Source organism: Vidua macroura, chromosome 1 (assembly GCF_024509145.1).
Source record: "Vidua macroura isolate BioBank_ID:100142 chromosome 1, ASM2450914v1, whole genome shotgun sequence".
Taxonomy (NCBI): Eukaryota; Metazoa; Chordata; class Aves; order Passeriformes; family Viduidae; genus Vidua; species Vidua macroura.
In genome coordinates this window covers 148,787,220-149,075,577 of record NC_071571.1, presented here as the reverse complement: position 1 = coordinate 149,075,577, position 288,358 = coordinate 148,787,220, and the positions used below count along the sequence as shown (strand labels likewise).

General features: G+C 41.9%; 2 protein-coding genes across 2 annotated transcripts; one reads left to right on the top strand and one right to left on the bottom strand.

The window, feature by feature from the left end:
* Positions 1-84,190: 84,190 nt before the first annotated feature.
* Positions 84,191-284,241, top strand: COL22A1 (collagen type XXII alpha 1 chain). The gene is made up of 62 exons (XM_053982357.1): positions 84,191-84,779; positions 117,875-117,949; positions 135,379-135,490; positions 142,329-142,452; positions 144,482-144,757; positions 145,764-145,844; positions 146,442-146,555; positions 147,001-147,045; positions 151,049-151,102; positions 151,903-151,938; positions 168,525-168,578; positions 169,858-169,911; positions 175,397-175,450; positions 177,537-177,581; positions 182,024-182,077; positions 183,309-183,362; positions 192,083-192,118; positions 193,499-193,528; positions 194,376-194,429; positions 195,332-195,385; positions 202,516-202,569; positions 211,848-211,901; positions 212,262-212,315; positions 213,304-213,357; positions 214,507-214,560; positions 214,948-214,983; positions 217,230-217,292; positions 218,369-218,422; positions 219,611-219,652; positions 222,110-222,142; positions 225,642-225,695; positions 226,154-226,207; positions 227,472-227,525; positions 229,524-229,577; positions 231,100-231,153; positions 232,822-232,926; positions 233,372-233,416; positions 235,669-235,746; positions 238,545-238,580; positions 239,483-239,536; positions 248,795-248,839; positions 249,274-249,321; positions 251,210-251,323; positions 251,512-251,565; positions 253,687-253,740; positions 254,551-254,604; positions 256,116-256,169; positions 257,470-257,523; positions 258,323-258,376; positions 259,415-259,468; positions 260,049-260,093; positions 261,011-261,064; positions 262,097-262,150; positions 263,869-263,922; positions 266,836-266,907; positions 268,709-268,744; positions 269,731-269,775; positions 270,058-270,237; positions 279,027-279,093; positions 280,774-280,956; positions 281,321-281,398; positions 282,346-284,241. Exons 1-62 carry the CDS (start codon positions 84,191-84,193, stop codon positions 282,531-282,533), a joined length of 4,722 nt encoding a protein of 1,573 aa, XP_053838332.1. The 3' UTR covers positions 282,534-284,241.
* LOC128810325 (uncharacterized) lies at positions 271,690-274,737 on the bottom strand. The gene is made up of 2 exons (XM_053983092.1): positions 273,631-274,737; positions 271,690-272,195 (listed from the first exon to the last, which is right to left on the bottom strand). Exon 1 carries the CDS (start codon positions 274,566-274,568, stop codon positions 273,936-273,938), a length of 633 nt encoding a protein of 210 aa, XP_053839067.1. The 5' UTR covers positions 274,569-274,737; the 3' UTR covers positions 271,690-272,195; positions 273,631-273,935.
* Positions 284,242-288,358: the final 4,117 nt, after the last annotated feature.

Below are 288,358 nucleotides of genomic sequence, written 5' to 3'. Positions count from 1 at the left end.
CAAAGGTGGAATTCAGCCCAGATGAAGTCTTACCTTTTTGTGCCCACAGACAGCTGTCTGCCTGTCAGCAGGGTGTCTTAGTTTAGCCACTTCAGAGGTATGGCAAGGATTGAGTGCCTAAGGAAAGCATCCAGGACTGTTGAAGGTGCCCAGGGAATATCACCTCACCTCTGGACACCAGTCCCAGCAGGCAGGATTTTCATCAGGCTCTGTTTCATATCTCTGGGTACAACTGAGCTGAATCTGGTGTCTGCTGTAGGGTGAGCTGAATCTCTTGCCAGGAACCACAGACTGTGTTGACTATGGAGCCACAGAGTCCTGTTTCTGCTACTGTGCAAGTTAGATTTCTGAGATTACATTTAATTTAGCTGATGGAGGTGCCTTCAGGACATACTTTTACTAAAACCTGCCTCTCTTTGAGATGCCCTTGATTCCCCTGCCTAGAAAAAGCAATCTGCAGTTTACAGATCACAGGGCATCACCCAAGCACTAAAAATATGCACAAACCCATGGACAATGAGTAATTCCCCCATTTGCTCTGCTCTGTCACTATATTGGTTGGTTCTTCATAGGGCTCATCTCCATTGTCCACACATGGAGGATAAATGTGGCTTGAGCTGCCTCTGGATGTTTTTCTGTCCAGGAATATGTGCATGTTTTTTCTCTGTGCACAAGGAAATGTTCTCCTTCCAAGAAATGCATCTGTTTCAGAGTTATTTTTAATGCTGAGGCTGTATCATTCCCTTGGCACCACAGACTGGGTAAACAGGTACATCTCAAGGAAGCAGCACTGGTACTTTAATCACCATTACATTAACTCAGGAATGCAATAATCTGGGAAATTAGGCTACAAATGTTAAAAGAACAAAAAAAAAAAAAACAATTAAAATTTAAACTAAATGAAAAAGTTACAGCCTACCCTGAGGAAGTTGCTGAAAGTCATGTAGCTACATTTCTACAGGGTGAGAAGCAGGAGAAGTTGCAACTTTAACAATGATGGTGGAGCACATTTGTGAGAAATGTCAAAGATCTGTGCTTCCCCTTACTAAGTAACATTGTCCTGTCTTTGGCTGGGTGGAAGCAATCTGTTTTTGACAAATCAATGTTGGATGTTTCTTTATCACTTTCCTTGAGGTACCTATGTATCAACTGTTTCATTATATGGTCTATTTTCTTTCCAAGCATCAAAGTTAGGCTGACTCATCTGGATTTCACCTTTCTTTCCATGACAGCACTGTTTGCTCTTCTCTTCTGTTGCTTTTCCTCCACAAGATCTTAAAGACAATCTCTTATCATGCAGGGATTCCTTTTGGTAGTTACTGATGTACCCTGCAGCACAGCTCATCAGTCCCTCCTGGCCTGCAGGCACTCCACTTACTCAAATATTATTTAACTTATGCTGACCTACTCTTCTTTCTCTGCACCATTAATTTCAATCAAATTGATAATCTGATTGAAGATGGTTTTTGGGTTTTTTCCTTTTTCCCTTTTCTCTAGTTTGGTTGAAACAAAAAGGCACTGTACCAAGTCAGAAAGATAAATCCATCACAGATGAAGCAGCTCTGGTACATAGTTTGGGACTTTTACATAGCAACAGCTGGTCATGAATTACAGGGAGAAATTCTCCCCAGCCTAAATGGCTCCATTCAACTGGAAAGTGTTACTCTTCCAAAGCTAAAAATGACATAAAAATCAAAGGGGGGATCTAAGATTTTAACAGTGCTTGAAAAGAAGGGAGGAGCTTGGGTAAGTAAGGCTAATGTGAGTTAGTACAAGGGTGACAGTTTCCCTGTCTTACAGAAAGTCAGGGAGACAAAGGTGTGGTGACAAAGGTGTGAGATTTCCACCTCTAAAGGATGAAAAGATGTGAATTTATGAATGTGAACTTAATACCCTTGCACTTAGCCTGACTGTGGTTGTCATACTTTGCTCTGAAAGCTTTGTACCTTAAAGGAATAAGTAAATAGTGTTTTGTGCTGAAAGCAGTTGCTTTTGTCACTGCAGATCTGTGCAGCCATAGGCAGCTAAAAGGTAATTTTACAGGGTCCAGGTACTTGATGGACCTATTTAAGCAGGTAAAATGAGAACTTGTAGGATCTGAGGAAGATTTTTGGCTGGAGAAGGATACCCAGAAAATCAATGCCATTGTTTTTTCAGGAGCATTTTGGGGAGATGGGGAAGAAGTCAAACCTTTGACCCACTTACGATGAGACTGAAATCCAGGGACTGTCGCCCTGATTTTCAAGAGTTTTCTAAAGCCTTCTGAGTTTACATTCTTGTAGAGAACTTTCCCACACAACTTTCTGTAAACAACCTATTGTTTTGCATTCTTTCATAGAGGCGGAGAAATTTGATGTACAGGTAGTTTGTCCAGTGTCGTTGGAGAGGTGGCACGTTCACCCTCCAATCCACTGGCACCTTTTGAGAACTATAAAAGATTGGAGTCAGAGAAAATACATTAGTCTCTTCATCATGACCAAGGCTGTGGTGCGTCGTTTTTCCTTGTGTCATCTGGTGACAAGGGACAGCCCAGCTAAGAGCTTAGACTGATAAAATTGCATATGTGTAGGGTGAGTTTTCAGGGAATGGATGTTCTTTATGCAAGAAAGACAGAAACAGTGACCTTGCATCTGTCACTCTAATCATACATTGTTATAACTGGGAATCATAGAATCACAAAAGGGTTTGGGTTGGAAGGGACCTCAGGGATGATCTAGTTCCAAAAACCCACAGTTGCCCAATTGTGTTTTGCTTCAATGTGGATCACTCTGTTAGACACCAGATTTAATTCCTGATTAAGATATTTGAAGACTGATTAATTTGTTTCATAAAGACTCAAAGGTAATACTGAGGAAAGTTGCAGTTGAGGCTGGGATATCTCTGTATCTTTGTTTATTTACACTGTGGACTTCTCGAGACTGAGACTGTCTAAGTGTAAACACAAAAGGATAGCAGTTTTGTCCTTGGAAAATAATAGAATTAATTTTTTTTAAAAATTGTAAATATTTTCATAATCAATCAATACACATCAAGTTTCAGAAGGATAATTTGCCTGGTTTTGAGCCTGATTCATTATACAAATTTGCTATCCTTGTACTATAAATCCTTAGTGCAACAGCCTCATCTTAAATCCTACAGAGATTATAAATTCTTCAGTTCAAGGGAGACTTTGATTAGACACATATAAACCAGCAAACATTCTACTGGAGCCAAGAATTTCCTCTCCTTACTTCATTATGTAAATGATGAATTGACTAAGGATTGTATGACGGAAAATAACTCAGGGTAACAGGCTGAATGTAAAACTGATAACATGAATTTGATTATCAGCACAAACTCTTTACAAAGACACTGATCAGGATGTGTCATAGTCTCCCAGGAAAAGCGTTAAGCCACCTGTCATTTGTGTTCTTTTTGGTCAGATTAGATAATATTCTGTGTGGAACAATCAATCCTGTATTAGTCCAATGGGAATGGATGGTGATTTTTGTCTGTAATTTCAATTTCAAAGATGTATAGGATATATTTCTTTGTATATAAAGTGCAGAAGTTTGTGAAGGGAGTTTTATGCATCTCCTGAGACAGCAGAGATTTGGCTGGAATTAGAAAAGCAGAGGGCAGGGGCAGGAGGGATGCCAAAAGCTCTTTATATTCAACTACAGCTGGATCAATTGTTGGTCTACTGTTGTCCTGATGACAGAATGGAGTTGCTAAGGGATCAGACCTTGGACACTTTGTCTAAACAATGTAAAAAACAACAAGTAATGAGGAATGAATGCAGAGGCTCAGGCTGAAGGAAGCACAGGAGATGGAAAAAAAAAGTCATCTGGACAAGAATGTAAATTGGATGAGAAAAAATAAGCAAAACCGAGTTTAAGCTAGACTTAGACAAGGGAGAAAACAGGTGGGAAACACAATTGCATCTAGGTAAAGCTCTAGAAACATAAAACAGCCCTGCTGGAGGTGTTCAGACTGTCAGGAAGACAAAAGCTGCAATAGGGATTTCTCAAGTTTTTTGAGGTGGGCACAGAGAAGCTGTGCCCTGCTTACCTGGAAGTTAATCCATCCATTCTAGTGGAGTAGAAAAATATTGATGAAGAAGGTGGATATCTGGTTTTGAGGACCAGAGTACAATTAATAAGAATAAATGCACTTTTCATCTCCAGAACGTGGAGAAGTTTGTTTGTGCATGTTGATGAGCAACTGTGGTTTGAGATCTGGCCAAAGATCAGATGTGAATGCATCTTGTAGATGTCCATCCAGTCCAACCCTCCACAGAAGATAAGGAAAACAGTTCCAGAAGATAACTGCCATCACAGAAGATGTGTTTGAGACCGTACTAAGAAAGAGCAAAATATCTGGATGTCAAACATGGGGCATGTTGTAAATCTCCAGTGATCCCCACAGTGTTTTAACTGCTGTTTGTACAACCATCAATAATGACTTTAGAGTGAGATTTTTTTGTGTGTCAGCTCATACAGTCCCAGCACCCTCCTTCTCTGTTGGAAATTTGGAGGATGGGTGCTTGTGAGTACTCTCATTGTGAACATTGATAAAACACTCAGATGGAAAGGATCAGGGTTCACCTTCAGTCCACTGTGCCTTGGAGGGCACCAAACAGCATTTGAACAGGTAAATAGCAGAAAACAGGAGAAAGCTGGAACAAGTGAGCATCTGCTTGTGCTTGTTAGCTGGTTTAGTTAATAAGAACATAGATGCTCTCCTTCCTCTAATTACTTAGCTCAAGTGTGATATCTTAATATTAGCATTAAGGATAATTAGCAGCAAGTAATAGTTTCAAAAGACAACACAGTAACACGTGGCAAACAGAAGAAGGCCAAATTTTTACATCCTTTTACTTTCTCAAAACACAGAATGGGATGTGGTTCAGTGAGCCCACTGAAGGGGAAGCTGTCATCTCTAAAATGAGACATCACCACAGCAGTTAAAGCAGCACTGTAGGAGAGTGAAAGCCTGAGGACAACAGCCCATCTCCTGAGTATATCACATGTACTGTACCAGCCATCAGAGAGTCCTGCGGGCATTTTGACTGCAAAGGACAGCATTCTTTTAGAGTAGGGTGGAAGTTATCCAGAGCTATGTTTCCAAAGTGCAGTATTGGGTCAGAAGAAGTCACAGCACAGGAGGATCAGTGACATTTTGTCACAAGGCTCTGGGCTCAGCAGGCTCTCACTCAGTCCTTGTGCAGAGGGGAACAGCAAGGTTGTGCCCCACACCAAAGGATGAGTGAAGGCATCCAGGGATTCATAAAGCTGTTGACTCTCCTACATTCTGCAGGTATCCACACAAGAATATACAAAACTAAATATTAGCACTGCCATCAAGCATGCAAGGAATGGAAGGATTTTTGGAAGGATTTCCATGGCCAAACTTCCCAGCAGCCTGCCCAGTGCCCCGGAACGCTGAGCTGTGCTGTGAGTCACAGTGCAGCAATTGGATGCAGCCCTGAACAACCTGCTCCAGCTGACCCTGCCTGGAGCAGGGAGGTTGGCTCTGATGGTCTCTAGAGCTCCTGTGATTCTGTAATTCTGGGTATGTTCATCCAAATGTTCCAGAGAAACTTCCAAATCACAAGTTTGGTTTGATTTATTATTTACTTATTTGCTTGTGTGGTCTGATCTGTGGCATAGAAAGTCTCAATTAAGGATTTTTTTTTTTTTTTAAACCTTGACTTTCCTCCCATAAAAGCAGAAGAAAAGTACCAAGAACTTAATAGACCCAGGAAACCAAATTTAATTTTTGGAGTTCAAGAAGTCTTTGGACAGTACTCCTGGGCACATGGTGTGACTCTTGAGGATGGTCCTGTGCAGGGCTGGGATCTGGACTTGATGATCCTTGTAGGTCCCTTCCAACTCAGCTTATGTCGGAGTCCAGGACATCCCTCTGGCTGCCCTGGCTGTCTCAAGGCCCTGGCAGGGAGCTCAGACCCTTGGCATGAAGTCAAAAACACCTGTGGCTTTGATTTTAGCCTGTGGAAAAAGCTGCCAACTTTGTATGAGGAATTACAAGCCACAAGGGCTTGAGTAGTGTAATAGTTGAATTAACAGGGTGAAAAAGTAGAATTTTGGGGCTTTTTAGAATGGGGTTCAAGGGGACAAGACGGAGGAATTTGGGTGTGTCCTGACCTTCTTCTTCTTCTTGTCCTCCATGTCTTGCTGTGATGGTGACACTTTTCTATTGGCTTAAGGTAGAGACACACTGTCTAACATAAATGATAGATATTGGCACATTATTGTAAACATAGTACATTTAGTTTTTAGTATAAAATATAAACATCGCCCTAGAGGGCAGAGAGAATGCCATGGCCGACTTGCTAGACAGAGCTCAGCAGGTCAGAGAAAGAATGTTATAGATAAGAGAAAATAAACAACCTTGAGAAGCTGATCCTATGCATTCCAACTCCTTCTTTGGCTGCATGGGCTGGGAGAACAAGGACTTTTACAATCTTGGGGTTACCTCAACACCACAGACCCTGAGATTCTGTGATTCTGTGAATTTATATGCAGTTAGTGAGCCAAAGTATGTGATGTTTAACCTTTCAGTTCACTGAAAGTTTCTTGGTCAAAGACTTTGGGAGCTGTTCTGTGTAACACTTCCAAATTTATGAATAGAAATGGAAGAAACTGCTGAAAAGTCAGTGTCTGCTTCATGGCAGCCTGCACCCACACAAAGACTGGAGTACTGTAGTGAAACAGAAACAGACGGAAGTAAGAGTTAGTTAAGAGGATTATAAGGTGAAGTATTCTTTTATTAGGTTTGTAGTACAAGGAAAAGCATAATTTACAAGGGCATGTAGTGACAGGAAAGGGGGGAATGATTAAAACTGAAAGAAGGTAGGTTCATATTGGAGATAAGGAAGAAATTCTTTACTGCGAGGGTGGTGAGGCACTGGAACAGGTTGCCCAGAGAAGCTGTGGATTCCCTTTGAGGTGTTCAAGGCCAGGTTAAGTGGGCTTGGAGCAACTGGGGTAGTGGAAGGCATCCTTGCCCATGGCAGGGGGCTGGAACAAAATGATCTTTGAGGTCCCTTCCAACACAACCCATGCCATGATTTTTTTGATTCTATGATTTACTGACACACCAAAATGCACAGAATTGTATTGCAATGAGAGGCAGGTGGTTACACAGGAAGCTGAGATCAATGCTAAATGTACAAGAAAGCATGGCAGTGTAGCATAAAATTCTGATGAACCAACCTTCTGATTAATCCATTAGGTTAGAGACGGTCATTTATGGTGATTAAAGGCTGCAGACATAGACTTGGAAAGTGGGGAGATTATAAAATCCTCCTGCTCATCCTGGGACTGGAGCTAAGCAGCAAGAGAGCAGCCAAGGAGCAGCCACCTGATGTGAATTCAGGGATGCTTTGGTGCCACAGATGAGCTGATGGGAGATGCCAGGGCTTATCAGATGGCTGGGGCCTACAAGTGGCAACATCCCAAGAAATGTCTTCTTCTAGAGTTTCCTGTGACAGGTCTTGACATATGTAGAGCAGGAAGACTTTGCAGCCTGGTAATTCTGATTTCTGCTGATACAAGTTAAAGCATAGGCTTTGTACTTTACTATCAAGGCTTAGTCAGTCCAGACTGATGGCTAGTTTGTCTTGCTGAGTGGATTTTTTTGTTATTTTTTAAATTTTGTTTTTTTTAACAACTGGAATTGTCTAGCAGCCAGGTAATTATGGTCCATGTCTGTTTCAGATATGCTTCAGTTGACAGTGATTAAAAAGAGTTACAGTGCAAACTGAACAGCCTGTAAGTTTGAAATAAAATGTGGTGTGAAAGATTACAGGCAGGGAATGATAACAGAGATCCCAAACTGCAAGCACAAATATTAAAGACCAGTCAGTGGTCACTGCAGAAATGCAGCCCTGTGTTGCTCTGGTAAAGGTTATTTTTGGAGATAACAAAAAGAGAAAAGCTGCATAATGAGCATAATTAGAAAAAAAAAATGTGTTAAGAAAACTTATAAAAATAAACCCCAGCAGACCCAAAAGTAAGGAAGAGCAAAGTATCAGCATTAACATCACATACCTCCCAAAGGAGAAGGAGAAGGAGGAGGAGGAGCAGGAGGAGAAGGAGAAGGAGAAGGAGAAGGAGAAGGAGAAGGAGAAGGAGAAGGAGAAGGAGAAGGAGAAGGAGAAGAAGGAGAAGGAGAAGGAGAAGGAAGCCCCACCACAGATATTATACTGCCTGTGATAGACATCTCAGGGTACTGGCAACATGTCACAACACACCTCCCATTCTTCCTGAGTAAGGATGAAAAGGTCAGCCATAGGAGATAGACAGCCATTGAAAGAATGAGCACAAATATTTAAAAAAGGAGTTTTGTTTTGGTTTAAATTATAAAATTTTTGACTGGATTAACAATGGATTTATGTCCCTGTGAGGTATGCTCCCTCCTCTCCCATAGCAAGACTCTGCGTGGGACAGCTTAGAAGTCCATCATCAGTCTATAAAAAGTATCAGTGAGCATTCTGGTTCCTTCTTTCTAGTTCTTTCTTTTCTAGTTCCCTGGGCCTCACACTGGAGACGTGCGAGTTAAGCAGTGTTCTGAAGGGAGACTGTATGGGAGATTAAATCTGATCTGTCTGTTCTGGGCAATGGGGATATTTTGTATGAAGTCTTAGCCAGCAAAAATTCACCTGTGCAGACACTGTTGGGATTTCGGGCTACCTTCCTGTCTAATTTATTACTTACCATAAAAATGTGAACTTTAGCAAAGGAGAGTGCCCTCTGCTTTTCCTCTTCACACCTGCTTTCAAGGTTCTCAACTTCTGTCTGCAGCAACATTTCAGCAGGAGCAAAGTTTTTAAAAAAGGAGGAGAATAAGTGCCCCTTCCTTGTGCAAGCAGTTCATGAAGTCAAACCCACATAAAAAAATTGTTATTGCCTGTAAAAGAGAATTTGTGTATATATCATAATTGTTAACATAATTATTGTACATAGGAGCAAGAGGTCACCTAGACTTCTTTTGTGCAGACAGTAACAAATCTGTAATTTAACATGCAGTGTGTAACAGATGCAGCTGAAATTATTTCTTATTTTCATGAGAATAGAGAACTCTGATCGGATTTGTCACTGATGTCTGTAAAGGTGCAAAAGAAGGCAGAAAACAGAAGAGGTCTGCTCTGAAGAGCCTCTGCCTACATAAGGATATTGTTCGAGGGCAGTGAGATTTGAAGGTGTCTCTGAAAATTATGCATGGTTTTCTCTATTGTATGAAAGCAGCCCATAAGCTGATTACCCCATCTCCATTGTATTTCAGTTTTCAGTGCAATTTGTCTTTTGCTATTCCTCACATATATTTTAGAACAAGATTGTGTATAATGTTTCTTTCAGAAAACTGAAATTATTTTTTTTTTGCTTTCTAACTTGTCTCGCAAAAACCTTGGGTTTTTTTTTTTCCCAAGTAATCTTTCAAAAGCTATCCCCACTTGTGCCTGAGTCAATTTCTGAATCTTTCATTTTCAAAGGCAGCTGAAAAACCAGGACAGAGCACTGGCTTGAGAGTCTGAAATGTATCTGAGCTCTTGTTGCTCTGTGTGTGTCCACACAAGCATAAGCAAGAGAGTGAGTGTGTGGTTATCTCTTGAGGGAGTGTTTTACTGCTGATATTTTTGAAGGAGATCACAGGAGTCAGCAAGAATCACATAACCAAAGGATTATAGAGTGGTTTGGGTTGGAAGGAATCTTAAAGTTCATCTCATTCCAACCCTTCTGCCATGGGCAGGGACACCTTCCACTTGACCAGGTTGCTCCCGGCTTTGAGCACTTCCAGGGATGGGGCAGCCACAGCTTCTCTGGACAACCTGTGCCAGGGCCTCACCACCCTCACAGTGAGGAATTTCTTCCTAATATCTTGGGCCAGACCCAAACCAGCACATACCTAATCTAAACCTCTCCTCTTTTTAGGACCCAACCCAGCACATACCTAATCTAAACCTCTACCCCTTGTCCATCACTATCTGCCCATGTAAAAAGGTAAATCCTTCAGCAACCCTCTGCACTGACCCAGAGATGTTGACTGCTGTTTCCACAGTGCTTTTTAGACATTTTTAAGCCTGTGTTTAAAAAAAAAAGAGATAGATTTAATTTACACATCCATGTTAATCTACACATTCATGGTAATCTACACAAGATGGGGTTCCCAAAAGGTTTTGGTGAAAATGTATTGGCATATCTCAATTTTTTTTTTTTTGACTCCCAATGCAGAGTCTGTTCCAAGCTTTGATTTAGTAGGATTTTAAACATTAATACATAATGTTGAATTGCTTATTTCACCCCCCGAGCTGCTCTCATTAGAAAGAACAATTAATTAAAATAACTGCTTAGGCATTTCCATCTTTCTTTTTGCTATTGAAAACTCCCCACCTCAGCACTTCTCTGCCAAAGTGTAAGTACATATCTCTCATCTGTTCACTTCAGTGCGAGTTAGTGAACTCTGGACAAAAAACAGAAAAACACATCAGGGATGAAAAACTATGTAATTTTAAATGAAAATATAAATCAATAGCCAATTTTCACAGGGGTTGAAGAACTTGTTTTACAGACTGTTATCTGTGGAAAGGACCCTGGCAAAGTAAATAAAAAGTCCTGTAGCAAAGAACATAGTCTCTTAAACAGCTAGTTTTCGTAGTGCTGTGCCTAGCTCAAATCATAATGTTAACAGCAAAATGCAGTATTCTATTTGATTTTTATTTCTGGAAAACTCATATATCCCAGTTTTGTTGCTTTTTTAAAGTGATACTGGGACTGCTGAATCTTTACAGCCATTAAACATCACTGTCTGGAAGGATCTATTAAAACATAGCTGGGGAAGTCATTCTGGTCCTTCTGGGAGAGCAAAGCCCTGGGAGCCTTCAGGAGCACCAGCTCCTCATTGGAGGCAGGGCTGGCTCAGGATTGCATTTTCCAAGGTTATCATGTGCCATCCAGCTCAATCAGGATAAAATAATAATTAAAACAAAAATAAAAAAAAAACCAAAAACAAACCAAAGAAAAATACTTGTGTGATAAGAAAGAAGCAGAGTCCAAAGGGTGAGAAACACACAGCCCACACCAGCCAGGGAGCTGGAAGGCTGGGCTACCCAAATGGCTGCAATTAACCTCCTGTAGGGACTGGTGTGGATCACCTCCCCTCTGCTGCCTCCACATCCTCTCCCAGACTGCATTTTCTATTCGGGTTGTAAATGTTTGAGAGGCTGCTGTTCACTGGTATTTAGACTGTGCCCAGCATGATGGGACCCAGGAGCTTTCATGAAGTCCTGGTGGCCAACTTGACCACAGGAAGGTTGGCGGTTGCATGCACTGATCCTGCATCAGCCAACAGCTGGACATTCAGGCTCTGAAACTGTTCTTGCCCTTCTTGTTTGGGTGTGTGAACTGCCTGAAGCTGGCCTTTAGAATTTGGTATGGCTGTGAATTTTTCATTCCTGCATGAAAATGCCCGAGAACAAAAGTATCATTCACCCTGAATTTCCCAGATTGATATGTAGACAGAAGGAACATGTACTTAAGCAAGTTACTCTTCAGAGTCATAATTTGAGGAATATTATGGAATAAGTTCCTGTCTGTGCTGTCCCACATTGTTTGGAGTGACATGGTTTACTGTGGTTATTGCTAAAAGTCAAGGCTTATCTGCTGCTACTCGAAGATTTTTGCAGCTCCTCTGGCTTCCATATTTATGGCAGAGTATTCTTCCTAACCAGTGGAGGATGAGGAAGGTGGATACCATAGCAGGAGGGATGATACAGCCTCTATTTATTTGCAGGGAAGATGATGGACCTTTCAGAATAAATAGTGTATAGGGAAAACATTGGATACTCATTTATCTTCTTGTAAAACACTTCCCTACAAAACCAATAAAGTCTCTTCAGATTAATATCATGGACTCTTCAAACCAGAAGAGAGAGGGCACTGGTCTCTCCTGTGGCATTAGTGACAACAGATATTGTCCTTGGATGTATAACTGAATTCTCTCCAGGTACAGTCCCATTGTGATCAGCAATCCAGGCCTGGCAGGGTGCACTTTGAATAGCTGGCTTCAGTTTGGAAAAAAAATGTACCCAAGCATATTTAATTTATTAGTGTATATTCAGCCTGATTAAATTCCAGAATGTTTCTGAAGTTCTCATGTTTCCTTGCTGGATGTCTGTTACTGAATTTATCTATTTCTGCTGGTGTGGATAAAAGCCCAGCTCCTGTAGCTGTTCAAGACAGAAGCAAAAATAAACAGGCTCAGGAAGTACTCTAAGGCTAGACCCACTGGTTGACAGCAATTGTGAATAGGGTTGCTTGCCACAATAGCATGGTTTAGAAAAACACTGGAGACAAGACTGTTGCAAACATGACATTCATCAGTACATCTGAGGAGAGGCTGAAAATAAGCACTGACATTGCTGAGCATCTGTGAGTGGATACATGGAGGCCAAATGGGAAGCATCTGCATCTTCTCCAAATGAAGATCAGTGGAAAAATAATTTTAAAATTCTGAAGATCAAGCTTTTCTTTTTAAAAGACACACGGGTGTGAGGCAGCACAGACTAAAGCATCTGTGTGCTGTCAGGAGATCCATGTAATTCTGATGACCTTGCTACGGGACTATGTTATAGAAGAGGAAAACCTGGAGGTGGCAGGACATGGGAAAAGGACAATGCAGAAGAGCTGGAAATTTGTGACACTGAAGGGCAGTTAAGCAGCACCAAATAAACACAGACAAAAAATACAGCAAACTGTGGCTGGTTTAACTTGGAAGGACCAGCCTAAACTCAGGTGTCTGTCTTGATTCAGCACTGCTATGGAGTAGCAGCAGGGATTCACAACGTGCCTTCAACTGGTGCTTTGTAAGAGCTGCTGGTGGTGAAGGATGAATAATTTAGGAAAAGGTTTTGCAGAGTGAATCACAGAGAACAGTAAATACTATACAGAATCTGATAAGTGGCGGACATCAAGGTCTTGCAGAAGGATTTTGAAGAGATAACGTGAACAGAGGCCTTGAATTAGACACTAGACACTGTGTTTGGCAATGTAACCCAAGTTTTATGCAAGTTGAATCAGCAAAAAAAGTGTCCTTAGATGAACTTAGATCATTGTAATGTGAAAACCACGCCTCTAGAGCTTAGTCTATCCACCTCCAAGTGAGACCCTGACCCAATGAACACATACAATGAATTTTAAATGCACTGTGCATCTCTGTTAACTAATTTAGCCCCTCCCTGTATTATTGTCATCTCCCAGATGTTATAGGCTGGGTGATCTCATGGATTTCATTGCTCACTCACATTGCCTTGCTCTCTTTTGGCACAGAGCTAGGAGTGCTGTCAATAGAATTAGGGCTGTTAAAACTTGCTGCACTTTCAGCATGATCTTAGAAAAGTTCTTCTACTTAGAAGAGTTCTTCTATTTAGAAATGCTCATCCATGCAATGGATGTTCATAATGTATCTGAGTAAGTAAGGTTTAATAATCACCCTTCTTTCAACATTCCTCACTGTAGGCTATCAGATTTCCCTGGACTTAGGCCCCCCCATCATGCACTGAAATTAGCATATAAGATAAATTACTTGAATTTCAGAACCCAAACATATCCAGCAACCCCATCACTGGCTCTGCAGAAAATCAGACAGTTTCTACTCAGATGTTGAAACAAAAATGTGGGGGCATTATTTTAGGAATCAACACTTTAATTGCAAGGCATGCAAGATGTGAGGATTCTGGGGTCATGTTCTCCTGTAAAAAGACAGCAAAGACTTGATAAAGAACAAGCAGGGCACAGAAGAGAAGCAAGCGGAATCAAAAGAAGTGCATGGTGGGAGAAAGATAGATGGAGGAGGGAGATTCTTTAAAGATGGGTACCAAAAGTAAGAATACTCTTCTCTTTAAAGAAATGAATAGAATATAACTCATTCAGGTGTGCTTTTTTTGGCATTGGAATCTGTTCAGTTCCTAGGTGCCTGCAGTAATGCTGACCCTAATCTCCCACTTATCTCTCTGTAAGATTTCTAAGCCTTTCAGTCCTGAGCAAACAAGGCACCTGGTCCCTTCGTTCCCTGCTGCAGCAGGTTGAGCACCGCCGAGTAAACCCATCTCATCAGGAGGAGGAGGAGAAGGAGGAGGAGGAGGAGACACTTTTGGGAATGATAAAACAACGAGCAAAGCAAGAGCTGCCGGGGCGGCTGGTAAGTGTGGAAGTGATGAGCTTCTTATTGATTGCACAGGAGTCTTGCTTTGAGACATGGCTGGAAATTTTTACCTTTGAAAACATTACACTGAGAAAGCTGAGAAGGCAGCAGGAGCCAGTGCTGATAAGAGGGATCAATGCAGAGCAGGGGTGGAATGAGGTTATTAATAAGTAATAAGATTCAACTTGGGAGCTAATGAAATAAAAAAGACATTTTCTAGTCGGGGCATCTCACAGGCACTTGATTGCTATAGCAATAGCAATGGAGAGATTAGGAACAATGAACTGTACAGCAAAAATGGGCTGAAAATCCCTCCTCGTGGAAGCATCTGGTTAAAAGAATGGCTAAAACAGAACAGTTTTCTAGAAGAGATGTATTTCAGGATATTTAGCAGGGGCTGTGAACAGGAGCCTGTGATCTTTGGAGCATGTAAAAATTGAAAATTATGCTGGCGAAAAAAATGCCAGAGAAGTTTGCAATCTCAATCCTTCTGATTATTATGAACACACAGCTGGAAACTGGATGTTTAGGCTCTACAGATTTCTTCATCTGCAGAGACTGTCTCCCATTATGCAATATGATCTTGCAGCCTTTGGCATCTTTCCCTGAAGGACCACTTTGTGTAGTCTTTAGAGGAAGAGGCCTGTAGCTGTGAAAGGAAGGTACTTCCCCTCAACTTCATTGAATTCCAACAAAGCTGAAGGAGGGTAGAGCTAGCCTGGATGTCAGGATGATTAGATATTAGGAGAAATTCATTACTATGAAGGTGGTGAGATGCAGGAACAGGCTCACAGGTTGTGAACTCCCCTCATCCCTGAAATGTTCAAGGCTAGGCAGGATGGGGCTCTGAGCAACCTGGTCTAGTGGAAAGTGTCTTTGCCCATGGCAGGGGCTTGGAAGAAGATGATCTTTAAGGCCCTTTCCAAGACATTCTATGAATCTATGAATGTCTAGTCTTCCTATTCAGGCCTCTAGGACGGGCGCAAAACTGAGGAGAGCTCTATTAAACTCTATGTATCTTAAAGATGTATCTACTACTGTTCTGTATCCTTTCTCACTACATTTCTTAGGATTTTTCTATAAGTAAAGCATGTTTTTAGCTTTTCATGATGTATTTGTCTTGAGATCTCCAGTATCTTCTGATAGACTAGAAAATTGCTACTAAAATAGACCAGCTTATCCCAACACATACATAACTCTAAAGCCAAGCTGCTAATAATAACCACCATCAGGTTTCACTATCAGGGAAAGGATTCAGGAAAAGTTTAGGCCTGATTTGCCTAATTTCCTTAAGGAGATCTCCAAGATCAATGAATTGAACAAAGAAATTGATGGGACACAGATGAGAATATTGGTCTTATTTCTGCAATATGAAAATTCAGATAAGGAGGAAAATCCCACAAAAAGGTGATTACACACAGGGACTTTGTAAACTTGGGGTCCTACTGGGTGGTTTTCCAAATGAGGAAAGCATTTCAGGTGCTTACTGAAGTAATGGGGAAAGAGCTGGCTTCTGTCATGCCTGAGGTACAATGCTGAGAGGGAATCTGTGTGTGGCAGAGGGCATAGGGCATGCTCTCTGCCTGAACTACACAAACCTTCCACAGCTTGTGAGCATAAAGAAGCTCTTCAGGACTGTGCTGTGAGATGGAACCTGCACATCTGAATTCTTGGGTAATCCAAAGTAGATTGGTAGTGGTGCTGCTATCACAACATTGCCGATGACAATGGTGCTCTGGGGATGTTTTCTCACAAACTGACAGAAATAAGACCATTAGACAAGAACAGCTTCCCCCATGATCCACACACTTTTCAGTCAGCATCTTTTTTTTGATGAGATGATGGTTTGATGTCAGCCTTAAGAGCACAGAGATATTTATTTAGTCTGCTTGCAATATGGGAACCATATCAAGAGATGTTAAGTCTACTTATGCTCCTGAGTCTGAGCATTTGGAGATTAAGAGCTGATATCTGCTAATTCCTTTTATTTTTTTTTTTTTAATCTGTCGTGATGTAGTGGACCAAATGTCCTGCAAGGCACCAAGAGGGCTTGATTTTTAATTATTTAAAACAAGGAAGATATGTGGCTTAAGCCCAACATTGGTCTGGTTTAGACAAGAGGAACTAAAATCCCTGCATTTAGTATGCAGTTTACACACACCTCCACTACACAAGGTTCATTGCTCTAAAATGGCTGAAGATCACCTTGAATGATGTTGAAAACCTTCCCTGATTCCCTTGAATACCTTCACCCTTGATTCAACAGCTGCTGGGAAGGAGATGCTTAAAAACAACCCTGACCAGGGACTTAACTGAGGGTAATAAGATACACATTGTACCAACTATTTAATTAAGGCAGCAACACTCATATGGTCTAGCTGCCAAATGAGAAGTCTAGACAGGGTAGTGGGCTGGGCAGGATGGGAAATGAGTAATAATTCAGACCTGAAGTTTAAGGATGGAAATTACCAAGGTAATTAATGACAGCAGCCATGGGAAAATGCCTCCCTCTGACTATGGTATACAGTTTCACAGGTGAGGAGCTCAGCCAGGGCATACAGTGCAGGGCCATGAAGGAGACAGAGAGCAGGAGGAGGACTCTCTGTTACTTGGTCAGAAGATAATGTCAGGAAACCGATATTGTTTCAGTGAGGCCTCGTTTTCCCAGGAATGACGTCCCTTCCTGACTCACTCTGGGCTTTTCCATGCCTCTATTCTACCAGAAACACAATTATCAGGAAGGACAGCCAGCACAAGACTCCATTGAGAGGGACTCTTTCCCCTGAAGATGTTCCCAGGGATGGGGAGTGAAAAGCCACTCCTCCTGCCATGCCTGCTCATGTGGGACTTTGACAGCTGCCCTAGAGGAAAGTGTCCCTGCCCATGGCAGGGGGTAGAAAGGTCCCTTCCAACCCAAACCATTCTGTGATTCTATGATTGTGTGATTCTATGTATTTGTGCTTTTATCTCCTTTTCTGAGTTACTGATTGAATGTGCTAATAGAATCTAAAGCTATCGAGAGCTGATATTTAGTTATTATTCAAGCCTATGAGAAAGGAAAGAAAATGTATCTGAAGATGATTAGAGAGCTCTCCTTCTGTCCCCTGACCCGCTAAGAATCTGCTGTTAATAGCTTTAACTTCTTTCCCATTCTGCTCTGATAGGATTTGCCTTTCAAAGCACTCTGACTAGATAAGACAGTAGGCTGCTGAATTAGAATAAGCAATACAGGCACACAAAAGATGTGTGGGTGTGCCAAGACACACCACCTTGATAGCTAAGGGAGCCCGCTGCACCTCTCAGCAGAGAAAACAAATCCCAAAAGATTCCAAGTCTTATAGGGAGAAATTGCCTCCTTCTCAAGTAAATTGCAGGGATCAGGAACAGAAGTTGTGGTGAGACAAAACAAGGAGAGCCACAGACCTGAGACTCAAGTTCCGTGAGCTAGGAACAAGATGAGATGCTAAACAGTGCTAAGAGAAAGCATCTGAGTCTTTGGGAGACAGTGCTGGTTTGGGTGACTTTTGAAGCTGAAAATAAAACTGTTGGTATAGACAGAGACATTTTTAACAGACCAAAGATGTTCATCCTATGGAAACTAATGAGTGCACAGTTCTACTGATGAGGAAAACCCTGTGTTTTTTCAGAAAATCAGGAGGAAGCAAGACTCTACTAACACTTGAATTTGAGGCCTTGCATGGAATTTTGAACAGGGACAGGCTTCATATTCACTTTTCTTCACTTTGAAGAATGCTTGAATGGGCTGTTTGCACATACGTAGTGAGTGAGATTCGCTGGATCATCAGTTGAGGAACATATGGAATGCCCAGGAGGAACATGCGCGGGAGGTATCTTTTTTCCTTAGCCACACATAAAATGGGGTGAAGACTACATGTAACTTGTCAAATTGTCCCAGTGGATTTGCAACAATCCCTACCTTCATTCTGCCCCTGTTGAAATCAAGGACAGTAGCATCATTGATTATAAAAGGGAGTAGAAACAAGGCCTGCTGGGATCTGGAAGAATTTCCCAGGGTGTAGCTCTGTGTTACAGTACTAACATCTGACTTTGGATAATACTGAAGATTTCCTTGCTGGTTTACTCCTAAAACCCATCAAATTGAACAGAAAGATTTCTAACTGAGAGATGAATTTCTGAGTGGAAGGGCAGAACAACCCCAGATTTTTAGAAGGGTCTTCAAACCTATGGATAATGTAATTACCTGGATTGGTGTTATGGACCATCCTGGAAAAGCTGTAACTTTAAATGATACTCTCCAGGAGAGCTGAAATTGTCTCCATGACCAGCTCACATAGCAGAAAGCGTCCTTGTGCCTTTGAGGGACAGCAGCTTACCTGGAGAAGTACACAGCTGCCTTAGTCCTGGCATTGTGCTGCAAAGCTGATATTTTTCCAGGATTTGTTTGTTCTGTGCAGTAAGATGTGTTTAACTTCCATGAGAAAAGCTGTTTTCCTTTAAATCCTGACTCCTGAGTGCAAAGAAATGGTAATAAGAAGGAGAAATATAAATAAAATAGTGGGAGATGAGTACAGTTACCAAAATTCCTATGGAGCTGGCAAGCTGAATTCAGAAATTCCACAATGAAATTAATAGATCTTCCTCCCACATGAACACTTGGACTAATGGGGGCATCTGCAAGTAAGGGTGTCCTATTCATTGGCAAGGTCACTGTAACGTCACCAACATAAAAATTCAGATGCTCCCAGGTTTGGTGGATAAGGTGATCCTTATTCCAATAACGTGGATCCTTGTAAGTCAGGAGACAGAGGGGGGAGTAAGTGCTGGAGTTGCAAGCAGCTTTTGTCTGTTTTGAAGTTGATTGTCTTTTGGCCAAGAGTTAAACACACAGTCAGAGTGAAGCAAAGGGTCTGTTTGTGTTTCCAAATTAAGTAAAGTCAGCTGTTAAGTGTTGAATCAAAAAAGCACCTCTTGGCTGCTGAACTAGAAAAGGCTTAAAAGCACAAGTCACAAGTGCCAAGATCTCATACCTCATGATTCAGAAGAAATAAAAACTGCTGCTCTATGCCATTCAATGGTACATTAAGTGTCTCCAGGACAGCACCAGTGATCCAGTGATGTGGGCAGAATCAGCAAATTCTGCATGGGATATTCTAAGATTTTTGGTCCTAAAACAGGACCAGTTGCAATTCTTGCAACAACAGCTCTTTGACACGTCAAAGAGAGGACAGAAGAAATGCAGTGAAGGATCCATTGAGTCTTCAGTGACCTTTAGTAATAAGCTAGGTAGCATAAGACATCTTAGATCCCCGGGCTCCTAAGGATGAGGAACAATTACTTGGTGAAATTTGATTAGATTAGAAATTTATTGGATTTTACAAACCCACCACTATCCAAGCCAAATATCTCTGCAGAGGTATTTGTCCCCAAAAGCTGCATGGGAAAACAAAAAACTAAACAACTTAACACGGCAACTCTCTCCTTTTCTTTAGGCGGGGATCAGAAAGTGATGCAAGGTCCTGAAATCTGATCTAAGAGGCTTTCAAAATCTTCTGCACTTCCCAAAAATACTGGCTGAATGTTGTGCCTGGAACAAGACCAGAAAGGCAGTAAGCCCCCATGAACTCTGTACACCACAAAGACAAAATTTGGAAAGGGTTTTTAGCTCCTCATTGCACTCTGCTTAGCCCATAACAGGAGCATCTGGATGGAGCCCTGAGTGTAATGCTGGCTAAGTTTAGGCTGCATTAGGCTAAGTTTAATTATTGCATCTCTACCCCTACCAGGGAACCTACCTGGTTTTATTATGGACTCTAAACTGCAGGTGACACAAAATTACCCAGCTGTCTGTAGATACCTTAAGGAGGAAATGGGATAAGAATTTAATTCTCAGTTCCTCACAGATAAACTACTCCAGTTTCCTTCAGCTGAGACAAATTGATTGGGGAAGGTTCTACAACATAACTTGTCTGCCAAAGCTCTCTCTGTGTGCTTGAACTACTCCAGAACAACTCATCAATACAGAGACATAAAAAAGATTTATCTTTGTGTTTGGATTATCTTCTCCAAACTGGGGAAACAGCCTGAAATCGCTGTTTTGGTTGATTCCATTAGAATCTTTAGAGAGGTGCTTTACCCCACAGATCCAAAATGGAATCTCTTGTGGCAAATGTAAAGTGAAACAAAGCTAAGAGCAGTCAGACCCGGTGAAGTCATTAAATCTTCTAGACCCTGTGTCAGCCTGGTTTTGAGAGGTTTAAATTATGCACAGCAGGTAATCCCATCCTTTAAATCAAATACCTTCATTTACTCTAAGTCATACTGTCTGTGGAGGTTGGGATCTCCCTGCTTAGGATTTTTGAAGGGATGCTCTCTTGCCAGAGAGGTTTTTTTATTGGTTGTGGATAATTTTCTGTGGTTTTCTTCAGTGAACAGTGATTCAGATTTTGGCAATGTCACCACGTAATCATGCTTTTTTTTTGATTGAATAGACTTGAATGGGCTTTGGTCCTATGGAAACAAACTTCTCAGCAATTGTTCTCAGCTTTTTGAAGGTGCCATTAACCATTGTTCCCAGTGGCCTGCTTCTCTCTGTGACTTTGGCTTTCCAAGTCTGGATCTCAAAAGTGCCAAGGTTACAGTGGGCAAAGGGAAAGAGAATGAGTGACTGGGAAAATGAGATCAAGCCTTTTTCCATCTTTTCCCTAATCCTGGCTTGGACTGAAGCAACCCCAGCAGTAAGAGGCTGCTGTACATTCTGCCAGCCTCAATGGCTTCTTGTGGAGGACGGTGTCAGCACCATCCTTTCTGCCCCACCCTGGCTCCTCTCTGTGGCACTGTGCCCCGAGCTCTCTTTGTGCCAGTTGCTGCTGGGGTCTCCGGCTGCTTCTCACAGACTTTATCTCTGTGCCTACATCAGCCAGCCAGGTGGAGTTACAGCTAAGATTTTGGCAGCATCTGCAACTCTGAGGCTGTGTTTAAGGTCACATTTCTGTAGCTGTGCTTGCCTTCATTTAATCTTGTTTGCTCTGACGTCAATGCAAATGCAGCAGCAAGCCCAGGCTGTTAGATGCTCTCTCTATTATTATGTTTTTTTTCTCTCTTCAATCACTGCTGGCTTCTTAAGATTGAGTTAAAATGACTATGGGGAGGGGTGGGTTGTTTTAACAGTGCAGCAGCTATTGTGTTGGCATATTCTACCCAAATACAGAGTATCTGCACTTAATAATTCTGTTCAATTGATTGTTGTTGTAACAGCCAAAAAGCTGAGTTCACTGTGAGCTGCGTGTGCCTGTATCCTGGTGTGATTCAGCCCTGAATGCTTATGTATTAGTCCTGCCTATTTTATTCATAAACAATTTACTACCTTCATATGAATTAAATTTTCATGACATAGATTAATGAATTGTGCCTACCATCTGGAACGTCCTGCAGCAATCTCCAAATGGTGCAGGGATCCACATGTCATTGAAATGTAGCCCTTCCCAGATCAGAGCACAGGAACTGAGCAACACTGCAGCACTTTAGGACCACTGGGCAGAGTGGAATACACCAAACATGTCCTGCTGAAGCCAGAGGTAAATTTAGGTTGAAAGAGGTTATAGCGATTTTCTTGAGCAGTGCAGCAGATTTAACAGACTCCCAATTCCTACAAAATATCTATCACAATCCCTTGATTGTGAGGCTCAGAGATATTCAGTGACTTGTCTCTGGCTGTGGACTTAAGTCCATACAAAAAGTCGAACAGTTCCTACATTCCCTGCCTGCCCATTGCAATCCCTCTAAAGCAGCCTCTGTTTGAAGAGCGAAAGGCAGAAGAAGTGGATAATAGGCTTGAGGATAAAAAAAGTGACATCAAAATCCTTCAACGTCCATGTCATTAGTGGATCAGAGGATGGGCTGTCGGTGATTCTTCTGGCCTTAAATGCTACAGCATTCAACAAGGAAAAGGTAAGTTTTCAGGGAATTGGAAAGCTGCGGCCTTTCAGGTCATATTTAATCATTTTTTCATGAAGAATCTCTATTTGTAAGATCCCTGCTGTCAAAGCATCAGTGGATTAGCAGGACTAGCAGGTAATTTTGCTTTAATATCAATACTGGTATAACACTATATGCTATCCACAGTTTAATAGAAGCTTGTGAAAAATGTATTTTAGGAGTGAGAGTCTGAAGTGAGTAATAGCCATAGAATGTGGATAAGAAAATGATCACAAAGGGTTTAATGGCCTGTCCCAGCCATTAAAGAGCTGGAGTCCCCTTGGCAGGCTCCAGAGCTCTGCTGGCTCCCTGGTCTGAGCTTCTCTCCTTTACCTTTAGCCACTGGAGCCACAAAGTCATTGAAGTGGGACAGGATCTCCTGGAAGACGAGTGACCCCCCAGTCTGAAGTGATGTCTGAAGTAGCTGCTTTCAGAGACTGTCACAGAGCTGGTCACTATCCAGCACTGTGGAGAGTGCCTCAGGCACCCAGCTCAGACTGGATTCAACAGCTGGAGAGGGCAGAGCTGGCTCCTGTCCATTGTTCACAGCCTTTTCAAATTGCTCCCAAATGCCTCCCCAAAGCCTTTCATACTACAGGGAATTCACAGTGCTGAGGAAACTAAACCTGAAGCAACCCATTGGGAGCAAGGCCTAGCAAAAACATGAGACAATCCTGGGCTAGAAACAACCTCAAATCCTTCTGTAAGAGATATGAAGATAAAAAACATATTGCAGCAAGGGGTAAGGAAGTGAGAGAGATTTTAGCCTTATAACTGGACATTCTAGAAGATTTTGGCAGTGAAGCTGATTGTATTAAATTGCCCTTATCAAAGGGTGCATCCAAAGCTGCCCTTACTACAAGACCATGCAGTCATGTCACTTTTTCACTTCTGGCCTAAAGAAAACAAACAACAAAAAAAAAAAGGAACAATTCTGGCAGGAGAAATGAACCCCCAGCTCTGTGGAGAGATGGGATAGGTGGGCTTGAGGGTCTCTGAAGAAGTGAATTTTCTAGTCCATGTATTTTAAGAAAAATAATGGCACTGCTGACACCTCCTTTTCAGAAGACAGGGATGCTCATTCTTCTGTTCTGAATGAAATATTGCCTGGCAGAGCTGAGAAAAGGTGCTTGTCTCCCTGGGTATTTCTGAGTGCAATGGATGAGTGGCACCCAGAGAGCAGGCAGATTGAGTGATGGCAGAGCTGCTCTCCCTGACTCCAAGGTGCTGGCCTCTGTTATCAGTGGGATAGGACAGGGCATCACATTAATTCCTAGGCATGAGCTCCCATCACAGCAGATAGCTCCATCACTCTGGATTTTACAGTGCCAAACCCTAAATTAAGAAAAAAAACAGCAAGGGAAGAGCTCAATCTCTTTGTCTGCAGGTTCTGCTCGTGCTGTGATCTTTCTGGGCATGTAACATAAGCTGGAGCTGGTAGTTAGCAGGAAATACTGCATTTTTCATTTCTGCCTCTCTTCCCTCACAGCAGTGAGAAGATTTAGGCTTGTGCTGTGATGTCAGACACACACCCCCTGGTCAGCAGTGGTCCAGCTGCATGTACAGGCCCTTACTTCTCACACAGTCTTGTTGAGATGGCAGGGATTCAGAGGTGCTCAGAACTTTGGGAAATCAATCTTCTTATTCTAAAAATTCTAACACTAAGATTTTTGAGGCTGAAGCTGGAATTTTGAGTTATAGTCTAGATCCTTAAATAAGTTGGCTGAATTTAAGGAGTCAAATCCAGTGCTACTGTTGAAAAACAGGTCATTTATTTATATCTTAAATCTGAATTTAGAAGTCTAATATTAGTTGCTCATTTTTTATGAATTTTTGTTGTGATCTAAATAAGGAACAATGTCTTTATTTAGAGGTGGAAGTTGAAAAAGTTAGTTTACATTATTTACTAGTCATTAGGACCGGAGTTCTGCACTTCCCCTTCTTTCCTGCAATATTGCAAATCCCAATAAGAAGCTTCCCAAGACTGAGGTTGCTCAGTAAAGCTTGGGAGGCATATGGGAAATCTGGAGACTCCATGGTTTGGAAATTCAGTGTGCTTGCAAGGGACAATCTGCTGTGGGTTTCCTAGAACTCAAACTGGTCTCCTCATGAATTCAGAGAGGAGCTATTAAAATAACAATAACAGTGGGAATAAGAGTGTGCCAAATTGTATAAAATTGGGTAATTACTCTTAAGATCCAACAAATTTTATGAACAAATTTGAAATGTTTTCACAAAGCATTCTTTCAGGTTAATGATTGCAAATACTAGGTTATGCCCCAAATCTTCGCTCATCTGCAAAATAAAACCCAAAATGTAAGAACAACTCCTCTACAAGCAAAAATTGTACGTGACATAATTTTCAAATCATAGATTTTTTTTCAGGCTTTGATTACTCAACAGGTACCACCTTTTATAGAGCACTTGTTTTCTGAAAATTACATTACTTGGAATTGAACCTGTTTTGGAAACTAATGTAATTTCATTTCCCCTGTTGCTGAATAGTTTATACTCTCTAGTGCCCTATGGTTCAGGAGAGGGAGTCAGTACAAATTTACAGATGAAAAAAACAGTCACAGAGGGAAAAAACATCTTCCCTTCCATCTCATGAGTAGCTTGTGGTGGAAAAGGGATTTGAAACCAGTTCCCTGATAATGAGCTGGTTTTCAGAGCACTCAAATGTCTTTTCTTTGTTCTGTTTTGAAATTCTTCTTGCTGCCACTGCTATTTCAAGATAGCAGTGGTGCAAAGGGAGTTGTGGCAGAATGAGATATTATCTCTGGATCCTGCACTGAGGAAACACAGCAGGAATTTATTTGTATTAAATCCCTTTAGTCAGTCCACCTTGGTACCTGTTTGTTTTGGGATCCAAAACAGCCAGGTGTGATGTTAGCACTGTGCTCAGTACTGATGATTATGAACACAGTTATGTTTTATCTTTCTCAGCCCAATGGACCCTCTGACCTCCTCAGACTCACTGGCTCACAGACAATATAACATTCTAAATTTTTTCTAGCGCAGCAAATGATGATTTAAGTCCCTGACATTGCAGGTGTGATAATGATGCCATCTGACAAAGTGCAAGGTTGCATATTTAAGGCTTTTCTGGGAATTATTCAGGTGCTGGCTCTGTTTTCTCCATTGTTCATTCATGATGACCTGAGCTATTTACTGTACATACACAATCTGCAGTGGAAGCAAAGCCATTCATCCCTAGATGTTTAAATTGAATTGTTTCTCTCCCCTGATGAATGACAGCATGTGTAATGGATCTCCACATGCCAGAGGGGTTTTCAGTGGCAGAGCTTCAGGCATCACATGGAGAATTAAAGCACACTGAAGGCTTGGTGTTTATTTTGGAACTGAACTAAAATAAAATCCACTCTGGGAGAAGCTTTCAGCCAGATAAGCTGGAGGATTTGATCTGTGAACTTCCTTTCTTAGGCATTTCTGTCCTCCCCTTTGAACTGCAGCAATCAGTTGACACACGTGATGATGGGAAGGAAAAGCATCAGAGTTGTGTAACATCTGCTTATCACTACAGATTATCCTGTAGCAATGAGATTAAAGCTTTTTGTTATGTAGGAAGAGTTTGGGATTTAGAGTGGTGGTTTTGTGTGTGTGCCCATGCACGTGCTTGCTATTTTTTTTTAACTCTTATGAAATGCACTACAAATTTGTTTTCATTGAGCAAGGAGAGGAAACCTCATGAGGGTGACTAAGAAAACAGGGATTTTTAAAGGAAGTGAAGATCATAGATACATAGAATGGTTTGGGTTGGAAGAGACCTTCAAGATAAGATAATTCCAACCTCCCTGCCATGGGTAAGGACAACTTTTCTAGACCAGATTTCTCAAAGCTCTATCCAACCTGACCTTGAACACTTTCAGATTTTTAAAGGATTCCCTTCAATCATGATGTATCTATAAACATGTATGTCACCAACCAAATATTACCTCCTGGCAGATATATCCACAACAGGACTGAGTTGGTGAAGTATTTTGGAGCCATATGGGGAAGTGACGTGCATAAAACAGTGGTTTGGATCTCAAGCCCTGCAGAGCTTTGTGACAGCACAACAACCTGCTTCTTTTCCCTGCTGACAGATTGACTTCCTGGCTGAAGTCCAGCTGGTTGTCAGGTTATCTAAACTCATGCTATGTGCTTGGCTCCCTTTGGTTCCCTGTTTTTGCCAGGTGCCTGCCAACAGGACACCTCAGGGTGCCTGAGGCTGCTTTGTATCTGTCTGATTTCATCAGATGTAGAACAACACAGGTGAGGACCAATACTGGAAAGGAACCTCAGCTCAATCCCTTCTCTTCATCCAGTCATCAAGCTGATGTGCAAAGTTTCTGTAAGACTCTTCCAAATCTCACTTTTAGCCTATAATCAAGTGTTTACTGTTCTGCAATGAGCAGACTCCTGGAATCAAAATCAAAATGACAAGCACCTTTCTCTAGGGACCTAAGTCTGGATACTAAGATGGCTTTAGAGGGACATCAGATTCTTGTTTCAAGGGGACACCAAGTTTTCTAGATCTGAAACCACTACATGCCAATTTGCCACTGGGCATATTGTAAATTTAGTTAAATAGTGGCAATGTACTTCTATTTCTGTTGTCCCGTTACTGTGCAGTTTATATCAGAAGGATCAGCAAGCTGAGACCAGGAAGGAAAGTGTTTAAATTACACGAAGGTTGTGGTTTCTAAATAAAGGATGATGGTCCCTTTGATTATATCACTGTCATAGTACTTCGATCCAGAGGACCTGAAGCAGTCATTCTTCACATGGGTCTCTCATTGACTGCAAAGGGAATTTTGGGTACAGAGCAATTACCTACACAAGGCTGGGTCAATTACTTAATTAAATTTTAAGTGGGAGTATATACATAGCAGATGGATATTTCTGGAAGGTACTGAGTAATGTGTGCATGGGAACAGAGGATGCAGCTTATCTTGCACATGAGCCTTGGATGGGGTTTAAGTGTATTAACGTTAGAACTCCAATCAGATTTAGGTAGTGTATAAGATTTCTCCAGGCCTTCTTAACATGTCTGAATTGTCCTCAGAAGAGTGCAGCAGAGAATGAACCAGTCACTTGGTCCCTATTATCTGAAACCAGCATGAGAACAAAAATTGGTCCTGGGTAGAAAGATACATTGTCTAAGCAGGTTGTTCTACAGGCTTGGCTAGGTGGCTGGGTTTTAGACAAGCACTAGATTTCTAAAGGCAAGTAAAAGTCTTTTTAATCAAAATATTTTCATGATAATGCATTGATACTACATTGTTTGCCTTTTCTTCCTTTCCTATCCCATATCTCCATTTGCATTAGAGCTTTCATTCTGTCCCATTGCTTTATATGCCTACATTTTAGAACAAGGGCTTATTTATGTTTATTTTATTTCACTTCATATTTGCAGAGCCATGGGCAGCCTTAAGTGTTTTCCTGGAAAACAGAAAGAAACTGAAAGGGCAAGATGAGTATAATTTTTATTTACAATGATACTAAGTTTGGGCACATTAAAAAAATCCCACCAATAACAGTGAACAGGAATTAGCAAAACAGACTTAATTAGATGAGATGAAAGGAGCTCATGTTCTTTATTTGCCAGAGGAAACCAGGTTAATACTATAATTTAATAACATATCTTTGTGATAATAAGGGCTAGAAGTCTGAGATACTGAGATATAGCCAAGAATATTGTTTTTGTCTCTCCCATAAAACCTATAGTGTGTACAAAGACCAGAGTGGGAATGAAAAAGTTACCTTAGGGAAGAGAACTTCCTGGTTTGGGCAGAAGCAAGAACAGACCCCCATCTCCTGATGCTGCCCACGAGCCTGTCACTGCCCATGCAGGACTAGAGAGTTGAACAGCAAAGATCTGTGTACCATGAGATTCTTATATTATTGATGATAATGATCATTGGTTATTGATTCTTATATTATTTCCCAGCCAAGCCATAAAATTTCTCTGAACAAGGACAAGCAAATAACTGCAGGTTTGTCTCATCTGCCATTTAGCAGTGTCTTTAGTTAATACCCCAGACACAATGTTTTTGAAACTGAACAATATCCACAGTATTCTGAACAACATCTTGGCTTATTTCAGGGTATTTTCCATTAACACGAGTAAAATCATTATCAGTTTGTTGGTCTCTTCTTTATAGGAAAGTACCTTGTGAAAGTAAGCAGAATTTTGGTGGAAATGAAGGAACTTACTCTACCCTATAAAGCACATGTCAGTATATGCAAAAGTCCAGATCACAGAATGTCAGAAGAAAAGAGAAGGATCCATGCCTGAACCTCAGCTAGCAGCTTCCCCAAATTAATATTTATTCTCTGGTATTTTCCATGTTTTATAGAGGTCCTAAACTTCCTTTAAATTAGTGAGTGCAGTGTACACTGCTTACTGCTTAGAAAGGAGTCAATATCTGGGACAGAGTAGAAAGAAGGATGGAAATGTTTGAGTTGCACTGGTTACACATATGGAGGAGACAAACCCTGATTCCTCAGCTGTCAGGTTAATTTATTCTCTAGATATGGAGACTAAATTTGCCCTTTATTTTGGATTTCCCTGGGGCAAGGCAGTTTAAGGAGCACAATGATTAGGATTTAAGGTTAACAGGAGTTCACTTCAAGAGACACCAGGTTTTCACACTTGTCAAACTTCCAAACATTGCATAAAAACCTAACTGAGGATTAATACAATGTAGGAGAGTGATCTCCATATCTATTTTTTTCTTTCAGAGTGCTCCAATGGCTGAAGAAAAGCCCAAGTATAACTGCACTGTCAGTGAAGTCACGATTGTGAACCTGCAGCCTGAGAAAAATTCAGTTCTCCTCCTGGCGGGAGGGAAGCCAGGAAGTGATCATAGAAACCTTGGTTTCCAGCCTCCACCTCCAAGGATTTCAGAGAAGCTATGCCAGGGAGAGAAAAAATTGTGTCCAGAAAAGGTGAAAAAGGAGGGAGTTTTGTCTCCCAGCCTGCATCGTGCAAATGAGTTGTGTAGCACAGAGAACATTGCCCTGAAGAGACCAGTGAAGTTGGCCCCTCTGGAGATCCCTGTGGAAGTAAAAGAAGCCCAGCTCCAAAAGATTATGAGCATGCAGAGAGAAGCCCAAATGGCTGCCCAGAAGCTGATGGTGATCAACTCCATGCACAATGAACCCCATGTGAAACGGGTAAAGAATCTGGTTCAGGGGGAGCTGGGAAACCTCCAAAAGATAAAGCTGAATGAGAAGGCTGATCTGGAGAACAAAGATGATCCCCTACCCCCTAAAAGCAGCAAACCCCTTGGAGAAATCCAAATTATTTTGCCTTCAGAGACAACCTCTAAGTCGACTAAACAGGCAGGTGCTGAGGAGGCTCCCAAGACACTCTGTAAACCATTAATTCCCACTCTCCAGGTGTCTGACATGCATGGAGAGTCCAACAGCCCTGACAGCATCCCTGACCCCTGCCAAAATGTTTCTCGGCGCCGATTCAGATTAAGACACACAAAAGAGCAGCAGGAAGACACTGGGAAAGCCAAACCCTTAAAGGCTACGGATCCAAGTGTGGGAGAAGGCACGAAGAAAACTGCAGGTCAGCGGACACAAAAAACCCTCAGTGATGCCAGCAAGCTCATTGAAAATGTGTCTAAAAAGCAGAAGGAACGAGGAGCAAAGCAAAGGGAAATGGATGAAGCCTCTCTTGTGAGGAGGCAGTCTATTCGAAGGATGGCTTTGGGAGACATCATCCAGGTAGATGACGACTGAATGTCACAGCACAGATACCCAGGAAGATGTTTTAGACTGAGTGCTTAGATAGAAGTCTTCAGAAGAGGGCGTGGAGACATTAGTAATCTACCAAATAAAAATAAGGTGATACTGGTGAACAACTCTGTCATTTCTGAGATGCTCGAACAAGTGTCTCAGAGAAAATAATCTTCTACCCTGCTCAACACTAGAAGGGCCTCAGATACCCTGAGCCCAGCACGGAGTATAACTTTTCAAGGCACACGGACCATGCAGAAAAAATCCAGATGTGGACTGGGTGGAGGGATCAAGAGGAAAACAGGAACCTAGAAAATACTGTGTCTGGGGCTTTTTGCTCCTGAGAATACTGCCCTTTCATTCACAGCTGTGGCAAATTTGTTTCAGAAAGACAAGAATAAAATGTTCTTCATATTACTGTTGGCAGAACAAAAAACAATTAGTGTAAGTTTAGGAAGAGACATTCAAGTCAGAAAAGGAGAAAAACTTTTAAGGACAACAAACACTGAAGAATATTGTTTACCAAGATGGGAATCTCTGTCACTGAAATTTTTAATAATGCATTAGGCAAACACCTGCCAAGGATGTTTTCAGATGAATTAATCCTTCATTCACACACAAGGACTGGATGATCTGTAATGCCCTTCAATCTCAATATTCTTATATCATATGAGCTATCTTTTCAGTTGTCCACTTGCAGGGCTATTAACTAAGCCATGTAGTGCAAAAAGGTACAATAAATGCAACTTTTCACTTTGCACTGATTCTTCTTCCTTGTCCTACAGCTCATGCCAAGACATTCATTAAATTCTTCAGAAGGCAGCATCTGATGCTGTTTTCCCTTGATCTCTTCAGACTCCTGTTTGTTGTTTCACAATTTCTTGGTAAATGGAGGAACACTTCATCCCTATATTTTTTTGTGTTGCCTTTTTACCTTTTCACCTTTGGTCACTTTTTAAGATCTTAGTCATATTTTAAAGATAGAACTTTGGGTTTATGTGAAATATGGAATGAACCAAGCATAGGCAATCTCAACTTAGTCCCCCTTAGAATTATTTTAGGGAGCAAAACCTATTTCATGGGGTTTAAGATAGGTATTATGACAACTTGGCAGAGATTCTAGCATTGGTGTAAATATTATTAATAAGATTAATGTGCAATAAAAATTGTTTTATAAATTATTTTTACAGCAAGAATGAGGATGTTCAATGATAGTCCACATCTTTGGTTGCTTGATTTGTTTTTGTTAAAGGTGGTCAAATGATCTTAGAACCTGGGACTTAAAAAAACCAATGGTGAGACTTGCCATAAAACCTTAGGGGTTGGTAAAAATACATGGATGTCTAGAAAAACAGAAGGTGGGTAGAAGCAGCAGAACTCAGCCTTTAAACATGCTGGTGTTGGTGGGAGATGAGGAAAGAAGAATAAAGATCTTTTGGTATAGAAAAGAGGTGAGCCATTTTTTTGCCTCTAATTCTTTCTGCTATGTACATGATAAAGAAAGCCAAAGACAGAGCAGATGAGGGCTTGAAAAATATTTAAGTATTCTTCTGCATCTCAACAATATCAGAAAATGTGAAACTTTTTTGGATTGTTTGTTTCCTGATTGTTCCTGACTTTTTTGGATTGTCTGTGTTCTCTTAGTAAGAGAAAACCCACAAGCCATTCTTTTGGAATTTGGTCTTGAGTGTTTCTTGCTGAAGAGAACACAGACATTGCCAGGATTGAAACTCTGCCCAGGCTTGTCACAGCAACAGTAGCTGTATTTATACAAATCAGTCACCCTGTGACTTGCCACCACCTTTATCTGTCAATTTTCTATGCTGAGAATACCTGGGGAATGAGGGCTCACAACTATACAGGCCAAATAATTCAAGATTAATAAGGATTTTTGGAGTAGTTGAACATATAACTTGGAATTAAAATGAGATGTTAAGCCAGGAATAAAAAAAAAGTGAGAGGTATGTCCTCCTTGTGATGTCTGGGCAGTGAGGAGAAATAATAATTTAACTAATAAACTCAACTGAATCTCTGACTCACTGCAGCTACTGAATTGTGAATATGAAACTGCAATTCCCATGTGTTTTGTTGGCATCTAACATGTTCCCAGCCAGAAAGTGCTCCAGAGAGCATTATTGGGATATCCAAAGAAAATGCCACTAAAATTTGCAGTTCTCAGTAGAAGAGGGATGGCATGAGAGAACAGCTGAGTTAGGCTTGGCCTGGCTCACCTCAGAAGCTGCTGCCTTGTGTTAAGCTGAGATGTAAGAAGGTCTCTCAAATGGCTGTTTGAGGGCACATGGTTGAGTCTCCTGCCTCAGAAATACAGTGACAACTCAACCAGGGTGAACAAGTCCTCCAATTGTCAGTGGGAAGGCCACTACAGGTGTCAGAATTACTTTCTATTCCTCTACTCTTTTACTGACCTCTTTTAATGCAAGTAAATTATTTAAACCAATTTTTTAAGGAACAAATAATTAAGTGATGCTTTCAAAAATGTGAACCAATGAGACTGACAAAAACTTACAGGTCCCAACTTTCTCCTATGGCTGCAATGACAAATTGTTGTTGGATGCACAGGTAGAAGACTTCTGATTAGAAAAAGGGATTAAAACTTTTTCATCTCCAGCATAGGAAGGTCATTGAGGAAATGGTATCTCCAGGACTCAGCATCCAGCTTTACATGGGATTTCATGCTCTGTGTCCTCTGCTTCAAAGATCATCTTCACTTACTGGAAAAGTGTCAGAGGGCTAATCTGAATTCTGGGAAACTTACCTTCCATGAGACAGGCAAGAAGTTTGAGCTGTAGTTTGCAAAAGGTTCTTTAGGAAGAAGGGGAAAAATATATATATATAAATAATTTAGCAGAAGCTGGATTTTGATAAATTCATGTAGGAATTGGGTTCAGCATTTTAACTCCTGCTGCTCTTCAGTACAAAAGCCTTCTGCCCTGGCTCTTTGTACTGCTTAGACCTCCCCACCAGCCTCTTATGCTGGCACTGCTTCTCAAACAGCAGCACAGTGATCTGGAACAGTAAATTTAACATTGAAAATTCCACCAAAAGATGAGTATTAGACTGGGATCTGCACCAGGCTCGATTTAGTGAGTTGTTTCAGTGGTGCTTGATTCAGCGTGAAGGAGACAAGGACAGGGAAGCACATGTTCATTCTGGTCACTGGCTGGGCTTCTGTCATGCTGAAGTGTATCTAAATTATACTCTAAAGGCAGTAAACTACTGTATCCAAGTGCCAAGGGTCACAGTGTGCTCTGTGACACAACACAAATACTTAAAACACCTGGGCTCCACCCTCAGACTTCTGAGACTGAAAAATTATGGTGGCTTTGCTTTAGAAATGCCTGTCCAGAGTTGGCTGCTCCACTCTCTGTTCTGGATTTCTTAATTCTTCTGCTTGACTGTGGTCTTAAATCTATTCAGTGTGAAACATGGTGAAAGTCATATTTTCCATAACATCAAACTGGATCACTGTGGGAGCACCAGCAGAACTCAGGTACCTATACAAACTTGAGAACTGGATGCTCCCAAAGTATTACCCTTTTCTGGTAAAATAGATGTGATTCAATGTTACCTAATACTTGCTGGTGTGTAAAGTGAGAAATTAAAAAGCAGTGCTGTGCACACATAAAATAGCATTTTAGCAATTTCAGAAGAATCCCACTGAAAAGGCAAGATTAGGGCAAAAGAGGACATTGTTTTTTCAACTTAACTTTGGCCACACCATCGTGGAAGGGAAACCAAGCTTTGCTCCCAGTTAAATGCTGTACATGGAATATCAGTCACTTGAGTCAATTCAGTTGCTTCAGACTGACATCAGAAAATGACTCAGGAACTTCAAACCAGAGTGTTTGAACAGTGGATGATGCAAACAGTGGAGCTGAGATTTAATTGATCCATAAACAAGTTCTCAAATATTGAGTATAAAGGAAAAAAAATGTAGCAACTTAGTAATGAGGTGGAACCATTCTTATGCAAATAAATTTAATAAAGGAATAAATGTGCTTTAGGGATTCATATCCATATCTCAGTTCTGTAGGTTTTTCCAAGAAAAAAACCTCTTTGATTGCATATTCCTTTGCTTTTGCTTCCAAAGTTTTTGCAACTTAGGAATCCAGTGGGTGATTTCATTTGTGTAATGTAAAAACAGTTTCTATCCCTTTCCCCTAGGCTGTGAAAAAGCAGGACACAAAGATGGTCTCCACTCCAAAGACTTTTTAGCCTCAATATAAAATAAAGAAGTAGTGGGCAGACACAACAAACACAGACAAGTGGCATAGTGAGGTCCCTTCCAAATCAGTCATGAGCATAAGTTACAGGCAAATGTCACAATCACCCAATTTAGGAATAGCACATATTTCATAAACAGCACCTTCCACCCCTACAGAGCCTTACAGGCTTCTCAGAACAGCAGGGTAACACTTGCTGGGATGAGAAAAAAAAAGGTAAATTCTTGATTAATTCATTGACCTCTAGAGCCAGACATGGTCCCTCACTGGAAGTGTGAAGAGGACAGCCCAGAGATAACTGGATCCCAGTCATGACTTGTAACAGATGGGGACACTATGAAATAGCCAAATGTCTTGGCTGTCCCCTAGGACATGTAGAAATGTCCCTGAAGACACTGCCTGGGTATTTGCTTGCTGGGTTCTTTCTCCTTTCAGTCAGCAACAGGATAACTCAGTCCTGGGTGGAAGGAAAACAGCAGAAAAGAGATTCAGGAAAACTTTTAGAAGTGAGGACCTGAAACAGCACACTTTTTTTACAATAAAAAAAAAATTAAAAAAAAGGTTATATTTAAAATCTTTGTTATTATTGCTTATTACTAGATTTTCTTTGCAATTGCCTTTACATTTTCAGGGATTGCCATATGGATTTTGTGGAGAATTACAAGAAATGACAACAGAAACACAAACCCAAGAAGAACTTCAGAGACAATCTTCATTCTGACTGCCATTAGTCCTTGCTGTAAACTTCCCCTGTCTCTTCAAATTGTAAAAACTAGAAGTTTTTAAAATCCCAAAGTCTCCATCTTGCAGTTCATGCCAGTCTGGAGGAGCCTGAGTCAGGCCCACTAATAATTAATCAAAGACTGCACCAGATTCTGTCCATGCACTTCTCTGGGGTGAATCTCATGTAGCAGGATCCCACTCTGGGGTCTGTGATCCTGCTGGTAGTGCCTGGGTTTGAGTTTGAGCAGGCAAAGGACTCTTTCCAGAAGAGCTCAGCAATTAGAAGAAGTAGGGAAAAGCCTGCTATACTAAATTGAGATTTCTAGTTATCAGTGTGGGGCTGGAAGACAACAAACACTGGCTCTGGTTGCTCCTGCTCGTGTAACCTGGGCACACTAAACCCTTGGAAAACAGCCTTACAGGCTTCAGGAATGAGCTGGCACTGTGTTTGCCTTTGAGATCCATGTGCTAATGCTCTCAGGATGTTTGTGCCAACAGGTTGCCTTAATTTTCAGTGTGTGAGAGACATGATTTTAAACATAATGGCTTCCTCTGAATATTCACTGAGGCCCTGGGGGTGACATGCTTTCAGGCAACTGCAGCAGGAACGTCAATAAAAGGAGCAGTGCTCAAAAATCATTAGCAGGGAGTACTTCTAACTATGCTCCTTGAATACATTGTCTTCTACCCAGGCAGCTTGCTGACACTTCTATCTCCTGAAATTTATTGTAACAGTGGAAGTTGAAATTGGCTCAGTTAAAATAAAGGATGTGTAGAGCCGCCAGCTAAACCCAGAAGCAAACCCAAATGAGCTGTTAGAGGTACAAAACACACTGTCTTTTTTACTCCTCATATTTCTTTTCCTGCTAATTCTTGGTGAAAAGAGGGACAGAAGCTATGAAAGGCCCTCTAAGTGTTCCTGGCCCAGTAAGGAACAGAAAACAGCATGCAAGCATCAGCCATGTTTTCACAGCAAAACAAGATCCAAGAAGTTCAATAAAGTGGAGATGAGCAAAGAGTACAAGAGGCCTTGGTGTGACCAAGACTTTTTGTGTGGCTTTGTAGTTGACGGGAATCAATCAGCAGACTTGAGTGAATTTCTGAGCTAGCCTTTTTACTTAGGCCTCCTGCAGTTACACTTCTCCAGCTCCTGATGGACACCTGGACAGGATTTATTCTGAGAGTACTGCACCTTATGTTAGAGATGAGTCAAATGCACAGGGAGAGATACCTCAGCTCAGATTAGAGGCACTAAAAACACCTGAAAAGCAAACCCCACAATGTCCTAGGTGAAATTCACTTGGGTTGTGTGAGCTACATCCTCTCTACAATGCCAGCTTCAGGTGACCTGGCTGACTTATCTGGCTTGTGGCTGTTTTATCCAGGCTTCATATTTTAAGACGTAGGTGCAGACTTATCATGAGAATACAGGGGACAAATTACTGAAAAGTAGTTGCTTGATGATTGAATACTTAGTGGAGAAGGAAGTGTGATGTTCCTCTTGTTGATTTGCTGCAAAATGAAAGTTTGGGAGAAGCTTTTTCCCTTATATTTGCATTTCCACTTTGTCCATTGAGGTAAGGAAAGTAAAATCCCTTACCAATTACTGTCAAGGGCAAAATAGATTTGAAAGAGAAAAAAAACAAACAAACAAACAAAAAAACCCAAAACATTAAAATAGATTCTGACAGTGAAACAAAGACACAAATATTCAAACAACACCTCTCCACCCAAGAGTCTTTCCCGGTCCTCCTTCTCCCCTTCACTCACAACTCCTCTGCCCCATGGGACACAGGGGTGGGGATAGGGCTGCAATCGGTCCCTCTCAGCCCCTCTGGGACACTGTTCCCTTCTCCCTGCTCCAGGCTGGGCCCTTTCCTGGGCTGCAGCCTCTCAGGGACAGCTGCTCCCCTTGGGGCTCTCCATGGCAGCAGCTCTTGGGCTCACTGTTACACCCAGTACACTCCAGAGCTGTTCTGGGATGCCCACATGGATGGTAAGGGATCATGCTGTGGATTTACTGTCTTCCCAGATGCCACTTTTTAGCTGTGAGTATCTTTTTCCATCTATGAAAAGTCCCAGTGGCCACACTGGGATGCACAGAGAGAAGTCCTGACACTCTTCCCTAGACATGAATTACAGAGATAATCCATGGCCTAGTCAGAAAATCACAGAATCACAAAACCATTTAGATTGGAAAAGACCTTGAAGATAATCCAACAAAACATCAACCCAGATGTGCCAAATCCACCACTACACCTTGTGTGGAAGAGGCGTGGAAGATTTTTTTGTTTTTCCTCTTGATAGTGAGCATGCATTTTCATGCCTCTAATTCAATTAATGCTTTTCCATCATCATGTTTCCTCTGCTCATGTTTTTTTTTCATTTTAGAGACTTGTCAGTGGAAGGTAATGAAAATGTAAGCAAGCCAGTGTTGTGTGGGTGGGAAATAAACTTTGGTGTTAAGTTAAAAATCACAGTTTGAGGTCTGGGTGCACTTCCAGAGGTAATTCACTTGGTAAATCAACCAGTTTGTCCTATCATCAAGCTGTCATTTCTAAGCAGTGCTGCAGCAGGTTACTGCCAGAGACTATTAAGCAAGTCATTATTATTTCAGCCCCATTAGCTAACGGGATACACCTCTCTGCCCAAGGAAAGATGTTCATCAGCTTTGCCTTGAAGCAGTATATTCAGCCTTTTGCTTCTGAGATATGACTTCCTGCACCATTACTAAAAAATAAACTTGAACTGAAGGGCAAAGAGCAGAGTGTTCAGGGGTGAGATAACATGATCCCTTCTCCATCTGACTGTGGTGGCAAGTTGCAAAGACAGGTATGGGACCAGGAGCTACAGATTCCATCAGGAAAAGGATAAAAACACAGTCCCAGTTTCCAAGCTAAACGTGGTGAACAGTTTGTTCCACCTGCCTCTCTCCTCCTCCAGTCACTTTTGCAAACTGAATATATGCAGTGAGGTCATTTGGGTGATTTTTATTTTGATAATTTCCCTGATGGTCTTAGTTAGACACACACACACTACAGACTCCACATGTGCCCACACACACATCCCAATGCAGAAAGAGAATTTTTTTTTTTTGGTCAACATCTCCACAAACACACCCAGCATAGAAACATGAACAAAGATGGCTCAATCCTCTCCTCCCCTCTAGCTGACCAGGATTGAAAGCTGCTACTGAAATACACATCCACAATGTGGATCTTACCAGCAGCTGGTCTGTAACCTCCTTCCTACTCAATAAGCAGCCTCTGAACCTGAGTGTTCTCCAGGTGCTGGCACACAGATCTCTCATGCCAGTCACCTGGAAGTTCACTGGGACTGAGGCTTGATTTTGGAATAGAGAGGACAGCTGGAAATAGGATTTCATGAGGATGTAGGACATATTGTAGTGATCAAGCACTGTCCACTCACCAGTAACATGGTAACACATATCCAGCTCCTTTCTCCTTTATTTCCTGGCTTTTTTCTCTCCAGTTCAGCTTAGTACATCCCTTTCCCTACTTTCAATTCTTCCCCTAATTAATTTTGCACATTTACAGAATCCCCTTAAAGGCTTAGTCTTACATCTCAAATTTTACAAAATCTTAAAATGTTCTTCCCGTGTTAAATCCTGTATCCTTTTATGCAAACAAACTGTTCAGGTGGCTGGGCTTTCTGTGGGCAGAATGTCTGTGGCTGGCTCCTCTTGGTGGGCTCCATTCCAGGGTGATGTTCTAGTCCTTCTCCCTCAAAGATCTGTTCATCACTCTGGTATCTTGTCCAAGTTTTCAACATGTAGATAGATGCTGTATCTGTGCTTAACATTTTGTGCTCCATTTCCTCATAATAGAGGTTTTCACCTCCATCAGCATTTAGTATCTCTCTAATGGTCTATCTTAAGGTATCTCTGCATAGTTTCCCATTTTTTTATGAAGATACTTATTTTTCATGAAGTTTGAAGAAAAAATTGGGGTTTTTAGTTTTTCAAACATCAGCAAGTAGCTGTGTCCTGCAGCCCTAGAAAGGGTTATTGCAGCAGCACTCCAGCAGATGGCTGGCTTCTGTCAGGAATAAAACTTTCCCAAGGAAAAGACATCATGCAGCAGCACATTTGCAGGAAAGAGCAGAGATTTATTTCCTTCAGCTATTGATTAATACAGCAGCTCTCTTTCCACTCTGGATTTGTTAATGAAAACAACCCTGTGAAGCTCAAGGAAGACAAATATGACAAAGCAAAGCAAATCGCTGACGTGAAAAGATTCACAATCCTCTAAAGAGAAGCCACTAAAACTCCATTCCTGGTTCAACTCTCCTTTTTAAGGACTGGTACTGCTAATCACAGAACTAAAAGGGACCCACAAGATCATCGAGTCCAGCTCCTGGCCCTGCACAGCATCATTCCCAACATTCCCACCACATGCCCTGAGAGCACCGTCCAAACACTCCTTGAGCTCTGTCAGGCTTTGGGCTGTGACCCCTTCTCTGGGGAGCCTGTTCCAGTGCCCAACCACCCTCTGGAGGACGAACCTTTTCCAAATATCCAACGTAAACCTCCCCTGACACAACTTCAGGCCATTCCCTTGGGTCCTGTCACTGGTGACCAGAGAGAAGAGATCAGTGCCTGCCCCTCCTCTTCCCTCCATGAGGAAGTTGCAACTGCAATGTTCAGTCTCCTGTTTTGGAGGCTGAACAGACAAAGTTCATGTTCTTAACAATTTTATTCTGGATAAATTCTTTTTAGGTCATGCTAAAATAAACGCTGTTCTCCTTCCCTAGAACCAAAGGAAAAAGGCTGAGTGTATCTCAGCAAACCGATTTGATTTGTCTCAGCAGAAGGAAAGATTACATAAGAATGGTCAAGTGAGATGATCCTATAGTTCTTGAGCATTTAGATATGTGAGTGAAAGTGAGTGTGCTTAACAGTAAGGAAAGCAAACCTTCAAAAGCTGGAAGCTGTTGGACTCAGGTTGCTTCAAACACAAATGTGCCCTGAAATCTTTCAGTCTTACTGTATGCTAAATTCTTCCCAACTATTGAAGCGAAATGGAGAAAAAGGGCCCTGAGTTCAAGTGTCAAAAAGGATGTACCTGGAAGCCCATCCAGAGCTGACTCACTGGTACCATCACTGCTGTCTCTGCAATAGCTAAACTGACAAACAATTTGATGTTTGCCGCTGCAGTCAATAAAGGGATGAAGACATAGCTAGGGAGCCACAGCTGTGTGGTGAATCACAGAAAAGAGGGTTTAATGGACTTTCAGAGACTCCCACCTACCCCATTTTTCTCCTCCATACAAATCTGTCCTAGTAGTGCTTTTTCAAATTCTAACCCCTACCCACCCTCAACCTATATTTTCAAGAATAAATATTTCATGACTATTTCTTTCTGGTTTTACTCTCAGTAAATCAGTTTATCTCCCTAAAGACAGCTGAAACCCACTGCTTGTTGACCTAACCCAGATGGGTATGCAGGAAAATCTACTGCCTTTCTCCTTTCAGCAACTCCTACATATTTCAGGACTTCTGCCATGTCCACCCTCAATTTCCTTTTTGCTAGGCTAAACAATCCATTCCTTTCAATATGTTTTCTTAGGTTATGTTTTCCTGACTTTTGAGCATTCATCCAACTCTCTGAATAATGCCCAGCTCAGCCACTTTATTCTTGTAATTCTTGTAATTGGGAGCCCAAAGCAGGACACAGCCCTGAGTGTTGTAAAAAGCTGTTATCTAGGAGTACTGGATAAACAACTTTGAGTCTGCAAGTGAAAGCACCTTCTGCCACAAGACTGTTGTCAATGCAACAAAGACTCTCCTTTTTTTTTTTTTTTTTTTTTTTTTTTAGTGTATTGCTCTCTCCAGGTGAAGAGGTGAAGGGATTAAATATATCTGCCTGTATTCCAAGTAACTCTCTAGGAATTTTTATTTGGAATGTGAACAAACCCATGAAAGCAGATTGAAAAATGTACTCTGAAAAGTATTTTGAAGGCTCTATTTCACATCCTATCTGCACCTCAGGGAAAAATAGACCCATAGGTTCTCCAGGGGGATATTTTCTGCCTCATGGTTGTCATCTTTGATAAAGATGGTCCCATTAACCTCATAGGCAATCACTGTGGGACGCTGTGGGCATGGAAAAGTGTTTTAATCCTATGAGAGAGAGAGATTGGCTAATGCTTTTAAATCTGATAGATTATGTCCTCTTTTAAAAGCCTGGTATAATTCTCACTCATGAGGCTTGATCAGGTTCTCAGACTGATAAATTTCAGGATCCAGAAGTCTGTGACATCCCATTAAAACCATTTATTCACCTTCCTTAAGAAGTAATGGATAAGCAGATACAGAGGAAGTGACATAATTGTACTTCATGACTTATACTGGTTTTGGTAAGGCCTGATGTGACTTTTTCAGATATACACAATGAGCAAAAGATGACAGGTGGATGACAGATTGGAAAATCACTCCCAAAAGTATTAGTTTGAATGGAGATGCTGAATCCACATTTACTGTCATGTCTTCATTAAAGACTTCAGTGATGGAAGAGAGTGAATTTTTAGTAAATGTGCAACTAACACCAGGGGAAAAAAAGTTGAGAATAAATTATTTCTATTTATTTATGTCTATTTATGAATGGATGACTATGTGCAGCTACTGACATAGACTTAAATACGGACACTAATTAGAGAGGTGTGAAAAAAGTAGCAAGGCTGGCAAAAGCTTTTGAGGATATGAAATAAGAATACTGAGAGGCAACTCAATAATGCTCTTCAGGACAAACATTTTAATAGGGCACGTTGTGATAGGTCTAGGAGTAATAGTTTAAAACTAAGTCTTAAGAAAATATTAATTTCTGAGGGCAGTCATCACTATCCAGGTTTTGCTTGGTTTGTGGGGAAGGTGAGACCTCCTACAACCATCACAAGCTTTAACACTGAAATAGGATTTTCAGTTTGAGAGAGGAGCTCCCAGCATTGACAGAAGAAGGAGATGGTCTCAGGTCCCCTTTGATACCATGAGTTAGATCCTACAGAGAAGCCATTCTCTGAAGCTGTACTAAACAATTCACCAAAATAACTGAATCTTTTTTTTGGGCTGCATTGTAGTATTTCTTTTCAAAATTAGTGAAAAAAAAATATTAAAACCCCGTGAAGAATGTGTTGTGATGGGGCTTTTCTCAAACTGTATCAGTAAAAGGAACACAACAAGATGAAAAGACCAGGCAGAGATTAATGTCCTGTCTGATGAAACAAGAGCAATTCTTTAACTGCTCTGACATTTGGGAGGGCAAAGATGTGGTAAAGGTTAAATCTGCCTTCCCATTTCTTAGCTGCACTTGCTGATCATGACTGATTGGTGTGTCTGGTGCTTACCACATTTGTTGCTACCAGAAAAGAGTCTGGCCTTGCCCAGGTAGTCCCCAGGTACATTCCCTTCCTCCATGCAGGTCCTGACTGAGTGTACTAGGAAAACCTGAAGGTCAGACAGTTCTTCTGTGCATAAGGTATCTTAGAGAACTGGGTAAAAATTTCATGAAGAATCTAGAAAGAAGATTAAATTGCATCACAAAGTTTTATCCTGATATAAACTTTTATTAAAACCCCTTATAATTTTCATATTATAAATACTGAGTGAGAAAGGGAATTTTCCACAGAGAATTCTTGTAGTGAGGCTTTTCACCTTATGTTGAAGCTGCTGGGTTTCTTTCCTTGTTTTATTATTTCTACATCTTTGTTTCATAGGACAATTGAATGAATCTCCTCATATCTGTGGTTCAAAGCACTGGTGTCTAATCCAGAAAATCACTGCTGTCTTCTTTTTCTGATAGTCTGGCTATTTATCCTCCTCCATAATTTCTTGGGCTTGTCTTACTGTACCTTTTCTTCTGTGGTGACGTGCATGCCCCTAACAAAACTGCCTTCTTTTTCCACACTCTTCTAAGGTGTATTTTATATCTGATTTATTGCAGGTAACTCCCAGATGTAGATTTCCAGCAACAGGCAGCAGAATTCTACTGCAGAAAAGAAAAAAATCTCATTCTGGAAAGTATTAATGGGCAGGAGGATAAATTATTCCACTGCAATTAAACCTGTGAGATTTCATTTGGAACACTGGATGTTGTTTTGGGCCAAGATTCTGAAGTCTCTCGTGTTTGCTCTTAGACTTCTTATTGTAGCTTCATCACTTCCTGCATGAAAAAGCAACAATGGATAATGACCCAAGGGCTTTACCAATGTAGGAAGTGTTCTCATCACATCTCATCTCATCACATCTCATCTCCCCCCACCTTTCACTGGGTTCCAGTGAGGCAGCAGACTTTGCTGAGCAATGAGTCCAGAGGACCTGGTAAGGGAGTGAAGCAAAAGTCTGATGAGGAGCAGCTGAGGGAGGTGGGGCTGTTTAGCTTGAGAAAGGAGGCTCAGGGGGAACCTTAATCACCCTCTACAATACCTGAAAGGAGAGTGTAGACAGGTGGGGGTCAGTCTCTTCTCCCAAATAATAACAAAGAGTTTGAGAGGAAATGGCCTCAAGTGGTGCCAGGGGAGGTTTAGATTTGATATTAGGAAAAATCTCTTCCCAGAAAGTGTTTTTAAGCTTTGGAACAGGCTGCTCAGGGAAGATGTTGAGTCACCATCCATGGAGGTACTTAAAAGACTTGTGGATGTGTCACTTAGGAACAGGGTTTAGTGCTGAAGTCGGCAGCGTTGGGTCAATGCTCCTGAGGGTCTTTGCAATTCTGTGATTCAGTGATACCTCCCTGAGGGAGTGCAGCTTATCAGACACACCAAAGGAGCAAGACCTCATAATTTACCTGCTGAACTTGTATTTTACTTTCAACACACCTGTACCTTTTCATCTGCATTTCAGGGAAAAGTTCTATATTGAGTTTGGGAAGATGCAAAGGTTTCCCAGAACAACAAATGACATCAGGAACATTACAAGCAGATTGTCTTTTTAATATATTCCACTTTCCTGGAAAGCAGCTAGACTTGGTCAGCAAAAGTTGGAAAATGATGCCTGTTTTTCAGACTCCCCCTCCACTGTAAGTGGCAGCCTTTTACATTACTTAGAGCTTCCTACAATGCTCAGTACAGAGCTTCACAGTGGTCAGAAGTTACCTGTGGAGTCTCACTGAGGTTGGTGTGAGCAGATCTTGTCCTAGAAAACTAACTGAATAACAACAAGGCAAAATTATTTAATACTAGTGCTGAAAGTTTTAGCTTTCATATTTTCCAGATTCTGTCCTGCATTAGTGTGTAACTCTGAACTTCATATAAAGTGTTAGCAAGTTGTCCTCACAGTTCAGTCAGACAAAACAATCCTTTTCCAGCCTGAGAACCAAGGACACCATTGCAGCTTCAGGCCCAAAAAGTGCAAACAACAGCGAATTGAGGAGAGCAAACTGGGAGGATGGAACTTCATAACCTGAAGCTGTAATTAGACAATTAACCCCAATATGTAAATGGACCAAAACTTATAAAAGTGTGAAAACTCCTGACTCAGGGTCCATTTTGGGTGGAGCCATGGCCACACTCTTGTTCTGCCCAAGGTGTATCCTTTAAAGGCCTTTTTAATAAATACCTGCTTTACTCTTTTAACACTGCCTAGCCTCTGTTGTAGGAGCCTCTCCAGGCATCAATAGTAAACCATTAATGTTAGAAGAGAGATCAACCAACTGTACATAGAGACAGAAAGCCTTAAGGACACTGAAGGAGGAAACAAAATTGCAGATTAAATTCCTTATCAATAAGTATAAAATGTATACTCAGAATGACAAATTTTGACCCAGTTGTTAGAAGATGTTTGGATTACAGCAGGTAGGTCCATGAAATGCTCAGTAGCTGTCAAAGACAAGAGCATGTTGCAATTATGAGGAAAAGAACCGAGACCAAAGCAGTAAGAACTAAGTCACTGCAGATGCAAATCATAACTCCTGCCTTTGTTGCTTCCCAAACAATTCCTTACCTTAATATGAACAAACTGAAGTTTGCAAAGGCACAGAGAAGACTGGTGGGGATAATTAGAATTCTGAGGAGGTTTTCACATGAAGGTCAAGCAAATGAGCTACACCTCATCCTGCAAGAAACAAAGACTGAAGAAGACTAAGATAGAGGCTTAATTAAGTCATGGATGATATGGAGAACAAGGATTGCATTCTAGCCTAATAAGGGTATTAAGGGTCATCAAGTAAAATGAATAAGTGCCAAATATGTAGAAGGAGTTGCACAATGTGGCAAAGTTTTTTTTGCACAATGTGGCAAAGTTTTGAAACTTGCTGCGGGATCAGCTTGTGTTAATTCAAAAAGGAATTGCATTTCATGAGGGAGAAATCTACTGAAGGTTGTTAAGTACCATCCTCTCATCTAGGAACAAAGAAAAATAAAAATTATTGGAGTAAGGGAGATTATTCTGGAGAGCTTTACAGTAGATTCATTCTGTTTTTCTCTAGGAGTGTTTCATTAGCTATTAGTGAAGTCAAGATTAGGGACTAAGTGCAACATTGGTCTAACTCTGTAGAGCTCTTCTTATATTCTTCCAATATCTAAATCACATAGAGTATCCCACAGTCTCCAAAACCAACCAGTAAAATTATTCTTCTGGCTTGCCACTCTGCTAAGTCACCCCACCATCCTGCCCTAAGGTGTCTGATGTTCACTCTGTGAAATTCAAGCTTCTTTAAGTGCTCCTTCAGAAATCTGTTCTTTCTGTCCTCCCAAATTTCCCATCTGTTCATATTTTACATTTGTCTGAGGACCAAATTTGCACTGTCGATCACTCAGCTGTGTGGTTCATTGATATGGACAGAAAAATCCTCAAAATTACTCTTCTCCCTGCTTTCACCTCAACTCATCCCTCCTTTCTGATAGGACAAACCTTGACCTTTTTTTTCTGCCTCTTTTCTTTCAAAATGTCTCTTTTTTTTTCTCAAGACTTTTCTTAAATTATGTCATCTAATGTGTTAGTATTTCTTTAAAGGGACCAAAAAGAAATACATCACTATTTTCAATTGAAAAATGTATTTCATATTCATAGGGTTTTTTTGACTATGTTGCTCCATCTGTAAATTCACAGCAGCTGGGTGCAAATGTTACCATCAACACTGACACTGACTTTTCTGTATTTTGAAGTCCAATGGAAAGGAAAAAAAAGGCTCTGCCTAGTAAATATACTATGCATGAGTTATGGATATCCATGTAATAAATTCGTATTACCTTTGACCACGTCACCAGCTTGATGTGCTTTAACCTTTCTTCCCAGAATAATTGGAATATTTCAAACCTAGGAAAAATACCAGTCAATTGCCATTTAAAATAAGTTTTCCTGTTTGTGAATTTCTTCTTCATCTCTCAAATATAATCCTTAAAAATTTCCTTTTACACTTGTCTTGGCTTGAGGCCATGAATAAGCCATATTCAGCCTGGGTCATTATTTTTGTCTTCTGTATATAAAAACCTACAGAACTTTATTTTCTGGAAGTCATAGGAGAAGAAATTTGACTTTATCTTCGGTTAAAATGTGATTTTTTTTCCTCTCAATAGGATATAAAATATAACTTACGGACCTAGAAACTACCAAGATGCAAAATTGTTCCCAGTGGAAAGTTATTTCTGCATTGAAAATATTCTTTTGCATTGAAAATATATGGAGAAAAATGTTTCAGAAATATTTCTGGGCTTTTCAAATGGCTTCACAAAGAAGGATAGGGAAGGCTGGTGTAAGAATGGGAAACTGTGGTGGAGAGGATAAACAGCACCAGCCTCCAACCATTTAACAAGATATCAGCTGACAGACTAATAGAGTGCAAAAAGGAAATGGATGATTAGCACTTGCTCAGGCTGCCCAGTTTCTTTGTATTTTGAGTTATCCCCTCATCTCAACTGTGCACAGTGAAAGGTTTTACAACCACAGCACTCACCCTCATGTGTCTCCTTTGTGTCTGACATGCACAGGCTCCCATATCTGATTTACTGCTGTCATGCTGTGGGTGAGTTCAGTTGCAAGATCTCCAGTGCAGCTCTAGAATTAGGCAGGGATGCCCAGAACATGAAGACATTTTACTGGTGTGGAGCTGTTGCAGGATATATTAGAGTACCACCTGGAGAAAAAAACATTTCAGACCAACTGCTTGAAAAGGGTCTTCCAGCACAAATAAGGGTCACAGTGCTGACTGAGCTATCAGAATAAATATCTGTTCTTGTAGGTATTGTTACAATGTCATGAGTGATGTCAAGAATCGTGGTCATGGAATCCTAGAACAGCGTGGATTGTGAGGGACCTTAATGATCATCCAATTCCAACACTGCCATGGACAGGGACATCTTCCACTAAGCAGGTTGCTCAGAACCCCATCCAGTCTGACCTTCAAGGCCAGGACACAAGGTCATCAAACTGGTTGTCTCCTTAAAGCATGAAATTTTTATATGTTTATTGGCACGTTAACTCTAGATGAATAATTTTCCTCTTCTTCTTCTGGGTCTCTTTTCCCAGGTAAAATTGTCAGAACCAGAGGAAATGGCATCAAGTTGCACCAGGGGATGTTTAGATGGGATATTTGGAAAACTTACCAAGGTTAAGGGTTACTATGCATTGGAATACACTGGCCAGGGAAGTGGTGGAGTCACCATCCCTAGGGGTACTTAAAGCCATGTAGATGTGGCACTTGACGACATGGTTTAGTGGTGAACTTGACAGTGCTGGGTTAATTGTTGGACTTCATCTTAAAGAGCTTTTCCAACTTAATGATTCTATTATTCTATGAGTCTTTAATTCTTGCTCCTGTTCTGCTTATCTCTAATTAAAGAATAACTCTGATTTCAATGCAATATTAGCTTTAAAGATATAGACAATATATGTAAAAGTAAATTTACCCAAAGGGGCAGTGTATAGTCTTTATCTTTTCACTCAGTCAGCATTGCATTCTCAAGAAGACAAAAGTCATTCTGCTCATGTTTAAAAGTGAAGTGCAGACAACAAAGGATTGGTGATGTTCAACATTGAGTTCTGTCCTGAGCATGTGTGATGCTTTTGAGTTCAGTGAGAAGGGTGTTTGTAAATGAGTTAGGATTGTGCAATTCCAGATTCTTTGATGCTTGTGAAAATATTAAAAGGTAAGTGGAAGAGGGGAAGAAAGGTGCTTCACTGTCCTAGAGATGGAGACAGTTTAGGTTTATTAGGTTTATTAGGTTTATAGTGCATTTAGGTTTTATTTTCAGCAACCACATCTCTGCCCACTTTGCCTGGCTTCACTGAAAATTCAGGAAAGAGGCATCAATGCTGATTTGCTGTAGTACAAGGAAATGTGAAGTTTAAGTGCATTTCAGGCCCTCAGCTGGAGTTCAATAAAGAGGAAGAAAACCGTTCCATGCTAGTCCTTCAGACAAGCTTCATTTTGCAATTCACTGACTATTTGAGCCGCTGAGTCACAGACATATTCAGAAGAAAGCCTTTCACCGTATCAATCATTAGAAGTGTCTTGATTTTGAGTGTGATGTGAGTTATTGTCATCTCCAGAACTCAACATTACAGAAGTTTATACCCTATATATGGAGAGAAGAAAAAGCATCCAATTATAGACCTGGTAATGTTGTCAGGTCATCAGTCACAGTAGGAAGGAAATCCTGAAAGTTTTTCTCATTATGATGGTAGATTTTTCCATTTTTCTTGCCATTTATCTTTACTCTTGAAGATGTTATTCCAAAACTTACTGTACAATTAGAAGAAATTCTATTTGTTTTTAAATTAACTTTATGAGTATTTTCTTCACTAAATCATGAGGATTTCATAATTCATGATTTTGTAATTTGCAACATTGGATAAAAAGTTGCATGCCATGTTCATCCAACAGAAATCATGTCAGGATTTAGGAATTACAAATCCTGTAATTCACTAACAACAACAAAGTAAGGTAAGAACAAGACCAAAACAGAATACTCTCATGATACATGAGTCCTATAAAACCTGTAGAAACTAAAGTGGGACATGCAGCACAATAATGCAAAATATATTCTTCTGCAGAGTTTAGCCTTTTCCTTTCATTACTCTCAATGGGTTTTGGCATAGAGAATTCTACACTGCAGGGAAGAGAACATTTCTTTGCTAGGTAGACTTTTTCTTAAGACAGACCATTTGGATCTGCTTCATGCTTTGAAATGTAAGCCTTTAGGGATTATAATAGACAATGTGCACAAGAGAATGTATATAAAGATAAAAAAGGCATAAGAGTATTCCCCAGTGATGCAAATCCCTGTTTCTTAAGATTTTATGAGTTGCCAGCACACAGCTACTGATCTGAGCCTTGACAGCATCAGAATTTTCAGGGAATTTGTGTAAGAAACCTGTCAGAGCCCTGAGACACCATTAACTGGACAGAAGGAAACTCCAGTTATATCTGTGATCAAGCTGGATGTCACAGGAAGCAGCGGCACTGTGATTTCTGGACTGCATAAATTCCTGGGAGTGAACAAATGCAGGATATGTTGCCACAAAACATTTGTAAATAATATTTATCTGGATTCAAATGTGGCTGGTAAATTTACTAAAGAAGAAAGGACTGTGATCAGTTCAAGTCACACACCACGTCTTTGTGAGGAAATCCCTGTGCAACAATCACAGACCAAGACACCATTCTCAGGAAGCATTGTGGAATGATTACTGTTTTCCTATACACCTGCTGAGGCATCTGTTCCTGGGGATGAGATATCAGGCTACACAGACCTTCTTCTCCATGCAGTACATCCAGCTTTTATATTCCTCACCCCAGGGTGAAAATGGAAATCAAAGGCTCACAATCAGAACAGAAAGAACTGAAAAATGTGGGGAAATGGAGTTATGTATTTGTGCATCACTGTTTATCAAAATCCTCTGAGCTGCTGATTCAGTGCTGTTTCCAACAGAAATCCTAATAAGACAGCAGCTTGAATTGCCATCTCCGTGTTTATGCTTCTTCCAGATCATTGGAGACAAAGTGTCTGCAAAGAGAAATGATTCTGTTAATCACCTTGGTACATTGTAAAGAGAAGCAACAACTTTAACAACTGAGCTTGCTGTAAGAATGTTGACAGATTATTATTGTGTGCAATAGATTAAATTCTAACTTCTGCAAGATTTAAATACAAACCAGGCCACTGCTACAAACCGAGGGAGGATATTAGGTTATCTTCATTGTCCACAACACTCATCTGGCATACACCACTTGATTTAATCTCTTACAACAGATCAAGCTAATGTGACAGTGAGAAGATGCTTGTTTGACAAAAAAAAAAATATTCTTGGAAAGATGAAGCTTTAGGGAGAAAACCACCAGAATCCCATAGGCATAATATTTTTACATCAGGTAAAAATAATATTTGATAAAATACTGGGCTGGAAAGTGAAGCAGCCTGAAGAAAAAGCTATGCAGAAAGCCAGCATAAAAAACATAGCACTCTGTTATGGGAAAAGTTTTGCTTTGCTGCTTCAGTCTGGAGCTGAGCAACCCCCTGCCCTCCTTTTTCTTTCTATAGAAACATTAAGGTTGGAAAAGACTTCGAAAACTGAGTGAAACCATTAACTCCAGATCACTAGATGCACCACTAAACCATGTGCCTAAGCACCACACCTACAGGTTTTGTGAACACTTCTAGGAATGGTGATTCCACTGTGTCCTGAGGCAGCCTGTTCCAATGCCTGCCCACCTTTCTGATGCCATTTATGAGGGCTGGAATGGGGTCAGTTGGAGACAGAGGATTCCTTCTCAGATTTATAGATGCATATGCAGCACTACATATTTCATTTGTTTTTTGTAGACCAATGATTCTAGCTGATTCTGATGGCAGAGATGTGAATAAACCATACAAGCACTCCAAAAATCTGGGCAGAGGTCAGCAAGGCTGTGAGTCCTCGAGAAACCTCTTACCTTCCTGCACTCGTGGATATTCTTTCATGCCTCTGAACAGATTGCCTAATAAGCTGTGCCTAAAATGCAATCCTGTCAAGAAATTTTAAACAGCCACACAATGAACACAAAGTTCCCAATTCAAGTCCCAATTCAGTAAATACAGCAAAGTGCTCTGGTGATTCAGGCTCTAACTTGTATTGAAGTTGAGATCCCTGCTGGAAACCTGAAAGGAAAAAGCAAAGGTGATCTTTCAATATCCACATAGAAGTTGAAGAATGTGTTCTGTCCAAGGGGTGGAGGAACAGAGAGATTAACAAGTCTCTTAAAAAAATGCAAAGGAAGGCCATGAGTTGGTCTTAACAACATTCAAAAGATAACAAAATTACACTTTGTCTCATTGGCAGTAGCAGGGATGAGACTGGGCTGAGTGAACATAACATGTCACTGGCAAGAGGGGTTAGAGAAACCACTGGAGACCTGCCTTTCCAACTACCTGACAGGGTAGAAATCCACTCAATTTAAGCACATTTCAACTTAATATATGTATAATGTTGAATACATGTTCCCAGCAAATTCTGAAGTTTAGCAAACTGAATTCAGTCAATGATTTCTCTTCACAAAGCAGAAAACTTTGTAGACAGCTATCTGCAGTGCTACTTCAGTTTGATGGTGAGCTGTAAGACAACAGAAAGAACTTTCTGTATTTGTTGCTACCACGTAGTAGACAGACAAAAATACCCATCAAACCTGCCATCTATCACCAAAGCTGTGTGGGTTTTCATGGATTTGAGCAGCCATAAACCTGCTGACACCAAAGGCCTCAGGCCTGCTCTGGGAAATTACAGCAGAGACAGGAACATCTTTATAAGCCTGGTCTAGATCCTGACCCATTGATCTGCTCTAGGTGCAGCTGTGTTTTTATGATAGAATCAGAATAGTTTGGGTTGGAGGGCACCTGAAAGACCATCCAATTCCAACCCCCGCTTCCAACACCTTCCACTAAGCCCAATCCACCATGGCCTTGAACATTTCCAGGGATGGGGCACCCACCCCTTTTCTGGGCAACCTGAGAAAAGATGTTTACAGTCATGCTAAAAAAATGCATGGGCACCGATGGCGTGCTTTGAATGTGCTTTGGGCATGCTTTGAGAGCTTCAGTTTGGGGCAGATGTCAGTCCCCTCTGGGGGACACCCGCCCCGATGGCACAGCAGGGAAAGGCTGCACCGGGGCAGGAGCCGCGGGCTGTGGCAGCAGAGGGGACCGGGGCTGTGTCTGGATCAGGGGTGAAGGAAGAGCGGCTCCAGCTCACAAGTCAGAGCTGAAATTCAAGCAAAAATAACCCAGCTGAGGGCTTCTTATTTAGACAGTGAGCTCAGGGAGGAGGTAAAAGCAGAAACCACCTGTCTGCTAAAACAGAAAGGGCATTTCCTCCCCACACGGCGAGGACTCGGCTCCCCCGATTCTCTGCCCTTCGGGGAGCACATTTTTTCTGCCCCTCGGGCCGGGACCCCCAGTCCTCTTCCCTCGAACCTGTCCCTCATCGCTCACACCTCCCACCCCCGTGTCCCCCAGCCCACACCCCCGGACCGGTCAGTCCCGGCCCCATCCCCTGCTCCCCCCGGCTCCCCCCGCCCCCGGCCAGCAGCGGGGCCCGCAGCCCTCCCCGCCCAGCGCTTCCCCTCCCCTCGCTCCTTAAACCCCGGCTCGCCCTGCCCGGCCCCTCTCCGGCATCGCCGCCGGCCCGGCCCGGCTCCGTGCCCGCTGCTGCCGCCAGCTCCCGCTGCCTTCTCTTCTCTTCCTCTTCTCTTCCTCTTCTCTTCTTTTCTCTTCCCTCACAGAGGATGCAGCGTTTTGCCAATCCCCATCACTGACATGTCCGTGTGAGCACGTGTGTGCGCAGGGGGGCTCGGGCGAGTGTGTCTGTCTGTGCGTGTCCGTGTGTCTGTGCGCTGCTGCCCTGCCCGCCCATCACCGCCCCTTTCCCGCCAGGCTGACAGCTCCGCAGGGCGCACCCGGGTCAGAGCCGGGCTCCAGGTACCACTTCGGGTGGTGCGGTGTCTGTGCAGGTAAGAGGACATTGTTGGGTTCGCAAACCTGGCACCCGGGGCACTGCAACTGAACAAAACTCTGCTATGTCTTTTTATTTTCATTTTTTTTCCCCTGACAGGGAGGAGTATCAAATTCAGAGGACTAATTTTTTTTTTTTTTTAAACTATGCAAACATGCAAGAAAAGGGTCTGTCTTTTTACAAAGGAAATATAGGAGGAACTGTGTTCCATTATTCTTAAGATGGATTTATTTATTTCTCATTTAGTTAACAAAGTTTTCAGATCAGAGTGTACTAAGTGAGTTGGTCACCTGAATCAGGTCTGGTGAGCCCTCAAACTGGGATTAGCAGATGCAGAAGACTTCACTGCAGGTGATAAAGCAGTGGCTGAGGGATGTGTAATGCCTTCATTGAGGAAAGCCACTGACAGGAGGTTGACAGATGTCAAGATTACACTGTAATTACTGTTTTCAGGGTTGGTTCTCCTAACATAAATACCTTGGGAGTTTGATGACCTTACACCTTTTTGTATTCTGTCTCTGTGTTGGTGCAGTTTCTCAGTATGTGGGAATACATTGCCGTGTTAACAAGATGTTTTCTCCACATTTATTACAAATGTGCTGTGTGTCACCTTCTAGCTGTAGCCTCTAATCCTTCCTCTAAAGTGCCTAATTCATCAGCTCCTTCTCTTCTGAGTTTTTACATAGCTAGAGTTCTTAAAAGAGTGTAGTGGCTGCTGACACTTCACAGCATTAGCATGCACATGGTGCTGTGCCTGTTTGCATGTATTTTGATTAAAACCTTAAAATAACACAGCCCATCTGTGCAGTGTGGACACTAGTGGGATCATTCTTGGGAAGATGCACCTGCAAAATGTATCTGTGTTACTCAATGTGCTCAATTAGCAACCAGAATTACTTTAGGTACCTGCCTGAGTCTCCTTTTTCTCTTCGATAAATGACTGCATAGACATCTGTTTTGGGGGAGTTTGTATAGATACTAATTGATACAATAATAGGGAAAAGTAGGCATTTAGTAATTTTAAGTAGATTTTCAATCCTACCAACTATCATACATATTTTCCATTAAGATGCTGCTATTCTGAATACACAAATACTATTGTCTGGACAGCTGGGACAGTGTCCTGAGTAACTTCCAGTTAAATCAAATACATGAAGGTAGATTTTATATCAATGAAGTGTTTATAGAATATTATTGCAAAAGAAACCCCTGAGTATGTGCTGTAGATTCACTGTGCATCCTCAGTAAGTGCATTGTGCTCTACTGCTTCTAGCAAGAGGCAGTGTTGGATGTTTTGGCATCCTTTCTGGTGAGATGGAGAAGAGTCCAATTCTGAGCTTGGGAATGGGCAGCCCACCAGCTGATGGATGTCATCTGGTTTTGTGAGAATTACTCCAAGTAACTTGCAGACAGGCAGTCCTCAGCACACTGCAGAGCAAAGGGAGGAAACCAGGTGTTTTGACTTTTAAACCAGCAGATGACAGTGCCTCTCTCTCCTGGGATCAGTTTAGGGTCAAATCTTGTTTGTTTCAGCAGAAAATAATATTCTCTCTGATTTGAGTGATTGTCTCTTGAATTCGAGTGAGAACTGTGCCATGAATGAGCCTTTGGGTTAGAATACCACATCTAACCCAATGGAGGACTATTTGCAGGGGAAGTATCTGTCTGACTCATGTTATCCTGAATCATGTTACTACAGTGGAAGGAAACCTCCCCAGTGGGGACCTAACAGAGGAAGAATGAGGTGGAAGGATTAGTTAATTTTTTTGGTCTGTGGGAAGGCTTTTATGAGCTCAGAGACCCAGACAATGAGTGGGTGAGCATGTCTATAGCATCTATACATATACATAAGTATTTTCTTCTTGCATTTCATACAGTTTTAAGGCAAACATCTTTGCTACATGCCAGAGCTAGCTTTTGATTCTGGAGATGTTGAAAATAATAGGACTAAAAGAACATTTTTATTTCCAGCATGTGATAACTTTCTTGCTAAAATATATTCCTGAGATTTGTTCCATAATTATCTTGGCTTCAATGGATATTTCAATTTGTCATACTGTAACACTTTCTTCTAAAAGTTGTTTTGATTAATCACTGCTGGGTGATCACAATTCCTCCTGTTTAAAGACCATTCTTGAATTCTTCCCATTTCTCACAATGAGAAGCAAAACCTTTAAGAAAAAACTTATATTGTATCAACATCTTTTCTGTACCACCACACCTGAATGATACAGGTGGTACTGGGCTATTTCAGCTCTTCAGGCAATGCCAAATTCCCCATTCATTCTTACATGAATTTTAATTATGTATTGTCTCCTATGACACTGAAATATTTCCTTCCAGGCTTCCCAACCCTATTTTCCATTGCAAGGAAATGTGGTGGTGCATTTTTGTCTTTAAAACTGCCTCTTTAGAGAATACTGATTCCTGCAGGTCTTTCCAGGGCTGAGTGAGTGTAAAACCAAGAATGCTGGGTCCTTACTGGGTGCTGGTCTCTTTATATTCGGCACTACCCACTGTTACAAAGATGTTTTGGAGTTTGATAACTCAAGTTTGGGGAGTGAGGGAAGGGGGAGACAGTGATTTCTATAGAAATCATAGAACTGTAACTGAGGAACTGGGAATATTTTTTTTCAATTCTTCCAGCATATGTAGGTACAGCAGGAAAAAAGCAGGAAAATGGACATATTGGAAATTGGTCCTCTTTGGACACAAACTCATTCTGGAAATTTTCTTCATCATTTGCTTCATTTTATTTGGTATTTTCATAGAGGCTTCTTCCAGTTGCTGCTGGAAGTTTTGTGATCCCCTGCAGTGGAAATCACATCAGGCTTCTGAAGCTGGCAGGAGTAAAGGTTGGCTGAGATGACTGTCCCAGCTCCGTGAGCAGAGCCAAGCAGAGGAATGTCTTCTGCAGAAAGAAACTTCTGCAAAGATCTCCTGTTGTGCTTTTGGGAGACTTGCAGGCCTTAAGTCTTGAAATTATCTGCTCAAGGTACACTTAGACTTGCATTCTCCTTTGCAAGCAAGCATGAAAACTTGTAAGTCAATAATCATAACATTTATTTTACCGTTTTTTTATTTCAATTTTTTTTTAAAATATACTGCTAGGTTTTGGTTTTTTTTCAGTGGAGAGGAGATCTTAGTCCTAATGTTCTTGACTTATAAATGTCATCAGAGCTCAGTAAATTACAGGTGAAGTCAAGGATTTTTCCCTTAAACTTGCAGCCCACTGATGTGTAGTCAGGAAGCATAGATTGAGGATGTTGCGCTGGCAGCCTCTGGCAAGTTACTGAACCTGTGAGCAGTCAGCTCTTCCAGCTGTGAATAAGAGATAATATTAGAAGGAGGTTTTGTATGAATTGTGACCTTAAGTTCTTAAAAATAGCCCAAACAAATCTGAAGGTTTATGTAAGTTCAAAGCATCCTGATTTCTTATTAATTGAATAATATATTTTCTAATAATATAATATATAAAATATATAGAAAAAAGATATATTTTCTAATAATATAATATATTTTCTAATTGGCAAGATTTCTAGAATTTGAGTGATGAAGAGAAACTAGCTGGAGCTGATTTTTTGAAAAGTATAGAATCAGAGAATAATAGAACTGTTTAGTTTGAAAAAGGCCCCTAAGGCCATCAAGTCCAGCCATTAACCCAGCACTGTCATGTCTACCACTAAACCTTGTCCCCAAGTGCCACATACATTTTAAATACCTGCAGGGATGGTGAGTTCACACACTTCCAATGCTTGACAACTCTTTCAGTGAAGAAATCCTTCAAAATCTCCAATTTTAACCTCCCCTGGTGCAACTTGAGGCTGTTTCCTCCTGTCCTATCCCTGTCACCTGGGAGAAGAAACCAGCCTTCCTCACAGGTCTTCTATTCAGACATAATAATGGAGCACCAAGACAACCGTCATTTTCTGTCTCAGAACTTTTCCTTTATGTGATCTCCTTTGCCCTTGCTGGTGCAGGCTGCCATGGGGGTCCTGCTCAGCAATTGCAAACCCTGGGCTGGCAATCACAGCAGGGGAGCTGAGGTATGGGGAGCATGCCCTCATTTCTTCTGCCTGCTTTACTCCTGATGTCCAGCTCCACCAACTAGGCTGAAAAAATTTATCATGTGAATGTGAGCCATGAAACAGGACGGATGGCTCTGCTTGGGGGATAAGTTGCTTATTCCTTCCTACTCTGAATATGAGGGTAGGAGTGAGCTGATAATATTTATTTTTCAGCGTCACTAAAAGGTCAATTGAATAGCTACTACTTCACCTAGGAAAGAAAAAGTATGCACACACTTTTATTGCCTTGAGAAAACTGTTTCAGTATTGGCAGTAGGTGGGTACATCACATACCACGGACTTGTGTTATAGCTTAGAGATTTAATCTGGAGTAGGAGAAAAAAAAAAAGAAACCACCCTTATCTTTAAGAACAATTGTTTATATACAACAGATATGTTGTTTGATGGACAATTAATTTCATAAATCAAGTGATGCTAGTAGTGAGATATCTTTCGATTCCTTGTGCTGCTAGCTGCAACCTAAAAAAAAAAAAAAGGTTGTTTAGGAGATCGAAGTGGGCTGAGTTCTGTTCTTTATTACATTGAGGTTTTCATGACAAATACCTGCTATCTTTGTGTACACTAACAAAGGTGTTAGATTTACAAGGCTTCTTTCTGTAAAGCAGAATGAATTCTCTCTAAAAACTTCCCATTTCCTTGCCAGTAGGGAGGAAATTAATCAGTAAAAAACTGGGCAGGTACCTGTGAGCTCTGGCACTCACTTCCAAACTCTTGCTCTATAGAAAAAAGCAAAGCAGCCTGTCCTGGGAGCCCACTGAGCAGTCACAAATCCCACTCCAGGGTGTGTGGGGCTGTGGAGCTGGCCAAAAAGTGCCAAACCTGGAGCTGACCTGATCGAGTGCCACAAAGCTTCTCCAAGCTAGCTTCTCCAAGCTTCTCCAAGTGTTAGCCTTGATTATTCATTAGGAATGAATGAAACTGAGTTATGGGTCATGTTTTGTAAGTGCTGTCAGTCCTGATTATGCAGTGGTGTAGATTTCCTGTGCTCAGGGAGTGCTGTTATCACAGAGCTCATCTACTATGCAGTAGATGTAAGTTATCCTTCTCCAGCTCATCAGAATCTATTTACTTTGCATTGATTCAGTTCCTTAGAAATTAATCTTTGATTCTTTGCAGAACAGAAGGATCCCTTGAGTTTAGTTTAAGCAACTTGATTTGATTATTGTTATGTCCTGAATATTGATTCTTAAGTGATTTTAATAAGAGATGTCAAAACTGCCATATTTCACTTCACATTTGAGAGCCAGTTTAAACCATTGATAGATTGAAATATTTTTGGACTGATGGTCTTTGTTCTAACCCTAGCCAACACTTGTTTGTGGTTTGACTATTTATTGCTCAAGTGCAATTTTTTCAGTGCTTAACCATGTTGAAGTATTTGCCAATTGTCAGCACCCAGGTATTTCCTTCCTGAGCAACCTGGTTAACATTGATTACCATATACTATTTGCATATTGATTGCAAAGATTTTCTTTGAGCTGTAAAGTTTAGAGGTACTGGGGGATTTCTGTTGCCTTCATGCTAAGTAAAACTAATTACCTCTTGTATGACAGAACTTCACTGATTCCAATTTCACCAGCAGATAAAGGCTACAAATAATCTGCATGGACTGTCTTGATTGCCAATGCAGTTCTTAATAATGAAACAACAGCTGGTACCTGTTTTACAGCACTTCTTGTGCTGGGCATTCCTGAAAACCTTCATCCATTTTCCAGTGGCAGGACTGGTTTTCTTCACAGTAAGTTAAATACCTTATTGAATCTTCAAGGAAAGGATCACATGGCTTTCAGTCCTTTGTAATGCTTGATTAAAAAAATATTTTTCAATGCTTATCTTTGCAAAATATACCAGAAAATTTGCAGCAAACCCCACTGACTAGGTCTAGACAGGGTGGTCAGGCACAGTGGTATTAAATTCCAACTGGGAAATTAATTCAGCACTGGCCAAGAGGCAGCAAGGCACAGCCCTTCTGTAGCACCTGGAATTCCTCTGTTCCTGTGTGAGCACTGACAAAGCTCAGATCTGCCTCATTTCCATGACCTGCTGCAGAACAGCCCAGGATGCTCAGTCTGAACATGGGACCCGATGGGGTAGCTCTGCAATGGACAGTGACTTCATGTTCCTGCAGCAAGAAGAAGAAAAAACCCATTCCTTCTGTAAAGGACAGTGCTCTAACAGAGATAATAAATCTGTTCTGGGAGGCTGGGGCAGGAGTGAGCTGCTCATTCCTAACAGATGGGTTGACAATCCTTGGTCAAGTCTGATATTTCATAAACCACCCTGAATTGTTTCAAGGCAATTCTCCTTGCCCTGCTTTGCTGTTTAGTTATGGTACCACCTCTAGAGTGTTTCTGAGAATGGTTTTTATGCTTTCTGGAGGCTTTTCTTAATTATATGGATAAGTACTTCTATGATTGATTCCTGAAATTAAAACAGTTTACAACTGGGCTTATATTATCTTCTTTCTTTGCCATCCCATGGGTTTTTTACTGAGTACATTTTCTCAGTTCAGTTTGTACTCAAGCTTTTTGTTTATATTTGACTACTTTTTTCTTCTTTAAAATTTGCTATTCTGCCTTTATTTCTTTTTCTTGCTGCCTTTGATTTTTTTCTCTCCTTTTCAGTAGATATTTCTACTGCTGTCTTTTCTTCGCTTAGCATCCTTTTCACTTCCCTTAGCAGCTGTTCCCAGACTATGGGCCATGACCCCAGGCAGGCTGTGGCATTTATGAGTGGGCTACAAAATTAAGTTGCTAATTTTGGATGTGGTGACAAAGGGAAGTCAAAGAGTTGTTGGTCTCCTTCGGCAGTTTTCTGAGCTAAGACTGATAACATGTAGGAAAACAGATAAAGCATCAAGTACCCTTATACCAGATACCACTGCTATGATAAACAACTTAAACCAATTTACTCTTCAATTTCTTCTCATTTCCATGTCAGTGGTTCTACTCCCTGTGACTCTCCCAGAGAGTGTTCTTGAAGGCAAAAACCTGCTAAGGCAGGTCCTGCCCAGCCAAGGAAACCACAGAGGGTGCACTGAGTTTTGGGGAGTTCTGGGAAGTCTGTCCCCCTAGATGAAAGAGTTGCTGGCAGTTTTGTAGGTCTTCAGGATTCAGGAGAAAAAAAACCCCAAAAAACAGCAAAACAAATAAACAAAAAAACCCCCCACAAACCCAAACCAAAACAGATCAAGAAAAATCCCACTAGAAATAAGCAGGAATAATTTTTGTTTAACCAGTGTCAGTTTTCCCTTTAGCTCTTTGCCTTTGTACTTCTTTTCATTCATGACTTGCAGATACATCATATAATGGGCTCAATTCCCTTAAATAATTGCAGTGGCCCATGATGTGGATGGACATAACATGGGACAAAAGGCTGTGCCACTGGTTTGTGTGGTATTTAACTTCCCTTGGGTCTGTCTGCCTCAAGCAGAGAAGCTGAGTGTGTGTGGACATGGGCCTTTCCTGCCCAAGACGTCATGCTGGGCCATCTCATCTAGTTTTAGATGTCTGTTGTTGATCCTCACTTTCAGCCAGACATCCCTTGCTGCCTTAAAAATGGTGGAAAAAATACAAAGTTTTTCAGGGTAATTCATCTGACCTGTTTGAAATAAATTACTCCCTAGAAGTGTCTGTTTGTCTTTATAGATTATAGAGGGCTGGCAGGTGGTTTACTGAGATTTAGACAACTACACTGTAAATCTCTGTATTGGTCAGATGAAACCTCATAATTTCAATCAGGCACAGCAGAGTCTTGGCAGGACTGGCTCCCCACAGCAGCCAGGAGTGGCCATGGCTGTTGACCCAATATCAGTGGCGTCTCTGTCAATAAATTGAAAAGTTTTTTATTGATTAAAAAAGCAGTTTGGGTAAGCAGGAGGGTAGGGAATAGCTGTAGAGGGGTGATGTGATTATTTCATCCCAGGTATCAGGTTTAGGATCTTTCAGGATATGTGTGATGTGACAGTGATATATAGCTCAGTGTCAGGCACATGTAGAGATGGTAGAGGGAGCATGAGGCTGTTGGAGTGCACATTATCCTTAAAAACCTCTTCTCTCTCCTGTCCAGGGCTCATGGAAGAGGAGTGACTACACAGGTTTTGGGAAACACCAGCCTTTGGGTTGATTTAGTGTAACTTTAGGACAATTCTGACACGAAGCCAGTGTTTCTTCTGCACTGAAACCCAAATAATTGCTGGAACATGGCAGGCAACAATTCCCTGTGAAACGGACACTGGCGTAAATTATCATTTCACTTATCCCTGTTACAAACAGGACAAGGTTTATTAATTCTCATTTGTCATTAAGAAGCTCCACAGAGCATGGATTTTTTCTTTTGTCAGTCTGATGCTGTCTGCAAAAATCTGGCCTTTATCTACTTGAGTGTCTCAATTAAAAATTGGCCTTTATCTATGGAGTCTTTCAATTAAATAGTAGTATTATGAATACTACTATTCAATTGAAATTGAATCTTGATTCATGCCTAGGTGGGAGGATCTGTGCCATTGTGCAAACAGCTTTTCTGCCTCATTACTAGCTCTTCTTGTTTGGCTAACTTGTTTGCCCAATCAGATGATAAATGCTAATGCCTTCTCTGTTCTATGACATGATGCTGAACTGGATGTCTGCAAAGCTTATAGAAGAGTTTTTCTCCTTCAACACCATCAGGAAGAATGGGAGATTTGAGGAGCCTATTAGCCCCTTGGACCTTTAATGCTGTATGCCCATGGGATTAGTGAAATCCTGTTTATTACAAGGTAAATCTTTCCACACGAGGATGAAGTCTGGTAAACAGGGCACCCTTTGCTCCTGTCCCAGCTGAGATAATGTGGGACAGGAAAGCCTTGCTTTTGATGCAAGACTTTGACAGCTGAACTCAGCTTAATTCTGGCTTTGTCACAGTAATTTTATACAAAATTAACCATAGAAATTACAGAATGGTTTGGGTTGGAGGGAACCTCAAAGGTCATCTTGTTCCTACCTCCTGCCATGGTCAGGGACACTTTCTACTAGTCCAGGTTGCTCCAAACCCCATCCAGTCTGTCCTTGTACTCTTCCAGGGATGGGGCATCCACAGCTTCTTTATCTGAAATCCACCCAAGTCCCCATTCCCATCTAAAAAAAAGGCATTTTAAACCCTATTTGTCTCACCACCTGCTTGCATTTTTTGTTCATTGCCTAACTCTCTTCATGAAAAACTGCATCTTGGTAGCTTCTCACATTGCTTGGGAGATGAGACAATGGCAAGAGCAGCACCCAGTCTCCTGAGCAGTGGACAAGTGGCTGAGAGAGTCTTGTAGGTTTTACACCAGATCCCTGCTGTCCTGCAGGGTTTTAAAGAGGGTCAATGATCAGCATTTCATGCTTCCGGAATTGCTGCTGCTTCAAGTGTGTTGCCTGCAGTCAAGAGCAGAGTCTTCTTCCCAAGATTTTGAATGATTATTGGGTTAATAATCATCTAAACCACCTAATTCACATCTAAGCAACATTTTCACAAGTGCTAGGACTTGTGAAATCTTTTCTTTTACAGGAGATAGTTCTTTTTATCTTATGATTTATCAAAAAAGACAAGCTTGTGGCCTTCTTGGCGAAGTCAAACTGAATCACAAAACACTCTAAAGTTTCATCCCCTGGAACACAAATCACAGAAAGTGAAAAGAATAGGAGTTAAAAGCTAAAAATTGCAGAAGGAGCACGTAAAGTGTTAGATACCAGGGGAAAATTTTCAAAAGTTTGTGACATTATTTTCTAGGAGAAAGGAGAAATATGATACCCACTTCTTATTAAATGAAAAAAAAAAAATTAGTCTGATACCTGAAGGAGAGTAAAAACTTCCATCTTCCATCAGTGGTCACAGAATATCTGAGCTGGGAGGGACCCACCAGGATCAGTGAGTCCAGCTCTTCAGTGAACGGCCCGTACAGGAATGGAACCCACAACCTTGGTGCTGTCAGCACCTGGCTCTGGCCAGCTGAGCTCATCTCAGAGTAGTGAAATACATTAAATAAGTTCTGAAATAAAATAATTCATAAATTATAATGAAATAAATTTTGAAAACCCTGGAGAATGCGGGCGTCGATCCTGCTGCCTCTCGCTCTTCCATTTGAGCTAATTCCCCACCAGTGGTGCCACTCAATGAAAGTTTTAGAGTGAAACACTGAAAATACAGCTCCCTTTGGTGACCCTGCACAAAACATGGTGGGCATGTCTAGTTCAGTGCCTGCATCTGTGTTGCAGGGTCCCAAATTTCAAATATTAATGAGAAAACTTGTAGATGAAAATAAGTAATTTTCTCTGTGGGTGGGTAGTCAAGGATCACTCAGGGATTACTTTATATTCAACTTTATATTTAAGGCTCAAAAATTCTTCCACTAAGGTCCTTCATTTTATCACCTGAATTTGGGGAAAGGCCTCTGACCTTGTTCGCACTGATGCTTTCTTAGACAGTAGAAATCAATTCTTATGGATTTATTTTAAACAATCTAAATGCAGAATGGGAACTAGTGATAAAAAAATTAATTTAATCTTTCCTGTGGGCTTAATGCTTTCTGGGAATAAATCCACGAAGCCTAAGAAGAATTCTGTCACTAGCAGTTATTTTCTGTGATTTAAGGTTTCATCAGTGTCTTTGAAGTTATACAGACTTAAGTGGAAAATGACTCCCAATTTATTGATGTTCTTATTGTGCTGCCTGTATTTAGGGACAGATTCTATCATTCCAATAAAAAATTATGGAGTACTTTAATCTTCTAAGAGGTGTGCTGAGAGACCAGTGGGATTGCCTGAACATTGATCCTTTTGTGAGCTGCGCTAATAAATCAGCAGAGCCAGTAAAGACTAAATCACATATCTCAGGGTGTGATGTTTAAAAAAACTACTGTCTGTGTTGGCTTCCACTGATGTAGTGAATTCAAATGGAATACCTGAACTATTAGAAATGCATTATTTTTAAAATTCATAACTTTTAAAGTGCATATATATTTTTAATGCTTTCAGTAATTGTCAAAACCTGTAGATTTAAAATTATGAATTAGTTGTTTCTTAAAAAATTGTATATGACAACATTGTGGGGAAAAAAATGCCCTCAGACTGCTCTCTGTGGCAAACCAGGTGAGCTGGAACATTTCTGGCCATATCCTTCCTAGGCAATTTCATCAGGAAATACTTGAAATCACAGACTAGAACTCACTCACTGACCTGTGAGTGCCAGGCAGGACTGAATTAAATGGGTTATCTGCAAACACCAGTGAATCCCCCAATCCACGAGTGCTGATACTGGGACCAGGACAGGCTCTGGATCTGCCAGCAGAGGAAAGGCGTGTTAAGCAGTGTCCATGTGTTCCCCTGTGCCAGGCAGGAGCTGAGGGCAGCAATCATGGGAGGCACCACAACAGGGGTAGCCCTTCTTTACCATCCTTCTCTTCTGCATTTGTGGTGGCTCTGAGGCTACTTTGGTCCCTGGGAGGGGTAGAGAAGTTCCCAAGTTCTGCCCACATCCTGCCCGTCCCTGCCTGTTTACTTGCAGGGCTGGAGCCTGCAGGAGCAACATTCCTAAAGGCAATCCTCTGCTGCAGGACAGAGCTCAGGAATAAGGTAGGTCTGAAAGTGCCTCAGAGACACATGGAGGGAAAAATACTTTTCCCGCCTCTCATTCTTTTTCTAAAAACAGAAACAGGATGATATAATCCATTCCTAGGTTAAATCTCTGATTTTCCCCTAGAAATGTTCCCTTTGCTGTGAGATTCACACTATGCAAAGGCAATGCTCCTATTTATAACTTGTGGCTGAAGAGAAGTCTCTCATTAAGTAGAACAATCTTAGAGTAATTGTTGAATGGATTTCAGTGCTTTGGTAACATTTATTTTAAGAGCTTGTCCTCTGCAGAAAGGTGGGTCAGCCTCAGCACCAGGATCTGTGTGGCTTTATTCCTACTTTGCACTTGTGTATGTCCCTTGGAGCTTGGGTTTGCTTTTTTTTTTTTTTTTTTTTTTTTTTTTTTTTTTTTTTTTTGTTTTGTTTTGTTTTGTTTAGTTTGTTTGGTTTGTTTTGTTTTGTTTTTTGGTTTTTGGTTTTTTTTAGTTGTTGGTTTTGTTATCATTTTTTCTTTTTGATTTACACTAATAGAGTTGCAGCTGCGCATCAGGATGGAGCCAGGCTCAGAGATATGAGAGCTTTGCCACGACAAAAAAATAATTGGTTCCTGCAATTTGGAATCTGATGAAACTGAAGCATGTTGAATACTTAGCCTGCTCTTGCATGATCTTTCCAATAACTCATGTTCCTTTGAAGTCACTTCATTGTCCTGACTTTCCTGGGTTTGAATTGTTGCCAGTGAAACTGAGTCCTCCTGGTGTAATTCATAGGCAGGAATCATAAAGCTGACACTCTTGCACATTGGTATGTGGGGAAAAAATCTTTTTGCCCCTAGGATGTTAAAGGGAACAAGATGACAACTTGTGAATATTTTCCAGGTATCATAATGTTTTAATAAATTGGAAAGTTGAATAACATCAGTGATAACATCACAGCAACGTGTGACAGAGTGTTTCTGTTGCCCTGAATTGTAACTCTGTTCTAGCCTATGATGAACATCAAAAGTTTTAATACTGAAACTTTTATTATAGATTTTAATACTATTTATATATTTTAATACTTTGAAGCTTACAAGGACTTTACTCATGAAATACACAAAACCAGGGGAAACTGTGGTCTTATGGATATCCAGTGGCATTCCTGTGGATATAACTGAATACTTTAGAAAAGTAATAGACTGGTTTTTACGAACAGCATCCCAAATCAAATCTTATGGAAAAAATCTGATGGTCTATGAAGGATTTATTTGTGCATATTGTTTTGTTTTCCATGGTGAACTTTTTCATAAACAGTGTAGTTACAGGCAAGGTAGACAAGCTGCTTCATGTGAATAAATGAATCAATACATCAAACTAACGCAGTGGTGTGGAAAAGCAAGAAATGGCTTATTGTCAGTGAGAAGAGACTTGGGGGTGTGAGGCAGGATATGCTTTTCAATTTGCTGCAATAAACATTTTTCCAGGGACTTCAGAAGTGGAAGTTCAATATAAAAACTGAAGACCTGCATTATGCTCTCAATCTTTTGTTTTGTACACCTCAGAGGGAAATAAAATTCTGCCTTTTCAAAGAGGAGGCCAAATGTGAGGAGGTAGAGCTGTTCTCTCTCAGACTTGAGTCAAAGCTATGGTTCATGTGGATGGGAGCACCAGAGAGAAGAGTTAAGCCCACACCAGTCTTCTGCTCAGAGGGCTGGTTGTAATGCAGGGAACCAGCTGTGCTCTCATCTGTCTCACACGGATATTTCAAAGATGGGGAAATCCCTTTCAACAGATAAATGTCAAACCTGTCTGTTGTACTGTATGGTGCCAGTCCTACAGAGAAGACTGTGCTGTGGAAAGACACCATTTATGTGAGATGAATTAAGTACAGTGGCTCTCCAAAGCTTTCATACCCCACGTAATGTTGAAGTTTTGTAGCTTTACAGCACTTGCTAGTGAGTAAATGTGGCAAGACCAGAATTCCCATGCAGCAAACCATAGAACACCAGAGTGGTTTAGGTTGGAAGAGACCTTCAAGGTCCTCTGTTTGCAATCCCCTGCCCTGGGCAGGGACACCTTCCACTAGACCAGGTTGCTCCAAGCCCCATCCAAGCTGGAACACCTCCATGGATGGGGCAGCCACAGCTTCTCTGGGCAGCCTGAGTCAGGGCCTCACCACACTCCCAGGAAAGAATTTCTTCCTAATGTCTGATCTAAATCTACCCTCCTTCAGCTTAAACCCATGCCCCCTTGTCCTGTCATTGCATGCCTTTGTAAAAATATATCTCTCCAGGCCTAGCAAATTAGGGTTCTTATAGATTATTTCCTTTCCCATTCCCTTTATAGTATATTGGGGCACATACCGGTTATTGCTCACAGTGTAATTCTCTTGGATGTCCGATTTGCCTGAGAGACGTAAGTATTTGTGCTGGCATGGAATTTCACTGGAAATGAAAGCCACAGTTCAGCAGTTTAGATTTAAGCCTGCTGAATTTTTGAAAGAAAATTCCTTCCCTGAATTTGGGAGTAACCCCAGCAACCCACATGCCGTACATGCCAAGTGGAAGAGAAGGCGTGGAAGCTGAATGGGGAGCAGGAGTGCATCAAAAAGCCTGGAAGTTGGATACAAGATAACAGCTGAAAAACGTACTTTCTTACTAGCTTTAAAAAGTGTTTCCCAGTAAAAATACAGGGAATGCATTTGCTGTAACTACCATCAAGGTTTTGTGCAGAACTTCTTGAGGTACTTGCTGTGTAGTTGCACAAAAGTTTTTCTCAGTTTGAGGATTTGGTATCATCTTGTATTTAGTTTTTCTCCATTTAACCAGGAAGTGTTAAGCACCACCTGTGTTTTCAGTTTCTGTTGAAAGCAGAAGGCAAGGAGCTTGAAAATTTTTATTTTCTTTTTCTCTTTATTATGCAAGTGAAACATTGTTCATGCAGCTGAGCTAATGTGTTATTTAATTTCTTATTTCTATGTTTGTGATTATTTTTAGGCCAAGAAATAGCTAACAGCATTGTGGCCTTTCACATTTACCATAGTACAGAAAAAATTAAAACTCTTTCATGATTAACCACCAGTCTAGCAACTTCTTCTGGGCCCTAGAAGTCAGGGAAGGGTTTCAGATTAAAGCATGACACTGCAAACAGAAGAGGAATTCATTTATTTTAGAGATCAAGTGCATCAGGTGATGGTAGCTGAGTACTCAAAGAGCTTTCTAGTCCTAGTGAGGGAATGTTCTGTCATAAATCAAAACCAATAGTTCTATAGATCAGGAAAAGTACTGCAATTTTGAACAAGGTATCGATCACATACTGGGATTGTTAAGAATAATTCTGGATTTATGTTGGCTGGGAGGTTAGACTGCATGTTATTGTCTCCTTCAGCTGTACTAATCTATAAATAAGTGTTGGTCACTGAATACATTGACATGAACATGACAAACTATCACACATCAAATCAGATTTCATATGTATCTATGGAAAACAAATTATAACACCTGTTTTATCTCTTAAAGGACAGGCTGACAGTTTTGCTAACAAAGACAAAACAGTAAAACAAGCACAATCACATCCTTTTCTTTTTTCTTTTTTCTTTTTTTTTTTTTTTTTTTTTTTGCCTATTTGACAACAGATAGATTAAAACAGTTACTCTTCAGACAGCAACTGTGTTGGAAATATTTGCTTATCTGAATATGATGTCAATTCATATGCATGTCTGCCCATGGCAATGTATTAGTACTTTGGTATTTTCCTTGGCATCAAAAGGAAAAGAAAGCAAAGTATCTATTTGCTCCTGAGTGGAGCAGGAAATCTAGTGCCAAAACATATGTAGAAAGGCCAAAGTGCTCAGGGCCTTTTTGTACCCTTTATTTTTCTGGTGAGGGCTCCTGAGCCTCCCTTCAGTCAATGACAGCAGAGCATCACCTGCTGGCATTTGGGTCAGTTGAGCCTCAAGGCTGGCTGCATCCAATCCAATTCATGGACAGAGAAAACTCAGAGTGAAGTTTAAGAATTTTAGGCAACCCAGAAGTGCCCCAAAGTTTTGGTTCCCATATCTGTTATAATTCACCCAGAAACTAGACTAAACTCGGCACAGAATGTTCTTAAGCTCTCCCTGTGGAAACTAGTATTAAAGTTCAAAAAGATATTGCTTTTCCTAGCTCATTTTGGTTCTTCTTCCCAAACCTGCTTTTCTTGGACAATTTCATCATTCAGGAAGGGGGATCTGTTTAGGAGTCAAGTTATGCTTCTTCTGCTCTCCGTTAGACAAAGACTTTGCACTCAAGTCTATTCCTCCTCTGCCTCTGAAATTGATAAATTTTCCTATCATTACCTTTACCATCTTTAGCTGTTGCTGCTTTTGGCTGAATTTCTTATGTCACCTTGACCAGACAGACATTTGCTGAAATACTGGTATCTGTTGGAACACCAATATCTAAATCTTTGCTCTTTGTCCAAGCTTCTTTTATTGTGTCTGGGGAAAAGAATCACTTCTTGTCAGTAGTTAATTTATTTTACTCTTCCTCATGAGAAAGAGGTAAAATCAATCTGTTTATGGATTTTTTCTTTCTTTTTTTTTCTCTTCATGAACTTGAAAGGAGCTTAGTATAAAACCCCATAACATGTTAGTTTATACACCTACAGCCTAAACTTAATTGAGATAAATCCCAGCCAGAGCTCTGCTATGTCTTAAGAAAAAGAGTATAGTGTGAGACTATTTGAAATTAAGCTTTACAGTCCAGAAAGGCACAGATTTAATTTGTTTTAAGTTCTAGCACTGCTGGCTACGTACTTATCTCTTTTCCATTTCTACAATTTTCCATGTCCTTTCTACTCCATCAAATTTTCTATTTTTGGTTTTGTTATTATTTTCCTGAAAACACTCTATGTCCTTATCCATTTCAAAATATCCTCTCCCCAGCTATCAAATAAAATCTTTGATACCTATATTATCTATGCAATAGCTCTCTCTTCTTTTAAGAGAAAAAAATCAGGATATTACATGTGAAGATGTAGGGAAAAGGGAATTAAGTGATTTTTTGGAGTCTCAGGTCTTTTTGAGACCGTTTGAGGCACTTCCTCCTACAGTTAATTGTGAAAATTTTAAATATGAAGAAATGATAATGTTAGGAAGACTTGAGTGAGATATTTTATTCATGTCATCTGTAAATTCCTTTTTGTCTTTCTTTGCCCATTCCCTTTTGCTTTCTCTTTTCCCACTGCTGTTTCTGAAACTTGCATGAAGAATGACAAGGAAGGAAGCAGAGTGGAGAGGATGGGACAGGGTGAGAGTTGAAATGGCCCAAAACTCTTCCAGCCAACATCAGAATTATTGATCTGATGCTATCACACCACTTGCCATAAGCACAGACAGGCAGACCCAGCTGTGCTTCAGGGGTAGCTGCACCTTCTCTTATCAGCTCCTAAGTGACAGCCCTCTTGCCTCTGTCAGCTGCCTGACATAAGAGCTGTGTGTGGGCTGTAGAGCACAAGCTTTTGTATCTTATCCTTTCTGCATGAGTGACAGCGGTGAAGAGAGCCCTTCCTGCTAGAAACTACATGTGTTCTTCAGCTACATATTTTCCTGTTAAATTTACAGCTGTCAGACCTTTATTTGCTGTACTTCTCTTCGGTGTCTTCAGATCATCTTCTGCTTTCACAGAATCATGAAGTGGTTTGGGTTGGAGAGGACCTTCAAGGTTACCTAGTTCTGACCTCCTTGCCATGGACAGGGACACTTTCCACTAGACCAGGTTGCTCCAAGCCCCATCCAACCTGGCCTTGAACACTTCCAGGGATAGGATATCCACAACTTCTCTGGGTAACCTGTGCCAGTGCCTCACCACTTTCAAAGTAAAGAATTTCTTCCTAATATCCAATCTAAACCTGCCCTCTCTCAGCTTAAAGCCATTATCCTTTGTTCTAGCACTACATTATCCTTGACAAAAGCCTCTCTTCAGCTCTGTAGGTACTGGAAGGCTTCTATAATGTCTTCCTAGAGCCTTCTCTTTTCCAGGCTGAACAATTCCAATTATCTCAGCCTTTCCTCACAGGAGAGCTTCTTCATCCCTCTAATCCTCTTTGTGGCCTCCTACAGACTCGCTCCTACAGGTCAATGTCCTTCCAGTGTTGCTCTAAGTGTCTAAGGGTCTCATGAGAGTGGAGTAGAGGAGCAGAATCACCACCCTTAGCTTGCTGGCCACTCTGCTTTTGATGCAGGCCAGCATATGGTTGAATTTTTGGGCTGCAAGTGCACATTGCTGTTTCATGTCCATCTTCTTATCCACCAGCACCCTCGATTCCTTCTTGGCAGGGCTGCTCCCAATCCATTCATCCCATATTATTTAGTTTTCCATCTTACTCTCAGTCCTAGGGGCAGAAATAACAATAATAGTGACAAGGCAGAATTTTCCTGCAGGTCTTCCTCTTCTGGGATCATGGTGAAATCATGGAAGGATTCACAGTCAGTGATTTCCTGCGTGTCACATTCAGAGATTGAGAGGAGTAAAGCGTGGGTTTTTTCTCAGTCTTGGACTTAGGATCTCTGACACTTGATAAACTCTGCTTCTGCTTGACCCCCCTGTTTTCCCCATACCTGCCTGTCCCATGCTGATGGTGGCCACGGCGGTGGGCAGAGATGGCTGAGACATCAAAGATCCAACTTGTCTTCACTCAAAACTGTCCTGCACTGAGGCCATGCTTCTTATTTCTCTCATTTTATAGAAGTCTGTCTTGATGGTGAAGACATTCACAATGCAGAACTTTGTGGTGAGAGGAGGTGATTCTTCCTGCCTCCTCTTAGCCCAGCTCCTTTCATAAGAAAGAGAAACCTTTCAGGTCAGAGCCAAAAAGAGATTGGAGGCAGTCACTTCCAAGATTTTCAATCTTAAATTCTCCACACAACCTCCTCACTCTGCAGACACCTGAGCTGGGTAAGGTGTCTAAACTTAGGGTTCTGCTGTTGGGGCTTCCAAGATTTGCCCCTGCCTTAAATTATTTGAGTAATACAATTATGAGAAATTAAGTGGCAATCCTACATCAGTTCCAGTACCACCTTTTGTTTTGGGTCAGTTCTCAAAATGCTTTGTTGCAATGTCAACTCACTGTGAATTGCTTTCTACCCTGGGGCCCTGCTGCAACAAGGAGGTAAAGACTGGCCTGTTTCTAGAATACCTGGAGAGAAGGGGTTCCTTGCAAGCTGCCTATATCTGTTCAATTGTCCTTTTTCCCTCTGATGCTTTAAAAGAGAAATGGCTGTGCTTGTTCTCAGTGAAGAAGAGCATGGAGATTTCTCAGCTTGGGTGGGTTTCCGGCAGTGGATAAAAAATCTGGGAGTGCTGGATGGAGAAGGAAAGGTTCAGAGCTGAAGATGCAACCCTGCTATCTGTACCTCCACAAGTAACAACAGATACCTCTTAAATTCATGGCCTTTATTCACAGATCCTTCACTTTTGCTGGCGTGCTGGTGTCCACAGTAGAGGTCTGGGTTTCATTACAAAGGTCAAGAGCATGCAAATTAGACCATGGAAAGGCTCTGCAGTACTAAATCTCTTAATCAAATGCACTTGTTGTTTCTGAACAAACTTTCATTACCTTAGATGTCCATCATCTTTTTGGAACACATGGAGGAGGAACTCAGCCACGTGGCTCAAAAGGAGGCATTCACGTTCCTGTATTTGGGAAATTTTCTGTCATTTGGATAGTTCAGCAGAAATGTTGGGAAGCGGTAGGTGAGTGTGTAGTACATGTCCAATTAGCATGGCCCTGTTAATAACCCTGAGAGTGACAGACAATGGGTATGAGCTCATTTCTGGAGTTTGTAGGGATTCTGGTTATCCAGGCCATTATCATAAGGCATAGAGCAAGGAATGCAGAGCAATTCGTCCTTGCCCCAGTTAAGAGTTCTGGGAAATGCGTTCACCAGGCTCCTCTTTGTTAGAAAGTATGTTGTCTATTTTCCAAATAGATTTAGGCTGTTACCCCATCCCGATTCCTTGCTCCAGCTCTGCTTGCTAACTATATAAAGCCATTACATATGGGTCTTTTTACTGACATAATCCTTGACTGTACTAAAAAAGAAAATATTAAATTTCATTCCAAGAGCTGTAAGAACTTCCATGAGGATATAAAAAGCAGGAAATTGGCCCTGTAAGACTGGAGTACTCTCATATTGAATAGCCTGCAGCGGCTCAGTGTTAAAGGCTTCTTCCTAATAGCAAATGTAGGTTGGAACAGTTCAGCCTGTGCTTGAGAGGAAATGGGATTTGTAGGACTTTGCCAGTACAGGTTTACAGGGCTTAGGCCAAAGGACTGGTGTTCTATGACCCTGTACAAAATCAACATGCTCCATACATACCACACTAAGGAGTTTGAACATGCAGTACTGAGGAAAAATCTCAGGATTTTCCACTCCATCACAAACTGGTCCTACCATAATTTTCTGGACATCGTTTTGGTCTTTGTCTTGCTTGTATCACTCCTCTTTAATCTGGACACCCCGCAGACAGATGTGGAGGTTAATGTAAATGTATGAAGCTCTGGGAATAATGTTATTTATTACCCCAAACAGCCAGTGTGCTTTGTATTATCTTCAGGTGATGGATTTTCTATTTCCAGGAGGTCTATGTGTTGCAAACCCTGTTTCAGCAACAACATGAGAAACAGTTCAGCATTGTGCTAGGTTTAAAAGAAGAAGATGAAAAACTATGGGCAAAGTTTTCTAACTTAGCCTTGTGCAATACAGTCATTATTAGGATGGGTGAGCTATGCCCCTGCTACTTGGTAATGTAGTTTAGAGTGTGTTCTCTTCCAAGAGCATTCCTAAATTTTTATGTATATAATAATATTATTGTGTTAATATCCACAAGATTCAAGTAAATTTGCATCCCAAAAGATGAGCCACTGCAGAGGCGGAATATCGATCAACATGTTTTGTAACTGACTTGCAATCTGTGTGACTTGAATTATATTCTTGAGAATCTTTTGGGGGTAGAAGAGGATAGTGCAAATGAGATTATGACAAGTCAACTGATCTCTGTTGCAAGTTTCCTGGTGATGCTGAAGAGGTGCAGGCTACAGCTTTGCAGAGGAAAGTAAGTAACAATTAAGGGGAAAAAATATTTGAAAAAAAATTGAAAAAAATTCAAATAAAATACAGCCCTGATAAGCTACTTTGCTATAATTTTTTTAAGCATCTAGAAATATTGAACCAATGCTTCAATTTCAAGTTCAAGATATTCTTCCTGCCTTTGCCAGTAAGTAAATAAACATGGTGAGAGAAGCTGTCAGTACAAGTGCTACAGGTGCTGGTGCCTGGTTCTTGGGCAAACTCAGTTTTCAGGCATTGTTTTCCCAGATCAGATATGCAAAGCTTCCCCTTATCAGCCTCTCCTTATCAGTTCTCCTAATCCCTTCAAACTCTAAGATACTTCCCATGGGTCTTTTCCTTGATAACTATTTCAGTAAGGCTTACCAAGATGCTTGAGCAACTGCATTTTATACAGAACCAGCCTATTAGATGTAGAACTTCTTTTTAAATTCAAACTCCTTGTTAGCTGAAGTGAGAAGGGGTCACCCTTTATGGACTTGGCTGGTCCATAAACACATGTATTCACAGGGTGCAGTGGAGATTTTCCTGACAGTCTGGTCAATGATGCCAAAGCTAAAGTCTGTCACGTAGATTTTGATTGCAGGTTACCTTGGGGTTTTCTTGGACAATCAGTAGAAAGATTTCTAAGCTTGATATGCAAGAGTATAATTTAAATCTGGAGTTACTTCCTCTGGGCAAAACACTGAAAAGTTATACTTGGGGATATTGCATCAAGATTTCAGCCTGCAGACACTGCGTGGCTGCAGCAGGCAAAAAATACACTGCAAAGTCCTCTTCTAGCAGTGAGGATGTTTTAGAATAGCAGGAATTTGGCAGACAACCAGTAAGGGCTTGTTCTAAAGCGTCTGTGGCAAATGCACTTATGAGGGGTCAATTTGTGGAATGCATGATCCAAGCATAGGTTAAGGAGTCAAGAGTAGCTGTATTCTAATTCTGACCTTCCCTTAGGGTTCCTTGTGTGTGCACGTGCAGCACCACAGAGTTTAAAGGAACATTTCTCAGGCTGCAAATTAGGAAATGCCCATGTTGAGTTAATCCTTGGAGCGTGCTTCATGGCCCTCTTGGCTATGCTCCTTTTTAGGATATTTTGTCCACTCAACTCCTGTTTTGTTGTGTCTCCTTGACAGGTACCTATCATTTAGGGAACAGCCATGTATTATTTTTCCCCTCCTAAATTATCAGTATGTACTTTATTTCTCACACAATCAAACACTTCCAATTGCAGCAATATTAATCATTCATGGGCCTGGGCAGTTCCAGCACCAAGTACTTCAGGGCAGTAATAGAGTTCAGCAAAGGCAAACAAATCGATGGGATGGAATGGTCTGTTGATCTTTCCCATTGCCCTTTTCATCTCCCATAAAGCTGAAAAACTGCTTTGGCTCACATTCATGTTACCCATCAGTCTGCATCTGATCAGTTTTTAGGGACTGAGATAGAAGTTGCTCTTAAAATGTGATGTAGCCCAGAGAAACTGTGGATGCCCCATCCCTGGAAGTTCAAGGCCAGGATGAATGGGGCTCTGAGCACCTGGTCTAGTGGAAGGTGTCCCTGGGCATGGCAGGGGTCGGAATGAGATCATCTTGAAGATCCCTTCCAACCCAAACAATTCTGTGATTCTATAATTGCAAATAAAGAGAAGAAATGTCCCACCCTCTGCAGCCTCACCAGCACTTAGAGCAGATGTTGAAGAGTTTTTTACTAGCAGGGTGCATGAATGGCTTCACCCAGCATACTGTGGGTCTGCTGACAGTCTTCTCCTTGATTTCAGCAGGCTTTGGCTCAGTTGTAGTTGAGCAAAGTACCTCAGGAATAGCTCTGGTGATAGCAGAGAATTTTCTGCTCTATTATTCACATGGGCTTTTAAACAATGTCCATTAAAATCAATGTCCCTCTTTTCATTAACTGCAGTTGGCTTTGGATCAGGCCTGGGAAGATGCACGTCTTCCAGAAATGCTATTGGATAATTTCTTTAAAAATCATCAAACAAAGATATATGACCCATGGGATGATCAGCAGGGAAGAAAGTCCCATCTCTCTTTTATACAGTTGGCTTCCTGCTCATATCAGCAATAATTTAGATAATTAAATTGCTTAGTTCAGTAGTTGGAAGAGGCACAATCAACAAGCTGACTCTACTAAGATGTCAGATGTATTAGTGTGCTGGGTTTTATATTTGTTTTTCTTTTTTGTGTGTGTGTGAAAAGCTGTATAATTGGACACTGTCTTTTTCACCCCCAGCTAACCTCTTCTTCAGAGGAGCATACCAAAGACATTTAAAATCACATTATGAATGCCAGCATAGTTACAACATTTATATGGCATATGGTGATGTTCAGTGGCAGCAGACGAATGGATGAAATCAAGCACAATAATAGAATCAGCCCCCCTTGAATTTAACAGTAAGACAAACAACTCAGTGGTATAATTTAGTAAAATGCAAGCAAGACCTCGAATATTTTAATGAGGAGTATAAAGTACATAACTGGGCAGACTTTTAACATTCAGCTTTGATTCAGTGGTCTTTGTACTGTCCCCGTAGGGTCTTTGAACTTTTGCTCACATGAGGTATAAAGAGTTTTATTAAATCACACTCTCCTGAAATGCTCATCTTACTGTGACTCCAGGTTTATTTTGTTTTATTTTATGAATATTTGTGGCTGAATCACTCCTCTGAAGAATGAAAGAGATCAGAGCAAGTGTTCTGTGTTGTTTCATCTCTAATTCATGTGGGTTTTGCTGTGTGTGGCATCTCTCAAACCAGGACAGAAGAGCCGTGTCTGGAGAGGCTGAGGTTGGGTATATCCAGAGCCAGTACTAACTGCTTCTCCCAGAAGTGCCATGAAGTTTTCTTCTCTGCCACATTCTCTGTGTCTGCCCCTCTCTGTTTCTTTCCTTTTATTTTTTTGAGATGCCACTCCTAAACAAACAATTTTGCTTCTCATTTGGCACAAAAAGTTTTTCATCCTTGTTTGCTGAATTGCAGTGTTGAGATGAGAAATCTGAGTTCCCTTTCGGATCTTTTTTTTTTGTTTGCTTGTTTTTAAATTGAGTTTTTTTGCCCTGCATTCCCCAAAGAGTATTTACTTATTGTTCAAAACTTGAGAGACCTTACCATGGATTCCAAGTGACCTAAAACTCTACACTAAGTCCCCCAAAAATCCATTCTGAAGCTGAAAGTTATATAGAACTCATGCCTATCTTTTGCATTTTGTTTGTTCAGCTGTGAGATGGTATGAATAGCTTTATGCTGTGCTTGTATTTTGAGTGTAGAGAGCTCACTCTAACATTCACCAACTTCCCAGCCAGGATGCCATTCCCACATCATGTTTGCATGTAGCCAGAAGAATTCACTTCTTTTTTTCCCATTAAACTATTAAAAACAAAGCCTCAGACACAGAGTCGCAGTTGTGATAGGATTTATCAGTTCTTTTTGCGATATCCCTTAATGCATCACAAGGGAATCCCAAAGTGATGTTTGTGAAATAAAAAGAAAATGGGAAGTATTTTTAAATGATGTGCATTGACTTATGCCTCTTTGAGCAAAATTATTCCCACATGATAGGCTGAACTAAAAATAATAGTAATTTTAAAAAATCCATGTTGGCTGTTTGGAAATAGGGTTAAATATAGAGAATTTCTTAGTCTTGGATCACTCTGAAAACTAAACTGTCCCTATTTTGGCTCCTTTTTGACCTTTTCTCCTGGAAAGGGAAATAAATAGTGATCAGTTGCTGCAATTTCAAACTGAGCTCAGTCTCAAAGTGGCTGACTGAAGTGGGAAAGAAACAAGTGTGGAAAACCCATAGCTAAAAATATTTTATTTCCAACCTTTCTTCTAACACCTCTGAAGACTTCATTGCCATGGCAGGAATCCTGTTGATGTGAATGGGGCAATTTTCTGTCCCTGGTATATCTGTACATAAAGTAGTTGCAAGTTAAGAGACTTGGTTCAAATCTTTGTGCTATAAAAGTGGATAAAATTATATATTTTGGCCTGAACGCAAGAATAATATTGAACCATAAATGTGTATTAAAGCCACCACAAGTTATGATTATAGATTTTAAGCAGATGTTCTGATTTGATTTGTGGCTTTTTTTTTTTTTTTTTTTTTTACATTATTTTTAGCCTAAATGGCTGTTCTGAGACACCTTGCAGCACTCAAAATGCAGAAATGAGTTCTTGAAGTGTTTTGGCAAGGAGGGGAGATGAATGAGGCCTTAGAGACAGAGCCCTCAGGCCTGGCCATGGAGGAAGTCCTTCTGCTGGGGTAGAATCCCACATGTACCAAGTGAGCCCCATCCACCAAGCTGCATCTGCTGCTCACAGAGCCAGAGTTGTTCGCTGACTGACACCAGCTGGTGCTCTGCTCCTTTTATCCTGGCCTCATGTGGGTTAGCAGCTGGCCAAGACTGTTTTTAAGAATATATTTATAAAACTTCACAGCCGTGCAAGCCCAGATACAGAGCAAGGACGTTTTGAGCTCGGCACTGGAAGTGCAGGATGTCTCTTGGCAGATCTGGTTTCCCAGCTCTTGCTGCTGCCACAAACCTGCTGTCCCATCACTTGTACCCAAAAACAATGTTTCCTAAAAAAATCCAGGGGAGCAAAAACCTTAGGCTGAAGGCTCCCACAGATATTTTAAGTCATGCCTGTCCTGATCCCTCTGCAGGCGGCTCCCTGATTGGTATTTCAATAACGTGCTTATTTAGAAGGAAATTCTAACTTCTGTAGGGCTCAGTGGTATTTTCATGCCTTTTTTACCCTGCAGCCTTTTCCAGCTGGCTCAAACCTGAACACCTCACTGTCTGGTAGGGACATCGTCTGGCTGAGGTGTAAACTACAGCACCTGATTGTATTTAGGATTGGTACATGAATAAATATGATTTTTTTTAAATCCTTCTTGTATTTATGTTCCACTGCTGGAAGATACTTCCAAATTTTATTTACAGTGAAGGATTTATTATATGTATTGCTTTTCTCCTTGTCTGCATATGATACAGACTTCTGAAATCCTGTTTTTTATCTTTTGGAAAGAGCTTGTATTTTTTTGTGGGGATAAGGATTTATAGCCACATCTTGACAACTTCATAAAGCTTTTCCCCTTTTTAATTTCCTAAACCAGTACAACATGCTGAGATACATGATAGAGATAGGCCCAACATCTGACTGATCAAAACGGGTTTTGAACAAATGCTGACGCCACCATTCTTCCTGTCTGTGATTCCCACGGAACTTTCTTGCTTTGAAAAGAAATATCCTAGAAGGCATAATTGACTCTGCAGCAATGAACTACATCAGACAGTGTCCCCTTCATGACTTCTACCCAGCTATCAACACTGAGAAGCAGACGTGCATATTAAAAGACTGAGAAGGAAGAACTTCCCCAAGAAAATAGACAAAGAAATCATTAGAATCCTTAAAGAGAAAAAGAAGGAATCAGGAGTTGAGAAAAAGTTTTTGAAAATAATGCCTCAGGCAATGAGAGCTGCAGAGTGGAAGCTGGTTTCTACCTTCTGGGGATGCAAACAGTAGATCAAACTGCAATGACTTTATGATATAATAAAAAATAATAAAACAAGAGCAATAACAGATTTCTTTTTTAAAGTGTCAATCTAGTGTTAGAAAACACAGCTTAACTTTTAACAGCTCAGCCACTTTGCCTGGCTTCTTACAATACCTTCTGACTTCAGTGACTCCAGTCAAAGTCAACCCAAACCAAAGACCTTATATTGAAAATAACCCTGAGCTTTGGTACATCTTTAAGCTAAATAGTGGAAATACATGTTTTGGAACTGCTGAGTTTACTCCTGCAGGGAAGGACTGATGGCAACAAATACATACATGAAAACAGTGGTGTATTTTTAGCATTTGTCATTTTTGGGGCTCCAGAACTGAAAGCAGTGATGGGTGAAGTGGCAACGGGTTGTGTGTGTGGTTTATAGTGGTTTGTATCTGGGCTCTGTGTTGTGTATCTCCTAATGATGAATGCGTGGGAGGGCCAGGTCAGGAATGGTTTCCACTCCAGTGCGCTGATTGTGTAGTTGGCAGTGGGCTCAATTAAAGTATAATAATCTGGTAATCTCTCTCCTGTTTCCATTCAGCTGCTTCACAGTGAATAGAGCCAGTGAACGAGTATAGCTTTTGAAAAGTAGGTGAACTCCTGCCTCTTTGTCTGAGCAGTTTATGTCTAGTCAAGTAAAATGACAGGCAGAAGAGGCGACTCTCCAAAACGTTGCTCTCATGACTTGCATCATTACTGCCGTTTGTGTTGCTGCGAGAAAACACTTGCTCTTTATTTCCCTTTCTAGGCTGCGGGTTGGATTTCTAGCAAGCTTCGCACCCCGGAGAAAAGACGAGCTGATGTGAGAAAGGAGCTATGGACACATCCATGGTGGGGAGATGCCGTGTGCCCCATCTCTTGGTTCTTCTCACGTTGGTGCTCAGCGGGGAGAGAACCGAGGCACAAAGAGCAGGTACGCGTTCCGTTCACTGCCTCACGCCCTGGAGCTGCTGGGCTCCCCCATGGCTGGGGAGCCATCAGTTCTAGGATGAAATCTGTAAGCAACCCAAGACATTTACTGCTGGAAATCTGTAAAACAGACCTCAGGGATGGAGAAAGCTCAGGGGTCAAGGCTGTGATTTACCTGGGGTCTTTTGCTCTGCTGCGGGCTTAGAAAGATTAGCTCAGCTACCCACAGCAAGAGGAACAGCTTGCCACAGCTTGCTCTGCATGTGCTCCATCTACCCCACACTGGCTGGCAGTGAAGGAGATCATCACTTCTTCCATCGCCTCCTGTGGGCATTAGACGAGACCTGGTGAATCTTCTGCCTGGCTGTGACTTTCCTGTGAGCTAAACAGGGCCAGGGCACTGTTCATGCCCTCCCTTGATTCAAGATATTTGAAGGATGTGTTGATGTGGTGCTTAAGGACATGGTTTAGTGATGGACTTAACAATGTTGGGCCAATGGTTGAACTTCATGATCTTAAAGGTCTTTTCCAACCTAAATGACTCTAGGATTCTATGTTTCTCTACTGTCTAGTTATTAGCATGGTCTCTGGCACAGCTTTTGGCCTGGGCTCATGAACACTCTCCCCCAAATGCCACTGAGTGCATTAGAGGATGGTGTAGCTGAGGGACTGTTCTTACAGGGACCCTTGACAACGACACATTGGCTTTTGTGTGGCAGCAAGAAGAATTATCTGACATCAGTGATGCCACACCACAAATTAAAAATGATTGTAGACCCACACAATTTTTGTATAAGAGTCCAAAGGCTTTTTAAGATGGAGGTTTTCTGTCTCTTTTTCTAGGAAAGCTGCTATTCTGTGGGCTTGGGTAATTTATAAGAAAGGAAAGGCTTTTTTAGACTTTTTTCAGTTTAAGGAATATCTGCTTTACCGCTTTCTTATGTGATCTATGGGTTTTTTTGGGTGAAGTTTACCAGAAATAAAAACTTAATAACCAAACAAAGTGAAATCTCAAGTTTTTGTTTTTTTTTTCTCCTTCTGGACCTGTCACAGGCAGAATATAGTGAAGCCATTTATATGTTTATTCTGCGCTTACTTTAAATAATTATGGGCTTATGCCTTGTTTGTGAACTATTTTTAAAGGAAATATTGCAAAACAGTTGGTTCAGTGTCTGAGTAGATGAACACAACTCTTTGAATCATGCTCCCAGAGAGCATTTCTGCAATTACAAAACTGAAATTTTGCGTTCTATGAGTTATCTCACATATTCCCTTAACATGAACTGAATTGTTTCTGCCAGTAAAAAGTACTGTTATGGCATTCTTGGAAAACAATCAATTTTGTCCAGCAGTGGACATTAGAGTTCTGAAAATGCAGATTAATATTTACTAAAAGCATTTCTGCAGCATTTCATCTCACTGCCACCAGGTCTGTAAGCAAAGAATCACCAATGCCAAAAAAAAAAAAAAGATCCTAAAAGACCATGTTTTTCCTCCCTGCAATGCTGCTTTGAATAGGCATCACTTTTTAAACCTTAACTCCCCCTTGTTTTAAGGCTCATTGCCCTTGAACCCAGACAGGATTCATTCTGTCTGTTCTGTTTGTTCTGAAATTGCTGTTGTCTCACCTGCTGAGAGTCATTAAAATAAGTAACAGGAAGGTCTTGTGGGTGTTGCTCTCTAGTTAGTCTCACCTAATTAACATTCTTTCAGCCAGAATAGATTAATAAATTAATGAATTTAGGAAGGAGGTGAGGTGGGGAAGTGTAAGCTTCTTTCTTACCTTTTACTGTTAATATTTTTACCTTTTATATTCTCCAAAAATCAAACAGAACCACAACTGAGAGCCCAACTGATATACACAGATGTAACTTGCATGCCATAATATAAAATGGTATAAATCATCATCTCCACTCTCAGATTGCCTTCAAGCGAGTTTTCCCTGACAGACTTTTCTTGTTCTGGAGTTAAGAGATAAGCACTCCCTCACTCACAAAATGCCATTACAGAACACAGTCCCACATGCAGGTTTTGGCTGGGATACAGTTAATTTTCCTCCCAGTAGCTGCTCTGGGACTGGGCTTTGGATTTGTGCTGGAAACAGTGTTGATGACACAGGGATGTTTTTGTTACTGCTGAGCAGAGCTCACACTGAGCCAAGGCCTTTTTTATACCTCCTCCCAGCAGCCAGGAGGCTGGGGAGCACAAGAAACTGGGAGGGGACAAAGTTGGGACAGCTGCCCCCAACTGACCAAAGGGATATCCCAAACCATATCATGCTCAGAAATAAAGTTGTGGGGGGACACTTGGCTGGAGACTCCTGCCTGGGGACTGTGAGTCAGTCAGTGGTGAGCAACTGTTTTCATTTCCATCACTCCTCTTTCTTGGGTTTTATTTATATATCTTTTTTTTATTTTGCTTATCATTAAAACTTCAGATTTTTCTTGATTTGATTTTGATTTTATTTTTTGAACTTTCGTCTCTCAACCTTTCACCTGTCCAATTTCCGCCTTTCACCTTTCCAATTCTCTTCCCCCAGTCCTGCTGAGGGTAGTGAGGGAGGGGCTGTGTGGTGCTTAGTTGCCAGCTGGGGTTAAAACCACAACAGGTTTTTTTCCAAAGAGATCCCATGTGGATAGGCTGGTCCCAATGTGATCCCAATCCTGTGCGCAGAGGTTGTTCCCACAGGCCCTGTAGCACCTGGGATGTGCTGGGATGTGCTCTGCTACAGAAGTCAACACAGCAGCAGGTGATGCTCATTTCCCATCACCTGCCACACTCCAGATGTACATTCAATCACTCTCATGGTCATCATGCAATGCCTTGAGCACTGATCTACTCTTTTATAATACTCTTTCCTGAAGGCAAATCCTCTCTGTGTAGCTGAGCTATCCACTCCCTCCTTTCTAGAGCCATGGGCTATTATGGAATTCTTCCATTCTGGGCAAGGGCACAACCCTGGGATGAGAAAAAGAGCCAGAGCTAATTTGTGTCAAAATCTGAGTGTCAGAGAAGATTTTGTGACCTTCCTGTAGGTTCAAATGCTGGAATTCAGTAGGAAATATGTAACTTTACCACTGGTCAAACACTCAGTTGTACTTTTTGAGACAAGGTGAGACAAGAACTTCAGGAAAAGCAAAGGTTGGCAGCTGTGACCAAACTGACTTTGTAGAGCATCTTTCAGTCTTAAAACTCTATGGTTTATAATACTGGTTTAAATAAATATAAGCATATATATACACATTTTGTCCAGTCGGGGCATTATGTTGACAACTCTTGGGCATCAGTGGCATTTATATGGACCTACTGCTTCCTGACTTGCATGTATCCAGAAACAGCTAAAAAAAAAACATCTCCTGAGAGATCTACTTTTTTTTTGGCAAGTGTCTGACAAATATGCAACCAGTCTGGACTGATATAAGGCAAACAAGTTGCAATTAAAATAGCTTGTGTTTTGGATTATACAGGCCTCACATTGCAAATATCATGGTTGGAGGCAAAGGGATGGTTGTGGGAATACATGAACTTTTCCCTTACAAGGCTGCTGCCCTTCGTTGTTGAGGAACACATTCCAAAATTCATTAAGTCATCCTTTAGTCAATAGGCAGTGGCAGAAGGCCTCAAATTTGAAATAATCTTGTTATAGACCTGCTACATCAACATATCATGCTGAGCAAAAGAACCACTTCTAGCTAAGCATAAATGAATCATAACATTAATGCAAGAGGGGACATGAAAGCTTCATTACTCAGGGTCAGGATTGGCATAGGCAAGGTCAGGACAGGGCTTTTGATCTGTCCAGGTCATTTCAGAGCACTGCCTGAGTAAAGGCACTGCAATGAAGTCAGAGAAAAATATCTTCATGTACATGCAGGGGGTGTAGCAGAAGGATTGAGCAGAAGTATTTAGAAGCAGAGGAATGGAAAGGGTTTGCATTTCAAAGCCAAGTCTGTGCTGCTCTGTAGATATCCTGAAACTGATGAGGTGAATCACAAGGAAGAAGGGCTGGGAATCTGCTCATCCTCTGCAGGATAGGGAGAAGGTTTGCTGCCTCCTCCAAATTGCTCACTAGGGAGCTGTGTCGAGGGAATATTTGGTATGTCTGGTCCTCTGCATTCATCTCCCCTTAACAATGTTTTCTGCCACTCTTGCAGGTTGCAAGAGTGTTCACTATGACCTTGTCTTCCTCTTGGACGCCTCCTCCAGCGTCGGAAAAGAAGATTTTGAGAAAGTTCGTCAGTGGGTGTCTAATTTGGTGGAAACCTTTGAGATTGGCCCAGACAAAACCCGTGTAGGGGTGGTGCGATACAGCGATCGACCGAGCACAGAGTTCGACCTGGGAAAGTACAAAACCCGTGAGGAGATCAAAGAGGCTGCACGAAAGATTCAGTATTATGGGGGTAACACAAACACTGGAGATGCTCTCAGGTACATCACCACCTACAGTTTTTCCAAAGAAGCTGGTGGGAGACTTAGTGATCGAACTGTTAAAAAAGTGGCTATCCTCTTGACTGATGGAAGGAGCCAGGATTTTGTCTTGGATCCAGCCACTGCAGCCCATCAGGCTGGTATTAGGATTTTTGCTGTGGGTGTTGGAGAAGCCTTAAAAGAGGAACTTGATGAGATTGCGTCAGAGCCCAAGTCTGCTCACGTGTTTCATGTCTCTGATTACAATGCCATCGATAAAATTCGGGGGAAGCTGAGGAGGCGTCTCTGTGAGAGTAAGTAGAACTTTCCTTTCTGCAGAATTAGAATAGGTTCAGTTAGCATATAGATATGAAAAGCTGTGATTGTTTTCTTTCATGCTTATACTTTATTTTCATGTCTCCTACTCCATTCTACTCTGTAAGAGATCACTGTTCAGGGCCAGGTTGGGTGCAGCTTTGAGCAGCCTGATCTAGTGGAGTACTGCTTATGGCAGGGATTTGGAATAAGGTGACCTTTAAGGTCCCTTCCAACCCAAACTATTCTCTGATGTTATGATTCTATGATTTTACTAGAGGAGATGTGATGGATATTTCTAGCAAGTCAGTATTAACTATAGGTCAGCTTCCAGAGTAAACCATGAATTCCCTTTTAGCTCTGATATAGCTCAATTACTTTATAGTAATTTGGATTACTGAATATGAATAGTGATGTCTTATTTATACCCAGATTTTGGTTTACTTTGTATAGAACCCTTTCCCCCCTTATTTTCAGGCATTGTATTGTGAAGAGAATGCTCTGGGTGCTGCTGGGAATGATCCTTAAGGAAGCAAAGGGATGTTTGTGCTTTTCTGCCTTTCAGCATCCCAACTCCACTGACAGCTGGTGTTCTCTAGTGCTCTGGCTGCCAACAGCATAAGCATTGTTGATGTTTTGAATGACTTTTAATGGAGAAAAGTGGGGGGGATTTGCACTGCATAAATGATCCTGATTTTCCAGCTCCTTGATGAAGAGGATGGGAATGGCATTGTGGCTGCTATCTCCCAGCACTTTAATAGGAACACCAATCACACAGCCTGTTCTTCAGCCACTGATAAATCACTCTCTTGTTCTTAGTGACTACATGAAAGCTACCTGGTTTTGCTGCTTTTTGCAGTGTATGTTGTGATTACTGTGAACAGGCCTCGTAGCTGATGTGAAGATCTGTTCTTGCTTTCTGAGACCTCCCTTTGTAAGAAAAAAAAACCTCTGGGCTTATGTAGGGTCCTTAAAGAGTGACAAGTGCAAGCAGGCAGAGTCTAGTTGACATTACCTAGCAATTTCAAGGTGTTTCTGCTTTTTTAGCCTAAACATAAATGGGTAATGGAGGGTGTAATCCCAGTACAAATGGAAGCCACGGGGAATAATAACTGTAAGCTATACAGATGGAAGGAGTTTGTTTTTTTCTGTGAGAATCTTATTTAATCATACACACAACTGGGCTCTAATAGAAAATGGTAAACCCTTCCAAGAGGCACATTTGACCAACGCAAACAACTTCCTGTTACAGCTGCTGAAACTAAAAATGTGATTTTCCTTTGTAATTCTGCCACTTTCCTCTTCCAAAGCAAATGTTTACTCTGCTTTGTACCTGGGACATCATTTCTTGTCTGCTCAAAAAAATCTTTTATCTTCCTGTCAGAGTATAATACCATCTGTCTGTGGCTTTCTGAGCCCATCCTGTGTCCACACAGGCCAGCATAACACTTCTTCAATTGCAAAGGATCACTGGGAGCATCCTTCATCCTGGATGACAGGCACTCTCCAAGGTGTTTGCTTCTACCTGCACTGGTGAGCTTAGTGAGGAATGGGGGCTGTGCTCAGTTCAGGACACATCTCTGCTGCTTCTTCCTCCTGAGGGGAGGACTCCTCACACTCTTCCCCTGCTCTGGCATCAGCTCCTCCCTCCATGTGTCCACAGGTCCTGCCAGGAGTTTTCTCCAGCATGGGCTGGGTCACAGCCTCCTTCAGGCATCCACCTGCTCCTGTGTGGGGTCCTGCAGGGGCTGCAGGTGGATCTCTGCTCCCCCATGGACCCCCCTAGGCTTCAGGGCCACAGCTGCCTCTCCATGGGCTGTGCAGGGGCTGCAGGGGAATCTCTGCTCCGGGACCTGGAGCACCTCCTGAGCCTCCTTCTGTACTGGTGTCTGCAGGGCTACTCCTCTCTCATAATCCCACTTCTCACCTCTGACTACAATTTCTCCCACACTGTAACTTTTCACCCTTAAATACACAATCCCAGAGTCTTCCCTACATTTTTTCTTCCTACATTTAAAACAGGGAAAGTGCTCTTTGGCAGAATCAGTGTTATCATACTTATTTAATATATTGCTTTGCATGCAGAAAGCTTTCAAGAGGAATGATGTCTAGATCAGGTCTATAAAACCATGAAAATATTGCTGAAATGGAGCATGAGGTAATGAGAGCACCTCCACCAGAAATATTCTGTTAGAGAGCAGTTAAATTTTTTGTTACCTGCATGTGTGAGGTAGAACTGTTTTGGGGGGTGAGAGAATGGAGATGGAGAACAGGACCAAGTGATTTTTTGTGCATGCACCACTTTTAAATTCCATGTTAATGCAGTAAGAACAGGAAAGAAGTTCATTTGATAGCTAGGCCTTCTACATGTTTAGAAGATCAAACTTTTAACAGCTGTTGCAGTTAACTTTCAGTGTTTTAATAACAGCTCTGCATAAAACATGAACATACGAACCACGTGGTGGGTGGAAAACGTGACCAGGGCTCATGCCAAGCTGCTGTTTATTTTGTGCACACTCTGAGACAGGCTCTGGTTTTAATAGACATAATCCTGTGTAAGCTCCAGGGAGACACATGAATTAAAGGGTGGAAATGGGAGGAAGTTTTTTTGTACTGACCACTGATGAGTCCTCCAGTCCTGGTACTGCTACTGAAATGTGAAGGGTTGTGAAGTGTTGCAAATGCTGGATTTCATGCCAGCAGCTGTTCAGAATCTCTTGTCTCAGGCCTTCCTGGACATCTGGCCTAGACTCTGTCATTCCATCTTGCTATATTTGACTGAATTTATTGCTAAGAAGATGTCATCAAGGGCATTAATAGCATTTTAGCTCTCATTTGATCTTGTGGCAGTAAGCATAGCATAATCAAAAAAAAAAAAAAAAAAAAAAAAGTCTGCTCAGTAGGACATTGTGGCAGGGGGAGATATTTTTGCCACACATATCCATTACATTTTGGATTATAGCTGACTGGCAAGAATGGGTGATGCTTTCGCAGGAAATATACAGAGATACATTCTGCTAAAAATTCCAGAGATGCTACATGCTTCCTAAATACAGTTTCTGCTTATATGTTGTAGGGACAACAACAGGCAGCTATGGAATATTTAAAAATATGCTAGACCGAACGACAGTCATGACATGAATCTCAGCTACTTTGCAAACAGAAGGAGATGAGGCTGAATTGTTTCAATAATGGGTTGGTACCAATGCTCTGCCATTGATTTCGTTGATTTAGTGAGTTCTGTGATAAGGTATCAAAAGCAGTCACATGTCCAGATGATTCACAACATTTATATTTCTATTTTTACACATCTTTGCTGACTTTGGGTAGTGTATGAAGTGCATAAAATATAAGACATATGATACCACTATTCTGTTACTGATGATGAAGGGCTTCCAGCCTTCAAAGCAACACCTTGAACATCCATCAAAAGGATAGTCTGAAAGCTTCAGAAATGTCTATTTTTGAGGTTGGCTTTGCCCAGGTTCATGATATATTCACAGAAGAACAGCAAGCTGTTTCTTTTTGGCCTTTAGTGTTAAAAATACCTCATGCACAGAGACCATGACAAAGGCATCTGAATTGCCATATCTTGATTGACACTTCCTTACAGACTTATCAGTACAGTAAAATCTCACAAAAATACTGAAATATTGGAACATATCAACACCTAAGGGTATAACACACATTTTGCTGCTTAAGAAGATGTCCAGATTAAGTGCAGGTACTAAGAATTTGATCATCACCTGAAAATCTAGTGGCTTACAGATGGCTTTGGAAGTCTGTTTAAAGCTCAGCAGACTGCTGCTGCTTTGCTGCTTTTTAAAAAGCTGCAGCTGGGCAGTGACCCAGCTGATGTCACCTCTGATATGTCCTGCTGCTTTTTGATGTTACACTCCCACAGCAGTCGTGGTGCTTTTCTCAAACTCTGTAACATCTCCATCTTCCAGCAATCACTCATGTTACAGATGACAGGATCACTCATCCTTTCATCACCACATTTGCTGGCTAATTGCAGTTTCCTGTGAAGGCATGAAAGGTCTGTGACAGAATTTCCAACTGATTTATCCTTTACTTGAAACTAAAGGAAAAAAAAAAGACTTTTCATGGATGTGAGGAGACAAAATGTTTGTTTAGTGGTGATCTTCTGCCATTTACTTGAAGAACTGTCTGGTATCTTTTGGCTCCAGGAAGCACAGCAGAGATATTCAGATATTCTTTTTCTCTTACAGAACTTTTTATTTTCAAATAAAATGTCTGAGACTCTCAGATCTAATTTTCCACTCGGTCCAATCATCACCAGCTTAGAGAGAAATGGTTCCAGAGCTGGTGTCTGGCAGGCAGCTTTGAACTCTGAGGTTGATCTGTGGCTGCTGGTTGTCCCTCAGTTTCCCCACAGATCATGCAGAAGTGATTGTTTTCCCAGATCATAACTACAGCTCTGTTCTGGCACTGTGTAATCTCCACATCATTTAAATGTTGCATGTCCAAAGAAGGGCATCAAAGCTGGTGGAGAGGCTTTATCATGAGTTCTTTGAGTAGTGGCTGAGGGAGCTGGAAGTGTTTAGCCTGGAGGAAAGCAGGCTGAGTTGGGATCTTATCACTCTCTACAACTCCCTGAAATGATGATGCCTTAAGTTTCTAGCTTTTATATTTTTCAGGTCCTGTACTGCATTAGTGCATAACTCTGAACTCCATTTAGGGTGTTAGTAAGATGTCTTCACGTTTTGGTCAGACAAAATGATCCCTCCAGGCCTGACAGCCAAGGATAGCCTTGGCCTCAGGCCCAAAAAGTAAAAACAAAAGTGAACTGGAGGGAAGCAGACTGGGGGAATATGACTTCATTACCTGAAGCTGTAATTGGACAATTAAGTCCTGATATGAAAATAGACAAAACTTATTATATCTGTCTGATAAACTTGTGACCGTTGTCCATCTTGGGTGTAGCTTCTGTGAGGCTTTTGCACTGCCCAACATGTATCTATTGAGGGCCTTTAATAAATACTTTATTTTCTAACTCTGTCTAGCCTCTGTTCTAGGTAGCCATTCCAAGGCATCATAGCCAGGTGGGGATTTGTCTCTTCTCTGGGGTAACAAGGAATAGGATAAGAGGAAACAGCCTAAAGTTTCACCAGGGGAGGTTTAGATTGGATATTAAGAAAAATTTCTTCACTGAAAGGCTTGTGCAGCAGTGGAAGAGGCTCTCCAGGGAAGTAGTGGAGTCACCATCCCTGGAGGTATTTAAAAGACAAGTAGGTGTAACACTTGGGGACGTGGTTTAGTCCTGGGTTAATGGTTGGACTCAATGTTCTTAAGGTTTTTTTCCCAGCCTAAACAATTCCATGATTCTAAATAAATTCTTATTTTGCTTGGCAAAATGAAATTAATAGGTTAATTCTGAAATTTGCAACAGTGCTGTTTTATGACCAGCCCCACTTCTAAAAAAGAAAATCTTACCCTTCCTAACTTCCTTCTCCCATCTGCCAGCAGATGCATCTATGTGGCCCCACCATGAACTATAGCAGGAAGCCAATGAATATTTTTGTTTCCTTTCCCAGATTAGTTTTTAATCAGATTTATTTCACCATGCTGTCCTAGGGGAGGAACTGGCACAAGGTGAGAGCAGCTAAGTAGGAGCAGAAGACCTGGGTTGTGTCCTTTGGTGCAGTGCTAGCTCATATCAGCTTGATGAACATTAGTTAAGGACTTCAGAAAACTGAGAAAAATCCTTCATGTGCTCCCAAGGCAGACCTGAGCCTGTGATCTGGTGTGCTCTGGTTTATGCTGTGCATAAAGTGGATTTCTGGGTGGGTTTTTCCCATTCAAACTCCACTTCTAGGCTTCAGCACAACTTGCTTGCCTTGAATAAACACTTTGCTTAACCAAAATATCCCACTGCAGATGGATCTCTTCAGGATCTTGTCCCATTTTTCTTAGACAGGCTTTCCAGTACACATAATTGTTGCTGTTTTACTACTGCCTCAGCTCCTGTTGGTTCAGGGAGGGATGGCAGAGCTCTCCTCCTCAGACAGGCTGTGTCTGGCTGGGAGCATCTTGCTGGGGGTTGTTGGTAGGAGGGATGAGCAAGCTTGCCACCACCTTCACTTAGACACAGACTGTCTGTCAGTGCCTCCAGGCAGCACTTTGATATTTTTGTGCACCTGGGTAGCTTTTCTCCTCCAGAATGGATGTTAGCTCTGTTAGAGTTTCAGAGAGAGATTTATTGTTTTATTTTCATTCCCTTGTATGTTGGAAAAAGCAATGTCTTAGACATTGCCTTCAGGTGATGAGGGCATTTCAGCATCTGTGACCTGATTTCTTCTTTTTGCTGAGGGAGAAAAGATATGAATCCAAAAGTCATCCAAAATCCAGAGTTTTAGAAATAAGTCTGTGACAGAAAATGGTTTTACTTCTTTTCTTTGATGCATTTTGTGAGAAAAGGAGTCTATTCCAAGCCTGCAACTTCATACAGACCACTTGGAATATTAATATGGGACTCTGAAGATATGAATATAATAAAATGAGATCAATTAAACTTTTTGCACTTGCCTTCTTTATCTCTAGCTTCTTTATTCAGCAGTTACAGACAAATAGAGTAATCATAAACCACAGGTAATCACTTTATGTAAAACAGTGATTCTCTGGACTGCCAACAACATCTTGTCTGAAATCACAAAATCTGGCTGGATGATAACATCTCCCCTAAATTGCAATAGGTTTTCTTGCATTTCAGACAAGAAATCTCTCTGAACAATGCTTGATGTACAGTAAAAATAATTGTAAAGGCAAAGACTCAGATAAAGTAAGTCCCAGATTTAGAAAGAAATATTGAAACAATCAGGAAAAGCATGGGTCTCACAGCCCTAGGAAAAAGTAATGTGCTGCTTGGAGGAAAAAAAAAGGGGAGGGAAATGTGGTGACTACAGAAGCCATTTCTAAATAATGTAGAAGTGAAAGAGAAATACAGAAATAGGAACAGGCAAAAAGCTGGAACATATTCTTATGTGATGGAAGTATCTTGTTTTTCAACACTGTCTGCAGCCTACATTGATTTTGCAGGAGCAGTGGATACTCAGCACTTTCAATATTAAGCTGTGGAGCAGAATATTGAATACTTCTCCAGCTGCAATCAGAAGGAGGCTTTCTGTCTGCTCCAGTGGAGTCCAAATGATGGGGTAAAAGAGATAACACACCCTGTCTCTCTTGGTGTGTTCTGTCTGAGAGGAATGCTCAGCAGAAAGAATAACCTCTCAAGATGGCCAGATGCTCAGCCGGAGACTAGGGAAAGGCACTTAAAAACCTCTGGGGCTTTAGGTTTAGTTACAGGCTTTTCTGTCCAAGAAAAACAAAGCAATGAGGAGAAAACCCTTGGCATGTGGCCTTCACAAGTCTTAAATACTTCAAATTTCAGCAGATTTGTAAAGTCAGGCCTTTCTTCCTCCTTCATTTACAGCCCCTAAACTGACCTGACACTGAAAGGACATCAGTTACTTAAAGTCTTAGTGTTCTAAGCCTGCTTTGTGGTAAATTTTTATGCTTTATGTGACTATTCACATCAAAATCTAATGGTAACTCCCAGCACCATCTATAAATGGAATAGACCATTCACAGCCTGCTGTGGTTAGGTGCACCTGCAAATTAAAGATTTCCTCTGCTCTCCCTCGATTTCGGCATGTAGTTCTTTTCAGGATAGGGAAAGTCTGGGGAGGTGCTACGGAGATTTATTCCTAGTTCTCCTGATGGACCTGGTAGAATTTATGGAAAATTATAGAAAAGGTTGAATCTGTATCAGAGCATGCAATGTAATAAGGTCATAAGATTTTATACTTCTAAACCCCAGTGGGTTTCCTGAAACCCCCAGCCTCTTATAAAATGAGTATTTCTGTAAACCCACCATAGCAATGGTGAGCTTGGTCTCTCAGGGATGGTAGGCTTTTTCTTTTGCTCCTGGCTCCATAAATACCAGCCTCAAAGCCTTATGAGGAGTAACTGCAATGAGAGCTGCAGATCCTGTGATTCAGCCTAATGAGGGAGTCTGGAGGTACCATAGCAGGTCCTGGATTTCATAAAAGGATGAAGTGTTTGCTTGTAATAGGCTGCCTGTGTCACTTGGGAAAAGGTTTGGCACAAAACTCAGCTTTCTCTTAAAATCGATTAACCAGAAATTTTGTGACCTTTCAAGATATTGAATCAAGTGCATCACCTGATAATTGAACTGATTTTGGAAACAATTTTACAGACAGAAAAGAAGTATAAGACCAAAACTGTGTTCAGAGCTAGATAAGCTGTCACATTAACACCTGGAACAAAATGGGCAGTACCACCTATTTTTTAAGATCTAGGATGAAACCATTGCTTCCAGTTCTGTGCTCAGCTGAGCTGTCTTTAGAAGCCTGTGTTATTTATTTCTGTGACCAAACCAAAGCTGGGCATTTAAGTTTTAATGGCTTATTTTGAAGCTGTAGGTAGATCATAAAATCATAGAATGGCCTGGGTTGGAAGGGATCCTCTCATTCCAGCCCCCTTGTCATGGGCAAGGACACCTCCCACTAGACCAGGTTGCTCAAAACTCCATCCAGCCTGGCCTTGAACACTTCCAGGGATGGGGCATCTGGTTCAACAGATCTGTGATACCTGTAAACCTTGGAACCTTGCATGGTCTCTCTGTAACAGAGATATTCATGTTATTACTAGAGTTCAAACTCAAGTGATAGAATGATTTCCTTTCTTATCCTTTGGCAATATGAAGCGGTGCATCCTTTCTCTTGCAGAAGTTTGTAAACGCTGCTGAATTTCAACTTTTTTCTTTTTTTTCTCTAAATAAACCAAGCCAACAAACAGAATTGAATTCTAATGTACCAGTCTGTTAAGAATATTTCTTCCCCAGTGGTAGAGCTGCAGTGTGGTTTAACTGGTGGGCTATTTTTGTTAGTAAATTGTAGGGTGAGTGATTCAATCCCATCAAGTTCCCTACAAGTTACACCCAAATACCAAACTCCTTTTCAAATCAGTAAGTTTGTTTATTATGCAAAACAAAAGCAGTGTGAGTGCTCTGACACCTTGGATAATTGCTTTTTTGATGAAGTACTAATTAAGTTTTTAAAATGCAATTAAGAAATTGTTGCAAGCTCTGCTGTATCAATGTACTTAAAAAAGGTGGTGAATAGTTCTAAGTTCTGCATAAAATGTTTTTTGGCATGCTGTATATTTTGGGAACTGTGAGTACTGCTGCTAACCCTGGCCAGAAGTAGGGAAGGTATCTTTCAAGTGAGGTAGCTCAATTGGATAAGGCAATTTTTGTCACTGGCTGCCCTTGTCTGTTGAACAGCAGGGTCATGTGACATAAGGTTCCTAAACCCCATTAATTTCCTTATGGATTAATAGTCAGCATTCAGTGTCAGTTTGGCTATAACTTCATCTGTACTCTAGGAAATGAAGGAATTTATATATAAGATGCACATATATGTACATATGTTTGGGTATGTGCATAAGACATGTTTGTTTCTATATGTTTAAACTCTGAAAAATAAACCTGTGTCCTTTCAGCCTTAAGTATGAGTATTGTCTTACAGTGAGGTAGATAAAGCTATAGCATGTTAAAGCTCTGGAGAGGATGAAATACAGGACATTTATACTGCAGACTACACACAGTCAACCCAATCCACCACCTCTGGGTGAGACTTCATTTAGCTACACTGCCATAGGAATCACTGTGCTTTGTTCCTCCAGGGTTTTACAGCAAGATGGATAGCATATCTTAGTTCTATCCATATGTTAGTTCTACATGTACTGTAAAAATCTCTCTGATTTGGCACTGAAGATGCAACACCTCTCTCAGAGGCTGCAATGCTAACGTGACACAGGTGGGATGGTGCAGCAGAATTTTAGTCACTAGTGCTAAAGCCTTGTGGCAAATGACTCTAATAGCTTAGATCAAAGGGTGTTTCTGAGTTGAAGATTGAGGTTGGATCAGAACTGAAAACCATAAATAGAATTAAACAATTTTGTGTCTTTATATTCAGGTATCTTTGGTAGGATTCATATCATCTACCTGCAGTAGCCTGAAAGTTATTTGTCTGTGCTCTGTTGATAGACAGTGGAAAGGAGTAGGCATCTCAAGAGAATGTTTCATCCTTTTTGAGGGTGACTGTTTGAGACAGGTGACATGATTCAACCTCTGAGTGCCTCTTTCTTTTCATTCACTTTTGAGAGAGTTTATATAACTTTCTCATTAGATTCTTTGCCTTGACAGCCAAAGCAAAAGAGTTGAACCTTTCCCTGCCACGTTCTGGGAGTACAATAAAGTTTGTTTCCTTATGCCAGTAAATTCAGTCTGCTGGAATTCATATTACTGATGGATATTCAGGCCAGTGTTGTTGCAAGCTGAGGTGGATGTGCTGCAATTCTCTCCCTGATGCTGCAGGGTTTGTGCAGTTGAAGGAGACAATGTCAGCTTAGAGAGCTGTTAACAAGTATTACCATATGTTTAGGGTCAAACATTGTACTGCCAAATATATTTAATCCCTAACGGACTACTCCTGTGAGAAGAATGGCTCCCTCATCCTCGGCTTCTGCCTAAATCTTGTGACAAATTGGTCCTTGAAGTTAACTGTGCTGTGATATTACCTGCTGCAGTCTGTTGACTCATTTATAGCAAGGAGATAATACTTTAAAAAACAAATAATGACTGCAGTACAATTAAGAGTAACAGAGACAGCTTTTTAAATTGCTGTTATTGAAAGATACCTTTGTTGCTAATAGCCTTTTTGTTGTTGCTGTTAATTGAAGCGTGACTCCACTCGTGCTTAATGATCTTTCCAGTTCTCACTGTAACAAAGTCAGACCCCAAACCAGACTGTACTTTACTGGAATCAAAATGGGAAGGATGCCAGCTCAGACCAGCTTGAATGTAAACCAAACCCATGTTGCTGGTGCATCCTGGTTGTCTTCCCATAGAAACAAACTAAAAATTCACTTGGAGGACCTGGTGAACAAACCCAGTGGAAGAAGTGCTGTGATAAATTCATCCTGCTATGAATGGCATTGAAAAGCTGACTTTGAGCCAGTGGTGTTCTAATTATGGGTTAAGGTAATTAAACAATCTTTCTTATCTGATTATTATCTGATAGAAAAACCAGAAATGGCTTTAAGCTGAAAGAGATTAAATCTAGATTAGATAGTAGGAAGGAATACTTTGAGGGTCGTGAGGCACTGGAACAAGTTCCAATGGACCAGGACTTTGGTGTAGCAGAAGTTTTGGAACTGAAAGATCATTCAGGTCCTTTCCAAACGAAACCATTCTATGACTCTGATTTATTAAAATTTTCATTGAAGTCACTCTGAGTGCCTTTTGCAGAAGTGTCCTCTGCAGTAGAGTGTTGGTTTTGGCTGGGATGGAGTTCATTTTTTTTCACAGTGGCTGGTATGGAGATATGTTTTACATTTCTACTGAACACAGCATTGAAAATGTAGAGATGATTTTGTTATTGTTGAGCAGGGTTTGTCTGATGAGATACAGCATGCCTTGTCTCAAATATTTTGACTTGTACATAAACATAACACATATAAGGATCATGTTAGAGAAAGGATGTGCTCAGGACTAACAATTCTTAAGGGACCAAAATGATCCAGAGCAATGTTTGAGTCACAGATTCCTGAAACCCAGTCTCAGTGCTCTCTGGTGCAGCACACTGATCAAGCACTTTGGAAAGGTCACTTTGGTGTCTAGACTAGGAAACTGGATATCCATTTCTTTCAATTCCTGACACCATATTTCTCTATATATTTTGGCAGTGTCCAACCCCAAAAGTTTTGCAAGAGGGCAGATGTTGGCCATAATGCTCCTTCCCTAGTCGAGCTTATTGACAACCTGTAATCTCCACTCCCACTCCAGAGAAATGACCCCACTTCTACACCTATGGCTCTATTGGAGCTCATGGCTCTAGTGAAAAGGGCAAGAGAGTATTAAAATAGAAGGAAATCAACATTACCCTTGCTTATAATAAATGGGATAGAAGTCTTAGTTGAATTGTGAGTGTATAATACTCACAAAATAAAACAAAATGTACTGGAAAATTTACTGTGTTAGTTTATTTAGGGATGTATGTGCTAACTATTCCTCCAAGCTATCAGAGCTCTATGCTGGAACAGTGAATCATGCATATTGATTTTTAACAAAGTTGTTTAAGGACAAGTGTAACATTTACAGAGCTGCAAAACTTTCAAAAATTCAACAGCATTTACACTGGCTGTTCTGATTTCTATTAGCAAGCATAGAAGCAGATGCCTGTCTAATTTACCTGCCTGATAAATTGTTCTTTGTAGTGACCTTAATAATATCCTGAAGAGTTAATTTCCTGGGCTAATATTATATTTATAATTTATTTATCACCAGCTGAGTATTTACGTGCTCACAGCTTTACAATCTGTAGGACACTGCGGCTTCACACAATATAAGATGGTACACAGGAATCTCTTTAATGTATGACTGGCTCAGAATCAAGGATTTTTATCTTCTATAATTAGGAGTTCATCCCAGTGGGTGGGATGTTTTTTTCATCGTAAATCCTTTTGCATACTATTATTTAGTTAAAAATACTGTCCTGTGTGCTTGATGACAGCACAAGAAAACAGAATAGGAACTCTAAATAAATGGAATTATTGGATGGGTTGCTACACCCTCCCACCACATTAATCTCTGCAAACTATTTTTGAGTTGATTATAAGTAATTTGGCTTTGGAGGTTGATATTTTTATTTGTTCTAGGGGGCCTGTAATAAAGAAAAGTCTCTCAGCTTTTTACTTTGATTTTTGTGGGCACATGCCTTGACCGTAAAGTGTTAGGTGCTACTGAAATGTTGAAAAATATCTCTCACTGGGTCAAGAAAATTCTTGCTTGTTCAGATCCTAGAGAAGGTTGTTCCTTTTTTTTTTTTTTGTTTTTTTTTTAGGTTCTTTAGTTTGTCTTATAACTAAAGCATTAATTTCTATTTTGGAGCATAGAGTAGTTTCACTCCTCTGTATTTATGCTCAGTAGAATCTCACTGCTAATTATTTTCCACGAACTAGTAGTGTGTAAGATAATAAATGTTTAATTAACCAAACATCTGAGAAAGTATTAGACTGACTTGTCATAACTTTGTACAGCTATTTGCATACATTCTAGGTTATTTCTAGAGAATCCAATGATTTTTCTTAAGCTTACAAAGCAGGGCATTAAAGACCTCAGAAATAAACCTTGGCTGAACAGATTTACACGTGGTGCAAATCCCTTCCTTGTAGGGCACTCTGAAGATTTTCCATGAGAGGTTTGATGCACTCAAGTATAATGAAGGTGCACATTGGGTCATAGAGATCCAACCTCTTAGTCTTAAAAAACTCCTGTCCTACCAGCAGGGAAGGTATGTGAAACAACTGCAGAAATTCTTAGCAGATGGTTCCTCACTGCTGGCTGTATGCAGAGGTTTTACCTATGGGGGCAGGGGTGGGGTTGGTGGTGCCCCTACACCTTCTTCGTGTGCTCAGCACAGCCCAGCTCTCAGGATGGACCTGGCCTGGCTCTGCAGGTTCCTGGATGGTGTTTCTGCTCATGTGTGTTCCACTGCTCCCTGACAGGCACCTCCAGCATGGGGCCAGGCTGAGGCTGTGTTGATGCAGCTCAGGAACAGTGCAGGAGCACTTAAGACTGTAATTGTGTGAGGCTGACCCTTTCATCTTCTGTTCTTTCCTTTTTTCTTCTCAATAATTGTCTCCCCTTCACCACAAAATGCACAGGAGAAGAACAGCTTTTCAGGAAAAGTGTTTTCTACCCGTAACTCTGTGGTGTAGTGAGAGGGAGAAAAGCCAAGGAGAGGAAGTTGATGTCAGTAAGTTCATAGTCTCAGAGGTTGTTTTGTCTGTGTTTTCTCTTCCCCCACCACTCCTCATTATAGAATAAGCTCCCAAGTAACCTGCTATCATCAGAACACAGGGGACTGAAGGCACCAAGGGCCTCTCCCCTTCACCTGCTTTGTCCCAGGGGCTTGTGATTTTTCTCCTCTGGTTGGATGTGGATTCAAACTGAGCAGGGGATGAAGTGTTGATCAAGTCACTAAGTGGAAGGGGCTGGCTGCTCATCTTATTGTGGACTTCTGGTGAAGAATGGTCACTGATGGGGGACTCCACAACTCCCATGGACTCAAGCATCCCCCACAATCTATCCTTTAAATAAGCCTCGTTTGGAGTACAGGCATCCTTTATTTTCTTGTCTTCTGGACTCAGTTCTTTTTATAGCATCCACCTTTATTTTAATGTATGTGTGTGCACACACATCCATATATATAACTGGAAGTGAATGGAGTGATTTTTCTCTCAGTTAACACAAATAAAATCTAGGGAATGGAAACCACAGGGGTGGATAAACATGCTATTCATGCTGGGTGGATCTGTGCTCCCATAGGGGGAGGTGACTGTCCTAATTTCAGAACAGTACAGACTGAGTTTTCATTAAATCAGTAGAAGTTTAATTATATAATTTGGAATGGGAAAGTGGAGAGTGCAGACATATTTCTGCAATGAATCTATACTTATAGAGTAATTCCTGTAGTTTTGTTGGGGTTTTGGTGGTTTGGGTTGTTGGTTTTTTTTTTTTTTTTTGATGTGTTGATGATTTTCCTAGGGTTGGTGAGACCCATGAAAAAGCAGCTGAAGCCAGTACAGAGAAAACATTGCCTGTGTGTTTTCCTGCTCTTGGGATGAGCTTTTAATTTCACTTTCATCCGGAATTCCAGCCTAGATGCTAAGTTTGATTCTCTCTATGCTTCTGGGTTTGCAGGTGAGGAGGAGCTCTGCTAGGGTGATAGCATGAAAAAAATGGTTAATGCTGACTTTCACCAAGGAAAACAACATAGTGCTTACTCCCCTGTGAGCCCACCAAGCAGCATTTAACCTTCCCTGCTGGATTCACTCATTCTGCTACGGCAGCTCTTATTAATGAAGGTGGAAAATAAAGTGATGAATTCCAGCTGTAGGAGTTGGATCCTCTCTGGGTTAAAATGGGCCAGCTCAGGTGTGGTTCTAGTAAGGTACACCATGGCAACATTAACTCAAAAGCAATTACATTTAGAAGTTTATTATAGAAATATAGAATGGGTTGGAAGGGACATTAAACATCATCTATTTCCAACTTCCTACTATGGACAAGGATACCTTTCACTAGATCAGGTTCTTAGAGCTCCATACGGCCTGGCCTTGAACTCTGATAGGGATGGGGCATCCAAAACCTCTCTGGTCAGCCCGTCCCAGTGCTTCACTTTAGAGTAAAAAAAAAAAAAAAAAAAAATTCTAATATCTAACCTAAACCTACTGTCTTTCACTTTGAAGCCATTCCCTCTTGTTCTGTCACTCCAGGTTCTTGTAAAAAGCCTCTCCATCTCTCAGATGTTGAAAGGCTGCAAGCAGGTCACCCCAAAGCCTTCTCTTTACCACCTGAAGAATCCAAATTCTCTCCACCTTTCTGTACAGGAGAGATGTTCCATCCCTCTAATCAACTTGGTGGCTTCCTCTGGACTTGCTCCCACAGGCTGATGTCCTATCTACATATATAAAGAGCTTAATGCAAATAATAGATTGGATGTACATGTGCAGCTTTATTTTTGTCTGGGCAGATACTGTGTGATGAAAACTTGAGCTTGCTTGGTATTTGTGCAAGATGTGAAGAGAATCATCTTTAAATTACTCTTTTATTTGGACTTGTACATTAACTTGCACTGACTAAGAAACTAAGAAAATTTTTGCCATATTAAATTCTGGCAGTGGTAATGATCAAAACTCCCAAACCACCTGTGAAAGAATATGTGATGAGATACGACCATCAGTACTCATCTTGCCTTTGGAAAGTATGGAAAACATGGAAATAGAGGGCATGTCATCAGTGTTAAAATTTGTTGCACTGATTGTCTGAATCCCATCAGCAAGACAAAAGTAGAAACTAGAAGCTGCTTCTTAAGGGACATGTAAGATTAATTTTTTTCTAACTGAGCACAGTTAATGTCTGAAAAAAGATCATCTATGGGGCTGGTAGAGTGTGCTCTGGCTTCTTTAAAATGCAGGCTGATGCCTTTTTAAGAGATGAGGTCTTGTTCATCTTGGCCTCAAACTGCTGGCTTTAACAGCATTTTCTTTTGAGAAAGATTATTTTCTGAAAGAGCAGATATTGCTGTGGCATATGAGATGTCTGATGTTGTGTGCAAGAGGCCTTGACGCTGGTCATAGTTTTCTGTAGATGTAAAATTTGTGAGTCTGGCAGAGAGATGGAGAAAAAGCTTTGTTGAGAGGTCACCAATATATTTTCCTTGTGCTTTCCCCCAGCAGAAAATCCACCAGAACCTCTCTATTAGACTCTGAGCTTTCAGACCTTGGAGGAAGGATATTTTAATCCCTAAGTGTCTACATATATAGGAATCTTTGCAGCATCTTGGTCCTGGCATGGGTGAAAGATGAGAAGAAAAATAAAATGAAAAATGTAGCCTTTGATTAGAAGGCAAACAGTGCTCTAATGGAGGTGATTAGAGACAAACTGTAGACTTTGTCTGGCCATAAGGCAATGGAGTGATTTTCTTGCGTGGTGGCCTGGAAGGCTGCCAAGCTGTTTCTCAGTAACTAATCCTGAGTCAGTTATGGGCACAGAAAACAACACCACATATCCAACACTTTCCAGGGAAAGGGGTCAGACACTGATGGTGGTGATCTCTGTAGGGAACAAGTTTTCAATTTCCCAGCAGGAGCACCGGCTCCATGTCACTCTCCCCAACCCATCTGCTTCCCAGAGAGGCAGTGGGGGAGCAATTCAAGAGAAGCTGGCCTCAGATCATTATGAAGACAGTCAGTTCTTTGAGAAGATAATGATGTGATGACTAGTGAATGGCTAGGAAGAAACAGATCCCAGATGGATCAAGCCTAACTATTAAAAGGGCTCGGGGTTTCCTTGTCTTACTTCTTATCTCATATGAAAATTCCCTCTTTCTGTAATTCCTTATAAAAGCATGTTCTGCACAAAGAAATAAATGCACCTCTGTGGGCCTTTGTAAGATGGAGTCCCTGTCACCTAAGGCATTCTGGCCACAACAGCCACCACTATGAAGTTAAAGCAACATCCTGTGAAGCTGAAGCTACCAGTGTTATGAGTGACCACTGGTACATTCTTGACTCCTTTGTGCTCCACTGTTATCATGGAATCATATAATTATTAAAGTGAGAAAACACCTCCTGAAATCATGGAGTTCAACTCTTATCCTGTCACTCCTTGTCCCTCAGGGCCACATCTACACATTTTTTGTGTGCTTCCATGGATGGTGATTCCACCATTTCCCTCGGCAGCCTGTTCCAATGCTTGACTACCCCTTCAGTGAAGAAATTGTTCCTAATATCCAATCCCTGGTGCAACTTGAGCCCATTTCCTCTTGTCCTCTTAGCTTGTTACTTGGGAGAAGAGACTCACCCCCACCTAGCTACAACCTCCTTTCAGGGAGTTGTAGAAAGTGATGAGATCTCCCTGAGCCTCCTTTTCTTCAAGCTGAACATCCCCAGCTCCCTCAGCTGTTTTTTTTATCAGACTTGTGCTCCAGACCCTTCCCCAGGTTTGTTGCTCTTCTCTGGACATGCTCCAGCAACTCTGTAATCAATACTTGAGTAACTCAGCAAAATATCTGCTGGTTCTGGATATCTCCATGTGAGCTCTGGGACGGAGGGAACCCCTTTGAACACCCCAGCTATCTCTGTGGATGTTTGTGCTGAGCAGCAGCAATGGAGGGCCTGACTCTCCATGTGCCCACACAGTGTAACCAGAAGAAATGCCACCCAGAGGGATGTCCTGTGTCAGCACAGGCCCTTGGAAGCCACCCCACTGCCAGTAAAACTCCTGGGCCCTGGCACTGTCCCACCACAGCCCATGGGACACTTGGTGGGATGGGTTCACTCTGCGCTAATGAGCTCTTTCTAAACAATGACCTGACATGGTTCAGGGAATAGCAGAGTCCCAGGCCAGGAGCCTTTTCCTAATGGGCAGTGGGAATGTGGCATCCCAATTTTGGGTGGATGGGAGTAGGGAGAATAGTTTGGCTCTGTCTTCCTGCCCTCCTGGCCAAAGAATGAGTTTGGTTTGTATAGAGATATGTAAGTGCTGAGCATTGTAAAGCAGACAGGATGTTTGAATGGGGAAGCATTGGTCCATACTACACTGTTTTGTGGTTGGTGGGAGTTTCCTCAGCTAGTCATAAATGCTGTTGCCAGTTCTTGTGTAGTAGCACAGCTATCAGGTTTGTAGGTCATTCTTAGGCAAATCACATTCTTCATGGTGTTTCTTTTCCTGTGTGAATTTGGGGTTTGGTACAGTGACCTGTGAAATCTCATCCAGGATGTTGCTGGGATGAGAAGCTCAGTGAAATAGCCAAAGCCAAGAATGTGATCACAGAGTCAGAAAATCACTGAATTGTTTGGGTTGGAGGGGAAATTATAAGATCATGTAATTCTAACCCCCCTCTAGGGCTAGAGACACCTTTGAGTCAATCAGGTTGCTCCAAGCCCCATCCCACCTGGCCTTGAACACTTCCAGGGATGGGGCAGCCACAGGTTTTCTGGGCAGCCTGTACTAATGCCTCATCACCTTTATAATAAAGGATTTCTTCCTAATCCTTATATCTAATCTAAATCTACTCTTTTCAGTTTGAAGCTATTTCCCTTTGGCCTGTCACTACCTGCTCATGTAAAGAATTCCTCTCCAGATTTCTTCTATTATGTGAAGGTTTTTCAGTGCTTTCCAAGCCAAGACTGTCTTTGACCTCTCCACATGGGGAACTTGAGGAAGCTGCCTTTCCTGTTTTCTGCTTTTACTTTTGTGTGATTTATCCAGATTTATCTCTCTTCACCTGAAAGGCTTCACATCCTCAGACTGAGTTTTGCAGGCTCACAGCTGTAACAGGACTCATTTGTTTGATATCAGGCCTTGGTCATTAGGGATAGAGCTGACTTTGAGGTGTCCTGTGCTATGCTTTTAGCTTTCTTTCTTTGTGATCAGCAACAGCGGCAAATGGGTGTACACAAAACAAAACACCCAGCTACATTCCTCACTCATTTACATTGATCTAAAACCAGATTAATTTCACTTTAATGAATGAGCAACTAAGCAAGAGAGTTGGCCTACCACCATACTTTGTACTAATTAGTATTTTTCTTACCAGTGCCTGCAGAAAAGCCAATCTGTTTTCTTTTCTGGGCTGAAAAACACCCTCCGTGGTAATTTTCATCACCAGCATGTATGTCATTCCTCTGGGCTTCCGCAGCCTCTTAGAAAAACCTGTTGCAGGGCAAAATAATTTCACCAAGCTTCTGGTGTTCAGCAAGCGTGGGGCACGGAGGGCTGGACATGCTCTTTGCCGTGGGGACTTTCCTGGAATTCATGCTGGCCCCCATTTGCTCATAGCTGGGTTTTGTGATAGCTGCTTTCCATGCAAAATAGCTCAGCTTTTGTGGCATCCTAGCACAGACCAGTGTGAGTGGCAGCTGTGCTCTGCGGCAAGGGGAGCTCTGCCTTTGTTGGAGGGGTGGGTACTCGCTCCCAGTTATTCAGAGCCTCAATTAAAGGAGGCAAACTGTGGTTATTAGTTGTGCTCACTGGGGCAGAGCACAATGAGGTCAGCTCAGTGTGCAAGGGAACCCCCTGGATGGCTCAGGCAGCCCAGGCCTCCCAAAGATCCAGGGGGAAACAGGGAGGGGAAAAGGACAAAGCTTGGGGTGCCAGTGCCAGGCAGGGACACTTGGGCTGAACGTATCAAAGGCAGCCCTGCTCCCTGGAAGGGCTGTGGGGCGATGCGTGGGAATGGCGCTGGTGCCAGCAGATCTTGGCAGTGGGGCCTTTGTTCCACCGGCGGGATTTGCTGAGCTGATGGATCCCATTTCCATTGCCCCGGAGGAGAAGGTGGCAAGGGGCCAACTGGTCCACACTGGGACTTGTGCAGCGTGTTTTAGAGTTATTAAAAGATTCTTTTAAGAAATGGATTAGCTTCCTCAGCTCTGTTTTTCCATCTTCTGCTTTCCCCTCTCATGTGTGTTCTGCATAATTTTTATAATGAACTTGCAGTCTTGCCACTTCAGGCTTTTGGCCACTCTACTTATGGCAATTATACAGAATATTTATAATCTTATCAGAAAGTGCTAATGAAAAGCTTTAATGTGTCTAGCCATTTTCTTGCAGCAGACTTCACTGTTCCTTTCTTCACACAGAAAGTCCCACGCCTAGCATGTGGCCTGACACAGTTCTGCAAGCTCAAACTTTTGACCATGATCCTCACCTAGAAACAATTTCTTCTTCAGGTCAGCACCTAAAATATCCACTCCCAAAGTCAGTACCTCAGCAAGCCATGTCAGATAAACTTGCACCAGCCTTCACCACATACACTTATGGCTCAAGTTGCTCTTTAAGAGGGGAGGAGCTGCAAAAGGAAGCTGGGAACTTCCTTAGGATTACAGTTCCTATGATAACATTAGTTCCTCTTCCAGTTCTCCCTCTGCATGGATAACATAACTGCAAGTCAAACCTTGCTGAATAGGCAACTTCCCCAGGAAGTAAAGCTGAAATGTAATTTTTCCATCTTCCTTGAGGGACAGAATCTGTGATCCAGGCAAAATAACAGCTCTGATTGCTCAGTACTTGCACAGATGTCTAATTCCTCTGTAGCATGCACCCATACCTTCTCCATTGCTTCTGGATCTTATGGGCAACTGGGAATGACTCTTCAGCATTGATTTTCCCTAGTTCTCCCTGACAAAAAACCAAAGCTGGTTGCCCTGTCCTTTACTGGGTGTTTGTGAGCCCTCCTGGCTGTTCTCTCTTTGTGTGCAGAGACACATGGATGTTCCAGCCAAGTTCTGGCCTTGATTTTATTTTGCTTTGTGCCCAATACACTCCCTTATAAAGTCTGGGAAATAACTGCTAAAGAGCTCCAAGAATTACTTTTTGAGGCATCAACTATACAGGATATAATCTACCTTTCTGCCAATGCAGAAAGGGGGAAGATTACCTAAGAAGATAGGTTGGATATTAGGAAAACATTCTTCACTGAGAGACTTTTTAAGAATTGGAACAGACTTCCCAGGGAAGTGGTGGAGTCACCATCAGTGGAAATTTAAAAAAAATGAGTGGACTTTGTGATATGGTTTAATAGACATGGTGGTTAAAATGTAGGAGTCAATGAACTTGGAGTTTTTTAACAATCTTAATGATTCTGTGAGTCAGTTCTTCTCTAGGACAGGGTTAAAAAAGCATCAAAGAAGAAGAGTCTGGCTGGTTCTCAGTGCCTGTGTGGCTCTTTGGTGCAATGAGAGCATCTTCACTTTAGCACTGTACAAAGGTGAAACCCCCAAAGTGGCTGTGCTGAAGAGAATCCTAGTGGATCCCCACAACAAGTGATGCAGAACTGACTGTGAAATTCCATTTCCCATCTATGCATCCCCACCTGATGCAGCAATTCCCAGCATATCCTCTGCAAAAACATCACTTAGGGAGGGGAAAAAAAAGTCCAAGAGGAAAGAAATGAATTGATCTTTGGCCTAATTTGAAAGGCAGGTTTCAGAGATCCTTGGAAAAATTTAGGGATGTGTAAATAAAAAAGTATTTTAAAAAACTCAAGCCTGTTGGACATGCTTTAAAATGTTTGGTGACCCTGAAAAAAACACTTTGTGGGAATCAGTTTTACTACAGAAAACTTGCTGAACTGCTTCTGAGGCATCTGATACAATACAGCAAATCTCCTTTCCTGAGGCCACAAGAAATTTTCTGAAACCCCTTTCCTTCTCAGGCTGGAGACTTGCATGCACAATGACCACAATGCTGAATGTTGTCCTTCAGGACTCATCAGAAGCTCTCGAGCTAATACATTGTACTTCTGCCTGCAATTTAATTTTATTTCAGATTGAAACATCAATTCCAAATCTCTCATTCCTAGCTGACAGCAGGTAAAATTATCCCCCTCCCACAGTATACACCCCTAGGTGCATGAGCTAGCAGACACTGTGTTTTGGAGGAAAAGAAACCTCTCAGAATTGATTTGGGATCTCTTAATTAAATGCCTGTCATAGGGAAAATGCTAATTCATCAAGATCAAAACTGCTGGGCAAAACCAATTTATATGAGTTTTTGATCATGGAGAAGGATTGGGGAAAAATCTTTGAAGCTATTAAAATGCTTTATTTTGAACTTAGGGGTTTTTGCAATGTGGGGAAGTTCTGATTTTGGTTCAAAATATCAATTGCTTAATATATTTTTTAAAAAAATCAATGCAAACCATGTTCCCCGTTGGAGAGTCAGTGTGCTCAGCTCCCTGGAGAGGGACAATGGGGACAGGTACCACTGGGCTGACTTTGCAGGTCCTCTGGAAACACAGATTCTCTCAAGCTGGGATATACCTTTTGTGGCTGGGTAGCTGAAAGTTTTACAGCATTAACTCATCCTAGCATGTCTGTGGGGAGGCTTGTGTTGTGCTGCTGGCAGACTGGCACAACAATAGCACAATTTGATTCCAGGTGTGTGAATAAGACAGCACAGGTGTATTACACAGTGTGGCAGCCCTGTATTAATGTAGAGGGTTTGATAAATGGGTTTTTTCCTGGCACAGATAAGCTTTTAGTGGGGATTGAAGATCTCAGTAGTCAGAGGTGGCAGGGCTATAGATGCTGATTGATGCCCATGTGCTTTCTCCTGCTTGACTCCTTTCTTTTTTGTGCTCCAGTTTGACTCTTTCCCTTTTCCCTTCCTGCACAGTTGTCTTGTCTGAAATATCTTCTTAGACCTCCTTAAAAATGAGTGGTTAACATTTTTGAGCAGGGAAAACTCAGTTGGGGGAAAGAAACGGGAAATTGGCATTTGAACTATGTGCACCTGGCTTGAGTAACGTAGCCCAGGTTGTGCCTGCTTTTATTTATTGCTCACAAATTCTTATTTTCCAGGCTCCACTTGTCACATCCTTTGTTTAGCAGAGTGTGGAGGGGGCAGATGCCCTCAAAACCACTTCTGGTTAAGTTGCTTTTCTTTTGGCTGCTTTTAGGCTTCTGAAGAGAGATTGCTGAAGTGCAATGGGAAGGAAGCACCCAGATCTTATGCAAACCTCCATAGAAAGTTTGGGCCTGGTGGCATATTTGGAATTGGCACGTGAATCAAGATGTTTGGATAAAATTAACATAGGACTGAAGTTATCTTTCAAAATTTAAGTCAGAAGTGAGCCCAGGCTTTCAACCTGGCTGTTTTTAGGTTTGTCTGAAAGCTGAAAAACCCAGATGGTCTCCTAAAGGTCTTTAAATCTGTTAAGACCTTTACAGGTATCAATGGTCTGTTTAAACCCTTTGGAGGTAAAGAAGTGAACACTGAGCTTGCTCCTGCCATCCTTCACTTGTTTTGAGTAATTTCTTTTTCCTGATGGACTCTGTAGCACCCTGGAAGGCAGAGATAGAGCTCTGGGAGCCAGCAGCTTTGGTGGCATCTGATTTTGGACAAGTCCTTTTTGTCACATGACCAATCATCCTCAAGCTGTTTCCATTGGTGTTCCCAAGGTTTAATCCCATTAGATTATCAGATCCTCTTCAAGAATCTCTTATGAAGATCTGTATCACTGCAGAAGTGCCCCATTGTTTTCTCTGGCTGGTCTTGGGGCTGGCACATGCCTGCCACTACCTTTTGCCTCTGTGTGGCCAGTTCCATGCCCTGCCCAGGAAAGGCCAAATTCAACAGGATGAGGACAACAACCAGGCAAACTTCTGAGTTTGCTGAGGTGCATCCATAAAATAGCAGCCAGAATGTGATTTTAACCTGGTTTCTTCTAAGAGGAAACTAAAGTCACTTTTCTTAAACTCTCTCCATTTTGCAAAGGTGATGTTACAATTCTTTACAAAATGAAACCCAACTCTTAGCCTGCTGAGTCATGTCTTCTATTTATACAGAAATTTCTTTGCTTTCCTCTTATGATATATTTATACTGCTGTTGGTCAGAGTCCCAAAGCCACAGTTACAGTAACCCTCAGAAATACCCACATGGAAGAAGATACTGTTCAATTTGCAGTTGTATAATTACACCAGAAGAGTAATGGCAGTCAGAGTCCCTCTTAAACTCATCCTTGAGCTATATTTCCCTCTTGGAACTTATTTGAGAACAGCTAGTGTATATTTATTGATCAGCTGAAAAGCCATGAGCTTTGAAACAAGTTGCTTCTAATTAATTCACTTTTGGAACTACTGTGAGGGAACAGAATGCTTTACAGAATGGATTTCTTGTTATTATTCTGGACAAGTAATTGCTTTTATAGAAATTTAACAAATAAAATAACATTTGTGGTCTGCCCAGGATTTGGGGTTTTTTTTTAAGAAAAAAATCAATTATAAACTGTGACTTGACATCTCAGCTTTCTGGCAGTGCTCAGATGAGGAGACTCCATGCTCTTGTCTCTATGTTGTGGCACATGGGAGGATAATGGACAGACTGTCTTGTCCCTCCAGCCAGCAGTGGGAACTGATGGCTTCAGCAGATCTGTAGCTGCACTGCTCCATTGGACTCATCTGGGGAATGTGCCTTTGGTGAATGCCCAGTGCAAGTGAGATTGATGAGGTTTTATAGCAGAAATACTGTATTGTTCCTATTCTGTGAGAACCAACCTACCAGAGCTTCACACCAAGTTTATTTTTAATCATCCCAGTTGTTTCAATTACAGGACTAACACAGAATTGCTATTTTAAAACCAAATAAAACCCCCCATCTCTCATATATTGATAGAATTTTATAACATTGAGTCCATCCTAAAATCAGTTGTTGCTATAAGAGATTTTGCATTTTTTTGCTACTGCTGCTACCAGCTCCCTGTTGTGAAATTTGCTGCTGGCAGAATTTTGCTTCCATATTACTTGTTTAATAGCACAGGAAAAAAAAAATAAGAGAGATCTGCATGTGTTCGTGAAATGCTTCTCCTGTTTCTACAACCAGCATCTGCATGTGTGGTACTGATCTTTATAAGTTTTAAAAGGAGTGTAAAGCACAGATGTTTTACCTTGGGTCTTCTTGCACACCACAGAAATCTCATTGTTCATTACATGGGTGGATATTGGAATTGATCCATGTCCAATGGTGCAAAATCCAAGAATATAAAAACTTTATTTTCTAAACCTTAATGAGTGAGAAGGAGAGAGAGAATGATGGAATTTTTTACGCTTGGCAGTTCTGCAGCTGTGAGGTGGTGGGCAGGTGAGATAATCTACCTGGAGTGGTTTCTGTTCCATCCATAGACTGCTCATTCCCACCTGTACCCCTAGGGAGGCCCTGTGTGCTGATCTTTTCTTTCTGCACTCTCGGGATCCCCACTTTGGCAGGTGGGGTGGCTTGGTCTCCCCACAGCCAGGTGAGCTGTACCTTTGATTTGTGCTCTTTATCTGGGACACAAGGCCAAGCAGGAAACCTTTTTAGCTTTGCAGCACCCTGTTCTCTCCAGCCTCTGAAGTACAGGCAGCAAACACCTAAAATTGTGCCAAAGAGCCCAGCAGCTGCATCAGGAGTGACATGTTCCATCTGTGCCAATAGAGCAGCTACTAGGGAAGGGCTTGCTGCTGTGGCTGCTGGCTCCTGGAGGGTGTGCTCCAGTTCAACTCCATACTGTCATCCTGTTCAATATTTTATAGGTCATTAGCATGAAGACATACTCATGGCAATTCATCTGCTAAGGCAATGGTTGGTCACTCAGGAGAAACCCTGTGGCTCACTCCAATCAAAGACACTTAGCATGGTGAAGCTTCACCTCTTTCCCAAAATGAGAGAAGGAGATGGACTCGTGCCCCAGAGCAGCAATCAGCTCCTGGCCTGGATGGAGAGCAGCTGCTAATTGCTTTCCTCAAAACCTTGTGCTGTTTGCTGACAAGCTCCTTGGCACACAGTCTCTATGTTTGTTTAGGGGCAGACACAAGCAAATTAGCTTGGAAGTGCCAAGGCCTGATGCTATTTTCATAGTTCCCAGAGTGCCACTTATTCCCTGTGGGAGCATGTGCAAATTAATTCTGTATGCTGCTCACTTAAATGGTGCTAATTGCATCAGTCCTCTTGACAATATACTTCTGCTGCCAGTCATAGGACGAGTTTCTAGCATTTGTGTGGGTGCATTAGAGAGGGAGAGGTTCTCTGAGCATCCTGCAGTGCAGGTATCCTTTGGAAAGAGGAGTCCTCACCAAGATTCAGGAACTTCTCTAGAAAACGTTAAAGGGTGTCTGAAGCTGAGCTTAGGGTTAGATTATGGGGGTCAGCCTAGAGATGGGGCTGATGGGCTGTAAAGGATTCCCTGTGCTGGTGGAGGTGTGTAGTTGTTACTTCTTGTGTGCTGTTGGGATGGGAGCTACCTTTAGTATTGTCTCTTTTGGAATCAAGATCCAGAGCACAGGACAGAGAGAAAGGAAAAATAAAAAAGGCAATTGATAGTAACAAAAGAAGAGAGAGATGCTTAGATCCAGGGTGAGAAGATGGTATAAATGCACAGTGCAGCCTGCCACATTGTGGGGAAAACAGTATTTGTCACATCTCTCCAATGTGGAGCTCCAGTGTAAGTGAGACAGGACAGGAAAAAAATGTGGAAGAGGAATTTAACATTTTTTATTAAATTTACTTTACTACCTTCAAAAGGACTTCAAGTGCTTTGCAAATGCCAGAACTCCCTGCATTCCTACTGTCCCTATTTAAACAGGATACAGTATTTCTTTGCTGTGCATGCAGCCCCCTTCCCACTTTCCCATTTGCACTGAACGCATTTAAGGATTGGTGGCCTGTGGCCATAAAATCAATTAGCATTGTTGCTTTTGATCTGTATTAGAGAACTCTTAGCAAAGGATGATATTTATGGGCTATATCTAAACTAGTAACTGTAAATATGGCCAGAAGCATTCCATGGCAGTGGAATGCACTCCTCTGCCCTGGGGTCTGGGACGTTTTGCCTCAGGCAAGCTGACACTGCACTAGAACATTTCTGGGGCCCACATGGGTACTTCCAACATGCCAGGGAGTATTCCTGGTCAGCAGCCCTCTTGTTTTGGAGGCTAAGTCCATTTGTGAGCATAGATATGGGCTTGAACATGCCTTGGCTTCAGTGCCCAGGAATGCATCCAACCATGCTTGTTTTAATTGGATGGATATAACTCTGGTGCCTTCGATAGATGTCTAATTTGGGAACTGTGTGTTCCTAGATTTCCCCTAGAAACAATGGGAAGAAAGTGGCTTTTTCAGGGCTACATCAGGGCACCTAAATTGGGTTTCTGCTCTGAATTGCTCTCTGAAGGAGCCCTGTTTCTCCATTCTACAGAAAGAGCCTTTCAAAGAAGAGTGTCCTCTTGCCTGGGACCTTAAATGAGTGTTGCATGGGAGCTCTCTGGGGTTTAATGCCCTGCAGTAATTTGCTTACTCTCTGTGTGGAACACACCATCTGCTGAGCCATGCCAGCACTGAATGGATGGTCACACAGAAATTCACTTTTTCTGGCTACTGTGCTGGAAAAGGAGAGGGAGCCCTGTGGACACAGGTCCCCAGAGTCCCACTGAAGTCAGGGACTTTTTCAGCAGACAGGGGAGCCTGGAGAGCAGTTCAGCTGGGGCGCTGGTGCATTTTCAGAATAATGTTTTAGTGGAAAAATGTGACAGATTTATCAGGAGTACGGTGGGCTGTGGCTGTGTTTTCTCTACCTGAAAGCTGTGCGGTGGTGAGGGTTTGCTATTCCCTTTTCATTTCACATGAGCATTTATGAGCTCTACAAGGGAGCTAGAGAGGGGTTTTTTGGCAAGGGTTTGTAGTGTTAGAAAAAGGGTAATGGTTTTAAATTGGAAGAGAGTAGGCTTATATTAGATAGCATGAAGAAATTCTTCACATTGAAGGTGGTGAGGTACAGGAACATGTTAGCTAGAGAAGCTGTGGATGCTAGATCCCTGGAAATGTTCAAGACCAGGTTGGATGGGGCCCTGTGAAACCTGGTCTAGTGAAAGTGTCCTTGCCCATGGCAGAGGGGTTGGAAACAGAGAATCTTTAAGGTCCCTTCCAGCCCAAAGCATTCCATGATGCTCTGATTCTATCACTATAGTGACAGAGAGCCTTTGTGTGAGAGCAAATATGGAAACCTCATCCAGCATCAATGTAGGCATTATTTGAAGGAAAAAAGACTGAATCAACCTTGGCTTCAGCAGCCACAAACAAGTGATTTTCCTGGCACTGATGGACTTCAGGCTCCATGGTGTGAAGATTCAGTGTGATTTCAGAAAGGAAAGGAGAGTTGCACAAGGCATTAAACTGCAAGGTGTAATCATAGAATTGCTGTGATGCTTTGTTGTACCTACACCTTGCTACAAATTATAATGTTAGTACAGACACTATTGCAGTATCATTACACTGTCAGGGCCGCCTGCCACTGTAGCTGAAAAAAATGCCACGTTTTTCCTTATAAATTTGTTTCCATGGTGGGTGGCACTTTATGGATTGGGTTATTTGCAGTGAAAGAATATCTGACAACAAACATTTGCCAAAAAATATTCGGTTAATATGAGCAGAGAGTGGAGGCATTCTTTCAAAAGAAGCACTTTTAAAAGAGTGAGGGGGAAAAAACCCTTAAATTTGGAGGCTATAAAATGGTCTATGTGCAATGTTTTATAAAAGAAAAGTACAAATAAAGGTAGTACTATATATAGGAGTCATCAACTGACTGCAGGGAATTAGAAATGCTGGAGGAACGGCTGCAAGAGAACCGCCTGCGTAATTAAAGAACAGAGCTAATGGGTTCTGGGAAAGCTCCTCTGAGAAACTACTTGCATGAAATATTCTTGACTTTAAGAAAAAAATTTCTCACCAGGCCCCTTCCCCTTTAAGTTCAATCTTCAATGGGAAAATTATTTCAAAGTAGAAAAAATTTGCAATACTATCTACGTAAGAATATGAAACCCACCCACCCCTTAACCCAAATTTCTTTTTCTTACCAGGCTGTCTGCCTGTAAAGCTTTTCTGCCTGTAAAATTTTGGGAGACAACTTTTAGGGAAATCTGCATTTGCCCTGCATTCTCTTATTCATGGACAGGATTACGAGGGGCTAAACTTCAATGTCAGGGGATGAGACAACTAGAAAATTTCTCTTGTGGGAATGGAATAATGATGGAGATTCAGAGTATCTAAATCTCTGACAATGCACTATGTGCTGCTGAGATTCTGGAATCCTGAAATTCTCAGTCTGGAAGGGAAAAAAAAAAAGAAACATGATAATAAATAATGTTTGCTTTAGCCTTCTTGTGTTTCCATTCTCACCTCTCTACTTTATTCTTGTGAAACTTGACAGCTACACATGTTCAGCATTCATTATACACCAGTCCCCAGAGGAGCCCTTGGCAGCTGAGGGCTTGCTTATCCTTGAAAGAATTAAAATGAAAAGTAAGAAACTGTTTCAGTAGAGTCCTATGGACACAAGGATGGAAAGCTGGCAATGGGGATTCGTGTTTATCACTTTACAGGGAAGGTTTCTCTATAGAAAGCCCTAAGGGGCAGCAGAATCACACCATTCCTAGCCAGGAATTGCTATAACAGATATAATACTGCCATTTCCCTCCCCCCTGTCTTTAAGACTTCCTTCCTTCCTCCCTTCCTCCCTTCCTCCCTTCCCTTCCCTTCCCTTCCCTTCCCTTCCCTTCCCTTCCCTTCCCTTCCCTTCCCTTCCCTTCCCTTCCCTTCCCTTCCCTTCCCTTCCCTTCCCTTCCCTTCCCTTCCCTTCCCTTCCCTTCCCTTCCCTTCCCTTCCCTTCCCTTCCCTTCCCTTCCCTTCCCTTCCCTTCCCTTCCCTTCCCTTCCCTTCCCTTCCCTTCCCTTCCCTTCCCTTCCCTTCCCTTCCCTTCCCTTCCCTTCCCTTCCCTTCCCTTCCCTTCCCTTCCCTTCCCTTCCCTTCCCTCCTTCTCCCCCTCCTTCTCCACCCACATGCTTTTCTCTCCCCTCCTTTCTCATTCTCTTTTATTTCCCCTTTGTTTTCTATCCCATTTCCTTGAACTTCTTTTGAAATGGCTTGGAGGCAAAGGCACTCAAACAATCAGATCACTTTTCCAAACTTGCAGCCCAATTGTTACATTTTAATTGCAATAGGTTATTTAATGTTTTTTTAGTGTTAGTGAATGTTCCTGATCCAACATGTTCTTCTGAAGTCTCTTTGCAGAACATATACTCTGTAGGACATATTGTCTCTTGCATTTAAAATGTTTGAGAGCTGTGGGATTCTTTTTTTCATAGGGAAGGTTCTAAAAAGTGATGTTTGGAAGCAAGGCTTAAGTCCCTCCTCATCAAACAGATTTCAGTGTGATTTTCTTACAGAAAAGGGGGTATCTGCAGTTAAATTACTTTCAGAAATTCTTCCTTCAACAAGAAGCTCTTACAAACCAGGGACACGGGGGGTTCCTGGACTGCCAGTGCACATGGACAGCTCCTGCCCAGCCTCTCACCTGCTGCACCCCCAAATCTCTCTGGGCAGAGCTGCTCTCAGTCCCTTCATTCCCCAGCCTGGATGGATACAGGGGTTGCCCCAACCCAAGTGCAGCACCAGCACCTGGTCTTGTTAAACCTGATGAGATTTCCATGAGCCACTTCTGGAGCTTGTCCAGGTCCCTCTGGATGGTCCCATCCTTCAGTGTGTCAACAGCATCACTCAGCTTGGTGTCATCTGCAAATTTACATACACAGAGCTTCCTAGTCCCTCTAATGATGGGCCTTTGAAATGATGATAATGTAAGGCTATTAGAAGTTGAAAAAATGGTCCATATGTATAGGTATAGAGCAATTTGCCTGATCTCACTCACAAAAAATGTAATATTTGATATTGAAACCAGTGAATAAAGTATTACAGAGAAGGAATTATTATGTATCCCTATTCAAGAATTATAATTTTATGAGAAAGAGGTCATTACTAACAAAACTAATTTTCTTCTGTAGAGTTACAGTTTGGTTGATATGGTAACTACCTTGATAAAATACATTTGTTCTTTAATAAAGTACATTTTTTCTTAGGCATGGTTACTATGTATTGAATTGCATTTGCATTAGAAAGTAGCGCTCTACAATGGATTAAAAGCTGACTGATCTCATGTAGCAGGTGTCAGTGGAAAGTCATCATTCCTGGTGCAACTGTAAAGGGATATTTAGCACTTCTAGTGCTATTAAAAATTTCCATGAACCTCGTGGATATAAATGCAAAGTCTTTGCTGATAAAAATTTTGGATAAAGAAAATGATTGACAGAATATTATATAAGGTTGCAGACAAGAAAGAAATTTTAAACAATACATATTTAAAGGCAACTGCAAGCAGAGGATGTAAAAAGGAGCAGAGGCTGAAAGCTCAGGTCAGTCAGCTGTACTTTCTCTTCTGTAAATCTGTAAAGATTTACAAATTAGCAGAGCCTCAGTTGCAGTGCAGATTTTTTTACTGTCTCTGCCATTGTCAATTGGTGCTCATTGCTGCAAATCCTCTGAACAAGTGTTTGCTCAGAGTTTTGCTTGGCAGGAGCAGAAAAAATGGGCATAAATGCTCTTTGACACCAGAATGTTCACCTGTGTCAGGGGTTTCATAGAAAGGCTCCAACAGAAGGAGGGCAGCTTTTGTCTTGCCTTCCCAGCAATGCAGCCCTGGGTGTGGCAATGAGACCTGGTGGCTCCTTGGGACTGATGGATGTGCTGTCAGTCCAGCACTCTGCTCCTTTGGACATACAGAGCTGTGCTGATAACTGGGATGGGAAAGGACCAACCTCATTTGAGACTCTGTGAATTATTTTGTGGCTGGAAAGTCATTGGAAATTGAGCATTGCAATAAACTTCTTTCCATTGCCAGCTATTTATACTCATTCCTTAGATGCAGGCAGGAGGGGAGGAGTCAAAAGGAGCATTGACATTTGTAAAATACAGGCAAAAGTAAGGCTACAGTTCTTTAAGAGGTAATAAAAGATTGTTCCTATCACTGTCTGCCCATGTGAAAGGTCCCTTCTACACTTTTTGAAAGCTCCTTTTAATTTGTGGAAGATGCTATCAGGTCTTCCTGGAAGGTCTTTCCCTTCTCTAGGCTGAGCAACCCATGCTCTCTCAGCCTGTTTTCACAGGAGAGGTGTTTCAGGCCTCAGATCATCTTTATGGCTTGCTAATAAGTCCAGTGTTATACATATAATGATATATATTTATTATTGTTGTTGTTACTATTGTTGTTGCTTTGTTATTGTTATAATTATAATATTGAACATGTACAGACCTGATATCTCCACCAGTTCTTCTCATTAAACTGATCCCTTGAGCTACCTGTCCTCATTGTTTACAAGAGTGCAATAAGCTATCGATCTGGGAAAAGAAAGCATAAATAAAAGTTGTTTTAAAGATTTGTCAGGACAAGGGTGGATACCTAGGCAGTTCTCTGTGGAAATGCATTTATCTCCAATTGTGTTGACACTAATTGGGAGCATGAGAAATGGCTGACAAAGACTGGGTATTTTCATGACTTTTTAAAACATATGTATAGGGGTGGATATTCTGCAAAGTTTTAGTAATTTAACTCCAACTTCTGCTTGAACAAAGTCAGGGAGGTTTTCTAGAGTAGGACCTGTCCTTTCTGAAAAGTTTGGGCAGCACCCCACCATCAGCTGGCCTTTCAGAACTTCCCTTTCAGCCAGGCTGAGAGTGGAAGCACATTCTGTATTTCCTTAAGTTTTTTTTTTTGTGACTTCCATGCAGATTTACAGACAGGAGAAAGACACAAACCCAGAGTGTTGTCCCAGCTGATGGAAAGGCTCAGTTCATCTATTCTGTCTTCCTGTCTGGTCAGGCAGCAAAAAGGGGCTCAAAACCAGACATAGTGTACTGGGTCTTTTGTCCATTGTGAAGTTATGCTATAGGGGAGAAGAAGGGCATTTAGGATGGACAGAGCCTGGGATGGAATTATTGCTGAGGTGCCACGTGAAAGTTCTGAACAAAACCCGGAAGATCAGCTGTTGTTAGTTCTGCAGCTTCCAAAATGATGTGTTTCCTTGGGATAATTTTGTACTGGTTCTTTTGCTTTTCAGATGTCCTGTGTCCAAATGTCCACGTGGAAGGAGACCGGTTCAAACACACCAATGGGGGCACTGATGAGATCCCAGGTAAACAGACAAACTTTTCTGCTGTCCCTCTGGGAACTGAAATAACATAACTGTACATTTCTTGTGCGGTGCTCTGATTCATTACACCTTTCCTAGATGGAATTTTCTTATTCCAACACATGTTCAGTGGTGAAGAAAGGTATTAGAAACTGTGGGGCTCCAAATGAGTTATCTGTTGACAACCAACACCAAATTAATCACAAACTTTCTTTTTATATGGCATCAAATTAAAAAACCAGTGGAGCTTAGTGGAGTGCAATAAGTCCTGGAGATCACTTTTTTCTCACTGCTGCACATTTAGTGAGTTTTAATGTCCATTTATTTGATCTGTGATTGTTGTGGAAATCCAAGCACAGTGGTAATTACCACTGGAGAAAGGTTTATGTGTGCATTTATATAAATAAAAGATTTTCTGAAGCACTGGTGAGAGATCAAGGGGAAATACAGTCTGGTGATAGCTCTGCTTTTCTGTGAGGTCTGATATATCTTTTCAGCCAGTTAAAGGACTTAATATTACATATTTGCAGGGACTGTGCCTCTTTTCTAGCCTCCCAAGTCTGCTTGAGCTGTTGGCAGGGAAAAGATGCCCATCAAGGTTGCATTGGGAATAATTGTGACTGACCCAAGGACATAACTCACTGCAGTGGGAGGCTGAAGGTTCTTCTGCAGCTTCATTATGAGTAGAAATACAGCTTTGCTACTCACTCGGAATTTTTTCATTGGAGGATTTTCACTGCCTGCACAAAATATCAGCTCCAACTGTGCTGTCTGTGGGTAGCTTATTTTGGCTGCAGTCTGATTACATCTGAGCCTGTGATAATGTTGGGTGGTAACATCTTTTGTGATCATTAGGCCCAAGCCCATTATCCCCAAACACCTATTTTGAACTGCTGTCTGTTGCTGGGTCTTACCTTAACCTGTCCTGAAAGTCCTCCTGTCTCTGGGCTGGGCAAACTTTAGAGCAACTCAACCCTCCTGATTCTGAATGAACCTATCTGCAGTGGAAGCTGCTGCTCAGAATGAGTAGGAGGAGTGTGTCCCTTCTCAGATGATCACCTTCTATGTGATTCTTTCCAGAAGAATGGAGCTACAAGTGGATTCCTATTTCCAGTTCATGTTTATCTGAATTTTGATTCAAGTGCTAACTAGTAGACTCTATGCTTTTATTTGACTTCTAAAACATATATTTTATTGAGCAATGTACAGGACAGGAATCCCAATTCAGATCTGGCACCAAAGTCTTTAGGTGTACATGCCTATATGCAGTAATATTTACATATGTATGTATATAGATAGATAGATAGATAGATAGATACACACATATATATATATATATAGACTCTTAGACTCATCTGTAATATTTTTGAGGTATTTTTCCTTTTATCTTCCAAGTCCCTCTTTCCTCCTAGGAAAGAAGTCAATATGCAGAATGTTAACATAAAAGATGACTTTGCTTTCTTAGATCTGTATGTTAGTTCAGGTTGGAAGGGTCCTAAGGAAATCATCTAGTCCAAAGTTCCACTCAAAATAGGGTCTCCTTCAAAATTTGGCCCATTTTTAAATTCTATCAGATGTCTCAGGACCTTGTATAATTGAGTTTTCAGTTTCTTTAAAGATGGACACTTCACAGATCCTCTGGGCACTCTTCCAGTTTTGTCAGTATCACAGTGATTTTTTTTACCCACTATGTTAGGTAATTCCATAAGGAGAAATTAATTTTTTGCAACATCTGATCAGGCTGATCATTCAGGGCTGTCATTTATTTGACCTAAGGGATATCTGTTCACTGTAAATGTTTATTGTTGCATTCAGTGTCTTAACAACAAATTAGTTACAGCATTTAATTAAAGGTGACAACTTCAGTCCCTCACCAACAATACAGAGGATTGTAGAAGGCTCCTGACTGCTCCAATATGGTGGGGAAATTATTTATTTCTCATCTTGTTACTGGTGATCAGGAAAATGTGTGCCTCCTCCTTGGAAAAAATGGAAGAGATAGTCTGGGTCTGCTAAGGATTGTTGTGCTGCTGGAGATGGATCATGTAAATCAAAGTGCTGTTCCACTCCTTATGTGCTCCTCACTTACTCTATAGCATTTTTTGAAGTCTCTGGGCTCCTGGGTCTGATTCCAACAGAACAACATTACCTTCTTCCAGCTAAACTGGAAAATTTCAGTTGGCCCACTGTGCTGTGCTTCCCATTCCAAAAGGATGTGTTGTGCTGAAAGGCTTTTGTGTTCTACCCCAAAGGGGACTGCCCTTCAGCTTTGAGGCACAGCCTGTGTCCTGCTCCCTCACACTTGGGAGGGATGTCCAGCTCTGGGATGTCTGTGGGTGACACCACAGGGGAGTCTGTTCCTCTGCCACCCAGCTCCTCATATGTGCAAGGATTTCAGTTAACACCTGTGCCTTGTGCTCCATTAGGAACCAGAATTGATCCTTGCCCAGCAGGCTCCTAACACTGAATTTCAGAGCTATATCTTGCACAAGTTTGTTTATAGATGGACACAAAGTGCAGTCTCATGGACTAAACGTTGCAGTAAATCTCATTTTGGGGACAGAGAAAAGGGTATTTAAAATCTTCTTAGATTTAACATCTTTTCCTCTCTCAGAGAGGGACAAGACCTCAGAACTGAGGGTCAGAGTGCCAAAAATCTTTCTGAGGATTTTTTTTCCTTATATTTTTATTGGGTGAAATGCAGCAGCAGAAGGCACAGACAATTGTTTCACACGGGGCATCACCAATTCCAGCCCTTTCATGTCTACTCTACCTGCATACAAGTTCTATCATGACCTGGTACATTTAGTTCTCTGTTTGCATTTAAGTGGATGAATTGAGTCACTCTGTATCAGCAGAAGTAAAAATAGAAGCTAAAACATAAAATGAGCTATAAAAGGAGGAACTCTGTGAGATAAAGGGAAACAGTGGTGTGGCTGAGGTGGAAGATTCATGGGATTTTGTTAAGTCAGAGGCTGAGAATAGGAATGAGGGTGGCTCCATGTAGAATCAAATAGCTACATCAAAAAAACCCATTGTGATCTGGAGGAGAGCCAATGCTCTAAACTGCTATTTTCCTTTTAAAAGACAGATGATTTCTTTTCTTTAGACAAACAGGACTAAGTAAATCTCATCTATCTGCTTTTGTTGAGTACTGCATTGAAAGTCACTGCTAAAGTGAAAAAAGGTAGAGATAAATAAATGTAAGTGAGACAGAAACTGCCTGACAGGGAGACAATAATGAAGTTTCTGGGAAAGGGAATAATGAGTAAGAGTGTGTGCAGTGATGAAGTCCTTCAGGGTCTAGTTTTAGGTCTAATCTCCCCTGTGAGTTTCCACTCTATGGATCCGGATCAATGGCTTCAAAACTCAGGGATTTTTTTCCAACTAACTTGGTCAGTTTAAAAGGCCTGTTTTGGTAGGTATGGATCAATATCAGGACTATAAACTATAAACTCCTCCTGTGGGAACTGACAGGGTCTTAGTCAGCAAATGTTTGTATATCACAGTCCTGTAGAGCTGGGGAAGATGCAAAGGTTGTTACTGGACAAGGTAGAGAAGGGAAGAATTCCTGAGACTGGACAGGGCTTTTGGTTGCTGCTCATCTAGAAAAGTTTGCTCAGACCTCCTTAGTTCAGGAAAGATGGATTCAGCCTTGAGGAGTTCTTAGTGTGTTCAGGAGCCAGAGAGAGGCAATTAAAATCCTGGGTTTGGTTAATCTTGCAGTGTGCAGGTGGAAAGGGGAGATAATATTGCTCTCTGCTAATAAATCAGGAGAACAGCAGGAGGGAGATAGGGGAACCACTCAAGCTGAAGGACAAAGGCAGCAATAGGAAATGACTATCAGCTATTTAAGACATATATTCAAGACATCAGAAGAAGGCTTGAAGCTGTCAGAGATATGAAGCACTGGGACAAGAGGTGAAGTAGTACTAATGGAGACAAAGAAATGGTGATGGATAGTCCTGAGTCCTCTCAGAGCAGAGGTTTGTACTCTCTGACCCTCTGGTCTCAAAGCATTTAAATAAGAAATCTCCAGCTGTAGCATTCAGGAAGGGTTGCATGAGCAAGAATATATAGGCAGCTTTACTACTGAGAAAATTTTGTCAGTGAAGTGAAGCAGCATCTGCTTAACAGTACATAACATGTGAATTCAGAATATAACACTGAATATGTTGCTGAATGCATTAGAAAAAAACAGGGAATTTTGGAAGAAAGCAAGGAATCTGCTTAGAATATCACTTTTTCTTCCAGGAAGTCTGATATTTTAAACTAATGTTTAATAATGGTTTAAACAAAATCCTTAGAGCATTCTTGTGGGCACTATGTTTCAAATGGGTTTTTTGGAAGAGAAATAAAGACAAAAGAGGGTTTAACTCATCTGCCCTAAAATGCTCAATAACACCCCGTCCCCCCCTTATTGTATTTAATACCTCTTATTATGCTGAATTGTCATTTTCATCCCATCAGCATTTAAGAAAGGGTCACGACCAAACAGGAAAACACAATGATAATATTTTGCATCCTGCAGTTTTGCATCCTGCAGATGTGACCTTTGTGTATTTTTAGGAGGCATAATATTGCATCAAAGCTACATATGTATGTTATTTAAAATTAATTATACTTGAGGTTTTAAGACTTCACATTTGAGTTATTTGTATTTTAGACTAGACCTGCTGGATATGGGATTTGGTTGCAGAAATCTGAATGATCCCTAGAATTAAGAATGAGCTGAGCTCTAGTCCTGAACATTACCAGAGGAGAGAATACTCCTCAACAGATACTGGCTTCTGCTTTCAGGAGACTCTGCCATGGAAGTAAAGAAAGGCCTGAAGTGATTTCCACAGAGTGCTAAGAAAAATAAACCCTGGGGAAGGACAATTCCAGCCATATGGCATTAAACATCCCACACTGGATGGTGTTAATGAGGCAAGGGAGGAACATGAAAGCCCTGACTTTAACTCCTAAGTAGTGACACAGTTGTGTGTGTGAACAACAGCAGAAACTGCATTATGGGCTGCACCACACATTGACCTCAGCCTCCAACTCTCTTCTCTGACTCCAAAACCTCCATGTGAAAATGACCAAAATTCCAAAACATTTATGACCTGTATGTTTCTCTGTGACTCTATAAAGGGTGTTTGGGCATTTTATGAGGAAGGCACTGGTTGTAAAACTAGTCCCCTACAATTACAGACTGCAGTGGCTGTGTTTAGCTGTCAGTGTGTCTCCAGTTCCTGTGGTTTGCAGCACAGGGTTCACATTCCAGAGATGCCAGTGACTCTCTAGCTAATTACAATATCCCTGGGACTATTTATATTTGTCCACTAAAGCACATGGTAGCATGAGAAAACTGGAGTGTCCAGGCTTCTGGACCTGCAGGATGAGAGCATTCGACTGATGTCCTCCTGGGGAGAAAAAGTGTATTTGTGGTGCCTGTGTGACAGGCATTGTGCCCTCCCTTTGCACTTGGCAGTCTCCTTGGGAAGCCCCCAAGGTGCCAGTGAATAGTCCATGAAGAGCTGCAGAGATTTGTGAGGGATCGCTGCCTTGGGACAGAGGGTGCAGAGACAGAGCGGTCACCAACAGAGACTGCCCGTGTGCAGTGCTGGTGGAGCTGGCTCTTGGTGCAGACACCACCACTCTCCATCCTCGGGGTTATGCACACACAGGCAGGACTGAAGCAGCTGTGACATTTGGGAGAGAGAGGCAGAAGGATGAAGCTTTGCTGTGCCGTGGCACAGTTGCTTTGCTCTTGTGTTTTTCAGTGACCCATCACTAGGCAGTGCTAATGGGATAGGGCTCAGGGTTTCTTATTTCCTCCTCCCCCCACAGTTTCTCTAGGAAGTCCCCCAGAAAACGTGAAACTGGTCTGAGCTGAACTTGAAACTGAGTTCCTGACCTACAGACATCTGGCAATATTGGATATAACTCCTGAGAAGCAAACAGGGAAAAGAACAGCTGACCTGTAACTGTAGTCACAGGAGTGTCTCATGCCAGGTAACAAGTGACCAGAGGAAATGCCTCAAGTTGTGCCAGGGGAAGTTTTGTTTGGGTATTAGGGAAAATATCTTCACTGATAGGATGATCAAGAATTGGAACAGGCTGACCAGGGAACTGGTGGAATTGTCACCCCTGGAAAGATCTAAAGGCATGTAGATGTGGCATGTGGGGACATGGCTTAGTGATGAACCTGACAGTGTTAGGTTAATGATTGGACTAAATCTTAGAGATCTTTTCAACCTTAATAATTCTGTGATTCTACCATTCTACTGTGCAATAGTTAATCTCAACACTCTGGCCTAGATCACTGCATTTAAAAGGTCTTTGAAGTTTTTCAGAGATTGACAAATGGTTCACTTGTGTTCAAAGGCATTTTAATATCCGGTAACTCTAAAAAAACACAACAGGTCAAGCAGTCCAATAATTACCAATAAATAATTTGTGGTTCTAAGCATAGCCACTGCAGTCCTGTGGGCTGGCTGTAAACTGTGCATGCCCAGTGTCCAGACCCACCAGTTATCCAACATGGGAATCTTGGTTTCTTTAGGGTTTGTGTGCCAAGGAATTTCCCTTCTACAGGAAACTGAAGAATTGGTAAGTGAAAAATGCACAGTCACCCCAACAGGGAGTGGGGAGTCACCAAAGTGTGTATTGGGCTTAGGAGCCTGGAAATACTGGAGCTTCCTCTAAAGTATGCACAACCAGGGTGACACCAACAGAGCTGGGGTGAGTTCTCTGAATTAGATAAAAGCACGTTTTAAATTAATCATTTTTCTTAATATTGTCAGAGATGTAGCTGTTACACAAAGACCATGGATCTCAGTGGATTCCTGACACTGTGAATGATCTGATAACATCAGGTCTGTGCTGGAGCAGGTAGCCTGGCTGAGCTTCTCAAAAATGACAGGAAATATAGAGAAGGAAAGCTTAACTTACTTTAAAATGTGCTTCTGCAGGAAGTAAACTGGTAACAGCAGAGCAGTCCCTGTGAAAACCTTTCTCTGGTTTGAGTCCCGGCAGTGACAAATTCTGACATCTGCATTCACAAAGAAGGTTTAGCAAGAGTTAATCATGCACATGAAAGTGATTCTTTGACTGGTAGTATTTCTCCCAGAAGTTAAACAATCTAGGTAGTTTTCTTATTCCAGTGCATTTGAGATTGATGAAAAGGAAATAAATTCAATTTTGACTGTTCATAGCCCTAGAAGCAACTAATCCTTTGGCTATAAAAAGACTAATAGGTTGTCTAACTGTGATATACTTTTAGATATTTTTCAGTCCAAATATTTTAAATTAATTCTCCTTCAGAAACCATCTCATGGATTTTTTCATCAGTGCAAGCTTCCAGGTTATTGTGGACACATAAGAGGAAGAAGGCATATATAGAATCTGAATAAAATATTCCTAATTCTTGGAGTTAAATTCGTCTGTCTGATGAGAATTGTCTCTGATGACAGCAGTGCACAGGTTTTGGGGTAGGTCTAATCTGTTTTGTACTGGTCACCTGGCATAAGCAACCTTGACAGTCTCCTAAAGAGTAGTCCCTATCTGCTTTCATGTTACGCCTTGTTCACCACACCTAAAATTAATGGGAATATTTTTATTTTCATGAACAGCTTATTGGTCAAGTTTTCTTACAGCCCAGGCAGCATTACAGGGAGAATCTAGCAGGTCTTAGTAAGATGCTTTTCCTTAAATATATTTTCTTACCTTAAAAGTAATACTAAAAATAAAAAGTAATTGCTTGTACTGAGGTCCTCCCTTTCCCACTGCTATCCCAAGGGATGACTTTCCACATGTGCCATTTCATGGTTTTCTGGAGGAACACAGAGCACCTTGACACCTGAGGAACTCAAAAGAGGCTTTCAAAATAGAGGAACTAATTAAAACCAGAACCTAATTCAAATAGTCTCAGGTAATTCAGCTGGTACAAGCCTATCTGGCACACAAAGGACATCAAAGGAGTAATGAACTCCTGTTTAATCTTGTAAATCACTGGAGCAGGAAGGAGCTGAAAGAGGGCCTGTGGCACCAAGCCGAGCGTCCATTACTGAGAAAATGGAGATGACTTCAACACAAGAAAAGCCTTCAGTAATGAGCCAAAGAGTTCAGTGTCAAAACCAGCTTTCAGTGTTGTTCAATATGCCACTTGCAACTGTTTGAAAACTGAAGAGGCAGAAGGGTAAGAGAGAAGCAGGGGACAGATGTAGATAAACAGAAAAATTCACCACATAAAGCAGTGTGTTATTAACATGGGATCAGGTGTTGAAAGGTGCTGCCTCAGAGGCAGCTGCTGTATACATTAATTTATTTCCTGTTTTTACAGCACGCTGGGAGTTAGATTACAACAGTCTTTACACAAGGTGGGGTGGCTAGGATTGTGTATTCACTTACTTGCTTCTTTTTTTTAATTCTCTCTCCCATATTTGGCATAATTTTCTTACTGGTTTATATTTGTTTTATCTTTCCTGAAGTGTTATCTTTTCTTTCTTGTGCAAAGATACCAAGTGCTGTATTTTCCCCCTCTGTTTTGGCTGAAACTTTAGACTGCTGTTTTTGAAAGAGTAGCCCCATATTTCAGTTCAAAGATTGAAATACCTGTTCACCTGTCTCACTGCCTCTGGAAGATTGCTCCTTTTTGAAGTATAACTCCATTGTATACCTCAAGTAACATTTCTGCTTCTTATAATCCCAAATGTGGATTGGTGCTCGAGCTGACATCAAACTCCTTTTTGTGATCTGCATGGGACTCTTGTGTCTTGTTCCTTTCCTGTGGCCAAGGAAAAGTAGAAATTGTGTCTTCCAGTACTGTGAAGGAGAGTAAGCAAACCAGGAACAGTAAACCAACAGCCTGAGTGGTGGCATCATGTACCAGGGGTAAATCTGATATATAAATTTTGTAAAACTGAGACCATCTAAAATGTGCTCTAAGCCACCTTATTGAGTATGACCTAGAAGGTACTAGGCTTGCTGGAAGATACCTCTTTCATGCTGGGGTAAGACCTGTTCCATCTGCTTTAGCAAAACCGCATCATTAGCTTAAGCTCTTAGCTGCTCTCCCTATAGGAATGTGGGGATCTGGTGAGAAGAAAGTTGGGTCAGCATGAAGTGTTGCTTGAATCCCAGCTGGAACATCAGTGGAAAAAAAGGTTAATAGCTAGAATCTCTTTAAAGCACTCTTGAGACCCTTAATCTATGGACTCTGGAAAGTTTTATAGTTCCAAAATTCCCTTGCAAGTTTCTTGTAAAATTTAGCTAACTAATTTTTTAAGTGACCTGTTCAACCCATTTAGTCACCACTGCAGTGCTTCATGCAGGGCTTGTGGGCAGCCAATAAATCTCTGGTTTGTTCCTCCAGAGATGCAGTTCTTAATGTTTTGGGGGTAAGTCAGGGAACCACTGCTGACTGATGATGATGAATCAATCTGCTGGGAGAGCTGAATTACCCATGCAAAAATAAGCTGCTTCTTTTTCCATCTTTGCTTGAGAGGTAGAATACAGTGAAATAAACAGGGCAAGAAGACAGAACTCTTATTCTTTGTAAGCCTTTGGAAGTAATTTCTTCTGATAGCTGGAGATAGCTGGAAAAAAAATTTGTACAAACATTTGCAATGGCACAGGTCTAAGCAGTGTGAGCTGCAAGACTCGTGCACCTCCTCTTGTGCAATGCGTTTGACACTGTGCTGCATGACATGCGTGTCCCTAAATTGGAGAGACATGGATTGGATAGATGGAATTGGATGGGTTGGCATTCAAACTGTCATGGTCAGTGGCTCGATGTCCAAGTGGAAACCAGTGGTGAGTGGCGTTCCTTGGGGCTGACCCTGTTTGACATTCTTGTAGTGACACGGACAGTGGGATTGAGGCATCCTCAGTTTTGTTTGCCGAGCACACCAAGCTGTGAGTGCAGTCACACACTGGAAGGAAGGGACCTGGAGAGGCTGGAGAGGTGGGGCTGAACCTCATGAAGTTCAGTCAAGTACAAGGTCCTGTGCGTGAATCAGGGCAAGCTCAAGACCAAATCCAGGCAGAGAATGTATTGATTGCAGCCCTTTAGGAGAAGGACTTGGGGGTGCTGGTGGATGAGAAGCTCAACATGTCTTGGCCATGAGCACTTGCAGCCCAAAAGGCCAGTCGTGTGCTGGGCTGCATCCAAAGCCCTCTGGCAGCAGGTTGAGGGAGGGGATTTTGCTCCTCGATTCCGTCCTCGTGGGACCCCATCTGGAGTGCTGCATCCAGCTCTGGGGTACCCAACAGAAGGAAGGACATGGAACTGTTGGAGAAAGTCCAGAGGAGGCCATAAAGATGCTCAGAGGGCTGGAACATCTCTGCTGTGAAGACAGGCTGAGAAATCTGGGGATGTTCAGTCAGGAGAAGGGACAGGGCCAGGGACACTTTCTTACAACCTTCAGTACTTAAAGAGGGCCGAGAAGAAAGCTGGAGAGAGACATTTAAAAATGCTTGTGGCAATCAGACAGGGGGAAGTGGCTTCAAACAGGAAGAAAGTAGGCTTAGATTAGATGTGGTCGAAGATCTTTTGAGATGGATATTTCAGTGCAATCTTAAAAATGTGCCTAAAATCTGGTACTTGCTCAGCTCTTGTCAGGATTTCTTTTCCTGTGGAGGAAGAAATGTCAGGAACAGCAAAAATACTGTAGCAGATAATGGCTTCTGTAACAATAACAGCAACACATGCTGAATAAAGCAAATGGTCTCTCCTTTGGGATTCAGACTCTTCTACTCCAGCCCTGAATTGAACCACATCTTGGCTGTCCAGAAATAGCTGCTTTCAGCATAGAGCACTGTGGAAGACAAGGATGCCAAATGTTTAGATACAGGAGGAAAAAAATAACCTCATCTACACTCTACCTTGACATGACTGATTGCTAAACCTATGACATTAAATAAAGCATGTAACCTTAATTTATGCCATGACAGCTTATTTTTTCCTCATTTTTTAGGTTATACATTAGAACAGAAATGAACTAAGGTAACAAAAACAAGGGCTCCTTACAGTGGCAATAACCTTGCAGACTACACTGGAGGAGTTAAAAGGTTCACTGAGGGCATACAGGCTCTTCCCTTTGGGCACAGGAAATCTGTGAAAACTTAACTTTCAAGAGTGCAGAGATGTTAGACAAGTTCATGTATTTGCTGAAAGCCTCCCAGGTGTTACTGTTTTCCATAGGAATTCATACACTGAATAAAGTTCAGTGCCATTGACCATCCTCCAGTAAAAGTAGCATAAGCTATTTTATCACAGGCTGCACAGATTGCTGTTTTCAGAAGTGTCAGTGAAGCAGCAGGTGATGACAACTCCCCTGATCGTGGCCATTGGTGACACTTCATCAATGCATAGACAAGGCTGATAATTCAGCTGGGAGTTTTAACAACAGCAGAGGATGGAGCATTTCCTGCAAAAGCTGCTTTGTTTGATATTAGTGCTCATGGCTGGCAATCCACTGTAGTAAATAAATTCCAGACACCACACTCGAGGCTGTGATGTCCAGTGCCTTTCCTGATCCCTTTCTCAACCACTTTTCACATTCCTCTCCAGGTTGTTGTCTCACCAAAAACTTTCACAATTAGAAGTAGACCAGTTGTTCCTCATGTGGGTGTTATCTTGGGATCCTTGGGAACACAAAGTGAGAGACTTTTTTCAGAAAGCTGTTTTTGGCAAAATGAGAAGTCAATGACTCTGTCCTGCTTTGAGAAGCTTTTCCAAATGTGGTCACTGCTGTGTTTTCTGGCTCTTAGAAGTTACATTTTTTGCTCTCTTTTTCTGTTTTTTTGTGGGTTTTTTTGCCCTGAAGACAGGAGAGTCAGGAAAATCTCAACATGCACAACAGCTTCCACCATGCTGCCCATCTAAGATCCTTAATGGAGCCAGGCAAAAATACAGCCCATATTCAGAGCAACCAACCCTGTCCGCTTTAGTCAGGTCTTCAGATAAAAATCTTGAAACAAACGTTGTAGGATCACAGAATGAGTACAGAGCTGTTGGATCACCCTTTGGCCATGCTTTCAGGTGTTGGGTGCACTGTGGACATTTGTCCTGTAAAAGAGAATCTGGCTGCATGTTGCAGTTAGATGATGTATCACTTGTCCAGTGCCAAGTTTTGCCATCTTCTCCCTGCAACAGAAATATCTGGGTGTGTTTTCTGATTCTGGAAAACAGGCTGCTTCCTGTAAGGGGGTCATAACTCTCAAGCAGTGAGACATTAGGCTGATTTGATCAGCAGAGCAGTGCATAAGAAATTACTTTTCAAGCCAAGTATGCTGTTACAAATCTGAGCTTCTCTTTCAGCTGACTGTTTTAATTTTAATATGGACTAGGGTCTGCTGGCTTTCAGGAGATGTAATCATGTTAGAGGGTTTCAGTGGCCACATATTGTTTTAGAAGGTCTAATGAAGTAAGAGGCTTAAGATCAAAGAGCATCTTATTAAATGCCATGTTTATGGCATTACTGATTAAGCAGTTTATGAGCCATTTGGGAAACCACACCTGCCCTGCTATACAAAAAGCCATCTTTTAAATCAAAGCAGCTGAGAACAGGAAAATCCTATCTTTCACCCTGTGCTTGGACATGGTGCAAGAGGTAACAGCATCTTTGCTCTTGCTAATTTAGGCAGGTCTGTTCTTTTCCATTCACTTGTAGAGAAGACTAGGAAGTTACATGTGGCATCTCATTTTCCATATGCTACTGAAAATATGGTGCCTCCTTGGTGATGGGAAAACCAAAGAATAGATTATTTGTGCTGTAACTCCAGCAGAGAAATGCTGTGTGACACATTTAACTCTTTGGGGAAAGATCTCATTAAGCAGTTTTTACTGTACTGTTAGTGAACAAACACGGCTGGGTGAAATGTCCTGGTGAGGTGTTGCAGAAATGATCACAGCATGGCTTATTTTTTACATTAATATTGTAATTCAAGGCTAAAAGGTCAAAATTAAAACTTCCATGCTGTCTCCCTCACAATCCCTGTTCCTTTCCTAAAGTCAAGGGAACATAATCCACGCAAAGGGCTTCCAGGCACACAAAGTAAACAAAATGACAGTAATAATAGTAGTAATATTAGTACTAACAGTAGTAATACTACTAGTAGTTGTAATAGTGATGATAATAATATATTTGCTTGTCTTTCAGCTGAAACAGTCATAGAGGTTCCCTTAATTCACAAATTCATTTGGAGGTTTGCCAAGGTGTGTTTGCTTCTTTGTGTGTTCCACTTGGGTAATCTGCCTTGAGTACTTTCTCAGCTCAAACAATAATATTTTAGGTTTGTTTCTTTCTTTGTTCTTCAGAAGAGATTTTGAAAATCATAGCTGATTAATCAAGCTGAATTTAAAAATCTGCAACCTTTACGCATTTCTGATGGTAAATAAAGCAATGTGAATGTAAGTTATTTGGGATTTGTTAACATTTTTGTCCTCTTTACCTCTGCTTTACTCACTGCACAAAATGGATAGCATTCCCTGTAAGCAGAATATATCTTAGACAACTTCAGTAAAAATTCCTGTCTGTATGAGCTCCCTTTTTGCTGAAAGGAAGGAGGCACTCCAGGCAGGGGTTCAGCCTGTCTTCAAGACGAGTTGTCTTAATAACTCCTAAATTTCTCTGCTGACTCACAAGGAAACTGAGGAAACCTGCATCCATCATATGGCTCCTTTTCAGACAGCTAAAATTAGGTGAGATGCATCTCATTCTTGGCAGAGTTCTTAATTTTTTAGTGTATGGCCTGATGACAAAATTTTGTAATTTTCTTTAAATCTTCCAATAAAAAGTGTCCCTTACCTTTAAGGGCTTTGGTTGTAAATAGAGTATCCAAGAGTGGAGCTCATCTCACCAGCTGGGCAATATTTAAATTTGGCACAGAATAAATTAATAGTGTGATTAAAGTAAAAAAACCTTTGCTTTTGAGTGTGACACACCTAAGGACTTAACTTTTCCCTGGATCTACATTTAATTTTTCAAAGAGCCATCCTCATTCATCAATTAATTAAAAATAGAGAAAGCAATTTATTTTGAATTTGCCAATCCATAGTCTGAATAAAAGAAAAAAAAAAACCCTATTATGATTTACTTTTGTGCTTTATCCAATCCTAAATGTAAATGGGATTATGTTGTAATGACTTATTTTCATTACACCAAATTCTGTTTGCAAAGTAGTTTTGATAGCTGTGTTTATGTTTCATGGTGTTATATAGGCTTTTAAAAGTGCATTTTCATAGGAAATTCAGGAAAAAAGAAGAGATTGATTGAATCTGATGCTTGTTTCCACTGGAAAAGCATACCAGTGTGCACAGCTTCAGAGTTGCTCATGATGTGAACGTTCATTTAAGTTGTCAGAGATAACAAGAGCAGCTTTGGGTCTGAGCTAATGATGGGAAAACTTGGCAGGAACTTCTTGTCACTGTACTTTGCACTTGTGCATTTTTAGCAAGGGAGCTTTACAAGACCCGTGAAGTGAGCAGGATTTCACAGCTTGGAGCCTCTGGTGACTGGACATAAGGATGTCACCTGGGCAGCATTTCAGCCTTCTCCATCCACAGCTCCTCTCCTGTGAATGATTAACAATTTCCTTGCCCAGTCAGAGTGGTCTCCTCCTGCCAGCAGCACTCAATTACTTCCCTCAGCTCCTGTGGCTGCTGTGGATGAGGGATATGTACTGCGTGGTGGAATGAGCTCTATGGAAAAATCACGGAGCTGTTTGTGACAGCCAGGAGGGAGCTCTCATGTTCTGGTGGGGTCTGTTTACCCTGATTTACAGCTGCAATCGTGGCTGATTGGAGTGTGTCAGAGGGGTGTATCACTGGAGTTGCTGCAGAGGTGATTATGAGGTGCAGCCATGAGGCCCTGGAGCACTTTAACTGCTTTATTTGCCTTCCCAAATGCCCAGTAATAGCTGAAAATAGAGTGGACAAAAAGGAAAAGCTGTTGACAGCCAGGAAAGTTACTGTGATACTAAAGGGCTCAACTTGGCACCAGACAGCCATTTCTGTCTTTGCAAACAATTAAGATTATATTTCCTCAGAAGAAGTAATTTCTTCAGAAAAAAGTCCAGAAAATTATGGAAGCTTTACATTTTATTTGCTGTTTGCTATTTTGATTTGCCTAGGTACTGGCCCACACAGGTTTTTGCAACTATTTATTCATATAAATGTGAAGAATAATATCATTAGGTTGGTGCCTTTTCCTGTTGAAGTTGTTTTCAAGCTCTGCAGTGCCTTTCAGCCTGAAAGGTTGAGGAGGACAACTAAGAAACCCAAGAATCTTCAGGCTTAATTTAATCACATAAAAATGCTTATCTATCCTAGAAAAGTTTTAAGAGCTCACTAACTGAACAAAGTTTAGAGAAGTGCCATAGTTTAAAAGCAATTTATCCAAATAAGCTACACTTATGTCACCAAGTTTGTGTGCTGGAATTACAAAACCAGGAGTTAATGTGTGTAATTGTGCATGTGTGAGGGGGAAATAATGTTGGAATAGCCTGAATAAAATTAAAACACATATTCTCTGCTCAGTTGCTCACAACCTGCCTTTTACAGTGCCTTTGCCTCTAACTCCACAGTGTGTTTGGTTCTGGGAGTGGCTGATAGTTTGGATTTGCACCCTGTGGAGCCAGATTGGAGCTAAAAGCAGGATGTTTGCGTCCACACAGTTCTGCACCTCCAGGAACTGGATGCATTTGTGGCACCATTGTACCCCCACTGTCCCTCTCAGGGTTTAGCACCTGGGACTTCATGTCACAAAACTCTGTGTTCCTTATGGCTTGGGACCATATTGATTCTGGAGCTACATAGACTCACTTGTGGGTTAAGCTTTAAGTTTAAAATGGAACTAAATCTTTAGCTTAAGATTGAGCTAAAAATACCTTGTTAGAACAAAGTCAGAAGCTTTAGGCAACTGTCTTCCACCAAGATTAATACTCATGATAAATGGTAAATTGATTGGACTAAGTTGTATTAAAATTATATGAAAAGTGTATGTGGTCAGGTTTCCTGGATAAGGAGTTTTCAGTAAAGACCTGGACCATTGGAGTGGATGCACAGTGGAGGTCCATGAAAAAGATGAGAGGGCTGGAATACCTCTGCTGTGAAGAAATTTGGAGAAAGTTGGGGATGTTCAGCCTGAAGAAGCGAAGACTCCAGGGGGACTTTCTCATGGCCTTTCAATATATGAAAATGTCTTGCAAGAAAGAAACAGACCTTTTATCAAGGCCCATAGTGACAGGACAAGGGGCAACAGTTTAAAACTGAAAGAGGGTAGATTTAGATTGGAGATATAGAATTAAATTTTTACAATGAGAGTGGGCAGACACTAGGCCAGGTTGCCCAGAGAAGTTGTGGATGCCCCATTCCTGGAAGTGTTCAAGACCAGGCTGGATGGAGCCTTAAGAAACCTGATCTAGGGGAAGGATCCTTAAGAAACCTGATCTAGGATCATCCTGCCGGTGATCTCTGACCCGATCAGCAGCGGAGCAGCCAGGGATGGGTCAGAACAACAGCCTGGAGGATCCGCAGGGCACGCGGGGGAATGCTCCGGTCTCAGTAGCACCACGGTGGTGTTGTAACATGGAGCAGCAACAGACAAGAGACGGGTGCAACTGAAGTGTCAAAACTGAAGATATTTATTAAATAAATAAAACGGGTGCAAAACAAAACATAACATTCTGCTTCAGATGACCCCACAGTGGGGTTGATGCAGATATATATGGTCTCTCATAGAAGGTTCTGGAAGCCTTTTGGCCAATCACGAGCTGTTCATCTGTATGGCCACTCCCAGTCAGTCCCAGATTCCTTTGCTCTTCACAGTGTCATCTGTTGTGACTTCTCTTCTCCCGAGACTCGGTGTTGGTACTGGGACATTGAAGCACCGACTGTCGGCTGTGTGGTCAGCTCTCAGCCCGTCCCCTTCAGGACAAGCTACCACACCTGCCCATGGCAGAGCGGTTGGAACAAGATGATCTTTGAAGGTCTCTTCCCACCCAAAACATTCTGTGTTTTCTCTTACTCTATGAATAAATGTTTCAGTCTGCACCTGTGCATTTTTCTGGGAGTTAATGAATTATGCAGCATCTTCAGGATGTTGTGTCACTGCAAAAAATAGCTACTGATTTCTGGAAACTCTGCTCAAGCTTTTGACAGCTTGAATTTAAGCTTGGTTTTGAGTTTTTGGGCTGAGAGCATTAGATCATATCACATATCAGAATTTTGTTTGGCTTTTCCCAACAAGAACAAGACTCATTTCTGAAGTGCTGTTTGTAGGCTAAGAGATTCATGGGAGTACAATTGGAGGCATGTCCAACTACCTGATTAATGTATTTTATTTATATTTCTGTAATGCACAGGATTGATTAATGTCTTTTATTAATTTATGTCTTTTTAATGTCTTTTATAATAATTAAAATATTTCTGTAACACATAGGATTTGACCTGATGGATTCATTCAGTGTGAAGCAGATTTTTGGAATGAAAGAAGATGGCATTCAGAGTGCCTATGTACGGCTTGGAAGCTTTCCTGTTGTTCAGAAAACTGAGTGAGTACTCTGGGTTTTCACTTTATTTTCATCTGAACCTCTGCCTTACATTATTTGGTTCCTCTAGGTTAACTTTGTAGTAGTTAACTGGTACCTACAGGTAAATTTCTGCTTTTCAGCAGCTGTTTCAGTTCAGCTGGCACAGAATATGCACAACGTGGTCAGGAGTCTCAGCAGGAACTACAGGCTCCATCCTGGCAGAATATGAGTTGTGTTTGGTGTAGCTCAGTGGTTCTGAGGAGCAGTATCAAGATATTCACAGAAGAACTTAGGGTTACATAAATAGTTTCTGAAGGGAATATTGAATATCTCACTCCCATTGAGATAGAAATTTACTAAAGACAAGAGACCACTAGTTGGTAGATGCTGTGACCAGTTAGCAAATATGGATTCTGGCCTATTAGAAGAATGAGCAGTTTTTAATCCTGTGTCAATATGGAGTCAGCCCTCAGAGTCTTTTAGGACCTAAGGCTGCCAGTTGTGTCACAGTTTATCACAAATGTTTCTTTGGATTGTCACTTGAGCCCTGCTAGCATTAGCCTTGAAAAGAGTGAGTGCATAATTTCACTGAGTAACTACAAGCCATAGATTGAATTGTCATCATTAACATTTTTGCAGTAAATTTCTCAGTGCTGGGTTGAACTTCAGCTTAAAAAAAAAATCAATACTTCTTTTCTTTCTTATGGATGAGGGCTGTTATTTTTTATTCTGTTTTTAGCTCTTTTTCTCATCTCACTGCATTTTTGAGATTATCCTATGAATTACATTTGCTTGATTTTGCAATATTTTTTTTTCATCCTGGAACCAACAGGATTGATGTGCTCTTTTTCCCTCCCCCTCTTTCTCCATGTTAATACAATTTAAAAAAATATAAAAATATGATATAATGAGAGGAAAACTGTTTTCTCTAGAGTCCATAAATGATATCAAGTGTAAGGGTAAATAGAGTCATGATCAGCGATCTGATTCAATGCAGCGAGCTAAAGACATCTTAGGTTTGGGATATGTATAACTGGTCTGAGTGTGGATAGGAATAAACCATAAACCTTTTTCACTTGGATGGTAAGAAACCTATTTCATTTGTCTCACTGTGATCTCCGGGTTCTGGGTGATACTATGAAAAATTGAGCAATTCTTAGAGTATAAACAAGAACTGTCAAGTATGGGCTGATAACCTTCATATCACACAGCTCAGTAACCACTGCTGCTGTGTCCAGCCTTATTTTCCATAATTCAGTAGGTAGAAATGGAGTGAATGACAGTTTGAAAATCTGTGAAGCAAATGTAAGGGTGAGAAATCCAAGAACTGCAGTGTAGACAGGTAAAATTAAGAAACAGCCAACAACTGAAGGGATCATTCTCCATAGGAACCTCTGGGAAATCAAATCTTGGTAAAGGGTCTTTGAATAAGGGTCATGGTAGGCTGAAAGGCAGTGGCTACTTGACATCAAAAACCAGCAGGGAAGAAAGGCGTGCTTTTAAGGATTAATCTAATTAACCACTGAACAAAATTAGCACAGATTACAGAGAGCTGTCCATTTGAATTCCTTTTTCAAAGTAAGGGTTGAAGAACTTTGTTGTTGTTGCTGTTTCTGACGTTGTTTTCTCAGAAAGGCTGAAGGAGTGAAGCCAGACCAACCAGCTATGACGGCTTTCCATCTGCTCAGATTACACCAATTTATTTGTTGTTGCTGCTGCTCTTAAAATAAGCAGAATATTTTATCACCCAGGACAATTAGAAGTAAAACATCCCTAATCTGTAGATTGAAATGAAGAAAATTCCTTTTGAACAATTCTGAAATATGGAATTCAAGGAGGATTTTCACATTTTCAGCCTTTTGTATTGTAACTTTCACACTCCTATGATTTGGGAATGAACCCAGATGGATATAACCATGGAAGGTGTTTGCATATTTGGTTCATTTTAGCATTTGTATGCCAGGACTCTGAGATGCTGCATATAGGGTCATTGCTCACAGAAAATGAAATCTTGTAAAGCTGCACAAAACCGATAACTGGAATAATAAACCAAACAAAAACATCTGTCGTGGCTCACAGATAACCTCCAGCAAGGTTTAGCAACTGATAGCAGCATCTCATAATTAGATACAAAATCATTGACTGAGTAATATATGTAATTCACTTTATTATCTGCTTAAAGGATTTGTATTCTTTTATACAAGCAATAGTACTTTTACAAAGTGCCAGATTAGCTGTCTGGGAAATGTGCCTATTCATCTTCTGATCTGTAACCTACAACTATGAACTTTCTTCCTCTTTGTGTTGAGGCATCATCTGTGAGCAAACAAACCTAGCAGCCAGAGATTGGCTTCAGTCAAGGACCTGATCACTGAGGGACTCACAGGGCTCTGTAGCTGTCTGAGGACTGGCCCCAGAATCTGGCTGGTGGTTTTTCCCACTCCTTATGTAACTGGGGCTGTCCTACTGCTTGTTCATGGCTCCTCAGTGGATCTTCTGGCCAAAACTCTGCTGCAGACTTTTGTTTTTGGATGCTCAGGCTTGTTTCTCATTACTGGTGTCTTGCCTAATGCCAAGATGTTGGCTCACCCTTTTGTTCTGTATCTCCTAGTTGTGACTCCAGGGCTATCCTGCTGGCCATGTCCATCCTCAGTTTTCTCTTGCCTGGGGTGGTTTCTCTGCCTGACTTGACCATGATCTTGGCTACCACCTCACAGAATTACCTGATGCTTGGCCAAGGTTCTGGTCATCATCTATTTGCTCTTTATATTGGCACAGTGTTGTACCAATACAGAATCTCAGGTTGTTTAGGGTATGATAACTTGGTGTGTTTTTCTGTGTCTCCTGATGTCAGCTTTGACTTCATTCACCTGCCTTAGGTTTCTCCACGAGTTCCTGCCCTGGTCTCATCATTTGTCCCCTTCCAAGAGAAGAAATTGTACAAAAAGCCACCAAAAACTCCCACACTGAATGTGGAACCTGTTGAAAGCTTCCTATTTTTCTTACTTTTCCCAAACAACTATTTGATATTAAGAAGAGCAGAAAGAAAAAAACTTGTTCAGCTTAGAGAAGGGAAGACTCAGTGAGGGAGGATCTTACCCATATGTATAAATATCTGATGGGGAGGAAGCAAAGAAGACAGAGCCAGAATCTTCTTAGTCATATTCATTGACAGGACAAGAAGGAATGGGAACAATTTGAATCAACGAAATCTAAACACAAGAAAAGTCTTTAGATGAGATGATCTCAAGAGGTCCCTCAGTGTCTCCTATTTCTAACAAGGTAAAAAAGATAAGCATGATGGAGGTGGAATGACTGAAGGCTTTTTTGGTCTTGTAGAGAGTAAAGGACTGTAGGGAGAGCTGAGAAACACAGAAAAGACTGCAGCAAGCAGAGGAGAACAACTTGTTCACCCAGCTTCTTATGGAAAAAAGTTGTTTTGGGAAAATTAAATGACAGCCAGTGAGATTTAGGACAGATTACTTCTTTTTTTACAGCATTCAGGACAGAGAAGGACAGGAAGAAATTACCTAGAGAGGATGTATCTATTCCATCATTGAGGTTTCTGAAGTAGAAGTCAAAAAAGATGTCTGCCAAGGATGCATGAGACTCATCCTTCTATAGCCTTTTTATTTTCCATTCCCTTTTCTTTTTTCTTGTTTTTTTTTTTTTTTTTTGTTTTTTTTTGTTTTTTTTTTTTTTTTGTTTTTTTTCCCTACTGTCATTCTAAGAGCCTCTGGTGATGTGAAGCATGCTTAAATGAACTGGCTTCCCCAACTTGGTTTTGCAGATCTTATGGGTTACATTTCATATTAGCAGGCTTATCTGTTGTAAAATTGATCAAATTGCTCAAGTACATTAACTACACTCTACTTCACCAAATGTAAAAACCCTATTAAATGTTGTTGCATTCAGTGTCTGAAATCAGAACTGATAATATAATTTTTTCCATAGTGTTATTATAGATGTAGGATCTCATGCTTATTTTCACAGATGAAAGCTCTTATTGCAAATTAAAGCATGTGAGAAGGTCGCTATACATTGAAAACCAGCAATGGTTAAAACAGTTTTCTGCCTTCTTACTAATTTTTTTTTCTTGTAAAAGTTGTGATTCACCTGACCTTGTAGTTGAGTTAATTGACTCTTAGACTAACCTGCAGCACTGGGGGATTCTTTTGTCTGGGAGTTTTATAAGAGCCTTTTTTGCAATCTATCCTGTTGTCAGAATTATAGACCAAGGAGCTGGCAGAATGCTCCCTGTAGGTACCAGCCAACCAGCAAAGTTCCACAATATCTATCATCAGTTCAATTCAGCCTTGTGTGAAAGAAGAACATAAAACATTTCTGGGGACAGCAACTCCTGCTCTTGGATCCCCAAGTAAAGCTGAACTTCTAGATGCAGAAAATTTTTAAGTAAGGAAATAAGTTAAAACTGCTAAACAAAGGTTTTGTTATTTATGTAGCAATGCAGCTCTGTAAAAGATACAGGGACAAATGACTTCAGAAACAGCTTTTATCACATCTTCAAAGCAAAGAGAGTGCCTTCAGATTTGCTTTTGGCATTAAACCTTTCTCTGTTGGGAACTTGCAGCTGGTTCCTCGGCAGCTTTAAAAACCAGTTGAGGATGGCAGGTAATGGGTCATTATGGCTTTCTGTCAGTTTGAATCTACCTGATGGGCTGTTTGTCAGCCTTGTGTGATGAGGTGTGGCCAGACTCACTGGGATGTTTAGGTACCTAACTCGCAGTTATTTCTGTGGGTATTAAACATCTGAAAACCCTTTTTGAAATTAAGCTTGCATAATGATACTCCTGTTCCCAGCTCAGAGCTGTCCAGAACCATAAAATTGTTAATTCTGGAAAAGCCCTATAAGATCACTGACTGCAACTGTTATGCTACACTTCCATGTTCACCACTAAATTATGTCCTCAAGTGCCATATCCACACTTTTCTATGAATATTTCCAAGGATGGCAAATCCACCACTTACCTGGGTAGGCTTTTCCAATGCTTGACCACCTGGATAGTAAAGAATTTTTTCCTAATATCTAGTTTAAGGCAACCCTCCTTCCAGATCCTAGTTCTGTTCACTTCCAGGTGCTCCTTCTGGCCCTTCTTGTAGATTTGCTAACTTCCAGTCAACTGGGACATCTCTGGTTAAAAAATCTAGTACCAAGAAGTGAGACAGGCTTGTGCCCTCCTAAAGGAAGGATTACTTAAGGGAGCTAGTAGGAGCCTGGTTCAGTTTTCTTTTATGTTGGAAGGATTCAGAGAGTCTCTGTCTTCCCAGAGGGAAAACCAACTTATAATGGTGCATATACTGCAGGAGTACTTTATACAGCAAAAGCCACATTAGTGGATGAAACCAGAGTGTTCTTAATTTATAACTTGTCTGAAAAGACAGGAGATTCAAAGCACAGATTAAAATATTATCAAGTATTTTGGCATTAGGAAAGACTGGATCTCAACCTTTGCTGCAACTGCAAAACAGTATTCTGGAAATTTAGAGGACTTTTTGCTTTTAATACAATTAAAGGCTTCTAGTTTTATGTGCCTTGGACTGTGCCAGTTTTTGCATAGTGATGGATTATGTTAATTATTCATTAGGACCACGTTTCATAGTTTGTTTTTCATTAATTGCTGCCATTAGGTTTTGTTTTGTATTGAGTGCTTATGCCTGACTCCTCAGATGTCCTGAAGCAAAGACATGATATTTATGCAGGGTTTATTTGGGAATGATCATAGGAGCAGGTTGGCTTGGGCATGAAGAACAATGTTAACTGTGACTCTTCAGGTGGGAAAAGAGATGGCTTAGAGGCATTACAAGCAAAGTTTGAAAAGTCATGGATGGCATAAAAGATAGAAAAAGAATAGGTTCATTGTGTTTTCCCTGATAAGAACTGAGTTAGGTCCTAAACAAAGAGCAGGAGGCTCATTATGCAATGGGCAGCACTGGGTGATTCCTTGTCAAGTGATGTTGTGAATGTCAGAAGTTTATCTGAGTTCAAGGGGAGGATGCAGAAGTCTGTATGAGATAAATCCATAAAAAGCTATTGATATAAAAATTGCATTTGTCTCTGAATTAGACACCTGGATTCCAAAGATCTGGAAGTATGAGAGAGATGTTTTTTCTGTTCATTCTCATTCTTAGGCATCCAGTAATGGCTAGTAACAAAAAAAAAAAAAATGGGATACTGGATTAGTTATTCCTTCTGTCCCATCCTGCATCCCCATGACAGGTTTTATGATAGAGAAAAACAGATTTTTGGTTACTTCATGTGTTTGCTTACGTGCAGGGGTTGTGGTGTCACACTGAGTAAATCTCTGCCTGATATGTTTTCAATGTTTGATTTGAGAAACTTCTGTTATCCGGGGCTGCCAGCTAAGGAACATCTTCTTGGAAAGACATGAGCTGTAGTGCCTATTTTGGGGCAGACATTATAATATTTGTTGCTAGAATTTGATACAATTAGAGGGTTTTGGGTGTTCCTGGCCATTCTCAGAAGTCACAAGTCTCCAGTGAATCTGGAACAGAACAGAATTATTTACAGGTTTCAGGAACTGAGGCATGAAGTGAAAAACAACCTTTTTAACATGATAGATACTCAACTGCAGATTTCCATTATATTTTAGCCAATTTGAGAGCTTCACTATTGGAATGATGAAAGGGCTCCATAAAGGCAGAACCTGGAGGGCACAAGCTCATGTTCGTCTCTCTTCAGGCTTCCAAATAAAGCAGATTTTTTAGGAACTATAATGATATTTTTAGAGAGCATTGCTGAGACATGAAGAGAGTTTTAGAAGTTTTGCTTTTCACTGCTAAGCCTGATACATTGCTCTCTTTCCCCTCTCTGTACCAGGGATGTATTTCCACAAGGCCTGCCTGATGAATATGCCTTTGTAACTACCTTCAAATTCCGGAAGGCTTCCAGGAAGGAAGACTGGTATATCTGGCAGATTATTGACAAATACGGCATACCACAGGTAAGAGGCTCTTTTACAGCCAGCAGGAACAGCCGTTTTTGTTTTTTTTTGCCATGAGCCAGTTTTCTTGCCATAACCTCCCACTCCTTTTTCTTGTGAACTGGCAAAAATCCTGTTACTTTTTCAGTGGATTTTGCTGCAAATAATTTACCTTTAATTCAAACCTCAAATAAATGTTTGTATATATACCTTGGTTCTTATTAGGATGCAATGAATGTGTTAGTTGGAAAGGGGGACAAAAAATACCATCCTTGCTCTTGAAACTACTGTTGAGTTTTCAGTTGTGTTGTTCAGATAGTTCTGCTTAGGGAACAGGAAAATATTTTGCCTTTTCGGAAAAAGGTTGTCACATGGATGTACTACAGAGCAGTGAGTTATGTCAGGTTTTGCACAGCCTTCTAGGTGACTTGTAAATGCATTATGAGTTCCTGCTCTGGGTGTGGGTGTGACATCTGTTATAGTTCCAAAACCCTGAGTCCTGGCTGCTGCAAAATTTTATTAAATAACTTTTTTTCAAGTACTCTCAGTTTCTCAGAAAAAAAATACTATAAGCAAGTAGTAAAGGGCTGTCTGTCCCTACACAACATGTTCTTAGCAGCTTGGTAGAGTTTAGGTTTTTGAGGGTGCTTGAGGAGGGAGTGATTTGGAGGGGCTGTGCATTTTTCTGCTCAGCACCAAATATAGTGGTGATGGCATTACACAGGACTCTAAAGTGGGCTGTCAGCATGGGCTCACATAGCTCTGTAATTCAGTATTGCTGCTTTGGGACTGCTATTTAAAAGGATTTTGGGAACTCTCAGTGAAGAATAGGTGCAGTCTGAAGAACTGGATAACTGGGTTTGAGACAGTGGTAAAAGGTTTATATGAATGTTATTATCAGCTGCAGCTTTGTTAAATGAAATGTGATTTACTGTGCCACATGCATTCCTAGTTGCTGCAGAGTGAGAATGTGTCTATCACTCAGTATTTCTTGCAGAAAATTAAAAACTTGAACTGCTTAGTTATGAAGAGAGAAAAACACTCATTATTTCCAGTAATAATTTCAAAAGTGCCTTAAATTATGGTGCCAGAAGTGCCTTAGAGCCCCATGAGCCTCATTTCATATGGAGTTGGTCGTGGTTTGGCCGCTCCCTTGCAGACCTGCACAGCTCACAGATGCAGATGCTCCTGAGCCAGCACTGATCCAAACTGGCATTCCCAGCCAGCACAGTGCTCAGCTGCATGGAGAAGTTGGGTCAGATGTGGATTCAGCCTACCCTGGGCTCCTCACATCACTCACAGCACGGTGCCAAGGTGGCCCAAACTCCTCCCTGCTCTGCAGCTTGGGGACACACCATTCCTGGCTCTGCCTGCTCCATTCCCTGCTGCTTGCTGGTAACTGCCTGACTTTGGTAAAAGAAGATACCAATTTGTAAATTAACTCAAAGTTGCATGTCTTCAAAAAACCTATTTTTGCCTGCTCTGTAGCTTGCAGTAGAGAGGATGGGGTGTAGTTTTCTGTTCAAAGCACCTGAAATAAAGTGTAGGCAGTGCCACAGCTCAGCAGACTGGTTTCATATGAGGTATTTTTCCATATCCCATGGGACAACTGAGGACATACGATGGGAGTAAAGAGCCTGCAGTGGAGGAAGAGGAGGAAGTTGAAGTAGTGGCGGAGTACATAAGGTAGAGGGATCCAAACCAGGTTTGGCTTTGGGGAGGTGCCTTTGGGGAGGTGCCCGTGACCTGCACTACCACCCAGCCATGGCAGCAAGGTGGCTTGTGCTGAAACCGTGCCAAGGATTATACTCACAGGAGGAGGCTTTGGTTGGTCATGGGTCTGCCCCAAAGCTTGTGGAGCCCCATCTTATTTACCAGCACAAGTGTGAGCTCCCTTTCCATATCTCCCACAAAATTCCATCCTCTGCTCTTTGCTTTCTCACCACAGCCTGTGCCATCCCTGGCTTTGGGGTGTGGGTGAGGATGGAAAGCAGTCAGGAGGAAGGAGAAGGCTTTGTTCCTCAGCCAAACCCCTTCTGTTTGCTTGCAGGTGTCGATCAGGCTGGACGGAGAGAACAAGGCTTTGGAGTACAACGCCGTGGGGCTCACCAAGGACGCCGTCAGGGTGGTGTTCCGAAGCGCGCGGGTCAGCGACCTGTTCGACCGCGGCTGGCACAAAATCGCCCTCAGCATCCAGTCCAAGGCTGTCTCGCTGTACATAGACTGCAAGCTGGTGCAGGTGCTGCCCATTGAAGACAGGGAAAACATTGACATTCAAGGAAAGACTGTGATTGGCAAACGCTTGTATGACAGTGTCCCCATTGATGTAAGTACTGCACTTGATGATTAGAGCTGGGTAAAGGTTTGGGTTTGCAGCCTGTGAGGGAATGGGGTTATGTTGTAATTGACCCTTTTCCTGAGTCAGCATTGCTGAAATGTTACCAGTGTTACATAGCTAGGACAGATTGGCACCTTATGATGTACAAAACTTGCTGTATTTTTATGAGACTGTATGTCCAAAACAGGGATTAAAAATGAGAAATTTATTTCATCTTTCTGCCTAGTCACAGAATGTGCTACAGTTAGAAGCAGAGACAAAATCGTACATAAATATCATTAAACATGGGTACTGAACTACACAGAAAAGTCTTCATCTGATCTTGGCATTATGAATGTTTCCACAGGTGATAGAAAGAGATGGAGGAAAAAAGGAAGCTTGTTAACTCAAGAGAGTTGTGATATATTCTCCATTCCTCAGATATTAAATGACCCTTAGTACAAATGAACCAAAGTCAAGACACACAGGCTGATTGTCCAGCAGCAGTGTTGCCCTGGTATAATTTATGTGTGATAGTTTAGTATTTCAGACTTGTATAATCTTTCTTGGCTGTGAAAAACGGATGGGATGTGCATATCAAATGTGTTCATAACAGTTCTCACACAGGAATAAATGGTCAGAAGATGCAAGGCACAACAGGAGGAAAACAGACCTTGTGTCTAGCTGAAATTCTAGGAAGGATAGACATGGCCAGGATATGTCTTCTCAGACAGAAGTTTGGCCAGAACATGGGGATTTGTGTGAAAACCTGCACCAGAATTTGAATAGGCATTTTCAGGGTTGTATTATCTCGGCTCTTGTAGCATGCTGAGGTATTGGTCTGTTATTGATAGGGAGAGATAGAGACTGACTACAGGATCCATAGAACTGCTCTAAAGTCAGCACCATCTGGTTTTTGTTTGTGTTTGCCTGTGCTGTTTGTGTCCAAGCAAAAGGACGCAGGGTCTTTAATAATTCACTGTGTCTGAGACTGCTGCCTCCCTTTGTCTCCCAGTTTGATCTTCAGAGGATGGTGATTTACTGTGATTCCCGGCACGCCGAGCTGGAGACCTGCTGTGACATTCCCTCTGGACCAGTAAGCTGCTTTTTGTCATTTATTCATTTTCACATGAACACTCTTCACTGAAATCTATTACATAAATCAGGGAATATGCAGCAGTGTGGGATTATAATTTTGTTTAATAAAGGTGATTGAAACCTCACTGTGGAATTGGCAGTGTAGCAGCACCAGAGGAGGACCACTACAGAGGGATGAGTATGAGGAATTTGAAGTTTCCAAGTTCCTCTTTCCTTGTCAAACTGTCAGGGGAAACAAAACCCTGAAGTGATGATAGAACAACAGAAATGCAGCATGAAATATTCAACATGTTTCCCACTGGTTTCATTTGGAAACAGCTAAAAACCGTGCCAGTTGCAGCTTATTTTCCTGTGCCCAACTCTCACTAGACGCTTCCACCCTCCTTTCACTCTTCTCCCTTCAGTCTTGGTTAAAGACGTTTATTGTTCATTTTGCCACATTTTCCCCTATTGCTTGGATGAATGGCTTTTGTGGGATTTCATTCCTCACGAGGACACATTTGGCTGTGTGTTACACTCAGGATTTGTCTAAAGTGGGTGGAAGGGGATCAAAAGCATCAAAGGCTTTGTCCTGACCTTGGGTGTTTGGTTGCAGTGCCAGGTCACGGTCCTGACGGAAGCACCTCCCCTGGAAGTGAGGCCCACTGTTGGCAGTGAGCAAGTTGGACATCTCAAGATTTTCAACTGCTCCTGTCCTCCTGGACAAAAGGTGAGTGTTGAGATGAGTGTGTTTCATTTGGGATGTCTATAGAGGTAAAGAAGCTTCTCCTGGTGTTTTCTCTTTACCTAATTCAGTAATTCTGGTCATGATGGTAGTCCTGGTAACAGCATTGAAAACAAAGTGATTATTCTTATCCAGCTCAGTTATATGTATCCTTCTTCAAATAAAATAAAACAGATTATGAAGGTAAGTGTGGCCACATTGAAAAAAATCACTTGGCTTTTAAAAGCAATGTGCTTGCTTTCTCTGGCTCTGACTGGGACCTCTGAGAAACCAGCTTCATTGTCATTGCTCCTGAGGGCATGTCAGCTTTATTATCTTCTCTGCTTAAACCTGAAAACATTTTTGTCTTCCTGTCCTCCTAGGATCAGGCCCCTTGCTTGAATATAAAATGAGAAGATAAGTTTGATTAATCATGTATTTTTTGTCTTAGGGGGAGAGGGGTCCACTTGGCTTTGAAGGTCCCAAAGGTCAAAAGGTCAGTAATATGCGCTAGTTCATTTGGTTAATAAAAACAGCAACAGTGAGACAATTTCAGACTAAATTGAGGATTTGAAGATTGTGAGAAATGAGAGTCAATTTAGTATGTGATTCAGTTCAGACAGTTTTGGATGAGCCTGGGACTGCAGAAATTTTTTATGATATTTTATCTTTATTTTACACTTGCATTTAGGCTTCTCTTTTGCTGTTTTACATCATTCTTAGAGTAAATATGCTGCAAAATCCTTTCCTGCAGCTTCTAAACTGGCATTTTTGCAAGTTACATTCACTAGGTCATGCACAGCTTCCATGGCAGGTCACCTGGAAACAGAGGTGCTGTTGCCACACTGTGCCTTCCTCAGCAGTAATACATGTGCATAGTTTAGGTAGCAGCCTTCCAGTCACACTTCAGAAAGTTTCTTGAGACTAGAGATAAAGGATCAGTCTCAATTTGTTATCCTTAGCAAGACTGTCTGAGTCATGATGTTAAATATAGGCCACTTCCCTCAGTACTCTTCTTCCTAGATAAAAAGGTAGAAGAGTGGTTGTGATGTCTGCTTCAAGTTACACAGCGCAGCCTTTATATTACCCTGCCTGTTCTGCAAGCCTGCTTGATATACATGTGTGTGCATTCAGCATAAACACATTTTTCTTCTGTGCCTGGTTACAGATAGAGCTGTGAGGCAACAGACTTAGAGGGAGCACTTGTACAGGAAGAAAACAGAGAGTCACAACATTGCTGGAGAGGTGAAAGTTGGTGGTGTTGGTGGTTCCCAGTTTTACTGTCTGTGAAAAGAGGTTCGAGGGACAAGTTATACTCAAAACTATTTCCATCTGAATCACTTCTGCAAACTGAGTCACCAAATTTATACCTGTTTGGTGAATAATTGAGTTGCATCCCACCAATAGTCACTCAGTTATTATGAAAGACTGTGGGAGGGGAAAAGAATAATCTCTGGGTTTTGGAGGGTCAAACATCTTCAGAGATGTGCTGTCTTTTGGCAAAGCTTGGTCTGTTGTCTGCAGAGAGAAGTTTTGGAGATAAGAATATGCCTTTTGGAGGCTGGGATGAAAGAACATGGGCTCATTACTGCTCAAATGTGCCTGTGCAGACAAAGGTTCTTTATGCCTCCATGTATATATAAATAGGAGCTTTCTATTTTAATCCATGACAGCTTAGATAGTGATGGGCTATTTTAAGGAATGGCAAAGCCATGACTGTTGGGAGGAGGTTGCAGAAAAGACAATGGTGATAATGATAAAAGGGCCCTGCAGCAAGATCCCGTTGTCTTCCCCTGCTTTGCCAAGGTCTGTGTGCTGGTGAGGGTGTCTCTGTGTGTCACACGGGTCAGTACTGGGGCACAGGACACACTGGTGGAATACAGAGGAGTGTGTCTACAAGCACAGCATCAGCAGGTTTTCTGGAACAGACCCCAAAAGGACTGCCCCACTCCTGCAGACATGAGTCACTTTTCCCTGGCTGTAGTGGTTTGAGATTTGCACACAGATAAGGCAGGACTGTGTCACAGTCTCAAGGACATGGGGATGATGCCATTTAAATATGGGATCTGACAACAATTTAGTATAAATGTGATGATTTGAGACAAATGATTTAGCTTCTATATCTGCTAAATAAGGTGAGTAGTAGGTTTTTTCTTCCAGCTTGCAAAGATGTTGTGATTCAATAACATATACCACTCTTGACAGCAGTTTTTATATTGCTATTGCCAAGGACCAGCTTGTCACAGTCCTTGCTCTATGTTCAAGAATGAATTTTAGCTCTCCTCCTCTCTTCCTGCAACATTACTGAGCTACCCGGGCTAAAATCCTGCCCTTGGCAAGGAATTAAGTTCTTACTTGCAGCTTGCCAACATTACCACCTGGTATTTATTAAAGAAAGATGAAGATAATGTGATTCTGATCCTCTCTCAGCTTTCAAAGGCAGGGAGAAACAGGAGAGCTTTTATCAGGAGAAAGTTATCAAAAAAGTGGAAAAAACTTCTGGGAGATGAACACCTCTGCCTCAATGACCCATGCTGCCAAAGTGAGGGTAATGCATGGAGACACAGTTGATGAGTTTTGGAATGAGATTTGGTAAAGGATCGTATTGGGAAACAGCTAGGCAGGAAATAGCTGTGGCAGAACTGGCTAATATGTCTGAGGCTGGGTCCTATTGATAAATTTTAGATGCTAATGACAGCCCAGTCTGATTTATTTTCCTTCCACAGTCTCTCTGCAGGCTGTGTTGTTTGCAGGCAGCCAGGATAGCTGATTGGGGCATTGGGCTGATGATCAACAGTCTTCTTCCTTCCAGCACTGCTATTGATCCAAGTGTAGACAAAATCCTTGCTCTGTGAGATGTGTTTTTGTCCACAAAGAAATAACAAGTCTTACCTGCCATTGTGAAGTTTGTGAAGTCCAGTGTATTAGACAAGCTCTAGCAGGATGTATCTTTTCCTCCAAATTAGAAAGGCTTTGTACTTTCAGTGACTTAAAAGAGATGGCCATATAAAAATTTTTGTGAATTTTAATACAGCCTTCTTAATTGACCATGACATAATTTTTGTATATATGCTACTTGCTCTGTGAGTTTTCTTTCCTTCAGGAAAAAACAAAGCTGGAAGGTTAAAGAAACTGTCTATTTAAAGAAACTTTCATATTTCCTGTGTTTTCAAAAGCATTTTTTCACCTGGGGAAAAGAAAGGATGATCCTAGCAAATGTTTTCAGTTCCTGGTGCTGCTAAGCACATTTTATTTAGGGGGCACAGATCAGGACAAATTCGATAGAGACACAAAATTAAATCCTGTTGTGGTCCATGGGGAGAGATTTGGGGAGAGCAGGGGTCATCAGACTTGTTGATGCTGTGGTACTGGAGGGTCCTGCTCCAGGTCTGAGACTTTTTCTGCTTGATGTTAAGTCTGTACTGAAGTCCCAGTGCACAAACAGGTGAGCACATTGCATTTGTGAGTGAGAGATGGGGCGCTCAGCACAGCACATTTCTGGTTTGTATATTTTGGGTGAGAATCAGGAATGAGCTAGGCAGCTAGGCTAGCTGCTCCCCAGCAGCTCCCAGTGCTAGAGGAATTGAAGGAACTGGTGGCAACACAGCACATAGCCTTAAACTAGTCCAAGTGGAGGATATGTCCTCCACTGGTCTCCTTCCTCTAGTTTTGAGACTGCAGAGCAGTGTGTGAAAATGATTTATGGGTATTTTTTCTGCACTTGCTGGGTTTGGCACCACTTTAAGTTCTGCATCTGATAAATGTTTATGAAATTTTGGATCTTCTTTGATTCTTTATCCCTTTGTCCTTTTTAGGAGAAAAGTGAAGAAAAAGTTTTGCTTGGTTTTTGATTGACTATTTTTCTCTTTTCCTCCCTATGTATATCTTTCTCCAGTTGTAACTTTTCCAACCATCATAAATTGTATCTTTCCAATTGTCTCTTTTCTGTGTTACTTTCCCTCTCTCCCATTGGAACAAGCAGGAAGAATGACTGTGTGTGCTGCACAGTAGTGGGAGGGAAGAGAAAGGTTAGTTGATTCTGAAAATTTAGTGTGACTTAAAACAAGGGGTTTGGATTAAAAAAAAAAAAAAAAGCTCTAAAATCTTAACAATATTTTCACATTATTTTTTGCACATTTTAGGCATGTACCCTCTAGGTTTTCTGCAAAGCACCTTTGCAAGTGTTTTACCTCTAATTAAAAAATAAGGGCTTTTGAAGTACTTCACAGGAGAAAACTCTCTGCCTTGCCTGTGCACTCAGAAGGCTTCTACCTGTATTTTCATATGAAAAATAGAATAGAAAATCAGTCTGAAACTTGGATGTTTAAGACATGCAATTAGATACACCCAGTCCTTAGGGCAGGAGCTGAAATCTTGGCTGTAGAGACTGGTGGAACCAAAAGTGTCCATTATTTCAAGCCCTTGTTGCATCACTTTCCTTTTATGTCTCAGAAAGGAATGAATTAGCTATGTGATATTAACACATTTTCTATTTCAAGGGAGAAAGAGGCATCCCAGGGTTGCCTGGACTCCGAGGAGAAAAAGGAGAGTCAGTAAGTAAGAAATACCCAATGATTTTGCTAAAGGAGATGAAAATGAAGGTAATTGTTTTCTCCTTCATGGTGAGAACCTGCTCACAGCATTATGTGCCCTGGTCAAAGCTGTTCCCTCTGCTGGACTTCAATCCCAGGAGGAACCTGATCTTCCTGGCACTCACTGGCCTCTCTTGGAGAGGGGCAAATGGAGGTTTCATCCCTGGGTACAGCTGATAACTGACTTAATATTGACCTTCTAATTAAATATGTAACTTGGATGCACTTGATTACCACAGCTGTACATCTGCTGGGGGACAATATGAGGCAACTGAACAAAAAGAAGATGCAAATCTCTCTCAGCTGTTTATATTCAGATGACCAAGACACAGCCTCCTCCAGCTGTAATTAATGCAAATGCCAGGCTGAGACTTTAGGCAGAAAAGTCTTTAACCCTATGTAAAATTCATTCCAGTAACCATTGTTGGCAATTTTGCTTTTAGAAATGTAACATCATGCTCTTCCATGAATAAAAAATAAGATGTTTTTCTGGCTGCAGTAGGAGAATTTGGGATAAGTTTTTAGTTTAATTTGTCACTGAATTATTATCAAGGAATTATGCCCAATGAAAATTGCTTTCCCTATAGTAGTTTTGAAGTGACTTGTATGTCTAAATATAAAGAGGGATAGATCTTGGATGCATAACAAGGAAAACATGAAATATGTATTTGTAGTGTTGTTTGATGTCCTTGTTTTCAAATTTACATTTTCCCCTCTTTTTTTTTTTTTTTTTTTTTTTTTTTTTTTTTTTTTTTTTCCAGGGCAAAGCCTATGGCATAGGAGAAAAAGGAGAAAAGGTAAGATCTAATCCTTCACTGGTGCAACAAATGAGTTGCTTGCTGTTGCCTGCTGTAGTTCAGAGGTTGCTTTTGGAGTGCATAGAATACAAAAGATGTGACACAGTTGGATCTTTGTAGGGATGGAAACCTTTATGTCTCCTTCTGTAGACAAGCTTTTGAGTGCTCATTGCTTTCTCCCCTTCATGTTCTTTGAATTTCTTTGTGCATTGACCATGGAAAATCTGATCAAATTGAAATCATAATCTTTGCTTTGTGTAAGCAGCAGTGAGTTTGTGGAGGATAATGCACTAAAGAAATTGGCCGGAAGGGTGAAAAACAGAAGGAAAGCATAATTTTGAGTTTATTGAATTTTTCAGCAGGATTAAATTTGGTTTATGAGAAGTCTGTCATAGTCTTTCTTCCAATTGAATCTTCTCATTAATAAACTGAATGAAAAAAGCTGGAATATTTTTTTACTTCAAGTATTGGGCAGGACAGAGTAATAAGATTTGGAGGTTAAAACTGAGGATATGGAATAACCACTGAAAATTTCTGTGTTATCTATCTTGGCAAACTCTTTCATTCGTTTTCAACGGTGGGAAACAAGTAGCAGGACTGCTACTTTGCATTTTAAAAAGATGGTGATTTCAAGGCAATTCTGCTGAATCTCGATGCCCAGACTTCAAAATAGAATTAACTCTTTCTGTCTGTAGCTACATACCACACCTGGTTGAGGGTGTTTTCTTTATGATTAAAATGAAATTTCAGGTTGCAAGGAACAATGGAAAAAGATTGACAAGATAGGAGATGAATATATTAAGGAGAAGTCAAGGTTTGTATTGAAAATGAGATTAAGAATCTGTTGAGATGTTTTTCAGGGAATCTGTGGCTACTCAATTGCTCCGAAAATTTCAAACAATATTGGATTGTGATTGGAAAGGAAGAATGCTGCACTAGAGAGAACATGGCATTTATGCCCATTGCAGCTTCTCATTTCCTCTTTCTATGGTTATGATATATTGATTGTATATAGTGGTAATTCATCATGTGAAATTACAATCAAAATGCCAGTTGCTCATGGCAGGAAATTTCATTGAGCCAGGCTAGAAACATGGGGGCCATAAAAAACACATCTCTGCATTCATTTTCCTGCAGTCCTCCCACTGACAGACACTATTTAGCCTTTGAGACTCAGGATTCAGCCTTTGGAAACCAGCTTGTGTTTGGCAGGTGGTGAGAGCCAGCAGTGTGGTAGGAAACATGATGTTTATGGTATTAGTTGTGTTGTAGTTGAAGCAAGTTCTTGTTTTCTTATGTTTTGAACTCTGCAGAAAAATGTCAGAAAATATAATTCCATCTGTATTATTTTCATGTATAGACAAACAGGTTTGCAGGTCTGGAGGGACAAAAGTAGAGATGTCACAGTATGTGCAGAACTTCTTCAGCTGGAGTAGCCAAACAGCACTGAGTGCCCAAAGAAATGTGCAGGCTTGGAGGATGCTGAGTTTATGGTCAGCTTGTTGTGTTTATTTGGTACCTCTGCCAGCTGAGGCAGCTTGTTCTCATATCTGCAGGGAGGGTTTATGGGACCCAGGGTGTTTGTGCCCATGTGCACCCAGTGGCTCAGTGCTGTTCCTGATGCAGGGCAAAAATTTATCAGCTGTATGTTGCTGGCTTGATTAAAAAGAGAGCTTCAGGATATAGAATCATAAAATCATAGACTATCTCAGGTTGGAAGGAATCCATATGGATCATCTAATTCAACTCCCTGCTCTTTCCAGGACTACTTAAACTAAACTGTGTAACTAAGAGCACAATCCAGATACTTCTTGAGCTCTGACAGGCTTGGTGCTGTCACCATGTCCCTGCACAGTCTGTTCCAGTGCCCAAGAAACAGCCAGAACCACAGGGAGCAGGGCTGCAAGTGTCTGCAATGCCAGTCACCATCAAAGTAGAGTAACCTATGGAATTAAAACCTTCCCAGAGAGGAGAACACCTGGAAGGAGAGGATTCACGTGTCTCCTTTGTTTGCCTGCTGCGCTGCAATGGCTGCATGAGCAGGAATTCTTGTTTCTCACTTTGGCTGTGACAGCTTTGTTTCCATTATTTTTATGGGGATGAGCCACTGCTGAGCTGCTGGACTTTACTAACAGCTGCAGTCCGTGTGGTTGTTGCCGTTCATGTGTTGTGGGATCCTTTAACAGGATGAGGCTCACCTCCTAAATGTTGATGGAACAAAGTGGTCTCACCTTTGAAAAGACTGAGATGACAAGATTAAAATCACTCCCTTATTATAGTCTTGCTCTCCAGCCGTGCCAGTGCCAAACACCTGTCAGACCATGCTATTGCCAAGCACTGTTTGTATGGCATTTATGTGAGGTCTGAGGCATTTGTCAGAGGGAAAATCTTGTGCTTTTCCTGAAGGACAGGAGAGGTACTGGCCTTGCTTCTCCAGGTCGTCACCTTGGTTATATTACCAAGTTAAAGCCAAAAGGATGCTTGTATTAGCATATATAACATGTCAAGCACATCATTAGTGGTAAACCCCAAGACAATAGCAGCTGTGACTAAAAACCTAATTCATGTTGACATGAGGACTTGTGTAACTTTTAAACCCAGGAAACCCACTGTGATGGTTCAAGCAGCAGCCTGGCATGTTCTGCCAGGCCTAAATAGCTCAGAATGATGGAGCATGCTTTTTATGTACAGAAACATGCACATGCAGCCAAGTTATTGTGCAGAGATATAAAAAGAAAACAAAAAAAAAAAGAAAATATAATCATGCATCAGCAGGTGCCCTTGTAAACCACTCTCAAGTTCATTTCCTGGAGAGGTGGGATTCACCTATTGCTGCTCTGTATTGGATCTTAAATTTCCATTGTTGACTGTCATCTTTCAGCCCTTGGAGTTCTTAATCCCTTTCACATTAGGTGTAGGCTGTCATATTTCTGCTCATAAATCTGCGTGTCCCTTTACTATGTGTTCATTCACTTTTGCAAATGCTTCTGCTGATGAACTGATGATTATCCGTGGGTAAATATCCAATTCTGTAACATCATCACCATGAAAGGGAATTCTTTAGCTTTATTCTGGAGGTCATTCAAATGGCTATCAGCTAAACCAGATGTGATCCTGGAAGGGTTGTAACTCACATCTCAAATCTCTGTTGATTCAAGAAGAGCAGGGGCAGGAGAATAGTGAGGGCAGCAGGAGCAGCTGGAGAGCATTTCTGAGGACGATTCAAGCAAAAGGAGGTTTCAGTAACTCGATCAAAGTCAGAGAATTCATATCTGACAAGGGAGGTTCTGTAGAGCATGAGGTCTGCATTCCTGGGGCACAGCCATCCACATCACAAGCCAGCCCTTCTAATGCCTCCGTGCAAAATTAACTGGGAGGCTCTCAAAAACGTATGCCTTTGTCTTGCAAAGTACTGAGCATTATGCAATGGTGCTGAGACACCCTTCCAGCATCCCAAAGGCCAAGAGCAGTGAAAAGGTTCTGCAGGCAGGAAGGTGCTTGGAGATATGGTGACTTTAGGGGGAATAAGACTCAAATCTGTCAAACTTTGAGTGGTATGGAGATATTAGTGGGAAAATATTTTTCACTCTTTCTTTTGTTGTAAAACTGAAGGGGAAGCAAACCAAGCTACCTGATAGCAAGTTTAAAATTAACAAAATGAATTTACTTTTCATCCAGCAGGTATTGAAACACCTCTTTGCAGACTGTTCTGGAGGTTAAAATTTTGTGTTTGAAACAGTGCAGATGAGTTAATTAGAGAGAGACATCTGTAAACCTCTTGTGAGTACAAAGACATTCTCTGCTTCAGGATGTCAGTGGAGCTCTGCAAAATGTGATTGGTGACAGAAGGACACCAAGTTTGAGAAGTCTCCCATGAGGAAAACTGAGGCAGACGGGCCAGGAGCTCACTGCACCTTTGTCTTGACTGCTGATAGCTGTTCTTAGACTTGTGTACAGCTTTTGCATATTCCTAACACCTTTGTTGCCCAGAAAGGGACAGAAATTTCCATAGTTTGTTCCAGGCTTAGGCCAACACTCTTCACACCTGTTGAAGAAGACTAGGAAGCATGAAAAAGGTGTCATGAAACAAGTGGATCAAGGGATCACTACTATGATTTTTTCACAGGAAACCAGTTAATCAGAGGAAAAAACTCTAACCACGAGCACACATCTTTTGCAGAGGTGGTGGATAAAAGTGTCATTATGTTTTGCACTGGGACTTCCCTCATTAATGAATTTCCAAGAGTATCCAGGCTTTCCTTTTGTGTTTTATCTGTTTTCCTTCATGCTAATAATCACACAGGCAGCAATGAATATGAGAAACAGCTTTAGATAAAAGTCTATATTCTCCTAGCAATTTTTTCATGGTAATGACTCTAATAAAAACACAGAAGGATTATTATAGTATTTCTAAGGCGAATAAAATCTCTGAAGTGGCTTGGCTTATTAGAGATGCAGTGACTGCAAGGCCAAGCATAGAAAAGAAAAGCAGGCAGATAGTTCAGGCTCTGGGCTAGACTGTAGGACATCAGACTTGGAACTTGGCTGTAATGACCTTGAGAAAAGCAGCTTGTCTTTGTTCCCCTAAAATTAAGCTGAAGAGCCTCTTTTCCTCCAGGTCTGTATATCTTACCCACTAGATCCTTCTAACAAAGGCTTTGCCTCCCCTTCCCTTCTCTTCCAGATTGGAGCTATTGGCATTTTTAGGGCTTCTGGAAAAGCTGTGGAAATCTGCTCTGTTAGGTACAGTGTCTCCACACACAGCCCTGTGCTTTGTCTGCCCCGAGGCAGCTGAATATAGGAAAGGCCTGACCTGAAAGCCCTGTTGCTTTTTTACCCCTGTGCTGTGTTGTCAGCAAGACTTACCAAATTAGCAGGAGCACTGTGCCTTTAGATCAGGGCTGGCCAGCATCCAGCAACCTGGGACACAAAAAAATGAGTGCAGTTCTGCCTGCAAAAAGTGCTGCAGGCTGGTTCAATGAAGAAAGAGAGCTTTCATCTGTGTATGTTTACGGGATGCATTTTGGGATCAGGAGGATGGTGTGTGTTATTTGCTGGCAGGTAAAAGCTCACACTGGCAGGTAAGGCTCAGGCTGGCAATGAAATTTTAGACCCAAGGGCTAGAGGGGAAAGCTTGAAAACAGCTTCAGTACAAAAGAGGGAAAGCAACCAGCTTGAACTTCTAATAGCAGGATGTGTTGTCTGAGCTCTTAAATGATGTGAGGCCTAAGCTTACATGAACCAAGAAATGGTCCTTATTCCTGCAACTTCCAAATAAAGCTGATTACCACTTCAAGAGATATGTGTCCTTTTCATTGCTGAAATGATGAGTCCAGTGCAGGGAAGATGCTCCAGTGAGGTCACAGACCTTGCTTGGGATGCTGTGGTGTTCAGGTAGTGTCACCAAGTCTCCAAACTCACAAATGCCACCCGGTTTACCCAGGACTGGAGAGCTGAAGCCTTTCCCCAGAGAGACTAAGGCAGAAGCAGGCAGCAGGAGCCTTGGTGCATCAGCATCCATGCTGGCTCCTTCAGTGAGCACTTCTTGACAGTAACAAAATGGGAAAACATCTCCAAGTTTAGAAATAATATTGAGTTGAAATTTGAAGACAAAACAAAACCCCAATGCCCTGTCACTGATGTTCCTTGGAGACAGTGGCTATGGAAACGTTGCCTCTTCAAGGTTGCGTTCTCATGTTCTTAGTGCTCAGGTCTTCTTGTTTTATTGCAGAATAAAATGTAATGTGGGTAAAAGTGACCTGGTAATGCAAAGTGAAAGCACAACCTGCAGGGTTTTTTTTTATTTTTTATTTTTATTATTTTTTATGGGTTTGTTTTTGGTTTGCTTTTTTTTTGTTGTTTTTTTTTTTTTTGTTGCTGGAACTGTTCTTTGGCTCAGGAACTATTCTTAGCTACTGAGTGCTGGTTAAGAACACTTAACCTCTCAGTCAAGCACTTAAACATCTGTATAATAATACCTCATCTACTTCATAAGGCTATCATGCAGTTCAATTAAAGTGTTCATATCTGTGATTTCTTCTCAAAATCCTCATATTAAAAGATGAGTTCTAGTAATGTTACTATCTGCCTTACTAGGTATGTTCTGAATCCTCTTGTGTATGTGGCCAGTTTTGGTCTGCATGCTGAGTATTTTTGTGTCCCCTTAACTGTAGTTAAAGCACATTCTGCAGAGCTAAATAACCATGGTTTGATGGAGTTCTTTTTCTTAACTATAATTAGAGGGTTTTAGATAAATTCTGTGGGTTTCTGTGACCCAGAATAACAGCTGCAGATTGCAATAAACAACTCGAAGTCAGCTCACATGCTTATTGTGATTGTGACAGCTTAATTTTCAGAAGTGTAAGAGCGCTAGTAACTTGGTTCCCTTTTTTTTCCCCCTTACATAAACTTAGAAAACATGTATTTCTTTTCAGCATTGCCCCCTGGCTGGCAGGTACATTGCTGGTATGCAATGACATCTACTGGCAGCCAGAAGTTTGCAAAGTCTGCAGCACTTGTTTCTTTAGAGGATTTCTCTGCCAAGATCCACTGGCAGTGAGGAGAGGAAGCATGCGAGAGAGATTTGCCAGCTTCATGTTTCTTCCAAAAATAAACTGGGGGGGGGGGGGGGGGAAGGCGGGGAAAAAAACAGATTGTCTTGATTCTGCAATTCATAAATCTTGTTGGAATGCAGGATGCTCCTGGGAATGATATTGTAGTGGATAGGTATGGATTCTCTGCCTGTTAGGTGGGAAATAAAGCCGCTTTCCCAACAGTCTGGAGCACACCCTCTGAAATGCAGCTCGTAGCCTAACGAATCACAGAGAGCTGAAGCATTACACAAAGCAAGTTGCTATCACTGGTCTATCAAAGGTGTCCTAAGCATTCCCTGCCCTCCTCCCTGCTGGTTAATCTCTCTAGTTATGCAGATGGGTTTCCCCCTTTACACTGATCAAAGCTCTTGCTGGGCTGTTCTTGGTTTTGTGATGGCTGAGAAGGCACAGGTGTGTTGTTCATGGGTTCCCTGCAGGGGCAGGTACGGGCAGCTGAGACAGGGCGGCACTGGATTTTATGCTGTTCTTGACTTGCCCAAATGCAACTCTGGACACCTTTAATTTCCTGTTCTGGGTCTCTCACCCTTTTTCTTAAGCACTACCTTGAGATTTTGTGTCTCCCAAAGCCCACAAGGACTTCTGTCTCTGGCATTGGCAGGAAGATGGTGTTTTGGGTCTCAGACCCTGCTGAGTAATAAATGTACACATAGTACTAAGTGCCAGATGAGGAAAATGTGAGGTTTTTTCATGACAAAAGTTTGCTTTCCTGCTGAAGCAGTGTGTGGACCCTTAGTGGTTGTTATTTCAAGGATATCTGATACATTTTGTATTGGGAGTAGGTTTGGGTCTCTGGAGACTGGGTTTTTTTCTGTCCTTGTCACTGTCTCCAAAGAAGATCTTGACCAGAATTTTTCCCCTTCCCGTACCGCAGTGTCCAAGCAAAATGGGAAGAAGGATTATGACCTTTATCATAACCTCTGAGATGAAAAAGACCTAGGGAGCAGCACCACTTCATAAAAAAATAGCATAAAATCATAAAATAGTTTGGTTTGGAAGGGATTTTAAATATCATCTAACTCCAACTCCTGTGTCTGGCTGGATCAAAGAGATTTATAACTTTGGCAAAGACTTGACTGAGCAGCCTCAGGTGTGTTTGGCAATGAACAGCAGTGCATCTCTGCAAGTTATAAGTAGGTGGTGATGAGACTTTAGGCAGACATTCTCTTCAGTTTGGGTGTGACATTTAAAGAGAGGTGTGGAGAGATGTTGCTCTTGCAAAGAGCAATGAGAAGAATGATCAGTGATTTGGCAAATTTACTCAGCAGGGAGATATTTAAAAGAAGGGACTCTTCAAGGAGGAGAGGAACCATGGACTAGATGATGCAGTTAATCCTGAGGAAAAGCTTTGTACATATTTCAGGGATGCACCAGAAGACAGACTAAGGGGTGAATGTGGAACATCCGTGGCAGAAGATGGTTAAGACCAGATCAACACCAGAGTTTGGAGTGCTCTGACACATTACTCCTCTGCCCTAATGAGCTCGTCTTGGAGCTACTGAAATTGTTGAGGGGTATGTGGAGATCTGAGGCATCAGAAAATTCCCAGAGGTAGAGGAAATGGATTTTTTAGATTATTCTTGCAAGAAAAAGTATCAACCAGTATGTGTTGAATCATCCACAAGACCAGAACCATTTTCTATGTACTTTTTATAGATGAAAGGACTTTAATTTATCAATGCCACGATACATGACTGGAATATTTTTCTGTTTCAATGAACACTTCCCTCTGGTACTTTGCAAGCTGTTTGTCTGGTCCTGAGTAAAGTCAGCTGCTGGCAAGAAACATCAACTTGTGCTTCAAGGCAAGTAAGTTTCTGGAGCAGAGTTATGTTTTTCATATTTTAAGGTTTCTACGAAATGCATCTTTAATTGAAGACCCTCTTGCCCCAACCATGCAAACAAGAAAAAATGAACTTTTGGGATCTATTAGACCTACTTGTGCAAACCCAACTCATAGTCCAGTATATTTGTCAGGTTATTCCTCTGTGAGTGGATTATAGTACTGATTGTTTCCAATTATATTTTACCTCCTATTCATTATGTTCAATCATAAATAGCTTTGCAAACTCTTGACGGTTTCTTAATTTGAACGTTTCAGCAATCGTTTGAGCAACTCTAGCTGTTGAACATGAGTATTTCAAACAGAAGAGCTCCCTCTTGTACTCAGCTGTGCTCTCTGCTGCAGAGTGCTTTCTTTAGTTACATTCTCCACTTGGCTCAGCCTGAGTTGGAGATGAAGCAGAAGTTCAGGAGTTGTCAGGGGTGTCTGAATACCCCAGTCTCTCAGCAATCACCTACTTAGGAAGTGAAGCAGTGTTGTGGCAGGGAAGCAGATAATAGGAAGCTGATGGACAGGATTCTGGGCACCAGTGACAACTTTGAGGTCTTTAGGAAGTTTCTGTGTTATTCTGAACTCTATACTGACCTTGATGACTGTAGAGCTGTGCCACATGAGTGAGCTGTGATGCATCTTTTCTCCTGCAGTACCAAGCTTATAAGTGACCATGTGTCAAATTAGCTATAGCCCAGATGTTGATTTACCTATTTTAATGAAAATTTGGAGTATCGGGTTTTTTGAGAGAAAGGTATCTGTTGGAATCTCTGAAAAAATGGGACATCTGCTCTCTACAGAAGAACCATGATCATAAAATGGAGGGTCAGAAGGACCTTTCTGGTCTCATGGGAGGGTTCATGGCATTCATTATAAGATTCAAGGGTTTAGAGAGCTTTTGAAAATTAATATCTCCTGGGAAAGTACCTTTTGGGAACAATTCTATGTAATGGATTAAATAAAATATTTCATATGTTTGAAATACAAAAAATGCCAATAGTTATCATTTAAACAGTTGTTTGCACTGGGCTGGATTTCCTGGTATTCCTGCAGAACCTATGACTTCTACTGACCCCTGTGTATCATGTCCACATTACCATTCTGTTTATTAAATCAGAATATAATACAAAGACACAGAAGAGAAGATTTTCTTAATTTCTTTCTTCTCTACTGCAGCAAAGTCCAAGTTGAGACGAATGTCTTATTTTATATGGAAGCAGAAGATTAGGCCAGCTTTGGTGTCAATTTTGCCAAGATATTAACAGGGCTTTAGGATTATTAAGCAAATAGAATCCTGCATCTGGGGACTGGAGAATAGCAGTCATTTGTGCTGCCTGTCTGGTCAGCTGCTTTTGAAAATGGAGTTAGGTGACGTGTATCCACTGCAGCTCTACTTCTCAGTGGATATGCAGATCATCCCTAGCTTTTAATGAAAACTTGGTCTTTGCTCTGCCTCTCTAAGAAAAAAACCACAAAAAAAAACCACCTCAAAATTTACAGTATATTTCAATAAAATATTTATTATGTCATTGGTTTGTTCCCTTGAATGGAGAAACCCTGAAAAGAAAGATATTGCATTCTTCCAGACCATGAGGTCTCTTGGAAGTGTTCTAAGACATTTGAACCTGAAGACCTTACTCAACATCTCTTCTGTCCCCCCACTTCATGTGACTCATCAAACACTGCCAACAATTCAGTGTGTAACCATGGATCAGCAGTAGGACAGCTACCCATCATCTCCTCATTTATTCTTCTCGATCATCAATCTTCCAAGTTAGATGCAGGACAAAGAACCAGGAGAAATAATACATTTATGGTTAAGGCACTGACCTGGATCATGGGAAATCTGGAGTGAGTTCCTGTCTTTGCCCCAGACTCTGGGACCTTTTGTCTGTCCTCTGCTTTGTTGTACCTCCGACTGATCACCCTTGTGAGGTGACAGCAATATTACAGTTGCTGTAACCCCCTTCTCATTTCACAGGGAGGCTGTGAAATTAATTAACAAAGGAGAGAGGGGGGTATTAATGATGAAGTGCCACCACTCCACAGTTCAATTTTACTTCTTTTCCAATTTCATCTTGCCCAGTCGTTCTGTTTCCCTTCAAATTTTTCTATTTTATCTCCTACTTTGGCTCTAGACCCCCTAGTTTGTGCAGCTGCCAACATGCTGAGGGTGTGATTCATGGGGTTCTGCTTGGCAGATTTTTTGCAGGTCTTCCATTGACATTTTGTGACAGGGTTTGAAATTTTAATTTCATACCAGGATTAGAAAAGTGGCACTTTTGTGCGAGATGTAGACCCGTTTGGAAGATAAATAAAATGTATGGAATTGACTTTAGAATGATCTGTCTTCTGTTGTCTAGTCTGTATGCTGAAGGAAAAGACCAGTGATTTATTTGAATTTGACAGGCAAATGAGAATCTAACCATGTGTTTTGGAATGACTTTTCCCCATTTTTTTTTTTTTTAGCTTGCTCTATTTTCATTAACACAGGCCACAACCCAGAGTTGCAAATAAAATATGTCATTATAGGCCACAGCTGTTCTCAAGTTAGAAGAAATATTTGTAAACTTGGCAGCTGCTTGAGGAGCTGCAAATGGAGGAAAGAAAACCATTTAAATTTGAGTGGATTGCTTAAAAACATTACTGAGGAATTTTTCCTTTATGTGCTTCTGAAGTCTTTCTAGGATCAGGTAATACTGAATTGTTTTATCTCTACATCTCTCCTTATACCTGCAGATTCCTTCCTTCTCTGTTTTAGGTCTCTTCAGCAAAATATTTGTTATGAGGCTGGATATGGCAAAATCTGTGCGCTAGTTTTTCCCACTGTGATGAAATACGTGATCTGGCAATTAAGGTTATTTTTTCTGTAATTTCATCATTATCTCCACTCAGATATAGCAGGACCTACATAGGATGTTGTACTGGTTTTTTGCTGGGGTGGAGTAAATTTTCTTCATGGTGACTGGTATGGAGCTGTGTTTTGGATTTGTGTTGATAATACAGAGATGTTTTTGTTATTGCTGAGCAGGTCCCACACAGAGCCAAGGCCTTTTCTGCTTTTTGTACGGCCACATTGGGTCAGAAATTGGGGGTGCAGGGGAGGTTCAGAAGAGACACAGCCAGAACAGGTGACCCAAACTGACCAGAGGGATATTCCAGACCACATGACATCATGCTCAGTGTAAAGTGAGAGGAGGAAGGAGAAAGGGGGGGGCATTTCCAGTGATGTTGTTTGTCTTCCCAAGTACCCATTACCTGTGACGGGGCCCTGTTCTCCTTCAGATGGCAGAACACTTGTCTGCCCGTGGGAAGCAGGGAATTTTCCCCTTTTTTTGATTTGGTTGTGTGCCTGGCTTTTGCTTTCCCTATTAAGCTGTCTTGATCTCCACACATGAGTTTTCCAGCTTTTACCCTTCTGATTCTCTCCCAGATCCCCGTGGTGGGGGAGTGAGAGAGTGGCTGTATGGGGATTGGCTGCAGGCTAGGGTTAAACCATGGCAAATGTGGATATAATTTGGTCACTGGCTATAAACATATGGTAATCCATAAACTGTGGAGTAGTAGGGCTCACTTTAACCCAAGTGAGGTGAATTTTTGCGTGACCCACAACAAATGAAGGTACATGTGCATATGGTGAGTGTGGAGGGATTACTAACCTGGAGCTGGCATGGTCTGGTAAATCCACAGGATGCTGGTGTACCAGAAAGATATCCTTTCTCAAATATAGAAATGGAATAATTCTGCTGATGTACACAAAATAACAAAGGAACCTCTCTGGGTGTATCAGTCCTTACCCAGATCACCTATATTTTTTTTTTTCGTGAAGCCAAGAGGAGTATTTTTATTCTTCATCACCCCAATATTCTGTCTGCAACAGCTGCGAGTTGCCTGTGCTTTGAAGTTCCTCATGATGTGGCATTTCCTTCGGTCCATTGAGTCTGGACAACCCATGTGCCCATGTGAGCCCTGCTCTGAGAGACCCCTTGCTTTGTATTCATTCTGGGGCTCTGAATGCTTCCATTTAAAAGCAAATACAAAGAAATGCAAAATTCTATCCTTTTTACTGAATTCTGGTTTAACTTTTTGCTTTCAGTATGACTTAGAAAAACGTCTTAATTTTCTTTCTTGCAGAATTGTTATCAATTCTTTGAGGAATGAAGGATAGAGTTTTCAGAGTGATTTTTCTAGTGCTGTATCCTCACAGCTTGCAGAGCTTTTTTAAGAACTTCCTAAGCCAAGTTTATTTGTTACTGCAAATGCTGTATTTGTAACTGCAAAATACCTCACAGGTACCATTACCTGCACATTCAAGTTTTTTTCCACAAAACTATTGATGAAAAAAGCAAAAGGCCACCCCATCTAAAGCGTAAAACTACTCCAGAAAATATGGGCTAAGCCTAAGGGAAGATGCCTTAGAAGCTATAGTCAGTTCCCCTCTTTATCAGTAGCTTCTTTCTTTTACTGGTGCTTCTCATTTCCCAAGTCCTTGTTACCTTCCTATTGTGGTCCTGGTGCTTCTCCAGAAAAGGACAGCCTTTGAATTTCAGATATTCATGAAATAGATGGGTGACAGTAGGATTGCATGGCATAAACAGCTACCTGTGGTTTACATGTTACCACCTGATTCCTGTTGTGTTGAAGCTGGGAATGCAGCCAATCTGTGGGAATACAGGATTATTTTAATCATTCTCTTAGTGGCACAACCAGATTTGGCCTTTGTGTGCAAAGAATGTGATGGACTTTTGTTCCCAGGGCTCAATGCCAGCTGCCAGAGCCTACCTATTTTCCCAATGGGCTTCATCCCAGAGCATTTGCAGACAGTGTCTGCCTGGCAGTTATTCCACTGCCCTGTGCTCTCTGCCTCTGTTCTTTCTTTTTCATATTTACACAATGCTTGCAATTTTTAATGCTCAAGCAAATGGAACAGACTGCCCAGGGAAGTTAAGGAATCACGGTCCCTGGAAGTGTTGAAAAAACATGCAGATGTGGTTTAGTGGTGGACTTGGCCATGCTGGGCAAATGGTTGGACTCGACCTGGCAGGTCTTTTCTGCCCATAATGATTCTACTGGAAGTCAGCAGAAGGGGCAGAAGTAGAAGCTCTTCCCACTCTGTAGCATTTACAGTGGTGATTCCGCAGGGGACGTTAAACCTGTCTCTAGAGTCTAGGTTCTGTGCAATTTTCTCCTTGGAGAAAAATGGGAAAAGCTGGTGGATGCTCTCCTGTGGTGCATGAATATTTCTGTGAGCACTGTGCTTCAAATTTATTGACTGCTCCTAGGATTAATTTGTTCAGCTTTGCCAAGCAGTTGCTATCTTATGGAAGGGAAAAAAAAAAAAAAAAAGGCAAGAGAAGAAGATAATTAAGTGGACCTTATGCAAACTCCTTTTGATTTGCATAGGTAAGACACAAATTGTTCTGCTACCTGTGTGACACACTTTGCCATGGAACAGCAGTCCCTTCAAGTTGCATTGACCTCTTAGAGCAAATTATTTCCTCAAAAATCACGTTTGCTATTTGATGGGTTTTCTATCTCATTACAGAGACATTCCAATACAGCAGAGCTGATTTCTTACCACCAGCTGCATTGCAAATTCTGGAGTGCTTCGTGAAGGTTCAGTTAGCAAGAAATGTGATTATAAAGCCTTTAATTTGCATATACAGGACAGATACTTTTGAGATACTTTTGTTTACCTTTAAGTGACAAATACACCTATAAATAAATAAGGCTGGATTTTAACACTGTCTATTGTCAAAATAGGGAATCTTGCCCTAGGAGTACATCCATCTAAGTCTGCTAGACTAGACTTATGGAAAAAAGTCAGAAATAACATTGCATGTGGTAGAATTTTGCCTGAATTTATCTACATATTTTGGTATTCCTTATGTGTATGCAGACAACTTGGAAATGTATGCATCAACTTCGTAGCCAATTCAATGCTCTTGCAAAAGGATTTGACTGTGCTAGTGTGTTTTTACAAAAGCAGATGGGGAAAAAGCTCCCAGTCTTTTGTTCTAATGAGAGTAGCTAGAGAGAATAAAAATCCTACATCTGAATTTTTCCAAAATTTTCCATGTCAATTTCCATGCCATTTATTTCAATTAAAAAAAAAAAATAAAAATCCATGGCATTGGGAACTTGACATTGTAGTAAGTTGGCCAGAGTTGGCCAGGCCAAACTTCAAGTTCTTATGCCTTGGAATATTGCAACAGGAGGGTTTCTCAAGGAAGTGTTGCTATGCTTCAAATACTTTTTTTTCAACAAGGGTAGGTCTCTAATCTTTTTCTTAGAAAACTGCTGGTTCTGGATGGTAATTACAAAAAGGAAGGGAAGTAATGCACTGGAATGGAAAAGTGAACCTGTTCAAATATGGGCAAGTTACAGGTGACTGAGCACACCATTGTTACAGTGAGGGTGAAAAGCTGGACTCAATTCTCAAGAGATGGCAACTGTACTGTCTAAAGTACACAGATTTACCACAGAATGATATGGCATTTGATATGAGGTATTTTTTCCATTGGTGTTGTAGGGTGAAGAAGGCTTTCCTGGCTTTCCTGGACTGAAAGGGGACAAAGGAGAAAAAGTAAGTCCAAGTCTTGAATAATTATACTCTGAAAAGTTTAAGAGTTTATAAAGCTGTTGTGGAAGTCTAATGAAAATCAACCCTACTTTAAGCCTTTTGTTTTACCTCTGTATTATATTTTGTTCCATTTTGTGTAAGCAAGGTGCTCAGAAAAGGAGATTGTGATGTTGTACTGTATTTCATCAAAGTGCAGCCTAAAGTTTTTAAACCTATAGATGATGCCCAGCCACATTTGACAAATGAGTGGAGAGCTTAAAGGCATGAGCTTTGACTAAAGTTTGTAAAACTCCAAAATACATAAACGTAATAGAACAGGAACTCACTGCTAATGCACACAGAAACACTAGAGTCTTTTCAGTATGAGACATAGAAAGCCAAAGATTACTATGCCTTTACTTGCACTGAACATAAATAACTTTTGGACTGTGGTGGCCTTTAGCTGCTTAATATGTCATCATCTTAAAAAAAAAACCAAAATTAAATCCAGTACTAAGCTAATTCTGTTGACTAGTATTTACTTTGGACACATTTGTTGGAAATCCCTTAATCAAATCCTCATTTGCAGGAGGAATTTTAGAAAATTAAACTTTTTCCACCTCTTATAAAATAGCAGATATTCCAGATCACAAGGCAAGATGCCTCTCCATGTAAGACACAACAAACCAGCCCTGTACAATCATAGCCTACAGTGGCAGCTTGCAGTGCTGTATCTGTTTCTCACTTGAGCCTTTTTTTATAACATACCTAAGACAACTGCACTGCCTAAAACTGCTGCACTGCCTAGAAGTGAAAACACTAAGCCACTTCCTCACTCCTTGTCTGTTGTTTATTCCACTCTTCATTTGTTCTTTAAATTGCCAGCTGCAGGCAGCAAACTTGCCTTTTCTCCACATTTGCTGCTGTTCTTGTTAGCTGGGGAGCTACCAATCTCATCATACTTACTTCCATTCGTCCTGGTGCATAGGAAGATTTTAAATGGTAAAATTTTGAATTTAAGTGTTATTTGGTTTTCTGTTTCTTTGTTTTCTACAACTTTGCATATTCACAGTTCTGGGACTCACTTCCCAGTGGCCAGGGTCATTCCTGAGGACTGCTTGAGTATATCAAGGCTTTTTTTCTGTTTGCTTTTAGGCTTACTATTTATGTATATTATAGCTTTGCCTAGAGGCTTCTGGGCTTTGGGATGAATGCTGTATAATCAAGAAGGAAAAAAAATTAAAAATACAATTTTTGAGACAATGGAATGGTGAAGAGAGAAGCTAAGAGAAGATGATATGATAATATTAAGATGACTCAGTTGTTACGAGTCTAATTAGCTTCAGAGCTTTTATATTAATTTATTCTTAAATGATTTAAGTGGACTAGAGTGCCTAGTTCCTCATTAGCAGCTCATCAATCGTCCCTAGTGTGTTAATGTCAGCAGCAGCTCCTCCAGGAACTGTAAATAATAAATGTTTGTGTTGAAATGTTTATCCTCATTTCTTATTCTTCTCATGTCACTGCACTTGCAGCGGATGTTAATGCTGTGCTGATGGTAATTCTGCTGTTCTTACAGGGTTCCCTGGGCTCACCTGGCCCCCCCGGGAGGGATGGAGCAAAAGGAGAAGCTGTAAGCCTTTTTGTTCCTCCCATGTAATCCTGCTTTTCAGAGTGAGGCAGGCAGTGGGCATCAATCTGCCTTGAGTGGAACATGTCTGGGGGATTTGTGTGGCTGTTTTAGGAACAGCAGAAACAAATGGCAGGAGGTTAATAGTCCCAAAACTCTCCCTCACATGTTTGCAGCCAAGGCAGCTGTCCTATGGATTAACTATTGCTGGAGGCTCCAGGGCAGCTCTGTTATCATTCGTTAAGGAGGGAGAGGGAGCAGCCAGTGGTTTGGGACCTGCTGGTAAATAGCTGCAGCTGCAGAGTCTGGCCACTTGTTTTATGGCTGGCAAGGAGTCCTTGGCTAGCAGAGTCAGCAAAGGTGCAAGGGACCATGCTGCTTTCCACAGCAGCCATGGGCTGGAGAAATTGGAGTCTTGGTCACAGAAGAAAAGACCTTGAGTCCTCTTGTGCACTGATAAAAACTAAGAGAAGAGGAGGAGGGCACAGTTAGTTCAAGGAAGGATGGAATGTACCAAATAATGTTTGTAAGAGGACTAGAGTTGAAACACAAAACCACAAATATGTTTTCCAGTATTTCATAGAAGTGTGTTTTAGAACCTTACATCCTTTCCCCTGCTTGATCACCATCCCTTAGAAATATCTTCAACCTGATGTTGAACCTTTACCATGTCATTCACTGTCCCTTTGTGGCAGTCACTTGGTGGCAACTGAAGCAGCTTGGGAAAGGATTCTCTGGAAGGCAGGTATACACACAGCAAGAAAAGTTCTTTTCCTTACATCCTGTTTCTTTCCTCCATGATTGTCATACTTTGGAAAAACTGTGACAATTTTTCAATATTGCTTCCAGAACTGATGCAACTTCATCACATCACACATGGCATGGGATTGGACAGTGTCGTACTTGCAGAATTCCTTATAAGATGTGTTTATACACTGCAAGGTGACAATTCAAGAACAAATCCATTATGCTGACTCCAAGGAATCCATCTTTGCATGCTGTAATCAGTGCAAGCTGTTCACAACTTGGGGAACTCATTTTTTACTACTTGGTTGTGTTTTGAGAATAGATGAAGAGCTGCTTCAGTTTTCATTCTCTTTCTTTCTGCTTTCATTTTTGTGATGAAAACACATTGTAAACTTTCAGCTCTCTGTATAATGGCACTCAGGACTGTCAATATTTCTAACTGCATGTACTGGGTGTTTTCATAATGACTCTGACCTATCCCAGCCTTTATATATAAAAGATTTGTGTTTACCAGTGATATTTCTGTTACTTGCAGGGTGAACCAGGACAGCCAGGAGCATTTGGACTGCCTGGGCCTGCAGGTCCAAAGGTAAGCTTTCAGTTTCTTCTTTGCATGGGCAAGCATATTTTTTCACTGATTTTCTATGTTTACATGGCTTGAATTACCCCTTGTTGATGACATTTGATATTCTCACTGGTGAATGAAGAAACTCAAAATGCTTATTTCCATCAGGGGTCTGCTAAGGTATCAGCAATTATGCAAAGTGTGTAAGAAGAAGAAATAACTTTTGTTCAATCAACAGTGTAGCTGGAGAAGGTGAAGAAAACATGTTTTGAGGCACATAAGCCTTGTGTTATGTCTTCTGTAGCTTTCCCAACTTTCACTAAGATGCTGATGAGAATTATTTCCCCTACTCTATGACTTGAAAAATAGGTAATGTAGAGATCCTATCCTGAATGTTTCTACCTAGTTTGGGGGCTTCAGTTTTGCACCAGTGAACAGTGCCTGGGTGATACAGAACTTGAGCCAGTGCTCATATCACTGGGTTTGCTTCAAACAAGGTGCTTCTGAATGGAGGTCTGGTAGGACTTTAGCTGAGCATCAGAAATGCAAATTTTGAAGCAGCAATTCTTTAACCTCCTTTCAAAGTCTCAGCTCTCCTTGCCTTGTTCCCTGGTTATTGAAGGGATAAATACCCCTCAGGTGGTTTCAGCCTTGTTGTTATAACACAAAAAGTAGATGGTGACAAGTGTGTTTTTAGGGCTACCACGCACAGCAAGTTCAGCTCATCCTGTGAAAGGTGCTGCAAGGACAACAATTTGATTGCCTTAATTAATTCACTCAGTTCTGTTCCTGTACAAGCCAAGACCTTTGAATATCTCATCTTTCTGGAAAAGCCATTTCTAGACACCTAAATCTTGCACTGAGTTCACTGGTGCCATTATCCTCAGATGGGAGTTAAGTACCTCAGCACCTTTCCTGGTGTAGCCTTGACTGTCCCTTGGCTCTGTCTGAGAGGACTTGATGAAGCAGGTCATATACAGGTCCTCTGAGTTCCTCAGCTATGCAGAGCCCTGTCTCCAAAATGTCCCTGTGTTTTTGCATAGAAGGAAATGCACCCTCTCCCAAATTCCCATCAGGAGAGTATCAGAACTCATGAGGAGTTTGTAGATTAGCAGAAATACTTGGCAGCCATCCCAAGAGTCTCTGTGGAAACCATATTGGCTTCAGCAGGGGATAAATGACACATGCAAAGCAGGGCTGGGCTGAGTTCAGTGGAGGCACACTGAATATTTTGCCCTTAGTAGGATTTGGATTTTGGATTAAATGAACTGAATTTATCACTCACAAATGCTTTTTATCTGCATCTCTCCTATCAAGTAAATAAATACATATTTTCTCTCTGTCCTGCATGTCTCATGTAATGGAGTTACAAACCAGCAGGCTACATGATGTTCTTTGTGGTATGAACTTCCTCACACTTGCTTTGCAAAGCTTTCACAAACCAAGCTAAACTGAGGCACCAACATCTTCCTCAAGGTGCACTTGATCCTGCTCCAGATTTCCCACCAGGTTCTTCAAGAACATGCAGTTCAGCCAATTAATGAGGCAATGCAAAATAGAAGGAGCTCAGATCTATGGGCTGGGCAGAACAGGTGCTGGTGGGGCTGGACCTAAGGGCATTTGACTGGACAGTGCCAGGTGCTCCCAGGGAAGACATGAGCTTGGCCAACCCCAGCCCCTCACAGTGCCTAAATATAAAATTATTGTGTGTTTTCACAGTGCCCTTCATTTGCCTCAATGGAGCATTGGCTGTGTGCAGTGTCCTTGAGCTGGATTCTGGCCTGAGCTATTTTGAGAAATAACCCTGACTTGCTGACAGGGCTTTAAAATCTAAAATAGGAATCCACATTACTCCTCCCTGTAAAGCCTGAGCAGCTTGGCAATGTGGAACAAGGTGTATAAGAATGGGTGGAGTTGGCAATTAGAGAGGTCACATCTCCAATTATTGGTGTAATGATTATTTAGAGTTTTTTTGTCAGATCACTTATTTTTGTCATCAGCATCAATATAGCACCTCTGGGCTCTACTCCAGGCTCCATGGAGAGCAATGTTGCAGTTTATCTGGTTGGTTGGGTTGTGATCCTTCCTGTCTCAATCCATCTTCATTAGCATTGAGCTAGGCAAGCCCAGTGTGAGCTCAGCAATGATACCTGTGCCCCAGGAAATTCAGCCCCTTGTTTATCTCCTTGGCTGAGGAGCCTTTTGCTTCAGTGGGAATTGCCAGCACTTTCTTTTAAGAAGTTGGCTTGTACTTTGTACAGACTTCATTAATTGTGTGAAGCTTCCAGTAGCACAGATAAGAGTCCTCCAGACTTCTGGTAATGCAATTTCAGTCCAAAGAGTTGCAGAAATGGTTGATGAGCCCATTAGGGTTCATGTATAGGTTACAGGAATGAAATGGCCTCGGTATGTCATCTCTGGTTTTACTGGTTTTGCCTCTCAGTGATGTCTCTGGGGGAGATTGTTCCTAGCTTGTCGGAACCCAAGGTGTCCCTCAGACACTCTTGGATGTTCTGGGCCCAGGGCAGAAGCCTCTGAGACCCTGGCAGGCGGCCAGGGACCCCTGTGGTCTTGAGCTTGACCCATGGAACAATTTACCAACCTTGCAGGAAGAACAAGAAATCACAAAAGTTTAGATATTATAATAGAAGTAGTCACAAAGTGAAAGGTAGGATTTTTGAGTGCTGTACAGGGGGGTTTTAGGCCTTGTACAGGGGGGTCTGAGTTTTGTACATGGGGGTCAGAGGTTCTAAGATGGAGGGATTTGGGCGTGCCCTGTCCTCCTTCTTTCTTCTTCCTATTCTCCATGTTCTTGGTGGTGTTGGCACTCACAGATTGGTTTAGAGTAGAAAGTCACTGTTCAACATAGGTAGTAGGCATTGGGGAAAAACTATAAACATCTAATACGTAATGTGTGATATAAAAGATGGCACCAGCCCCTCGGGGAGGGGAGACGGGGACAGCCAGAGACGGGGACAGACAGAGTCAGGGACAATGTCAGGGAGTCTGTGTGCCTTGAGATAACATGCAATAAACTGCCTTGAGACCGGACGACTGAAGACTACTGAGTCTTTCTTTGAAGGCACGGGTTGGAGGAGAGACTTTACCACCATCCGGAGTCACCCCAATCCGGGGAAGGCTCCGTCACTAGCTCAGTGTCTTCAGCATAAAGTAGGAAGAGTAGGGGTTTTTTTTCATCAAACTTGGAGGGTAAACTTCTTTGTTTCTGAAGAAGGATGTGTGATCTTGCTGGCTACAAGCTGGACACGAAGAGTTAGCAAAGCCAGCCTTGTGCTAAGGTATTGCAGCTTCAGTCATGGTAGTTTGAGAGGGCAAGAAATATTCACTGGTCAGTGGGGAAAACTCCCACATAAATATGTGGGACCTCACAGGTTAATTTAAATGGAATAAGTGGGTCCAGAGAAAAAGGGCCATATCTCAGATTGTTCATTGTACCATGTTATATCAGCAAAATAAAGTTTGGATTTTTGAGATCAGACCCTTTAGCCTGCAATATCCTGCAGCAAATATTTAACCTTTTCCTTCGTTTTCCCCCCCTGTATCTCTAATAAAAGGATAAAGAGGTTTTTTTGTGGTTGTCATTGCTGTGGCACAGACATAGCTATAACATTCCCATCTGAACTGACAGTTATCTGCACTTAATAGAAAAAGCAGAGGGAGAGGGTAAAAAAAAATCAATCCTTTGAAATAAAAAGCATTAGGTAAGAGTTTCATTTTGACAAATTTCCTTCTTGCTTGCTCGAGCTGTCGAAGGTCTCATGCTTCTCTGGTTTACCAGACATGATCTCAGCACAGGCCTTGAATGGGTTCAGCACATTTCATCCAGAAAAACCCAGTTTCTCTATAACTTCTGCTGAGTGTTACAACCACGTTTTATGTAACAGGACTGAATTAGACTTCTGCAATTTGGATGACTTGGAGCAGGACTCTGTTTCTCTTGGGGTTTTGCCTAGACTTTGGTAGTAGTATTTTTCTGTAGGCTGAAGGAGAGATTTAGGTGCATGCCTGCTATTAGAGGACTTGCAAGGCTTCCTGACCTTGCAAGGGTTCTCACATGTCTGATCCTGGAGCCATCTTTGCTTGTGCTTGAATCCTACTCTCGTTAACCTGCACTGGGGAAAAAAAAAAAATCTTAGTTCTACTACTAATTAATTGCAAACACATCTTGCATTTCTAATTTTATTATCTTTTCAATATGAAACTTCTATTAATACAAAATCTAGTACATATATTAAAATTATTTAGTAATAATATCTCTATCTGTTTTGAAGCCTTATCCATTACAGCCACCCAATTAGTGTTAGACAGGAGTTAGACAGGTGAGAGTGGTGGGAAGTGGAAGTGATGTAACTAAGAAAATAATCAGTCAAATAGGTGATATATGATGCCAAACTAGTTCTCTAGGTCAACTTGCCAGGCCCAGGCTGTCTCCATGGGACAGTTCTGAGGGCTGAGCCTGTTCAGCTGGGGATCCAGATAATTTTCAGGCATTGTAAGACACATAAAAGCACACTGTGAGTACTCTCCACTAGGGTGTACCTTCTCCAGGGTGAGTCAGTGCACAATCACCTGAAAGACTGATGAAATGTACCTGATCCTCTTGCCTTTTTTCTTATCAGTAAAAATAAACATTGGAAAATTTAGTTCTGATCTATTTCTTTGCATTTACTGTTGTAGATGTCGGCGAACCCAATGGGAAGAATGATGATGTCTAACTCTATTTCAGAAGGCTGAATGATTTCTTTATTATAATTATGTTATAAGACATTAATATGCTATATAAAAGAGGATACTAAATACTACATGCTGCTTTCTGACTATCATATCTCACTAACTCACAACTCCTGACCCAGTTCTCCAGAGTCCAGACACAGGTGGATCTGATTGGCCATCAGGCCCAAACAATCCACCATGGTCCAACCAAGTGCTCACTCTGGGTAAACAATTCTCCAAACACATTCCACAAGAGAAAAACAAGGAGCAGAAATAGAAATTGTTTTCTCTTTCATTTCTCTCTGTGCACCTCAATAAAAAATCCTGAGAGAGAGAGAAATGTGCTTGCCACATTTACTCTTCAAAACATATAACATTTTGAAGACTGTGGTCACTTTGCAGCAATGTATACTTTTGCTTTGTTCCATTAACAGCGTTCAGGAGCCCAAACAGGTGTTGTGTGCAACAGCTTACATTGCCAAACCTTCTGAAAAACCCTGCAGAGAAACCTGTATGGGACAGTTTGCCTTTGTAGGTTAAGTATGAAAGCAGAAGGATAAAACTTGCTAATGTCTGAGGGGACAGAGGAAAATATTGGAGTGTCAGTTTGGGTAAGTAGTTGGAAAGTAAGACATGACTCCTGCATTAGCACTGAGAGAGTCAAGAAGCCTCAGTGTGAGCCTGGAAGAGCAACATGCATTTCTAACTAATTCTATGCTTGGTCTTTTATGTGAAAGAGTTTCTGGTGGTTTACTGTGTCTCAATTCCTTGCCAGGGATCTGAGGGAAAACAGGGTCCTCCAGGCATTAAAGGCTACGTAGGTGCACCGGTAAGTCACGGCTCTTGTTCAATTTCTAATGCTCTAGAAACTTTCTTTACTTTTTCAGTGTGTTCTGCCCAGATATATTTTTTTTATTATTAAGCAGTCTATAGTCTGTCTGGCCACTTATCTGCATTACGTCCAAGTGGTGAAATTGTCTTGACTTCACTGAGTTTCTTGTGTCTTCTTTAAATGAGAACAGACCTGTATCCAGTAGAGAGATGTCAGCAGAAATTACTTGATTACTGAGATAACAGCTGGTGATTTTGTGATGCTCCTACTGTAATGCAATTGCTTTGGTCTGTGATGATGCACCATTTCTATGATGCTTGAAAACTTCATCAGAACACCAAGAAAAAATACCACCTCTCAGCAAGTTTCCAATCATATTTTCAAAGCTCTCAGGGAATAGCCTTTGGGCTCAGGGGACAAATCTGCATTGAATGAACAGACAACAAGACCAAAATAAATTAGATTCTAGCCACTTAGCACCTTTGTCTTATGGTCCTAGCTTGGTGAGCAGCCTTTAAGCTGGTGTTGGAAAAGCTGACTGGATTTTCTGAGATTTGCTGACCCAGATGAGGGTCATCTCCCACAGGCTGGGGGATGAAAGGATTGTGGGCTCCCTGACAAGAAGTACTTGGGGTGCTGGTGGATGAAAAGCTGGACATGAGGTGACAAAGCCCAAAAGGTGGACAGAGCCCAAAAGCACCATGGGCAGCAGGTGAGGGAAATGGTTCTGCTCCTCTGCTCTGGTGAGACCCTACCTGCAGTGCTGCATCCATCATTGGGGTCCCAGCACAGAAACGATTCATGGACCTCTGAGAGCAGGTCCAGAACAGGGCCATGGAAGTGGTAGGAAGGCTGTAGCACCTCTCCTGTGAGATAAGGCTGAGAGTTGAGGTTGCTCAGTCTGGAGAAGGCTGAGGAGACCATAAGTGGCCTTTCAATATTTAAAAGATGCGAAACTTTTTAATAAGACCTGTTGTGATAGGACAAGGGATAATGGTTTCAAAGTAAAAGGGGTGACATTTAGATTGGATATAAGGCAGCAAGTTTTTACTGTGAGGATGGTGAGACTGGAACAGGTTGTCTGGCAAAATGGTGGATGCCCCATTCTTGGAAACATTCAAGGCCAGCTTGGACTGGACTCTGAACAACCTGCTCTAGTATAAAATAGCCCTGCCCATTTTGATGATTATGTAAATCCACCTGAGAGCCAAATATACCCAGACATGGAGCTCTCATTAGCTTGGAGGTAAGACTCCAATTAGTAGTGTAAAGTAAACTGAAGTTTAAATTATTACAGCAAGAAGCACTGTAAGCTTTGGCAGTTTTAGACAGGTCACTACTGTCTGAGCATATTTATCTCTCTATAGCTATTAGTTGATTGCTCAGTTTCACAATAAAGATAAAAATACAAGGTATTTGCTGAGCCAAGGAAAGATGAAATCCTTTTGTGCCCATTGAATCGATTGCCTGTGCTAGTGCCACATCAAACCGAGCTCCAGAAATGTTCCTGGTGTAGCTGGGAGGAGATGAATTATGCAGTCCTGAGGAACTCTGGCATTGCATTCACAGTTCAAAAATGTGCTGGGCCCCCAGGACAGAGTGCATCTAACCTTTGCCAGTTCTCAAAGCTACCTGCTGTCTGTCTGGCTACCACATCCAAACCCACCAAGAACGGGAATTCTTGCTTGTTTATGCGATAGGTTTTCTCATCAGTATTGTCCTTTACCAAAGTTCTCATTGTTTACAAGAAACTTGAAAAATGCAGAGCATTGGTTGTTTTCCAGACCATCTGCAGCTGTGGTGTGTTCCCTGTCCCTCCACTCTGCTGTTGGCAGGAGGGTCGTGTGTCTGCAGGCAATATAATATTACAGATGTTCTTGGGCTCGCAAGCGGTCCCTGCTCTGTGAGTCTGCTTAGATCATGCCTGCAGCCAACTTTGAGGACTGGCAACACAGAAAATGTCCTTGAGGTTCACTTGAATTGATTGTGCAGATGTGCACGCTGATTTGGTGACTAATTAGAGGAGGTAACTATGCCTCTACTTGGATTTAGCTTTATAATCTTTATTTATTTTTATTTTTAGGGTCTACAAGGAGAAAGAGGAGAAAAGGGAACACGAGGAGACAAGGTATTCCTTCTGCATGGTAGGAAAAGATGGGCTTTTCCTTTGTCCATTAGGTGAAGTGGACCACCAGGCCAGCAGCTCTGGAGAAGGATGGAGTTTCCTCACTGTGCTGCATTTCCAAGTGCTCTCCACCTCCCATGGGTGTGCAGGAGGGCTTTTGGGATCTGTGCTGTCTACTAAGCACACATTTAGGGACTTCCTGTGTGTATGTAGCCAGGGATGGAGGAGAGTGAGGAGGAGAGGAGTGGAGGTTCCCAGTGTGGAGATCAGAATGGGGGTCCACATTGTGTGCACAACCTGAGAGTTTGAGAATGGTCACTGACTGCCACTGACTATGCCTGCGTCCAGCATTTTCCCATCTCATTCCAGTTTTTCACATCATCCAACTTCCTATGTTTCTTTCTTCTCCCATCCCCATAAACTCACTAGTAGTAAGTACCAGGTAATTTGTACTATGTCAAAGGCTTCAACCAAATGGAACTGCTTCCCAGTTCCTTGTTCTCTCCTGACTGTGAAGAGCTGTTTCACGGAGTGCAGGTCACTCTGGGATTTGAACCATGTTTGTGACTCTAGCAAAAGACCAAATGCTTATTATACCTGGAATGGGCATTTAAAAGGAGTGCTAGGCAGGCACAAAGGCTTAGTTATTTCAGTTTGCTCAGTGTGTTCAGAGAGACCTCAGATGTTCACCCACTTCTGCTGTAGATATACTTGACAGTGCTCAGGGCCCCCCAGAAATGTTCTGTCTTGCTTATGACGCGAGCCAGTCCTGACACAGGTTTATCTCAGGGAGGGTCTGGCAGCTCTGACTGTGTTTGTGTAAAGGAGCAAGTCATCATCTTGCTGGCATAGCTCTGTTCCCATTTCTCAGTCTCCATCTTCTTCTGGAGAAGAAACCCAGCAATTATCACCAAACTTTTGCCTACTGGGGAAAATTATCAGTAGATGCTTAGTGTGAGCTATTGTGTTTCTCTTTACCAACATCCTTTCTGCTGTTTATGATAAAGTAGCCATGATCATATTTTGTATTACCTATCCTCGTTATTGCAGCTAGAGCAAATGGCTGGATTGTACTTTACCTTTGTCATGCTTTTCCTTCAGCTCTCTGCAAAACTGGATAGGTGTCCTGTGCCTAGCCAGTGCCTCTGCTGCTTTTCCAGAGGCAACATTGTCTAATCTGCTGGGATATTTGGCTTCTGGAAGAAAATCCATCTTTCTGACATCACTGTGATGGGAGAGGAAGCTGGAGCTGTGTGTGGGCAGGCCACTGACTAAGTAGAGGAAGATTAAAGTGGGGAAGAAATGAATTAGGGTTTTTTTCATTAGAAGGATCTGCACAATTAGAGGTGCTCCCCCATCCTTTGTTTCTTTGTTTTTTTTTTGTTTTTTTTTTTCCCTGAAGCAGCCAAATCTCTGCTACAACAATTGTGCTTCGATTTTTTTCCAGGTTTTAATGATGGTCTCAGTGCACCCACTGCCAGTGCTTTAACTTTTACCAGTCAGTACTACTGTGAAAACAGTGGGCGTAAATTCAGTGGGCCAAATATTTTCTTGTCTGCTTTTCAGTCTGTAACCTCAATACTGACACCTACGCAACCTGTGCTTCTTTGTGCCTGAAGAGAAAAGGGGTTATAATATCAGATGGGAGCACTAGTTCATGCACTGAGTATTGTTTTATCAAGCCTTCCCCCTTATTACAAAAAAAACCCTATGTATCCCATCCATCTTGCTGCATTATTCACATATCCTGGTACCTTGCACATAAATGTTGAGGTTTTATAGTGAGGTTCCCAAATCCAGTAGTACAGGTTACACCTGCACTTTAGGAAAAGCACTGCACCATATGAGGGATATCCCATGCCCTTTTGCATCCAATGAGCCCATCACAGACCCCAGGACAGACTCCAGAGAAAATTATGATGCATTGCCCTGCTAACAGGAGCCATATCTGTATGTGATACTTGGCATTCTAATTTAGACATGTCCAGCAGTTCAGTGTGACAAAGGGCATTGCTTTTGCTGCATAATCCTGTGTCCATCCTGTAAAACTCCGTTTTATTGAGAAGGGATTGTGTAAGAAGGCAGCAGGACTGGTCTGCTGCTGCCAGATGCCTCTGCAGTGGCTTTTTTTCTCCTTCAGCCTTTCCAGGGCCCTACAGACTCCTGAGTAATCATTTTTGCAACAAATCATTAAATTTTCTAAATGGTAGAGGTGAGAGAGCAGCACTGAAGTTTTGGCAGAATTGTCATTTCCCCTAGTTGCTTGTGAATCTTCACCATTTTGTTCTACTGTTTAAAAGAAGAAAAAACAACAGAACACAGGAGAAAGAAATGGAATCTTAAAGTGAAAATTTGAGAATGAAACTTCAATGTGTTTGCTCTCTCTGTTGGAAAAGTACCTTTCACTGAGTATCCTTATTTAAAGAATGGAAAAATAATAAAAAGTATTTATAATGACAGATTTTTCTGAAGAAACAGCAAAAAACACAATTGCTGGGAGTGTTTTCAAATAGCTTTTTTTGTATTTGCTTGTATAAATAATACATTTGCCTTTCCCAGCCCCCATTGGTGGCAGTAAGAACATCGACACTTTTCTGTTTTGGCACCTAAACCAGCGTGTGTGAAGTACTCATTGCTGCTGTATTGATGCTAAAAATTCTCCTGGGAACACACTGCACATTTTGTCAGCAATATACCAAGCTGTTACTTGCTGAAAGTCTTAAATTCAGGATATTTGTAGTTCAGGCAGTGCAAAGAAAAGCATTAATGTGGAAACTGTACCTCCAAAGCAAGTTGATCTGGGTGTCTGACACTGGTTTTCAGCTGGTTTCTGGAGGATATGGGTCTCTCTGATTTCATTCCTTGAATACATAATTTGAATTAACATTTATGTTAGAAGATTGCTTGACTTTTTAAGGAGGAAAAACAAATAGTGATTAGCAAATCCATTTCTGACTTAACAAATCAATGTAGTTTAAAAAAAAAAAGCTAATTAAATCCAATGCTGTGAGTGTGGGTTTGCAGGTAATAACAGTGATCTAACAGGGCTTAAGATATATAAAAAACCTAAAAAAATAGCATAAAACTATTCGTTTTCTGTCACTGCTTGTACTTGTAGAATTTGTTTTTACATGCACATTGATGTTAACATTGGCACTGTGTGTGTGTTTGATAGTTTATATTCAGCTCTGTGTGAAGGATCCAAACAAAATCTGTGTTTCATTTTTCAGAGGTTTAAGGACTTTAGAGAGTACAATCCCTGCTCCTAGGAGTTTTTAAACTAAAGAGATTGAATGGTCAAAGGCTACAATCACTAGGAGAAGAGTGAAGTTCAGCAGAAGTATGTCATTGACTCAGTTATCTCTATCAAGAACCTTGATTATAAAATAGGAAATATATTGAGCTTGAATATGGAAGAACAGTAGAGATCAGGGTCAGAATTCAAAATTATCCTGTAAACACAATCCTCCAAAGCAGAAGATGACATTGAGAAGGGGCAGCTGCAGGATGTTTCATAATCATAGGACAACAAATTGCAGTTATGGATTGGGAACAACTGATCAAGGAGCTGTCTTATGGAAGGGAGTTTGGTGTAAAGTAAACATTATCCTGGGATTTAAGCAGAAAAATAGTCTATGAAACATGAAAATATATTCCCGCTCAGAGTTAGCCTCAGGTGTATTGAGATTCATACACCTAGCTACAAGGAAGATGTGCAAAAATTGGACACTGCACAAAAGGGAGCAATAAAAATTATCAGAGAACTGACAAACATGCCCATGAAGAAAAGTTGAAAATATTATCATTGTTTAGTCTAGAGAAATTTGGAAGGACAGTTTTGTAAACCTTTGAATACATAACCGGTCATTGCAAAGATGAAGGAAACACTTCTCTCTGTGGGGGTCAGGGAAAGACTTACTGGTCTGGAACTGCAGAAAAAAAAAATCAGGTTTAGGTACAGGGGAAAAATGCAAATCTTCAAGTAATAAAGTGGTGAAATCCATTGTATATGGACTTTGTGGACTGTCCAGCTCTGGAGACATATAGGAATGAATTAATTGTTCCCTCAGGTTACAGAAAGAAAAGGTGAAAAGTGAAAGATTTTTTTTTACTGGGTAAAACTGACCTATTGCTGGATTGCTTCGTTATTTTGTAAGAGCGGTTCTGGGCTGACATTCTCCTGGAGCACATTGTCCAGTTTACACGAACCCACCTCAGCAGGCAGAGGAAGGATGCCAACATGGAAAGCTAGCACACAGCTGCTTCTGGTTGCATGCAACTTTTCATGGTACAGATGCAGGAACTTCGGCTATTTTTTCTATGGATCTGGCTGGAATTTATCCCATTCATTACTCTTGGAGCAGATAATATGGACATCACCTTCAGGGCAGTGTCCTAAACAGCACAGATTTAAATTGTAGTGTTTTTTTCTCTTCTTTTTCCAGGGAGACAGAGGCCTGGATGGATTCCCTGGAAAGCCAGGTGTGGAGGGGAAACAGGTATGTTGCAAATACTCAATAACTGGAAGTGTTTCTTTGGAAAGAGTGCAAGCTGACCCTAAAACTGAGACTTATCCTGGGTGGTTGCTGAATCATTACACATCCAATCATGTCCCTATTCTGAGGATGTTTGACACAATTTTTTTTTGTTTGTTTGTTTGCTTTTAGAGTTAAGCTAGAGTACAACTTACACTCACAGGAAATGCCAGTCCTTTAAATGTGATAGTCTACATGTTTGTCTTAATTTTCATTAAATACATAAGAAAGCACTCAGAAAAAAATCCGTTGTTTAAGCTCACAACAGGAAAGAAAGAGATCTGCATCTAATATATTGGGTTTGTTTTCAATAAAAAAAGGCTTGGATCTATTTACATTTTTAAAACAAAAAGAAAACAGAAAATGGCCTAGAAGATCAGTACATTTCTGCTGATCGGACACACACTGCTTTGTCTAAAACCGCTATCAGTAAATTCCACAAGACTGTTTTCATTACCCAGGGAATGATACCTAATGAGAAGCATCCTTTTCTTCCAAGGACCTTCTGGTCTAAATAGCAAAGGACAGAATAAGAAGCAGAGGACAGAAGTGATTTGCCAAAAGCCACGCAGCTCATCACTGCCACCTTTAAGCCCGATACCTCCAGGGTGCAGCATCTGCATTCTGCTCTGTTCCTCAGCCACAGCTTACCTTGTACCAAGAAGTGTGTGTCTAGTTAGTGTTTATCACTATCCTTGCAAGATGGAAATGTTTTCCAGTGTTACAGATGGATAAAGAACTGGTTTATACTTGCAGCAAATGCAGATGAAGTAGGAAATTGCAGAGGGATGTCAAAATGGATCCTTTTTGTTTAGTACTTCAAAGGAACGATTTCTCCAAGTGAAAACCTGTTACATGCACAGGAGTTGGTTTTCTGAAGCATTTCTTCATGTCTAGAAGAGGGTAAATCTTCATGCCTGAATTTTAAACAAAGTTTTGTGTGTGACACTGATATACTCACTGAACTGCAATTTTTCTGAATCAGCTGAAATTGGATTGGGGTTATTGTGGTTGCTGTGGCATCTCCATTGTTATTCTCTTTCCTCTCTGTGCAGGAGAGTCGAAGCAGCTTCATGTGTTCTATTAGTTCATTCCCAGTGCAACAGGATGTCACTGTGCTGCCAATACCTGCAGCCTTATCTTTCTCCTGCACTTCAGAAACAAATAATTTTCTCTCAATTTTGCCTCTTTATAGGGCCCTCCTGGCAGTCCTGGCCCTCCTGGTCCTAGTGGGACCAAAGGAGACAAGGTAAGTTGGGATGGGAGGCACAGAGTGGATTTAGAAACACATTTGTTAATTCTTCCTTGGGCCCTCAGTGCTGGAAATTTTAGGGCAGTTGTACTAATATTCATCTCGTTTGTATATAACAAAATTTATATATATTTAAATGTTTCACTTTTCTGACATGGCTTCAGTTTGAAATGGGTGTGAGTGTTAAAATGTATCTGTTTATGGCTCCTCTGCTCTTAGTTTAATGCTGATAGTGAGAATAGAAGGAAATAGAGTTTAGTTTGGGTCAGGTAATATTCCTCATCTAAGAAATGTGAGTAGAAATGTCAATATGTTTGTGTAGAAGCTGTTTTTTCTGACCCAGGAGATGTAGAATTGACTCAGAAAGTGACAACAAAATGCCTCCTACCTGCAAAATAATTATTCACTTCTCTCAGCAATAATTTTGACCTTGTTATTTTTCAGAGTTGTTAGAGTATTCAGGGCAGCCTTATGTTTCCCTGTCTGTTAGAGATGATGTTGTGGTTTTGGTATTTCCGACCCAGCTCTTCAGCAGGAGTGGAAAGGCATGGCCAGTTCTGGATTTCTTTCTCTTTTTCTCCTCTGGATTAAGTCAGTGACCCTTATCCAAGAATGCAGAGATTGGAAGCAATTCCCACTATTTTCTTCCTGCAGTAGTGATCAGTCTTGAGTTCATAACACTTCATCCATATTTCTGAACCAGCTGCAACTGGTGCTTCCAGAAGATATTTGTCTCCTTGGTCTGATATTTTCAGAGTGGCTGGTGTGTATCTCTTCATTACTTCTCGCATAACATGAGCTCTTTTTGGAACAGAAGGCCCTGGGCAGCCTGATCTAGTGGGTGTCATGTCGACTTGAGACACAGGGCTGGAACCAGATATTTTAGATTGATGGGCTAAGGCCAATGGTATCAGGTTCATCAAGGCAAAGTTCTGGGTTATAAACTTTGGCCAAAACAAAGCCCTGCAGTGCCCCAGGCTGGGGCAGAGTGGCTGGAATGTTGCCTGCAAAGTACCCCAGTGGGAAAGGCCCTGGGGTACCGGCTGACAGTGGCCAAATGAGAGCTGGCAAGTGCCCAAGTGGGCAAGAAGGCCAGTGGTCTCCTGGCATTCTGTGTCAGCACTCATGTGGCCAGCAGGACCAGGATGGTGATGCAGGGCACTGGGGACGCCGCACCTCATACTGTGTGCAAATGTGTGCAGATGTGTGGCCCTGTTGGGATGGGACTGAGAGATGCCTCTGCCCGAATTAAGGTACCAATGAGACCATCTACCAAACTCAACAATGGGGATTTTATTTAACAAAAAATGGGAGGAAGAGAGAGAGAAAGGAATAGAGAAGAGGAGGGTGAGAAGGGAAGTGGGGGCAGAGGAGTTGGGAGAGAGATGAAGCATAAGACAGTCCAAGACACTTGGTTCCAGTGGCATTGTTGTGGACAGGCTTAGAAAGTAAACTTTAAAATAACAAAAAGGAGGCAGCTTAATTAAAAAAAAGTAAGCCTGTTTATTACAAAACGAACAACTGGAAGCAAAAGCCTCCGGCTAGTCCACAGACTGCTTCAACAACTTAGTAACTGTAACCTAGGGGGACTTCCAAGGAAACCAGCTCTGAGGAAAGACCCGGGTGTCAGACACCCCAGGACTTTTAAACTCTCTCTCTCTCTCTCTCTCTCTCTCTCTCTCTCTCTCTCTCGTCTCCTGATTGGGGCACTCAGCATCCGCACTGTGATAGGTCTATTTCTCCATTGCTGATTGGCTTATAAGTTGGTGCAGTCTTGGCCAATCATTTTGGAATTCTCACCTCCCTTTGGTTGGTCTCTCTTCCAATCTTGATTTAAATTGTGGTTGTGTTCTATGACGTAATACTTCTGAAAGTTTCTCTGCCCTTTCACAAAGATTGGCACCCCGTCTCCTCCCCGGTTCCACTCGTCCTTTATACATGCACAACAGTACTGGGTTTTAATATAACTAATCACAATTTGTTACTTGTATTAACAACATTTAACTTGTATTAACAACATTTAACTTGTGTTAACAACATTTAACCTTGTAACAACATTTAACCATTGGTAACTACATTCCCCAAAAGTTTAAATTTTAGTTTTGTTCATAACAGCGTCACATTGGTCCTTCCTCACCATGTGCTTGTCTGCGCTGGGGGTCTCTGTGGTTCTTGTGGAGGTGAGAGCCCCTTGCCGTTCTTACAGGGTTAACACCTTTCTCCAGTCCTTGTCGTGAGTATTGAGGGAGGTGATTTCCTGTTTTCCTATTTACCATGTGAAAGGAGGATGTCTTCCTTTGCCTGCAATGCTGAGGACCCACAGACCGTTTCTCAGTTCCAAATGCAACCTTGGGGGCAGAGTGGGGATGCAACCCCTCCCCCCCGCCAATGAAGACCGGGCCTAAAGTCGACTTCTGTCTGGTTCTACAAGGCAGCGCTCTCATTCTTCCTCAGCCAGCTCTCCCTGACCAGGCTTCCATGCTATTTTCTTGTGGATGCCACACTGGGGCCGGCAACAGGATCTGCCTTTGGCAAGTGGTTGCCTAAGGGTGAGCAGTCATCACTGGTGACTGTCCCGGTGCTGGGTGCTGGCCCCGGGCTCACTCCTCCGGCTGCCCCCTGAGGCAGCTGCAGGAGAAAAGGCGGCGCAGAGCCCGCCGGGCCCTCTTGGCCATGGAGCGCCATCGCGGTGGGGCCGGGGGCTGCGGGATGGCTGCGCTGCCAGCGGGGCAGGCAGGAACGCTGCGGGCCAGGGGCTGGGCAGGCACCGGGCAAGCTCCTGCCGGCGGCTCATCCCCACAGGGCTTTTCCTGGGCAGGGGCGGCCTGGGCACGGCCAGCTTCCACGCCTGCTTCGTCAGCCTTGTCCGCGGTATCAGCAGGTGTGGCACAAACCACAAACACATTTGTGTCTTCGGGCAGTGCCGTAGGAAGAGGGTCACTGTTGCCCCTCGTCGCAGGGATCGCTGTCCAGGGGAGAAGCTGCTGGCTCTGCTCCCTCCTCTTGCAGTGGAAGGGACAAGGTGCTCTCTGGCACACTGTCCCCCTCTCCTGCAGTGTCTCTGTCAGGGAGCTCTTCTTCCTCCCGCTTTGCCAGTAGCTGGTCTATCCGAGTGTCCCTGGATGGCGCATCCTTGTTGAAGAGAGACCACAGCTCTTCAAACAGATGTGGAGGCACAAGCTGTGCGTAGTTTTCGGTCTCTCCTGCACAGTTTTGTCCAGCTGCAAAGGATGTTCTGCACCGAGGGGCTTTCTGCATCCAGGGAGGAGAGGATGTCTTCCTCCAACTTCTCCAGCTCCAGCCTCGATATTCAGAAGATGCTTTGAAGCATTCTCAGGCCCTGTGCACAGCAGCTTGCCACATGCAGTTTGCTCGGGCAGCTGATGAGTTTCCCCGTCCTCACAGGGGCTTCCAGATGAGGGAGAAGCTGAGAAGTCTGAGCATTCCTCAGGCTCTGATGTGGGCAAAAACTTATGGTGCCCCTCATCCCAGGGATCTTTTCCAGGGCGGAAGCTCCTGCCTCTCTCTCTTTGTCTTTCAACAAGGCAAGGGATGTGCTCTGAGGATTACTGTCCCTGTCTCCTGCATCCTGTTTCTGGGAGCTCTTCCTCTTCCCTCTTTGGCTCTTTTGGAGAAGTGTCCCGGCACTGTGAGTTGTCAGAGACAGACTGCTGCTCTGCCAACTGGGCAGGAGACAGGTGCTCAGAAGAGTTTCCTGGCTCTTCTGTGGCATCTTTGGTCCAGCCAAGAGTACTGGACATCCCCTGGGACTCTGCATTCACCTCTTGGCAGAGACTTAACCAGTCCTGGGTCCAGACAGACGTGATGCATCTGTCTTCATAAAGGCACAGGGCAAGGCCTCTAAATGAGACTCTGTAGGTTTTGCCACCGTGCTCTTCCTGCACCTCAGTGAGCTCCTCCATCTCAGTGTCCTCCAGGTGGTTCCAAGCAGACTGGGTCCCTGTGTGGAGCAGCATGCCACCTGCACGTCTCAGGGGTGGCAGGTGATGGCCCTGCCTTGCCGCTGACCCTCGCCAGAGCCTTTCAGCTGAGCTGTCTGGGGAAGGTGTTTCTGGGCCCTGTCAGCAGCCATAGTGCCCCATGGAGAAGGTGTCACTAGGTCTCGGTGGCTGCTGGCTATGGCACCTGCAGACCATGCTCTGCCTCTGGGAGAAGACCCAGAGGCTGCTGGCGCTGCTGGCAGAGGGGACAGCTTGATCCGTGCCAAGGCTGCTCTTGGCAGCTGAGGGCTGAGCTGGCAGGGAGGTGTCACTGGTAATGGAGGGCCGTGGAGAGGCGGCAAGTCTGACACGGACAATCTTTGTGGCTGTGTGACTGTGTCACTGTGGGGCAGTGACTGCCCTTCCTCCAGGCTGTCCTCCTGTTTGTAATGTCCTGGGAGGCTCCCTGAGGTGACCGGTCTGGGGAGCACATTGTCCCAGTGGAGGGGCGTGATGGTTGTCCAGGTGACCTGCACTGCTGCCTGTGGCTGCCTGTGGGTCATCCGTGGGAAGCAGGAGGAGGTGTCTGATGGAGGCAGCTGTGTGGACACTCCATCCCCACACATGGTTTCATGGCCCTTGTCCCAAGGCAGGTGCTGATCCCGGCAGCCAGGCTGGGCTGGGTTCCCAGCTGCACTCGCAGTCTCTGGGCCATTCCTTCACCCAGGCCCTTGTGGCACCGGCTCATCCCCAGTGCACAGCCTGGAGCCAGGCATGGCTCGTGGTCTCTGTCCCCAGCCCTCCACCAGGTCCCACTACAGCCTTTCCCTCCATTCCTATCCCTCACCTGTCGCCGCTTGGACAGCAGAGGCTGCCCCTCATGGGACTGGCAGTGGGCGTTCGCCTCCTGTCTCTTTTACATCTTGCCAGTGCTCTGATGAGCACTGGCCAAGGGCACCTGGGAGAACTGCTTCCTCCTGAGGAGCTGCTGCCTCATGAGAGAACTGCTGCCTCCTCAGAGAACCGCTCTCCTGGGAGTGACAACACGAGATGTTTGGCCCTGCAAGAGCCCTCCAGGTCACCACACAGACCTGTGTCACAATGGCCTCTGGGCACGATGCAGCCATGGGTCACAAAGGCCTGGTGGGCATGGCCACCCCTTGTCTCAGAGGCCTGGTTGTTTTCCATGGACATGCCCCTATCCAAGAGTCCTGGGGCTTTCCATGGAAACACCCTTTGCCACAAAGGTGTTGGTTAGGCCTTTGCCCTTCTGCTTTGCCTATGCTTTTTCCTCTCCCAATGATCTACTGTTCTCCCTTTTCCTACCATATGTGTTCCTCTCCTACACATCCCCAAAGATGCCCTTTGGTCAGCCAAACTGCTTTTCCCACCCAGCCCATCATGTGTCCCACCCCTTGACCCCCACCTCATGTAGAAAGAGAATCAGGAAGGCAAAAGCTCTGTTAGCACTTCATCTGGCCACTACTATAAAAGACAATAAAAAGTTCTTGTTTACAAAGATTAACAACAAAGGAGGGCCAAGGAAAATCTCCATTCTTTATTGGATATGCAGTGGGAATATGGTTATGAAGGATGAGGAACAGGCTGAGCTACTGAATGCCTTCTTTGCCTTAATCTTCTACAAGTAGATCAATTCTTCAGAGGACAAGCAGCCCCCTGAGCCAGCAGACAGGGATGAGGAGCAGATGAGACCCCTTGTAATCCTGGTGGAAGTCATAAGTGACCTGCAGAGCCACTGAGACACTGAAAAGTCTATGGGATTGGCTGGGAGACCCCCAAGAGTGCTGAGGGAGTTGTCAGAAGAGCTCACTAAGCTGCTCTCCATCCTTTATTATCAGTCCTGGCCAGTTACATGGTCCCAGATGACTGGAGGTGCCAATGTGACAAGCATGTCCAAGAAGGACTGCAGGGAGGTCGAGGGGAACTGCAGGCCTGTCAGCCTGACCTCGGGGCCCGGCAAGGTTCTGGAGCAGATCATCATGAGGAGGATCACACCGCCAAGAGAGAACAACTGAGGGATCAGGCCCAGCCAGCATGAGTTTAGGAAAGGCAGGTCCTGCCTGAGCAATGTCATGTCCTTTGAGGAGCAAGTGACCCACTGTGGTGGTTGCCTGCCACGACCTCAAGCAGTCAAAAAGCTCCGGCTAGTGCTGCCTTTGTGAGGCCGTAGCTGCCACATGAGCGGGCACTCCAGGGTTGCGGAGTGCCCCGGCGTGGGTAACGCAGCTTCAGTAGCTTTACGCTGAGAGGTAATGAAGGGATGAGAGGACACTTTGCTTGCAGGCCTGAGAACTTCTATTCCCCCATGCGTGGTCAGAGTGAACTGCTCTCGGCGCAATGCAAGGCAAAATGGCAACAGGACAAAGGAATGCATTAGAGTAAGTAGGGGGTGGGTGGACAGGGGTGGAAACCTGCCTCGCCCTATAGGGACAGATGACAGGGGAGTGACATGGATTATAACAACCTATGGGAACATAACAGAGGTGGGTACAGCGTTCTGGGACAAATAGAAGTGCAAAGGTGGGGTGATTGATGCAGAACTTTCATGAAGAAGCAGGGAGTGGTTACAAGACTGACACCCCAACAAGGAGTGAGCACCCCTGACTGACAGAACAATGTAAGGAGAAAACTGTGTAAGGTGAGAAGATTGACATGTCTGAGTGACAAGAGCTCCTGTGTTAAACAACTTGGAGCAAACCACTGTAAGGGAAAATAGGGGTACAAGGAACCAACTTAACTAACATTAATAAAATCCCTGACTAAATCAACCCAACCCACAACAACCCAGCTCAGGGCTGAGGGAAAAACTGTGCATGGAGCCTCCCTGGACTTGAGCTGAGCCTTTGATTCCATGTCCCATAGCACAGTCCTGGAAAAGCTGTCAGCCCAGGACTTGGGCAGGGACCCTCTTTGCTTGGTGAAGAACTGTCAGGATGGCTGGGCCCAGAGGGTGGGCCGTGAATTGTGCCACATCCAGGTGGTTTTTGGTCACTTGCGGTGGACAGGCCCAGTCCTGTCCAGTGTCTGTCCTTCTGATGTGGATAAGGGCATCAAGGGTACCTTCAGTAGTAAATTTGTGACGACACCAAGTTGGGTGGAATTGTCAATATACTGGAGGGTAGGAAGAGTCTGTGGGGGGGATGTGCACATCTGGATGGATGGTGTGAGGCCAGCAGGTTGAAGTTCAAGAAGAGCCAGGCCTGTCCCAGCAAGCCCCTACAGTGCCCCAGACTGGGGGCAGAGTGGCTGGAAAGCTGCCCAGCAGGAAAGGCCCTGGCAGTGCTGGCTGACAGAGGCTGACTGTGAGCTGCCACGTGTCCAGGTGGGCAAGGAGGCCGGTGGCCTTCTGGCATTCTGTGTTAGGACTAGTGCGGCCAGCAGGACCTGGATGGTGCTTGTCTCTCTGTGCTGGGCACTGGGTAGAAGTCTTCATTCAGTTCTGGGCACCTCATGGAAAGAACGGGGTTGAGGTGCCAGAGTGTTGCCATAGACGGGCAGTGCAGTTGATGAAGGGTCTAAAGGGTGAGTCCTGTGGGAGCTGGGTGTATTCTGGGGAAAAGGAGGCTCAGGGAAACCTTACTGCCCTTTACAGCTCCCTGGCAAGCAGTTGTAGCCAAGATGGGATTGGTCTCTATTCCCAGACAGCCAGTGACAGGACAAGAGAAAATGGCCTCAAGCTATGCCAGTAAACATTCATGCTGGACAGCAGGAAGAATTTGTTGACTGAAAGGTTTGTCAGGCATTGCAAGGTTCTGCCCAGGGAGATGGTAGAGTCAGCATCTCTGGAAATGTTCAGTGAACAACTGAATGCTGAATGTGGCACTCAGTGCTCTGGTCTTGCCATGGTGGTGTTCAGTCAAAGATTAGGCTCAGTGGTCTTGGAAGTCTTTTCAACCTTAATGTTTCAGTGATTCTATCTTTTAAGGTCCCTTCCAACCCAAACCATTCTATGATGCTCTGAATAAATAACAAAGAGTAATTGAACTTAAGAGAAAAAAATATGAAAGATATGCTGGGTCATTCAGAGACCTACATGAGTAATGAATAAATAGAGTGTGGAAGGAAGCTATGTGATAAATGTAACACTAGTCTGTGCCTAAAGTAAAGGATAAACCTTCTGTATGCACAGTCTTAAAGCATAATAAATGGTGGACATTGCTGGAGAAAAATGAACTGGAACGAATTGATAGCCTAGACGGCAATAAATCATGGAAAGAGGGTGTAGCATCCCAGTGTCCTGCAACCAATATGGCATGAATTGCTCTATAAAATGACTTGGGGAAAATGGTACAATTTCTCACTTTTTTTTGCAGTTATTTTGGTTACTAACAAATAAAAGTATTTTAACCTCCTTGATATCCATCCCCTTGGGGGTCTGTTAGGGATCTAAGCATCAAGCTGTTTGTGTGGTAAGTGTACAGAGCAAATACAAGACTTTTTGAAGCACAAATCAAATGCTATTGTACATCCAATGCATCGTTCATTTTAAGTCACTGAATGTCATTAAAATGTATGTAAAACTTCACAGTAACACAGACCACAACCAGTTTCTGCATGTATTCATCTGCAGAGCAGAGACAACCAAGTTGAGATTGTGTGTCCAGATCTATTAATTATGAGATGGTACTGAAAATAAGAATGTACAACAACAGTTGGAAAATATGATCAGGATGTTGTTTTTACTTTGCACTCTTGTGTATTGTGCCATGTTGTGTTTTATGTATGTTTTTTCATTTCTTTTGTATTTCCCTGCAGGGTGAACCAGGATTTCCAGGATTGCCTGGCACTTCAGTAAGAATTTTTTTAGCTTTCCCAAACTTTGTGGCATTATTGCAAGAGAAGATAAAGCAGAAATGCAGGTTGGGAGGATCTTGCTGAGAGATGTTCTTAAATACTTTTTTTTTAAAGAAGTTTTTAAAAGTGAAATGAAAGCATTGCATCAAGTGCATCAGACAGAGCAATACTGTGACAGGACCGTGTGGTTTCTGACAGTTGTTGAGTTGATTCCAAGTGGCCTTTGGTACATAGAGCCTGTGAAGTTATAAAAGCAAATGAAATTTTAGTATTGAGTAGCTGAGTGTCTTTGGCATGGACTGAGTGTAAGAGTTGGGGCAGGAGAAGAAAAAGGCAGTTTCTGATGAGAGGGAATGATCTTTCCTTAGCTTATTGGTGGAATATTGAGACAACTAGGACTTGATGTGCTGAAATCAAGAAAGCATTCATGAAAAAATTAAACAGAAGACAGAAGAGTGGGGTTTATCTTTATTGTGGCACTAGATTAACATCTTTTGTGCATCCCTCTGTCTTCAGCAGTGCCTTCACTGGTGCCAGAGACATCTCTGGCAGGGATGTAAGGATGTCCAGAGACTAGTATTGTTTGTATGAAGAGGTTATCTCCGAGTGAATGGAGAAAGATTTACCACTAAGTATGCAGAGGAGAGGTCTAGAACTGAGTTCACTTTGGGCTGGTAACAAAGCAGGGAGTATCTCTTTAACTTAAAAAAAAAAAAAAAAAAAAAAAAGGAAAAAGGAAATAGCACTGTTCAACTAAAGACAAGGATGAGAAGCTCTGTGGTAGTCATGGGTAAGTCAGCAGGCAATTCCCTTACTTGGAATGTGGTACAAAGTAAAGGAATTAGAAAAAGAAAACTATGAAAAAAAACCAGCCTATTTGGGTAAGAACATTTTGCTGTCCTGCTCAAATATGATATTAATGATGGGACAGCAATTACCAAGAAATTTTGAAGATGTATATAACATCTGAAAATGAGTTTAACTGATGGGGCATATCCCAAGCCATTCTCCTTGTTATGTGATTCCTTCTGCACTCAATAGATCTTTGTGATTTAGAATAAAACAAGAGCTGGGGAATTTACTAACTTATATAATTAGATAATTAATTAAGTTCTTACTGTTTATACAGCCACCCTAATCAGGTGGCTGTATAAACAGTAAGAGAAAGGTGAGAGAAAATCTTGTGTTAGTCTGAGTTCTTTAAATAGAAAGCATCTCCCAGCCTGCATCAGGATCTGAGGAGCTGAAGGAGTTATCATGCAACTTGAAGGAACAGCAAGGGGAGAAAAATACCCTGTGGGGCCCCATGATACCTCTGGCACCTTCTGCCTTGTGTTTACTCTTTCCATCCTTTATAACTCTGCATTTCTATTGCAGGTGCATACTGAAGGCCTAAAAGGAGAGGAAGTAAGAGAGACTCAGTATCTCTTATTTCATTGCAAGGATATTTTAATGTAATTCTGTTGCCTGTTAGGTTAGATTTTCCTTTAAAGTAGTACTTTAAAGGGAAGGTGGAAGCAATGGAGAAAATAACCAAGAAAGGAAAAAGGACAATGTCATTTTCAGATGTGAATCTTACATCAATGAGGAGTATGAATTGTAGAGTCAGCTATGCAATTATCTAAGGACAGGGATTTATTAATGTTAATGTTAAACTGTATTTGAGTTTTATGCCTAGTTTGTCTCTGAACCTGGGCACTCAAGTAGGAGGGACATGCCCATTGTATCAGTCTGTTAGTCCTATGTATAAAATATATAAATTTTGATTTTTTTGTTGGTAGAGCTGCAATTTGCATTTAGCTGTTACTTAATACAATTGTATGCATCATGTAAATGATACTTTAAAGCCCTTCAGAGCTCTGTAGGCTTGGGGGGAAATGCTGGTGAAAGCTGCTTATGCAAAAACTGTTGTTCTCCACCACCAAACCCCAGCCTCGAGTGTTTTAGTGGAATATCCAGGATATCCCTGTGTCTTTAGTAGAGTCACTTCCTTTGAAAAACAGAGAACCAGATATGGATAAGTTCCTGTTGAGTGTAGGTGGATCAGTCTGTCTGCAGCCTAGTGAGTGCTGATAATTCAAATAGCCAGAGATTAAGGAGAAAAACAGCTAGTCTCTGCACTGGTTCTTCAGGACTTGTGGGGAAAGTGGTGGTATAGGTCCTGTAAAGACAGATAACATGTCTAATGTACCTATGCAATTTTCATAAAGATATTTTAACATTTTTTTTTTTAAAACCCCAAACATTCCTGTAGGGAAAGCCTGGGCCACGAGGACCACAAGGCCAACCTGGACTACCTGGACCTCCAGTAAGTTGTTTCTCTCACTGCTTGCAATTTCAGAAGCTGAAACTCAGGCTGGAGTGAGGCATATGAAAATCTTTTACATTATTCAGGCTCTAAAATATTTAAATAGTGCCCACAGCCTCCAGTTTTCTTCATTGCTGAGAGGAGGTGTCATGCTGTGGATGGCCTGTCTGAACACAGGGAAGTGACAACCAGGACATGGGCAGAGTTTGCCTTAAGGCTGTTGTCATGCAGAACCTGATCATTTTTCTGTTTCTAATGTCCTGAAGAGCTGTATGGGCATTCAGCACATTTCAGAGAGGCATGGACTGATAACTTGTGAGCTGTCATGTCATGAAGGTCAGGGAGTAGGTGCTGTCAAAGGGGTTGGTGTTATGCCACAAGGTCATAGCTGAAATATTTTCTGGATGAAAACTAAGAATTAAATCTGTGTGTTTATATTTCAACACAATTTTTACAACAGTTTGTACATGCAAACATTCTTACTGCTGACTTAAATTGTAGCCTATTCTAGTTACATTTTATGACCCAGCTCTGCAGGATGTCTCAGTTCAGACTGTCACTGCCTCATTTGCAAACATTCTGTTTCATTTCTTTTGAATTGCTTGTTGTGTTTCTCTGTTGATTGGCTTTTGTAAAATTGATGGCATTGTGAAGGGGTGTTACTTAGGTAAATCTGGTTTGAATTATGTAATTTAAATATAGCTGTGTGCTCTGTATTTAATCAGGGCATTGTCACTTTATCTTGTTTACTCATTCTCTTCTGCTCACAGGACAACATAATAACAGGTAAGAGTTGTCTAGGTAGCCATGCAGTAATGGTAGCACAAAACAGCTAGGAAATTGTATATAGTTCACTTGTTTTTCTTATTCTGTTAACTTTCTAAATCTTGTCACTTTTAAAGGGAGAACCTGGTCAGGAAGGCAAGCCTGGAGTCCCTGGTTTGCCAGGTCAAAGGGTGAGTCGCTTCTTTTATTTAATCTGAGTCTCAGGAGGCTCAGGACAGCTTTGTTCAATAAGGTTTGCTACTTTCACCCACCTTACATATACTTGTCTACTTATATAAGAATCCCAAGGCCCAGATCCTTTCCCATATTCCTTATTAATTGTACAGGAACTTCCAGTACCTCTTGGAGTTGACAGGTTGAATGCAGTGCAGGTTCTTTCTTGCCACGTGCTCTCCTGTATTTATATCTGCTCCTTACTGCTAAGGGGTTGCTTGATATGACTCTGAGTGTGCAGAACCACTACTAATGTGGTCAGTTTGACATTTCAGAGAAATTCTGTTGTCCTGGAAGTCAAATGAGTGTAAAGATTCTTGCAATATTTATTATTTTCTGTCCTGTTTGGTCTGTACTCAAAAAGAGCATCCCCCAAAAACGGTAGCTGGTGTACCATTCTCTGCCAGGAGCTTAGTTTTCCTACGTATGAAGAAATCTTGCGATTTTTTTTGACATGGAATTACGTCTTCACATATTTAAGTACTGCTGAAAGGTAAATTTCATAGTGGGCCTGATATTAATACACTCATATTCTGAACCTGCTTTTCCTTGCTTGAGCTTGTTTATATGAAGAACATTTCACTAGACAACACAGAATCAGAATATCCTGAGTTGGAAGGTACTGATCAGGATCATCAAGTCCAAATCCCGGCCCTGCACAAAGCATCCCAAGAATCCCACCATGTTCCTGACAGTATTGTTCAAATGCTTCTTGAACTCTGGCAGGCTTAGTGCTGTAATCACTGCCCTAGGGAGCTTGTTCCAGGAGGAACAAGCCACACTATGTGAAAAACCTTTTCCTGATATCCAGCCTAAATCTCTCCCAGTTCAGCTTCATGCTGTTTCCTGAAATCCTGTCACTGGTCACCAGAGAGAAGAGATCTGTATCTTCCCCTCCTCTTCCCCTCACAAAGAAGCTGTAACTGCAATGAGGTCTCTCCTCAGTCTCCTCTTCTCCAGACTGGACAGACCAAGTGTCCTCAGTCACTCCACATAAGGCTATTCTTGTTGCCCTCCTCTGGACACTCTATAATACCTGTGTATGTTTCTTATATTGGGCACCCAAAACTGCCCCCAGCACTGGAGGTGAGGCCACCCCAGTGCAGAGCAGAGTGGGACAATCCTCTCCCTTGCCAGGCTGGTGATGCTGTGCCTGATGCGCCCAGGACAGGGTTGACCCTCCTGGCACTGCTGACTCCAACTTTCCACTAACCAGGACTCCCAGGTCCTGTCCCACAGCTGCTTTCCAGTCTTATTCCCCAGTCTGTACATCCAGGTTTGCCCCATCTCAGGTGTAGAATCCAGCACTATGGATTCACACCAATCACCATACAATTGGTGATTGCCCAGTCCATTTGTCAAGGTCTCTCTTCAGGGCCTCTTTGCCCTCAAGGGAGTCGACAAATAAAGTGAGATACCTGCTTAACATTTTTGGAGGCAGTCACTTGGGTCTCAGTACTACTGTTTAATGGGTCACTTCTTTAAGTAGCCACAGAGACTTGATAATAGCTCACTCCTTAAAGGAGATCATGGGGTTTGCCTGCAGTGCTTTGAGTCAGCACCAGCGTTACTATCAGCCTGTGTGAGAACCTATGAGCATAGGAGGGTGATGAGCAAACAACAGTACAGGGAAAAAATATGTACCTTGCTAAGAGCTTTTCTAGACCGCCCATTGGATTGCGTGCTATTAAATTTAGCTGTAAGCATGAATTTTAGGAATCTTCTTCTTGGGAAGATAGTGCATGCAGCCTTTAGTCAATGCCTCAGCAGAAAAGGGCATTTACTTGCTTTCTTCTAATTTCCTAGATGTTAGAAAATATCACATTAGCAAATAACTCTGCAGTGCTTTGCTCCTATAAGTTGGTAAGTTAGGAATTATCCTGGTTTTAAAGCCTGCTGTGAAATGTTACTTCTTGAATAAGATTAATAGAGCATATTAGCTGGGTAAAGGGCAGTGATCCATCAGGATTTGCAACAGGACAGAAAATGCTCCTGTTAATGATCATTCGATTACAGATGTCATTTCATCTCTTCTGTCTTTGAATTTTACCCTAGACTCTGTTGTGTCTAGGTAGTTAGTCTTCTCCTAAGGGTCTGTATTAGTCACCAAGCATCTTAGATTAATAGATATATTTTTTTAATTAAAGGCCATTATTCAATGACTGAATTCATGAGATGAATCAAAGTACTGGGCTTGGTGGATCTACACAAATCCCATCTGGGGGCAGGAGGTAACATTTCCTGAACCAAGCAATGAGGTTGTGTTCATTTTATTAGTCAAAAGTGCCTGGCAGCTGATCTCTGCGTTTTGATAATGATGCCCTCACATGAGGAGCACACTGTGTGAAGAAAGTACTCTGCTATTCTCACGTGACCTGTAAGACCTTTGAGTGACAGACAGTACTGTCCTGATTTTATTAAAACTGCCTGAAAAAGAAGAACTCTGAGAGTCTTTAACTTTTAGGGTGGTTTTGTGGTTTTCTTCCCTCTTCCTGTCCTTCTTTTTCTACTGTTAAATTGAAGAAAATTGAAGTGCTTTGGTTCTGCTCTAAAGTCTTTGATACCTGATCTACTGAAATATTTGTTGGAAATAAAACCAATTTTTTTTTTCTTGCTAGATACAAAAGGTGCAGGTGTATGACATGCTCCTGGAAAACATGCAGATCTGTAGCCAGTACAGACTAAACACAGCGTTCCTCTTAAGTGTACTCAATAATTTGGATTTCAATAATTTGCCTCTTTTTTAAATGCTACAATTTCATTCAAGTGATTGAAATTTCAGAAAGAGACAAAAAGAAAACATTTATCCTGCAGCAATCATGAGGTAGGAGCTATTTAGACCATTTTGAGTGTCATGTGCTGGACTGCAGCTTAGTTTTATAAAATTACATTGATAAAAATCTGTCCAAGTTCAAAGCACAATCAGTACAAAACAAAAAATAATACAGGAGCCTCATGGGGTAATAAGAATAAACTTATGAAAAGTAATGGAAAATATATTTATAATATAGTAACATTTCAAGAATGTACTTCTCCATGTTTAAGACTCAATGTACATACATCAAGCAGATAATAATAATAATAATAATAATAATAATAATAATAATAATAAAGTTTAAACTGGGAACTCCTGGGTTTAGGGTGCACTCTCCACCCTGAGGAGCAGTGTTCAGATCACTTGTCAATGCAGGTAAGGTTTGTCCCTCTCGGCTGTCCTGGGAGATATAAAGTTAACACATCTGTGGAGGGCTGCTGAGTTCTTCCTTTGTTTGATGGTGGAAGAAACACAGGTATCTGACTTTCCATTCTTGACCCATCTCTCACATGAGTGGATTATTGCATATGATTTTCCTGTTCAGGCCAGTCACAACTTGAATTTGGAAGTCAACACTATTTCAACTCTAACTTCTCTGTGTATGAACTTCCCTGGATTTGAACCACCTTAGGCTCCCAGAATCCAAGGGAAGGAGAGAGCTGACTGGTAATTCCAGGGTGAAATGGATAAATAATCCAGGAGAGAGAGGAGAATATGTTTGCCTAGAAAATTAAGTAGACTTTTTGGAAGGAGCCAGTCTCAAGGTGCAGTCTCTATCAATGTCCAGAAGTCCTTGTAACCCTTTACTTTGCCACAATTGCCCCAATAATCACTCATGATCTGGCCAACCCTGGTGATATTTTCATCCTCAAGCTATGGAGATGCTCTCACTTCAAAATTTACTGGTGTTATTTAATGCATATGGAGATTGCAAAAGGCGGGAGCCATCAGGAAGCTCAGACATTTATTAACATTGCTGGATTTCTTCTGGTTTCTCTAGTAATGCAGAGGTAAAGAGACCAGATGAAATGGGTAGTCCTAGTATCCCATCCAGATTACAGGGGAAACAAAATTGGCATTTATACTAGCAGTCATATTCATTCACAACTAAAGATGTTTTCTGCATACTTTGTACCAAATCCAGCTGTGTTCCTGGGCCAAATCTCAGAGAAAAACATGCTAAGAAAATATATTTGTGTTCTGGCTATTATTGGACAGCAAGATAGGAAACAGTTTTGCACTGTGGTGCCTTTCAGAATTTCCCCTCCAGCAGAGTGGAAACGACATTTTTCCTTGGTTTCCTGTCCTCTGTATAGTAGATATCTTTCTGATGGATGGTTGTGTTCATATTTATTTGTGGGTGTTTGAAATGTTCAGATGACTTTGCCCTGGCAAACTTCAGCCGTGCAGAAATCAGACTGTAAAAAAAATTAACAAAAAAAAAAGGAAGAGGGATTGATGCCACAGACTAAATCCAGAGTGAAACTGCAATAGTCAGTGAGGTAAATACATGAATTTCCAATAAAACACATCTTTTTAACTTTGCAACTGTTCAAATTGCTGATAAAGGCAAATAGGATATATTTCATATTGTCAAAAGATACACAATCTTACAGACTTATCTGACTCCTACTGTAGGTAACGACATAATTTTTGGTTTTCTCTGTCATATTATTAGGCAGTGTGACATTTCACTGAGTTTTGCTCTCATAGGTATAATTTCTCCCAGCAAGTATTTCTGTCCTTTACAGACAGACTATAATGCTTTGGAGCGAATCTGTTGTACTTGGATTTCAGCTAATCTCTGGCTGGCCCACAAGTCCCCTTCAAAATGGGAAATCTCTCTCAATCTCTCTGTCTGTATAATTAATTATATGTTGCTTTAAGAGATTTCTTAATGTTTTGAAAAGACCTGAAGTTTCTCAACATTATACCCAAGGAAAGAATAAACAGCTCCTCTTGCACCTCTCATTGCTGCCACAGATCAGTGTTCCGGGGCATCAGTCTGGAGACAGAACAGTTGGTTGGTGGGACATAAAGGCATCAATTACACTGTGTTGTTTTGATGGACACAATTAAGGATGCTTCCTCTGTGCTTGGTGCCAAATCCACCTCTGTTCCTGGGACCAAGCTTCAGAGAAGAGCACTGCAGCATCTCTCTTATGAGGAAAACTGAGAAAGCTGGGGCTGTTCAGCCTGGAGAAGTGATGACTGAGGGGGGACCTCATCCCTGTTTGTCAGTTTCTGCAGGTAGGGGTCAGAGCGTGGACCAGGCTCTGCTTGGTGTGCCCACTGGTGAAAAAAGGGGAACGGGCAGGAACTGATGCCCATGAAGTTCCATCTGACTATGAGGAAGAACTTCTTTACTGTGAAGGGACTGAGCACTGGAGTCTCCCTCACTGGAGATATTCTAGAATTATCTGAACACAATCCTGTGCCTGTGATCTGGGATAGTCCTGCCTGAGCAGGGAAGTTGGACCAGATGACCTGCTGTGGTGCCTTCCAACCTCACCCATTTTGTGATTCCATAATTCTGTGATTCTCTGTTCTGACCTCAGTATTGTAACTCTGGAAGTAGCCACTTTGGAATGTAGCTCCCACATGGATCAGAAGCTGGAGGTGGCTCATCTCCCATGTCTGGCCCCCCACACCACATCCTGTATGCTTTATTCATAAGCTTACATATTTATTTAAATGAGTATTTTAACATTGTCATTTGCATGGTCACCTTGGCAGTGGGCAAAATGATTATTTTTAACTAGAAAACATATGTTAAATCATGAGGTGACATGAGTCCTTCAAATTAAAAATGAGATCTTGTTAGCTTTGACAAGAAAATAAATGATGGATGTTGGAAAAGTAGAAGGAACACTTATGAATAGTGGGTGTGCTGGAGTATATAATTCAAATTTTTATTAATATTGAGTCCTGGAAATGATTATAAATTCCTTCTGATACCTGAGGACCCTATAATCACTCATTTAATATTCTTCTTAAATTCTTCTGTATATGAATGCTGATTCTCCTTGTTTTAGGGTGGAGGATTGTTGGGGATTTTGTAATGAGAAAAAGAATTAAAATAACTGATTCTGACACATCAGATAATAAATCTCAGTCACAGCTGAGGAAAGTATGATGATTTAGATTTTTCATTAATTTAAGTCAGCAGAAAGCTGTTGATTATAGATGCCGTTTCTGCACATCTTTCAATGAAGAAAAATAAAGGGAAAAATTTATATTTGACCCTTCACATTATCATAAACTTTGTAAATTATATTTTCCTTCTGAAAAGAAAATCAGTCTGGATGAGAAGTAGAAATGAGGGAGGGAAAAGTCTGTCTCTCAGATATTTACATGACTCCTCTTGTACCCTCCTACTGTATTACTAACAGCCTTAGAAATATTAATGATTCAGTGACTGTTACATGTGAGGCAAGAAGAGATAATTTTTTAAAAAGATGTGACTTACCTAAAGTAACACAGCAAGCCACCTGTTGGGTTAAGAAACAAATCCAACCTCTGCCTTAACTCCAGTGCTTACTCCATCCTTTCTTCCTCATTTTTCTCATGTCGGATTTTTTTCTTTCAAATTACTTGAGATCAAACCCATGGGGACACAGAGGTCCAGCATCTGTACAGGTGACCTTGTCTCAGGATTGTTCTCCAGCTCTTGGCTTGTCCTTGCCTCGCACCAGTGAAGTTCTCTGGTTCTGTTGAAGGGATATTTTTTACTTGCAGAGGAGTCTGTGAGATCTGCCCTTTGGTGTTAATGCCTCCTTTACCTAGAAATGCCTCATGGATTCCTGTTTCCCAGCTTAGAGATGTGTGGATCTTTTCTATTCAACCCTGCACCAGAGTTCTTAATTATTTTATTTCTTAATGCACAAAGCATTGCAAGGGACCAGAGGAACACTGCTTTACCTCTCAGCCCATGTTTACACTTGGCACCTCCCTTGGCTGCATCTCAGCACCTCTGACTTCCTTACCCCTCCGTAGGGGGAAGCCAGGTGGGATTGCAGAGTGTAGGAGATGCCACAATGTGCATGAGACAGCTCTCAACATTACAGCTATTGCCACAATTTGGGAGATACAGGATTGTTGAAGACAACTGGGGTTTCATCTCCAAATGCTGTCTGTTGTCTTCATTTCTAGCTTCTGTGTTTTGTGTACCCATGTTACACTGATTTACCAGTTTGGCAGTGAAAGACTTTGGAAAATCAATAGCAGTCTTTGGTCTACTCTCTAATATGTGCTCCTCTGTTGGACATGCAGGGTAAAAAGGGAGAACCAGGATTCCCCGGAATCAATGGTCTGATTGGCCCTCAGGTAAGTGATGATTTTTTCATTTTCCTATAATATGTGTAAAACCAGATTTGGTGGCAACAGGGGACATGGAACCACACAATGCAGCATGTGTGATCTTGCTCTTTATACTGTATTTGAAGTTCATGTTTCTTCTTTTAAGATGCAAGTTTATCTTGTTGAGAGTGAAAGATGTCTGTCTGTCTGACAAAAATTTCATTTACCTTCCAGAATTTTTCAACATCTTGGAACCAGGACATCTATGTTGTATGGGATTTCCCCATTGCTTGTGCTTAGAGCAGCATCATCCCAGAGGAAAATCACTGATTTGTGTTTAGTGAGGAAAGGAGATTAAGTTAATCACCCCTTAACTCTTTCTTTTTAAAACTTTTGGCAAATTAGAGCTCCATATTGCACCGTAACATCATAAGGGCAATACAGTGTGGTTTATTTATCTGACGATAAGAATCGTCAGAGAGGCTTCAGCTCCACCATGGATCAGCCCCTTTGGCCCTGTGTTATACTAACACTGACACCTCTGACATAGTTTCTTGCTAACTTTAGAGACAAATTCAGCAGACCTGAATCACTTTGCAGGGTCACCCCTGCAATAAGAAAAATATCCACGGGAACGTCCTAAAGCAGGAAAGGTGCAACCTCACGTTGAGCTGACCGCTCAGAATAAAACTGAGCATTTCATTTGTTCCCCTTTCAATAATAAATTAACAAACTGGACTTTGGCTTTAGGATTGTGTTTCAATAATTGCTAAAGTTTGGGGAAGAATGATGAGCTATTCCATTGCTACAGCTGTTGGTGATGTACTGCAACAAGCAGCACACTGCTGTACCAGCATAGGGTTTAGATGGTGATTGCTGCTACCTACCAATAAACGTCTCCTGTGGAAAAGCTGCTTGGGTCAGCATTCAGGGAAAGCAGTCAAGTCAACACACACCACACTCACCATGGCAAGCTCAGCAAAGAGAGGCAGAAGAGCCTTTTGTATGGTCAGTTCCAGCGAGGTTTATTTCACCACACTGAAAGGAAACCAGGAACAAAAGACAAAACCATGTCCTCTGCACAAGGTTAAGTAGGGGAGGGCACGGGGGTGGTACAAAGGGCAGGGCAAAGGGCATTGGCTTTCAGGGAAGATGGGGCAGGCCACCAGGGGTACCACAACCAATGAGGGAACAGGGAAAAGAGAAAGCAGAGGAAGTTGGGACGTATGGGGAAAGGAGCTGGGATTGTTAAGTCAGTAAGAAAGTCCTTTCTTTTTACCCAGGTGGGGTAAACTCTATGGTGTCTCCAAGGGAGGGCTCTGGGGATTTCCCTGAGGGGGAAGGAATCACACTACTGGAGAGCAGATACTGATTGCTCATTTATTTTCTCTGGCAATTTATGCCCTTGTAAACAGGAGGAATGATCTAGAAGTGGTTTGTGTGACAGGAGTTTTCTAAAGAGCTGTTCACCTGTCTGTGGAGAATGTCAGAGAGGTAATCCAAGGGGTGGATGCCTCATGCAGGTGAAATCCCTTGTGTCCAGCAGGGAATAGTGCCCTGCAGAACACCAGTTGATACTGGTTGTCATATTTTAAGACTTTTTTTCTTTCGGTACAGTATCTAATTTGCAAGTATTTCAGCAGCAGCCTGCAAGAATGAAGACAGTGTTTCTAATGGTTTTAAAAGATTTTAGAATCATAGAATATTCTGAGTTTGAAGGAATTCATAAGGATCATCAAATCACAGGCACCCCAAGAACCCCTTCCTATGCCTAGAGCGTACAAGAACACTTCTTGAATTCCTGAATCTTTGAGTCCAACACCCTGCTTTTGTTGTGTTATTTTTCTTAGGTTGATTGGTTGTGGGTTTTTTTGTTTTGTTTTGCTTTGGTTTTTTTTTGTTTTGTTTTGTTTTGTTTTTTTTTTTTTTTTTGTTTTATTTTTTTGTTTTTGGTTTTGGTTTTGTTTTTGGTTTTTTTTTTTTTTTTTTGGTTTCCTTAATTTTGGAGGAAGATTTTTTATCCATGTATTATTTTTAAGATACCTGACAGTATCCATCCAAACAATGTCACACTTATTTAGCTCAAGTTCCCTGCAAATTAAACATATATATGCATGTGTTAGCAATTTTATAAATGTATCTGTGAAAATTGCTGACATAGGATTAAGTAATTTTTCTTTTTTCACAAGCTAAATAACGTTAGCAAATTTTATATTAATTAAAACTGCACAAAATGCTTGCCCCATCAAGGGATTCTTAAATTGACTCTTCCTCCAACCTAACTGCATGAAAGGTAAAATATTGTTCCTATTCCTACAGTGGCACTCTGTTCTGGACATATTACTGCAGATTTCCATATTTCTCTTTAATGAAAATGCTTACATTCACTTTGTGACAAAACTACTTTTCAGCTTAACAGCACTTTTTGTGGCATTAGATTTTTAAAATATTTTATCAGCATTTTCTTTTCATTATTTTTTTTTCCTTAATTAAACTATGCCCCAAAAATGCCCAGGAAAAAAAGTGGTTTTCTTACACTGTAGTTACATAGATATTCATTGAAGTTATGTATGGGACCCTGTGTCAGCTGTTCCTGTGCTGTCCCCATGGTGTTGAGGGACACCTGAATTGAGTTTGCTGCACATAAACTAGATTAGGACATGAACATAGTCTCCCTTTCCTCTGCAATTTTAAATTTATGTCTACTTTTGTTTTCTGACCTGATTCCCCACATTGATACCTGTATGGACAAGAGGAAGGGGTTGATATAGGAGCTTTAGAAGGCTCATTGTTGCTGAAGGATACGGGCAAGATCTTCTGAAGTTACTACTGGGCTTTGTCAAGAAAAATCATTCCTGTCATGCTGAATCCAACTGAGAAGCCACAGATCAGGCAGCTGTGCAAGGGAACTGACTTAAGGGCTACTCTTGTGGGTCCCTTCCAGCTCAGGATATTCTGTGATTCTGTGGTTCAGTGATGAACTGCAGTTGAAATAAATCAGTCCAAGTCTCAAGGACCATTTGAGAGATTATTCATCAGACCCTGAAGCAGCATCTAGGAGGCAACTTCCCTGCTAGACTGGGCATGTTTTGTGGCAATAAGGTAGTTTTGTCTCTCTATGCACACACCAACTCAAATTATAATATAAACATATTTTTAAATATTTTTTCTTCCAGATCAGCTGTGGTGGTGAACCTGTCCATCTGCTTATTTGTTTCATGTTGTTTGATCAGTACCTTTAAAAATGAGCATTTATTTTTCAGTCATCTTTATAAATGGTGCATCTTGCAACATCATTAAGCCATGGAACGTAAATTCTGGATATTTTTTCCCCTCTGGAGTTGAACAATTTTCTGGCAGCAAGGACACAAACACCTGAACTTAATAATGTATTTGTGTTGTTATTATTTATTTGTACTATTTTAGTGTCCTTAATCATAGGCCCAACTTTTATTGCAGTAGGATGTTCTAATGCAGACTGAAAAATGAGCATTTCTGTAAAGAACTTTAAGCTGAAATAGTTGTCTCAGGCACTCTGAGCTGTATCACTGAGTTACCAGGGCTGGGGTTTGGCTCCAAATGCAAGCACTTTTTGGGTTGAGAATGGGGATGCAGTGCCTGCCTCTGTTGATGAAGATCAGTTGATGTCATCAGTGGATCCTGAAGCTCTCTTAAAACAGGCACCTACAAATGGGCCACTGAGCCACTGTCGAGGCTCCCTGAGCTGAGTGGGTACTTGCTGGCCACCAGTGAGACAGCAAAACACATCAAAAGTCTTTGAGATTTAAAGAAAAATGCCATAGCTGTGCCTTGCAATACCTCTGGGCTGTTACTGAGTTACTGAGGCTTGCCTTGTGCTAGATAACCTGGTGGTGTAAGTCAGACCTGAGATGGAGACCAGTACAAGCTGTACCTGTTATGGTCCTGGCTGGCAGTGATTTAATTAGTATAGACTTGTCTGTAGGGTGTGAGCTCAAGCCCAGCTTTTCTTAAGTAATTCAGGAAATAAATGATGTCTACTGAAACACACAGTGTCCCTCATGTACTTTTTATAATGCAAGTTAATACTGCAAAATGTAAGAAAAAGGATGTGGGCCCCAGCTGCAAAGCTCAGATTAAATTCAAACTTTGCCAGTGCTGCTTGGAATTGAAAGATATTGCTCAGAGTGATCTTTAATAAGATCTCTACCTTTAAAAAAATAAATTAAAAAAATCTTCACCTGTGAAGATTGCTAATAGTGCTGAAACAAAAGACATTAAAGGAGATTTTTTTTAGTGTTTTTTCTCATTTGCTGCACTGACTCAGTAAACCAACTCCAAGCAAACACATGAGGAAATAAATCTTCCTCTGTCGACAAAAGAGATCATGTCCATAGCTTACACTAAGTAATTAAATTAAACAAACACTGCCTTTTCACTGGAAGCAGGAAACTCTCCTAGAAAGACTGCTATGTACAAAGTTAACTTTATTCCATACTTTTAAAGAGCTGCAAAGACAGTTCAGAGAATTCTTTGTTGACAAAACTTTTATTTTAAATTTAATGTTGGTACTCCCGTTCCAATGCCACCTGATGAAATGACTGGAGACTGGATCCATGTATAAATTATGGCACTGTCACTGATGCTGAGTAGAGGACATATATTGTAGACAAATGCTCAGATCTGTTGGTTCTTCAGGCTTTTAATTTTACTGTCATCAGCAACAGCTTTTTTTATAAATTCTCTTACCTTTGTATTGATTTGTAAGGCAGGATTGAAGTAGAGAGAGAAACACGGTGCTCTAATGCAGCATTACAGGAAATATCTCAGTAATAATTTCTATTTTAGACTGGATATAAGGAAGCATTTCTTCAGTGAAAGGGTGGTCAAGCACTGGATCAGGCTGCTCAGGGAAGAGTAGAATCTCTGTCCCTGGAGCAATTTAAAAGAAGTGGCACTTAGAGGTGTGGTTTGGCAGTGGCTGTGGCAGCCCTGGGCTAATGGTTGGACTCGAGGGTCTTAAAGGTCTTTTCCAACCATAACAATTCTCTGATTGTATAATTCAAATTCACAGCAGAAGTGGCTGGGGTGAGAAATGAAAAGCAGTTTTGAGGAGCTGATCCTGGAATCCACTCAGATGCTGTGGAGGAGAAGTGGAGAGGTGGAGTAGCAAAGACATAGCGAGAGACATGGGCTGCTTCACAAAACTGGCTGCAACATCTTCATTTCTGATGGGAAAGGAATGTAAATAAAGGAAAGACAGCACAAAGGCAACAGGAAGGGTGTGTGGGGTCTTTCTAAGAGGTGGAATTGTTGGGAATGTCTTTGAAGAAGAGAGAGTGGAAGGGAAAAGGCTGTCAGTCCCTCAGTTACTCATTTTGCTCTCATTTTGGCAGCAGACAGAATGCTCCTGAGTGACACTTCTTGTTGAGAAGTGCTACACTACATTAACAGCCCAGACCAGAAACTGTTTTGGTATGGGTTAAGGGCTGAGCTAAACCTTTGTCATAGTGTAAGAGAATCCAGACAATGGCATGAAATAATACACAGAAAGTGTCTGCGTAGGCTTTGCCTTCAGGTGTCTGGGAAAGCCATCAGACTTCAGTTTTCATTGTGGAATGTCATTTGTTCGCCTCCCTGTAAGACTTAATCATCCCTTCTTTCATGGAAAAGAGATTTAGGCTAAGCAGCCTACTGAGGTAGTTACAGACAAAGATTTCTGTTCCTTCTCAGAGCCTCCTTAGGGAGTGCACAACCTAAATGTTAATATCCCTGCCTTTCCCAGCCCATCTTCCAGCAAGGTACACACTGGAAGAGGAGAGCACTGGAGAGTGGATTCTAGAGGACAGACACAGCTGTGTCTCCAGTATGAACAGTGTCAGGTTTCTTTCCTAGAGCACTGTCACTGCATTACATTGTCTAAGGAATGGGGTTGGATGAACACAAGCCTGAAAAAAATCCACCCTCCACGTGTTTTTAAAGATATCCCATCCCAAAACACACACGCCTCTACACAATATTTAGATTTTAGATTTTAATGAACATTTGAAATATTTTTGTTTCAGAACAGCAGTTTGAAAATATTCTGGTCTAAACATTTTATTAAAATACTCCATGTTTTGCATTTGTTTTCCAAAGTGAGTTTGTGTTGATCTGTTTTAAAATCAAGTTTTCATGTATCAGTTCTTTCTTCAACACTTACAAACCACATGTCAGAGTGTTTATCAGCCGGAAAAAAAAATAGACCCTGTGATTGTTTTCTTCTGGTTCAGGGTTTTAACAGGACAACACTGTGGTCTAGATTTGGGATAGGGACTCTCATCTGTATAATTCATCAAATAATCTTTGAAAAAGGTGGTTGTATAAATCAGGTGCTTTACTCTGGATTCACTCAAAAATGGAAGCAAAGAAAACAGATGGTGTGAGATTTTTTGGGGGTAAACATTACACACAGTCCTGCTGCTGTAGTTTTATCATGTTGGGTTTCTTAAAACATAAATAGATTCTGTCAGTTTGGTGAATTCTAATATTTAAAAAAAATATTACTTGCTCTGAATTTTACTCAGAAGACAGGAGAAGGGCTACAATATGAGATGCTGTTATGCAAGTGAAACAATAATTCTCTGCACAGTAGCAAAAGAGACTGTTCTATAAAGGATATTTATGATGTATTTCTGCCATTTTATTTCAGTTTATCCCAGCACTTGCTGTAGCCCAGGCTGCAGAAAGCAGGAAACCCAGTAGGACAGTCAATGTACTCTGCTGTGTGCAGTCAGCTGGAGCACGCTGCCAGCACCCTGTGCATCTCCAAGGGATAATGCTGGCCACTCCATAAAACTGTTCTTTTGTGTCTGCCTCAGAGAAGATTTTATCAGAAGAGCTTCTCATTAGTGGGCGTAGCATTTGTTGGTACAACACATGGTGAGGCTACCTGTAAACCAGTTTGAGCATGATATCCTGAGTAATTGTCTCTTGGAGGACAATGAAATTGAATTATTAGTGGCAATTTAGGAAAAGAATCATATCAGTGGGATTCAATTTCAGGAATTACTGTAGCATAGGATTATTATGGTCTAGCATATGGAAAGTTTAAGAGAGTAATTAGAAATTGTCTTGGATAGTGAGAATACCAAGAGTTACGTGGAGAAAGAGCTGGGATGAGGAGGATGTAGCACTTAATATTTTAGGGATTATACTGATTGCTGACAGATGCTGGAGTAAGACTTTGCTTTTAGATCAGATTGACCCTGTAAATTCACTGTGTGGGGTAACACAACATACCTGGGATTGCTTGGGCTGAGGCTGGGTCCTGACTGGGGGTTTTCACCTCCTGATAGAAGTTCCCTGTTGTAGGGCTAGGAAGGATGGGTTTCCTGGTGGGAGACAGTTCACTTACTGACACAGAGAGAACAAAATTAAATTATTAGGAAGGAACTGATGGAATTGTCAAGGAAAGTCTGCAGAGGTAAATTTATACATAGTCCAGTCGGAATCAGTTTGTCATTTTTCTAAAGTTTTACCTTCTTTCCCAGTAATCCCCCAGTTCTTCATGGAAGCCCCCTCTTGGAGCCTATACGTTCTGTAGGGCTTTCCAGCAGCCTCCCTGTAGAGGTGGAGCAGGGCCAAGCAGAATTTCCATGTCCTTGGTGTCTCTTTGCTCCCTCCAGCTGTGGCTGCACACAGCTGTGTCTGTGTGTAGTATTTTTTCTTGTGCTGGGCTTTATTTGGACTGATGAGTCTTTTCCTTTAATGGTGAAGCCTTTTTAAATGAAGGATGGTCTTCACCAGGTGTCTACTGATGGGTGTAGAATCTTTAAGTGCAGGATCCAACTGCAGGACTCCCCAGGAATTAAATAATCAGCATCAGTGCATCTGAAGGCACCTTTCTGGGGATGTTCTGCTGCATTCACATTTGAGGCACTCTACAAGTGAGAGTGTTGCTGACAGGATAATTCCATGTTTGTTCTGAGTTGCAGTGAGGCAAGTTCAACTACAGTTTCCTTTTCTGGTCTCTTTGCCCCATCTATTGGTGAGAGACTGTCTTAGCTCCTGGCTGAATAAGATCACTTATTTGCCATCTCTGCCAAACCATGCCTCAAATAGATCCTTCTCCTCACTTTTTTTACACAATTTTCTTCTTATCATCTACATTTTTCATTAAAAATAAATGGTAATATTGATCTATGACTTGTAATACCTTAATATTGAAGGATGTGAGGGAAAATGCTCTCTGGCCATTTTCTGTCTTGTATCAGTTGCTCAGTTTCAAATGTTTACAGAGGTTTTGGCTGGGGTGGTTTGTTGTTTTTTTAAGTAGGATCACACCAGAACTCTCCTTATGCTGAAAACTGAAAATTAATGAGATTGTCATGTTAGAAAGACAGAAGGAGGCATCCAGGCTAAAATTTCAGCTCAGTCACAAACCATTTCTCATGCTGTTTGCTCAGGTCCTGATCCAAAAAATACATGAACACGTTTCATTCTGAGCGTGGGAGAAATCCTGTCGTGTCTACAGGGGAAGCTGGCAGTAACAAACACCTTTGTATTTAAAGCAACATACTAAGATTTGTCAAGACTGGAAACAATCTCTCATAGGAAGCCAAATTTAACAATTTGCTTGATGCATAAAAATAGATCCCTCTTTAAACCAGGTGGCTATTGAGAGAATATTTCTCCTAAGAGAAACAGCTGTTGCAGGGAAATGAAGCAGCATGTTAAGATATTTCCAATTGAATGTGTTCATCAAACTGTGAGTTTGTGAGAATCTTTTACTACCCACCAGGCTGATGTTGAGCAACAAAATGGTGGCAAATTTTGTTTTAAGACACTTGAGTCATTGCAGCATTTCTCTTGGATTTCTATTTTTAACCCCACTCTCCCCCCCAAAAAAAAGCAAGCTCAGTCCACAAGCCTGTTCATTCATTAGTTGCTTTCAGCATTTTTTTGTTTTTCAGAGGTAAATTATTCACTTTGAAACAACATGAATCAAGATTAACTTTGTCTGTATGCTCCAAGGAATCCCACTGGTCAAGCTTTGTTTTGTAGGTTACCACTGATGGCCTTCCACTCCTCCTTCTCTTGTACTGGAGTGGAGGATGGAGCTCCCCTTGTAGTAATGGCAGCAGTGGCTTAAGCAGAAGAAAATATTCTACCTGTGTTCATGGCCCCTTGCTATGGCATCTTGCACTTTTTGGGTAAAGGTTAAGCAAATAAAGCTCAGTGCTTTTGACTGCTTCCTACAGGGCCCCTATTACACAGGGGAGGACCTGAAGCTTTCAGCTACTACCAGAGAATTTGATAAATTGGTTTTCTTTCCTCTCTTGCAGGGACCTCCAGGGCCCCCAGGCATTGCTGGACCCCCGGGACCACCTGGGCCACCGGTAAGAAAGCCTGGGGGGGTTTGTTTTATATCAAGGAGAAGAAAAAACAGCTGGAGAAAATTTTAGGTCATGGCTTTCAGAGGGAACAAAGTTAAGGCCTCTGGCAATGTGGGTTTTCTCTTATATTTTCTCTGCTGCAAAGCCACAACTAGTCCTAGAGCACAGTCTTCTCCCTGCTGAGCCTTGGAACCATGTTGGTGCTTCCTGGGGATAATTCAGTGTCTCCAGGGCTCCCCACGGCAGTGACCTGACTGAAATGGAAGGGAAAAATACACTTCAAGTGAAAGCATCAATCTCCAGTGAGATTCCTGCAGAGAACAGAAATACTGATTTATTTTTTCTCCTGATTTCATTTCTCAGGGACTGCCAGGAGAGATTGGAGTTTCTGGTAAAACTGGACCACCTGGACCAGCTGTAAGTGTTGAGGAACTGTTTACCTCACCTCAAAGTTCTTCATTACTTCAGATAGTTTAATTCCAAAGTCTGCTTTTTTTCCCCCACATCTTTTCTGCACGCAAGGTTTTAACATGGGCTTCAATACTGTCACTTTTAATCCAGAAATGAGTCTCAGATACCTTCTGTGAATAAGAATTTTACCAGGTGCAGCCCCACTATTCCTACGGAATTGGATCATGGTGTTTTCTTTATATGATACCTTTCAAAATTCCTTTCGTATGTGACACAATATTGTTTCTCCAAACCTGGAATTTCCTGAATCAGGCCAAATAACTCATGATTAAAATCTCATATTTAGCAGAGTGTAGCAATTTATGTTATTCTTAAGTCATAAAAGCTGAATAATTAAATATTTAGTACAGAATTGCCACCTACAGCCTGCAATATGTGTGGATTCACTGATACTTGGAAATAGGAGGAAAACTTTTTTCTTGCAGTTTTAAATGCATTATAGGAAGTAATTTTAATTCTTATCTTGCTGAACCACTCTGTCACTATGTGCTATATAATTTAATTTTAGGTGTCTATCTACTGTATAAGAAATTACCAAGATTTAAAAGGAGAAACAGATGAAAAAAAATAGCTACAGGTAATAGGGACTTATAGAGAATAAGTTAAAATGTAAGTAAGATACATAAAAAAGTAAAGATCCTCAGTACATAAAAGCTCTATACTGGAGTTTCTTTATAACAGTGCTGACATCCAGTGGTCATTCACTAAAACTGGGAGACTGGAAGAAAGGGCAGAGCAAAAATATGCAGTGAGAATTTTTGTGTCTTTTGAGACACAGTAGGAAAAACCAGTCAAACCAAAATGCATGAGGGGGTTCTTCTTTTCTTTAACTTAGGTGAGTGGCAGGAGCGATGCGCTGAACATATTTATGCTGAGTTTGCTGGTAACAATTTAAAGAACTGTCACTTAGAGCTTGTGTTTTCCTCTTGTTTAGGGGCTGCCTGGCAAAGATGGACTCAATGGGCTTCCCGGGCTTCCAGGTCAAAAGGCAAGTGACACCACAGACACTGGGATTAAGCTGCTTATCTGGGCAGATCATTGGGGTGAGCAAGTAAAGGAAGCAGGAAAAACTCAGCTGGACATTGCAGACAATCAGTCAGGGAATCCAGTGGCTCTGGCAAGCCAAGGCATGTATCCAAGGCACAAAGAAGAAGAACAAAGAAGTGTAGCAGGCTCCAGAGATGTTCCTTTCTTTTCTCCCTGAAGGGCTGGAAAGAAGAGATGCCATCCCCCTGAGCCTTCTCGAGGTCTGTGTGGCAGAAAATTAGTTCTTTATTATTCCCTACTTCTTATGCCCCATTTAAAAGTTTTTCCAAATTATGGCTTGGGAAAGGGAGTTGTCTCCTCCACTGTCTATGCACTGGGAGAAAGGGGATAGTAAATGTAGAGTTGGAGACCCTTGACTTCTCATCCCTCTGCAAATAAGGGACAAATAAATGTAGCATATTTTGACTACAAAGGCCAAACTAGGTTTTGGGGATGATGATTATATTAAAACGATTATATTAAAGAAAACAGCTCTTAACTATCTGTTGCCTTGGATTGCCTTGGCAGAGGTTTTCTTGCTTCTGATACTTGATCTCAGGTCTAGTAGAGTTCCCAGCTCCCATTTATGGATGAATAAAAGTGAGGAATTTGCAGTCCATAACTTATTTCTGATGTTAAACAAAGTCTGGATTTTATCCACACATCTATGTAGTACTTACGGCACTTCCCAGCTATGTTGCCACATTTCAGCCACTGCAGCCTCTGCTATCCATGCTGATGACACCCACATGGAAGATCAGTTTTAAAGTATTTACACAATGGATCCAGTGACCAAGGCCCCACTCCCAAAAATTTATGTTTTTTTAAAACACTTTCTAACGACATACAGTTTGAAGAAACTGAATTGAGGGTTTTTTCCCAGATAATTCACTATGGACATCTTTAATGTAACAGTGATCATGTTGTTCCAAAAATTCTCCAGTAGAGTCCTGCAGATGTGATTGCATATGGCACTAGAATGGAAAAATATTCCGGGAGGCATATTCTCATATGACTCCATTTATAGCCTCAAGGTGATCCTGAGGAGCTGAGTTAAAATATTCCTCACCATTGACTGCAAATGTGCATTGACCTGTTGTGTTCCCTGCAGGGAGAACGAGGGGAAAAGGGTGAGGAAGGCTTTCCTGGAAAAGTTGGCCCTAAGGTAAGGGATTGTATTTCATAATCTGCTGTACCCACTGAGTCAACCAATGTGTGATTTTAGAAGGTCTTATACTGAAGTCAGGAGAAGAAGATTCCTCTGAAGTTGGAGACATAAGGGGATGAGGAGATGGGGTTCGCTGACTTTTATGGTGTTCCTTGTTTGATGCTCCTTTCTCAAGCCTAAGTGTGTAGAGAGATCTAACCTGTACCTTGCATTGGCTCCCTGCAGGCTGCATTCCCAAGCCATCAAAAAAAGACAATTTCGGAGCCTTGTGGGATGTAGGTAGAACAATATGGACCAGTAGGGACCACATTTTGCTAATGAGGAAGTGTTCTTACCAAAGGGTCAAGTCCTTACAATGTTATAGATTTGCTTTTGTTTTTCCAGGGTGAACCAGGGAGCCGTGGCCAACCTGGTGAGCAGGTGAGCAGAAAAGCAGTCTTAACAGCAAACCTGACTTGTAAAAATAATAGCAAGTGACTACATGAGATAACAAATCCATTTGCCAGTGACAAGATCTGTGCATGTCACTTGCATCTGTGATTGAAGGTACAATAGTAGTATGGATGAGACTTACGGTTGATTTTAGAGGTCTTTTCCAACCGTAATGATTCTGTGATTGATGAAATAAGGCTACAAATCCGAGGCACAAATCGAGGTTTATTGGGATAAGGCACTCATTAAGTTAATAACAATTACCCCACCCTGTGAGTCTGGACTGTACTGCTGTTATTCCAAAAGCCCTTATAATAAATCTGCCTGATAGGTGTCACTCAGTTCCCAGGAAAGTATCTTTACTTGGTGTCCCAGGTAAGGGAAATCACTGCAGCATGGGCAAATGATTCCTCAAGAGTGTTTTCATCAGGCTCCAAGGGAGGAGCGGTTTCTGTACCTTTCCTTAATGTCATTTCACTGTAGCTGGGCAAACAAACTACCAGGCCTAAAGTTTCCAGGCAGGGTTGGTCCAAGTGCAACAAAGGGCCAGATCCCAGCCAGAAGAACACTGTTCCTTGGCCCGAATCATCTCCCTACACAGGGCTGTTTTGAATTTTAGCACCACCTTCCAAGGCACTTGCCCCTCTCTCCACAATGTGATGTCCTCCACATGTTTCATAAATGTTCTCTGTTCTGTCATAAGTTCAATAGTGCTGTCCCTGAGAGGACTTAACTTCACACATCCTCTGAATTTTGACAGTAAGTTGCTAATAGCAGGTATATGAATGCTGTTCCTTCATTCAGTTATGTACCACCCTCCAGATACCATTCTACTCTGCATTTCTGTGGTTGCAGATGAGAACATTGCCTATGCCAGATATTTTACCAAAGTCAAGATACATCAGGAAAATGCTTTCTTCTTGTCTGCTTAGTTTTCATGTCTAAGGAGGGAACTGGATGGGTTTGATATGATTACTTTTTAACAAATGCACATTGGCTGTTTTGTATTAACTTTCTGTCCTTAAACTCGTACAAACTCACTGATATTTTGCTTCAGGACCTTTTCAGAAGCCAAATTTACACCATGTTTTTATTTTCCTTCTAAATTCTCCTCTGTCTCCTTCAATGTTAGATGCTCTGATTACTCTCTGAATCTCTGGAATCACAGGGATCCTGTTGTCATTTCCATTCCTGGAAGTGTCCAAGGCCAGATTGGAGCAACCTGGTTGAGGGGAAGATGTCCCTGCCCATGGCAGGAGACTGGAACTAGAAGATCTTTAGTGTCCCTTTCAACCCAAACCATTCTATGATTCCATGACAGCCAGGATCCCACAGTGGCTCTGAGAAAGCACCACTCCATCTGCCACCAAATGCCACTTTCTTTAAAATTCTCCCAACATCACCTGGATGTTCTTAGTCATCCTCAGTTACTACAGTATCTTGTTCCTCACCTAATTTTGTCTACAGACCCATTGTACCTCTACCATGATAACCTTTTGTTCTCCCTATGCTTAAGATAATCTCTTTAGAGCAGGGATTACCTTTTCTTGGTTCAGTATATGTACAAGACTGAGTGCATTTGGGTCCTGTCCATGACTGATCTCCTTTGTGATATTGCACTCTAAATTCAGATAGAAAAGAATTATAAATAGGAAACCACAGGGTTATTTTCAGATTACAAACTGGGTCAACTGGGAGCTAAATTTGAGAGTACTTGATATATTTAGAAGAAACCACATGGCACAGAGATCATAGTTACTCCAATAGCAAGTATTATAAAACAGAAACTCAAAGGTAATGTTTAAACAGAAATAAATCCAAATGTGCAATAGTGCACTCAGATAATTCTAGATCTGTTCATCAGCTGACATCTGTACTGTTCAGATTAATACACTGCAGTTTTTGCATTTCCAGACTACACCAGATCATTAATGATGAAAATAAAAGTCAGATTGTATTTCTTTTTCTGCTTTCATTTGCTTGCTTGGTCCTGCTACATAGCAGCATGAAGGAAAAATGTCCTAAATTCTGTGGCATCAGTTAACAGGCAAAACTCAGAGAAGTCTTACTTGCTGCTTTAAGTAATGGTTTAAAAAAAACCTAAGAAATTATTTGATAATCAAACTAATCTCATTTTCTCTCAGCAAACTACATCTGCAATCAATCTCATGAGGAAACTCAGGCAGGGTCTGTCTTACAGCATTCCGATTTCACACACTTCCTCTTACTTTCAGGGTGAAGCGGGTTTTCCTGGTCCTAGGGGCTTACCTGGATTGAGAGGAGAAAAAGGAGACCGGGTGAGTGACTATGAGCCACAAGTTGACCTTCTTTAGGCCATTTAACATCAGGAGGACATACCTTGAGTGTCCCTAGATGATGTTGTCCCTTGGTGTGATGGCTGTGGTGAGCAGCTGATTGGCAACCAGCAAGGTTACCAAGTACCCAAGAAGGTACTCCCTGCCTGGTGACTGTTCCCAGTTGATGCAGAGGCGCTAATGAGCAATGTCTATCCCAAATGGGAAGAGTTGTGCCATGCTGCTTGTGAGGCAGTAGGAAAGGTTAGAACTCTAGAGGATAGATTGCACAGTAGAACTCCCTTTCAGAATTACTTGCCTGATTTAAGGACATTTAAAATTCTTGGTAACAACAAAAAAGTTACTAATCCACCTTGTCATTGAGCCCTGGAAAAGGCTTCAGATGGCTGAATTATCATCTGAATTCAGATGATATCATCTTCCCAAGTGCTGGTGTCTACTGCTTCCTCTGGGTAGCTGCAGAACTCTGGAGATGTCTTCATACCAGGAAATATTTGGGTCAGGGGCCTGACAGTAAATTTAGCCATGTAAGTGAGGTTTGTAACCCTGATAACTGATGAGATGCTTGAATGTGATCAAGAAGGATCTAAAATCAACTGAGGTTTTTCCATGCAGTTTGCTCCATTATGTGCCTTGTAGAGCACAGGATACAGAATATATTCATGGCAGAGGTTTGAAACTAAATGGTCTTTAAGGTACCTTCCAACCCAAACCAAAAACAGTAATATGAATATTCACTCTGTGTCTTAACTGCTGTTTTGCTGCCTATCTTTTCCAATTGGAAAAAAAAACTCTCTGCATTTTTATAACTGCATCAGGCAGTAGGATCTCCTACAAGCAAGTTATTTTAACTTTACTTTCTGTGAAGTCAATTGATATTCATTGGTTTTGAAAATATAGTGGATTTTTGAAGCCATCTTCAAAATGTTACATTTTTGATTGCTTGCTCTACATCTTGGAAGATAGGTAAGATAACTGAGAGTGTAAAATACTTTAGTGAGGCTGATGCATTCAAATCAAAATGTGCATGTTTCTTGCTCTCCTTTCCCTGCTTTTAGGGAGAAAAAGGAAAAGATGGTCTCCCAGCAATGAAAGGTGAAAGAGGAGAAAAAGTAAGTCATGAAATTACCCTGATCTTCCTTAGACAATAAAGGAAAACAGAAAAAGGGGCAGAGACAAGTGATAGAGGAGGTTGAGAAAGACTAGAAAATTTGGAAGACTTTTAGCTGAACTATACAGAGAGGCAGCAGAAATTGCTATATGTGGGATGGAGACAATAATTTATTGAGCAATGAAATCCGGTGAAATTAAGGACAATTTTGTTAATTCAAGGAAAGCTTTTCTTATTTTTTTTTTTATTTTGTTAAGATTTTCTCTTTGTTTCAGTTTTATAATTGGCTGATATAAATGAGCCTAGAACTAAAATCTAAAATGTTTTCTGTGCCTGTCTGTGAGGGATAGAACAATAACTTAAGGAACTGTCTGGGCTTCTGCCATCACAACACCATTAATTTTAGTGAAAGTGAGAGAAGTAGACAAAGGTATTGTCCACCAAAATTTACATTCAACCTTTGTGAACATGAAGGTGAAGAAGAAACACTGTCCTTGCAGATGCTTGTGGGGTTATAGTGGAAAAACTGCCCTCATTGCAGAGGCAGTGGCATTCAGGATGGGGTTCTTCCATCAGTCCTCAGTTTATCAGTGACTTTCACCACTTGTGGAGGTGGGAATTCTTTCATGGGTGATCCACTGACATCAGTAAAGCACCTAAACCTCCTTTACCTAGGAGTTCTTGGCTTTCAAGCATCAGGGGACTAATGTTTGTGGAGCACAGCCCACAGGAAGGTCAGTGCCAGTGCTCAGGAGATCCTCCAGCAACAACGTAGTTTTAACTTAAAATTGGGGGAAAACTGGATTTAGCAACTTAAATATTTGATGAAAACCATTTTTTTTTAAATTAATGAAAGAAGTTTAGCTAAAACATTTTTCAGTCAAGACTTTTGTCAACTTTAATTTAAAAAGCAAATTAAACTTCATATGCTAAACTGGGTGGGAAAACTTTAGAAATTCATCGGCCTGTCAAGTCAGGTTGATGATGAAATCATAGAAGGATGAAGACAACAGAATGAGAATCCTGTATGCAACAAAGCAAGGACAGCAAAAATTCAGTCCAGAAGTGTCACTGAGCTGGAGGGTTGGGTTACATATCATCTGGTAATGCTGCATCTTCTAAATGATAATGTTGAGTTTTATTTGGGAATCTTTTTATGTAGTTAGTTAAATTTTTTTCCTCTCTCCAGGGTGACACAGGTTCCCCTGGACCCCCAGGCTTACCTGGAACAGTAAGTAAGATTGTGTTTGGTGCTGTAACAATATTCAAGGTGTCATTCCTCCACATAAATTCCTCAGAAACAATTTTCAAGTTTCTTACTTCTCTGCAGAAACTTTGCAACTTATTTGTTCTGATATTATCTCCTTTTGCTTGCAAGAAGCAATATCAAGAATATCAAGGTTTATTTGGTCTTTTTTTTTTTTTTTTTTTTTTTTTTTTTGTGAGGTTGTACCTTCCTCTGCCTCTTTGCAAAAAGCAGACCATAAATAAATGTCTTGCTTTCTAAATGAAGATGCAAAGTTACTTTGGGGAGCCTGAGTATAATTACAAATTCACTAGTGATTAAATCAGCACCCACTGAATGTAAATACACAAACCTCTCAGTTCCCTCTAAAAAAACCTGAGTAAGCAGTTTGGAATAATCACCATCATTGCAACTAGAGGACTTATGCCAGTCACAGATCCTCCAAGACATGGCACACGTCCTCTCATCAGCTCTGCTCACTACAGCTGGATACAGCTGCCTCATTCATGGATTATGGAGAAAATTTGAGTTAAGGTCTGTTGGTTGGTGAAAATTGAGTGCCTAAAGACCTTGACACAGCAACAGAGTGTTGGAATCCGAAATGCAGGAAATTCTCAGAATTTTGGGCCTGTAAGCCAAAGCTTAGAGTTAAACACAGGATTTGATCTGAGACCTTGGAAAAGGCTTCCAAAGTTAGGTGATAGAGGTGAGAATGTGGATTTATAGTTTAAGACAGAGACATGTTAAGTTAAGAAAAGGAGAGTTTAGAGTTTAAGATACAGAAAAAATAAAAGTAGTTACAAAGGTAAACAAGAAATTTAGAATGCAGTGCTGTAGGTTTGTGTGTCATAACATGATTGGCTAAGAAAGCTAACACTGTAGCATGAGTCCATAAGACAAAATATTTAAGGATTGGGTCAAAAACATAAATATTCTTGTTGGCAGTGTTTTATTGGTCAATAAATCCTTAAAGGTCTTGTAACTAGAGGCCTTGTGACCTTCTGAACCCTGCTATGAAGATGTGAGCCAAACTCATCCTTCCTGCCTATGTAGAAGATAAAAATAAATCACATAATCTAAAAACTCAGAGGTCCTGTCTCTAACTCATTCAAAATTCCTTTAAAAATCCCCGCAATGGAGAAGGTAGTTTAATTTATTCTCTGCTATTAATTGGGCATCAGGCTATGCCAGAGCACTTCATGGTGCTTTGTGTAGAAAGAATCCACGTGTATCAGACAAGAATTACCCAGTCACAACACCAAAGATGAATCTGTGTTGGTAAAGGCAGAAAAGGCAGCTCACAAACAAAATACAACATGGCTGGACATGGAGAAATTGTGTGTCACTGCTCAAGCTTCCTGCGTTTGTAGGGAGAAATTATTTCTATTTGTTGTGGTTTAGGAATGGTAATCCCCAACTTAGCACCCCTGACCCCCCAAGACCTCAAAACCACCCTCTGGTCACTCACTTCCACGTCTCCCCTCTTCTACCCACATGTGCCCAGAGAGGAGAGTTGGAGGCACAAAGGGCAAAGATTGCGGGTTGGGATAAGAACAATTTATGGAAACATCAATAAGATAAGAAAACAAACAATAACAGCAACAATATTAATAACAAAAGTGGACAAAAGAGGGAGTGTGGAGCTTGACCTGACTGCAGCCATGCCAACCAAAACACTCCCTCCAGTCAGGGCCAGCCTCATCCCACTGCTCCATCTGCCTCGCTCACTCCAACAAAGGGGATGTCCTTCCCTTCTCCAAAGTGAGAGAAAGAAGCCCTTTCCTCCACCCCTGGCAGTGGCATAAGGTGGTGTTGAATGACATAGTGCCTTGGCCGTGCTCCCTGCCACTGATCTAGGCTGGAACCAGGGCACTGTTTCAGCTGATAAAGGTAGGTAATGCTTTTGACATGTCTTCATGTCATCAAGGTCTATTTTTTTCTTATTCATCTTACCAGCTTTGAGAAAAGATACTGTCTCTTTCTACAAAACTTTATAATTTCTTTTTGTGACTACCCCTTCAGAATGACTATGTATTCCCATTGAGATTTCATGTACATGGTACAAAGCAGAGGGAGAACGCACCAAGCTCATTCATGTTATCAGGAAATTTAATAATACAGAAGATGGCTCCAAGTGGAAAAGTAAACTGGAGATTGCTAGCAGTAAAATTGCTATAAAGTTTAGAGATTGATTGTTTTTTCACCATGCTAGAACTCACAGGATAGTCTTGAGTTTACATTCATATATCAAATATTCTGGGAGATGTAAGATATTTGTGGGCTTCTTTCCAAATACCCAGATGTTACAATGGGTTGCTCTTTTATAGACCTACTTATGGAATGTACGGAATGTGCAATCTCTAATGACAGGAGTATAGGTAAACTATTTCATTTTAAGGAAAATAGGCTATCCTGTTTTTAACACTCTGATTTCTGTTCCAGACAGCCTTCTTCACCCCACACCCCAGGATTCCTGTAAGTAACATCTCTAATAAATATGGCCTCTGGCTTATCCCCTCTTGTAACTGATAGACACACCCCTTAGGGATTTCTGTGTTATTTAAATGTTTCCAGTAAAGAACACAGATTGAGTCTGGTTCTGGGCATCCTCATCACTGTAACCAGCTATGATGAGAAGTCCAGAGCTGTGCTGGTAAGATCAGCAGTCAAGCCAGCTGTGGCTGGGACAGAGCTGTGTGCTATCTCAGCCTCTTAAACCAAGTGTAAAATGAAGATTTAGTTCCCATTTGCAGCACCTAGTGGGAAATAAATAACATAACATGATCTGTGAGTAAGTTTGTTATGGATCAGGAGGTTTCATGGATGGCAGAGGTAGGCTGTAGGAGTGGCATTAGAAAGAAAACATATATGCCAGGTTCTTCAGAGTCTGAGGAAGGAAATAAGGATGTGAAGTAGTACTAGAGAAAGAGACAGGATTTCTTTGGCTTGCTCTTCCCCTTTGCTCAAAGGTTATACTTATTTTATATATATATATATATATATATATATATATATATATATATATATATATATATTTATACACACTCTAAGGAAACATGCAGAACATCTTAACATTTTATGTGGTCTTTGTAGTGCTACAGTCACAGAAAGAGTTTTTCCTTTTGCTTTGAGTACATTGCTCTGGTAAATAAGCTGCAAGACAGTAAGAAATAAAAGGCTTGAAGAGTGTCAGCTGTTCCATTTGCTGGGATTTCTCCATGTGCAAAATGACTGTGGTGACACCTGCCACAGCACAGCTCAGCACTGTGAGGGAGGAGAAGGGAAGGTAAGAATAGTTACCTTGGATGTACAGGTGTACACACTAACGTGTCAAAAGGAGGTGTACACACTAAAGTGTCAAAAGGAGGTGATGAACCTTGGGAGAGTGTCATGGGTAATGCTACAGAGGTGGCAGGACCAGCAGGGTCCTGACAGTTTTCATGTGCTCTCCAAAAACCAATCCTTGCCATTGCTTCCCATTGAGTGTGTGTTGTATTGTAACAGGGAGCTATTTAATATATATTTACACTAGTCAGGTAGGATCATGAAATATTCTTGGAGATAGGGCAAGAAAACCACAGTGGTGATCAGACATAATGGCTGAAAAGAGGCAAAAGGAGTGAAAAAAGAGGTGGCTTTCTCACTTTGCCTCCTATCTCCCACTGTGGCCTGGCACAGCTGGACCCCCACTGCACTTGCTTTCCTTTAAGTAGCACAGGAATTACTGAGGCATAATTGAGACTACAGGAGGATGCTGCTGGGAGCAGGTGATGGAAGCTGTAAGTCTTCTGGGCCAGGCTGGTGGCAGCTGTCAGCTGTCACTCTGTCTTTTCTGTGCACTGAGGTGGAGGTAAGAAGTGGGTGGCAATGGATTAAGAGCAGCTGCCAGTGGGCAGCACTAGCAGGCAGTGTTAACAGCCTTGGCAGAGTCATGGATTTGGCAAACTGGAAAGGACCCATGGGCAGGTTTGCTGCTGAATTGTGTTAACAAAAGCCAGTTGTGTCCTGGGCTGCAGCAATGGTTGAGGGAGGTGATTCTAATCCTCTGCTCTGGTGAGACCCCTCCTGGAGTGCTGCATCCACCTCTGGAGCCCCCCAAAAAAGGACATCTTAGATATCTTGGAGCAAATCCAGAGGAGGCCACAAAGATGACCAGAGGCTTTAAACTGTCATAGGGCAGGTTTAGATACAGTATTTGGAAGTAATTCTCTACTGGGAGAGTGCTGAGACACTGGCACAGGTTGTCCAGAGAAGCTGTGGGTGCCCCAGGCCTGGAAATGTTCAAAGCCAGTTTGGATGGGGCTTCGAGCAGCCTGGTCTAGTGAGTAGCATCCTTTCCAATGACAGAGGGGTTGGAATTAGATGACTTTAAGGTCCCTTTCTCCCCAAACCACTGTATGAATCTACAAAGAAATCCTTCCTCTGCGCATGTCTGTGGCTGTTAGATTTTGCACTGCTGTGCAAGTCAGGTATTAAGGAAAAAGTGGAAGAAAGGAAAATCTTAAAAACTTTCCCCATTTACCTCTTCGCTTTGCAATTTTGTTTTCCCTGGTAATATACATCCTTATTCCCACTCAGTAACACCAGCCCTGCCTACAAATGTACTGACCTATGTCTGTGCTTTGCCATTCTGCTTTCAGAGGAGTTGCAGAATTTGAAATGTCATTACATAAAACAACTTCCACGCACAAACATACAGGTTTGCAGCTTTAGCCCCTTTGCTTGAGCTGCTTTAGGTGAGCCTGATGTTTTTCTGAAGGACACTAGATGGCATCAGGGACTGCCTGGTTAAAAGTCGGTCTACTGGGATGCTGTTTGTAGAGTAAAATTCCTCCCATTATTTATCACAGATTATAATATTTATTCATAATGCATAATAAATACAAGCATAAGTAATATTTATGCAGCTACACTTATTTTGTCTGTTAGAGAATCATTTGAAAATGGACTGTGAATTCCCAGGTGTTGCAGAAATGATTGGCAAATAGCAGACATAAATAAAATTCAAGCTGATTTGTCTGGTTCTGCATTTTGGCTGATCACTATTCCTTGCTTGTGTGTGTAGCTTAAATCACTGATGTTCTTACTCTTCCTTGATTGCATAATTGAAACATTTGGTATGATAAATAATGAATAAGTAATGATTGCTGTTGCCTGAATACATACGTTTATAACAATATACAAATGTGGGTATTCGTGTAGTGCCTGGTTTATTCCAGCTAGTTCCATAATCGTGTGCTTTCCTTTTCAATTTATAAAAAGCAGACATATGGATTTATTGATTATTGCTCTAGACCACAGGACAAAACTGATGAACTTCTGTCTGAATGCATATTCAATTTACTGTAAGGAGGAAGAACAGGAATAAATTAATCTTATTAGGCAGTGATGGTGGTGCATGAAAAATGTACTGACATTGCAGGAGGGAGAGGAAGCTGCATGAATGTATGAAGATGTTAATAGAACTAGAGATCAGGAATAGCTGTGTAGTGCCCACCTATGGAAATGCTCCAGATGATCACTGAACAATTCTCTTTTATAGGTGGAATAGGGAACTGTATCTGGGATCACTGTAGGATGACACTAGGGCTGTGGTCCTACTGAGAGGTTGTGCAGTGGCACTGGTGCTTTTGCTATTGTTCACATCATGTAGCCTTTTAAAACACTAGAGATTAATTTTTTGATTTTGGGTATATTCTTAGCTACTCTTCTGCAAGAGGGCAAAATGTTCTCCTTTTAAGCTGAATATTTTTTCAGTTAGTATCAGAACAAACCAGGAAGTCTAGACAGTGATCTCCATGTCTTAGTGTGGCATTCAGTTTTGACTAATTGACCTCAAGGTCCTTTGAAGAAGCTACTTTGCATCAGAAATAGGTAACTGATTGAAAGAGCCCACTTACTAAACAGGACTAGTGTGAGTTCCAGCCCTGGAAATAGCTTTTATTTCTCTCTTTGTCTTATTGTTTTATATCAGGGTGAACCTGGACCAAAAGGGGACAAAGGAGATCGAGGAATGAGTGGAGAACCTGTAAGTACAGACGAGTGTTTCTTCAAGAGAGAACATGAGAGTGGTCAGTTTTGGAGGGAGAGGGTGGGACATGCTCCTTCTGTAGCTGGGACGCTTCTCTCATCAGAAATAGCCACAGTGGTGCTTATCTTTGTACTGCCTGTAGAGGAAGCTACATGACTACTGGAGTTTAAGCACCTAATCTATAGTTCTGGGCCTTAGTAGCTGAAAAGAGGACTATGGGATTTGCTAGGCAGAGCTTGGCTGGCAGTAATTTATGTGCAGTATTTATTAAGGGATTTTGAGGTCATGTGGCCCAGCTAAATTGTGCATTTGGGTACTGCATTTGTATTCTGGACTCTTTTGTTCTGGACGGAGCTCCCAGAAGAGACAGAGCCCTGTGCAATGACAGCCTCTGTAAAAATCACACTTCTTCTCTCAGTGGAAAGAGCTCCTTTACCTCTCCCTCTGTTTTGCAGGGATTACCTGGGGTCCCAGGTGAGCAAGGTGTGCCAGGACCTCCAGGAGTACAGGTAAGAGAGACCTTGAACAAAATCTTTGACATGACTAGAGTGGAATGCCCTCAAGGTCTGTATCACTGTAAATAATCCTTCCTGTACACACCAGCAGCCCATTTCTTTTTTTTTTTTTTTTTTTTTTTTTCTTTTTTCAAATCTACTGTCATAGGTTCAGGAAGTTCTGTAGAGGTTTTTACTTCTGTTGGACTGCAGGGCAATAGGAGGAAAATCAGCTCAGAAATACATAATCTCTGTAGCATGGTCAGTATTGTCTGAGAGACTTCTTCCATCTTCATGGTCCTTCAAGAGGGCATCTTGTATTACTGCTACCAAACCACAGGTCTTGCAGATAAATCACATTTCCAAAACATTGCAGAACAGACAGATTCAACCCTAGCTTATCTGACCTGGAATGAGCAATGGCTCATGTGAAATGGTTCTATGGTCTCAGCCATCTTCAGAAAATTTATTGTGTCATACAAAACTATTTCCAGTCAACACTGAGGTGTTTCCATTCAACATGGGTAGGTGTTCACTCTGCCATCATATGTCCTGTGCCCAGCCTATACAATCATCAATACTTGGGCATCAACACCTTAAACAGGTGTCTGAGCATGTCTTAACAGCAGTCTGAGCATTAAAAAAAAAAAACAAACAAACACCAAAAAACCCAGACCAAAAACCAATAAAAGCAAACCAAACAAAACCAAACCCTCCAAAAAAACAAGAAAAAACACAGTAATGCCATGCAACTTTTAACTAATTTCTGCTAAATGGGGGACAGTTCAGTGAGTAGACTTTGTCCTGCAAAAATTCTTCAGAAAAGGCTCTCTGATATGTATGATTAGGACAAACCCTCTGCATGGGGATCTATTATTATCATTTCTAGATGACTGATGTTTGTATTTCAGAACTGTAGGTGAGTCTTCTGTGAAGGGAGACCATCAAAGTTCAGCTGAAAATTAAGTAGTTGGTAGTCCTGAGGATAGGAAGGAGTCTCACCCAGATGGATACCTGCAGATTTCAGCATCCTGTGCTGAGAAACAGTGTCTGAGCTGATCAGTCATTAGTAACTTTTCTAAAGTCTCAGGGTTGTATTTTTATAGTTCCTTTTCTTGCTGCATAGAGAACTGGGAGCTTTTTCCTCAGTCATTAACCCCTCTGGAAATTGGTTAACAAAACCAATTCCTAGTAAACATTCAGGCATTTTGAAGCCTTTTTGTCTGGCAGGAGGTCTCCTTCCATGTCTAATCGGCTGGTACCTCTCCTTTCTGCACAGGGTGCAAAGGGGGAGAAAGGAGCCCGAGGAGAGGCTGGAGCCCCTGGAGAGACTGTGAGTAATTGCTTCCCTTGCAGCATTTCCCCCTGACAGTAACACACCTGAAGGGACACTGACATCAGTATCTTGTGGATTTGCAGTCCCAGGCTGCTTGAACACAGAGCACATCCTCATCCACAACTGGAAGAGGCTGTTTGTGGTAAAACAGGACCATCTGCACCAAACAGATCAATGCCCCATTCAGCCCAGCTCAAGGTTGTGCATCTTTTCCTGCTCAAATCTCTCCCTGCCTAACAAAACACCCTTTTCTGAGTTAGTGTGACTGCACTGCAATGTCAGCTCAGCTCAGGCAGCCAGCAGGGAGCTCACTGCTCAGCAGCAGCAGAATTGGTTTTTGATCATGGGTGCTTTTAGGCTTCACTGTCAATTCTGCTGTTTTTCTTTAATACTGGCTCATCCAGAAGACTCATCTCACACCCCTTTTTGAGGCATTTGTTGTAAGGAGTGCTGTTCTTGTCTGTCTGTGTGCTTAGGAACAGCAAAGGATTCCAGTCCAGTTTTATTATTGTGAGATCATATGAGACCTTTGTAGCTGAATAAAAGGACTCAGACTTATTGCAAGCCAAGAAGGAAGAAACACTGAAGAACTGTTTAAAATATTGATTGAGAGAGGGGATGACTGTGATTAGGGGAAGGAAGGAATAGGAAATCCAAATGATGCATCCTAGAGCACTGAAATTTCTTCTTCCACATTTGTGTTCATGGTTTCCTTTCTTGGGCTTGTGCTTAGACATTGTCCCTAAGGAATGCTTTGACTCTAAACCCTGAATTGCCTATTTTCAGGTGTCTTTCACTCTTGGTTGAAGCATCCTTTTGTATTTTGGAGAGGAGGGAAAAAAAAAAAAAAGCAAAACCCATCCCTCTTCCATGAAAACCTATTCCTTGGTTTTATTTCTTTGTATCACGTGGTGGCTCAGAGGATGTTTATGATAAGGAAATGCAGGTATTTGCAGGCACCTTCTCTTTTCTTGCCATTCTTTCGCACACTGCTGCTGCTCTGAGTGTTTCTGTTGGCTCATAGACCAGTGACTGTAAATAACACAGAAATGAGGAAACTTTTAAACCTCTCCTGAGCAAAGGCTGAGAAGAGAAGAGAAGGCTCAAGGGAGATCTTGGAGCCCCTTTCAGTGCCTAAATAGGAAATACAACAGACCTGGAGAGGGACTTTCTACAAGGGCATGGAGTGATAGGACAAGGGGGAATGGCTTCAAACTGAGAGTAGGTTTACATTAGTATTAGGAGGAAATTATTTCCTTTGAAGGGGATGAACCACTGGCACAGGTTGCCCAGCACCAGCTGGTCTAGTGGAAGGTGTCCCTGTTTATGACAGAAGGTTTGGAACCAGAGGATCCCTTCCAACCCAAACCTCTAAATACAGCCTGATAACCCCAAACATGCATCTCAATGGGGACATAAATCCCCAAATATATGTCCTCTAATGTATCCCTTGAAATTTTGGGGACACACATGGGCTTTTTCATGCTACAAAGCTTTGACTTGCAAATAGATAAAGACCTGCAATTCAAAACTAGACACTCTGGAGGTTTAGGCTATTTCACTTGTTTAGTGCAAAAGAATGTTTTCAGGTTTTTTCCCCACAGCAGAGAAAGGTAGAATTGTCAAAAAGCATATTTTGTTGACCTTTTTTTTTTTTTTTGTGATAAATCAACATTCTTTACTCTGTTCTTCTGATGTTTCTGGCCCAGGCTTTTCTTCCTGTATCTGAGCTAGATTTAGGATTTCTTTTGATAGAAGGTAGCTTTTAGCTCCCGAAGAGAGCCTTCATCCATTTTGTATTGTTTCATTATTCTTTACACTAAAAAGTTTCAAACAAATGTGCTATTTTTTGCCTTCTTGATGTACAACACCTTGTCTGACATGAAATCCAATCTCACTTGGAACATCTTGTTCCTATGGTGATACAAGTTGTGATATGCACACACACACACACACACACACACACACACACACACTTCATTTGTCTTAAAACAGGGTTTGAGTGGACCAGCAGGGCCCCCAGGACCAAGAGGCTTGCCAGGAAATGTGGTAAGTATGCACCAGTGTATTTGTTTTCCCATCTGTGCCCTGATTTCTTTATTTAATGTGTTTAGTTTTTCCCTTCCATGGGGATTACTATGAAGTTCAAAAGGCTGTATTTCATTAAACTTGTTTCTTATGGCTGAATTGAAAGATCTGGAAGCGCCTGGGAATGGTGTATTCATTAACTATCTTCTCATATTCATTTAATCAAGGAGAGGAACAGAGCTGCTTCATTCCTCACCAAATTGTTAAAAACAATTTTTGCTGCCAACTCTTCAAGAGAAAAAAATTCAATGTTTATTGTGTCTTTGGTTTTGTTTTCTTTGTCTTTTTTTCATTTGTCCTTTCCTTTTGTAAACAAGACTTCTTGATATAAAAATGGCATAGTAAACTCCCACTTTTATTATGAAAGTGTGTAGGCATTTGAGCCTAAAGACCCTTGAAACCAATGCAGTGTCCCCCTTACCTGGGGGTTCATCACCACTATTAATTTGTGCATGATAAAATTTTTCATATTTGCTAAAAAAATCTTTGGATTAACTCTACTCCCAGCTCCATTAGGGTAATTTTCTTCCTAGTTCCTGGGGTTTCGCTGAGCTTAGACTGGAGTAGGTGAAAAACAGCATTTAGACCTCAGGATATGATGCATTCAGGCACAGGGATGTAGAACATAGCACTATTAGAACCAGAGTTTATTACCTGGGCAATCCAAGAAAACTTAAATTGCCCTTCAACTAATTGTTAAGATACATTTGATTTAATTGTATTAATGTAGTGATTTAACTTCAAACTGAGAGGTGATATTGAAAATTAAGAACTTTTCAATTTCATATTCCATTAAGCAAACTTCTATACCAGTAATACCAATATATTACCTATAAAAGCCAATATAGTTGGAAATAATTTTTACTGATGCAGAAAGGAAAATAATTATCACATCCATTCTGAGGTCAATCCAATCTTAATGGTGCCAAGGCACATCTTAAAATGGAGTACTATTCTAAAATATGTTTTGGTGGGTTAGGAAGTTACAGTACTTAATTTAGAGCACTAAATCATCTGTATTTTGACACAGAGTCCTCTGAGACCTGCCAAGATGTTAAAAGGATTGAAAACTGAAATAGAGGAAGAAATGAACACAGCTATATTTCCCGGTGTTGGGAGGCTATTGGCTTCGCTGATACAGAGGTGGTGACTGGGGGTTGTTGGTAGCATATTAGGAACTACTGAGAAGTTCACAAAATGAAAGAAATAGTTACTGGTAGAATGCAAAAATCTGATAGTAGCTCTGTTTCTCCTTTTTCTGTTCTGTTATTTTTTATATTGAAAATAAAATTCCTCCTTTAAGGACCTGTTACACACTTTCTGTGGTGTTCTCTGGATTACAGGTTTTCTGTACTGGGAAATGTAGAGCTGATACTGACCCTTGAGATAAACTATACTGAACCTACAGGTCTGCTCCTTTGTTTAAAATCCAATACTGCCTACAAAAAAAAACTTCCAAGCTTTTAAGTTCTTTTCTTCCTAGGGTGGGCCTGGAGGCCCTGGACTCCCAGGAAAGGCAGGAGAAAAGGGGGAAAAGGTGAGTTCTTTGATGGGTTTGTTTCTTTTTTTCTTGAGCATTTTAAGTAATAGGGACAGATGCCCTCTGAACTGGGAAATTATCTCATATGTTCATGGATGGTTAAGACACATGGGTTCATGAATTTGTCTTGTCTGAACTCCTCTATTACACATGCTGTAAGGTTTTCACCCAGTTGCAACTTCATAATTTACCTAATAAACCACTGAGATATGACTGGATATAGTGAAGTCACTGCTGCACAATTATGGTCTTCATTATCTGACAAGAGTGGGCATTTGATGTTTTAAGAAACTCCTATTCATCACTGTAAATCCAAAGCTGGAAGAACAACTGGCTTTCTGTCCCCTTTAATGAGCTTTCTGAAGTCAGGGGCTTGTGTTTGGTCATGCACCCCCGAGTGCCCAGCATGCTGGAGTCCTGATCTGTGTTTTCTGGAGTAGGAATGATTAATCAGAAACATGACCCCCTATATGCATGTATTTGGGGCTTAAAAGGGAATGAATCCCAACTCCTTCAGTAAAATCTTCTTCCAAGTTACTGAACTCTGCCTCAGAGTCATGTGAGGATGAAGGGCTCTCTCATTCGGTGTTGCAGAAAGAGTGATGCACTTCACTCACAAGAAAGAAGCAGCAGTATATTTTACTGATGTAAGACACCAAGTTAACAAAGTTCAGTGGTAAATGCCACACTGGTTTAACAAGATTCGGTGTGCGGTACACTTGATTATTTACTGCATTGAGGACAGGGACAGACAAAACTGTCGGGGAGACCCTTCCATTGAGTCATGAGATTCAGAAAGGATCCCTTTGTGTTCTATACTCCTTCTCAGAGAGGAATTTAGGTGTGGCTGTATCCAAAGTTAGTCCCAAATTAGATCAATATTTTGTCTAAAGCATTATATGTGTGCAATCAATCCTTTGTATCACTTAGCTAAGGTTTCAGAGTTTCAAATGCATTTATTCCCATTTTGTTTGCTGAGTATCTGATGCGGTAAGGTGATAACTTGAGGGGTTACCTTGAGAGGCATCTGTGCTCAAGGGGAGATCTGGGCATGCAGCCCACTGCAGGTCCTGAGCTGTGCGCTGTTCTTGGGGTAAGATGGTTGGCTCATGTTTTCATGCTGGCTAAAATCTTAGTTTCTTCCAAATTTGTGAAGACGTTGAGCAGCACTGTGGTTAGGTGAGCACATTGCCCAATCCAGCCCTCACCTGCAGGGTTGTTATCTGCCTCCCCTGAACCCACTGTGAGTCAGGTGCAGCTATCACAGCCAGAGGCAATCAGTACTGCTGCTGTTGCTGGCTGTCCCTTGGGCAGGACTCTGGGAAGCAAAGATCAGGTTGGGATCAGGGCACATTCCAACATTTCTCAGTGTCACGGCAGGGATAACCAATTTTGACGAGTTCAGGTTGGAATGTGCTTCATGGAAAGAGCACACTACCACATATAGCTGCTTCCCAAAACATTTTGAAGTCTTCTTTTACTTTCCTCAATGGAAATTAAAAGAGATTACTGAAGGAAAAGAATTAAAGAGGTTTTCCTATGATACCAAAAGAAATCCAGGTGAGACATCTAGGAAAATATCCATGTCTTTCAGTTCCAATGAAAGACCTGAGATGGTAATTATCTATAGTATTCTAATGAGTTCTGATGGCTTCTCTTTTACAGGGTGATCCTGGAAAAGAAGGAAAAGTGGGTTTACCTGGGCCACCTGGTGAGCCAGGGCGTGTTGGAGAGCCAGGTTTGCCTGGGAAGGGTAAAGATGGAGAAAGGGTAAGTACTGCTGGCAAGTTTTGTGCTTGACTAATTCAGTATGAGACAGGCAAGCATGGCTCCTGCAGGAGAGCATGGATTTACCTGAATCCATGGAAAGCCTGCCTGTGGAAAATGCTCCAGATCTGATCTGTGCATTAAAAAAAAAGTCAGAGAGAACTGAAGATGTATTTCTGAAATTTACATTGAAAACAGAGACCTCCACAAGGAGTAGCCATTGTCCTTGTGACTAGTACAAAAATTATTAGCTTGATGGAAGTTCCCTAAAAGCTTTTAATTCTTGCCCAATTAGCAGATTGTTTAATTTGGTTACATGTTATCAGTAAAATATTGCCCGGATGGTGTGAGCTCAGGAGGGCAGTGATGAGAGAATTGATACCTTGATTATAGCAAAGTCCAGGCTCTTGTTTGGCTGGATGGTGACTGTTTTCTTGGTTTGCTTTAGGGGGAAAGAGGACCACCAGGCTTGCCAGGACCCTTTGGACATAAGGTGAGGATGGACTTCATTGTGGACTGCTCATCTTAATCACTTGAACTGTAGAGAAGAACATGGTGCAAACATGGTCTGTTTTCCAGTGGAAAATAGAGTTTGCAAAGCTCTGACTCAAAAATGCACTTCTAGCCTTCTAAAGGGTTCCTCTCTTTATTATTCCAGCATCTCTGTGGATGTAAAGACTCAGATATGAATTATCTGTGTTCACTTTCCACATTTAAATTCCTTCCAGCACTATAAGAATTCAGCGCAGATGGAGGTCTCAGTGCACACTTTTTCAGGGAAACTCTGACTGGGAGCCTTTAATCCATACAACCAGGGAGACACTGCATGGCTCAGGGGTGATCTGCTCTCAGGACCACCTGTCAGCCCTCAAAAAGAACTTTTCTCTAGCACTCATTCCCTTCACCTCTCTGCAAGGAGGACATGAATTATTTCTTCAGTAGAACCAGGTAGTCCTGGTTTCCTCTCCTGTATTGAGGCAAAGACTAGCTAGTTGAAGAAGTTGATGACACTAACTTCTGCTGAAAGTAATGTTTATTCCCTTATAAGCACACAGAAAATATAGAAAGGAGTAAAACAGCATAAATCTTTGATTCTGGGATGATCTGGATTGTGCTTGAACATTTAATCAGACATTTCAAAAATTGTCCTCTTCAAAATGACCATTTTATGATGTGGACTGGAAGAAGAATCAGATATTGAAACAGATTCTGTAAGTGATAGAGGCAGGATTATAGGAGTATGAGACCCAATCCATCTATGTCCCATATTTTTGAAATAACCAAACTGCTATGATTTTTTTTAATTTTGATGCATTTTGTACAAATGCATTGTAGTCTTTTCTATATATCTTTGACAGTTCAGAACACAGACCTACACCCACACAGACACACACTAATAGACTGAGAATTAATATAAAAGTCAGAAAGAAACACTAAAAGAAATCTCATTAAGTATTCTATTCAATAGCAACAGAAGATTATAAAAGTCTTAATTGTGTGTGGGAAAATACTATTGAAATTTTTGTATTAAAATTATCTTTCTGAATAACGTAACTGATAAGAGATGTATGAAGTGTTTGAACTAATCAGAATGCATTTTTTCTCACTGGCCTTGCAGTATTATTTATTTGTAGTAAAAGATTAGCTTAAGAAGAAAGCAAGAAAGGGGAAAAATAGGAGATATTGCAGATTTAAATTTGAGTGGGCAGAATCCACAGGTAACAATTTTTCTATCATGCTTCTATATAGCTAGAAATAATGTCATAATAAATAGCATAAATAAGATTGGTTGTTATAAATCTACTGCCAACGTGAGACCAAATCTCCCAACTGCAATGCAATCCATAAAAATCTTATTGATTTCTCCCTATAACTAGAAAACAGATGTTAAATTAAAGTCTTACAGCTGAATTCTTTCTTAGCCCTTTGTCTGCAGTGTACATTGAACAATGTCAAGCAGTTTTCTGTGCTGTTCAAGTTTTACTTTGAAAATCTGTTTTTTAGAAGGGAAGGCTCTCCTTTTCTAGTACAGTGCTCGAGAGAGAGTGGTAGAAGTGTTGACTTACATTTTACCAAAATAATTTCTTACACTTCTGTGAATAGGCCTATGTTGGTAAAGGAAAGGAGAATATTAAGATGCAGTAGAACTTCCCTAATCCTGTCTTCCCCAGATAAATTATCTATGTTCAGCAATTTTTTTTGCCTTAGCCTTCTCCCACAGAAGCACAGAGAGAGAAAAGTGATTTATGGTGCTTAGTGCTTCCCCAAGCCAAGGAAAGTGCCTGCTACCCTGGTGAAGTCACTGTCTCTGGAAGTGTTCTGGATGTGGCTCTAGGGAGTATGGTTTGGGGTGATTAAGGTGCTGCTGGGCTGGTGGTTGGACTAGCTGATCTTGAAGGTCTCTTCCAACCTTGGTGATTCTGTGAAATGCTGAAAATTGCACTAAAATAAATGAGCACATGTTCAAAGATTGTGTTTCCACTCAGTTCTGTGATGTGATGTGATGTGGCACACTCTGAGCCTGTAGAGGTGGGCTGGGGCCCGTGTGGTGGAAAAGGACACTTTATTGGCATGATGAGACAGTAAATGTGCTATGTCCCCATGCTGCCACAAGCAGAATCTGTCCCTCTGTGGGCAGGATCAGGACCAGATGTACTCATGTGACATTCTGGTGTACCACCTGCTTGCATTTCAGCACATTTTCTCATCAGTGTCCAAAGCTTTTAACTCTTTCCTTTATTTCAGGGTGAGAGGGGAGCTCCTGGCCTCCCTGGCCAGCCAGGAGACAGAGGAGTGCCAGGAGTTGGCCTGGCTGGACCCCCTGTAAGTAGCAGCTCCTGCTGCAACCTGTAACGAGGTGGAAAACCAGGCACTGCCACCTGGGAATGTGTTGCCTGTGCTCAGCTGTGCTGAGAGCCTGTGGGACATTTTGCCTTCTGAAGGTGCAGATTCCAAAAGAGGCCAGAGGCTGCCATTTGTAGCTCACATGTCAAATGTCTGCTATGTGGGCTAAAAGTGCTGTAGGATTGATTGGGGTCACTCCTAAATTTTGTCAGGACTGTCACTCCTGAATTTTGTGCATCATCCTGATGCACTGGCTGTGGATGTGAGTGGAGATCTGTGCTAAGGCAGCAGCTCTGGTCTCTTGGACAGATACAGCCTTGCTGTTGTATAACCCCTGTTGGAAGGGATGAGTGTGGCACACATGCCTACATCAGTGACATAGCGACACTGCAATAGCAAAATACAAAATCAGATTGCTTAAACTGTTGTGTTCCAAGAGGGCTCTCCCCCCCAGAATTTCCCACAAATATTTGGTAGGTTTGACCTCATCCAGCTCTGCCCTCTTGACTATCAGTTGGTCACATGATGTATCCAGGAGTCTGCTCAGAAGATTTGGATTTTCCTGTTGCTGGGCTTTGATCACTCCAGTACTTGTCATGTACAATTGCTCTAGAAACTAGGTTGATTTGGGAGTGCTCTGGCAGTAGTCCTGCTCAGCAACCTCCAGCTATGCACTGAATTTGCTGGTGAAATATGTTTAGGAGGAAGCAAATGCTATTTCTGGCTGTAATTGCAAGAGGACATCTGAGCCCTTGCATTGTTTTGCAATACCTCATGCATGCCATGATCCTGGACCAGTCATCGATGTTTGGTTATTAGTGCTCTGTTTATCTAGCTATAAATGTCCCAATTAGTACAGGAAGTTGCCTTGAAATTATAAGTCATATTCCTGGGTAATGAATTGAAAATTCTGGCTTTCTGAGGTATATGTCTACTTAACATTTGCTTTTACCATGCTGAATTCTATCTGAGTTAAAGCAGACTGGGTTGGTCCTGTTTCACACTGTGATTGTATCATGGCTTTTATGGTCCTCACAGGGTTACCAATGACTGCAGGTTTCCTTTGATTTATCTAAGGATCTATAGATTTATCTATGATTTATCTAAGGAACAGTGGTGTTCTTGCACTTCTCAATGTTCAGCCATTAATTGAATTAAAATTAAATTAATAAATGAGTATCTAGCTTGTTTGAAAATCACTAGCTAGTGGACAGTCTTTAATTACAGATTTTTAGATTCAGTCCAGGGCTAGATGAGTTCATGTCTGCATCCTGATGTACACAGGATGACAAAGTTGTTCTTCATTGGGGATTTAGCATCCTCATCTCCATACACACAAATGACTAAGGACTTGACTCCAAATGCAGACATCTCTTGTCTCACACCAGAAGATTGTTTTTTTTCGGTGTCTTCATTATTTGCCCACTGTCAGGATGTGTTGCCACCTACACACCACACTGTTCTCAAATGATATGTTTTATTTATTTAATTTGCTTTACTAAATGCTTCTTTAAAAAAAGAAAAAAAAAAAAAAACAACCAAACAACAACCAAACCAGTATTATGATGGTTTTTTTTTCCACTGTAGATTCATCATAACCTCAGCTCCAGTGCAAAGACTGGAACTGGAAAAAAAACCAATGCTTTAAAACCTTGAATCTAGCAGACTGTCACAAAGACTGAATCCCACAAAGTAAAAAAAAAAAAAACCCAGAATAAATTCAGTGGAGTTGCTTCAGTGCATGTTACATGCTGAATTAAAGACGTCAGCCTCTACTCTTTTTAGCGATGTGACAAAATTGTGTTTATAATACTTCATCTTCAGAGCTGAGAGCCAACAACTCTTTTTAATTGGAATCCTCACCCTGTTTCCTCCTGTGCCCTTAACTCTCTCAGGCTTTGCTCCCTGCACAAAATATATGTATAGATGAGAAATTTTTTTTACCTTATCTGCTGAAGTATTGAGTTACAATTTACATAACACTGAGCCATAAATTTGAGCATTAGCAGAGTGTGTTATTTCCAACAGAGTAGGGGACAGCTTGGACAATTGGGGTGAATTCACATGTTTATACTGAAGCTGCCTAATGCGTGGATGCATAGTATAAGTAGAAATGTTTCAATTTTGCCCTGCTTTGCCTTGTGGGTATTAATTAAATTATGCATTTAGCCATTTCTTTAACATGCACTAAGGTGTCTTCTTTCATGGAGACATTGTGAGGATTAATGAGTTACTGTGCCTGAAACAGAAAGCAAAAAGAGAGGAGTTACAGTGGTAGCAAATTTATTCAAGTCTTGTTTTGGGTGTGTTTGGAATACCAGATTGAGTCACCCATGCTGGATATGGTACTGCATCACTTCTGTGGTGTTTCTGTAGAAATGGGTACCTGTCAGTGGCTCCCTCTACTCAGCTGCACATTTTAAATTTTGTTCCCAAACAGCATGCACAAGCCCACTGCCCTCCCCCTGCTTTGACCTAAATTAAAGAGCACAGAAGTCCTGTGGGATGTTTTTCCTTGTGTAAGAGGTAGCTGAATGTAGTGGTCTTCAGAACCTGGGGGAGTTGTCCTGTCCCAGCCCAAGGGATGTGGGGATGCTGTGGTTCTGTGTCTCCAGACCCAGCCAGGAGCATGGATTGTCCATGGGCACAGTGCACACACACCCACACTCGTAAGTGCAGCACACAGTCCAGTGCAGAGAATAATGTCCTAATGCAGGACCCACCCTGCTAAATGAGAATTCTAAATGTTTTGATCGCTGTGTCTTTTCTGTTTGCAGGGCCCTGCAGGACCCCCAGGAGACAAAGGGTCACTGGTACAGTATGTCTTTCTAGCTATACCCAAATTCTTTGGGGAGGGGACAACTGCACTATGTTTTTACCAGTCATCTCATGAGGGCAGATATGATTGCTTTGGTTTTGCTCAAGGAATGGTCACAGGGTGGCTGATCCACCAGCACTTCTGTATATTACCAGGTACTTGTCTGCTATGTTGAGTTGTGAGAAAGAACTGATCAAGAGCCTTGGCCTGGTGGAAACTTCTCCTTATGTGTCAACAGTCCTACAAAAGAAATAATAAGTGACTTGCTTCACCCTTCTTTCAAAAAATTATTTTAAGGCACATAATTCAAGGCATATTTCTTATAGACAAGGCCTCAAAGGTTTAAAAGAAACCATTTTAGAACATTTTTCTTACTTAAATCTTACAGATTTCATTATTCACCAAACACACTTTAGTCCCTCAACATTCAGTTTTTCAAGGATGCAATCCATTGGTGTGGCAGAAAAAACTGTGTACCATGGTCTCAGTGGACACTGGCCTGAATTTCCAGCACAGCAGCCAGTCCTAGCAGTGTGATAGCCTGGAACTGAGGAGACGGACCTTCTTTTCTCCTCTACTGTCCTGTGCTCAGTCATATTTTCTTCCTGTTCAAAAACCTGCCTCCTGTAAAGAGTCATTATTACCTCTCCAATCAATGTATGGGAAGCTTGACTTTAGTGATGCACATGAAATCCCTTGAGGCACAGAAATTACTGATATCAGTATAGTGCAGTGTGAGCTGTAATTATATTTTTTCTTAAACTTTCTCATAGTTTTGTAGGTGCTGGTTAATTTTTTCACCAATAACTATTAGGTTAAAGATTTCTTCTCTTCAGCTAAGAAGCATCTCATAAATACTACTCACATTACTGGGTTTGTCTGTTCTCTCCCTCTCAGGGTCCCCGTGGTGTGCCTGGTATCCCTGGACCACAGGGGCCTCCTGGCCAGGATGTAAGTAAAATAAAAGTGTAAGTGCTCAAGAAATTTGTCGGTGCTTGCATCTGATTACCTTTAAAGTTTGTGCTGATAATCAACTGCAGTCTCTGAGCGTTACTATGATTGCCCAAGGGACATAATTTGCACAAGTGGAGCTCTTACAACTTAGGATGTCAAAGGGGAAAATAGTTGGAATAAGGAGGATTGCTTCAAGGAAAGTGGGGCTCACCACTGAACCATTTTAAAATGACACTGGAGAAGGGACTTAGCAGCATACACTGGGGAAAGATCCCATACTGGAAAAGGATGGTGGTTAGACTGTCTAGGAACTTCTTAGAATCCCCTGAGATAAGTACCCTTTCTGTTGAAACAAGGCCACAGCTGTTAAGTTCTCAATGAGTTCATTTTGCTGCTGCTATTGTGCATGTTTGAGGACATTTTAACCTCTTGGTGCATTGTCCTCCCACTGTCTCAGTGGTGAGTCATGGAACAGAGGAGCAGAGAGGAACGTGGCAGACTCCCAGCTGGAAAGCTGACCCCTCTCTCTGCCTGCTTCCACTTCAGTGCTGCATCAGAAAGAGGAGAATTTTTTTTCCTCTATGAGTGGAAACCAGTCCCCTGAAGAAGGCTTTGAAGATTTTGAAGGGCTTGATCTTTGGGTTTAAGGGAACACTGTGGGGAGGGGGAAGTGACCTCCTGGAATTCTCCTCAGTGCTGCTCTGTGATGCTGTCATGTCTGAAATGGGTACCAGCTCTCACCAACTCCACAGCAAGCATTTTTCAACCCTAGTGTTGCTTTACTGACACCCATCAGGTGGCCTGAAGGGGGTACTTTCCTGTGGAAAGAAGGTCTTGTTTTCTTCCCACCTACTTATTCCCAGAGGAGTTGTGGATGCCCCATCCCTGGGAGTGTTCAAGGCCAGGCTGGATGGGGCTCTGAGCATCCTGGTCTAGTGAAAAGTGTTCCTGCCCATGGCACAGGTTTGGAACTGGATGATCTTTATGGCCCCTTCCAACCCAAACCATTATTTGATTCTATGACTCTATACTTTGTCACAAGACAAATGATTAAGCCAAGATTTTCTTCCACAGCTTATGTTAGCTGAAATGGTTCCTTGTGTCCCTGGGCAGACAGGGATTTGGGATTGATTGTGTTCTGCTGCTTGTCCCTAGATCGCATCACCTTGCCTCAGATGTTTGAAATTTTTAATTAAGATGTTTAGAACAGGAGATAAGATAGATCGGTTTATTAGAGCTGTACTATGTGAGGAGAGTGCCTGAGGCAGCTTTTTGGAGTCCTTTTCTGGCTCTGCTCAGATCAGTATTGGCTGGTCAATTCTTGGAGATGCAGCACTAAGATCTTTACATTTTTCTTTTCCCTGCAGAAAATTAATCCAAACACAAACATTCCTCAGGCTACTTCTAAAACACATTCTCTATTACACTCACTGCTTTAATTGCAATCAATATGCCTTTTAGAACCTTTCTGTGTTGTCTGATCATTTGCTAAACCATTCTATCTGTGTTTCAGGAGATATAATTGGAGGTATAGGACACATTCCAACATTTCTTGGTGTGTCAGCAGGGATAACCTATTTTGACAAGATCATGCATTTACAGTTCCCTGATCTCTATCTTTATTTAACTAGCATAAGGAACTTTTTGTTCTGCTTCTGCACTCTTGTATGCCAATGCAGTGTTCCTGTGTCCTCTGAAACATGTCCATTTTTGTACTCTGCTGTGTTCAAACAGGGTATCATTGGATAGGAAAGCTCCAATTTGAATTGCTAATATGAATTTGCTGTGCAACTCCCAAGCCATGCAGTGTCAATTGCCTGAATGACTTGCCTCAGTGTCTTGTACTTTGCTGTGGCCTTGGAAATGTATTCCATGATTTTATCTGAGACTGAAAAATTATTTTAAATCACATTTACATACATCAAGTTACTTTCTGAATTATATTTCCAGTTGCAACCTCATCAGATGTTTGTGGAAGTGCTTGCTATCAGTTGCATTCTCTGATATAGCAAATCAGATTTACAACTGCATTTGGGGAGGTGAAAGAGTCAATCCTCTTTTTGCAATAACTTTGGCCAGAATTCTCTTCCACTGGTGAATAAATTGGGGGTTTTGCATTACTACATTCTAGATTTTTTCTGGTCCCCTAAAATTATGTGTCATATGTTTTTGTGATAGCCCAAAGTCACCTTTTGAAATATCTGTTGGCAACTCAATCTAATATTAAGAGTTGTCAAGACAGTGTCTCTTTTTATTAAAATTTAGGTTTTGAAAATACTTACCTACGTTTACAGTAAAACTGTTCTGCTTTGGCCTTGTTATCTTCCTCTTAGCAAAAGCCTTGCTATTTGTTTGTCCTTTAGAGTTCATTATGTTCATAAATCCCTATGAATTATCTTTTTCTGCGACAAAGCTGGGACATGTTGTCTTCTCCCATATATATAATTTTCTCGTCTTTAAATTCGCATTTTTTTTTCTGATTAACCAAAGCTCCAATTCTTAAAGCCTGAAAAGTGTGCTTTTTTTAGGTCTTTTTTCCCTAATAATATGACTAATTTTTTCCATAACAGAACTACTACACATTGTACCTACTGTAAGGACCTCAGTCACTTAAAAAAAAAATTACTTTCTCTTGCTTTTGGGAAAAAAAAAAAATCACATTTTAATCTGGTGGTATTCCTGTATCAAGCATTAAAATAGTGTAGCCTTAAGTACCTTCTGTCAGAGAAGCTGGCCAATCTCTGAGTCTGAAAATTACAAAAAAGTATTTCTACATGTTCAGTGATGTTATATTCAGTGCTGTTTCCTCCAGCTGCTGCAGACCAGGTCCCTCCTGCCTGGTTAAATCAGATATATGGAAGAAATTCTTAACTGTGCATGTAGTGAAGCACTGGAGCAGAATGCCCAGAGAAGCTGTGGCTACCCCATCCCTGGAAGTGCTCGGGGCCACCTTGGATGGGGCTTGGAGCAGCCTGGCCCAGTGGAAAGTGTCCTGCCCATGGCAGGGGGTTGGATTTCAGGTCCCTTCCAACCCAAGCCATCCCATGATTCTATGGAAAGGTTCATTAGAAGATGTAAATGACAGGACAAACCATGGTGGGCAGGTGCAGGGCTCAGCCAAACAAATGCTTCAGCCAGCTGTGGCTTACCAGCTCCTTTTATACCCTTTTCTGCCTACCCTCTGTTGTTTGTTACTCTGTCTTCTCATGCATCTCCCCAGCTCTGTCAGTCCCACCAGTTCATGGTCCCCCAGTTTACAGTCTGATCTCTTGCAAGGACCAAATTGCTCTCCCAGAAAGTGCAGTCTGTGGTTTTTGATCACCCATCAGTTACTGCCAGTTTCAAGATCTGTTTCTTCTTAGGTCTGTGTCTTGGAAAATTTAGGTTCTGATTTCTTCCTTTTCCCTTAATTTCCCTGTTGACAAGGTCTTGGATGAGGTAACCTTGCTGCAATAAGCCTGCTCCTATTTCCACATGCCTTGATCAATTAGTGTGAATGTCCAGGTTTGCTTCCCATCACAGCCATCCTTTTTTGTTGGTCAGGTTTGTGTCCTTGACATTCTAATTTATGACTTTTTCCTTCTCTTCCTTCGTTGAATTCAAAAAGGTTCTTGATCAGATACCCCTAAATGAGCAGACTCTCTCTGGCCAGCCACCCTTACACTTCATGTTTTGAGAATCATCTGTTCTCCCCTGACTGTCTGCTGGGAGATAAAATGTTTCTGTTCAACACACCTATTTAGTGTCCTTAGATTAGGAAACAATCTGAATGAGACATTCTCTTATCATCCTATTAACAGCAAGGGCACCTGTTTAATAGCATCTTTCTGTATTTTGATTGTGATAATTTTAATTAATATAAACATTGAATTAATCACTTTTTAATTAGGTTAATTATTTATGGTAACTAAATTCCAGCCTTACCGAGAAGTTCATCTTCCCCCTGCGTTTGCTTTCATAATTGCAAAACCTTTGTGGATGCATAAATTACTGCCAAAGGATTTGAAAAGCAGAGTTTGCTGTTCTGAGGTTGATTTTCCCATCCAGTTAAGGACAGTTCCAAGGAGCCTTTGTGTTTGTTTTAGGGTACTTACAATCCAAACCAGGGTACACTTACTAACCCCTCTATTGTCTCTTTTTTTAGATATTGCATTTAAAGTTTAATTTTCAGTCTTGTAATATAACTATTCCACCATATGCCTGTGTGACTTACACACTTCCCTTATACACTTATGTTTCCTTACAGACTTTCTTTATTTTTGAGTATTTTCACATGCACCACTTACTTGAGCATCATTTTCCCCATCATAGGATTTTGCCTGTTAACTGCACCAGCATTTAATTTCTTCTTAGTTACAGAATCACAGAATATTCTGAATTGGAAGGGACCCACAAGGCTCATCAAGTCCAAGTCTGAAGTGAATGGGCCATGAGGGGATCAAACGCACAACCTTGGCATAATTAGCACCATTTTCCAATCAACTAAGCTAAATATTGTTTCTTAGCATTATCAGCAGCACAGCTTCCATCAGTTCCCATTTAAAGACCATTCCTATGTGTCAGATTTTTGCAGACTGATGCTCTGGATACTGTGCATCACACCTCCTCATGTCTGACATCTATTCCCTGTACTGGTGTGCTGTACCACTCATTGGATATTCTGCTTTGTGCCAGCCACTCTTGGCTGCAAGCTCTTGAAAGTGTTTAAACTTTATGAGTTTTCCAACACTGGTTATTATTTGGGTCTGTGCATTTTCCCACATCGTGTTAGCAGCATTTACTTTCAGTGCCATGCAGCTTTTTCGTCAGACTCATTTCCTTTTTTTCTGAATTTTCTGGCTTTCTCTTTTCCAGTTCCCTCCCCTGTTATCTTGTCAGATGCAGTTTTAACTTCCATGTCTTTATTCTAACATTTTCATTCTTCTCTGAGCAATGTGAAACTGTATCAGGGGAGGTTTACTTTGGATATTAGAAAAATGTTCATCCAGATAGTGGCCAGACATTGGAACCAGGATCCTCAGGCAAGTGGTCACAGCACCAAGACTGACAGTTCAAGGAGCATTTGGACAATGCTCTCAGGCACATTATGTGATTCTTGACATAGTCCTGTGCAAGACCAGGAGCTGGACTTGATTTTTTGCAGGTCCCTTACAACCCAGGATATTCTGCGATTCTATATTTGTAGCTTATCTGTTTTTGTCAGCCTTTTCTAACTCCAGGCCTCTACAGACCAGCAATATTTCCTCTACTTTTGACTCTGCTTCCATTTGCCTGTTCTTTGATGATGGACCATGCCGAAGTGCTATCATCTACATCTGATTTGATCAGTTTAGCTCACAAAAGCATTCTTCAATGGGCATTCTCTGTTTGCGGTCTTGTACCTTTCAATTGTTTGACTTTTCCTGGGGATTTGTTTTTTTTTTTTTTTTTTCATGTTTGTCAGCCATGGCACAGAACTTAATCTCTTTTCCTGTCTCATTTCCACCCTTTTAGAGACATCACCAGCTCCACATCATACAGTGTGCAAGAAAATGGGTTCATCCCTTTTTGTCTCAAGGCACTCTAATACCATGTGGACATGATAGCTGTGCTTAATCCTTTCCAAGGATTTCCATTTTATTCACTCTCTTCTTGCGTGTCTTTTCACATAACTAAGAAGTCTTTTCCTGTATTCTTTTTTTAAAAGATCTTTAAATACTCAGATTACACCACTAGTGCCATGTTCATATTTCAGATCCCAAAGCAGAAGGCTGTCAGTGAGCCCTATGGCGTATATTTATAGCTGTGCTACTAGTCAGCATGAAAGACATTTCTGAACTGTCTTTTCTGTCTTGCTTTCTGATCCAGGATTATTCTCATGGCTCAAGTTTTTGCTTTGCATCACACTTCTTAAAGCAAGTTCTGTGTAAGTCTTCCTGAACAAAGTAGGTCTGAGAATATAAGAGCTGTTATTTAGCCATCCCTCTTCCCATTTGCAGAAGTGGCTGAGTACACAGTGGAGAGGATGCCAAAAGCGTGACCTGACAGTTAGCATCTGTGAAAGGGAAGGGACTTTGGGAACAGTGCACCGTTCTCTGGATTCACCTTGAAATTTTGTGGAAGAAGGAAAGCTATAAATTACTAAAATGATTACTTATATTTACTCAATTCCCCAGAAGGACTTCTGGGGAGAAATGTGAGCTAAACATCTTCTTCAGACATTATCTTCTCTTTGTTCTCACCTGCAGAAGATTTAAAGCCTCAGGAAACAAGAGTTCATCCATGAACTTCAATACTACTTCAGCTCCACTTTAGATCCATTTCAGTGTGTGTTTAATTTTTGTCTCGTAGAAGGTCAAGATAATTGAAGGGTTCTTGCTCACCCAGAAGCATTTAATGTGGACACAGAAAAAGATAATCAATATATTTTCCCATTTTTTCTCTCCTCTAGCAAAACATACAGGATTTAAGTACTAAGTGAGACTCAAGGATGAAATTCAAGTTATCCCTACAGCTACAATTGTGGTGTATCATGACACACAGTGCTCTTCAATCATGAATCCTCATGTCCCCATCTGGTTATTTGTGTAAATAATACAATGCACTGATTGGCAAAATGGAATAACCTGAGACAAGGTGGCAGAAAGAACACCCAGAGCCCTTCCTGGCTAAGCATTTGACCAAATTTTAAAGGAACTTTCCATATGGAAATACTAGATAGTCTCAAAGAATAGCTCCTGCTGAGCCTAGACTGATTGAAAGCCACTACTTGTACGTTGATCACCATCCAGATGTTGATGCAGCCCAAAAAGCCAGTCAAGTCCCAAGCTGTATCAAAACCAGTGTGGCCAAAAGGTCAAGGGAGGGGATTGTGCTTCTCTACTCCACCCTGGGGAGACCCCACCTGCAGTGCTGTGTCCAGCTCTGGGACTGTTAGAGCAAGTCCAGAGGAGACCACCAAGGCAACTGAAGGGATAGAGCAGCTCTCTAGCAAGGAAAGGTGGAGAGAATTGGGATTGTTGAGCCTGGAAAAGTGAAGGCTTCAGGATGATCTGTTTGTGCTCTTCCAGTACCTGAAGGGAGCCTTGAAGAAAGATGGAGAGGGACTTTTGATAAGGTGTGACAACTATAAGTAACCAAGACAGCCAAAATCCAGAACTAAAGTGTAAAGAATAGATTTATTCTATTACCACACTGGCAGAATGGGGACACATGCGCACTGCTAAGCTTGTTCCATCTTAGCAGGGGCAAAAAGTGCTTAGGGTAACCTCCAAGCTCCTTATCTCTCCTTCTCCCAGCAGGGAGGCCCCAGCCTGTGAGGTATGCCTTTGAAGTTTTTTTACAGCATTCTGCTATCTTCTACAAAACCTCCACTTCTCAGGACAGACAGAAAACAACCCAAAGAAAACACAACACATTAAATTTTCCACACTGAATATTCTTAGCATCCTCCAGCTGCAAGGTCATCTTTAGTGAAAACAACTCTATTTTTCCCTCCTCATCAAATCTTCCACTTTCAGTCTTTTTCTCACCACACAAGGGGAGTGGCAGTAAAAGGGCTAATGGCTTCAAACTGGAAGAAAGTAGGTTCAAATTAGATGTATGGAAGAAGTTCTTTACTGTGAGGTTGGTGAAGCACTGGCACAGGTTGCTCAGAGAAGCTTTGGATGCCCCATCCTTGGAAGTGTTTAAGGCCAGGTTGGATGGGGCTTTGAGCAACCTGATCTAGTGGAAGGTGTCCCTGCCCATGGGAGGGGGTTGAATTTAGATGGTCTTGAAGGTCCCTTCCAACCCAGACCCTTCTATGATTCTGTGAACGTCCTGGGTGGCAAATCCGGAACCATCCCAGAGAAAACCGCATGTGGGACTTCTGCAGAATCAACAAAGCTCTTCCAACCTCATTATTCTGTGATTCTGTGAAAGCTGAACACAAATAAGATCCTTTTAGAAGGTCAGTGGAAACTGTTCCTTTAGAAACAAAAATTATCAGGTACGACAGCTTTTGTATGTGGTAAATTTTGTATGCGGTAAATTTTGTATGCTCTTTAAGGTTCTCAGTATGAATAGAACATGCACTTGCTAGAGTGATGACACAGGGTGATGGACCAGGTGGATACAAGAATTCTGCAGAAAATAGTTTGGGGAAATGTCACTGAGTATCTTAAAATCCCACTGCAAGGATCCTTACAATGCAGATTATTGTCACCATCTGTGCAGTGGCCAACTGTCGTGTTCAATAGATTCGGTTTCCCAAGTGAGCATTACTTTATGCAAAGATTTTACAAGAATTTTTAGACATGGTTTTTGTTTTGTTTTTAGCAAACTTAATTCCCTGTAAATGACATGTAAGAGATGCATGCTGAGTGGTGGAGGTTGTCTCTTTTCCTAACCCTGCCTTTCTGGACATAAAATTCTGAGAATGCTGGTAAATTCTATGCCTTCATCTCATGAAAACTGATACCACTACACCTCAACAAACAAAATTCTGAGAATGCTGGTAACTTCTATGCCTTCATCTCATGAAACATGATACCACTACACCTCAACAAACAAAAAACCAACCAACCAAAGAAATTGATTTTGCTTGTTTGTGGTAATCACATATCCTCTGAACAGAGAGAGAGATAACTTTCCTAGGATTTTCTTGGGAAGCTGTGAGAAACTGTGAGAAAGCTCAGAGAAAAGAATGAGAAACAATTCTTATCTTCACTTGTTGCACCTGCTGTTGTGCACATGTGGAATGTGTAATGGAGATTTGTTTACCAAAGGGTGATTTCTTAACTGGCCAACAGTGATGGTGTTTGGGTTTCAATTAACCAATCTAGTCTGTCTGTATCGGACTGTCCGTAAGGGTGAAGTGTGCTTCTTAGTAGAGTAGTAGAATATAGCATAGTACAATAAAGCAATTGATTAGCCTTCTGCAATCATGGAGTCAATGCTAATTATTACCTGACAGAGACCCCAGCTACGATACTTGTTGACAGGTGCCTTCAGAGGTTTAAAGCTTCATCCTTCACACCAGTAAAGTTCATAGTGTTTCCTATCACCAGAAGACAAGCTAAAGCAATTCCAGTCTCTGTGTGATTCAAATTTAGAAAGGGTTTGCAAAGTTGCAGATATTTAGAGGAGTTTGCTGTTTGTCACATGCAAAGAGCAGTGCTGCTCAGCAGGAGAAAGTAAAATGTGTGCTAATCTAGTCAGTCAGTAGAGTGCAAGATCAACCAGGAGGTTATTGTATAATAATTTCACAGTTTTTTTCTTTTTCTTCATCTCTAGGGTATACCTGGAAATCCAGGGGAAAGAGGACCTCCTGGAAAACCTGTATGTAACTTTACTTCTGTATTGCATCTTCCTTTTAACTCAGTCTCCACCTTTGCACCTCACCTCAGAAGTGCACTTGGGTGCTTTTCCACTGTTGTTTTTCCCAGTAGAGCAGTAGAAAAAAGACTAAAATCCACTAAAGGTTTAGTGAAGGCTCTGGAATGGTATGAAAGTAACTGGATATTCTGCATGTAAATAAAAGCCAAAATTTTAAGGGCACTTCTTTAGCAGCACTGAACAGTACCCTCAGCAAGAACTCATCTCAGGTGTGATGAAGAGCATTGGTAAGGTAGGGTGGGAAGTACAATTTTGGCCCAGTGAGTCCTAGACAGGACAAGGGAAACCCGTGAGAATCCAAGAACATGTTCAGAAAAAATTCTCATGTCTTGATGCCTCTTAAAATTGCCTGAAATAATGAATTTCTCATTCCACAGGGTTCCCCACCCCTGCTCACTCCAGAGGACATAAATCTCCTGGTAAAGGTAATCAGCCTTTAATGAGGGTGGGAGTTTATCTCTCTGTTTGATTCAGACCTAACACTCTGTGATGGGAAAGGGTCTGAACTACAAGTGTAAAAGGTGTCTTTAAACACTCTTTGAAAGCTCAAGACTTACAAATCTCCTACTTGCACTGGTATTGGGACATGAACTCACAGTAGAGATCAAAATCCCTTCCCCAGCAGTGAAATGACCTAAAAAGTTCACTAACATCTTAACATCTCTAAGACTTTCTCAGCTCTTTCTGAGGCATGCATTCCAAGGAGAGATAAGCATTATCAAGTTACATTATCTAAAACAGAAAATGGAAACCATTTTAATAAAATGCTGGATTTTTTTACATACACCTTCAACAGTGACTGGAGTAATTTTGTGCAATTGTGGGTAAAAATTTAGTTTGCATTGTGAATCTAAAATGATGCAGGTAATTAACCCCAGAAGTACTTGTGATTCAAAAGTGATAATCTGTCTGCCTTTACTCTCCATGTAGAGAATTTTCTGAGAAATTAGTCAGTCTTTGATAGGTGCTGACTGAAAAATCTCTATAGATTTACATGAGCTGAGTTGTGAGGTTTTTAAGCTGTCTTAAACCTGGCAAGAAATCTTTTCGTATTGATTAAAATAAGCTAAAAAATTACCTTCTCTTACCAACCACATTAACCAAAAGATCCTTTTAAGATTGCTGCTGTGAAATTACTGTTCACTGAAGAGCTGTCTTTGTTTTGTGGACCCCAATATTGTTCTGGAAGTTTCACTGTAAGGTGTTGCTTGGGACTTTTGATTTGGAAAAGAGCAAGAGACTCATTCTTGGGTACAGGATGTCACTTTGATGTTCTTTCATTCCTTCCTGTGCTTATATTATGGTTGTGCTTATATTATGTATATTATGTAGTTTGCTTATATTATGTGTTGTGCATTTTTTCTGCTTGGTATTTTTTCATTCCATGCTTGGTACAGAAAGCAGCACCTTGAAATCCCAGATGAAATTAGGGCTCTGTTATTATGGGTATTTCTCAAGCACTTACATTGTAAGTAGATAAATGTGGATGTAGGCACTGAGACTCAGAAAGACAATTTTCCCCGCAGTTTTGCAACAGATCATTGACAGCGTTGGGTGCTGTTGCAGGGGCTTCTGACTCTCCACCTGATCTGTTTTGTATTATGCTCTTATGGGCAGGATTCCCCCTTTACTGAAGGGAGTCTGCCTTTGAAATGGAAATGTCATAGATGGATTCAATTTCTTGAGGTCAGCTGGAAGGTAAAGATTGCTGAGACTATGCTTCAAAGATGTTTGGAAGGAGGGAGGTAGTGATTCTCCCTGAAAAAATTTGGCCAGGACACTGTGACATTCACTTGGTCTTTACAAACTCCATTGGATGACTTGTCCTTAGCCAAGTTGGCTGCTGAATAATTTCCCCTGCAAAACCCTTTTTGACATTGTGTTGCACCTGATTTTTCCTTAGAAACCTGCCCTCTAAGCAGTAACGCAGATCTTTCAGCCTGGAGCAGATAAAGGCTTCTAGTGGTCTTGTATATTTTAACCAGTGTTTTTCTTGATAGTCTTTCTAGTCTCCCTGACCTCACCATCAGGAAGAGCTTTTCCTTGGTTTCCTGATCCTGGGTGACCAATTAGGACCTAGAACTGATAGGAAATTTCCCATGGGAGCAGGTGTGAGCTCAGCTGCTGACCCTCATTCTGTTTCATGCTGCCCTCATTGGTTCTTTAAGGCAAATTCACCCCAATCCTGAGGTAAAACAGCAAAGTTTTAAGAATTATACCAGCATCACAGTGCTGCATTCATAGTGGGTGTCCACAGGGTCTGCTAAGTGCCTGCAGACTATTGCTGATGTGTTTTTCCATGTTCTCTCCCAGGATGTGTGCAGTGAGTGCCCTCCTGGCCCACCAGGACTGCCAGGCATCCCAGGTTTCAAAGGGGATAAAGGTCTCCGAGGACCACCGGGTAGAGATGGCCAGGATGGGAAAACGGTAAGAGAGCTGAGGGAGTGCCCATGCCCTGGATCTGCTGTGACCTTGTTTTTCTATTAATATGGTTGATTGTTTCTTATACGATGGTTAATATTTTTTTTTCATCAGCAACCTGCTGAATCTTTTTTAGAGGCCCGTGGAGTCAATGAACTAAACTAGTGTTTACCTCTACCTCTTCTGCATTGCAGGGGATTGCTGGTCCCAGAGGTCCTCCCGGCCCACCTGGGCTCGATGGCCCAAAGGTTGGTTGGTTTTCTTCAGTTGTCTAATGAAAGCTTATTTGGGACTAATTAGTCACACTAATTATTTTGGGAGCAGGTTACCCAAGGAAGTTGTGAATGCCCCATCTCTGGAAATGTTAAAGGCTAAGTTGGATGGGGTTTTGAACAGCTTGGTTTAGTGGAAGGTGTCCTTGCCCATGATAGGAGGGATTGCTTCACTTTAATAGTGTCTTCTACCATCCTTAGTTCACACACAGACAGGCAGACACATCTAAAGGGCCTGATTCTTAGTGTTGAATTTCATTACATTGATGGATAGACTTGAGAGAAGGTTTCAACTCAGATTAGGTGAGAAAGAAATTAAAGCCTCAGCAGTAGCCACCATGCCTGTTCCTCTCCTTTTTGAATCTTATGTACTGGAACCACTTAAATTAAGGCTGCAATGGGCTGCTGGGCTCCAAACACACCATCTGCCCTGGTGGTCTTACCCAAAAACTCCAAATATTTCCTGAAACATGTCACAGGAAAAGCTTATTCTTTTAGCTATATGCTCCCGCTTCATGGTCTAGGACATAGGTCAACATAAAACTTCCCTTGTTTGAAGTATTCCAATAATGTCACATTTCAAGCATTTCTCACAAAGAGGGCTGTCACCAGTCTGCTCACAATGCCAGTGCCTGACCGCAGTTAAAACCTTTACAAGTGTCTAATGTGAAATAAATCAAAACAAATCAATGAGGGAGAGGTGAGGTGATCTAATGATTGGCCACAGTTTCCTCCAGACATCCTTTCACTACTGACTTACTGTCTAAAGTAGCTCCTGCTATTTTAACATCTTTGTATTTGCACTTGTTAGAGTGCAGGACAAGCTAATAGAGTTTCATGGATTAATTTCATATCTTGCAATTAAAAGTGTGGTGGGGAGAGCAGCACAATCGTGAAAGTAAACATAGAGTTGATCAAAATGAAAGTATGTTCCAGGATAAAATTTACAAGAGAATTAGTAACCCATAAAACAAATAACTGGCAGAAATGCCAAGAAATCTGAGACATACCATGTCTGCTGCTTCCTTATATTTTATAAGAAAGCAGAGATTTAGACAGCAAAAATGGATAGTTAGGTGAAATAACAGGATTAATTTCAAACTTTACATATGCATAAAGTCAAATCAAGTAACTGATAAGTAGTCTAACTTGAATTCAACAAAAAGAGTTCTCAAAAAAAAAAAAAAAGAAAAGAAAAGAAAAGTATTTGAGGATCCCTGGGAAGGAGCAAACACAAGGTCAGTCTTTGTGACTCTTTTCTGCATATCTTAGGAGGATACTTGCAGTGGAAGACCCAAATTGCTCTGCACTTTTGACTCTGTGGTATATTGTCCTTACCAACACATCCAAGCTATTAGGTCCCACTCTGAAAGTAGAGCAGTAGAACTGCTGATCTTTCCTCATGAGCAGCTTCATTCCTTCTAGCCATATGAATTAAAGCTCTTTTATTAATAAATAGCAACCCTCTTTCTCCCCTTTGTCTCTTAGCTCTTCATGTAGTAAACCAGTGTATTATTTCCATGTCCAGCATTATTTCTCTGTGCATTGTTAACACCTTGTTCAGCTTTACCTCAGTAATTTTCACTGTCTTGTCTCACTGTAAGCACTGGTAATACAGACAAGCATATTTGAGTTAGCTGTCTCTGCCTGTGTCTCTAGAACAGGGAAAGAAAGGAGAGCACTTTCTGGGTATGAATTTTCTGGCTGCACTTCAGAAATGCTGGGTTTTCTTGCTGTTGTCCCTGAAGGGTGTGGGCACCTTTGTTGAGCCAGATGATTCTTTATCAAGATGTGATTTAGTGAAGTGCCTAATAACCTGCCTGGTCTTTAAGGATGTGTAATTCCTCTTTATGCTATGATAATAAAACATTAAAAACCATCTATGCTGGTTCTGCTCAGAGGCCATTTTCCACATATATTCCTGGCTCCAGCACTAGTAGTGAAAGTCTAGAGAAGAATTTAAGAGGAGGGCAAGGAGGGCTCAGTCCTGATTCTTGAGTTTTATTCTTGAATGTCCAGGTGCTTTATGAGAGAGGTCAAAAAGCTGTCACAACACTGAATCTCATTGACTTTCAATGGCTCTTTTTTTATTACCAGGGTGCTAAAGGAGACCGTGGCATGACTGGGGACGTAGGAGAAAAAGGTGAACAGGTAAAAACAGAGTGTGCTTTCCAGCAGTGCTGTCACTGTGATTGTTCCTTCATCAGTAACTCCTATGATGCCTGTGCAAGAGCACCCTTCTCAGAGGCAGAGCAGGAAGATGGGAGCTCTTCATCACTGACAGAACCACAAATGGGCTCTGCCAAAGAGTGGAGCCATAGCAATCCTCCACAGATTCCATCCTCATCTTCAATAAAAACCTCCCAGTACCATCTGTTTCCTCACCTCTGGACTGAATGCATTAAATTCTCTACATTACTTAACCCTTACTCATTTCCTTGGATAATCCCTAGATGATTTCCAGGAGTTAGGTGTCTTTGGGTTGAAAAAGCCAGTGTGTCTGTTTGTCTCAGATGATGGATGTAAGGGGGACCTCTTTTAGGAGGGACTGAGATGCCACAGGAAAGATGAGAATGGTTTAAATTAGAGTAAACTTTCATAGTTAATTTTGCCGAGGGCTGAGTCACTGGTTTAAGGCACAAATCAGCACCTCTTCAATGACACTTTCCCAACTGATCTCCTGCCTTGTGCAATTCCACAATATCTGCTCTCATATTTTATTAGCATAGACAAAAATACACATGTGAAGAAGTACACCTGAAATTTAACTACGTTTTTTTTTAAATGCAGGCTTTGAAAACCAAGGTTTCACTTTAAAAAGCCATGGATCTTTATTCCCTTATAACCAGCTCTCTGTGAATTGACTCATTTTCATGTTACCTCACAATAATCACCAGTTAACTTTTATACAAGTAGATATATGACTAATGCATAAAGAAAGTCTCTGATTTCATTCTGCAGGGCCACCCTGGAATGCCTGGCTTCTCAGGAGCTCCTGGAAACCCTGGTCCACCTGTAAGTTCCTCTGTTGCAAAGATGGTCCTGTAGTTTCTTGCTGATAAAGGGTGTTGTAAGCTCCATGTGGTGGAAAGGACCATTCCCATCTGTCTGTGCACTGAATTTGCATTTTCCAGTGGGTTCCTAATGATCCCCTGAGTGTGATAGAGTTCCCCACTCATGGTAATTGCTATTTAATACATTGGCCACTTTCCACTGATTGCTTCAACTCATTCTGTAAATTGTTGCTAAGCTTCAGTTGCTCTCTTTATACAACACAAAGATGATGATGAAAACTCTTCCATAGGGACTATTTAGTACATGTATAGGTGCTTTCCTGTATGTGGAGTAGGTTGTTATTCTGGAACTAGCAGATCTAAGAGCATTTTAGTTCTCAATTTTACACAGTGGCATGAGACTGGATTTTCTCCATTTTCATGTTGTGTGAGTTACTTTTGAATTAAAAGGCCTTTTACATGTCCCTCTCCATCACAGTCCTCATTCTTAGTTCTGCTCTCTCCATGAATAAAATTATGCTTCCTTGTATTTAAAAAGGGGTGATAGTGCAGGATCAGGACTGAGATCACTTGGCTCTCCTGCTGGCTGTCCTGCTTTACTCCCTTCAAGTTTGGGGATTTTTTTTCTGAGTCAAGGACTTTTCTCTCCAAACCTCCTTTCATTGCCCAGAGTCATCACTGCTCATATTGCTGCTTACAGTGCAGTTTGACTCTGCTGTGCTGGGGGTGTGCCACCTTCATCTGTTCTGGGGATCAGCAAAGTCTGAATTCACATTGCACTGACTAAATGACAGGACATACCAGAAAAGGGGGATTAGATTAAAATTCTATATTCAGATTGTATCAGTGCTTAAAGGATGCTGGGTGCTTTGCTGCTGTGACAGCACATGAACTTGCTTTGTGGGTCATTTGAGCTCTCATGAGCATTATTTTAGGAGAAGTTAATAACAGACACACTTGCTATGTCTCTGTTAACCTAACACTGCTACAACTACAGAACTAAACCAGTGGCATTAAAACACTTCAAATTGTCCTATGAGACCTCCTGAACAGACTCACATCCAAAGGAAAAGTAAAACTGAGCCTGTCAAAACAGAGCAAAATGTGATGTCCCCTATACAATTTTGTTCTTCAGCTTTTGCTGACTTTTCTGTATGTCTGCATTGACTTGTGGCTCCAGAAGTTTGCCTGCCAAAGTGTGTGCTTCATAATTTCTGTTCTCTCATAATTGCTGTTCTTCAGAGTTATTTTTGTCATGATTGGCTTTTTCCTATTTGTCCCCTGTTTTCGTAAGGAAGAGCCAAGACCAAACTCAAATATCTGACTATTTCTAGCTTTGTAGGCTGACTGAGGGCAGAGGTTGACACTGCTTTTCACTGAGGAATGAAGAAATGGAATGAATGTTAAGCTGAGTGATTAAAGAAAGCTCCAGAGTTGCCAGCTGTGGTAGGGAATGTGTTGACAAACATATAAAATGCATTGATCATATTGTTTCTGCTTTATTTTGTTTAGGGATCAGATGGTGCACCAGGACCAATAGGACCAGCAGGAAACCCAGGAGACATGGTAAGCTCTAAGTTCTGTGCTTGACCATTGACTTCACCTAGGTTTAGGTCTGTGAAGTAAAGCTGAGCTGGCATCCATGTTATGTCCTTTGAAAGCTCCCCAAAATATTCAGCCTGCAAGTAGAACCTCCACAAATAACCACAGGTTGCTGTTCTAGCACTTTTTTTACTCACCAAATGAAATTCCAAGTTAGCCAGAGGATAGTCCAGCCCATGGGACCTGCATGGAGGTTTTTGTACCTCTTGTCTGTCTGTCCTTGATATTAACATCTCTTAGCTGCCAGAACAGGATTTCTAAATCTGTTACATGCTTCATGACCTAAGGCTAATGCCTGAACTCTGTGTGGGGATTATCAAAATATAACCAGCAGCCTGTTGAAGGATGTCACAGCACAAACTGCTAAGATGCTGGAGCCTGGCACTATTTCCTGGCACCACAAAAAATACCAGTACAGGTATAAGTTTTGAGAAGTCCATGAAGAATTTTTGCATTGCTGTTTCATTTTAAGGGTTTTCAGATGCTACTTTATGGTAATGTGTCAGAAAACCCTGGGAGAGACAGGTAATCTGATTGATGCTAACTTCAGTTTGAAAAGTTAAAAATGAACCTTCCCTTAAGAATACTCCCTATTGAGTGGAACAGTTTAAAACTGTGTAATTCTGTGATGAATTTCTAGAACAAGGTTTCCTAAGGGACAAGGTGCCTTTTGCAGAGCCATTTCACAACCTGAACTTCATCATAAGTAAACAGTGATGGTCCTTCTGATGGCTGTTATGAAATCAGTGAGCATTCTCAGAGAGGCCAGAGACAAGATGGACAGGCTGGCTGAAATTCCATTTCAAATGGATGATAAGATTGTGACACTGTGAAAGACCTGGAATGATATTGTCCAATCCTGTGGGGTATGGGGATTTCTTGGGATGGTCAGTAAGCCACTTCTGGTAACTACTCATTTAAAAGGTATAAAATACACATCTGCTTCCTAGCAGGACACCTCATCCAGGAAATTAAGGATGAAATATTAAATGTAATTAAGCTTCAGAAAGAAAAAAAAATTACAAGTGATTTCAGAGGTTTCTCAATTTGTAAGAACTCAATAATAATAGTGGGTTTTTTTATGTTAAAAGAGAGCCATCAATTCTAAACTAGAAGGAGTTCAAGAAAACCTCATAGACTCTGACATGGGCTACAAGACCACCTTCTCACAGCTGTCCCGTCAGACTCTACGTGCAATAAATCTTCATCTGATAAAGCCTCTGAGGAATTTGCCTGACCCTCAGTGTTTGTTCTTTCTTTCCAGGGCAAAGATGGTCCCCCAGGTCCACAGGGCCCACCAGGGCTGCCTGGACTTCCAGTGAGTGTGATTAAGCTCCTTCTAATTCAGTACATTAAATTATTCATGCACACATAGGTATGTAAAACAAAGAGGTGACACTTCTGAGGTGCTTTGAGATCCATACGTGGTCTGTAGCAGTGTCTGTCATGCTGATGCAATGTCCTTCTTCCAGGACAATATTTGTTTTGTTCCAGGATCTGTATTTGATCACTTTAAAGCAAAGTGTTAATAACAATGTGAATCAGGACTGTTCATTGTCTGTCTTCTCATTGGAAGAAATACTGTAATACAGAGCACAAAAATAAAGTTATAACTCCAGTGTAAGGGCACAAGGATTCAGAGACTGGGACATTGACTTTATCTGAATCCAGTCAAAATTATTCTTTTGCACTGATTCAGATTCAAGTGCACCTTGGGCATAGGCTCCTCTCTTCTGGAAAACACAACAGTACAACATTTTGGGATTTTCTAAATCTGTCATAAAGATAGAGCCAGAGGTAATTCTACTGTAAAGTAGTCTACCTGAAGGTAATGGAATTATAATGATTTATAACAATTGGTTTTAAAATCCTGATTTAAGATTGTTGGCGTGCTCATCTTGCTGGAAAGGGAAATATTGCCATATTGGAAAGGGAAAGAGGTTATGCTGTTACAGGGGTGAAGCAGGGAGAGGTTTATGACTGAGCTATAGAAGTAGGGAGGATTTTGAAAATTTAGGCAAACATAAGCATGTCATGATGAGCAGAGTTTTCACACTGACAAAACCCCCACCAATCATCCTTGTCAATTTTACCCTGTTTTGCATTTCATTCAACAGGGCATTGCTGGGAATGATGGCAAAGATGGCAAACCAGGATCTCTGGGGGAGCCGGTAATGTAATTTAAAACTGTTTTGCTCAGTCAATCAGAAGCTGCATCCAGTTGTTGTTTTCGAAGCTGCCTATCTGTGGACTCCTTAGGGGGAACAAGGAGCCTGTTTGCACATCTGTTTTTAACACCAGAAGAACTGTATTGTCTTGAGCGATTTATAGGCATGACACATGAGCAATCTTGAAAAGAAACTGGGTTCTTCTACTTTTACAACTACCATAAATACACTAAAACTTAGTGACTCCACTTTTAAAGCTGTCTTAAACACTGCAAAGAAAGAAGGTTGTCTTGTAAGATTAAACCTAGTGATCCATCCTTTTGATAGAAGTTTATGGAACATAAAAAGTTTAGAGGAGGAGTCTTTAAAGAAGCATTTTTCTGGATTGCTCTGAGACAGTTCTGTTGCCCAGAATTAGAGGGTTTATATTTGATTTTTTCTACTTAGTCTTTACATGCATTTGCTGAGAGAAAAAAGCTGACCCACAAAGTTGTCAGCTAAAAGGCAATGTTAGCAAATTTGGCAGTGAATGTTATTTCTTGCAACTGTGTGTGTTACATGAAGAATGTGCTTCAAGTATCAGGCATTGCCAGCTTCTTCCTGTGACTTGTCAAATGGGACTTAGTGGTTCTGGGAACAACTAAGTTCCCAGGCATTAGGACAACTGCTAAGTAGAGGAGTGCTTGTCACAGAAGCTGCCGATAGTTTGTGTTTGCACCAAACCACCCCATTTCTATGTGCAGCTGCTGATTCTGCATGTGCTGATTAGGTATTGGTGCAGTTCTGACGCTGCAAATGTGCACCAGTCCAGAGCTGTAAAATGCCTCAGGACCTCAGAGTGCAGGTGACAGTGCAGGTCGAGGTGTGATTGGGAATGTCTGTCCCTGCTGTTCTCCCTGCAAACTCAGACTCTGCTGGACAAACCCTGGGCACTCACAGTTCTCAGTGATGTTATGTCTAAGGGAGAGGAGTGGGAAGTTTTTGACAGCAGTGGGATGGACCTGGGGCTCTCTCTAACATGAACATTATTGTTTCCCACAGGGAAAACCTGGAGAACAAGGGCTCCCAGGCCGGGAGGGTGCCAGAGGATTGCCGGTGGGTGCTGCTCTGAAGGGTTCCACCCACTCAACCTTGTACTGTAGTCAGGGAGCATTTCTTGGGCCAATGAGGTTCTTTACTGATGCAAACATATAACCAGTCCTGGCATTGTGACTAAATAAAATACATATATAAGCAACAAAAATAGAACACAGACTGAATCCTTCTGAATCCTTCACACATGAAGAAGAGTAAATCCCTTATCTAGAAATTAAAGCATGTAACCACATGACACCCCCCCACCAGAAGTTACAACTGTAGCCTTTGTGTTTTGTTACACATCCTCTGAAAGAGTGGAGACAGTAAAGTTTAGGGTTAAATAATATATTGGCTGGACACACCAGGGATACACAGAGCACAGCCTTGGTTTTACAGTTTGAGGAGCTATAGAAAGCTATGGACCTGTGAGATGGCCCTGCCTAATTACTCCCTGGGACACAGCTGCTCCATGCTGACCAGTCTCTAGTAACTTTTGGCAAAACTGGAAAGGTTCTTAAATAAATATTCAAGCTAGAGTTTTCTTAGTGTTTCCTGCATCAGGGTGATGGATAATTGTTGATTTCATTCCCTTGTGTAGGGTTTCAAAGGACAGAGAGGAGATACAGGTCCCCCAGGTCCTCGGGTAAGTAACAGGTACCTCATGCACAATCATTTGGAGAAAGATTGTGGGAATTGAAGTTGCCCCATTTTGAGGCAGTAGGTAAAAATTATGACAGTGTTTCATGTGGCTGTTTTCAACTATGGGCCACATCTCTGGCACAGAAATGACAGCAGCTGTCTTCATTCCCTCTGCTGAACTTCTGATTCTGGGGAAGGTGAGGCAGCTGGTAGAGCTGAATCCTCTGATGCTCCCTTTGATAGTCCTTTGTGAAGAAGTGTCAAGGATGCCTCCATACCACATACTTCTGGTAAAAATGCTGGCAAAGCAAGGACCCCTACTGCACTTGTTGGACAAGTACTAGCTGTCCTCCACAAGAACACTCCAAAAATGTTGAAGTGCAAATTAAGTTCAAGTACAAAACTTACAGAAAAGTGAATAGAAATTACTTCGTTGCCTGTGAGTCATAAAACCTAAACCTCAAGTCCTGCATGAAAAGTTGTTCTCCACTCTGTTTGGAGCTCCTTGGTGTAAATGGGGGAATATAACTGAATGTTCTTCCACCTAATCCTGATTTTTTTACAGGGAAATAAAATTCTCTGCTTGCAGAAGCTTATGTGAAAAATCCAGTGCTGGAGATCCTCATCTTTTCCTCATTATGATATCTTCTGTATCATGAATGTGTTGGTGGTTTTCAGTGCCTGCAGTAGCAAATAATTTACTGGAAAGCAGAGCACTGCCTTGTGCATCACTTAGAGGAGATGTTTCTGAGTTATTTTTATAAGCTGCATGTCATATAAGATGAACAAGGCTCTTGCTGGCTTTAAAAAAGTTTTCACTGAGCTCAGTCACACATAGCAGAAATCCCATACCACTTATAGTAGTGATACTGGTCTGAATTTGACCTTGAGCTGATCTCTTCCCTTTTTGCTGAATTGCAGGGGGAGCCAGGTGTGACGGGTCCTGCTGGTCGTGAGGGGCCACCTGGGAAGGATGTAAGTGCACTCTTTTGAGCAGAAATGAATCTCCTTCTCCCTGACAAATGGAAATTTTAATTCACAGTGACCCTGACCTGAAACAGCTGCAGAAACTTCAATGAAGGGTGAATTACTGCAGGGAGTGATTTGTGCAAAGATCATTAGGGGAAGTAAAGAATTAGAGGACCTTTGTCACTGCTCAGCTGCTGGCACTAAAATGTCAGATATGTCTTTGGATAAGCAGAGAAAGCAGCATTGTGTGAAACCCAGGCTGTGCTTGGTAGCCATGGACCTGTCTTCTGGCACTCATTTCTGAGCAGTGCTTCACTCTGCGGGTCCCACCAGGCCAGGCTCTGTCACGCTTCCTCTGCCACAGCTGTACCTGACTGACTGTGTCGCTCTGCTGAAGTCTGTGAAATACCTATGGAATAAGTTGCTGTTGCTCAGAGGAAAGAAAGATGGTACAAACAGTTCCTCTGGCATAGTTAGTGTCAAGTGCAGTCATATAACAGAGTCCTGGGAGGGCGCAGCTGATGTGGGGTCCTGCAGCTGAGTAATGTTCCGAGCAGCTGATGTGCCACTGCCATGGGACCTGGAGAAGTGGCTTCTCATTTGCACCCCTTTTGTGTCACGGAAAACTGGTGTCCTGTAAATAGTACCCTACAAAGCAAAGTGTAGAGCAGACCAAAAGGAACCCCTTGGAGGAGATGGAGGCAGCTCTGAAGCCTCTCTGGAGAGAGAACAGACTTGTCAGTTCTTGAGAAATTTCAGAGAATCTCCATCCCTAAGAAATACAGCTTTAAAATAATCTGATAATAATCTGATAGAAATGGTTTCTTCCTGGCATCAGGTTGCATTTAGTGGTAGGTGTTTAAAATTCAAAGGGTTGATCTCCCTCATAAATAATTGAAAAGGAGCAGTGAGACTCCTTTAATCCTGTTTCCCCTAATATGTGAACAGTGTAATTTAGCAGGAACATTTTAAAATGTTTGTTCACTTGCCTCCATGTCAGCTCTTTCTCAGTCATCATAATACTTTTCTTCCTTTCAGGGTCATCCTGGTCCCATAGGACCACAGGGCCCCCGAGGACTCCGAGGGCAGCCGGTGAGTTCTCTCTCCTGACAAGCCATTTCTAGAGGCCCAAAATAGTTCATAGAATGGTTTGGATTGGAGGGAACATTAAAGATAATGTAGTTCTAAACCCTTGCCCTGGAAAGGGATGCCACCCATTACACCAGCTTGCTCAGAGCCCCATCCAGCCTGGCTTTGAAAACTTCCAGGGACTGGGCATTGTGTGTGGTGGGAATGTTCTGCAATCCAGAACTCTGGCTGGAAAGAAGAGAGTTTAGGAAGATTCAGACAATGTTTGATTAAAACACTTTGCCTTTCAGAAAGACAAATAAGAATGGTATTGCTAGAAACTGATGAAGGCTTATAATAGTGCAAGGGACTGATGGTTAACAATCCAATGGATTCTGTCAGGATGCAGAGTCAGAAATACTCATATTTCAGTCCTGCCTCTTGGATCATAATCACTTCTCACATGGTTTCAGTTTTCAAAGGTAGACACTCACTTGTAGGTGCCCAGGCTGAGCTTTGTGGGGTCCAATTGTGATACTATTCACCTGTACTATTTTATTACAGCTTCAGTGGAGAAAGAGAAATCTAGTTGACATTTCAAAAAGTCTCATGTGGGATGGCTCAGAAATTACTTTTATTAATTTGATAGGGTTTAAAATTCTGTCTTATAAATTAATCCTCATAAAATCTGAATCGATATCTCTGTTGCTGAACCAAGGCACATCTTTACTGTGTTGCAATGAGTGAGTTCCTTTCCTTCTTGGAAGACCTGGTAGTGAAACAGATGCCATGGCATGATCGGGGGAGGGGGTTAAAAAATGCTGGCTCAGCAATGCCAGGAGTTGGAGCTGCAGGTCCCTCCAAGGTGGGGGGCTTGAGGTTTAGATTTGACTGCAAGAACATAAGGAGACCTCCTGTGTCTACATCATAATTTATCTCATTACTCCTGTACTGCTGGCATCATTCACTATCGTGTCAGGCCCCTGCACAACACTAGTAGTGAGTACAAATATTTGTAGAGATAGAAATTATCATAACTCCAGGCCATATTCTTCTTTACAGAAGACTTACTTGTATGTTGAAGGGCAAAGTAGCAGTTTCTCTTGTTCTTCTTTTTCTTTGTTTTTTTATCTAAAAAGGAGTGTGGCATGATTTTGAATATTGACAGTACAAGGGCTGGTCTTTATGGTCAGCTCTAATGAAGGAAATGACTCTGCATGTGGAGTTGAGGAGTGTAAAACTTCATCTTACCAAACTTTGTGGATTAGCTCAGCTGCTTTCTTAAGGAACAGTGAGAAACAGGTCCTTTTAAAGGATGATTTGGCTCATTCTGAATTGTCTGGTGTCAGGTAAGTATCAAGTGCTAGAACAAGTGTTTCTCTCCATTCCCCAAAAAAGGGGCAGCCTGAGATGATTAAAAGGAGTCTTGTCTGAACAGTGGTGACCTGGAGCAGCCAGAGGAGATGGCTCCATCCATCCAGAAGGATGCTGCATATGATAAGGAGAAGAAGTACTGGTTTGGTCCTCCTCAGACCTGCAGATTTGGGTCCACATATCGATTTTTTTTTCCTGAGATCAGCTATGCAATCAGGAATGCAGAAGCTGTGAGGTCAATTGGAAATAAGATACTTTCAGGAGAGGAGACTGAACAATGCTAAAGAAATCCCTGCTGTTGTAGGCGTAGCTGAATATTTCTAGTTCTAGCATGCATTACATCACTAACCTTTTTTCTTTTGACACAGGGCAAGAATGGAGTGCCTGGATCAGCAGGAGAACCTGGCCCAGCTGGTATCCCAGTAAGTACCACAAAGGGAGACTGGTGCAGCCAGGAGAGGTGACTGATGAAGTGTAGGTGGAGTGGATTAGTGTAGCTGGTTACCATCCCTGAGGTTTCCATGTCTGAAGATGGGTGATCTGAAAATCAGTAGCTGGCCACAATTTTGAAGGGTGTTTGGCTATGTTCCTGGAATTGAGATGCTAGCTGGGTCATCACTTTTCCCAGTGAAAGTTAAGTGTTCACAGCAAATGGAAATGATTGATTGCCTAGCATGGAAAAAAGATTGGCATACCTCATATTCACCAGTAGATTTAATTTTGCTAAGCAGAGAGCATGCAGCCAGCAGAGAGTTGTCACAAGGAAGGAGAGGGCCTCGGGGAGTTGGCAGGCTGCCATTGAGGAATAGTGGCAGCAGAAAAATCCTCACAGGCACTTGAGGGAAGAGCAGACAGTGGGCAGTAAACTAGGATCAGGAAGCATAATGAAACTCCCCTGAGGCCATCCTGTGAGAAAGAACAGCTTGGAAATGAAGAGCTGTAAGAAGGACGGTGGTTTGGTTGTTTTTTTGTGGTTTTTTTTCCTCTGTTCCACTGCTGAAAATTGTCCAGAATTCAGCAAATCCATGCAAATATTCCTTTGTGCCCAGTAGTATCTATCACAATGCAAGGCTCTTCCCTCTCTTTGCCCATGGAGACAGTACAGCTTGCTGGACTGTGGGATTATCATGAAAACAAAGGCAGAGCAGGAGGAATGTGAAAAGCTGCAGCAGGACTTCACTCTTTGTGACCCTTGCAAAGTCATAAAGCCAGCCCAACCTCGCCACAGACCTGTGCCTTGATCAAGCATCTGCAGGGATGTCTCAGAGAATCCACAGAATCACGGAATCACTAGGTTGGAAGAGACCTACATGAGCATTGACTCCAACCCATGCCCTAACACCTCAACTAAACCATGGCACCAAGTGCCACATCCAGTCTTTTTTTAAACACATCCAGGGATGGTGACTCCACCACCTCCCCAGGCAGACAATTCCAGTACTTGATCACTCTTTCCGTAGAAAACGTTTTTCTAATATCCAACCTGTTTCCCTTGGTACAGCTTGAGACTGTGACATCTCATTCTGTCAGTGCTGCATGGTGAAAGAGACCAACCCTCTTTCAGGAAGTTGGTTTCAGAGTACAACCACCTTTCAGGAAGCTGTAGAGACTGATAAGGTCACCTCTGAGTCTCCTTTTCTCTTGCCTAAACACCCCCAGCTCCCTCGTTTGTTCCACACACGGCTTGTGTTCCAAGTGCCTCACCAGCCCCGTTGCCTCCTCTGGATGCACTCAAGCATCTCGACATCGTTCCTAAACTGAGGGGCCCAGAATGGGACTCCACCTTTCCGTGTGGGAAGGTGGGACAGGGTGCTGCAGTCTGAGAGCCCTTCTGCATCAAAAAACAAATGCCACAGGCTTTTTGTTCTTGACATAAGCTCTTCTTACCTTCCTGGGACTGCTGCCATTGCTTCTTGCCCTGTGGATCCTTGCTCTTGCCTTTTCAAACTTCTTTTTGTCACACCCACCCCTGTTCCCAGTTCCTATCACTGCTTTTTTACTTTCTAGGTCTTTATCAGGTCACTGTGGCTTTGGGATGCCTTGTGAATGCCAAGTGGGGATTATTATTTTAATCATCGTAGTGTTATCACAGTACCTATATGATGTGACCCAGGGACTCACAGGCAGCTTCCTGCACAAACAGCACCACAGCAGCCTTTGCTCCAGAGGATTTAGAGTCCAAAAATAACATAGGAGATTGAAAAGGGATAAAGTCAGATGGATGAGGAAGGGGAAACGATGAGACAGTGTTGGTCAGCAGAACAGACAGTCATCTCATCATTATCATTCTCTGTCATTAAAATGAATCCTCTCCTTTTCATAAAGGTTATTATGGGAAGTGTCTCCTTGTGCTGTACATAAATCCATTTATTTTGAAATGCACTAATTTCCTTCACAGTGTGGTGAGACAAGCCAATATTTTATATTTCTATTTTGAAAAAAAGGAAGGTGAGGAAGGTTATCATGGCAATAAGGATTTTTTTTTTCCACCTTCACCATTGCTGACTTGTAATCACAAGGTAAAACCTGCCAGGAGCCTTCTCCTTTTGCATTTGCTGTTTGACAGAGCCCATCACAATTCACACTTGCTCATGCTTAAGCCCACATACATCAACACAATCCAGCCCCTGAAGTCTCCAGGGCAAGTTGCACACCCCACATCCATGTGCTTTGTGCCTGACAGGCTCATTGGTGCTTACTTTGCATGAGTTTTACTCTAAGAAGAAAAAGGGCTGCATTCTGAACCGGAAAAGCAGAGGACAAAGTTCTGAAAGTAAAGGTTAAACTAAGAGTTAAAACCACATCAGAAGTGTGCACTAAACAGTTCTGTATCATGAACTGTCATTTCAACTGCCCTGATCTAAAAGGAAAAAGGGACAGTTTGACAGAATATCACAAGAGATAAGTGAAAGAGACATAAATTGAACCTGGAAATAAAGGCAAAGGAGAAGCCCTGTAGCTGTCTGTTGGTTGTAATCTTGGATTTGAGCAGTATGACCACCTGCATTGTTTCCCTATTCATCACCCATCACAGCATTTCCACTCTCAGCACCTCTTATAAACCATGTGACACCACAACACCCATGGAACACACCTCCTGCCCCTGCCATAATTGTCCCTTTTCATCTTATCCCAGGGACTCTGCGTAGCTTATTAATAAGGCAACTATGGTGCCTGCAACCTGCTTTTCTAAAATACTTTGTTCTTCCTTGTCACTTTTGGGAGTCCTGCTGCTAAAATGAAATTTCCCAGTTCCAGTGTATCTGTAAATGAATGCTCTGGGAAAGAGGTGTTGGGGAAAGGTCTGCTAGTGTCTGTCTCATTTCTGTCTTAAGGGTCCCAAAGGAAATAAAGGAGAGGCAGGCAGCCCAGGACTCCCTGGCTTTATAGGACCCCGAGGACCACCTGTAAGTATGCCTGGGGATGGATTAGATCCTCTCTTTACCTGCTTTTAAAGGTTAGACAGGAAGATGGGACATGGTCATCTTCAGTTAGATAAAAAAAAAAAAAAAAAGCATAAGCAGGATATCTAACAAGTCCAGAAGCCATATAATTTTACTTGCAAAAAAAAAAAAATGGACTGCAAAAATAGCATTTTTCATATGGATGAGCAACCATAATCTCATGTATGGAGCTGGTACCTGCCAGTCAGCCCTGATGATGTGTGCATTAATCAGACTGTTTCAATAGTCTTCTTAATACAGGTATGGTATTTAAGTTCTCAGACTACACCTCTGCATGAACTTTAGATGGAACTAAATAGGGAAATTGTGAGTGATGATAATAATACAGGTATTTCTGATATTTGCTATTCTGAGGGAAGTTCCTTTGTTGCCAGCAACAGAGGTATATTGCAATTAAAACATTCATATATCACCCAAAGTGATCTAAAATAATAAATAATAAACCTATACCCATGACAGTATCACAGCCTCAGAATCCAATATCTTTAGACCTTTCAAGGTGAGTAGAAGATGTTAAATTCCACTGGAAGGATGGAAAAAGTGAATGCTAGGTAATTTTTTTTGTTTCTAGATTTCTAGTGACAAAAAAAGATAATTTAAAAGATTTTTGTGTGTCTCTAGCAGAGCTGAATCTTCCAGAGGATGGTTCTTTTTTTCTTCTGTATTTTTTAATATTTAATTTTATAATTTGAAAGGGAGCTTTTGGATGCAAAGAGAAGAAAGAAATACTTCTCTGGACAATTAATTTTAAGCAGCAAACATAGTGCCCATTTAAAACTGAAGTGGGCCTAAGGAAAACTCAAGTGAGTTTAATGCAGCCTAATTTGGATCACACATCTCAGATTAGTTCCATTCCTCATGGATACATGTATGGATGCTAACACAGCTGAAGATGTTGTGTTTCCAGGGGAAAATATCACCTGCATGCATGTGATAGATATGATCATGTGTGTTGGCTGCAAACAGACTTAGAAAGATTATTTTTTTTCTATACGTTATATGGGAAAGTGGCCAGAATTTCAACAACAAATAGTTTAATGTTCATTTTGCTTTATCTGAAGTTCAGGACTGCAGTGATATTTTAAAAATAGTTTTAAATTATATTATATTATAAATACTAAAATGGAAAATATACTGTCTAATTATCACATTAAAAATGCAAAGAAAATAATTTAAAGAGATATTGATAAATAATTCTACAAGAGCACTTATTCAAATTAAGATTATTTAATATAGTTCTGAAAGACAGGTGAGCTCTTAGGTTTAAAATTCCTTAAACCTCTGTATGTGTTTTTCCAGTTGATGTAATACAAGATGGTACTTCTACTGACAAAATTTACTTCATTTACATCTTCAGACAGTTATGGGTGTAATGCTGGTGCTCCTTAAATTAAACAAGACCAGATAAAGTATATGAAGCTTTAGGAAATGTTGGTAAGAAAAAGGAACAAAATGTATGGAAAGCAAGAACACACTTCCAGTGAAACATCTGCCCTCAGCTGGTTACTTCCTGTTATTTATGTTTACATGGGATGCAAATTCACTAAGAGATGCTTTCCAAGTAACAGGATGTGTCTATCCAGGAATGACCAATAGCAGTAGGATAAGGATAGATCATGCAAACCTGCTACTGTGTAGAAGAAAACTTGTGTTGTTAAAACAAAGTAATACTTGTGGTTATTAGGTAGAGCCTTTCTTCCAAGTCCTCTAGTGTGATGCTAAATCCACTTTCTCTGTGTGTTAGGGAGAACCAGGAGAGAAAGGTCCTCCTGGAAAAGAGGTAAGTTAAATTCAGAATTGTTTCAATCTAAGACTGGTGTCACAGGGAAAAAATCATCAAGGCTGTTACCAGGGTTGCAACAAATTGGGGTTTTTTTCATAGAATGGTTTAGGTTGGATGGGATCTTAAATATAATCTATTTCCACCCATCCTGCCCAGGGCAGGGACACCTTCCACTAGACAAGGTTGCTCAGAACCCCATTCAACCTGATTTTGAATCGTTCCAGAGATGGGACATTCACAATTTCTCTGGACAGGCTATTCCAGTGCCTCACCACCCTCACAGTGAAAAATTCCTACCAAGTATCACCCTCTCTGATTGTGAAGCCATTTACCTCTTGTCCTATCACTACAGTCCCTGACAAAGAAGTTCATCCCCATTTTTCTTATAAACTCCCTTTTAGTACTGGAAGGGATTTGAAGGTATCCCCAGAACCTTCTCTCCTTCAGGCTGAACAACTCCAGCTCTCTCAGCCTGAATCCAAAGAAGAGGTGCTCCAGCCCTCTGGGCATCTGTGTGGCCTCATCTGAGCTTGCTCTAACAGTTCATGGCCTTGCTTATATTCTGGCACCACAAGTGGACACAGCACTCCAGGTGGGGTCTCACCAAAGGGGTGTGAAGGGAGAGAATTACCCTCTTCAACCTGCTTGTCATGTGGTTAGGGTTTTGTTGTTGTTTTTGTTTGTGGTTTTGTTTGTTTGTTCTTTGGGATTTTTTTGGTTTTTTTGTTTGTTTGTTTTTGTTGTTTTTTTTTTGTTTGGTTGTTTTTTTTTTGTTTTGTTTTTGTTTTTTTTTTTTTGTTTGTTTTTTGTTTTTTTTTTTCCTTTAATTGTTGATAACTGAGAGCAAAAGAAAAAGCTCTCAGGAAACTGTGGGGTTGTCATGGAAATAAATTTTCCTGGGGTCACAGGAATCATTACAAAGGCCTATGTTTCATTATTTACGCTTATTATGGATGGTTCTTTTATGTTTACCTTTTTTGCAGGGCACACCAGGGAAACAGGGTGCAGTTGGCTCCAAAGGAGAGAGGGTAAGTTGGAGAACATTACCAGTTATTTCATTATGTTGAAATAGAGAGAGCTATTTTGAGTTAGGCCTGGGGGCAGAGGTCATTCAAAAGTGAAGCCAGTGCTTCCCAGTCTTCCAGGTCTCTCTTTAATCATTCTCCATCAGAACAATTTGTGGTTCATTTGTAGTGCACCAGATGTTGCACTCAGCAACTTTACCAGCTCAGCTGTAAGTGTTTCTCTGTATTTGGAAATCAGAAGTTTGCTTCTTATTTTGTGGTGGTAATGTCCTCCTCTTCACTTAGGGCGAGCCTGGCATCAAAGGTGAAAAAGGCCTTCAAGGAGAAAAGGGTCCTCCAGGTGATCCCGGGATACCTGGTCATAAGGGCCATCCGGGACTGATGGGTCCCCACGGACCTCCAGGAGACACTGGGCACGTTGGACCTCCCGGTCCTCCGGGACAGCCAGGATTTCCAGGACCAAGGGTAAGGTTGCCAGAGAAAGGCTTTGTACAGTAATTTTGCTGCCATGGGGATCAGAAAAGTGCCTCAGAGTACCTTGAGGCTGACAGAAATGGGAGCAGGAGAGTTTTTTTAACAGGGAGGCAGGGCTTTTAGTTCTTGATACCCATAAAGGGGAGCCGTAGCACATCTCAGGGAATCATGGAATCATAGAGTGGTTTGGGTTAGAAGAAACCTTAAAGACCATTTAGTTCCATCCCCCTGCCATGGACAGGGACACCTTCCACTAGACCAGGTTGCTCCAAGCTGTGTCCAACCTGGCCTCGGACACTTCCACGTATGGAAGTTGGGAAAGACTTGTGGGGTTGTTGACTTGCACTTCAGGAGAGCTAAATAATCCAGACCCATAATCAGTGTGGCCAGTTGCTGGTACCTTTTACCCTAAATGCCTAAATCAGGTGCTGTGATGGTGGCCATGACACTGGAGTGTAAAAAAAGATTTTTTTATGAGGGCAATAATGTGTAGCACTTCATACAGAGGACTAACACCTTTCTCTGCTGCTGGTTGTTATGAAAGACAAAATGCTGAGCCATGGAAAGGTCACTGCTCTATTCCTGGAAATTCTGTAGTCAGCTCATCAGAATTCATGAAATACTATTTTTGTTTAATATTCTCCCTCTTTTTTTTTCCTCCCCCCTGTTGGGAAACATTCTCACTACTGAGAATGCCTGAGGGTAGTTTATGTTGCAGAATGAGAAAAACTACCAACAGCAATGAAGCCACTGTGCCCATCCTGAAGATGAATTGGAGATCATCTCAGAGGAGAATAAATGGAGAATAATCTCTGATGTAAAAACTGACTAAATTTTAGATAAAGCATTTCTTCGTGTGTGAAATCAAGTGATGATTATGGAAACTTAATTTAACTAATAAGGTTAAAACTTGAAAAGATAATTTGTAAGCCTTTAAAGTATGCTCCACAATTATGTTTGCTTAGTGAGATATACACTAGCAGCCATCAAAAATGCTTAGTACTTAATGATAAAATTGTTTCTTTTGTCACCAGCGACACATCTTTTTCTCATGCAAAATTTGTGTCAGGAAGGAGGCAGTAAGTAGACCAACTCTGTATTTATCAGCAATGCTATTGATAAAAATTGAAATGTTACTTAGCTATTTAATAAGATCTCATTTTTTAATGAAGAATAACTTCTGATTCAGAAGCGCTCACTAGGTTTTTATAAACATAGAGAACACAAACTGCATCCTTGTATGTTAAAAGAGTAAGTGTGAGGGAAAAGCAACACTTTTGCAAGCAGTTGATGCACAAAAGAATGCAGTCTTTGGGTTGACCAGAAGTATTTTCTGACAAAAATGCAAGGAACGATTTTAGCCAAAAGAAATGAAAAGTGTATTTCAAGTAGAATATCTCACCTTCTGATTTATAAAAGAAAATACTTGATCTTGCTGTTTGAAAATGGTTTATTGTTTAAATGTAGCTACAATTTTCTTTTGATTTCTTGCAAAGGCAAGAGCCTGGCAACCCTAAAACCTATTTTTTTATTATTATTTACTTGGAAAGCCACAATCTAAAAAATTCTTCCACCTATCAAAAATGCTTTCATAATTTTTTTAGTTGCATCATCCAGAGTTGTAGTTCACATTACTTTGAGTTTTTACAGCTATTACAGCTGTACAACAGCAACAGCACAAAAGAACTAAGAGAAAGGATGAAAGATACTGTACCTTGGGAGCTGGGTAGGGGGCCAAGGCCAGATAGCCACATCCTCTGTCTCCCTTCAACAGCCTGAAATCAGACAAAATCTTGTACTGGAAGAATAGGTATCATATACATAAACTGGCTTCTGTTACCTGAGATAAGGCCTGTTGGCAGGGCATACATCCAGTATGAGTGTTCTAATGTGGGTGTTTTCAGGAAGTCCAGATAGCCAGCATTAGAACCTTTGGGGCACATGTACATCTCTGCAAGGAAACATGCCATGATGAAAAAGAACTTAGGAAATCCACTGTGATCTGGTAGGGGAGAGATGTCTCCTCATGTGATTTCTACAACTTGTCCTATGAGTGCATATGAAAGAGATTTTCTTAAAGCTGGTGATAGGAACAGTGCTGCAACTAGTGCCCTCAGTCCAGGTTCCCTTCCTAAACCACTGAGCCAATGGTTTGCTAGAAGGCTGAAAACTGAGAAAGCCTTTGACTCTGTCCCCACAGCACAGTCCTGGAAAAGCCATCAGCCCAGGGCTTGGACAGGTGCACTCTTGGCTGGGTTAAGAACTGTCAGGATGGCTGTGCCCAGAGAGTGGAGGGAAATGGAGCTACAACGAGTTGGTCCGGTCACTAACGGTGTCCCCTGAGCCCAGTCCCATTCAGTGTGTCCTGCTGATGTGGGCAAGGGCATTGAGGGTACCCTCAGTAGTAAATTTGTGATGATACCAATGTGGGTGGGAGTGTCTGGAGGGTAGGAAGGCTCTGTTTGGGGAATGTAGACAGACTGGATGGATGATGTAAGGCCAGTGGAACAAGGTGCAAGAAGAGACAGGCCTTGATGCTGCCCTTGTGTCCCAACAAGGCCCTGCAGTGCCCTAGGCTGAGGGCAGAGTGGCTGGAAAGCTGCCCAGTAGGAAGGGTCCTGGGATTGCTGGCCAAACATGAGCCAGTGTGTGCCCAGTTGGCCAAGGAGGCCAGCAGTCTCCTTAGTGTGGCCAGTAGGACCAGAGCTGTCCCCCTGTGGTGGCTGTGCCTCTGTGCTGGGCACTGGGGAAGCCATACGTCGAGTGCTGTGTGCAGATGTGTGGTACTGTTAAGATGCGATTAGCGAGAGATGCTTCTGCCCGAGTTAAGGTGCCAAGGAGACCATCTACCAAAGTTAACAATGGGAATTTTATTTAACAATGAATGTAGGTTAGAGAGATAGAAAGGGATAGAAAAGAGGAGGGCGAGATAAAAAGAAGGGGAAAAGAGAGTGTGGGGGAGAGATCAAGCAGAAGACAATCCAAGCACTTGGCTCTAGCAGCCTCCTGACAGTCCTTCCTCACCCTGTGCTTCTCTGTGCTGGGGGTCCCAGTGGTTTTTTTTTGGAGGTATTGCTGTTCCAGGATCAACACTTTTCTCCATTCCATATTAGAGGTATCCAGGGAGGTGTTCTCCTATTTTCCATGTGAAAGGAGGATGGGCATACCTTCCTGTCCTACAATGCTGAGGCCCAAGGAGAATTTACCAGCTCTTAATGCAGCCTTAAGGGGTGCAGGGATGCACCCCTTAATGCAGACTGGGCCTAGAATCAACTTCTGTGGGATTCTACATGGCAGCACTGTCACCCTTCATCAGCAGGTTCTCCTTGATCAGGCTGCCTTGCTGCTGGCTTGGGGGTGAGGGACTGGGGCTGGCAGCAGGACCCACCTTTGGCAACTTGTTGCCTAAGGGTGAGCAGTCATCTTTGGGGCTCTGCCTAATGCTGGCACTGAGCTCACTCCTCTGGCTGCCCCCTGAAGCAGCTGAAGGAGAAAAGCCAGCGCAGAGCCTGCCGGGCCGCCTTGGTGATGGAGCACCATCGCCATGGGGCCAAGGACTGTGGGACTGGGGTTATGCCAGCAGTGGAAGCAGGGACCTGGTGTACTTGGGGCTGAGCAGGCACCAGGCAAGCCACAGCCATCACAAAAGCCCCAGAGGGCTTTTCTTGGAGAAGGGCAGCCTGGGCACATCAAGCCTCCAGGCCCTCTGTGTCAACCTCCTCCACAGTTTCAGCTGGCGAGGCACAAACTGCAAACATCTTCGAGTCTTCCGGCAGTGCCATGTGGAAAGGCTCACTGTGCCCCTCGTCGCAGGGATCGCTGTCCAGGGGAGAAGCTGCTGGCTCTGCTCCATCCTCCTGCAGTGGTGGGGACAGCGTGCTCTCTGGATCACTGTCCCCCTCTCCTGCAGTGTCTCTGTCAGGAAGCTCTTCTTCCTCCCACTTTGCCAGTAGCTGGTCTATCCAAGTGTCCCTGGATGGTGCATCCTTGTTGTTAAAGAGAGACCACAGCTCTTCAAACAGGTCTGGAGGCATGAGCTGTGCGTAGTTTTTGGTCTCTCCTATACAGTCTTTTGTCCCGCTGCAAAGGCTGTGCTCTACCAAGGGGCTTTCTGCATCCAGGGAGGAGAGGATGTCTTCCTCCAACTTCTCCAGCTCCTCTGCTGCGATAGTCAGGGGATACTTTGAAGCATCCTCAGGCCCCGTGCACAGCAGCTTGCTGTGTGTGGTTTGCTCAGGCAGCTGATGAATTCCCCTCTTCTCACAGGAGCTTCCAGATGAGGGAGAAGCTGAGAAGCATGAGGTTTTTTCAGGCTCTGACATGGGGAAATGTCACTGTTGAGGCAGGACAGGAACAGAGAGACTCCAGTTCAAAAGGCGAGAGGAACTGAACTCATCTGATTTATTTCAAATGCATCGCTCTTTTTATAGAGAACGTAGTGCAGACCAATTTCATTGGTCTTAAAGTAAAAACATCTCACACCATTGGTGCTCTGTGGTAGAGTCTTTGTTCAAGCTGGGAGATCTGTGCATCCCCTGGGACTCTGCATCTACCTCTTGGCAGAGACTTGACTGCTCCTGAGTGCTGGTGGACTTGGTGGACCTTTCTTCATACAAACAAGGGGCGAGGCCTCTAAATGAGACTCTGTAGGTTTTGCCACCGTGCTCTTCCTGCACGTCAGTGAGCTTCTCTCGGTGTGCTCCAGGTGGTTCCAAGCAGACTGGGTCCCTGTGTGGAGCAGCATGCCACCTGCATGTCGCAGGGGTGGCAGGCGATGGCCCTGCCTTGCCGCTGACCCTCGCCAGAGCCTTTCAGCTGAGCTGTCTGGGGAAGGTGCTTCTGGGCCCTGTCAGCAGCCATAGTGCCCCATGGAGAAGGTGGCACTAGGTCTCGGTGGCTGCTGGCTATGGCACCTGCAGACCATGCTCTGCCTCTGGGAGAAGACCCAGAGGCTGCTGGCGCTGCTGGCAGAGGGGACAGCTTGATCCGTGCCAAGGCTGCTCTTGGCAGCTGAGGGCTGAGCTGGCAGGGAGGTGTCACTGGTAATGGAGGGCCGTGGAGAGGCGGCAAGTCTGACACGGACAATCTTTGTGGCCGTGTGACTGTGTCACTGTGGGGCAGTGAGTGCCCTTCCTCCAGGCTGTCCTCCTGTTTTTTGAGTCCTTTGGGTCCCTATGCTGTGTCCTGTCTGGGGACCAGTCTGTCCTCTTGGAGGGGCATGATGGTCACCTACGTGACCTCTGCTGCTGCCTGCAGTGGCCTCTGAGGCACCTGTGGGAAGCAGGGGGAGGCACGCAATGCAGCTGTGTGGGCACGCTGTCCCCCTTCATGGTGGTGAGCTCAGCTCTGGCCCCAAGGCAGGTGCTGCCCCAAGGCAGGTGGTGGCCCAGGCTGGGCTGGGTTCCCAGCTGCACTCGCAGTCTCTGGGCCATTCCTTCACCCAGGCTGTCCTGGCACCAGCTCCTCCCCAGTGCACGGCCTGGAGCCAGACCTGGCTCGTGGTCTCTGCCCCCAGCCCTCCACCAGGTCCCACTACAGCCTTTCCCTCCATTCCTATCCCTCACCTGTCGCCTCTTGTGTTGCATCCCGGAGTTTGGGTTTAGATTAGGGTTTTTAATTTATGTATAAGTCAAGTTCTGTAATCCCGCGTTTCCCCCGTGTTGTTCCCCCCCGCGGTTTCTGCCCCCATGTTGCCTGCTGCCGGATTCTTACCCCTGTGCTGCTCCTGTAACCACCCTGCCGTCCGGCCCCGGGAAACCCCGTGCTGGCCACCCCAAGCCACACGATCCCGCTCAGCCCGTGGCTCGGTGCCCGCCCCTGCGGGGTTCTCTGGTTGGTCGCTGTTGCTGGCATCACCGCCACGGCAACCGCCCCTATTGGGCGGCAGGCCGTGGATCCTCTCGCCCTGCCCCTCCATAAAGCCCTATCCCGCCTGCAGTCAGGCGCCATTTTCTCCCATGCGAGTGCCGGGAGCAGTCGCGTCTTTCCATCGAACCGCGCCATGTGTGACCAATAAACCGTTCCTGCCAAGCACGGAGTAAATGGACAAATTCCTTCCTCTTTGCCGGATCCCTAGCGCACGGTAACAGAGGCTGGCCAGCCCACGCACCCGAGACACGGAGCCGTGTCCGGGAACCCGCGGCAGCAAACCCCGGCAGCACGTGGAAGCTACGCCACAGCCGGGCTCCCAAGAGCCGCGTGCAGCCGGGGAGAGCGAAAACCCACGCTGCATCTTGGACAGCAGAGGCTGCCCCTCACGGGATGGGCAGTGGGCATTCGCCTCTTGTCTCTTGGACATCTTGGCGGTGCTCTGACGAACACTGGCCAAGGGCCCCCTGCAGAGCTGCTTCCTCCTGAGGAGCTGCTGCCTCCTCAGAGAACCGCTCTCCTGGGAGTGGCAACACGAGATGTTTGGCCCTACAAGAGCCCTCCGGGTCACCGCACGGACCTGTGTCACAATGCAGCCGTGGGTCACAAAGGCCTGGTGGGCACGGCCACCCTTTGTCACGGAAAGACATGGAGATGTCCTTGGTCACAAAGGCCTGCTTTAGGCCTTTGCCTTTTGACTTTTGCTATGCTTTTCCCTCTCCCAATGATCTGTTGCTCTCCCTTTTCCCACCTTGTATGTTCCTCTCCTAAACATCCCCAAAGATGCCCTTTGGTCAGCCAAACTGCTTTTCCCACCCAGCCCATCATGTGTCCCACCCCTTGGCCCCCACTTCATCTGGCCACTACTGTAAAAGACAATTAAAAGTTTTTGTTTACAAAGATTAACAAAAAAGGAGGGCCAAGGAAAATCTCCATTCTTTATTGGATGTGCAGTGGAAATATGGTTATGAAGGATGAGGAACAGGCTGAGCTACTGAATGCCTTCTTTGCCTCAGTCTTCAACAGGCAGATCAATTCTCCAGAGGACAAGCAGCCCCCTGAGCCAGCAGACAGGGATGAGGAGCAGATGAGACCTCCTGTAATCCTGGTGGAAGTCATTAGTGACCTGCAGAGCCACTGAGACACTGACAATAAGTCTATAGGATTGGCTGGGAGACCCCCAAGAGTGCTCACAAGCTGGCGGAAGAGCTCACTAAGCTGTTCTCCGTCCTTTATTTTCAGTCCTGACCAGTTACATGGTCCCACATGGCTGGAGGTGCCAGTGTGACACCATGCCCATATGGGCTGCCCAGAGGACAAGGGGAACTCCAGGGCTGTCAGCCTGGCTGTCAGACCTCGGGGCCCGGCAAGGTTCTGTAGCAGATCATCATGAGGGGGATCACACGGCCCAGAGAGGATGAGCAAAGGATCAGGCCCAGTCAGTGTGGGTATAGGAAAGGCAGGTCCTGTCTGAGCAACATGATACCCTTTGAGGTGTTTGTGACCCACCTCAGGGCTGAGGGAGAAGTTGTACATGGAGTTTTTCTGGACTTGAGCAGAGCCTTTGACTCCATCTCCCACAGCACAGTCCTGGAAAAGCCATCAGTCCAGGGCTTGGGCAGGGGCACTCTTTGCTGGGTTAAGAACTGTAAGGATGGCTGTGTCCAGAGAGTGGCTGTGAATGGAGCTGCAGTGAGTTGGTGTGTGGTCACTAGTGGTGACCCCTGTGCCCTGTGGTGTTCAGTTCCCAACAAAGCCCTTCAGTGCCCCAGGCTGGTAGCAGAGTGGTTGGAATATTGCCCAGCAGGAAAGTTCCTGGGGTTGCCGGCTGACATCAGCCCAATGTGAGTTGGCATGTGTCCATGTGGGCAAGGAGGAAGGTGGCCTCCTGGCCTTCTGTTGTCTGCATTATTGTGGCCAGCAGGACCAGGGAGGTGATTATCCCTCTGTGCTGGGCACTAGGGAGGCCACATGTTATATTCTATTTCCAGTTATATTCTGGCCCCTAAGTTCAGGAATGACATTGAGGTTCTGGAGCAGTTCCAGAGAAGGAAACAGAGATGGTGGAAATCTGGAGCCCAGCTCCTGTGAAGACTGAGGGTGCTGGTGTTGTTCACCTTGGAGAAAGGGAGGCTCAGGGGAGATTTTATTGCTCTATAATGGCCTAAGTGGAGGATCTATCCACATGGGGTTTGATCTCTTCCCCCAGACAGCTCGTGATAGGGCAAGAGGACATAGTCTCAAACTGTGCCAGGGACGTTTATTTTGGACACTATGAAGAATTTCTTCACAGAAGGGATAATTAGATGCTGGAATGGGCTGTCCACAGAAGTGGTGGAGTCACTGGAGATGTTTAAGGAAAGACTGGACGTGTCACTCAGTGCCATGGTTTACTTGACATGGTGGTGTTCAGTCAAAGGCTGGACTTTATGATCTCAGAGGTCTTTTCCAGCCCAGTTGATTCTTTGATTGTTTTGAGTCACTCTACATTCCTCTTTTAGGCAGACCCTGCAGCCCTGTATGTGCTGTGGATGATGACATGGCATGTGCTGAGCCCTTTGTGGAGGTCTTAGTTTGCACATCATAGAACCACAGAGTGTTTTGGGTTGAAGGGACCTTAAACATCATCTACTTCCAACTCCCCACCCAGCACAGGCAAGGATGCCACCCACTAGGTGAGATTGCTCCAAAGCCCATCCAGCTTGCCTTGAACACTGTCAGGGATGGGGCAGCTGCAGTTTCTCAGGGCAACCCATTCCAGTGCCTTGCCACCCTCACAGTAAAGAATTTCTTCCAAACATCTAATCTAAATCCTTCCTCTTTTAGTTTAAAACTGTTCCCCCTTGTCCTATAACTATCTGATCCCTTTACTGTGGTTATCTAGTCTCATCACTGTGATTCTGACTCTTTAGGGAGAACCCCCATCTCTAGAGACTTTGAGGAGACTCATCCAAGAGGAGTTATCCAAGCAGCTAGATGGTAAGTAATCAGTACCAGGAAGCCAGAAGATGGATCTGAGAGTATGAAAGATGCTTTCCATAGCTGTGCTGGCGCCTGAACCTCTCCTGCTTAAGGAAGGTAGTACTGCAGCAAGCTTGCTTGGAAGATGTGTAAAATGAAATGTGCTTTACAGTTCCCCAGGCTTTGATTTTTCCAGCAATAGCACAGAAAGTAATCAGAGTAGATAGTAAACTTTCTTTTGAGGTACCAACTGGAGAAGAAATGTTCATGATTTTTGCCTATGACTTTTCATACTCATCAGTATAAGAAGAGGGGCTGGAGGGGATATGGGCTGCTGTTTCTCTCTGAGAATTGCAGACCACTATTGAGCCCATTGACAGTGAGATGTAGAGCTGTAGTTCTTCTCACACAGTTCTTGACACAGCTGACACACAGGTGCAGGCATTTTGTTCCATGCTAAAGGTCACAGGTAAATGGGGTGATTATTTCACAGATTTTATTTACACTCTCAGTCTTCAATATCCACACCAGTTAGAAAGCATTTAAGATCAATGAAGAGAAGATAGAACACTCTTCTCCCTCTATTCTGTAGAATGTTTACGTGATGCTGAATGTTTTATGAGCTCCCAAGGTTGCTGTCATAGTGTAACCTCAGCCAGCAGCCAAGGCCCACGCACTGCTCACTCACTCCCCCACCAGCAGGATCAGGGAGAGAATCAGAAGAGTAAAAGCTGGAAAACTCATTAGTTGAGATAAAGACAGTTTAATAGGGAAAGCAAAAGCTGCACCCAGAAGCAAAACAAAGCAAGGAATTAACTCTCTGCTTCCCATGGGCAGGCAGGTGTTCTGCCATCTCAGGGAGAGCAGGGCCCCATCACAGGTAAGGGTTACTTGGGAAGACAAACACCATCACTGGAAATGCCCCCCCTTTCTCCTTCCTCCCCTCACTTTATACACTGAGCATGATGTCATGTGGTCTGGAATATCCCTCTGGTCAGTTTGGGTCACCTGTTCTGGCTGTGTCTCTTCTGAACCTCCCCTGCACCCACAATTTCCGACCCAATATAGCCATACAGAAAGCAGAAAAGGCCTTGGGTCTGTGTGGGCCCTGCTCAGCAATAACAAAAACATCTCTGTATTAGCAACACAAATCCAAAACTTAGCCCCATACCAGCCACCATGAAGAAAATTAACTCCATCCCAGCCAACACCAGCATGGTTGTTCAAGGTCTTAGCACTGAAATGGCAGGCAGTGTGTGCCTGTCTGGAACAGCCTGGAACAAGGAAAGCTTTCTCCCTGCAGACCAGCCATGTAGCATCTCTGCGTCACAGAAGCAGTAGGAAAAGGCTCTCCTTTTCAGAGCAGCAGTGGTCCTAGTTGAACAGGGATCCATGATCTGCACAACTAAAGGAAGGGACATTTCAGATTCCTGGAGGACAAGGAGCAGAGGATGAGGGAAAAGTTTATGATAAAGTATGAAATTTAGGAGAAATTTAAGGCCACCAAGAAATTATATTTAAATAATTTAGAGAAGATCAAGGAGTCACAATCATGGATTATGGGGGGACAAAAAATGTGTGGCCCTGGATAATTGATCTGTGACAGTACTTGGACTTTACTGGGCCCCTGGTTCTGGCTCTCCATTTCTTGGAGCTTAGTCATTCTAGTCTAACAAACCCATTTCCCTTTCTTTGCAGCAAAGTTATCCTATATCCTGGCTCACATACAGCCTGCACAGGTAAAAGCATCCCATGGCAGACCAGGACCTCCTGGTCCCCCTGGGAAGGAAGGACTCCCAGGAAGAACTGGCCCTCCGGGAGAGCCTGGCCGGCCTGGACAGACTGGGTCTGAAGGGCCACCTGGACCAATTGGTCCCAAAGGTAAGTGAAATTTGGTGCGTTGGGGCAGTCCAGTAAAAGGATGTGTCCACTTGACTTTGGCATCCATCTTTCCTTTTAGTAGCTTACAAATTGTCCTCAAAATGCAGGTGTTGGAAGCCACCTCAGTCTGTTGAACCAGATGTGTTAACTATGACCAGCAATTGCTGGTGTGTTGCACCTCTGGCCAGAACTAGAGTGGGGCAATTCTTCATTCCCATTTAATGTCCTCTCTCAGAGGATTTGCCACAATTAGGAACTGTTTTTACCAAATATATTGGCTTCAGTGTGGGTGGAAGACCTATAGTAGTGTTTAGTTCTGTAGACCACACTCATCACTTCATATTTTTTCTTTCCCTCTCTACAGGAGAAAGAGGAGCAAAGGGTGAGAAAGGAGACACTGGCATTGGTCAACGAGGGGAAATGGGTCCCCCAGGAATTCCAGGTGTGTTATTCAGAACACCCCACAAAACACATCACTTAGAACCGCTACCAGGACACAGGTTTCTGCTGTACTAGAGAGGTGATCAGGATGACATAAAAAAACATACACGATTTCTGTAGGATGTGGCCCAAAGGGAAGAACTATATCATTAACATCATATCTGGCCACCTTTATTTCTCAGCCTGATGAATGAGTACAATGAATCATCTCAGTTACAGCTGAGTTAATTGACCTTTGGGTCAAATCCAAAGTGAACCTTTAATTATTAGAATGCACTGTGAAGTGTTTTCTCTGTCCTTGGCAGAGTCTTCCTGTGACCAAGCTGAACCCAGAGGTTCAGGCAGCTTCAGAGATAATAAAAGGTCATATTGAACACCTGTGCCTTGGGGATACAGCTTCTGCTTTACTATTACTGACAAAGCAGCAGCAAGTACAGTTTGTCTGCAGTCTGAAATTAGGAACCATTGATAAGTTTTGCCTTCACTGCTTTCTTGGGGAAGCCCTCATAACTCCATTGTCTGCATCTGGCAGACTGGCCTTGCATTGCCTTCAAGTAGCAATGTGCCTACTATGCTCTGCACCAGTGAGTTTTCTCCCCAGGCTGGCTCTTGCCTCCACTTTCCCATTCCCACCTCCTCTCTGTGAGGACAGTATGTCATTAGTTGTCTCATGCAGCTCCACAACTTCAGCATGGAGGTATAAGAAGAGCAGCCATATCGGAGCTGAGCATCCCAAGGTTGCTATAGGGAGTGAAAATCTTTATTCCAGAGGAGACACTCTGGTTATATCCTTGAGATACATCCTAGCCAAATCCAAACCTATGGAAGCTGCTGTCTATATCCCAGTTTGGCAGCAAAGGCATCTCCTGTGACGCTACAGTGCTGAGTACTTCATGCTGGGCGTGTCACTCTGGTGACACTCACCAGGGTGTTTTGTTTCTCTTGCAGGCCTCCCAGGGGAGCCTGGTTATGCCAAAGACGGGATGCCAGGACCTCCTGGCCCTCAAGGTGAAGCTGGTGTGCCAGGTCTGGCAGGTCCCCAGGGACCCCCGGGAGCCACTGGACAGTGTGACCCCTCTCAGTGTGCTTACTATGCAAGCCTGGCTGCCCGGCCCTCCAATGTCAAAGGGCCATAGCATGCAGGGAGCACCCCCAGACTTGTTTTGAAAACTTGAATTCCTCACACCTGCCAAGAGCTCTCCAATGTCTTCAGCTGCATTTCTTTCGCGGGAGGCCTTCTAAAGCCAACAAATGCTGCCGGTCGGTCAGATTATTTTTATGAATTATAATTATTATTATTATTATCTTTGATGTGATATGTGAACTTATTTTTTGTTTTCTCTAACATCAGGGCATATTAAAATGCTAAAAATAAGTGGTTTTTTTCCTCTTTTGAAAAGCATATAATAGCAATGTGTTGTGGGACTGTTTATGCAAAACCATTCCAATGCCAAATTTTTTATCTGCTATCTGATTAATTCTTTCCAAAGCTTTATTCCTCACCCTTTCAACTGAAATCAAATCCTGCAGCCTGGGGCATTAACTGTGACACACAGGCATAGGATTGTTGGTGCTATTTGCCATCCACATGGCAGGGAGGAAGATGAAGTCATACCAAAGCTGGAAAAGGTGTCTCCAGTACATCCAACTCCCAGTGGACAATTTTGAACAGCTAGTGTGTGCTTTCCAGAAGATCTCTGTTAAATTTAATATTCTTCTGCTGATGAATGAATCAATATTCTATAGGAGCTACTTTTTCATGGAGTCATGTGGGATTTCATAGTAAAGGCCTGAAGGTTCAACACAGAAGATCTAAACCTCTCTGTACTGGAGCGTTTTTTTCCAAGAAATGGAGCTCACTTACCTCTGTCAGGGAGAGGCATTTACAAGGTTATCCTCTGTCAGGTCAAGGATGCCAAATCTCCTGTGCACTGTCAGAACATGCACAGCTCCCTATTACTGCTTCACCCCAAAATCAGCCAGAGCAGCATAGAAAGTCCCCTGGTATTAAAAACTCAGGAAGCCAACTGTGACTCAATTCACTGTTTTAGTTGATCCATTATGACAATAACTTGGCAAGTTGTGTTACTTAGAGGGCTGGTACATAGTGCAGCCTGGTCTAGGAGACTGTTAATCTCTGATGAAAGAATGAGAGCAAAGAGATGTTCAGAAACATGGGGGATATTGTGTTTTGAGTGTGAAAGCAACAAGCCAGACAGTGGCCGTTTCTCCCTTTCAGATAATTGCCAAAATCAACCTGAGAATGCAAAGACAAAGTAAAAAGGGGATGGAATCTGAAAAGACCTTCACAATAGGTCATTTGTGAGCTTAACCCTCTGACCAAGCCATGCCCACCCACTAAGTGCAGATGTGAGAAGTGATCAGGCCTCGGATATGTGCCAGCCAGCAAAGCAGCTGCATTTTCAAACCTCTTCTGCACAAAGCAGTTTGTAGTGAGATGGGAGTAATGGACCTGACACAGGCACTAAGTGCTGAATGTGTTTGGGAATCTGGTCTGCTCTTCTGAAGACAGAAAAGAGGCACCCTGCCCTGCTAACACATTCTCCATATGGCATGGTGCTTCCAAACTGGCCAGCCCAAGCAGAAGCCACAGCTGTTGATAACCAGCCCAGAATCATACCCTGAGGCTAAAGTGCAGAGATCAGCATTTGCCAGTCTTAGAGTCTTTTCCCACCCAGTAGCAGATAAAATTTGCCTCTGCTTTACTGAAAAATGAAATTAAATAACAAGTTCAAATGCCAGGGTTAAACAAAGTCTGTACTGTGTAGCTCTTAATGGTGCTATTTTTTGCTATTTCCTATGCAAATAAACTCTTTGATTTGATTTTACTGTGTTTCTTGCTATGGAAAGACCAATCAAAGTGAAAATACCATGAAGTGAAAAGCTTACCACTTTTAAGTAACTCTCAATGGTATATCTGTTACTGTATTGCATCTTGGGCTAGCTTGCTGGATTTTAGTATTAAGCAAACTTGTTGATCACATATTTAACAGAAGCATTTTTCTTAGTCCAGGCTGAGATTTCATTCCTCCAGTGGTGAGGCAGAACAGGGTCTCTATTTGAGAGCGTCTCATGGGATGAGACATTGTTTTGGGTAAATGTGGTGGTAATGAACAGGTGTTATGGAGGTCAAACATGTTAACTGGGCCAAGCAAATGTGACATTTAATTCCTGTCATGATGGTGACCTCTTCATCTCTACAGGCTCTCTTTTCATCTTGTGTGTCTGATGCGCCATGCATGTCACAGATTTCAGTAAATTCTAGTGCACCATGAAAAGGAAATCTATATAATGATGTTCTGTTAAACAAATTTCAGGGTCTGTAACTCCTGTGAGGTCATAGAATCATAGAATAATTTGGGTTGGAAGGGAACTCTAAGGGACATCTAGTGCAATCCACAGTAGGTGAGACAGTGCACTGGCATCCAGTTGCAGGAGATGAAAGGGCTTTTTTGATATCCTGTTTCAATTGAATGTCTGTGGGAGCCATTTCCAAGAGTCTGTATTAGGAACACAAGGGAAACACTTGCATCTTTAGTAGCAATTAAAACTCTGCATGAGCGAGACACAGACTACATCTCTGAGCATTTTCCACCCATAAAAGAGGACACAGCCTAATTCCCTTTGCTTCAGCATATTCCCTAACATATGGCTATCTGTTCAGTCTGTTCCCAGAGACACCCCAGACTGTCTCTGTGCCCTGAATTCAGTGGGTGCCATTTCCCTGTTTTTTCTTAAACCTTGTTTCCTCTCCAGCCAGTTAAATGACAGTTACCAGGCAGAATCTGTCACTGTGAGCAGAGTACATGAGCTGCAGACCCAGATCAAGACCCATGTTTGTACTCACTCAGATTTTAGTCATCAAAGGGAGGTTTCTATAGCTGCCACCTCTTACAGAAGCAAGCTCTACAGGAATGTGCCTAAAAGGACACCTGCAATAACAGGTAAGAAAGGAGGGTGTATTTGGAGGATTCAAAAACTGCCACAGTTTTTTGCTTCAGTCTGTTTGTGTGTATTTGCAGTCTTTGGAAAGGTGGCCTGAGATTACTTTCCAAAGTAGGTCTGCCATCTGGGAAGCCAGTAAACCTACAAGTATAGCCCTGGGCATGATCAGAAGCTGCTCTCCAGAAAATGCAGGTGCCTCTGTGCCTGAGCAGGTGACAGTGTGTTTGTCCAGCACTGTGCCAGGTGAACACACAGCCAGGAGGTGGCAGGCAGGACAGGGGCAGTGCTGGTGGCTTTCTCCTAAGCACCCTTGAGTAAGGGAAGGTTGTGGCTTTGGCATCTCAGTGTTCCTGTGTCTGCAACCAAGTGTGTGGTAAATCACCATACGGTCTGTTCACTGAGTCTGAGGTTTAAACCTGGGAACAGACTGATTTTTTGTTGGATTTTGTTTTGGCCCTGTGGCAATATACTGCTAAAATTGTATTAGAGAGCCAGACACTATATTATTCAGATTTTTAAAAGGAACACATGGGATTTATGGCACCACTGTCAGTTGCTCTTGTTTTTTCCTTTTTTTAAATCATGTGTAAATTACAGTAATTATAGCAAACAGACCATTATTTCATTCAATTTTTTGCCTGTCAAATAAACAAATTACAAAGACAGAACAAAGCAAGAGGATCATTTGGGGAAAATATTTTTTTTTGTGTTAAATTATTTAACAATATCTAAACAGTTTTGAATTAGCTGCTTTTTGGAAGCTGTATCAAATGCCTGAGGGTTTTTTTTCTCCATTCCATAGAGACAATAAAAATACTGTGGCAGCTAAGCCCTGACTCTGTGCTCTGACCACAGAACTGGTTAGGAGATGAACACAGATTTTACATTCTGAGCAATTATAAAAAAAAAAAAAAAGTTTAAAAATTATGTTTAAAAAAAACCCCTAAAATACAGTCTTCTCTTCATTCCGTGTTTTAATGTGGAAACTGACCAAGCTCTGCCCTGTTAAAGATTGCATTTGACAGCTTCTGGAGCAGGACTGGGTGCCTAGGAATGGCTGGGTGTCACCATCCATAATATATAGGGCCAGAGACACTGACAGGGTATGATGTAGGACCTAGGGGAGCCTTTCCAAAGCTTCAGTGGTGGCCCCAGGGGAGACCACATCAAATAATGTAAAATGTTTGTGTCTGGGTACCTCAGTCCCATGCTCAGTCTCTCACAGTGAGATTCAGAGTTTCAGAACATAGAACCATAGAATATCCATAGTTGGAAGGAACCCACAAGGATCATCAAAGTCCAGCTCCTTGACTTTAAGGAGTCAAGCTGTGGCATCTGCACTTTTGTGACTCCAATGAAAGCTGTAGAACCTAGAGATCCATTCAGCTTATCCTAAAGTATTCAGCTGCAGCACTCTGAGCCGTGTTGTCTACATTAACTACATCTTCATGGAAAAGAGATCTTCTGGTAGCTGTCCTTATCTTCCACCATCAATAACTCACATCCCCCCTGAGCTGGTGTGGGGATATTCATGTTACAGGTGATGGCAGGTTGGGTGCTCTGTGACCAGCAGCCAGGCTGCTCGGGGGAGAGGGGCAAGGTTATAGCAGGAACTTGTACTGTCCCTGGGCAATGAAAACTTTCTTGAAATTACTGCACTCACTCAACAGTTACAATATAGACTGAAAAAAATCTACTTTCAGCCTCTGTGAGCTGGAGCCCAATGCTGATGAGGGTTAAGGTGGCTTCTCCATGGCATGGCAGGAAGAGCAGCAAAAGGATGAAGCCAGTCTGGAGTTGAAGGCAGGCTCCTGCCCCAGTCTGCAGCCCTGTGCAGGGGTGAGCATCTACCAGAGGCCACCAAGCATCCTCCTTGCTGCTGCTTCTGCAGAACTGCTGGAGGAAGAGTCTCCTTATCAGCCACCCAGTTGCCTCCTACATACTAAATGTGGTAGCTGAGGCCTTTAGGGCAATATCGGTCCGTTAAGGTTTGGATTTTTCTTTCAACACCTTTGTAAATGGTGAAGTTGAATCAAGAAAAAGCCTGCTTAATTTTCTTGATTTGGTTTAAGCCTGGAAGTCACATACATAGTAGATACTTGTCTTCTGACTTGTGAAATGGGAACAACTGCTTAGAAAAGCATGAAGATGTGATGAAGAGGAGACTGCTTTTGGTAGTTGCTTTACAAAGCAGATTTTTGTTGTAAGGGTTAGCATCCGAATACCTTGCAGGGCTTGGCTCCACAATATTGATGCTGGCAACGTTGTTGAAGTTTGTCTGAACTGAGAAGGATCCTGATGGGTTTCTAGGGGATTATGTGTTGAAAATGCGGATTATTTCTTGCTACTTTACATTTTGTGGCATAAACTTTTTGTAGAAAGCATAAAGGGACAATTAGGAACATTAATCATACTCCCAACATTCCTATCAGCATCAGGAAAAGGGATGTCCTGCAAGGAGCAGAGAAGAGCCTGCTACCTTTGTAAAGGAAAATACAGGGTCAAACTCCAGGTTTGAAAAAGTGCAGCAAGAGAACGTTGCCAAAACCTACAGAAACTTCTTTCTGACCATACCTTTGTTTCTACATGACATGCTGTCTGAAAGACTCCGGTTTGGATTTGAAGAGAAAAGCATGTTCAAACAGAAGGCAGCACATACAGCAATTTGGTTTATTTCACAGGACAGATGTATTTGACAATGTGTTCTTAGAGACACATTTTTCCCCTTAGCAGTGTGGGGGATAGTTTTCACCAAAGTCTGAAGTTATTTTCAGTGCAATAACTTCTTCAGCACCTTTTTGATGGGCGATGAATCTTATTTTTACAGTTATTTGTGAGGTCTGTTGGAAAACAACCTTCTACTGCAAGTGAAAATCTCACTTTTCCTTGGCTGCTGCATTTGTGTCTCATGTACAGATATTTCTAAGTTATTGTACCATTCATGCTTATGAAAAATTATTAGACTCTCTCGAGTTCTGCTGAATTTTTTTATGTT

What these genes read in the sequence shown, in the direction of transcription:
- LOC128810325 (XM_053983092.1), bottom strand. Translation starts at nt 274,568, where the DNA reads ATGTCAGAGCCTGAAAAAACCTCATGCTTCTCAGCTTCTCCCTCATCT.
- COL22A1 (XM_053982357.1), top strand. Translation starts at nt 84,191, where the DNA reads ATGTTTTCTGCCACTCTTGCAGGTTGCAAGAGTGTTCACTATGACCTT. An exon ending in ACATAAATCTCCTGGTAAAG is followed by an intron (nt 249,322 to 251,209) that starts GTAATCAGCCTT and finishes GTTCTCTCCCAG; the next exon opens with GATGTGTGCAGTGAGTGCCC. An exon ending in GTTATCCAAGCAGCTAGATG is followed by an intron (nt 279,094 to 280,773) that starts GTAAGTAATCAG and finishes CTTTCTTTGCAG; the next exon opens with CAAAGTTATCCTATATCCTG.